The sequence below is a fragment of the Numenius arquata genome, chromosome 11 (genome assembly GCF_964106895.1).
Source record: "Numenius arquata chromosome 11, bNumArq3.hap1.1, whole genome shotgun sequence".
NCBI classification, from domain to species: Eukaryota; Metazoa; Chordata; class Aves; order Charadriiformes; family Scolopacidae; genus Numenius; species Numenius arquata.
The window spans coordinates 12,058,714-12,268,311 of NC_133586.1; the positions used below are offsets into that span (position 1 = coordinate 12,058,714).

General features: G+C 40.0%; 2 protein-coding genes across 4 annotated transcripts; one reads left to right on the top strand and one right to left on the bottom strand.

The window, feature by feature from the left end:
* The first annotated feature begins 14,472 nt into the window (after positions 1 to 14,472).
* Positions 14,473 to 169,297, top strand: FBN1 (fibrillin 1). Its single transcript, XM_074155888.1, has 65 exons — positions 14,473 to 14,636; positions 29,222 to 29,304; positions 30,237 to 30,335; positions 36,893 to 36,988; positions 38,575 to 38,670; positions 68,925 to 69,122; positions 72,428 to 72,553; positions 76,340 to 76,465; positions 80,325 to 80,483; positions 84,178 to 84,336; positions 85,645 to 85,785; positions 86,588 to 86,707; positions 90,172 to 90,297; positions 92,460 to 92,582; positions 97,410 to 97,532; positions 98,820 to 98,972; positions 100,460 to 100,513; positions 101,427 to 101,552; positions 104,893 to 105,018; positions 105,681 to 105,800; positions 106,774 to 106,911; positions 107,897 to 107,947; positions 110,554 to 110,679; positions 111,472 to 111,696; positions 112,574 to 112,699; positions 112,792 to 112,920; positions 113,435 to 113,560; positions 113,690 to 113,815; positions 114,715 to 114,837; positions 118,193 to 118,318; positions 119,142 to 119,267; positions 127,745 to 127,867; positions 128,464 to 128,586; positions 130,386 to 130,511; positions 132,012 to 132,134; positions 132,710 to 132,832; positions 133,745 to 133,909; positions 134,303 to 134,371; positions 134,485 to 134,610; positions 135,943 to 136,065; positions 136,659 to 136,817; positions 137,752 to 137,823; positions 140,081 to 140,206; positions 140,880 to 141,002; positions 144,042 to 144,167; positions 144,953 to 145,069; positions 145,475 to 145,603; positions 145,861 to 145,980; positions 146,418 to 146,543; positions 148,499 to 148,648; positions 150,965 to 151,030; positions 151,759 to 151,875; positions 152,246 to 152,365; positions 154,015 to 154,137; positions 154,563 to 154,694; positions 155,302 to 155,427; positions 155,971 to 156,177; positions 156,770 to 156,895; positions 157,113 to 157,235; positions 158,162 to 158,278; positions 159,071 to 159,199; positions 160,057 to 160,176; positions 163,517 to 163,748; positions 164,777 to 164,951; positions 167,421 to 169,297. The coding sequence occupies exons 1-65, from the start codon at positions 14,473 to 14,475 to the stop codon at positions 167,808 to 167,810; spliced, it is 8,592 nt and encodes a 2,863-aa protein (XP_074011989.1). The 3' UTR covers positions 167,811 to 169,297.
* Positions 169,298 to 194,376: 25,079 nt separating this feature from the next.
* On the bottom strand, positions 194,377 to 204,808 carry DUT (deoxyuridine triphosphatase). Of its 3 annotated transcripts, none has more exons than XM_074156152.1 (7): positions 204,706 to 204,808; positions 204,002 to 204,164; positions 202,384 to 202,475; positions 201,229 to 201,273; positions 196,192 to 196,266; positions 195,162 to 195,232; positions 194,377 to 194,713 (listed from the first exon to the last, which is right to left on the bottom strand). In XM_074156152.1, exons 1-7 carry the CDS (start codon positions 204,710 to 204,712, stop codon positions 194,657 to 194,659), a joined length of 510 nt encoding a protein of 169 aa, XP_074012253.1. In that variant the 5' UTR covers positions 204,713 to 204,808; the 3' UTR covers positions 194,377 to 194,656. The 3 variants fall into 3 exon arrangements, with proteins under 3 accessions (XP_074012253.1, XP_074012254.1, XP_074012255.1); XM_074156153.1 differs by having other exon boundaries at positions 204,530 to 204,783; XM_074156154.1 differs by lacking the exon at positions 204,706 to 204,808 and having other exon boundaries at positions 204,002 to 204,215.
* Between the last annotated feature and the right edge of the window lie 4,790 nt (positions 204,809 to 209,598).

The window sequence follows — 209,598 nt, forward strand, 5'->3', positions numbered from 1 at the left end:
TCAGCCTTTGCTGGTGGGAAATAGTTTCATCTTTATGAATTTCTTCTCCAGAGTAACAGATACTTTTTTTTTGTGTGTGTGTGTGTTATCTGATTCATGGTATTGCATGATATTAATGAATCACAATTTACATATTATCATGGATCTTCTCCACCTTTACCTTTCTAAAAAGGTTATACAGTCTTTTTTTCCTGCTGCAAGGCAGAATCAGCTATGCTGATGTTGGTCCTAGTCAATGTTTGTCCAATGTGTTCTGAAAGAACTCCAGTAATGGAGACTCTACAACTCCCAGACAAATCCTTTCCAGTATTATCCTTAGTGTTGGAAGGCTGCATCCCCATTCCCTTTGTGTCTTACCCGAACTCTTTTGCTGCAGTTTAAGCCCATTACTGCTTCTCCAACGTACAAAGGACATGGAATAGGGATTTATTTTATGTCATGCTTAAAAACTATTTTCCTTTCACTCTTTTTTGCATAAATCAGCTCTTAAGATGTATAGATCTGTTGCATGCAAATGTGGAAAGAGTCCAAAGGACAGCAAATGGTAAATGGAAGAAAATTAAATGAAACAGTCTTGGTCCTACCACACTTGACAGTTTTCAGACTGGTTTGCCTGGTTGTCTGTTCTTCTGCAGAATTTCTACAATCTCTGCGAAACACTCTATCTGTGATTGTGAAAGCCTTTCAAGACTTCTATGATTAAATCCAACCTGTGGATATGAAACTAAGGAGAGCCCTGGCTCACTTGCGTTCCCAGGATTTCCTTACATCTTTGGGATTTCACATCTTGTTACCCTTACCTCTTGTTTTGACTTTGTAGTTGGTACTTTCCACTGAAGTTTGGAGATCTACTTACTACTGTATAGTGGCCCTTTTCCCATAAAATCTCAAGCTGGGTATACTTCCAGAAGTATTGAGATACACAGTCACATATATATATTTTAGTCATTCATCCTTAAAATTTGCTGTCAAAGCCATTCTTCTGCTGTTGGAACTCTGTTCTCATGTTTCCCTTTGTTCTGTGGGAGTTGCTAAGATTTCCCATTGAAATTTATTTTAAACGTTTGCTCTTTTGTGCAGATTCACTGCACAGTTTTGTCTCCCACAGTGTAGATGGGTTACAATGGAGACGATGGTAACCTGGCAGTGATACAGGAGCACATTACTTGCAGCTGTAGCGAGATTTCACCCAGCATTCTGATGCAGAGTACTTCACACTTCCAAATTAATCATGCTTCTCTCTCTGTTCTTGTTGCTTGGGTAAATATTTCATTGTTGCATAGACTTGGGCGGTGATCTATGTGAGAACCAAGGCTTTGGTTTTTCTGCCTCTGATACGTGCTTACCTACAAAGCTGGCTTTTAAGCTCGGTGCCTCTTTCACACTTGATAAAATGAGTCTGTTTCCATCATGTAGTGTTGCTTCTTTGTAAATCTGAATACAAGTAAAGAAATTCATGTCTATTGCCAAATGTTCTGGCTGAATGCCATCCCTGGTGTTCTGGCTTCATCCAGATGACAAATGTTCCCTGTCAGCCTGCAGCCTAGTGAGAGGGGACAATGGTACAGAAATACTGTAATTATCTAATCAATTTTGCTTAGAATGTTAAGCAAATGCAATTCTTTAATACTCTGGTTTTACTATAGCTGTTAATTAACATGTGCAAACGCAATTTGTACAGCACACCCCAAATAGAGGAAACATTCACTTTTTAGTTACTTTACTCCCCTCTAGTGGTCTTATATCATACATACTTTTATATAACAACTTTTCAGCACAGTAGATTTAAGGATGGTGTTAATATTCTGTAAAAACCAAAAGTCTACTGCAAACTTCTCCTTTTTTCTGCTCATCTTCTCTTTCTGTAGAAAAACCAGTTCAGCGACTGGGATTCTTGCCAATGTAACTCCCTGAATGAAACTGTTCTGTGTATGTTGACTTTTCATTAAAGGCCAAACTGCACCCACAACTCTAAAATGGTACGTATAGAAAAAAAATCTTAAAGCTGAATACCAAACATCTGTTTCTGTGCCCTCAAACCTGTTCCCAAGGGGTGTTAGTGTCAGTATCATGGTGACTCAGACTGCAGCCAAGGCTGTAGAAACATCAGCAGAACCCTCATGTGTAGTGCTGCTATATGTTTGTTCTGTGGGTCATGCCAATTTTGGAGCATGTCTAACACTGTTTGGGCCTGTGCAAGTTGTGGGACATACAAAGAGTGTCGAATGACTGGGTTCTTCCTTCAAGCTTGCCAGTTGGCCATTTTGTGTAGGATGTGGCTTCCACTGGCTGGAAAACAGATGAGAACCTGCAGGATCAGAATGGAAATGTCTACTTTTCCAGTAATCCTCTGGTTCTTGCTTAAGTTACTGATGTTGTAATCAACTCTATACAGGTGTGCAGCTTAACTTAGCAATAGTTAATGGGTAAGTTCTTGGCTGAATTTTTCTTTGCTTCCTCGAGTCTGTATTTTAAAGGTCTTGAAATGACTTGCTAATATAGTGCTAATATAGTGTCCTTGGAGAAGATAGGGTACCTCCTAAGACACTTGTCTCCTTTCTTCTTTTTCTTCTTGGAGAGAGTATATTAAGAAAAATGTAGATACGAGGATTCACTCTTCAGAAGCTAGCTGCTCTTTTCAAACTACCCACTCGTAACTTTTCCGCTTTCTTCTAGAATGCCTTGGACTAATATTTGGAAGAAAAGAAAGGAGAATAAGAGGTGTATAGAGTCAATAAAGAAAACGCTGACAATTTCCCATTTGAAAATACAGTTCTCTGTATTTTAGCACTATTTGAGTGGAACCTTTTCTTTTTTTTAAAATGAGGCTTTGTTTGTAAGCTTTTGCGACTCTGAAAAGTCAAAATTTAAATGAAACTGTTTAGGATCCAAATTAGGATCCAAACCTGGCCTTTTTTCTGCATGATTTTTCTTTTGTGGAAAACTTAAGTATCTCATTTTCCTTCCAAGCTGGAAGGATACCAAATGTGAGAAGTAAAATCCTTAATAAAACGTAACTCCTGTCTTCCTGCAGTGCTCTTACAAGAGATTATTTGCCTCTGTCAGCGATGCATCTTATAATAACCAATAGCTGGGGAAACTATGTCTTATGTTTCTCAAGATTGTTCCCTTTAGGTCATTAGCAGATAGTTCTAATAAACATGAGCTGAGCCAGTAGAGGCTTTGACTCTATTTATCATTGCGGATGTCTGAGCAGTCCCTGTGGGAAGCTGTGACCAATTCATCAGCCAGGGAGTTTAACTTGTTCTTAACTCTTCTCTTGAACAGTGGTGTCAACAGTGAAACTAAATCAAAATCATTCACATGTACAGATGTTGGAAGCAGGTAAGATATGTAATGTTGAAACAAAGTTATCTGTACAGCTGTAAAAAGCACACAAGCAGGCAGCTAGTGCTTAAGTTTCTTTCTCAAATGAGCTGGAAGGCTGTGCCTTTGAGGATGCATGGATCTAGGTAGGGAAGGACCCACTGCTGGTATGGGCATCCTGCCTAACACCTGGCAATTCTGCAGGTGGGCCTGTCCCAGCTCGGCCACTCCAGCACTGCTGTGTGAGCACTGGGGCTTGGTACTTGAAACAACTTTCCCTGCCATCTTTGGTGGTATTGCTGTTGTTTTTCTCTGTAGGTTCAGTTTGTTAACTCGCTGCATCAAATCTGTGTAGTAGTCTCATAACCTTACAAGTTCAGGCATGCAAATGCTCCAGTACCTTCCTCCAAGAAACAGATGTGGTTATTTAAGTGCTCTGCAGCTTCATGTGTGAGTTAAAGTAGGACTTTTGGGCTCTTGTGCTTAGGAGAACAGGGAACTTGGCCAGTATGGATTCATACTCAATGATTCTAGGTCTCTGAAAGAGAGAAAACCTATTGAAACACTGTGGCCCAGTGGAAGTATCAGAGTAAATGATTGAGTAGATCCCAATATGAAGCTTATGATCCCTGTAACTCTTCAGAGCACAGAATCACAGAGTTGCTGAGGTTGGAACGGACATCTGGAGGTCATCTGGTCCAACTCCTGCCCAGTTCAAGCAGAGTCACCTAGAGCCAGTTGCCCAGGGTTTTGAATATTTCCAAGGATGGAGACTCTACTCCTCTGGCACAACTAGTTCCAGTGCTCACTCACCTTCAGTTAGGTTTCATCTGTGCTAAGAACCCACCTGTTGGGTACGTATGAGGTAAGGCAGGTTCCTTTTACTTTGTTGGGCCCACTTAGATTTAGTTAATCAGTTTGTACCAGAATCACAGAAAGGTTGAGGCTGGTTGGACTGTAAGCAGTTGCCTTACGGTAACTGCTTATGCCTTATTCCTACATTCCTTATTCCTAGGTCTGCATGCTTCCTACCTTTTGAAGTATATATTGAGCTGTTCTTAAATTTAGATGGGAAAAGCAGGGAGGATGGGGAGGAAACAATCATGGGGGGAAATCTACCACCATTACTTCAGCTCACAGTAGCAATAATGAAAGAGGAAGAAGAAATCTATGATAATGTCAAACGGTTCCTGTGGATTGCTGTATGTGAACATAGTACTTCAAAACCCTGCTAGATGTCAGCTCTTCATTTCTATTAGGAAATTCACTGTTGTTACTACCAGAAGCAATGGCATGACTTATAATAAATATTTGCTAAAATCCCTAATAACAGGGACAACTGCCCTGCCCCATTAATCTCAACCCTTTTTGTACTTTTGGGAAAATGAGACTGTTGACAAGGAAAACGGGACTTAAAAATGACTATGCAAGTGATCATATCCAAAAGCTGTAAGATCTAGTTATGGTAAATGAAGTTCTCGAGTCATCCTAGAGATGAAGTTGGGACTACTTACTGCACATCTTTCTGCCTTGCTGTAGGAGTGTCTTTCCACCACTGCTGCTGCAGTTTGCCTAGACCTGGCGTTGAAGGGTAACAGTTTGTTGCCTGGAGCTGTCTTTCTGTGCTCTTAGTATAGTGCAATAGGGCCACAGCCTCACTTGGGGCTTCTGAGAGCCTCTGGAATGTCAACAATCCTATAAATTAAATCACCACACTGTCTGCTGAAGGCTTTCTTGCAGAAGTGCCGGCAACTGTGGAACATATTTTGCTGATCATCTGAAGAACAGCAACTTTGACACCTGGCAGTTGTCAGACAGCCTTTTCTTGAAAAAAGGCTGTCTGCTGATAGCTCAGGAGTAGGGTTGAACACTGCAGACTCGGAGACATTTATAGCTGGGATTTGCGGATTAACACACTTTTGTACTTCCCAGCATCTTCCTGGGCTAAATCCCACCTGCATTCTGCATGACTGGAAGAAGTTTCTCAAATTTTCTTCCTACCCTGGTCCTTCAATCACAGTTAACAACACAGAATTTAGTTCCAAATGTGTTAAAAGAGCTTTCTTCTTCAGGATGGGATTTGATTAAGCACAGGGCTACCCTTTCCCATATTATGGGGTTTAGCCAGTGGCATAACTGATAGTATTTTCTTAAAAATATTTAATTTTTAATTTTCCTTTTCTTTTCTTGCAAATAGTGTTATACAGTTTTTGACCACAGGAAGAGGAAGGACAGACAGCTTAGGAAATAAATGTATCAAAGCAGGGTAAGCGGCTACCGCTGTTGCTTAAGTCAACTTTACCCTTAAGATGCAGTTTGATACCACTGGTGGAGAGGGGAAGAGGTGGAAACTAAACAAAAAAAAAGAACCATAGAAAAGGCTTTAAATGGTGAGATGCCCTAAAAAAAGCAACTTTTTTTCCAGGATTCCATAGCAAGTGACTATTGTCAGGACGTGCATATCAGTCATCCACTGAACTAATATGATGGTGCAGTTGTTTTTATAACACATTTAGCTCTAAATTTGTCACTGTTCAACATGTATGTTAGAGCATGATACATACATGAATTCTAAAAACTTTTTTTACAAGTTGGAGTAAATTCAAAAAGCATTAATTTCTTGTTTCAGACAACACTACCAAGATTCCTTGTTGTATTTTCAGCATGCAGGACTGAATATTTAGTCAGCAAGACTGCACAGACTTGTTGCTGTTTTGCTGTTTGTGACAAAAACCTCAGACAGGCAGGTAAAGAGCCTTGTGTATGGACCAAAGAACGGAGAGGGTTGCATGTTTTGAAAAGGAAGAAAGATTTTGTAGCCAAGTGTATGCAAGAAATTGTTTCCGGTTCTCCATAATGCATCAGAATCAATGTAATATGCAGTTTTCAGAAGCTTCACTGCTCTAGCTTAATTAAGCTTAACTTCCACACTGAAGTCAGGGCATGCTCTGAAGTCCACTGAAATAAGTGTGTGTGTGGGGGAAAGTAATCTCAGGCTTTGGACTAGGCTTGTAGTGCCAAAGGAAGTTTCTCCAGATCGTTGCAGTGCAGGGAAACTGTTTTCCCAATAGTTTATCATAAAATGCGTACAGACTGGAGCCTCTGAAAGATTTCCTTATCTTGAAAAGGCAGCGTGAATCTCCTTATTTACATCACCCACTGTTTCATCCATAAAATTAAACTTCCTTCCTTTTACTGATGAACAGAAGTGGGAAAAGTCAGCCTTTTATATATCCATATATCTATAGATAGATAGATATAGGTGTCCTTTTTCCCAAGCATCTCCTGCCCATGAGTATTTTTCCTTGGCTCTTCCTTACGGGTGTCAGATGACATTTCCTCTGCTGACTGTGTGCCTGTTTGACCTCTGTTCTTATTTGTCTGAAATCATGTGGTGGGTTTTTTTTTTTTATTGAAAGGAGTTCATGAAGCTAAAACAGTTTTCAACTTCTTTTATTTAAAATTTCTAAAGTGTTAGAACCTGTCCCTTTAAAAAAGAAATGTAGCAGATCAATCTCTTCTAACTCCACCCCATTCATCACAGTAACAGCAATTTTGGGTGGATCTGATGTTGATAATTTGCAAACCATTAGGGGTGTTTTAGAGGCAGTTGTTTTTGTTTTTTTAAAAAAAGGCTTTAAAGATTTCTTTTTTAATGTTAGAACTGATTCCCCCATTTAAATTGGAACCTCAATAATTTGTATTATAAATGCTGGTGTAAGTTACATTTAAAATTATTTAAGGTATAAATTTTGAATTATCCCTATATCTTAATTCTCCTTGTAGGGAAGGAAAAAAGGGTTAAAAAAAACCCCAACAACAAAAAACCTCCAAATTAAAAAAAAAAAAAAAAAAATACAGAGCTTTCTTCCTGTCTCTTCTTGTTCCCACTTTTGAGCCACAGTATTTGGAATCTATTGCAGCTTCCTACTCAAATAGCTTCCTTAACTTCACTTGGTTACTTGTAAAATGAATATATGTTTGAATTAACTGCAGTTATTATTTCCTGTTTCCTTATAAAGAAAGGCAACCTGATTATTTGCATTATTTATATGCTTTATATCTATTTGTTTTAGGACACAATCAGCTTGCTGCGAGTTGAGCCAATATATAAATGAAAAACGGCTAATAATGAAATGAAATAATATTAGAGTTAATGGGAAGTTTCCTATGTACTTCTGTGGGCTGAATATACACAAGTGACAATACTGAAAGTGCAGGATGTAATATATTAAAGATGTATGCATTATTAAATAGGTCATGTTCTATCCATTGTGCTATATAAAGGACCTTGCATCTGCTGGGCATTTTGAGGTAACAAAGACTGGCTGCTGAAACTTGTGCACATGATAAAACAACCTCCCAGTGAATCTCAGTAAGTAAATTTTAACACTTTAAACAGAAAGGGAGAAAGGAAAAAAACATCTTAAAAAAAATCCCCAAATGATTTTATACCCAGTAAGAAATCACAAACTTTAGATGAGATTGTCTCACTTAATTTATTGGTATTTAAAAAACCTGCGGAAATTAAGTCAGCCTTTGGAAAGTCACTGAATAAAGGAAAGTGCAGATCAGAGCTGTACTGAACCAGTCCCTGGCTGGAGACTCGTCACTACCGTGCAGCAGTCAGCCATGTGCCCTTGCAGCGATGGCAGCCAACTGCATGTGAGGCTGTATTGTTTAGAGTGTAACCAGGCAGTGGAGGGAAGGGATTCTGCCCCTCCTTTAGTACTGGAGAAACTGCATCTGCAGTGCTGTATCCAGCTCTGAGCACCCTGGTACAAAAACTCCAAAACTAAACCCAAAAAATATTGACACCTGGAGTGTGCCTGGCAGAGGGCCACCAGGATGGTTAGGGGCTAAAGCAAACCTCTACGAGGAGAAGAGTTCATTCAAACTTAAGAAGCAAAGGTTAAGGAGGATCTTACTGCTAGATTCACAGTGTAGAGGAGACAGAGGCTGACTGCTGGGTGGTGAGCAGTGGCAGGATGAGAGGCACAGATTCTAACAAGGGAAATTCCTACTAAGTATTAAGAAAAATTAATCACAGTGAGGGTTGTAAAACAATAGAGTAGGTTACTCCAGAAATGTGGAGTGTCCATCCTTGGAGATATTCAGGGCTTGGCTGGATAGGGCCTGAGCAGCCTGCTCTGAAGTTGGTCCTGCTCTGAGCAGGGGACTGCACTACATGACCTCCACAAGTCCCTTCCAACCTAAATTCATCATTGATTCTATGCGAGCTGTATGCAATGCTCTCATAGTGTTATTTCTCAAAGGAAGAGCCTTGCAAATGGAATGTGGTGGGTTCAGAGTCTAATCCCTGGTCTCTTATTACCTATTTTATTATTTCAACTGCATCATGGGGCAACTCCCTATCAACGGAGACATCTCATAGCTAGAGGAACACTGGGATGGAAAACAGAGGCAGAGACACCCAATCCCTTGCTGACACAATGTTTGAAGGAATGTAGGGCCTGATTCAGCTGTCTTTGTTTGAGTCAGTAGGGAGTTCTGCATAAATGAGAAGTACAAGAAGAGGCTCCTAGTTACTGATTTCCACCCACTTGGAATGTATTAATTCTAATAAAAAGCGATATCCGTTTTGCTCAATGTCTTAGCCTGAAAATTCACCCAGCAGTTGGTATTTCATGCTAAGCCATGAAATTTTTTTCACTTTGCTTCTGAGCTTACAGGTGGGATTTAAGAGGTCATCTGGGACAAATGTAAGATTGAGGAAACTCAGCTTGCAACTATTACTCTGGCAAAGCTCCCATTAAATTTGACAGGGTTATAGCTGAAAGAACTATAGCTGAAAGAATCAGTATATACGTTTCCTTTTCTTGCACTAAGGCTGGATTAAAAGGTTTATTTTTAAATCAAAGAAACAATTGCTGTTGTTAAAGTTTAGGTTTTCTAGATATACACATAGAATTAACTATGTCGATGTATGTACTGAATTAGACTGGGTTTAAAAAAAAAAATAAAAATCCATTCCACTGTATTTTAGTTGTATTTCCATTCAACACTAGTATTAGAAAAATAGGTTGTGCTTCCCCTTCCTGGAGGACAGAATAGAAGTCATAGGATTTCTTCTGGTTTAATTATCTTTTCTTTAGGACCCCCATGAATAACTCTGTTAATGTAATCTCGTATGTCTTTAGCAGACAAAGAGGTAGTATAGCGGTTTCACTCTTACTAGGTAAGGATTGATTTAAAATGAGTCCTAGTTTTAGAGATGAAAATAGCTATGAATGTCGTACAGAACTATCCTAAAAGTAGTACTGAGAAGGAGGTGTCTGAATCAGGGCATCTGATCCTTGCACAATCCTTGTGCTTTCTTCATCACTGGTACTGAAAAATGCAGGTACTTCAGAGGAGTAAGAACATCTGTTTCATTCAGACCTTAGGACAAATCCAACTATTGTTCGACTTCTGCAATTTTTGATGGGGTGATATCAAAATTCATCTTGCTCTTGTAAATTAAAGGTATTGTTTTGTTAAAAAATATAAATTTTGTGCTAAAACTATTTCATACAGCCATAAATAGGAGAGATGTGTTCTGAATCTGTAAAAAATGTAAGAGGTTTATGGTCATCTAGGATATAGCTGAGATAAAATACTGGAGTGTCCCCAGAAGCACATAGGCCCTTAATGTCTGACTCGAGAGACCTTCTTTCAATTCTTACAATATTACAGAAATATTACTCCAACACTTTGCACAGTATCACAAATTAGGGAATTATATGCTAATGTAGGTTGGATTTCTTCCTCCATCATTATAAACTCAGCTGACAGGTGAAAACTTTGAATAAAACCATTTGTAAAAATGAAGTAAAATTCTTAAGTGAAATTTGTCCCCCAAAAGCTATCATTAATAGATTTCATAGCTAGTTATCGCAGCTTGTGTAACCAAACAGCATTAAGAAAAATGGATGATAGTTTGTTTTATTTTGAGTTACCTTTTTTTATTTTATTTTATTTTTTTTTTTAGAATTAAACCAGTTAATTGGTTGTCTGGATGTAATTACTGTTTGTGCTTATAATGTACTTAAAAAAATACACACGCCAAAACTTTCCCACACTACTTGTTTTCATTGGCATAATCAAGGCTTTCTTAATAAAGAAATACATAAGATGGACATACTTATTTTTGCTCACTTGGGTTGGTGTAAACTTACAGATTAAATACAATTATTGCAGAAGTTCATATAAATTGAAATTAAAAAAAAAAAAAGAAATGAACTTCCAACTCTATCACAGTACTTCCAATGGGAAGATATTTTTTTTTTGTTGCTTGCAACAGTTCAAAATAATTTGTCTAAAATATGAAAATTGTGATAAGCTTCCTACAGGAGGAGAGGACTGAAATTTGCTTAAGATGAAGACGACCAGCTTGGTAAAGGCCAGGAAGGAGGAAGACCAGTACTTGGCATCACTGCTGTTGAACACAAAAATCCTCAGCACTGAAAACTTCAGTTCAATGTCTTTATGAAAATGGAATAGCAGGACAAACAGGTATTTCTCTGACAATCAGTTAAATTTAGTCATTTGGCTACTGTATAAAATGATTTATGTACATGAGGTTGATAAGCACAGGGAGATGCACTAAGGCATGGCCAGCGACGAGCATGGCTTTTTCTAGAGGAATGTACTGAATTTGATTGACAGTGCATGTGTGTAGTTATGTAAATACTTAGGATCACTGCTTCCAAGCTGATACCTAACTGTAAAAGGTAGTCTGTCTTCTCTATCATTCCCTGATATAATCGATTTACCTATAATTATCCTCCCCTGATTTTGGGCCCTGCCACCACAATCCATGCCATCCACATCTTCCAAGGTACAGCTAGAAGACCCTCAGAATCATCTGGAAGAATCAACATTGTGGAAAAATTGTCACTTATGTGTTATGGCAAATTCTGCTGTGCCTGTAGCAATGATGTTATATGCCTTGTTCTTGGTGTCTTTTATTTCTGGGTTTGATTCTAGGGTTTGATCAAGGAGCTAAAATATCACTGAGCTTCTGGATTTCAGTTAATCTAAGAGTTCAGCTTTTCATTTGTCATGGGAGATGGTGATCAACTGGATCCTCAGAATTGCTTCTTTGTTTTTTTTCCTTGAATGAAACTTCTGAGTGGATGACAAGTGTTTTGGAGGCCATATAGGGATCCGTTTGTCTAGATGTTCTTCAGAGTCCAAATGTTTGCAAAGGCTCAAGTGGCTGTGGGAAAGTGCGTGGATGACCCTTATGAGTAGCTCCGTTCAGCAGTGGAGAGCAGACGTTGTTTTAAGTCTTTTCTTCGTGACAGTATATTTTTCTAGTGGTTTGAGAACCAGGTGGGCAATATTCTAAGGTTGTCAACAATTTAAGTACTTCTAATATATAAGCATATTCTTTTAAATGACACACTAGAAGTTGATGATGTGCTACATATTTCACTAGATTAATTAACGGACAGCCCACATATCATGTAACATTACTTCATACAGTGTAATCCACATTTCTGCAACCATGCAAGATACCAAATAATACATCATAAAATGTCCTAGAAGATATGAGAAAATCATCTCATTAACGTGTGACACAGACTAGATATTCTTCTGGTAGCTCATCCAGAAAATTAAAGCGGTTGAAACAGAAAATATTGAAACCAGAAGAATGTTTGAGTAAATAGTAACCCAGAATTCCTTTCATAACTCACTTTTGTTTACTGGTAAATCCTATCTTCACGTTATAAACATAGTTAGTAAATATCTGACAATTTTTCTGCAGTGGTTTGGTTTAAACATATTTACCTTCTATATTCACTAAATAAATGTTTAGATTTTGCTGTACACATTGATACACAGTTCGCTTCCCTCACTCTCATCTATGTACTGCATGTCCTGGATTTCTTGATGGCAGGGACAGTTACTACCACCTTTATCCTGGTCTCTTTTTCTTTTTTTTTGAGCAAACATTCATTTGCCACTGCAAAAGAAGTACAAAATCTTTTACATAATGCTATATTGTCTCTTCAACAAGCATAAAAAAAAAATCTTATCTTTCTCTGCTTATGTGGCAAACAAGAATAACTTTGAAAAATCAAATTCCTATTTGCCCATCATTTAGAAGGATAATGCATACTTATAAACATAATATGAAAACTACTATAAACCAATTCAAACTATATATTTCAAGTAGCATCTGTCATATTTTGTCACCATTACATTTCAGCTGTAAACAGGGATTGGATAGGAAATCTTACACTAGGAAGTACTATGTATTAGTGGTACATGGTACACCATGCATTTATCTTTGGGCAGTGTGGTTTGGCAGCTGCTGTGGGTGGGTGGTCAGCTGCTTGCTTATAAAATTGTGCAGCTGAGCTTTTGCAACATCAATTCAACAATACAGAATTATTCACCATTGGTACCTTCCTGAAACTAACAAAAAATTAAAATATCTGAAATGAAAATAGGAAATCCAACATTTCTGCCAAATTATTTATAAAAGAGCAGCACAATGCATAAATATAATTTACTCTCAGTCCGATGGATTTGCTTTTTTTTGGTTTTGTATTTTCTGTGTATGTTGAAATGGGATAATCCCGGTATAGAGCTACTTGACAGGAGTATATAATCTGGGTTTGAACTCTGACTATTAACTGTACTCTCCCCACCCCAAATTATTTCAGTACAAAATTTTCTACCTACGTGGTAGAAAACCTAGTGGTTTGCTGCTCTTCAGAATTTCTAAATCAGCATTAGCAGAGGTGGTCATGGACAAAACCCCAAAAGCATAAGTAAAAACTGTGCGTCTGTATTTCCTTTCCTTGATAAGGATGGGATGTGCATTTGTTCTAGAGCTGGCTGTGGAGATTCAGGAGCATGTACAGAAAAGCTCGGTGCATCGGTGTCTGTGCCATGCTAGTTGCTAGAAAGGGCATTATTCATTCTGCAGCAGCCTCTAAGGTAAAGCCAACATCCTTGCTGTTTTGCCTTATAAGGGAAGCATACTATATGTTTGGTTGTTTTTTTTTTTCTTAAGCTACTACATAGATGAAAAATGCCACATGTCTAGGACATACATATTTTTTTTTAGACAGAGGTACAGGTGTCCACTTCCTTCAGTTTCCCCCCTAATCGTGTGTTACACCCTTACTCTTCTGCTTAGCCTTAAGACTAGCCTAGAGGCTAATGCTTCTGCCCCCGTACGAGCTGGGGACCGGCGGGGTAACCTGAGCAGGCAGCGCTGCCTGCCCGCGGCAGAGCCCCCTCCTCCCGGCCAGGACCGCAGGGCTCCCTGCGGGGCAGAGCATCCCCTGGGCCGCAGGTGACCCGCCGCGGGCCTCCCGCCACCGTAGCCGCCCCGGAGCCCCCGGGGTAGCGGTTCGGGGGTGGGGGGACATTTATATTCACCTCTCTCTCGCGAGAAACTGTTGCGCGGGCGATACTTGAAGAGAAGGGTGGGGGGGGAGAGAGGAGGGGAAAAAGGAGGAGGAGGGAGAGAGGGAGGGAGGGGGCAGCTGGAGCCGCAGCTGGAGCAGCGGTGGGTGCAGCGGCCGCAGCTGGAACAGCAGCGGGAACGGCAGCCGGCGGCGGCGGCGGCTCCAGCGGGTGCGCGCCCCTCGCAGCGGGATTCTCCCGGGGCGGGCGGGCGGGCTGGGCGCGGGGCTCCCTGCCCCGGCCGGGCACCGCGCTCCGGCCCGCCGCGGTGCCCCGCTCCGGCAGCCGGGGAGGGTTCATGCCCCGGAGACGCTTCCAGCCCCGGAGCGGCTCCGGGAGCGGTGGCGGCCGCGGGTTGTCCGCGGCGGGAGCGGGAGCCCCCGCGGATGCTGTTGGAGGGAAGGTAGAGTCCGCGCGGCTCCGGGCAGCCCCTCGCCATCCCCCGCGGCCGCCGCCTCCCGCGGGCGGGCTAGCGCCGGGCTGGCCGGGGGCCGACGGCGCCGGGGCGCGGGGGCAGGCGGCGGGGGGCGCGGAGTGGCCGCGCCCGCTTTTCGTCGGTCCCTTAACACCCCCCCCCCCCCCTTTTCTCCATTTCTCCCCTCGTAGCTCGCCTTGGAGAGGCTGGTGGGAGACAGGGCGGCAAAGACCGGCGGACTTCGGCGGCGGAGAGGAGGAGGAGGCGGCAGCCGCTCGCAGCCCGGGGGCTCGGGGGACGCGATGTGGCGGGGGCGGCTGCTGGGGTTCGCCCTGGGAGTTGCCGTGCTGTGGGCGTCCCAGGCGAGCGCCGCCGGGCACGCCGAGGGGGCGAGCGCCAAGGAGAGCCGGGCCAGCCGGGCCAAGAGGCGAGGGCAGGGCGGCGGCGGGCACGACGCACTCAAGGGGTAGGTATGGGGCCGGTCTCCCCCCGGGATGCCGCGGTGCGGGGAGCGGGCGCGGATCCGTCTGTGTACGTGTGTGCGCGTCCGTATCCATTGCCCTGTTGCGGTGGGAGCTGGCGGGGGTGGGAGAGCTCCCCGACACCCCACGCCTCCACCGAGGGCAGGTTGGTCTGGGGGGCGCTGGACACCGCCCGCAGCATCCCCGGGTAGCGGCGGGGCACGAAGTGTGGAACCCCGCCGCCCCCCCGGGACCCCCTCCGGCTGCTGGTGAGGCAGGGTGGTGGGTCCGCTGCGTGCTGCAGCCCTTGCCTCGCCTTTGGGTGGGTGATACTCCGTGAGGATGAGCCGCTGCGGCTCGGAGGTCGCTAATTTAGTTTCTAGGAAGGACATAGATGAAGGCTCACTGCGGGCTTGTGCATTCCTCCCGCGTCCCGTACTTCTGCTTTGCATAAAGCAGAATTGCGATGAGGCCCGGAGACCACAGCATGCCCTTTGCATTAGCCGTCCTCCTTCATCTCCACCTTAAACCTTTTGCAATGTGCATCTTTTGTGCTCAAGAGGACTGTCTTTGCTTATTTGGTGTTCCTTGTGACCGGGGGATGGCGGGGGGGGGGGGGAAGAATAGACACCACATTTTTATATCAGAGCTATCTAGAACTAGTCTGAGTGAGCCCAAGCGTACAAGAGTTTTAAATCATTATGAAACGTTGTGGTACATGCTTAGCAGAGTGTTTTTTTAAAGGGTAAATCTGTGTTGGGCAAACTGTTTTCCACATTCTAATGGAACACCTTTCCAATGCAAAAATAGTTGTTAAGTCAGCTGAAAGGCATTGCGTGTGTGCAGTTGAAAACTTAGTTCACTGTAAAGGTGAAAAGCTTGCAATATTGGAAGAAAAAAGAAGTTTCCTTTTTCAAGTGCTCCAATGCACCTTTTCAGCCCATAGCCAGATTTTTCACTCACCGGACAGAGGACAAACGTAGCAAAAATTATATGGAGATAGTTATGCTTTAGTAAGGGATGTGAGATACTTTCTTTGTTTTCCTGATTTCCTCAAAAAGGAGCTACTACAACTTTATTTTTAGAGGCCTTGATGTATATGTTTTAATTTCTTGCTAACTTCCTCATACTTTTGTAGTACTTTTTATTTATGTTCAGATTTGCAATCTTGGTGTTTTTTTATGCTTGTCTGACTGGAAAAGGTTTATGTTTTTAGGCCCCTATGCTGCAAAAATAGATGCAAGCTATCGGTATCATTTTTCAAGGATCTGATTTTGTAGGGTCAGACTCTTTTATTTCATTTCCTAATACTTTGTCACAAGAGAAATAGTTGGACAAAGTAGATCCTTTCTGTGACAAAAACTATTCTAGGAGGCAAGGAGGACATCTAGCAAAGTTTATAGGACTAATTGCAAGTAATAAAAGATGATAAGGCATCTTCAGGATGTTTTAATAAACTTTCTCATTATAGAACTCTGGGTTAATATCAGACTAACAAATACCATTTTCTGAGCAGCGAGACAGAGTGTGCCATCTATCACACGTGTGCTGCCTTGGTGGGAATGAGAGGCACATTAGTTGAAGATGAAATTTCTTTGGTGATTGTTGTTCAAAACTCTGCTGTTTAGACACAATCATACTGCATCAAGAGATGATATTTCAAGTGTTAATTATTTTTTCAATGGATTAGGATGAGTATTTAGCCTTACGAGTCGATTCTTAGGTTTAGCAGAAGCCTTCAATTTGTGATGTACTTTGCAATGATTCTTCCTTTTATTGTGTATTGCCTGTGAGTGATATCTACTTAATAACCTGCAAGTCTAGAGATAATGGCAATATCACTTTTAGATATTTTATGTCTTGCTCAATTTTTTGGAATGTTCCAAATCTGAATGAGTACCCTTGGGAAGTAGGTTCTTAGCAAGTATATCATAATTTGCCAGGTGATCTGAGATACAGTAAAGACAAACCAAAATATTAGTTTGGTGGCTTGTTAGACCTTTTCCTGTAACTCTCATTTGAGGCTGAGCATAGAGTTCCCAAATTGCTTGGAGGAGATTGTTAACACACAGTCATCTTTATCGTTGTTGGGTGAATCCTTCTGGATATTTCCGATTTAGAAATTGTGAGCACTTCCTTAGGTGTGGTACGGTACTGTATAATATGAATAAAAAGAGTTGTCATTTTAACAGACAAGGCTGGAACTGATTCTTTGGAAACGCAGATGGAAAACATATTTTGAATGTACAGGAACTGTATCTACATTAGACAAGGAGAATTCATTGTTATTGAAGGACTAAAACACTAAAAATATGATTTTACAAGAAGACATACTATTTTTTTAACTTGTTCATCAGTACAAATACATTTGGGAATCTGAGAGTTGTAACACAAGTCCTAACAGATGCTGGGAAACTTCATTTTCATGTTATTGTAGTTGACTAAGACTTTTTTTTTTCCTTTTTGCAATGAACTCTTGCTCTGATTGTAGGAGTGTGGAGATACATTTTTAGAGAAAACCCTTCACATTTAAACTTTTTGTGTGTTTGATTATAAAGACTATTAACAGTCTTTTAGCATTTAAAAGTATAGAGGTTAGTCTCCGTGTGAATACTGGTCTTGAATGTTAAAATGAAGAAGCCCAAGGTCTGTTTCAATTCTCATGATTTTTCCCACTTAACATTTTTTAGTGCAAGCTGTTGATTGCAGGAGATGTTTGCTTCGTCCTTGTGACCTTTGCCTCATTGTTTATGCCAGCGAGCTGTCCAAACGTATAACATGATTCTAGAAGTATATTTTAACTTTAATAATTATAAATTATTTGGAAATGCCTCTTATGTACTCATTTTAAGACTTTAAGCTTGCTGCTCATGTAGTTTGAATTGGTCCAGCTATGAAGGCATTAGTAATCAGTGATTAGTCCTTGTAATGCCATCTGTGTTTGGTCTAAGCCAATGTGTGTTTATGTGCTGGTGCCTCTAAGTTATCAGAATAAAGGCAGTAATTATTTCAAAATATAACTAGATTCTCCATTCATGGAAATGTTGCTGGAATCCATTGTGATTCAGGAAGTTAAAATAATAAGCCCTTACTGAGACACTTTTATCCTCTGGATCCCCCAAACTTTAATACAAATGTTAATGAATTGAATTATAAGGCATCGAGCCATTATCCTCATCCCCTTCTGAAGAAATAAAACATACAAAATTGGCCATGAAAGGGGAGCTGTTTCTAAACAATATATACTTGAAGTCAGCCATTAATATATGTTTCAATCATTTGAATATAAAGTAAAAAATAATTTACTGGTGATTTGATTGGTGCTTGACTGAATTTGAAAAGTATAGTTCTTAAAGATCTTGGAATTCATTAGGATTTCCCTTTTTCTGATGATGATAGACAAAGACCTCAAAGGTTAATGAGGATCAGTCAGTTCTTAATAATATTTTAAGCAATGTTTATCAGTATAATGGCCAAAAAAGCCATTATTTGCCTAACAAATAGCACAGCAGAAATTTTAAAAGAACTAAGATTTCTTCAAGATAGCTGAATTGTGACACGACTCTAATTAAGACACTGATTAAATGCATTTGTGCAAGAATGATTTTAATTTCTTTGTTTTTATTAAGTTGAAATGATAGTGAATATTGCAGAACAGAATAGTTGGCTCCAAAATCATTCATAAAACTCTTGGATTAAAGCTATTCAACAAGGGATTGAGGTTTTTTGGACCAATTTCTTTTCGTCATCCCAAATGAAGTCCACAGGTTTACTGATAAGATTACTTGAGTAAGCTCGGTTGGATTTGACCCTTTTTATGCATCACTGCTCCCTGAAATAAAATAAATCTTGTTATCTATAATGTAATTCCAGTATTCAACTATATAATTAAGGCTTCTGGTTTTTGTTTTAAACCACTATTTGCCACTAAAAGCCTACTGAAGGAAAGCAGACTTTCTGTACTGGTAAATATTGGTTTATACTGAAAAACCTCAAACATTTTTCTTACCACTTTTGGCCTGCACACCTCTGGCCAGCTGCTGGTCCCACACCTTGTCAGTGTCACCCTGTGAGGAGGAGGCAGCCTGAATCTTAGGAATAAAAATCTTAATTAAAAATATATGCAAGTTGCTGTAATACCTGATGTGCTGGAGCACTCACCTGGTTTCAGGCAGTGTTTCCAGTCCTCTGTACCTTATGGCGTAAAGCCTGCATGGAGGATGAAGACCTTTTATGCCAGTGCATCCTAATGTAAAACCTGATATCCTTGGCAACTACACATAGTGTTAAGATTCTGCATCTCTCTGAATTTATTTTCCAGTGGTCGTGATACTCTTTTTTTAATGTTTTGTTATTATGTTATCCTTGGAAATCTCATTCTGGAGTGAAATGAGTTCATAGATTTTTGCACTGTGTCTCATGTACATGTTTTCTTTCTTTCAGTAGGACTGTATGATGTGATTTGATGTAGGTGTGACTTTCTCTGGGGAGCAGGATATATGGGTGAGGAGGAGAGAAAGCAGACAGAACCAAGCAAGAAGCCAAGCCAGCTCAGAATCTGTTCTGTGGCTGGCATTAGCTGTTATTAACACTTGCTGAAGGGCTAATATTTAAAGAGGGAATTATTTTCAGCTCTGATCATATAGATGTCTTCCCCTTGCTGCAACAATGGGTTTTAATTACATTTTGCAATATTTAAATACTACACGTAAATTTTTAGATGCATTTAATGAAAGCTGTCTGACAACAGTCTGCACAGGCTTGCTTTATCCATAGCCAGTAGTAATGCAAAGCTCCCATGCTAGCATTCTTGTTATAGTTCCATGGTGTTCTTCAGTCTGAAGAAAAACAGTAAAAAGTAAATAATCTTCAGCCCTACGTAGTCCTCGTGCTCTCCAAATCCTGTCATTTGGACACCATCTCTTTAAAAGGTATGGTCTTAATCCCAGTTGTAGTTTATGATTTATGGATAGACTTTTGGACCTGCATAGTTTGTAGTGCAGAATTAGGACAATTCATTTTGGGCATGCCGGTGAAAAAACATCCTACGGTTAAAACTTGTGGTGGTTATCTCTAGAAGGTCCCTTCCAACTCTAAAAGTTCCGTGATTCTGTGATTGTTGTAGTCTCCCTTTCACTGGTCAATATCTTAAGCACACGTGCTTCTGTTACCAACCACTTAGCCAGTCTTCCTCTCTGTGATCTTTTCTCATATTATATTGTAGCTGGACACAGATGATTTTGAAGCGCCATGTGTCTGTTGTTTGAAATTTGAATTGAATCACCACCCCACAAAAAATACATTAAAGATACACTTTTTTCACATTTGGTGGTAGTAAGCCACAAATGGAGCAAACGGAGGAAGAAGGCTCCAGTAAACAGCGTAGCAGCGTTCTTGATGTACTGTATGAAACAGGATTGTGTTGGAAGTATTGTAAAATTGGCTCAGGGGACTCAGATGAAGCAGGTTCCTTGTCACCAAGCACCGCTTTGGCAATGTGACACACTGAAGCTCAGGAGGGCAGGACTGGATGTAGCTCTTTTCTGTTCTTCCCCTCTTTTCTTTATTTATTTAATTTTCTGATTTATTTATTTTGGTCTACGTAGCTCATGGCTATATCAGGCTGGCCTGATACGCTGACCCAGATGCTGCAGGATGGGTCACAGCTGGCCTGTGATGGGTTTGTACTTTGTGTACAGAGTGGGGAATTTCACCTTGGGTTTGCCACTTTGTGTCCCATCATAGGAAGGTACCTTGCTGCCCTTCATCCTGAGGGGTCCTGTGTAAGGCTGTCTGGGGTTATGACTTAATTGCTTGGCAGGTTAGAAACACATTTATACTACAGCTCTTACTCAGAAAACATGAGATGTCACGGACTGTGCTTTGTTTCTTTCCTTGTGTTGTAGGTGATAATTTTCTTCCTTGGATACATGATGGAATTGTTTCATCTTTTTTGCAGTGTTGTCCTTCTGGAAACTTTCTGAACTCAGTTTGTTGGTGTTTAGTTGAATTTTTATTGAGGGGGTGTTCAGTCTTTAGAAACTGGAGGCCTATGGGGTTGGGGAGAAGAAGAGTACCTGCAGAGAGTGTGTCTGGTTGCAGCAGGGTACAGGCAGGTTTCCAGAGAGAATTGTTTGGAGGGAGCAGAAGAAGCCTGCGGCACATGGCTGGGACACTAACCACAACTGCACTTTCCTCAGTTAAAAGCCCACTTATGGTTTATAAAAGTAGACTTCTCCCCTGTTGTTAGCCAGCACAGGATAGATTTTGTGTTCAGTGGCGGTTCCGCAAGTTGTGCACCAGATTCAGCCTGTTCTGGGTATGTTTGTTGTCTTAACTGGGTAAGCTACTTTATGTGCAACTTCACGCTGCTGTGCCAGAGTCTTTGGGGCTATACTGGGCTTGAGGATGCAGACTTGAAGTAAGGATAGGGCTGCTCTCACTTTATTTGAGAGCAATGGGAGGATCACTGGGTTAGGTTTTGGCAGGGACAGTCCATCTGTCTGCTTCATTTACAGTGATCCTTATTGAATAAAATTGCAGCTTCTGTTTTCCCGTATGCTTGTTTTCCTTTCCTGTCCTGTCGTATGGTGTTCAGCAGTGCTGCTCACTTAGGACAGGCTTTCTCATTGTCATTCATCTTCTATCCTGCAAACCTGGATGTTTTACATATGAACTTCAATACAAGTTTTGACAAGGGTAACTTTAAATGTGTTCATAGACTCCACAGCTTGTCATCATTAGAATAGTACTACTCAAAACGCAGGACACAAACTATTTAGCCACATGGATCACAGGAAGACTTTCTCTTGATAGAAGTGTAGTAGACATTGGCTAAAACGAGGCCATCTCTACTAAAGACTTTAGGAGCTGAGGATCTTTGAATATCTACATATGGAAATAGTAAGAAATTAATCATTAGCTTTTTTGCTTTGCAATAAGGTCACCTTCCATCATGTTCCTCTTCTTCATCTCCCTGCTGAACTCTAAAGATGAAAAGGATATAGATGCATGTGTGTCGCTTTGGTCTTACTCCCCAGACTCAGTAAATATTTTTGTAGAATGGAACAATTGTGGCCTGGAGTGTTTCTGATTAACCATCGCACTGTGTTGGAAAATATATTTGTAGCTCTTTGGTCTTGTATTGCGGATGACTCCTTTGGTTGTTTTCTCATCCATTCTGACTTTCCCACTTCAGATTTATTTATTCATTTTTTAAAAAACGGATTTCAGTCCTACTGAAGCCTTATTCATGTACAGGTTGATGTGCAGATAGAGGCATGAGAAGAATAATTTTCTTTTTTTGTGACGGTTCCGTGAAGTTGGGCTTTTTGGAAGGTACATTGAGGTTAAACTAAAACCTATGCCTTCTGGTTTTGCTTATAGATCTTCACTGAAGTATGAAGGAGTTCTAGCTTTTATCTGGAAGAATATTTTGAATGTTGACTTGCTGGAGAATCTGTTGTTTTCCCTTCTACTTCTCATTTTACGAAATGATTCATGACCGTTCAAGCCTCAGAAATACCAAATGAAGCCACAGTTCTTTTGTCTACAGCCTTAATCATTTTCATCCTCTTTTTCAAGCTTCCCTCTCTCTCATGTTTTGCTGGAGGACATCAGACTATCCAGTGATGTTCAGATGAGGTTTTAAACTAAAATTTGTTTCCTTTCAGGAACATTTTTTTCCTGTTTCTTTTCTCCTTCTTTGTTTTTTCCCTCTGATATTTCATCTTTTTCTCTTCCCTGTATACAAGGTAAATTAGTGGTGGCTGCTAGGGACAAGGTTAACTGAAACAGTGGGATCTGTATCAGCAGGGTTTTCCTGTTGCCTTATGGCAGACATGCAGTTAACTGGCCTTTTGAAAAGACAGTGCACAGTCCCAGCAAGGATAGGTAGGAGGGTAAGTAGGATACAGTGTGGTGTGAAGGGAGGAGCAGAACTGCTGCTATCTTATCTAAAATGAATCTTCCAGTAGCCTAAAGAACACTTTAAAACACAGGTTAATAGCATTGCTTAACCCGTTAAGGGCGTTAACTGACAAGTATTGATACAAATGTCAGGTTTATGAGACTGCCTAAATGCTTGCAGTTGCCCCAGGGTGGGGACAGTGGATAGCACCAGCTCATCCCGCAGCCTCTGGGGAAGCCTCACCAAGGGTCTGGCTAGCCTTGGGGCTTGGCTGGCCAGCGTGCTCGGTGCCAGTCCTTGTGCTGCTGCTCAGCTCTGCACAGTGCGGGCTGGTGGAGGTTCTGAGGTTGCCTGTGAGCTTTCTCTTGGGACATTGTTAGAGCTCTGCCCCCATTGACAGCAGGTACGTGGTGAATGTGGGCAGTAGTGCAGGAGGTGTAACCTGGTCTCTCCTGGTTCCCCTGTTGGAAGTGACATCTGGAGAGCTAAGCATTGTCCTAGCCCACAGTTACATCCCTTTCCCATGCTATTTAGGGCTACCAGGGAAAGTACCTGCTGGATCCCTCCCGTTACCAGCCGTGCTTGTCTGGCACATCAGATAGTTTTTGTGGTGGCATAATTGTACTTTATATGTCTTTTACAGCCATGTAGGTTGGGTGTCGAACTGGACCCACTGACGTTCTCAAGTGGAACAATGAGGCAATACATGCCAAAAACGCGTCTGTCCCTGCCTATGAATGAGAACAATGCCTGGCTGTCAGGTTAGATGATTGTATCCCTGTGAAAGACACAGGCAGATTCTCAGAGAAAGTGCGGAAGAATTCACTTAATGTCAAATGCTGTTGTTGGATTGCTGTGTTCAGCTGTCACAGTGTGATGGAAGTTAGGGTTAGAAAAGTGTTCAGTGTTGCTGCAGGAAACTTGCATGTGATTTTGAACTCTTGACTTGCACATAGGCCGGAGCCAAAGACACCCGTAGAGCTGCTCAGAATGTTATTTTTTTAAGTTGAACTGAGCCAGGATTCTGGGACAGCAGTATCCTTACTGTCAGAGTGAGAAATAGTTATCATATTAGGCTCTCTGCATGGCACAGGCATCCAGGCTCACTTACGGTGAGGTAAAAATGAGTACATCAGATACAAGCCTTTGTATGTAAAAACCCAGACTTTACTTTAAATGCATGCTTATCCTTTGTAGGATAGTAGAAGTTAAATTTTATGTTTGCTTTCAGAGTCTGGCATTGTTTCCTAGATTTTCCTTTTATACAATTGGAATAAATAGCTTCAAGAGTCCTCTTAATAATCTTCACTGAATTATAAGAAAGGGCACAGTGACTAAAAACATCCCATTTTCTAATATTTAGCTAAACAACATAGAAGCAATTCCTGTTTAAAATATTTGGGGTACCTGGAAATGAGGCCTATGCATGTTAAATGCAGACCTGTCTGTGTTTGTTTGCTATATCCCATCCACATGGTTAAGTTTCTCAGTTTGTGGGTGTGCTCACTGGAAGTGGTGAGGTCAAAGGACAACTGGGCTTCTTCACTGGGCTCTCATGTGCAGAACGGTATGTGCCAGGGTGGTGGGTGGCTTGGGAAGGCTGCCCATCATGTGTGGTAGCTGTTAGCTGCTGCATCCCACCGGGATCTGGACCTTCCCTTCACAGTTCTGCTTTGCATGCTGCTCCTTGGAGGAGGGGGTAGGCACCAGAGCAGCAAAAAGGAGGTGCTTTCCATATCAACCTCTAATTTGTGCACCAAGTACCTGGCTTTTGTCATCTAGGTGGGGAGGGAACCTTGGAAGGCCATGTGGTCCAACCTCTGCTCAGAGCAGGGTGAACTTAGATCAGGTTGCTCGTGGCCATGTCCACTCAGGTTTGGAGTATCTCTAGCAATGAAAATTCTTGATTCAGTGATGATTCAGCTGAGTGAAGCTCCCATGGAGTCAGCAGAACTGGGCCACTGCAGGCTTTTAGCATTTACTCTAGGATGCTGAGGAGGTTAGGAAGGTACATAAAGCTGTTTTACAGCAAATGGTATAGATCTGATTATATGTCTCTGGAAAACGACTACTAAAAGTTATTCCTCTTCGCATTCTGGAACCTTAGCTACTATTTCTTAGTGTTTTGGTTGTATTCAGACTTTGACAACCACACTTTTAAGACCAGGCTACCATTTTTTCAGGTGCAGTTTGTCATTCTTTTTAACTACCAGTGCAAGCATGGAATCACTACTCCAATTCTATGTGGAAACGTTCAGCAAATAATTCTGGGTAAAGTTTTAGGGGGACTTGGTGTTACCCACGTAAGAAGAAAATAGGCAAAGACTTCTCTAAAAATAACTGTTGGCTGATGAAGTTGCTTTAAATTGTATCTCTTCTGCCAGAAAATTGGGTCCCTACATTATGTTAAACATATGTGAGCTGCTGCAGCCAAATAGTTAATAGAAGTCCTTCATTAAACATCTTCTTGTAAGGAAGAATTCCCGTGAAAAGTGAGTTGAGGGAAGGATTAGAAACCCTCCCCGGTATCCCTGCATCTCAGCTCAGCCGTAACTGGTGATGAGCTGTCTCTCTTACCCTCTCAGCCACTCTCTGCCCGCTCTGTCTGGTCTCTCCATCCAATTTATTTGAGACCCACGCTTTGGGTTTGATTCAGCCTGGGTTACGCCAGTGTTGGCCGGTGCATGGCAGTGCTGCTGACAAAATTTCCGCCTGAAGCCTTGCTCACAGCAATGCCAGAAACTCTTCCTCCCGTGGGAGCTGTAGATGGGCAACGCTTTCTTCGGGAGAGGGCTGTAATTTCCTCGAGGGGTCACAGGCAGGGCAGAGCCGGGATATACAGAATTAGCACACCCCCTGGGCAGGCTGCAGCGTGGGGCTCTGACTGTGGCTCTGTTGGGCCCTGGAGAGGACAGCCACCATGCTGGAGATGCCCAGACTGTTCCTGGGCTGGGTGTTGTTCCCATTGCCAGCTTCGCACAGGGCTTTTGAACACCTTGTTCTCTTCTCTGGCTGTCACATACCCTCACTGCCTGGTTATATCTGATAAGAAGGCACTGCCAAGCTTAGCCTGATTTGGTTTCCATCATTTTATGTTTGTGTACCTGCTCCACAAATCCCCCCCTTAGTTGCTGGGTAATCGTGTGCAATTCGGGAGAGCCAGGCAGCTGCCTGTCCTTGCTGAGACGGGGCATTGGGAGCAGGGGTAGCAAGGGAGGGATGGGATGTGTTGGTCCTTTCCGTGAGACGATGTTGCCCTGTGGAGAAAGGAGAGCATTTATTTGAGAGTGGGCGACAGACAGAGGCCATGCTGCAGCCCCAGCCTGGGGGTAGCACAGTGCTGAGCTGGGGCAGGACCGCCTGTGTCCATCTGAAGGAGCTGATGCTGCAGTCCTGCCCGGGCTCCATCCCCACGTGGGTGAAAAGGACAGACAAAGCTTTACTTCATAATAAGGATGAAGGTTCCCCACGGTTCTTCCTGAAGAAGAATGTCTTCTAGTTTGCATGCAGATGCTGTCAGCCAGACCTATCACTCTCAAGCGTTAGTTATCAGAATTTGCAGATGAGCTTTTTTTTTCCTCTGCTGTTCTAAGACTTTTCTAGTTGATGACTAATGTCTTTTGATAATTACTCAACTCATTTTGCTACTGAATTTGTACTTGCATATCATGAATCAAAGACATAATTTCTTGTTTATTTTGGACATATTTGATGAAACTCTGGGCATCAGTCATGCTGTCTCTCAGCACCATACCATTATAGAAATCCTTTTATACCTCACAAATTCATAAGTGACTCTAAAATAAAGTGAAACTTGTCTTTTTTAAATCGCAATGGCAACAGCTTTGCTCCTGCGATGCTCTCTCCTTCCTATGGGTTTTGGAGTGAAAGGAGGTGGACCTGCTTTGGCACGGGCGTTGGACTAGGTGATCTCCAGAGGTCCCTTCCAACCCCGTATCATTCTGTGATTCTGCGAAGGTGCTGTGGGCCACATGGGTGGCTTGGGCTGTATAGATGCAGTTTTGCTTATTTTACCATTACAAATTTTATAGTTGAACTCTGTTTGTAGTGCTGTTCAGGAAAACAGTTTTATAAGAATGTAAAATGCTTCTTTAGTATTCATAGCGTATAATATCAGCAGGAAAATATGCTCTATTAAACACAACAGCAGGCAACTGTTTAAAGTAAGTACCATAATAGAGCCTTTTTGATTGATGAATTTGATTGATGCTTTCCATGATTTTACATGAGGTAAATTGTTATTCCCTTGAATGATTTATTTATTTATTTATGAGGATTTATTGCTATACTGTCTGATCACTTCATAAATATCAATGAATTTAACCTTAAAAATTAATTCTTTGTTAAGACGTTTTACAGTAGGCACAAGGAAAGAACACTCCCTCCCTCTCAAAGAAGTAGCATTCAGACTTTAATATAGGTTTCTTTTATAAGCTAGACAGCAGCTTTCTGACGAAAAAGTGTTCCACTGGAAAATGCACTTGTCAGGCTCAAACTGTTCCATGGAAGTACAGTTTGATGACTACTTTTTTTTTTTTTTTTTTTTTTTTTAAAGCTAAGCACGCTACCTCCAAGTTGGAGCTTCTTGGGTGTACAGCTTAGCCTACCTTGTGGACAGCCTCAAGGCTTCTGGGGTCTCTGACTTCATGGTTGCTGGCAAATCTAGGTTTTCCAGAGCCCCGTTTTGGAAACAGATTTTAAAAATCAGGTTTCCCCATGGCACAAAAATCTGCTCCTGACTCTTAACTTGGACCAGATGGTCCCCAAAGCCGTGTACTTGCTGAGACTGAAATTTGACAGAGCACCTAAACATCACTTTATGGTCAGCCGTTTACAGATTCTTATCAACCCAGATTGGAAATGGGTGGTTTATGCCTGTAGGTTGTAGCAGGTAGCAACAAACTCATTCTGTCTGTCTTAATAAGTTCCATTATTTCTTCTGACGGGAGAAGGTGAAAAGCAATCTCGCTTGTCTGCTTGCCAGTCTTACTTGGCAGATGATCGTGGAGCAACATTTGGCATTGATGAAGAGGGAACTCTAGGAAAGTTACATGGTTATAGCCCTGCAGGGAAGTAGCTGACATTACTAAAACTGAATACGTTGGAATTATATGAATAAGATTTTGAGCCTGTAACACCAGTTGCAGGAAGGGAAGAAGGCCCTGCAACAAGCCCAGTTGTGTTGCTCACATTCAGCTCAGCTACTCCTTTGTAATTAGCCAGAACCAGTGGAAGCTAAGGTAGTGGTTCCTTCGGCTTAAGGACTTTCTGGCCAAGCACTTAATGAAAAGACTGGGCGTCACCAAAGTTGGTGTAATCAGAATGCTTGAAATTGCTTTAACAATGCAGATTCCTAAATAAATACAGTATAAAAGTCTTGTTAGTTAGAAAATGTGCATAAATAAATGTTTGTATATATTGAAATTGTTTGTTTTAAATTGCCTCACCATATGAGGTAACTGTTGTTTACTTAGATATTGCAATACTGGGGATGAAGAACTTTCTGAAAGACCAAGGACAAAATAATAATAGAAAACCCTTCCTAAAACAATAAACACTTCAAATCTGTCTCTAATCTGTGTACAGTATTTTAATAAGGCAGTTTCTAGGAAGTACTAGTTTATAGCTAGCTTTAGTTGCATTAATCCATTGAGTAATTGCTCACAATATTAATAGAGATTGTAAGGTTTTCCTCTGATAAGATTAAGTGTATAACAAAAGGAGGCACATTTTACCATTTTTGAAGCTGTTCTTACTAGCTTTCTTGCATGGATAGATGCATTAAATAAACAGGACAAGTTAGATTGGAAAAAAAATAATTATTGTCTGTGAAGGGCATAGTTCCTTCAATAATTATTGTCTGTGAAGTTCCACCTTTTCTATTTTTACCAATAAAATGATGATAGGAATAGTGTCACGTCCTGTCAGTTTTCAATGTAAACTCTAGTGATACAGTTATTTGAAAGGCTAAATATGGATGAGAGGAATGTGTTGGAAAGAAAAATTCCTATGGATCCATCATTTAAGAAGTGCAGTAGCCCTTCCTGTTCACTTCACAGGACCCTGTCTCTCTACGTGCACCCACATCCTTGATTTTTTTGATAGGAATTCATTTTTACTAATGAAGCATTTTCATATTTTGGCTCATTTATTTGACTAATGTCATGGTTGGCATGTTTCACTCATACATAGTTTTGCCTATGGGCAAAACAGGGGACAGTGTTAGTGCTTTAGAGAAAGCTACATGAAGCTTAAAAATTCTCATTTAAAGAGCACTAAATTTCCTCGGTGTTCACTAATGATGACGAATGTGATCCTTCATTTTGTATTTAAGTGGAAGTTTTGCTCAAAACCCCTGTATGCTACTTTTTCCAGATACGGAGTGATAAGAGACAAGGTTTGCCCATTCTGTTGCTGTTGTTCAGATGTTACTGATTTGATTTTGTGTTTATAACATAATCTTCAATTTGTAGAGGTGTATGTTACCTAAAAAACCCCAACAACCAAAGGCATACAGTTCTGCTAAAAACATGCAACACTTGTAGATTTAATTACTGAAACGTATATTGCAATGATTTATTTCTTCCGTTTTTATGTCTTTACTTTTAAAACATATTTCTGAGTAAAAATAAGAATTTGTCCTTTTTTTTTTTTTCCCAGGCCAAATGTGTGTGGATCACGTTACAATGCTTACTGTTGCCCTGGATGGAAAACTTTACCTGGTGGAAACCAATGCATAGTCCGTAAGTTAATCTAGTTACGTGTTACGACTGAGGTTTATCTTTGTCCCTCATTGTCAGGGTATTTTTAGTTGTGTACCAGAACTGAAATATGTTTCTGTATGGTTTCAATAGCAGCTGTACATCATTTCTTTACCATTTTAAATATATGAAGCTAATATACAAAGCTTTGTGGGCTCCAATACAGTGATGTGATACCAGTATTTAACAAAGGATTAATCTCATCCACATGTTCTGTTTAAGTCTGTGGTAAAGGGATCCAAGGGGTGTGTGGACTCTCAGGAGCGAGTAGCTGTGGAGTATGTTAATCTATTTAAGTAAATGGAAGGAGGCAACAGCATCGGGCCAGCAAGTACATTTGCTCTCCTTGTTTGGACCACATCCCTGAAATATATATGGAGGAATATAAATATATACATACATACATGATAGTGCTGTATGCATATCCATGCGTAATGGTACAGTGTAACAGCAATAATTGTTAAAGGCACTGACTAAGGCTGATAAGACCCTCTCCAGAGATACTGAGGCAACGTGCTGTCAGATGGGAATTATTATGCTTGTGTGTGTCTGGGGCAGAAATAAAGGGAGCATTGTAATGCTGCCTCAGTGCCATCCTTCCTCTAAGAACAGCCTGATAAAATGGACCACAGCTTTGCTTTTCCAAGGAGATCTCCCTATATCTTGTATGGCCTGTGGCATGTTCCCAGACCTTCTTATAAGAGATGGTGAAGGTCTAGGTTTTAGCTGTCCCCTATAGAGATGCAGATGAACAGGAGGAACTGTTTTGGAATCTGTTGTATGCAGTTTAATGAGTTTGTACGTATTTATGTTGTGCTGCTGAATGCATTTTTTTTTTTTTTTTTGGTCAGGTGTTTTTTATGTGTTTGTGGTTTTTAAATCACATTTTAAAGACATTCATGTTTTCTTTATAGCAATCTGCAGACATTCCTGTGGGGATGGATTTTGCTCTAGACCAAACATGTGCACATGCCCAAATGGTCAGATAGCCCCCTCCTGTGGTTCAAAATCAAGTAAGTATTTCTTCTGTATCTTTGATATTGCTCTTTTGAGTCTGTGAACCTGCTAAGGTATGCAAGATAGTTCAGTGGTCAATATTTAAGACAAATAACCTCTGAGTCACCAGACGTACTTTCACCACAGGAAAGAAAGTGTAGCCTCCTATGATGAAACTGAAGAATGACTCAGAGACTAGCTATTGGGGACAATCTTTTTTGCCAAATTAAAACCAAGTTAGTTTTATTGGAAGGTATATTTACTTGCCAGTTTGTAACACTAATTCCAGTCTTCCTTGCTTTCTGAAAAATGCCTTATCTCTATTCAATGCTATTCACTTGCACGCAAGTACAACAGAAAAGTTGTAATGATAGAGAGGTGTCTGTTGACAATTGGCTTTGTAATTTACAAAAATAATTTGTAATACTCTCATTTTAGGAGTTACTAAGCCAGACGCTATGCTTTCTTTTACATACATAGGCTGATAAGCTTTATAGTATTTCCTTGCCAGGCTTCTTGCATATCTTCTGAATCCAATATTGCCGACCTTATTCAGGTGATACTTCTGTAGGTGCAGATGCTTTGGAAATGAAACTCTTCAGAGAGCTGGCTCTTCGTAGAAATATTTGGCTTTCAGGTTTTCAAGGAAGGTTCCCCAGATCCAGAAAAAAAAAAAAAAGTAAAATTAAATTCATTCAACAAACCAGATAGCTTAATGGCTAAACACGAGTAAAGTATCTGATATGAAGTAGGATTTTGCTTGAGATAGTATCTCAGTTGATATCTGAGATGCCAGCTGTAATCTTCATTCTACTCTCTTTTGAGTGTGGTGCTTGTCTCTTAGAATGTAGAAGATTTTGGTTTTTTATATAAAATGTGAGGTTTCTGGGAAGAATTCTAGGGGAAACTGGTTCCCATAAATGCCCATAACTGTCTGAACAATGTATTAACTGAAGTCAGTGGGGGATGCACTCAGCAGAGGTCCGTAATATTATGAAAAATGATCATCCTTTTAATTCTGAGTATCTTTTCAGATTCGGTGTGTGGTCTGCTTTGCCCCTGTGTTTTTTACCTTGCCATTTTTTTGCTTTCCTAATTGATAAGAGTTTTCCCACATAATTGACCGCTTCAGCTTGTGGCTTTAGCATCCTTTTTATGCAATAACAGTGGAAAAACAATAACAACTGTGGAATGTAGTGGAATGGCATGTACTAAAATGGTAAATATTGTTCTTTGTAGTTCAACCCCTTTCTCAGGCTCCTGTGATGTCTGTTAGGGAGAGGCCAGTGTGAGGAGGGTTTGGAGCTATGGAACTCCCAGAGAGTGCTGCAGCGAGGCTGGGTGCAAAGTGCTGCACAAATACGTGTGGTGGTTTGTTCCTGCCTTGCTTTGCAGCTACTGTTTTACCAGGTGCATATGCCTCAATCCTGTAAGCCAGTGAAGGAAAGTATGACCTTCTCCTGAGTCCCCTTCACGGTACAGAAGGAGAGATATATCCCTACATCTGTTACATGTTTTTGCACCTTTGTAAAAGACAGGAACGAGTGGGCCTTAGTTTTACCTCATTTTTTTCCCAGGCCACACTGAAGTATTTTATGAGTCAAGACTTAAAAGAAAAATAGAATATGAGTAAAGTTACAGTTCTTCTGGTGGTTCTTTTTCTGAACTATTCTACCATTGATCTCCATAGTTTTAGCTTTCATTGGAGTTGCACAGATAAATGGGTCCAAAACGACTTTACTACAATTTTTCATCAAGCAGCTTCTAAAACTTGTATGATATAGCTGTTTTGCTTGTTGACATTTACTTCTCCTAGATATGAATATTCTACTAATAATAAGCTTTAATCAGTGCTTACATTATATTCCTTATATTGCCACATAGATTTGCCCACTTTTAAATGTTGCTTTTCTGTATACAGTATAACACTTTACAAATAGAATTAGCAGTTGGCTTACAAAGATACTGTTTATATCTTATTTAATCAGTGCAATAATTTAAGATATATTTTCTGCATGTAGTCACATCACCTTTATTTATCAAAACAAACCAGTTCTAAAAGCAAAAGTGTCTTGAGTTGTTGTAGAAAGAAAAGACTTTACTGCCTCTGTGTGCTCTTGTGTAATAATGTTTATGAGCTGGCACCTCATTAGGACTTATAGAACATACACTTTCTGTAAGTCATTTGCTCTGTTGGCACTGTAGACAAAAATCCATGAATACGTATTTACACAATAGCCCACAATGACTTAGATCTGCTATTAGGAAACAAAGTAAACATAAACATAAAAAATACTGTTTGACATCAAAGGGTTGCTGTCAATTCCCATTAGTAACAGTTAATATTTTGTCAGAATATGCATTCATAAAACCTTATTTTAATTATATGTTTTAATAAATAAAAAACCCCTCATACTAAAATTATAAAAAAACCAAAGGTAAATAATACAAGTTTGTTACATCCAAAATACAAAAAACAAATATGAGTGAAAGTACCATGATTTCTCAGGATTAAATGTATGATTTCTGATATATGAGATGTGACTGAGTTGTCTTTTGGATGTTTTAAGCTATGTCTGTCTTTAGTACCTAAGGAAGTAGTGGGCATAGGTTTTATAACATGGAAAACCATAGGCAGAAACTGAATTCATGGTAGCTCTTACAGACTTGTCTGCTGGAGTCAAATAATTAATGCGGATTGGAAAGCAAAACAGAGCTTTCAACTGACTTTATGCAGGTCAGTTGTTGGGAGTTTTCTGGTTACGAGTCAACTTTAGGAATCTGATTCGTGGTTGTAAAGATCAACCGGTGGTTTTCTCACAGGGATTTTTGTGACATCAATGAACTTGTTGGTGGAATAGTGGTTATTTCTGTGTAATTAGTGAATTTTTGGGCATGCTTCACAGTAGGCTTGGAGATAAGATTGTCAAGTGTGGAGGCATCCCCCCGCCAGCTCTGATGTGTGGGTGGCTCCGAGGTTGCAGGGTTGATGTCCTACACCATGTGCTGCCCCAGTTCTGTGCTGGCTGCTCTGCTGCTGCCTCCCGCACCACCTGGGCCACGGCTGCTTTGTGCTGCAGACACCATCCTGCCATGTTGTTGGAGTTGCTGCTCTGCCCCTGTGGGAGCCGGGGGGCAAGTGAGGAGGAGGAGGGTCTCTCCTTCAGCATCAGGCACCCTCATCTGTCCCCAGGGTCAGATGTGTCTTTGAGCTCAGCCAGTGGTTTTGCTTCCAACCTCTTTTAGTCAGAGTGTCTTGGGCCAGCCTGGACAGGGAAGGCATTTGCTGACAGGGCTGTCTCTGAAGGGAGGGAGCCACGGGCAGAGGCAGCGAGAGCTGTGGGGTGGTCCTTGGGGTTGTATGGGAGATGTCTGTTCAATGGCAGTAAAACCTGGAGCTCAGCCCCTTCCCTTATACCCCGCTGTTCTCAGAGGTGTTAAAAGGTTTTGAATTTTAAACGTTTACAGAGTTTTCAAGGCTGCTGTGGGTTTTTTCAGCACGCCCCGCAGGGCTGCAGGCCCGTGTCCCATCCCAGCGCTAGCTGCCATCTCTCCCCTGAGTCAGTCACTCGACAGAGAAAGCACGCTGAGCATCTGGGATGCGATGAGGCCGTCATTCCTTGTTTACAGCTCCTGGCAGGCAAAGCCCTGCGTCATGCACGGCTGGGGTTGGGAACGTTTCCTCGGCAGTGGCACAGGGAGAGGAGAGGCAGCCTGTCTCCCCCGTGCCCGCTGGCTGGCCCTGCAGGCCACCCTTGGCCAGCGGTGCTGGGCGAGCAGCTCCCCCGGCTCTCCCACCTGAGGGTCACAGACCCTCACGTCTTTTTGGTTTGGGATGGCAGAACAGACGGCGTATGTGTTACCTTTTGGCTGCTTGGTGAGCTCCTAAATGTTCCATGAGCGGTTGTGGTGTGATCGTGCTCTTGGTGCGATGAAGTCTTTACTCAGTTTTGCTGAGAATTTCTTAAGAAAGACAGGACCTTGTTATACTTAGGCGTGCAGCTTGTTGTTTCGTGTATAAACAAGGCAAACATTGTCCACACACAAAGCGCCCGTGGATGTGTTTGGTGTCGCTGGGTCTTTTGCAGGTTTATAAAGCCGTGTTCCTGCAGTTATTCCTGTCTTGGCCTCAGAAGTTTCCAGCCCAGACTGTTTACAGATTGGACCCAAAAGAGTACAATAATTGATTAAAAGCAATAATTTATTGATGTTGTTAACACTTCCTGTGCGTGCCGAGGTAAAGCAAAGCTGTATGTGTTGCTTTACCAGCCTTCCGGTAATTCCTGTGCTTTTTGCTTGAGTCTGTCAGTATGATACCTTAGAACAGGTTATTTCATTTACTGGAATATCTCCGCTGACATTAATGGAATTGTTGATGTAGCTGAGAAAAGAGACTCTGGACCTGCATTAATATGGTACTTTTAAAAAATGCAACCTTAAAATCATCATCTGAGCTCCAGGCAGCCTCCGCATGTGTTTCTATAAACTTTTGGAAGGGTAATCATTTCAGAATAGTCTGTATGATTTTGGAAATACTATTTTCAATATTCCCTCAAAAAAGGCCAGAAAATAAATAATTAGTTTTCCAATTTTATGTCACTGATTTTCTTGCACGGTAATAAAGAAGAAAGCTCATAGATTTGAATGGCTCATTTCAATAAAGATGTCTGGGTGTCCCAGCAGTCTCCCGTAATGATTTTAGTTTAAAAAGGAGGAAGAAATATTTTACCTTGGAAAAGTTCCTTTAAGAAGCAGTAAGACAAATTATGGAAACTTTGTGTGTGTGTTATGTGTAAAACCACTCCTTATCCCAAAATGGGGAAATATACTTCACTTTTACTTGAACAAATAATATGAAAATCATCATATAAGCTACTGTTAACCTTTTTATCTCGAATGTAGTTCAAACTATTTAAATGGCTTTGGTCTTCATGTGGGAATGGAAATTAGCTCTTGGCATAGCTTGCTCTAATTGAAATCAGTTTGTGGTTTTTAAGTTCCTTCCCTGCTTGACAGATGATATCATTTCCTATGCTTTTTGTAATCCCCTCTGTTTTTCTAAGATTGTATAAAGCTAAGTTGAACTACACATTTTAAAGTAACTATACACCTTTTTCTGACCTACTTAGGACCTTGTCCAAAAATCTTCACCAGATATGCACTCCGTATTTGCAGACAATTTTACTTTTTGTTGAGGAATGTTATTACATTTTTGTTGCCTGAAGTATGTCCAAAGTAAAAGAAAGATGTATCGTAACTAATAGACACATAAGAAATGTAAGATACAGTTTTTACTTTTGTAATTGAAGAATTAAGAGTACTAGTGTTTTAAACGCTAGATTGTTTTAAATCCTTTCTCCAATTGCATGTTTAACTTTTGTGGATTCATATTGCTATAGAAGGCAATACAGTTAAACATTATTATTTCTACTTGAAAATTAAAAAAAAAAATTCCATTCACATACTTCTGAACTGTAAAAAGCCAAATGATGCTTAAGGGCTTTGTGCAACAGGAAAAATTCAGTGGTTGGCATGGCACCTGTTTGCAACAGGCTCTGGCGGGACACGCGATTCCTATTTTTCAGTCCTGAGTATTTCAGACAGCGTGGTGTAGGTATCCAGTGCTCCATCACAGTCCGCTGAAATGCTGATCTGACTGTAATCCTTTCTGGGGAGGAGCCTTTCATGTGGTCCCCCTTAAGAGGGAAACCATTCCCCAGCTGCTTACTGGGGTGTCTGCCCCGGACCACAGCTGTGTCAGACAGTGAGACCTGTAAGGAGGACGTCACTTCGTTGGGAGGCCTGCCCACTTCTCTATGCCCAGTGAAGATCCTGACATACTTTAAGTTGTTCCTAACCTCTAGTTAAAAAGTATATTTGTCCTTATTACTAGAAAAATGCAGCACAGACTTTTACGCTTTGCTGGCCTGGGACTTAAGTGGCGTGTTAATCATTATAAATGGTGGGGCTGTGACTGAGGAGAGCGTGCTGCTGCTCCCTTGCCTCTGCTCCTTGCAGGGGAAGGTGCTGGCTGTGGGGAAATGCTGTCTGTGAGCTCTGCAGCACCCAAGCACAGCAGCTGGCAGTAGCTTTACCTGGAGATGGGGTGAGCCCACAGACGGCATACACAAAGATTTTTCTATTATTTTTCTTTTTCATGCAAGAAGTCCTACCTGGGCAGATCAGCTTCTGGTGTTGCGTGTTGGCAGAAACAGGCTGTCTTCAGGAACTTCCTTATATGCTTCCCTTTAATTCTTCCCTCCCCTACTGCCTAGATCATAAGACTCCTTTCTTATTGATGGTCTTTTCTCATGATTGCAAACTAGGAGACAAATTCTGTAGATTTATAAATAAGGGTGGTATCAAATTCTTGCACCATGTCCTATATTCCTTCGGAACCATAAATCAGTATTGTTTTCTGTACTGCCATTTTAGGTATCTGCCCTAAGATATTGGTTTCTGACACTGGTTTCTAGTTCATGGAATCAGTCCTTAAAAAAATATCCCATAGCAGACAGGTAAGTGTTTCTGACTGGTTTGATTTAACTGAGGAAAATCTTTTTTTCCTTTCAAGTACAACACTGTAACATCCGGTGCATGAATGGAGGTAGCTGCAGTGATGACCATTGCCTCTGTCAGAAGGGATATACAGGAACACACTGTGGACAGCGTAAGTACACTTTTGTTCATGTAGGTACTTCATACAGTTAAATAATTCTGGGATGTGTGGACTGGGCACCCTTTAACACTAAATTTCAACTGATGTTGAGCTTGTTTTTGATCAGGTACGGTGGAATTTTACAGGAAAACACATGACTTAGTAATGAATGCTGGGCGAATTCTTTCTGATCACGACTATTAAAATAAACATCATGTGAATTTATAATAATTGGATATAACTTGATCCTGTAGTTCTCACACTACCATAATTCCCATTGACCTCCGGGGCTTTCCCCTAATTAGAGCAATAGGCCATTCATTTAGACTTTACATGGGATTCAGTTTTCAGGTTTTTTTAGACAAAATTAAGCTTTTTAATACAAAGCCTTGTTTTAATTTCAGGGGTTTGCTTCAGACTTAGCTAGTATGCTTTAGGAATTTTCCTCATTTTGATGTTTTCTTACTAGAGTTGATTGACGTATTTTTGATTTCCTCAATCAATCCTGAGCCAACAGCATTCCTGGATCCGCTGGTTGAAATCTCTCCCAAACTGACTCTGGTGGTCCCTTGTTCTTCTTGGCTGGAATGCTGTGAAGAAACTCAAATAAGGATGTAGACAATGCTTTTAACCAAGGCTGTCATGTTGCTATCTAGTGAACTATTGGTCTGACAGAGAAAATGTGTTTAGCTCATTTAATGAAAACCTTTTGTGCTCTGTCAAAATCAATGGCACACTTTACGTGAACTTCAGTGAGACCAGGAATTTACCCTAATAATCTGGAAGAGGATCACATGGTGAAAGGATTAAGAATTGTATTTCTGCCTTTTCTGTGAAATATCAAGTGGATAAAAGAGGATAAATGGAAACCTTCTTTTTACTGAAGTGAAAAGCAAAGAATAACATTACTAAATGAGCATCAAATTGTATTTAAAACCCCTTTTTTCATGTGAGTGTTATATTTTCTGATTATTTTTGAGAGGAACTGCTTTTGGAGTTTATTATGAGGAAAACTGTGTTCTGAATCTAGTGACAGCGTCATACAGGGGAAGAATATCTTGGATTAACTTAGTCAAAATAGATATTGATTACATTTTGCTATCCTAGTTGATAGCATGAATTATTTAACATCAGCAAACAGCCTTTTAATACTGGATTGTTTTTCTGTTATGGTAGAGGAACAAATGCATTTTAAAATTTGCTTCTGAATAGGAAAAATTTTGAGGATTTATAGACGAAATTTTCTTTGGCACCTTCTGTGTGCAATCTCTACTATTTCAGTATTTCTTTGTTGGAAGTTTGAAAGAGATGTTATTTTGAAGTTATGGAATTGTGTAGCCACCCCAAAGAGAAAGGCTCTGAGAGGTCAGAAAAGCTGTGATTGTTGCTGTGTTTATATTATGCTCCCTTGAAAAGACGAAATCATGGTGCTAATGAGGCCAGGAAATAGGAGATCATAAGTAGATTCTGGAAAATAAAGTATCCTGTCCTGTTATGTTTACCATTTTTATCAGTTTGTCTGAGTTGGTCAAGTACACACCTCCATATCTGTCTGGAAATAGCTCAATGAAGATTACTTTGCCTTCCTTCTGATACAGCTGTCTGTGAAAATGGATGTCTGAATGGAGGGAGATGCGTGGCTCCGAACCGATGTGCTTGCACATATGGCTTTACTGGACCCCAGTGTGAAAGAGGTATGTGCCCTAAAACAGTGGGAAAAAAAATTATGTTCTAACTTGCTTGATAGTAACTTAAAAATACTTAAATAGTAATATGAAATAAAATATTTAAATAGTAATCTTTTATGGCTGTCTATGAATAAGGTAAAATAGAATTAACCTTCTTGTAGAATGCAACATAAGGAAGCTTTACTGAAAGGAAAACTGTTATTGTTAGTCTCAAGACTGAAAATAAATTTTAAGTAGCATTTTCAGCAATATGTGAGCTTCATAAGGTTAGAGGCCAGGATGAAACACAAAATGTGTAACTGATTAAGGCCTTTCTTTTGTTTACTTTTTTGCTGTGAAAACACTCCAATGGAAGAGATGGCAAATAAAAAATATTGATAAGGGGTTTTACTCAAACTACAGGTTCTAAGTCATCAGAAAAGCTCTTTGTATGTCTCATACAGTTGCTTACCGATGATAAGCAGCATCTTGCCTCTGTCTTTGGCATGTTTTGTTTTGGCAGAGGTTATTCAATTCTTCTTTCCATTTTGTACAGTTTTATTGTTATCAATTTTAGCTTTTTATTTGTGTATCCACAGTGATAATCACAGCTGTTTCCACTTGAAAACACAGCTATACCAACTGTCTTATCTGGTGTATGGATTTTTTTTCAGGGTTATTAAACCAATTAAATGGTTCATTTGAGAGAGATATAGTGAACAATGTGTAGGTATAATCCTTCTGTTGAGTTTTCTAATATTAAAAATAAAACATTTTCATTTGTTAGAGCTATCAATTGATCTGTTTAGTTGGAAATTCATACATAATACTCATACAATGGGTTGCGTTACATATCTATGAAGCTGGGACAGAATAGACATTAATAACCTGATTTTGTGCTTGCATGTAGGGGATGTGCTTAGCACATTAAATTTCTGTCAGCGAGTTTGTTGGATGATCACTGCAGTCGGTGCTGCACCTGCAGGAATGGTTGGCTTTTTTCATATGGGCAGCAGAACAGCAAGTCTTAGCAGACCAAAACTTTTCGTTTTGTGCTAGAGCAGATGGTAGGATGAAACAGGGATTTCCTGCACTCTCTACAGCAGATAAAATTGCTTTGTTGTCACTGTGTGAAGTCTTGCCTGTTGTCCGCTCTGTTGTAAAAGTAGTTCAAACTGATGGTGAAGTTTTTCTGAAGATTGAGAAGCAGCTCTGTTCTGAGTATTGGGATCTCACTGCTGGAGAGGAGTAAGAGGAATGGAAAATAAAGTTACAAGTCCTAAGTTTGAAGAGAGTAAAGGCTTTATAGGTAAAGAATGTACTCAATATTACTGCGAAGGCTTTGATTTCAAGCAGTGACTCCACGGGTGAAGGGTATGAGCCTTCAGGCTGGTGAGGAGGTGTAAAGTGCAAGTTGAGAAGATTGTTCAGTGCTGCTTTAGTGTTGCCTACTCTGGGGCAGTTTGACTTCACCTCATTAGGCAAGTATCAAGGCTGAAGCCTGCTAACAGCTTCAGTCCTGTCCCTCAGGGCTCCTGCGGTGTGTTGGGCGGAGTGAGAAACTAGTGACACAGAGCCATTTGAGCCAAATCATGCTGTCATGCAATACCATGCATGTTACTGAGCACAACTGAGATGGAAATCTGTAACTTATATGCCTCATCCATAGGCAGTTTTTACTTAGAACATGTGTTTGCTTCTATAGTTATCAATAAAAAAGAAAACAGTCATTAACAAGCTGTAGTATTTCTGGCTAATGCTCCAGAACTGAGGCCAAATGATAGTCATATCTTCCTAGAAAACCTCTGAAATTTGGCTTCTTTCACAGAGATTTCCTGCAACCTCTCTACCTAGCTGAGCTAATAGGTTTCCCTCCTCTAAAAAGGGTGTGGTGGGTTTTGGTCCCATAATCACATTATACCATCAGAAAAACTTTTTCTGAAGATAACTTTTCAAGCATACACTAATGCTGGTCTTAGAATAACTTTCATTGTTCAGCACATGCACCTGTGTGGTCATTAGGGAGTTGTCTGGCTGTGTATGATTTTGCACATCTGTCAGCTAAGTAAGAGGTCCATATTTTGAGTCTAGCTTTGGAAAGTTATGTGAATTTGTGACACTCCCTGGTGGGCTTCTGATGTGTATATGGATGGATGTTATCCAGTAAATTGACAAGATTCGTGCCTTGTGGAGTAAAACAGTGTCTTTATTAGACAAAAAAAGGGGGAAAAAAAGAAAGAACAAGAAAAAATCAAAGCATCTCTATGCATGAAGGGCGGAAAAAAAAAAGGAAATTACTCAAAAGAGATAGTCTCTTAAACTGTCCCATTTCTTGGGGAAGCAGGAGAGGCAGATTGTTTTGAAAACACCATTTCTGGATATAAATGTAATGTGAAATGATACGGTTTTGTGGCATGCACGTTCTCCATCTGTTTGGCTGTGGTTTGACTTCTAGGTTATGCCATGCCACAAGCTAACAGTGATGTAAGTAATTTACTGCTGCGTATCACGCAGTGCATTTCTCTACAAGCATCAACTAATAGTAACAGTCACAGAGTGTTTGTGGCACGTATGTCACAGACCAAAGAATATTCCAGCCTTTGCTGCACATGTCATAGCTTAGAACTCCCTTGAATAAAACAATGTTGAGGCAACCAAATTCATGGGGGTTATTCCAATAATCTGATATGGAAAACAATTAAAATGTTGCAGGTGGTTGTAGCAAAGTTAGAGCCAGTTTCTTACATCCAGAGGCAAGTTGTGTAGTTCTGTCTACTGTTTTAAGTAGTTTTTCCATACATTTGGCCCATATTTGTAATACAAATTAGCCTGATTGGTATTACCTCAGCAAATGCTGGCCATATGGTTGTTAATTAAGGTCTACAAGACTTCTGTGTAGGTCAGTAGTTGCAAATACATGCATAACGAAAGGGCTTTATCTGCTAGAAGACCTGCTGCTTTCATAATGCAGCAAACTCCATCAAATTTGTGGCATGAGTATTTTTATGTTTTTATTCAGTCATTCTTTCAGAGGGTAGCAGCTGGCCTTGGACGGTTTTGGCAGTGTTGGCAAACGAATTGCTTTTTGTACGTCTTAAAAGTGTTAATGATGGTATAAAAAACTATAAACATGAGCAAAAGGAATTTTTAAATTCCTTATTATCAGTTGAGTTCCTTGTCTTGTTCAGGGAGTGTATACCATGTCATTGGTGAGATATGCTTCATGAGAGCTGGACTGTTAACTGTAGCATGGTCAAAAGTGGTACAGATGTATGATTAGCTCCCAAGCTGTTGTGTATGATATTTGGCACCTTTCCAGAGCAGGGGGAGCCTCCTGGGCCTACTGTCAAGAATATGCAGGTGTATCATAAGTACAGCAGACCCGGCTTTTCTGTGGGATAACGTTCATCAAAAAGGTGAACTTGACATAAGCTAAACAGTAAAAGTGTAGTGGAGTTGGAAATGCTTCCTACAGCAATTTAAGACATATTTAAAATACATAATCCAGAAAGGAAAATATTTCATGGATATTGGCTCAGTTGAAATTTGAACTTCAAGGATTCCTTCTGGAAGGTGCTGAGTTCTCTGGCTGCGATCCAGTGATGGGCTTTGACATGCATTTAAATTCAAACCTGAGATGTCAATATGCTTAAAATTAGGCAAGTGCTTAAGGGCCTTGCTGGATGTTGGCCCAAGCTTTCAGAGTCAGTTAAGATCTGAGAGGTGCACTCAGCTTTTAGCATATCACCTCGTTATTGTTATTGAAAAGAAATCACAGGTACCAGAAGATGAAGGTGCAAGCAAAGCAAACGTTGTTCTGCTGGTTAAAAACTGGATGCCATCTTTATGCCATTCAACTTTTAATGCTGAACAACTTGAATGAGTTACAGATTCTGCAGTTCCTTTTAGAGTGGCTGAAGAGATTGAGAGCAGAGACTTAGCTTTTGTTCCCCTGAGGATGATTCAGAACATCAACAGCTCTTTTTATTGTCTGTAAAAGAGCCTAGGGGATTTAGCTGGCTGTATGAGATGCCCACGTTTGGGTCATGTGAAAACATCCTTATGTCATGCACTTTATTAAAGTCCAGAGGAAAAAGTGATGTTAGAAGCTCAGAGAGATCAGACATCCCTATCAGATTTGGTAGAACTCTGTCCTACAAACTTGTGCATAAAAGCTGTCTTGACTCTTTGAATCTGTTTCTCTTTGGACATTGGGATGATTATACTTCAAGAGAATGACTTCTATATAATATAAAATTGTACATTTTTGTTATCCTTGTATTGCAAAAATGCAATGAAATGCTCTTTTCTTTTTTCTGTCTGGATCCATTTAGAGGAACACAGTGGAAGCTTAGAATGTGTTACAGCCCTGTTTGTTTATTTGAATGCTTGTGACAACATTAGGGGCTCAATCCTGCTACATTTTGGAGTTTTGCCACTCGCTTCACAGAGGAGCAGAATTGGGCCTGATGTAGTTCAAATATTAAAAAAGTACCACGTGTGTTTTGTTTTTTTGTGGAGTCAGAATATGAGCAAGTGATTGCTTTTTCTTCAAACAGAGTCGTTTCTGTACTGCTCTCTTCATGGCAGGAATTTTTGCATAATTTTTAATTATATTTGGCCATTATTAAAAGTTCCCAGAATTAATGCCATATGTAAAAATATCTTTCCCAGAGCCTCTCTATGAAAGTGCAGCCGCTGAAAGTGGTCGAGAGTAGTGTAGTGCTGTGTATATTTTTTTCTTTCTAAATATTACAACGGGTAGAATGTTTTCACAAAGAGGACACTGCACCCCTTAGTGTGCCCCGTCTCTGGTATTTAGTCTAAATGGAAAGTAAATAACAAAGTGTAGATAGCAGTAAAAGTATGTTCCCAAAGCCTTATGTTGCATTTAAAGTAGTATTGCAGCATATGGTAGCTGGCAAACATTTGAATAAACTTGATTTCTGTAGCTGTCTTCCAAGAAACACATCTGTTGACACAGACATGTAGTTTCTGCAGCCCTGTAACATGAATGCATGTACAGTATTATAGCAGCAAACTAAAGGATGGCTAAGCGTGAAGGCCTGCAATAAGGACTCTTGCACACCATTTTCCCCCTGAAAAATTAGGAAAAATGGCTTCAGGCTGAAGATAAATATATTAAGACAGAGTGATGTTTTACTGTCTTTAAAATAATTTTAATACATGTTGCCACCCTTTATGTCTTTCAGTTCTAAAACAAAAATTCAGTATTAGTGTTGGGTTATCTTTTCTATAAAAGAGGTTGAAATAAATGGATGAGGAGTTTTCAAGTTTTAAACTTGAGGTGCAGCCTCAGTGTGCATCTTAATGGTGGAGAAGTCAGCCTCTGCAGAGTAACTATGTGTGATTTAAGATGGTTTATAATACTTAGTAATATAATCAATAAATGTCTGGATCAAAACTCAGTACTAAGCTCAGTCTGACATTTAATGCCAGAAAGCATTTTTATGATCTTGTGTATATGAAGGCTTTTATCCATTGTTCTGCTCCTTGCAAATACACCCTATAACCAGTCCTGTGTTGCTTGCTCTATGCTTTGTGCATCTCAAAATATCATATAGCAAGTTTTAAAATGTTTTTTTCAGATATATGCTTAAAGCTTAATCAAGATCCATACGTGATTCAGTACATATGGGCTTAGGTCTCTTGTGAGTTGCGAGGGCTCCAACTTTTGTTCATGAAGCTGAACATTTACATTTTGTTCCAAATTGAGTTTTGATTTCAGTCAAATCCAAATCCAAAGTTTTCATTCAACTATTTGGCAACCCTTTCTATATTTCCATGCCTTCTTGATTGGCTGCTAAGGGCACTGACCTTTAGATGTGCAGTAAGGTATTATTTGGACCTTGTTTTGTTTTGATTTGACTTTAGTTATAGCATACAAAGTGATGCATACAAATTTAATCACTGATTGAACAGTCCGTATTTTGGTATAAATTATACTACAAACATTTGAATGAAATAACTGCGTTGTTGTAATCTGTAAGAGTTGATTCTTGCATGTAGGACATTGAAGGGTCTTATGCAAGAATCACTGAGATCATTCTCCAGGTACCTCACACAGCTTTGCTCTTGAACCTGATGCCTGCCTCCAGGTGTGCTGGCAGCCGGCAGCACGTGATAGCTGTGCAAGAAATTTGGTTCTGCTTTCATTGCAGATGGGGGCTGAACCTTGTGCTGCCTTTGCTCATGTGTGGTACTTGCAATCTGCCTTGTAGTGTCTTAAGAAGTGAAGAGCGGAGGCCTGTGCTTTCAAGAGGTTTTGTTGGAGTTATATACACAAAGAGAAGTCTACGTTTGTTTGGTTATGGGACGTTACGTTAATACAGATCGTAGAATCATAGAATGGTTAGAGTTGGAAGGGACCTTAAAGATCATTGAGTTCCAACCCCCCTGCCAGGGGCAGGGACACCTCCACTAGAGCAGGTTGCTCAAAGCCCCATCCAGCCTAGCCTTAAACACTTCCAGGGATGGGGTATCCACAACTTCCCGGGGCAACCTATTCCAGTGCTTCACTACCCTTACAGTAAAATATGACTTTTATATACACAGATAAGATATAAGATATAAGATATATGATATATAAGATACAACTTTTATATACACAGTGCAGGCAGTTGAAAGATATAACTTCCCTGAATGGCCTGCACTGCCAGATCTGTGCTCCGTGGAGCTCCGGGGAGAACTGGGAAGAATGTCTTGTGTTGTATCATGAAAGTCAGATTTTTTTTGTGTGTGCGCGGAAAGATTGAGTCAGCTTTTCTTGATTTTAGTTGTCATTGCAGCATGATGTTGCATTTGAGGCCTTTGGAATGAGCGTCTTCTTGCTCTGTTAGTACCATTTTGACATCCCCGTTTGTCTAATTTCAGCTATCTGCCAGTTTCTGGGTCACTACAAAACTTGTTGAACATAAGATAGCTGAGCAAAACTAATTTCTCATGGACCTTTCCATAGAAAAGGTGCTTTCAAAATGGTGACTTCTAGAGGTGAATAGAATGTAGGGAATGAGTAAATGCAGCTGAGAACTTATCTAACAGTGCCCACTTTGCCACTTACGGATAAAAATGTTCCTTCTTCTCTGGTCTGCAGTATAAGAAAGCACAGCTACCTGAAATCCTTTCATTTGTTACAGTGAAAACAAATATTTTCCCCTGTGAATCACCCTGAAATTTTATATGAATATTTTCCATTCATACCTTTTTTTTCTTATTGAGCTGGTAAGCTGAAAATTTTTGTTACAGTTGCAACAGAAAAAATCAAATATAAGTGGGTATGATACTTCAGTCAAGTTTGTGTTACGGACTTCATTTTTTCTTTGTGTGTTTGTTTTTCAAAGTGATTCAAACTTTCATGATGGCCAGTTCTAACAAAGAAAAGAGAACCTCTTTTAAAACATCGTAGATCATACCTAATGCAAGGATAAACTGACAGGGCATTTCCAAGTAAAACAATTCTTTTATGTAGGTCAGCTGCAAAATGCTAATGAAAATGCATCTTAAGCAGAGATGCTCAAAATGGTCAGTGCCACTGTTTTGTCAAATGTAAGTTTCCTTGCAACATACTTGTAACACAGTTGATGAAATTTCTGTAAAAATCAAAGCTTTTCCAAAGTAAGCTGTTACATGTAGAAAGGTATCTGGTATCCTACCCATAAAAGTTGCAAAAAGTTACATGAATAACTACCTAAGAGCAGCTGTAAGGACAGTCATATTCACACTTCCAATTGGCCTTGAGAAGTACACAAATAATGACTGAGTGGTTTTTATATATTTTTTCTTTCAGTGACAGCTTGTACGGTTTGGCACTCTAGAGAAATGCTGTAGGAAAAGAAAAGAGGCCTAAATAAGGTCTGAAAAGAAAGGAGCCCTAAGAGAAAGATCACTCTCCAAATTCTCCTCTGCTTTAAAGCAGAGCCTAGCTTTGCACTCCTTATCCAAAAAAAAACTCCTTTTGAAAAAAGGTAGAATTTCCTTATGTAAAGAAACCAAAATTCAATATTTCTTTTTGTAGAAAGATGTGTAAAGGCTAAGGACAAGTAATTTAAAAAAAAAAGCATAACAGTTAGTAAAAGTGCATGTGTGTGTGTATACATCTGTATACTTATATATACACATATGGTTTTATATTTTAAGAACAGAAATATGAAATCTTGTAAGCACCTGATTTTTGTATTGTGATCTTATACATTTACTATTTATCTGTTGCGGCTATTACCCGGGCTAAACTAGCACAGGTAGCTTAATGTAACTGCAGTCTGCCATGCTATAATCTAAATTTCTTTTTGTGGTGGTGTAATTTCGATTACAGGTCTCATTCTGAAGGGGTGGCCTCTGCACTGTTTTCCTTGATCCTGAATGTTTAACTTAGCATGAAATTCTGTTTTTTAAAAAACATTTAACTCAAGTAAGCCTGGCTTACCAAATGATCTTGGTCATGTTTTATAATGGCCCTGTCCTCATAATTTATGTTTTTTTGCCAAGTTTACCCAGTGATCACCAGGAGTTTCAGTACTGTCCCCATTTCCTCCTTACTTCTTGGGTCTGCCATGACCCTATAATGATTCTTCTTCCAACAGAGAGGTGCTGACAGGCACAGGGAAACAGGAGCTTAGCAGAAAATCTCTATGTTCACAGTTCTCGTCATCTTGGGGAAGTAGTGGCTGATTCTTTCAACCTGCACCACTACACACAGCATGGGACAAAGCCCCTGCTCTGCTGTGCCGATGCAGGAGAAGGGTCCTTGCTGGCATTGCAGCAGCAGTAATAAAGTCAGTGGTATTTTATTAAACTTAGTGTTTTCTTTCTTGTTTCTGTATACACAGCAATCTCTTAGTGCTCTTTGGTCTCAAGATTAAGCCATCAGTTTTTTACCCTAAATCCTTTTACATTGGTCCCAATGCTCTATTGAATCTATTGATACATGAGTTTTCAGCAAGGTTGGGGAAATCAGTTTATCTACAGCAAAACCAGCCAGCACGGTTAAATGCACATCTACTATTTAATGGAGTGACTCCTGCTTATCAAAGAATGCACTTAAATTTTTTTTTTAAATAGAGCCATAAGAATTACAAGGGAGAAAGGATAATTTCTAATAGTATTTTAGCTTACAGAATTGCTTAGGGTGGAAAGGACCTCTTGAGATCATCTAGTCCAACCCCCCCCGCTTAAGCAGTATCAGCTAGAGCAGGTTGCCCAGGACTATGTCCAGCTACCTTCTGGATTATGTGTTAAAATATATGTTAGGCCATGAATTTTAACACCTCCAACTGTATGATTCAAACCTGCTAGCCATTTAAGGAAGATCCAGTGCTCACATTGTCAAAGCATTCGTAATCCTCAGTGTTCTGCATTTTTTCTTATTTGTGTGCTCTACCATCTAGAGGCGTGGCAGTGATTGAGTGGGTGCTGTGAAATGAAAGCACATTATGCTGATAATTTCTAGTGTACTTGCCTAATAAAACCCTAAAAATGGAAGAATTAGTTTAAAAGTATAAAATAAGCTGACAAAATTACAGTGGTTCACGGGATGCGGCAGGGAATGGTTTTAACTCCTAGTAACACTAGTAACTACAGACACGCTGTTGGGGGAATTTTCCTGTTTGCACTTGACACTGACTGTATTCAGCTGCTTGTCACTTAAAACAAAAAGATGGGGAGAACCATTAGGTACTTCACTGATACTTTCACCTGATTTAGGAGGAAATTGGGTCTTTCAGTGATGGGAGATTTTAGGATCTCAAAAGCTCCTATGTCTGCTTAAGTTTCTGAGAACTACAGCAAGAAATGAAGCAGTAAACATTAAGTGGAAAGAGCACGCTGTGCACTTTCTTCAAACTGCAATTAAGATGGATCTTAGTGAGACACCTTGAACTGCTTCTTCAAGGGCCATTGGACTAGTCTCTGTGCTGGAATAATATGTCCAGACGTCTTAGTTCAGTTGAGCAGTACAGTGACAGAATACTACTTGAGCTTGAAATGTTTATAAGAGGTAATAGTAAAACCAGTGAGCAATGAATTATAATTGTCCTGCTGGGATATGATGAAAGCCTTTATGAGAATCTCCATGTCCCGGTGGGACAGTATGGGTGGTAACTTGGAGAGATTTGTAAAATGGTAGTATGACAGCTTTACAGTCAGATTAATACAGGCTTCAAAAGAAACCACAGGGTCAAAAATGACTTCCAGACTGCAGGCTTTAAAGGCAAAAAGATCTACCATTGACATGGGCAGTTAAAAAAGAGGTAAGTGATACATAGCTGTGAAAAGAGACTCAATGTTAGTTTACTTGGGCTCCAATGACCTTTAAGATAAGATACAATTTAATGATGCGGATACTATGTCTGGAATTGAATTGCAACTCACGGTGTGAATTATTTCAGTTACTTGATCCTTGAAGTGAAGAGTAAAGGAGTAATAAGAGGACAATTTGAGGGACTGAAATAAGGAGAGGGTAATATTTTACTACACTGGAGTTGGGTAGAAATTTAGGGGCTCATAAAGAAAAAGCAAGAGAAGCAAGTGAGGGAGAAAGATAGGCAAGAAGATGGCAGAGGAGATCCAGCCAAGTAGTTTTCACACATCTCGGGAAGAGAGCACTGAAGGCAGGTTGAGAAGTTTAGACTGCTGCTTGGGCAGGGGAAACCCAGCAGAGATGTGCATTCCATTCATCTGAACGGCTCTTCTAGTAAAAACATTGCTAGACACAAGCACGGTCCAGGAATGGCAAATGATGAATGACTTAGCAAGCTATCTTGCTGGGTATTTAATCTGTGTGGTTATCTAAATAATTTGAAATGCTTCTCTTGGCCTGAGCCAGGCTGGGCAAAATGAAGTGCCATGCATTAAACCATGTGCTATTTCAGCTCTTAGGTCCCAGCAGGAACCCAACAAGATATGGCTCCATGAAAGGTGATACTATATTAAACTAACAGTACAAGTTGTATCAAACTCAGTTCCAAATTCAATACAAAAAGTTGTGTTTTTAAAAGGCATTTTAAATCTAGCACTAGCACTTCAGTCACTTGCTGATGTCAGTACCAAAAAAATGCTTTGTACAGCTGCTGACTGCAAGGAAGATGAGAGGTTAAATTGGGTTAGCGGAAATGAAAGACGTGCAGTGGAAGCATTGGTATCAGACTGTTTATGGAATTTGTCATTAAATAACAGAAGTGTTTAAATTGGAGGGCCAATTTAAAGCATTCCTTTTTATAATTTTTTCCCCATTTATGTGAAATTGAAATTATTTACAAAGGTGTACAAGGAAATATTAATTTTTTGCCCTCTTTAAAAACAAAAAAGTAAAGATGATGGTAAATCCATCTTAGTCTCTTACTGCTCAAGCCTTCTTGAGGTAGGGCCTGAGCCACCAATGTGTATTAGAATAATTCTGCTATTCTTACTACAGTTGATTACAGTGCTCTGTTATAAAGGGTGGAGGCACTTGGTTGTTCTCCAAAGAAAGTGAGTAATAATTGACCTAATGTACAGAGCACATGAATAACATATTCTTTTGGTAAGAAATTTATGTTTTACAGGGTGTGCTAGAGTTCACATCCCTTTTTCACATCTTCCAAAAGACTTTAAAATACTCAGCTGCTCTATTAAATTTCTAATTCAACAAATACTCAAATAGAAAGTATGCATTAGATAAAGCTTTTGAGTTGAATCCAAACATTGAAAAATCTTTTAATCTGCCTTGAAAACAGCTGTTTAGAATTTTGAATAGAAATAACAACTTCCTTCAGCCTATGTTGTTGATGTCCGCTTCAGTCTCAAGCTGGGAGGAATTTCTCTTTGTTACTCTGATGCAAAGTCTTGCTGCTGTTGCAATGATTTGACTATCCTCAAAACATACCAGGAGTGGTATCCTGATCCTGTTTGAAATAAATGGTAACACTTCCTTTGAATTCAATATAATGGAGGAGAGATTTACTCAAAAGACTTAAGATAGTTTTGACACTTAAACTGTAGTTGTCTGGAGTGTAATATCTCCCACTACTAAGAGACTGCCACTGTTCTTCATTCTTGAGATGAGAATTGTGTTTTTTAGTGTCTGAAATCATTTAAACAAATTAGATGGGTTTTGTGTGTATGCACATCCAGCTTCTATTCCTTGTTCATAAATACTTGGATAATCTCATAAAATGTTATGTAGTGACTCTGCGTTAAATACCACAAATGAAATTTCTAGGCAACTGCCCATTGCATCCAAGGAAATACCAGAAGAATTCAAGATGGCTAACGTAACGACAAATATCAAAAGCAGTAATGATTTGCAACTTACTGTAAACTATTGACAAAACCCTGCAGGGAACAGTTTACATTTATTCTACAACTTTTTCATTTTGCTATGTCCAGAGGGTAGATTATACATGCATTCACACACACGAGTGCACGCGTATTGGTTGTGTATTCAAACATTTGGGCATATTTTAAACTCAGAGGAAGAAGTCTTATACCAGTCAGGGAAGCAAAGCCTGGGTGAAACTTCTCAGTAACTATGGAAGTGATCCAAAACCTGCTCATGTCAAAGAAAGGGACACCCAAAGACTTGGGTGGGCTTTGAATTGGGAGTCAAGAGTTGACATGATTAGATCTTGTCAGCCAGGTTTCAAGAAGGTGTGCAAGGTTTTGAGAAAGCAATTACCTCTGTGCTGTGTTACCACACAGTACTATCAATCAGTATTTTTGGATAAAAGTAAGAAGTGCTCAAAGGCATAAGCCGCAAATATGAATGTGTTTTAGCAAAGAAAACTGTTATCTGTGGCTGCAGGATATGGAAAATACCATTATATGGAATGGTATGTATTTAACAGCAATTTGGGATTTCAAGATGATGAATAAGAAATATTCTAGTAGACTAAATAACAAACAAAATACATACAACCTCTTTCAGTTTTATAATGTAGTGCACTTTTTCATTTGGGCTTGTGCGCTGCATGCATAATTTTTCATGTGATATTTCTAAAGTGTTTCTTGAATGCAGGTGTGTTAATGTACATTGGTTAACACATAGAGAAGCTTGTATATATGTCCTCCAAAAGCCTCTGATCAAGTGCAAGTCGCCATTTTAAATCCAAAGGAGATCTTTGCATTCATTTTAGTTGGATTTAAGTTATGCTTAAATTTGAGCAGATGTGGAAGAGTTTTGGACCTTCCTTTTCCCGTGAGATGTTGTCTTTGTCCTGGTTTTTTGGTTGGTAGTTTGGGGGTTTTTTTTGTTGTTTTGGTTTGATTTGGGTGGTTTTTTGAAGTAGTCAGTATTGTGTGTGGTTTGAAATCCTGTTCAGGTGGAGCACCCAGGATGCCAGTGACTCTCTACACCTCTTTCAAAGCCAAAGGAGATTGCAGACAGCGGGCTTGCTGCCCAGCAGAGCGGCAGCCTGATGCTCATGTGAAAAATACACAAGATCACATTTGGGAACCGGGCTTTTAATCAGCTGTTTAAAAGTTGCTGATCCAATTTCAAGTTCCTAATTTAAATGAAAGGGGGGGGAAAAAAAGAGATCAGCGTGCTGCCAGGCAAGAGTTCCAATCCAGTGGTTATCTCATTTCAAATGTGTGGGGCAATTACATTATCTTTATAATTTAGGCTTATTAATATATTCACACACTAATAAAAAGTTGTTATGCAAGGGTAATTTAACCACTGCAAGCTTATTTTATTTTATAAGACTCAACTATTTGATGCTTTAAAAACATTTTTCTAATATGAATGTTACTTATCACAAATGTAGTTGAAACCTGAAGCTTAATTATGAACGTAGATGTTCAAGCACTTTCCTGACAAGAATAATGTGGGTAAAAGATATTGTTTCTGGGACAAGTCTTACTTACCTTTTTGATATAGTGCAAAATACCTCTGATAATCAAGAGGAAGTTTTCTGTTCCACTGAAGTGTCTTAAACGATGAGCTTTCTACTGTTTTATGAGAATTTTTTTAAAGCCACCTAAAAGTTTTCCCACAGTGCTGGTTTACAAGCAGCTGAAACTTTAGACACTACTCAGAACAGTCTGTTGTTCCACTAACATTGCTGGAAGTGATGCACATGTGTATCAGTGACCACCTAGATTCCTAAGTGTACCCGTTTTACTAAAAATTAAAAGAAACTATTTCCTAGATTTTTAAGTACAAGTTTAAATTGGCACTGTAATTGCTAAACTTTGCAGCTTATACAGATGCCAGAGCTCCCACAGAGGAACTTTGAACTGCATTATGCCTTACTCTATACGCTTAGTCCTCTTAACTCTTTGCTGCTCCCCAGCATCTACATGGGAGCTCCCTCCTGCTTCCCTTCCTCTCTCTCGTCTTACCAGTTGCAGGAACCCCAAGGTGCTGCCTGTCATGTACCATGCTCTTGTGTTGACTCCCAAGCAGAAGTCAGCTTTTATTACCTAAAATATCCCCTGTCTCAGCTGTGAATCTGCTTTTGGCTTGAGGGGTCTAGGGGAGCTGAGTGGGACTACTAGCTTCCTGACAGCTTAATACTTAATACAAAGCCGAGTGAAGTTAAAAGGAAAAAGATACTCGAGGGTTTCAGTGGTGTGGATCAGTTCCTATATCCAGAAGGGTAAGCTAAGCATTGAGTCATTTCTTACACATGGATTACCTCACTTCTGTTCTTTCTGTGAGTCCTGGTTTCTTGACAGGACCACCTCTTGACCTCAGTACCTGCTTCGTGTGATGCTGAGTTACAAAAGGAAGACTTTTTGGGGAGATAAAAATGAACAGGATGGGCTTAACAGTGTGGTGACTGTGAAATGGAGTTTGTTCTTCTTAGAAATAATTTAAATCTGTATCTTTTACTGCTCAGTTATTTTCCTTTTTTGAAAGATGCATTTTGAGTCTAAAGATTGGAAAACAATTAGGCCTTTCCATGGTTTATTCTGCTCCAATCAGTTGTTCAAATTGCTCTTTCAGTGTAAAAAACATTTCAGAAGACAGCACAAGTATTTACTATCTGTTAGAAATCCATTAGATACAGTTTTACATTTTTCCTTATTCAATACACTTAATTTTATTTCTTTGAGATGGATAGATAGGAGCTGCCTATTTTAACAGACAAGCAGTGTGTCGTCAGTGCTGGATTAGGCCATTCTTCGTGTGGTTTGTAACCCTTTTTTTTTTTTTAATCTCACATCCTCATTTATCACTGGCCTGGTGGTGTTTTTTCCTGATTTAGGATTATGATATTGAACTAAACAAATAATATCAGGGTACATCATTTGTACCTTATCAGCTTGATAATATCAAAGTAGGCAAAAATATGGGAATCAACTCTAGAAATGGGAGCAAAACACCTTTTGGGAAAATCAGTGGTCAGTATGTGCAATTTGTGTAATCATTGTTTATCCATACTTGGTCACCCAGTGGTAGCTAGTGGATAATTTTTCGGGCTGCATAACCAGGTGGGATACTGCGGTCTGCTGTGTCAGTGAGATGCTCATCACATTGCTGTGACATTCTCTGGCATCTTTTTGCTTGACTGAGCATGAAGGTGGGCGCTGCTAAAGCCCTTTCCCCCTGCAAAGTGCGGTGCTTGTGGCAGGTCACCAGCTCCCGGGTGGAGCCGGCACTGCTCCCGCTCTACTCGATATGCGTCTTCCTCTCCTGGATGGCTTTGCCTGGCTGGCTGCTCTCTACTAGTTGGCTCTCTGGACCTCCTTTTTAACTAGTTAGTTGGCCGGCCTGTCCTGGCAAACCTCCCTCTCCTGGTTGGCTGGCGAAGCTCTCGGTCTGGCCGGCCTTTTCTTTCCCTTCCCCTTCCTTTTCTCCCCTTCTCACACATGGTGTCTGCTGGCTCCCACTGTTTATCTCTCCATGTCTCTGTGCCTCCCACTCATTTGTTAGATTTGCTTTGATCCATCCTGTCTTTGCTGCCTTCCTGTTTTTCTTCCCCCTGCTCTTTTGCTGTTTTGCTTCTTAGTATCCTTGTTTCCTTCACACTTGTTCCCTGAAGGCTTTCTGCTCTCTTTCCCCTGCCTACAGGCAGCATGCGTCTTTTCCAGAGCTTGCTGTCTCACTTTTGCCTGTTCATCTGGTCTAGTAACCACTTTATTTGAAAACAGTTACTAACAGAACACCAATTAGTTTTATAGGTTGGAGAAACGCTTCTGTTTATCGCTTTGTATTTCCTACAGGCCTTTTAGTAAGTTCCTTTATAAATCTAGTCTGTGCTTATGTAAAAATGCCTGTGATAAAATCCCAGTAGAAGCATTGTCACGCTTCTGTGTCATCTTTCCCATAATAGTGGATTATCAACTATCTGTGTATTCTCTATAACTCACTGTCATCTCCCTTAGGACTCTTAGAAATGTCACAGCTCAGCTGTTTTAATCCAGACATCACAATTATAACTATAGAAACACTTCATTATTTTAGCATGGAGTAAGTACTTTTGGGGGATCACAATGATGGGAAAGGAAGTGCAGGGAAAATTCATGGCAGTTGAAAATTTGCTACTGAAGACCCTATGAGAGAGGGCATAAAATTCTGTGGCCATTCTTTTGCCTGTTTCCATCTTTGATTCCAGAGTCCTTATTCAGACATAGTTCCTGCTAATGCTAATTGAAGTTTTGCCTGAGTTAGGATGAGGGAAACAGATCTCTGTTGTTAGATGCTATAGTGTACCTCATGTCATCTGTGGTTAAAACCCCTGTAAATATCTATACTTTTTGTCCCTGTTTGAGACAAAACCTATTTTTAAGTGCTTCTTTTGCTCTTTCTCTCCACATGGCCAATGTTTTCATTCTCCCTAATTATGGGGCACTTAGTATTATAAATCACTCTAAATAGTGATTAACAAGTCAGTCCCTACTGCGAACTACACAACCTTGTCAACTAGAAGATACTGTCATCCCCCTAAATGTGTTTTCTCCTTTCATGACAGAAATAAGAATCCCATGTGAGAGGACATTGTTCCCATGTAGCAGCCCGTTCCCTTCAAGAGAATATCATCTGTCCTTCTCTAAGATTTTAAAAGTTTTAAGTTTTTGGATTGCTTTTATGTGTGTGTATCCAGTATAGGTATGGTTTTGAAAAAAAAAAAAAAAAAAAAAAGAGAGTTCATAGTGTCTATTGAGTTGGAAAATTAATTAGACGACCTAATTGATTGTGCATGAGTTCCTCTGTGGAATGTATTCTGCTGCTGTTGCACTTGCCCAGCACCGAAATTCTCAGGAGCTAATTCCTCTGGTCTTTTACTCGAAACTGACAATTAATTGAATGTAAAAATGAAAAAGAAAACAAACACAAAAAAACCTTGAAGAGTCTTAACACAAAAAACATTAGATGAGAGATCTTTTCTCATTTTATTACAGTAATGCCAAGAGGCCTGAACTCAGCTTGAGGCTCCCTTTATCATTCACAAAACACACAAGCCTGTGTCCCAAAGCCTGTGTATTCTGAAGAGGAAAAAACCCCACCAGCATCCAGAAGTATTGGCAGCCCCACGTTACATGTGGGGAGCTAATATACAGGGAGATTAAGTCACTTGTGTAAGGACGTACAGGGAGTCTGTAGCGGAGTCTGAAACTGAACCCAGGTCATCTCAGTCCCAGCCAAGTGTCTCAACCACAAGACTATCCCTCCTCTTCAGTATGTCAGTGTAGAAAGTGGGCCAAAAAGCAGTTTCCATCCTTTCATACACAGCATTTTGTGAGGCTGTGAAGTATTATGTATTAGACAGGCATCTGGATCAACAGCAGTTTCTGCGGATACTTTTATCTGTAAACAGAAGCAAAGCCTGTAAGGGCTTTGTAAATTCTACATAAATTATTATTTTATCTATAAATAGCATAGTTAAATCTATAAATACTATACTTAATTTAAAAGCATTTTAATGATTTTTAAGAATGGAAAATGTATTTAAAGGACTTCTGCATTCTGTGGCTCTCTAATTTTCATATGTTTTAGATTCTGGTACTACTCATATATCATGATGCATTAGCAGTGATGCGTAGCTATGCCAGGCTATGTAGTGTGTTACGCTGTGCAGTGTAAGCTGAGAAAGGGAGGCTCGGCTTGCGTGACAGGCTAAGGCCACCCGTGTTACTCAAAGGTTAAGTACTCCTGTGTTGGGAGTTAGCGAGGCTTGTGGTTTGCTGACCTAAATCTGAGTGATTCCTATTATGTTGAGCATTTACTTAACTTTTGGAGAATCTCTGTGTAGCCAGTGTAACAAAACTTCTGCTTTATTTTTTTGTATCCCAAATGGAAGAGGGGGGAGGGGGGAGAAGTGCAAGTATATGCAGATACATATGCATGTATATCCATCATTCTCCTTCAACTGGGATCTCCCATTTTTGGACGAAATCAGCATTACTGTGTTGAAGTATACAAAGAACAAGCCAGAGTTGTTTGTTCCCCTCAGTACCCTACTTAGCTATTCACAGACACCTGCCTCATTTGTTAAACCCCTGATGCCATCATCCCACATCCCCCAAATAAAAATTACTTACCTAGTTCTCACTGATGTGTGTTCTGGAGCACCACTTTTATGAACTACATTAATTGAAACCATTAATTCCAGATGTCCTGTGCATTTACACAGATAAATTTCAGTGATTGTCATGACAAAAAAAATTAAAGAATCAGCTTTGAAGGACCACTGGGGTTTATGCAGCATGGAGGTGAGAGAAACATTGTTTTTTCAACCCAGAATCTCTAAAATAAGTAGTGAGAAATCATCCAAAACTGTACAGCAATCAGTTTAATGGACCGTTTGGTACAAATGATGGTTTCCAAGATTCTGATGCTATTCCCCGTGAGCACATAATTAGTAAAATTGGAGTGTGTCACTTCAGGTTGAGCCAGTATGGCCCTGCTTTTGGAAAGAGGCCTCTGAACCTGGGTGGATCTCTTGCTTCCCGTCACCCCCCTAATGCTGGCTGTTTTCTGCATGTGGGCGTGTGCATGCACAATCACAGACAGCGGGATTCCCCCACTGAATTGTCATTCTCTCATCAAAGTCAATGAGTCTAACCCTTTACTTGTAACTGGCACCTGGGCTTCATGCTGGATGTCCATGACTGGGTACCTACAAAATCAACAAGTCCTATCTAATAGGGAGGAAACAGAAATCTGTAAGGATTTCAGTCTCAGAGCTTGAATGTTCATGTTCAAGGCACTCAGGCTGGTGACTTTTTCCCAAGTTTTAACTATTTGTCCCATGCGTGGAGGCAAATGAAATCTTAGGCCAAAGGCGTCAGCACAGATGCTATTAAAAAGTTAAGAAATGTTAAACAATATGCTAAGAATGTGGAGTTGCTTGCATTTTGAGTAAAAGCAAAAAAAGTTTGCCATATTTGGCTACAGCATTCATGGTAATTCGAAGTCTTTTAGAAAGATTTACAGTTGTTCTTAACCAATATCTTAAGTTAAAAAAGAAAATAAAATGTGCTCTTCATTACATCGCCAACAGAAGAGTCAGTACAGACCTTTCAGTCTTCTTGCCTGCAGCGTGCAAGTAAGAAGAGAATTTAACCCTGTTTGATATTTGAGGATTCTCCTCCTCCCCTCCCCCCTTCAATTTTAAGATACTTAATTAGTTCTGCACACTCTCGCTGCTTGGGAAAATCAGGCTTTTGATGTGGCTTGAACAAAGAGTATTTAATTGATGATTGTCATAAATAGTTTGTATAAACCTTAGATGAAAGATGTCATGGATGCATAAAGTCCTCAGTCACTTGATACCAGCCATTCATTGACTTTGTGGGACATCCACCCATTACTGCTAAGCAAAGAGAAGACTCCTTCAACCAAGTGGTCAATGAGGACAGGAATGACAGTAGACCTTAAAGAAATAATATAAGTTTACTTTTTAAAATTAAATAATAATATATCTGATGTTCATTGGCTCTTTCCAATAAATGCAGAAGTCTAGAAGCTCTGTGAGTATCTTAGATTTTCTGAAGACAGTTAGCTACAGAGCAATTTAACGCTTTAGTAAATATTACAGTAAAGTGTTAAAGAGGAGAACCCTAGACTTACTGAAAACTTGTACAAACCAAAGACGACCAGAAGAATAATAACTGAGGGGTAGGGTCCATAACAATATCTCCAGAATTGTACAAAAAATGAAGAGTAATGAAACACACGAGTGTTAGCATCTTATGTACTTTATATTGGTGGGTATAGCATATATATATTTAATAAAATTATACTTGCTTAGTTGAAAGCATTTGCGAGTCAAGGTTAGATCATTTGCTGTCTTGGAAAGAGATCTTTCCTACTTCTAGAAATAGGTATTGAATATGTGAGATAATTCCAGAGTTATGGCATGTATTCTGTAACATTTCAACAGAGATACCATCAGACTTATTAAAAGTTAAGTAGTATATGCTATTACTGTGTTTATTTTTGGAACACAGTCTTAATGCAAATTCCATATATGTGGTTATGCAAAATGAGCCAGATTCTGGTCATGATACACACAGAGTGATGCCACAGTTTCATTGAGGAAGGAATCTGATCCTGTAACACAGAGGGTTGTATGGTACTTCAGTTAAGTGGTTGATGTGTTTCACCGCAGAGTTAGAGGTGACATATTAGTGTCTGAAGCAATTTTTGTACGTTATTGACTTAAATTTGTAACACTTTCTGAGATTTTTTTGGGGGGGTTATTGTGCAGTCATGAAATGAAATAATTGTTAAAAGACTTCTGCAAAAATCAAAATACTGTATGTTGTCATTGCTTTCCAGATACTTTTTGTGTCTTTTTAGCCGGCTATTTCCAACATAAAACTGTGTTGCAACCTTACTCAAAAAGAACAGTATTAGTTATTCCAGAGTCTTCAGGCTAATAAAAAAGTTACTCAGTATTTACATCATGTCAAATCTGACATCACTAAAATCATGCCACTAAAAATACATGTATATGAGAAGTATTGAGAATACAAAAATCCGGGTAAGTGCCTGACTGAAGAAATTTGGCCGGAGAGCTGTCTGCCGTGTGGAGAAGAATCTTTATGGGAATACAATCTGCGTGCTCCTTGCTTTCGTTCTGTGGAAGTTTTCCACCACCATAATTTCTCAGGAGTGCTGGTCCTTTTGGGTTATGGCAAAGAAGGAACTTGCTTAGGACAAGCCAGACAATTCCTGGCAGCTCTTATAAAGGAGTAAGAAGAAATTGTTGATTGCTCTAATTACCTTGTTAAAGAGCTGCCAGGGGTTTAGAAGTTCTGCATTCTGTTAGGACCACAAAAGTTATTTGTCCATGTGTCATTATGATAATATATACTTACCAACACCCAAAATGTCATTACTACATTTACTGCCTTCCCTTTAATCCACACTGAGTCAACTTCTCGCCTTTCCTGCTGTATGTTTACTTGTATTTCACTTAGCTTGAGCAGTGAAATTGGCTCCCTTTCTTCTCTCACCTTCCCTTTTTATTTATAACCCGTTTTCAGTTCTGGACTGACTTTCATTCCAGTGCTCTGCAATTGTATTGTGTTTCATGACACTGCAGAGGAACAGTTACATTTCAGAGAAAAAAAAAGGTTATTTCTAATGTATTGTATCACTCCCTCTCCTTTTTAAATGTGAGCACTCTCTAAATCCTGTATGTTGCATTGTCTGAAAGCATTTTTCCTTTCTTTGGATGTTGGTCTATTTAATGTACTGTAAGTCATTAGGATCTATTTTTCTTACACAGTTTGCGCTGCTTTTGGATAGTCTCAGTTATTTTATAGTCAGTGTCTTCTGCAGGCAAAGAGAAGGAATATACAGAGTTCGTCTACTTAACTTTGTCTTTACCTTGCTATTTAATAGTTAATACTTTGTGGTATGTTAAGAGTTTCTATAACGTGGCACTTCTTAAGAACTCTCTTTAAAAAGTAGTAATAAACTTCAGCCAACTTGTTCTTTTTAAGTGAAACTTCCAGAGTTCTTCAATTGAATCCATTCTCCTTAATAATCATCTGGTCTTGACAATAAATATGTCACCAAAGTTAGTTACTTTTTTTTCAAAAAAAAAGATATGGAAATCAACTCGGAATTTTATTTCATTGTTACTAGCCTGTGAAAGAAATTGGAAAAATTAAAATCTGCAAAGAAATGTTCCTTTGTAGCTTATACAGCAAAGTAGGGTGGGTAAGAGTCTGTCAGGTAACTGATTATTCAGAAATGAGAAGTTATTCTGCATTTAGCTGCATTGCTTACTGTTTTCTTCATCATGGAAAAGAATAAAATGTGGTAACAATTTTCTGTATTTGGACTGCTGCCGCACATAATTGGGAACAACAGAGCTAAAGCCTTGATTTTGGTGAAATGCTTAGTCTGCGTGTTGGATTAAAATGTGTGCAACAAATCACTCCAATTCTATAATAATTTTTGAACATAATTTTTTTATTTTATTACTGTAATGTTATTACTTTTCAGTTACAGACTTCGAGAACTGGGTCAGTTGCAAGAACAAAATTGGCATGAAAATAGTTGTATATTTGTTCTTGGAAGTGGGTTGCCAAAATACTTTTGAAAATGGTCAGCTTGAGTTGTTCTGTACATCAAACACAACTGATAATGTTAGTTTCAGGTGGTTAGTAAGCTGTTATTTCAAAGTCCTGTTCTTTAACCAGTATCCTAGGAAGACTAGATAATATTTGCTAGATAAACATGTTAAACCGATCATCTGTGCAGAAATGGATTTGCAAAGCAGCTTACGGAATGGAAAATTAATTTAGGCTGAAGTGTGCCAGCAAGTCAATATATGAGAACAATTTGCAACAAGCAAAGGTGAGGAAGACATGCAGAAATGGGGTCATCAGAATAATGAATTAGAGGATAATATTCCTAGGGCTGGAATATATGAGGCAGTAACTAACTTTTGTGGCTGACTAATACAGAATAAAGAGTTATGATACCAGTGGAAGTTATTTATTGCAAGTGTTAGATATGCTCCCATGGATGTTTTTTGCTCTTGTTAAAATAATGAGAGGCAACTTGGAGCTGTGATCTGTCCGCAGCACAGATGTGGTATTTTGAGACATTGCTGCTGCCAGATTTATACCTCTGCCAGAAACACTGCCTGAATGGTTGCACTCCGAGTCCCTAGTTCCAGTGACATCTCAGCACTAGCCAGTGTTACATCTCAGCAAGTTGAGCTCTGTGTGCTGAAGCAGCTGGGAAAGGGTCTTGTTAATATGTGAAGCCATCTCTGGCACTGGAAGGGAGCAGAGAAGTGGCATGGTGATAATTCTCTTTACATACCACAGCTAAACCTCATTGGTAAGAAGTGTTAGACATTGTAGGAAATAAGTTTTAAAATATTTACCAAGTTTTGTTTTCTTTCCTTCTGAACACCCTCTGCTATCTTTGCCATGTACTTTCCAATGATGACACATTGGGATCTGACTGGGGTGAGTAATGGTGTCTGGCTTAGGGGAGGAGAGGACAGGGAGTGCTTAACAGTGAGTAATCATTAAGGAAATGACCCGTGTGGAAAAAAGTGTTGTGATTGGATGCATTTATCAGCTGGCATTTCAGTGTCACCTGCGGACGGAGAATTATTGTGTCTGACTTTTTAAATGGTTGGAAGTCAGTGCATTAAGCTAACATGGGAATGGTGTGGTGTGTGTCTGGTCTTTATTCAGTCCATGAAGTGAGACGTGTGACATGTCCCCTGTTAAGAAAGATGGAGGTAAATAATAGTTATCCCATGGGGTCCTGAGCATGGTCATTTACTTTTCTGACCAGCGCTTAAAAGCCACAAAGTCCTATATGCAAAACATGATTTCGTGATAGCCTACAAGCAACTGAAAGGGACATTTTGTGAGTGAAAATGGAGATAGGAGCCCTTCCCTATTTCTCTGGTACAGTGACACACACAGGTTTGCATTACTCTTTTGGGATGGGTATGTGTGTAAAGCACATTTTGTAATGTGTAAATGAACACAAATTCTGTTTTTCCTCTCTGTCCTTATCAGGAGATTTTAGTGTGTCTGAAAACACCTAGAATCACTTTGAAGGACATTTTGAAATTGAGCCTGAAATGCTAAACCTTTGTGTTCCGTAAATCTCTGTGCTATGGTGGTGTTTACAGTCAGCTTGGTCATGCCATGCTCTTGTATCCATTCTGAGATACTCTGTAATTCTTGGAATTTTACTGCAAAAATTCTCATTTCAGGCACAGCAGATCCTGCCTCCTAAAATGATGCATGTGGTATTTTTCTCCATCATCTTTAAATGTATTGCTACCTTCTCTGAAGAGAATAAAATGCTTGAAGTACAGTGAAACATACAGTGATGCAAACTGTGTTTTTCCATTAACGGTATAGTTTGTATAGTTAGAGATACCTTATGGTTTCCAATGCTTTCAAGAAACATGGCTTGCTCAAAGAACTAAAATGCCAAGTGTTGGTGTTTCCCAGTGTATCCATGCTGCCATTGTCACCATTTATTTCAGATTTTAGATCAGAGTATCTGATATACATTTCTTCCATTCCTGGTTTTTAAACTTGGGAAAAGTGATAGAATTTTTGTTTGTGCAGGCACACATAAATCAGCTTAGGTAAATATGATTATATGTGCGTATTTTTAGGATTCATTTAAGATTATTAATTCATGGCTCAGTGAAAGCTAATTTTTTTAATCACTCTCTTTATCTCTGTTCCAAAACCATAATTGCTTGGTGTCATTCTCATATCATTCTTATTGGTGACATGTGAGCTGATACATTCAGAGTTTCCTTCTCCTCCATTAATTTTTCCCATATATAAGTGTCCAGCCACTGGACATTTTTGGAAACTCCTTTGGAAATCCCATCATCTGTTTTTCTAATCTTAATCCTACTTTTTGTAATCTGAAAGTTCTGTTTAAGGTGAATTTCCCCCCTCTATAACAGAGATGTGATATCTTTTCTTATATATGTATTTTTAGCACCTGCCGTTCCAGGTCAGGGAAAGATGGAAGCTCGATTTCTCATACTGTTACTGCACCCGACTGCAGAGTTCTGCATTTTAATTACCCAGTATTTTTTTCTGCTTGTAACTGCATAGTTAATACTTTTTTCATCATTTAAAATTCCAGTTTGTACTTTCAAGAGTGCCATTGAAAAACAGAATTGCTATAGAATTCCTTTTTTCTCCCCATTAGAAAACATTTCACTGAATTTCACTGAATTTTTTTTTTAGAGTTGGAAGGGACCATAGAGATCATCTAGTCCAACTCCCCTGCTGAAGCAGGATTGCCCAGAGCATGTCAGAGCATGTTACTCAGGACTGCATCCAGTCGGGTCTTGATGCTTGAGAAAAAATAGTTGCCTGAAGTTGCGTAATGTATTAAAAGGATTCTGCTACTTGAAACTCAGACCACCAATCTTTTAGCTAGCGTTATTCTTTGACTCTGTGAGATCCGTTTCCAAAAGAGCATTCACAGGTACAGCCAGTTGTGATTCTCTTTCTGATGGCTGGCCAAGCAGTGACACAGGCTGTCAGGTGCAATGGGTCACACGTGAGCGGTGCTGAGGAGGCTTTGCAGAGATGAGACTGTGCTTCTGCCTTGTGCAGTCTCACTTCCAATGTTCCTCTTCTATCCCCAGCTGGTAAAAAAGCTCCACAAAACCAACCTGCCAAACAGCAGAAATAAAAATGCTGCTAGGCAGGGAAGTAAGTTGCAATAAAGATCAGCTTGAAGGTACTTCATTTGCCTTAGAGCCCTTTCTGACCTTTCTTTCATAATTTGATTGATAATGGAGTATTCTTTTCTTTCCCTTTTCCCCTGTGCTAAAGAAAGGGAAAGTTGCCAGTTTGGGTTGCTGAGGGTGGTTTCAGTTCCACAGCAGTCTTGGCTGGATTTGGGGGTTCATGCAGAATATGCCCACGCGAAGTGCTAACAGCTAGCAGGAATGCTTCTTCCCTCCAAACAACGTTCTGGGTTTGCCTCTCAGGCAGTGTGCAGCACAAGGTACTGTGTGAGCTGTGCATGGTGTATACTGAGAACTGGAAAAACAGCACTCATTTTATCCTTATCAATTTCTTTATGATGGCAAGAGATGGCATTTTCCTGTTTTCAATAATGAGCTCTTGATCATGATGAGATAAATGCTGGCTTGCTAGGGTCCCATCCTTCAAATTTTGCACCCATTCAGTTTCTGTTTATTTTAAGAGGGGTGGAGCAGTCTGTCAACCTCTTTACAGGTGGTTATTGGTTTGCAAAATCAGGCTGTTAATTTGAAACATCAAGAACTCTTTGTAGGAGATTTATATGGAATGAGTCTTGGAGGAAAGAGTGACCAGAATTTCATCCAGCATCCTTGCACTAGCATAATTGGTTAATCTGGGTTCCATTAGTTCAAATTTTTTTTAAAACTTCATTTTTACATTAAAAACTATATTGTACCTGAAAGCAAACAGAGATTAAAGGAATTGGGAGCTTAAGTTGTGTATCTGGTGTCAAAAGTCTTGCATTATCCTGGTGCCTGGAGTCTCTTTGGTGCTGTCCAGCATTACTTGGAACAATCATCATTATTTATTGCTGGGCTTGGTTTTGATCAAAGCCTGCCAGTATTACATATTTCAGCAGCCTTTCTGGTGCTTTTAGGAACATAAAGGATCTTTTGAGAAGATAACTAAAATTATTTGATGATTGTGACTGAAACAGGAACGAGTTTTAGACCAAAATGCAGCTTGATTCTTTCCTGTGGACTTAAGCTGGATTCTTGCATGGTGTAAACCAGCCTTGTTCTATTGCCCCTCACTCTTTTTGACTGTGTATGAAATTAATGTGGTTTTACAGTTTCTGCTATCTTCTCAGTTGTCTGAGGCTCCCTGTGGAATTATTCTTTATCAAAATAGCTAAGAAGTATGTGAGGAAGCAGATAAAGTTGTTAGATAACTGTGACTAATGCCTTACTGAAGGCTGCTTGCACGTGCTGAAATTTGCATTATAAGTGACTTAAAACATTTGAATTAGCAATTACACATCTTTAAAAAATCATTTTACTAAAATAATTTCAAGTCTCAACATCTTTAGTTAAAATGAAATTACCGCTGGAAAAAAAACAAACCTCTAACAAACTGTGTAATAGCTTTTCTGGCTATATTTTTCCCCTTTCTCTCTTTCGACTCCTGACTGATGACTTGGAACATTGTGTTTGAGCTTTACTTCTTGAAGGAGTTTGAGTAATCACAAATGGCACAAATATATAATGAAACTGTTGTTACAAAATAAAGATTGATGTTTTAAGCTCATATCCCAAGTTAATGCCTTGTAGCATAGACCCTAGGGTTTACTGCATCTTCTGAAATCAGCCTAACTCATAAAACCAAACACTTTGAAGGAAAATGGTGTATCTCGAGGAAATCTCTTCACATGTGATACCATTCTCTTTTTGTTTAGCCATCGTGTTAATGGAATCCCATTTCCTTCTTGTATGCCTTCATCTTGTAATGTGTTGAAAAATCTTAAACTCAGTATTAAGAACGCTTTAATTTTAGAGCTCTTTTTATTAAGCCTCTGTATGAAAAAAAAGTTGGCTTGATGGATTTCTCTGTGGCCATAGGTCAGTGTGTACATCCCAATTTTTCATATGCATTTTCTGACTGCTAGAATTTTCCATTAAGATTGGAAAAGAAAATCTTACTTGTGAAAAGGTGAAAGATTGTGTTTGAGAAAACAGAAGGAAGCTGTACTCAGCAGAAAACTGAGTATTAAGAATAAAATTTGTCAAGGCAAAAATTAGGTGAAAATAAAGTCTATAATTCTCCATACTAAAGTGCTTTGAACTTAGATAATAACAAATCAGAGCTGATTTCCTTGGTTTTGAGTGCATATTTGACCTACTGAAACTTTGTGGAAAGATTTGCATGATTATAAAGTTAACGTCATTGAGCTCACCATATTTCTAAGTTGTATTAACCACTGATAAGTCATTTATAGCTTGAAAGCAAACAATTGTAAATGCTGATCTATTCATATTCTACCATAAAATACAAGATGGGTTATTCACTACTGTCTGAAGCGTGCTTCCCGCTGTGACAGAGAACAAAATGACTCTTTTTTAAACTGTCTATATATAAACGGCATAGGGACAATCTACAATGAGGGATTTCATTCTGAGGAGGTAGACTGGAGATTTCCTGTTGCCAACACAAAACTGTGGTGTTTCTAAAGAAATTGTTATCTATTGTTTTAATATTGGGAGTTTTGCATAGTCTCTTAGCTCTCTCAGACCTCATTTTGCTCAAGGATGAAGAATCGATCTTGTAACTAAAATGTTTTAGTTGATAGGTATAATGAATCATGACTTACTTGTATTAATTTTTGTGTTGAAGGAATAAGATTAAGCTGGTAATATTTGGGTTTGTACTACAAGCTTCCAAAGCTGAATTTCTACAATGAGAACTGAGAAAGAAGGTAGTGAAGTCTTGACAGGAGCAAAACAAGCCTATCTAACTAGGAAAATGAAAGCAATTACAAAAATGCTTTGAAATGAGAAAAGAACTTGATAGAAACTGTAGCGTAGAAAATCAATATGGGAAGTGAAGGGAAACAATGAGAAATACCAAGGCAAAAAAAAGTTAAGGCAATGAAAAGGTATTAAGTAAGTAAGGGTAAGAGAGATGTTACCAGAGATTCTGACCCATTTCATTATGAGGCTGACAGAATTGCTAGGAAAGAGGAGGGAGAACTGTTCAGTAAATGTATCTGGGGATAAGACAGAAATTTTATATTTGTGATCTGATAGCATTTAAGGATGTCATTAAATAGCAGTAATTGTATTTATGTATTCTTATACAGCTACTCCAGCTAACCAGCACCAGGGAGGCTGAAAAGAGCTAGCTAAAGGGTTCTCATAGCATGCAGGTTAATCCTCCATAAATCTGGAAGTACGTGACAAATTTCCAGAGGCTGGAAGAAAATTATTGTTGTTCCAATATTTTAAAAGGAAAAGAGATGGTCTGGGTGATTGTAGGTCTGTTGAACAGGCAAAAGATAGAATAGCAATTATAGGATGTAATACATAGTTAATGAAGAGTAAATGGTATTTAGTGCAAATTAATCAGAAATAGGTCTTTCGAACTAACTTGATATCCTTTCTGAGAAGATCATGTTTAATTGATGAAGATAATAGTAACAATATAGCAGTATTGTATAGCTTACAGGAGTTCTGTAAGTCATTTTATTTATTATATCAATGAGTGGCTTGATTAATCAGCAGAATTGTAGCATATGGACACAACATCCCTGGATTGGAATGAAGATCAGTTAAATGATAGTTGTCAAGATGCACCTGGTGTGGGGAGATGGGGCAGACAGGCAAGATGTCCATTCTTGCTTCTGTCCTGCTTAACACTTTTTATTAATGGTTTAGTGCAAACATATTATTATTAACAAAGTTTGGAAGTGGCATGAAAATTGGAGGAATTTATAATGTCATGACTATAAGACATTGTGGATTACTTAGTGACCTTGGCTGAGGCACCTGGTAACTATTTCAGAACAGACAAAAATCAGGTGCAGAATTTGCTGGCTCTGCTTACAGGATGCTGGACTCTGTCCTGGTGCACCATAACAGAAAAACATTTTAGGGTTGCTTGTGAAGAATTAACTGAATGTGCACCCCGGATGTACAGGAGACAGCAGGAGTCAGCAGTACCACTGTTTGGTTGTTGCTCTTGGAGAATGGAACAAAATAAAGTCTCCTACTAGTATTTTATTAACAGCTTAATTCTGTCTGTTGGCTAAGTGGCCTGTCCTACCATAAACAAATCAAAGCAGATGTGTTCCACATGCCCTCCATTCAGCTGTAGGCAAAGCTTGCCCCCATATCTGGTACAGCGTATGCCTGAATAATAACAGTGAAAACTGTCCTCAAAAAGCTTCCTGCAGTCTGTATTCTCTTCCCTTGAGACTCATTTGAGAGTGACACTTGTGAAAATAAACATATCCTAACTCTTTTATCAGTATTACTTTAATTAATGCACTGAATATTTAAAACAAACTGTTGAAGAGTCCTCCCAAAGGATATTACTAGAGATGACACCAAGTAGCAGAGGGGACCTGCAGAATCTGAAGTATCTAATACTCCTGGTAAAATAGTCACGATATATTTATAGAACTGCTTATTTTCAGTGGATTTGAATGGGAAGAAAACTTGAGAAAAATCCTCTGCAGAACACTGCTAAGTTAAACTGTTGGGCTAGTGAGCAATTTATGTGCAGAAGACTTGCCTAAATGTGCTGTTGTTTTGCTTTATTATGAGTTTTGTTGTGCATTTTTATTGCAATGCTGATTAGATTTCCTGTCTTTGGCGCAGATTACAGGACGGGCCCTTGCTTCACTTTGATAACCAACCAGATGTGCCAGGGACAGCTCAGTGGAATAGTCTGCACAAAAACCCTTTGCTGTGCAACAGTTGGGAGAGCCTGGGGCCACCCCTGTGAAATGTGTCCTGCCCAGCCACATCCCTGCCGCCGAGGCTTCATTCCAAACATTCGCACTGGGGCCTGTCAAGGTAAGTTAGCAGCAAAGCTTCCCCAAAAGCTGCTGAAATTGTTACTGGATTAATCTTAATTGAGTTACACTGCTGTGAATAACCTGTCCTAAGCCATTCTCAGCTATATGTGTGAAGAATGGAAAAACATTGTCAGATGCATTACTTCATGATTCAGTGAGTGCCTGATGTTCAAGTGAGTACATTAGTAACTTAGGTCATGTGAGAGCAGCCAGCATCTTAATGAATTTCTCACTGCCAGCAGCCCTTTCCCTTGGTTCTATAATGGTGTTTTTCTGAGTGTACCACTCGATCATTCCGTGGAGGAACTTACTCTGTTTCAAAAAGCACTCAAAACATGCAAAAATCAATCTGTGGCAATACTGTTCCGTTTATCCAGTGTGGGATTTTTTAGCTAAAATTTGTTGATTTTGGATTTCTCTTGAGTGTCTTATCTCTCGAGCAACCCTGCTTCGACCTGGAAAAAAGTCCATGTCGTGCCATTTGAAATGCCCTATTATATATTTTATACAATTTTGGAAATGCATTTGCATTTGTTTCAAATCGTAAAATCCACCCAGATGTTGCTTACTTCTTTCAGAGCATGCCTTACCATAGAAAGTCCTTACACTGCTTTTGGCTTTTATTCTAATACTTCCAGCTGTATAAATTCTTTTATTGTCTGGATGTCTGGCAGGAAACAGGAGAAAGTTAACAGGGGCAGCTATGTATTAAACTGATGTGGATTATACATTCCCAGGACCATATCTTTGGGGCTAGTTTATTTCAATCTGTCTAACATTTTCTAATAAGTTACAATATTTTTGAAAGTAGAGGAGATAAAGATTATAAATCTATGAGTAATTTTATTTAATCATGAAATTCTTACAAAGAACTTCAAGGCATTCCATTGCATTAAAAATGTAGATATCCTCTGTCATGGGCCAAGTCCTGGCTGGTGCCTGCAGACAGGCGTGATGAACTTCGAGATGGGCACCGCCGATGTGTATGCCACATAACGTGCATGTATTTTGAACTCAGCCATTCTATTCCCACTCTCACTGTAAAGGTCAGAACTAAATTATGCCTAAATCTGTGAATTGAGGTTTTGGACAATTCTTAAATATTATGTGCATAAATATGTGGCCCACACCCCTGAACTTATGCCACACCTAGTTATATCCCTCTTGTTTGTGTCACGGAAAAGCTGCAGTGACCTCTTTAGTGGGTTTGTGTGGTTCGGAATAAGGCTACTTCTGCTTGCTGCACATTTCTTAGCATGCAGCTCCATTTATGCTAATCCATATGCGGTGCCAACACAATTTTGGCCCTGTATGTTTGACTTGTACTTTCCAGTTTTCCCTTCTCTTGTAATGTGTTCATAATTTCAACAGACCTGCTATGGAACCACATATTAGCTTTATTTTTCATGCAATTGTACTAAATCCAGTCCTTTTGAAATCAGATAACATCCATTCAGACTGAAGACATTTCAGGGATTTCACATCCATATTCAATCTAAATAAAGGAAAGCAGGTTAAATAAAATCCAGGTTCTCTGAAGAGAAAAAGGAACCATTATTATTGTGTGGAGAAGTCAGAAAAAATAAAACAGAGGGGAGGGCACGTTTATTTTAAACAGTAAATAGACTATAGCTGCCCACAGTTTGACTTTGTCTGTCTGGCCGAAAGTTATATTAATATCACAGCTGAGATTTTTAAAGATACAAAGGAGGAAAATAAAAGCCAAAAGGTGGGATTTTCAAACGGACACTGTGACTCAGGAGCATGACTTCTATTTTTTTTAATTTGCTTTTTTTTAAAGTCAGTACAGTGCCATGAAGTCTGGCTGATTACTGCTATTCAAGCACAGCGTATTGCTGTAGCTGAAGTCCCAGCAGCGATGTGGCCATGGCGAGGATGCTGAGGCGGTGCTGGTGCTCTGTGCCTCCCAGCACAGCGGGTAGCTCTGGGACAGCACTGCTCCGGATCCACTGCTGCACCCCCGGCCCGGTTCAGTCAGCCCAGGCATCTTTACATAATGCTCTGCGATGTGGTACAGATATGCCCCTTGGCGTTCCTGAAGCTTCCTATTTGTGGCTCCCAGGGAAATTGCCTCTTGGCCTTTTGTACAGACATAATACTTTGCTTTTCAGACTACAAGACATATTACAGCTGGCTCTCTGGGATTTATAAAGGGAGATTTGAAGGCGTCATCTCCTTCAGCTTGTGTTGCTGCGTTGAAACCAATCCTAGTGTGAAGCCCAAGAACTCAAGAAATCGGATTTTACCAGCAGCAGCTGGTACTCCTTGGGGAAATGAGGGAAGAAGCACAGGCATTTGGGTTGGAGAGCGGCAAGTGCTCTGTTTGCTCCCAAAGGACAGGGAGCAGCAGACACAGGGCAGCCCCTGGGGACAGAGCCAGACCTCCGCTCTCTCCTGTTGCAATGCCACTCCTCCTCCTTCAGTTTCTTTTCTCTAGCTGTTACTGAGCCGTAGCAACACATTTGCAGCTAAGTGACGACACACATGTTGTTGTGCTAAAATAGCTGTGAGGCCAAAAACTGGGGCCTCTTGAAAATGTTTGTCTTGAGCTTCCTACCTAGCCTGCGATATCATCTTTGTTTCATTTTCTTGAGTGAAAAAATTATAAGCAAAGAGAGAGAAATAAATGGGGGAAAAAACTATCCAAATTTATGAATGTATAAGCAGGTTATTAATAATTCCTCCTCAGACATTAATTATTGCTCTGAAACTCCTTCAATTGAATCCTAACCACAGCTTAAGGTCATGGGTGCTGATCTTACTGGAGTGACGAGTTAATAATTTCCATCAGTAATGACTATGCAGTTCCCCATGCTTCTCCATGAGGCCCCCTCCATGCACATTGCACACTGCTGCTCTGCAGCTCCTGCATCTCTGTGCTGGGGAGATCTGCGCTGTATGGACTTGCCAAGGTACAAGTGACTTCGGGTGTCCAGCTTCAGATACTTTAAAGGAACCTGGGGTTAGGCAGGCTGTCTTCTCTGCGAACCATTCCCCAGATGTTTTGGAAAAACAAAGCAATAGCAGTTAGATGTTTAATGTCTGTAACAATAATAGCCATGTGATTTCTTGCAGAAAATATTTAGAGTACTGTACTTAATCATACTTTGCATAGGGTAATTACAAAATTAGTGTCTGTCTTCACAAGCAAGTACCAAAATATTATGATGGGTGAAGCATGGATTTAGGCATATTTACTTTAATTTCTGTGTAGATAAATTATTATGATTGTTCTTGAGAAATGAATTAAAAGTGGGTGTTTTTTCCTTTTTTATATGATAGATGTGGATGAATGCCAAGCCATCCCTGGGATCTGTCAAGGGGGAAATTGCATTAATACTGTTGGATCTTTTGAGTGCAAATGCCCAGCTGGACACAAGTTTAATGAAGTGACACAAAAATGTGACGGTAAGAACTTTTAAAACTTTCTTCTGAAAGTAAAGGGGGGGGAAGTTTACTTTTTGCGGCTTTGTTTAGAAGTTTGTAACAAACTTTCCATTCTCTTTTTCCTTGAATATGAAAATAGCATTCTTCACAACAAATACAAATAATGAATAATCCTCTCTCCTCCTAAACCAGAAAAGTTTAAATATCATAAAGGTGTGTGACCATGAAACTAAGGTGTGCATGCACCACCCTTTCTTGCACTGGAAGCAAGGAAAGGGTGCTTTAAGGAAGCACTCAAAATTTTTTAGTCATTTTGGAAGAATCGTGACTTTTTCAAAAGAAAAATCCCTGTTTCAAGCATAACTTTATAATTTAATTGCAGGTTAGGGAACGCAATTTCAGAAGAGTTTGTACACAGCATGGTTTTCATGTTGACTGCCAAGGGTTTTAGCAGAAAGTCACCCAACTTTAGGGTACAACAACATTGCAAGTGTTTCCTTCTGTGGATGAAGTACCAAGAACGTGGTGAACAGGATTGTTAAGTATTAGTACTTAAAAAACTGAGAACTGTAGGCTTGCTTAGGCTTCATTGTGTAAGCATTCCTATGGTATTTTGCAGTTGCTGATTCATATGGAAAAAAAAACCCAACAAACCAAAAAATACCCCAAACAGAGAACAAAAAGCCCCAAACAACCACCACCTTCAGAGCCTGCACTTGGTAGTAGTTGAGGGACTAGACCCAAGAACCTGGGAGAGCTTGGTTCATTCCCAAATCCTGCCACAAATTTCCACAATCTTGTGAAATCCCTTTGGAGTGATCACATGGCTGCAAAGATAGGATGCAATTTCCATTCTTAATTCCATACCAGTAAATTTTTGAACCTCAGCAGAGAGAGACTTACTTCCAGTACATCTTCATATTGCATGTACCGAGCAATTTAGTTCAAGCTGTGTAGGTATTGATACAATTCAAAGAATTAAAACTAGTACCCTTATACCAGCAGCATGAAATAGGATAGTGATTCAACAGTTAAGAGCATAGTCACGTAACCCCTTTGAGTTTTAAGTTGAAATCTCCAATATAAGACAAGGTATTTGCCTTATAGTAATTAACTGTAATTAATTCTAATACATAATATCTGATCATGTGCTTGGTTTAACTTCCTATCCAGCAAATAGGACTGCTGGCAGCAGTAATGCATCCTTGGTCGCTGATTTAGTAGAGCTGGGAGCTACCTGCTGTAGTACCACCATTTTTTTTTCAGTAGGTCTCCACTAAAGTAAGATCATGATAGACCAGTGAGACAACTCAACAAGATGGGAAATGAGGTGTGTTGGTCGAAGGTCTCTTTATTAGCATAGTTGGTGGAAAACTGTATTTTAATATTACATTATTTCACTGCTTCATATCACCATTCCTCTTCCAGTTGCATTAGTGCTGAGGTAAATACTTTTTTGTGGTGGTTGCAGGGAGTAATTTTTCCTGGAGTGACAGGAAAACTTAGTGATGTCTGCAAGTACATCAAATATACTTACCTTTATAAAACTTGCATACTTAACAATGACAATGTTGCTTATATGAATGTCAACACTAATCTAAATAGTGAAATACTGTTTGGGTTAGGCTCAATCTTAGAATAAAGAGTGATGATTTTGCTTTTAGAAAGGTCGGGCTTTATATAAACAGTGGCAACATGGACTTTAAGATAAACATTGGTGAATTTGAGTCAGAAAATGCTTGAATCAGATCCATTTACGACTGCATTTTTCTCTGTTAATTAAGAGCTCTATTCAGACCAAAATTCAATCTCCACATTTTTTGTCACTGAGACTTTTGGGCCTCCTGCAGAGTATAATCCTGGAGCAGAAGCCAGAAGTCTCTTAGCAGTGCTCCCATGGCACTCGGACTTGATGCTTTGGCAACACCCTCAAAGTAGCACCGAACAAAAAGTCACACCCCTCTCTCACACCCAAGCGAGGAATGTGACCCACATCACGACAGCCAGCAAGATGCTGGGGAGGAATGTGTGCACAGGGGGCCCAAGGCCCAGCACCACTTAGGATGGGTTGGTCTGCGAGGTCTGGTTATCTCTGTGCCACCCCACTCCCTCCAGTCCTTTCCTGCAAAGGCAAGGGATCGCAAAGGCGTTAGAGTATCCAGTGCTTTGCCTAGGGGAAGATGAATTGATAGTTTTTATATTACTGATTTTTTGTATTACGGTCTTCACAGGAGAAGTAGAACAGTGACCCTCTCAACTTGCTAAAATGCTCATTAACGGTCCTGTGGGACTTTGGGTGTTCCCCCATCTGTTGGGGCCAAATTCCAATTCAGGCGTTACATTTAAATTCCTCCAATCGTTTTTAATGACTAGGATATTATTCACTCCTTGCCTTGGCGTGTTGGGTGGTGTTGCAGTATTTAGTCTCAAAAGTTTTTGTGGTTGGTGAAATCATTATTACAGCCATGTGTCTATATGTTTGTAGATCTCTGGAGGAGAGGTTGGGTAGAGTCCTGTGATGGCATTATTTCTGGCTGGATTCTCCCTGTCAGGAGAGCAACTGGGTGATTATGGATGTCTGTGACAGGCAGTTGTCATTGATCACTCTAGAGAATAATCTCCCTTTCTGCTCTGCTTTGCTGATTCTTCTTGTAGGTACCATGGAAAAAAGCTAGCTGTTTTTAAGCTCAGCTGGACTCCACGTCCCTAGAAGATGAGAGCACTGCTAAGTAGATACAGCTGCATTGTTAAGATAGCCATTGGAAACCAAGGGGAAAGTAACTACACATCACAGGCAGGCTACTGATGGTAATTAAGGAGCAATTGGGGCTGGCATAGGTTTTTATTCACATGACTGTAGATAACACAAACTCCTAGTGGTGGAAGAAACCCTTCAAGTTCCCTCTGCTCATGCATGCAGCTATGATCACACATAAGAAGGTGTTATTTTTTTTTATTTCAGGTTTTTCTGCATCGGATCTATGATCATGATTTAGTATATAGATTGAGGTTCATTAGTGAAAAAAATCACAATACATACTTCTATTTTTAAATCGCTGACAAAATCTAAGGGGAATTACAGACATTGCCTGACTTCTGCAGTAGATATTACAGTTTCTGTCTAGAAATCTGTTGAAATTTCAGAACATTCACTTAGTGGAGAAAGCCAGGAAAGGTAATCTTTGTTGCCTGCACTCATCCTGCTTTGAGCTATAATCCTCTCAGATTGCATTAGTTGAACAGTGCCTAGCTGCTCAGTGCTTTTATATGGGGGATTTCCCAGAAAAAGCCAGCAAAGAAGGACGGGCAACTCAGTAGGTGCTACACTTCCCTTTGGGTCGGTATTGAACCATTGCCTCAGTATGGTGCCAGGAGATGCTGTGCTGCTGGAGGTATCATGAGACATAACAGTTAAGCTCCTCATTGCTATGGTCATTAGAGGGCCCATGTCAGTTTTCTTCATTCTAGTGTGCAGAATTCAAACTGGAGGAGTTATCATTTACTTACTGTTAGTAAATCCCCTCTGCAGTTTAAGATTTTTGTCCATCATTATTAAGCAGTAAAACAAACTCTCTGGGTTTTTGCAATTTACAGGTGCAATGTTTTCTTGGGTTCTGGTTCACTTGTGTTTATAAGATGCCTAGCGAAAGATCCTGATTCAAAACTGCTGATTATGCCCCTAGCACATAAGCTAGTAGGGGTCTCAGGCTGCACTGAATTTGATCATGAATACTGATTATAAAATAGCTATTCTCATGCAAGAACTAATTTAGCTAACCTGCCCCTGCTTCTCTTTTTGCCTTGAAGATATTGATGAATGCAGCACCATTCCTGGAATCTGTGATGGAGGAGAGTGTTCAAACACAGTTAGCAGTTACTTCTGCAAATGTCCTCCAGGGTTTTATACAGCTCCTGATGGCTTAAAGTGCATAGGTGAGTAGAATCCTGTAAATAATAAGACAGTAGGTGTCATGAACATTGATTGATATCTAAAATGGGTACCAGAAATGTATTTCAACTCATGATCTTGAAATCCTTCTTTTATATAGAAGTACATTATGTGCCTATATATGTATTCTGAAATGAGTTTTCCATTTGCAGGATGTATTTCCTCTTTCCCTCTTCATTGTGACCTTCCGTTTCATTTTTCTTATTAGAGTTTTTCTGTTATGCCATATTTGTTGCCTTAAATTAGACAGAACTTAATTAACAGAGCTCCTTGATATTCTTGTTCTCATGTTTGTCTTTGATTTAATCCATTTTATATTCAGCAGTCATTTAGAAAAGCAAATACACTTGAGAAAGATGGTAATCACCCCAAAGAGCTTTTTTTCCCTCATTCCAAGTGTTAGGACCTTAATGTAGATATTTTTCATTGAAGGAAGTAGTGTGATAAACTGGGTGTGGGACATTTGTATCTGCTTTCATGATGTTGATGATTTGGCAGTGCTGTTCTTTCAGGCTTTCACGGTGGCAGAGCAGAGCAGAACCTTCCAAAGGCCAGACCAGGAATGAAATGACACTGTGAATTAAATGACTGCCACTGCACTGCCAAAGCCATAATAGAGTAGTGTTAGCACTTACTGCTTCTGGGAAGCATACAGCCTGCTTTGAGGCAGGTCAAGTATTCAATTAATTATTTTTTTTTCCTCATTTTTATGCAGTGATGTTTTTTCACTGCCAGTGCTGAATTTTGAGGAATTATTGTCACTTGAGAATCAAATAAAAGGTTTATTTCCTTAGTTTTGACTCGTTTGTTTAAAGGCTCATACACAGTGCCAGCAGTGGGGTTCCAGAGAGCACCCTGTGTTTAGAACCTTTGGTAGAAAATCATCTGGGAAAAAATTGAAAAAAAATAACTTCACAGACAAAAGTACCAAATGATGTTAACTTCCCCAAGAAATCTGGAAGTAGCTTGGGTTATGATTGATTTTGAATGGTACCATTCTATTTCTGCAGGTTGTGAGAAATGAACTATATTTCTTCCATTATCAAGGACAGCATTTTGGTAGATTGGATCCATACTATACACTTAAAATGCAAGTGGGAGTTGCTTTTATTGCTTCAGATTAATAGCTCCTAAGTGACTGTGGATCATTAAATAATTGATTGCTGCTTGTACTTAATATTTATGAAGGAGATTCACCTTTCTGTAACAAAAAATTTCTAGGGATGCCCAACTTCCATTTGCTTTTTACTTTTTATAGTCATTGCTCACTCAGACTGCCCAACATTCCCACCCATGTTATATTCCTGCAGTTTTCCAACCTTTTTTACCCACTGTATTTGTAGGCTGAAATAGTTCAGCTGAAGAATTAGGTATCTAAATGATGACAGGCTGTGTTAAGTAAAATGCCAGACTATGAGCCGTCATTAAAATTTTGGCTTTGTGTCCAATGCAAAACGTGCTAAATAGGAAGCACTATTAATTATGTGCAGATATTTTGGATTCATGTCTAATATGCAGACTGCATACTTGCCATATTAACAAGGACAGAGCCCAAATATGTATTTGAGCTGGGCAAAACACGTAATCTTGATTTAATTACAGCATGCCTGTCGTAAGTGAAAAGTGTTAGCTGAACGTGTCTATTCTGTTAGAGATGAGGAAGTGCTTCTGAGAAATGTATCCTTTATGGGACTCAAACTGAGCAGCACTGGAGCCAAAAATCCAGAGGAAGAAACGGGAGTTCCATTATTACAAACCTTAAAAATTAGAATAGACAAAGTAAAGATAATATCTCCTAGAGCTGAAGAGCAGAAACAAGAGCAATCAAGTAAATGAAGAGCGCTATGAAGAAAGCTGAAGCTGCTTGTCCATACTTTCAGCTGGCATAAATTTGTTGGTCAATTGTACTGTCTTACTTTTTGATGGCTTTTTTTTTTTGAGGCACATTTTTCTTGAAAGCAATTTTCATGGTGATTTTTTGCCTTTTCAAAATGTAATGTTTTTTAGTGGAAAATATAAAAATATTAAAAGCTGAAACAGTAAAGAAGATGTTTCCTGCTGTTATTGTCCTTATTTTTGTGTTTTACCATTTAGAACAGAAAATGAAAGAGGGAAAAAGGAACCACTTCTGATTAGGAATATGGAAAGATTTGGTGTTGTTCTCACAAACTTACTGTCTTTTTCTGAAAATGGTGTGCCTTTTGGCACACACACCTTACACCTGTAAGAAGACAAAGATGTTTGCTGTGTGTTTACCTTTTTATGGCACATTGTGTGCATGCAGAGATCCTGTGTAGATCCTTTTTCCGCTTCTGCCCATTACTGCTTTTAAACCTTTTAAAACTGGGTACTGACCAAAACTGAGAGGGATGAATTACAGAGGATGATGATAAGGTCTGTTAGAGGACTTCCTTCTTTACCATCCACCCCACCATCACACCAAGCATGTGAATATCTCTCCACCCCATATGAAGACCAAAATTATAACAGGTGCAGCAGTGAACAGTTAGCTTCAGAACTTTATTTGATTTTTAAAATGATAGATTAAGGAACATATGTATTTGGCAGTTTAGTTGGGTAACAGAAGAAAATGGTAGACCAGTAATAGAACTGAGTAGATTTTTTTTTTTTCTCCATTTCACATTTCCGTTATATGATAATATGAGTGAACTAACTAAAGTTTGGAAGCAAAGGCCAACTGACTCTTTCAGCTGTACTGTCAGTAATATCCATGTTCAGGGTTCCAGCTAATAAAAGGCAGAACCGTCACAGACTCCCAACATATCACTATATATCAATTTCCTCAAAATAATAAGAAACTTCCCTGCTTATTTTTATATCCACTGGAATAGCTAGTGGATATAACTCTAGAAATCACTGTCACTAGACAAATGAAGCCACCATGCCCTGGATAACTGAGATACTGTTTCTCTAGGGAATGGCATCTGCTGTTGTAAGGTTGTATCTGCAACTTTTTCGTCTACATTTTGACAGCAAATGTTAATGTGTTTTAGAAAGAAACTTGGTTTGGTTTATCATGCAGCATCAAATCACACCACAGCTTATACTGAGTTTGACATGATGTGACATATTGTGAAGCAATTGCTCAGAGCTGCAGATTGTATCACAAGATTTTTTTTTTTTTTTTTTTTATTCCCATCCACATTTTCTTTCCCTTCTCTAAGCTGGGGGGATCTCTGTGCAATGTTGTTAGAGCTGAGTGTATGAAATCTGGGTACATGACATTCTTTGTACAGCGCGTGCTTATCCTTTTCAGACAGGAAGCCAGCACATCTCCATAAACAATGTGATGGCACCAGTTAAAGCTGTGTTGCTCTTTCTTGCCTACAAGCCTATATATTGTCAAATCACTACATACTTCAGCTGGGGAAGCCATTACTAATGAAAAATGAATTAATGCTTTGAGAGCTGCAATACTGTGAGGTTATTGCTGTACATCAGCAGCTTTCAAATCAAAGCTCAAACAGAATTGATCTGGTACTATTTTTAATAGACATGATGCTGCTTCTTTGGGGGTACAGAAGCATATTTTATTATATGCTGAATACACATTTCTGTTCCATTTTTGCCTCCATTAATCCATTGCTGTTCCATATTTCACTTCAGCTTTCTTACAGGAGGTGTTACACCTGAATCCAAAGCAGCCCAAATATTATCTAGATTTTTCTGGGTTTCTGCCTTTTGTTTTCTGATTTTTGTAACGTTGCAAGTGCTATGTCATTGATTATGTAATCAACCAAGAAAAACGGGACATTTCCTTTTTGTGAAAGTCACATTCCTCATCGGATGGTTGATTACATATCTATTTCTTTCTCTTGGTAGATGTACGTCCTGGATACTGCTTCTCTTCTCTGACCAACGGGCGCTGCGGCGGTCAGCTCCCCCAGCCTATGTCCAAAATGCAGTGTTGCTGTGACAGCGGCCGATGCTGGTCTTCTGGTGCAGCCACCGCTCCTGAAATGTGCCCGATCAGATCCACCGGTACGAATCCACCTATATTCTTACGAGCATGGTTGAACACTGAATTAGGCAGTGATTTTCTTTTATCAGTAATGTTTTCATTAAAGAACTACACAGAGTGGTTGAGCTAGAGGAGCCTTGGGAGATCGTTCAGTCTCCTGCTCAAAGCAGAGCCTCCTATGGCAGGTTGCTCAGAACCTAGGAGCTCAGCAGACTAGTGTGAGCAGACATAAACAAAGAATTTTATCTGTTGCTAATCAATAGCCTGGTTATTCCAACATTACCTGATTCAGATTTTGTTTTCAACATCCTCTTCAGGCTCGAGTTACTTCCTCCAGAGCCTTCTAGTAGATCCCTATTTCCTCTGCAGTTTCATTCTCATTGGCAAACTGGTGTTTCCTTCCTCTTATGTCTAGCTTTGAGGTGCCATTTATTTCCTTAAGTTTGACAGAGCATTGTTTCTGTCTGCTACCAAAATGTGATGTACTTTATCGCCTCCCTGTGCATTGAGATCCCCAGATAATGTGAGATTTGAATTTAGAGAAGATGGTGAACGGATTGTGAAACTAAATGTGAGGGAGTGGAGGAAGAATGTTTTTGAAATTGTTCAGGAGTGGAGACCTAATGAAATGCTTTAGAAAAGAAGAGTACAAGAAGCTTATGGATTGATGAGAGGAGATCAAGGGAGATGCAGAGTTTAGGGAGGAATGGGGATTGTAACACTATAGCAGTGTAACTCTGAATATGTTGTCAGAGGTCACGTATGGGAGTGTTGTTTATTCATGTTTTTAATCCTTTGAGTGAAACTCTGTAATACTAGTGCAGAGATCTATGATCGGAACTCTTAGACTCTTCCTGGTTCTGTCACTGTCTCATTAATAATATTTAAACATGTTAAATGTCCAAGACTGGCTAGAATAATGCTAACAAAATCACGGAATCACGGAATTGTCAAAGTTGGAAGGGACCTCTAGAGATCATCTAGTCCAACTCCCCTGCTAAAGCAGGATTGCCCAGAGCACATTGCTCGGGACTGCATCAAGGCGGGTGTTGAAAATCTCCAAAGAAGGGGACTCCACACCCTCCCTGGGCAGCCTGTTCCAGTGCTCTGTCACCCTCACCGTCAAGAAGTTTTTCCTCATATTTGAATGGAACTTCCTGTGTTCCGGCTTGTGCCCATTGCCCCTCATCCTATCACTGGGAACCCCTGAAAAGAGTCCAGCTCCATCATCCTTCAACCCACTCTTTAGGTACTTGTAAACATAGATAAGGTCTCCCCTCAGGCTTGATCTATTGATGCTCATCTGAAATAGAAAGACAAGGAGAAAGCTTTCAATTGTAACAAAGTCCCCATTTTCTTTACATACTTTCTAGTTATTCATATCTAACTGGTGAATAAACTGGGTGGAAAAGTGAAGTAATTTGGCCAAGGTCACAGACTGAGACATGGTGGAGGAGGAGCTAGAACCCAGGCCTTCCTGACTCATAAATCCATACAAGGTCTTCCAGATCATGGTTACATGCCACTTTTTGTTTTGACTTGGGATATAAATTAAGACTATAAATTACTCTTTTCAAAGTACTTGGAAATTCTTTGAAAGGCCTTACATATATGTAAGGTATTGCTGTCATTATTTAATCAAGTTCAGTTATTCCTTAATGTATCCTGGGAAAGCAAGATGAGAAATTTAGAGCTGTCAGCGGCCCAAAGTCTTTCTAACTCTGAAATGGAAATTTACTGCAATATAAAGTGGAGCACTAGATGCATAAGGTAACCAAGCAGTTGCATTTTCAATGTGGGCAGCAGATCCAGATGTTACTATAAAATAGGCTGTTTATTGCTAGAAATTATACATGGAGATTAAAGTTGCAGTAAAAAAGCGCTTGCACTGTATTTCTTTGCATAACATGGCAATAATTGTTTATGTGCAATGACAGGGTTTACCACTGACACCATAAATACTTTAAAAGTGGTATCTCAGGCATCCAGTTGTGTGTGTGTTCAATTCACACCTCAGCAGTCCCTTCATGCATTCTAATTCCATTCAACTGATGGGCAGCCCCAAGGCCATGACTTCTTTTTGCACTGAAGCCTAGTCTTCTGGTAGATTGGCTTTGGATAATTGAGTATTACCAAACTAAAGTGAAAAAGAAATGCAATATTGTTTCTTTCACAAAGACTGAGTAGTGGATTGTCGAGAATGTGTGATTAGAGAAGTGACTATTAAAAACACCATCATTAGCAAACATTTGCGTATTAGAATTTGTTCACGTACATACGTAGACACTGTTTCTTCTGAATGTCTGTTTTAACACAGGTAGACCACTGATTGAGAACAGATTCAGATTACATCTGAAGAGGAAAAATAGAAAGCTAGGAAAAAAACCCAAATAAAATACAATACATAATACAATAAAATCTTCTTGGGAATGACTTAAAGACTAAAATCACTCTAAGGAACAATAGAGGGAAATGCAGTGACACATGAAACAAACTGATCACGTAAGAGCATTAAAATAAATGTGAAGATCATGATCAGGAAAAGCAGAGCTTTAGGCTACCATGTTTATTTAACAAATCCTCTGTGATTCGGGAAGAGCTTCTAATGTGTTTTACAGGTGGAAATAGAAGTGAGATGAAAGTGTTGAAGGCTGAAATATCCAGCTTAGTTCTCCCAACACTGAATTTATTTTTCAGTTCTCATTTTTTATATTATTACAGGAATTCATGCATCTCTGTAGCATTTTGTTTCATTATATAATTCCTGTCCCCTGTTGTGCCATAAACTTTAAAAAATTGAAGTTCAAAGATACCGGCTGGGCAGATAGTTATTTGTGTACACACCAATTGTGGACATGAATTAGGTCAGCTGGAAAAGTGGTCTTTAATTGTGATACTCTGCGTACATTCTTTGGATCGAAAGTTCCAAACCCACACTTCCCAGAGACAAAAGAGTCGGGGGCAGGGGGAAAAGTGGGGCAGTAGGGCAGATGCCACTAATAGAGATAAACAGTAGGAGGATGCATAACACTCAGCATAGACTGTGCTTAGAGCAAAATAGATCATTTTCCCATCGTTTAGGGAAGAATGATCTCGGTGTGAATCTGACTTGGTTTCTCTTTGTCTACGCTCCTTAGACGGCACCTCGTTTGCTTTCTGCTTTTATTGGCAAACTTCATTTTCACAGGGAAATCATGTTAGTATATTCATTCTCTAATTGGTTTTGCCTCGTTGCTTATATTTATATTTCTTTGTTTTAGGAGGTTAACTTTTAAGAAATCCTGTTGAAACTGGGCTTTTTTCCCTGTTCAGTATTTTTCTAACTCTGTGACAAGCTTCGTATTAAATTAACTTGGGATCGAGTCCAAAAGTCCTTTAGGTAAACTTCCCACTGAGTTCATCAAAGATCTTGCCTGAAAGAAGACTAAGTAGATTAAGATCATGTCCCTGCCTTGCTGTTCAATTTCATATCCAGAATGTTGGTTATCATTTTACTAGCAGTCTTCTGACAAGTAGTATTGATACCTTCGTATGGATTAATGACTTGATTCACAGAACAAAGCTCGTTACTATGAAGAAAACATACAGGCTCAGATTTTGCAGATTATTTAAAGTTTGTTACTGCTATTCTGAAACACTGTGAAAAGGGGGAGAGCTGGATTAAATGGAAAGGCTGCAAGAGTCTAAACCAGCATTTATGTTTTCATGTTTCAGATGAGTATCGCAAATTGTGCACAGTAGCTGCTCTGCTGCCAGCAAGACCTGAGCTTCCTCCAAGCCGTCCTGAGGTCATCCCTCCACCACTCCTTCCTGGTGTTTACCCTCCTCAACAGCCAGAAATCGTCTATCCATCTCGGGCTCCACCACCTCATGGTAAGAAAGAAATAATAACCTTTCCCTGCACCATTTCCATTCAGCTTCTTTGAAAATATGCCTTTGTCAGGAGCAATGGTGCTCCCTTCAGCTGTTGGCATGTTTTGCTTACTTTATGTGGACACATAGTCTCTGGATATCCTTCTAACCATAACTTGCTTACTGTGTATCCTACAGCAAGTGTATCTCATTGGTAGTGTTTTCCCTTTTAAGACGGGATTCAAAAATTACATCCTCACTGTCTGTACTGAGCCCCATCTATTGTAGTAGTTACATCACTGTTATTTCAAGGCTATTGTGAGCTTTGCTGCCTGTCATTATTGAGGAACGTGAATAGCTCTTTGACTAGGTTGTGACAGTCACACTAAAGAGCTTGGCTGGCAAAAAGCAGCTTCTTTCAGGTTATTTTCCTCACTCTCACTTGGCAAAGTAGGAAACGTACTTATAAAAATACGAGTCTGCTGGACACGGAGGCTGACCCAATGTGAAGAAAGAACTTTTTCAGTGATATGCATGGATAGGCTAGGTTTCTCCAGAGCAAGAAGGAAGCCAGAGCAGAATACCAATATGTTCCATATTCTGTCCCTTGCTCAGGGGATTTACTACATGCCCATATAGTCTGCAGTAGGCATGTGCCACTTGAAATCATTTGGCATAGCCACACACTCTTTTGCAAATAAACACAAGCTCATTTTGTCCATGCTCTGTGCAGATGCGCTGGCACCAGCTGAAACTATTTAGTCTTGGTTCAGCACCAAGCTGAGCTAATTCACCGAAGAGGCAAAGTATGTTAACTTAGGCCTGACACTGCACTGACGTAGCTGCACAGCTTCTGGTCAGCTGGGAGCACGGACAGAGCCAACTCCCATCTGCCTGCCAAACACCGTATAGGCATACCTTCCGGGGTTATCCCTGTCCTCCTCTCCCTCTGCTATCTATGAAAACAAAGAACTGAACCAGTCTATCTGCTGTTTGCTACTACAGGATTTAAGGACCGTCCCTGCAGTGCCATGTACCCACTTTACCACTAGGTATGAGCAGACTCAGTCATCTTTTGTCCTGCAAAAGAGGAAAACAGGATCAGACTTGACATAATGAAAAAAAAATCAGTGGTTGCTAGCTGTTTTCAGACAAATCTCTAAGAGTCAAAGTGCCATTTTCTCTCTCCCAATCCTGATCTTACTATGTGATTCACATTATGATGGAAGGTAAAAGTTGACTTTTAATGGAAAATGTTGCACAAGTTGCGGATTACCAAAAATGATTATTATGAACTATTAAAATATTTTTCCAACTCTATTATTTCAGTGATCTTGCCGGTGAACTTCACTGACTATTGCCAACTGTTCCGACATCTCTGCCTTAATGGGCGCTGTATTCCCACTCCTGGGAGCTACCGCTGCGAGTGCAACAAAGGATTCCAACTGGATGTTAGAGGGGAATGCATTGGTATGTGATTTTCTGCTGTACATCAAATAGGGGAACTTTGCTTTAAAGAAAAAAAGATTCTTTTCTACATAATGTAGAGCATAACATAACTCTGAGCTCTTAAATAAAACAACCTCCCCTCCAAAAACAAAACCCAAACAGTAAATATACTTCTAAGAACTAATTGCTTTCAACTGCAAACTTATTCTTACAGCAGTTTTGCCTTTAAGACAGTATTTAACAAACTTGCCACAAAGTTATACAGAAGTAAGGATTTCTTATTTTACTAACCTGTGACTATAATGTGTTTATTAGTGATTGCAAATGACCTCTTTAAAATGCTACCAGCTCTTTGAGTATGCAAATGACCTGTTGTTAAAAAAGCCCAACCAAGCAGTCAGGATCTCGGGGTAAGATTTACAAGTCCTTTTTCAGCTCATCAGGAGTATCTTGTTGGGTTCTTGAGCCCTTTAATTTTGGAAATCACCCAGAGGTTGATGATAGGAGCAAGGATTAGCTGTCTCTTGCATGCAAGATTTTGCTTCTGTCAAAATCTGTGTCTCCAGTGGGGCTGGGAATGTGGAGGTATGGTATTAAGGCCTCTACCTCTCACACGTGCAATATCTTGTCTTGAGTACTCCTTTTCTCCGTCTCCTGCTTAGCTTAGAACGTGGGATCCCTTTACTGGGGATTCAGTGGTGTCCCCTTTCCTTTCAGACTGAAGCACACTATTTCTCCAACTACAAAACAATAAAATATCCCTACAGACCCAAATACCTTTCGACCAGTGTCTTAATAAAAATATATTGTCTGTGTTTTGCAGATGTTGATGAATGTGAAAAGAATCCATGCATCAGTGGAGACTGTGTGAACACCCAGGGATCCTACATATGCCAGTGTCGTATAGGATATCAGAGCACAGCAACTAGAACAGAGTGCCGAGGTAAATTGTAGTTTTACAGCCATTTCTGTACTATTGTATACATACCAGGAGAGAAATAGTTTTTAGGCAAAATTTAACAGGTATATTAAATATAAGGGGGTTTTAAAGAAAAATAAATCAGGTATGGCAGTAAAAATTATTAACCTGCCTGAGCTGGCTGCTCACAGACTGGGTTATGAAGACATTTTGTCTTGTACTGAAAGTATTTTGGCACCATTTGTGGCTTTGAAGTGGAAGAGACATATTTTTTTTAAAAAAGCTGTTGAGAAATCTTTTCTTTTGCTTCTTGAGGATCTCTCAAGGACCATGAAACATCCCTTCTTTGGAGAAACCCTTTACCTATAAAAGACTGTTAAAAAACTAAGAGAGGTGGAGGGAAAGAGAAGTCTTCTACTGGGTAGATATGAGTACAGTGCCCATGTGTTGTCCCTGCCTACTGTCAGAGAAAGAGCTAAATATAAATTACAGCAATGCAAACTTAAATAAGGTATGAAAAAGTAGTGAAGCACTGGGAAGGTCTAGGCAGGGAGGCTGTAGAATCCCTGTTACTGGTACTTTGAAGACCAGGCTCAAAAATAGTCCTGATGGTCTTCATCCTCTCTTCCTATGGGAGTGGGGAATGCCCAGCTCCTCACTGGTCAACCCTCTGTCAGGGTTCTATGGCTCCCAAAATGTTCTGGGGTGGAAATTTGACTGTAAAGGTGGATGCAATCCTTTATACTTAAGTCATAATGAGAGAATTCTGGCAGGAGAATGAATGACTACTTGGATATTCCATAAGAAATGAAGCATCTAAGTGAAACAGGATGTTTGAGTGCTCAGAGTCCCAGCTTGTCTTCATATTTTGCTTTCTGCACTAGGGAGAAGGGTTCCGTGAGCATGCACACATTCTGAACCTGAGAGTTTCTAAAAAGGCAGAGGAAAGCTATCTATATTTGTGTACGATTTTTTTTTTCTTTTCTTTGTGAATCAGAAAGGTATTTGTGTGCAAAGCTTACTGCAATCCAGGAGGACATGCAGAGCCAGCACCACTGCTGCATATTGCTGGGAGTATTTGACCTAATTGCTGTCAAACAGCCATGTTGCGGAAGCATCTTCATATTCAGCTGACTAGTGGTGAAGGAGTGCTGAAGTGGAGTCTCAGCGGTGATGAATTTACTCATGAGTCATTTTTGTCACACGCTTTTAATTTGACTGATTCATTACACAAACACATGGTTGTCAGACGCCCAGTAGCTTAATGGCATTAAAGTGTGGTCACTTAGCAGTTCCTTTGCAGTCTATGGGAACTGTGCTTGCTTGACAGGCAGTGCAGAAAATGCTATGATGTGCAGAATCTTTGTTTTCTAAAGGAATTTTTAGGACCAGTTTAGGGAAAAGAAAAAGGCTAGTGGGGTGTACTTGGCAAAATATGCATATAACACTGGTGCCTGCCAAAATCAGCATTTGTTGTAAAATTACTTTGCATGACTACTTTGTATGTTGAGGTTTTATTTTTTGCATACACAGATGTGTCTGTGCTGATACGCTTTTGCAAATGTATTCCTTACGTCCATTGTTGAAAAATGAAGTCTCCATAATGACCAGATGTTTATCTATTCCTTGCTCTGAGGTTCCAGGGGAGGGTTTTTTTCTGCATGATGAGTCTGATGACTGATTAAACATTGCAGTCTGTATTGCAAGCTACTGATGCAACTGTTATTAGGGTTCCTTATAATTCTAGTAGGAGTTTGGCTGAATAAATATGTTAATTGGAAACATAGGTGAATAAGTTGTCCCATTATGATTAGTGATCAAAATAAACAATGCTTTTCAATTGCAAAAGAAGGGATGTAAAATGGACTTCAAAAAAAGGTGAAATTTTATGATGGTTAGCTATGAACATATGGGAGTCAAAGTTTGAACAGCTAAGTGCTTACTATAATCTACCTGACATTTCTGGGAGAAGGAGGCCAGACCTTACATGGAGATGGCAGCAATTACGGACATTTCAGCATGAGGGGAGCTTTGTTTTTTCGAGTTTCTCTGAAAGGGGAGAAAAAATAATCCCCAATGTTCTTTCATGATTTGAAAATTAGAAATGTAACATAGACTAGTGGTGGGTCTCCGGTCAGCTGTGTGTACATAAAGAACAATGAGATTCTGTGTTAATTTTTTGCACCATGGTTTAGATGGCATCAGGTGCATAAAAGTACAAATCCTAACGAACTCTAAAAACTAAAAGGCCAGAAAAAAATCTTGAGATGCTGTAGCGTTTCTGCCAGTCCTAAGGAAGAAAGCTGGTGGAGTAGCTGAAGCCAGGCTCAGGTACAACCAAGTGCCACGAAAGTGGGGGGAAAGGGACAGAGCAGAGAGAAAACTCACTTGCATTGCTGATCGATGATGCTTGTTTATCAAATGAGGGGAGGTTTATCATCTGCACACTTTTGCTAGAAGTCAAGAGGGCTGCAGGCTGCCACTGCGGTGCACTGTCACTTGAGCAGCTCTCGCTTCTGCTGGCCTGGTTGTTTGCTTGCAAAATAGTTGTTTTCAGGGATTTCTTAGCAGCTTCCCAGAGCTACTGTGCTGCTGAGAATGCAAATACAGGTTCACAATTTTGAGAGGCATCAGTTCTCCCCCTCAGGTGCCTAGAGAGCAGGGGCCTTTGGGAGGACACCCCATGTTCTGCTTCTTTGTGAAGCGCAGCAATGTACTTCTGCAGAGAGGGCCTGGGGAAGGGCACCCCAGGATATCTGGGAAGACAGCGTCGTTGCACGATAGATAGGTCTGCATGGGCTGGTTGAGATCTCTGTGAGTGGAGTCCCCTGTGTGCAGGAATCTCTGGGAGATGGTCCAGGCCTTGATGGAGAACACTGAGCAATCTGAAAAATGTCTAGACAGTCTGTCTAAGCATCTCCTCTCCCCTCGTTCGGAGGAGAGGGAGAGCTGCCAGCCTTGTGTGATATCACTATTCAGGTCCTCCAAAGCACTTGCCAAGCACCTCCTGCAGAGAGAGGGAAATGAGGAGCTGATGTTTCAAATATAAAATGAGCAGGAGAAATATCTTCTGAGGTGGGAAAGTCTCAAACTTTCCTGTTATCTTACAAAGCAGCAGCAAAAGACAAGCTTCCCCTGTCTTTCCTTCAGTAGTTAGATATTGTTAAGTTAGACTTCAGTAAAAATATTTTCATGATGAACAAAAATGCAAAAAAAAAAAACAATTGAAAGAGTCTGATTCTTGTTAGAGCAAGCTGCAGGGCAATATTCACTGAAATTCTTTCACAGCAACTTGAAATTCTAAAGCTGATGAACATTTTCCACCCCTAAAACGTTCAGTTATGGAAATCAAAATAAATCATTTTTCAGGTGAATGCAGTTTCCATGTAGGGTTAAAAACCTAGAGCAAGGGGAAATGGGAAAAATTCCTCTTGAATATGAAAAATAAAAAGCCCAAAATGTTATTTTTCTTTTTGGTTGACTTTCAGACATTGATGAATGTTTACAGAATGGTCGTATCTGTAATAATGGACGATGCATAAACACAGATGGCAGTTTTCACTGTGTGTGTAATGCTGGCTTTCAAGTGGCAGCTGATGGGAAAAACTGTGAAGGTAAGACTTTTCTGAAGTTACTCCGTATCAGTAATTACAGTTGCAAAGGGTTATTCACATCAATGAAAAAAGACCTCTGCTTGAGGGAGGGGGGGAGGAAGGGAAGGAACAAGGAATCAAATTTCTAAATACCTTTTGTTGTATCTGGGAGGGCAAGTAAACTGTCTTTTGCAGCCAGTTCTGGAGCCTTGGCTTGGCAATCCTCAACGGGATGTCTGTCCAGCAGGAGAAATAGCACATACCACTATCGCAAAATACAGTTTCTTTGATGGGAGTGGTACGTTTCAAACCAGAGCACAAGTCACATGCTGCCTGATTTTACTGTGTGTTTAACAGTATGCTTTATGGGATCTTACTGGGTGACTAGCAATGTGTTTTATGTAGATGCAGTCTGGTCTGACCCATAAAAACTTTTTTAAGAAAAATTTGTAAACATAATTGATGTGTTCCTACCTCCCAGACCTTTAGTAAAGGGGGGAAAAAGAAGAATGTTCTTTATCATGCTTCCCAAGGTCCTTGGGAGGGTTCCCAATGATCTATTCATACGTTAAAGGAATTTCAAGCACTGTTCTTAGAAACATTTTTGGCAGAATATTATCTCAGTGATTCAGCTCAAAGACTTAATGCCAAAATTCCTGGTTGGGATAGATACACGATTTTTTTTTTTAAAATCATAAATTATTTTTGTCTGACTTAGCCTGCAAGTAAAAAGAAAACACACCATGTCTAGAAGTGTAATTTCTGTCCAAGACAGCTGCAATATTAAGGAAAATAGCACGATTCCGAATATATTGTAATGTCATTATGATCCAGTGATTTTATGTGCTAGTAGTGATTCTGTTAATCCTTGGTAGAGACAGACATTTTAAGACTTTGTTTTTCCTGACTCTTTTTTAGATACAGTTTAGCACTATAAGCTACTTTTAAAATATATTATTACGGAACTATATTGACTAAATATATTTTGAAATTAATATATTTTGGAAAAAAACCCCTTGATTCTGATTTCCTTTCCCACCAAATACCATGTGCTAATAGTAATAAGAACCAGGACATCGGCAGTCTGGTAAAACATTTTTAATTCCATTGCACATGTTGCCAGAATGTCTGTTGCATCCACTTATGAAACAGTTTCATCTCTGGCAGTGTAATGCATTGAGTTTTGTTCTTAGGAATACATGTGCACACACACTAATCAGTATAGACCATGGCATTGTGCCATACCTTAGTGTAATTGTGTATAGTCCTTTAGATGAAACTGGTAAATAGTGCTGATTTTTTTTGGTTGTAAATCCAAAACTAATTTCATTTGCACCAGGATGAAATAAAGACTAAGAGGACATAAAAGCTTACTCAAATCAAGCACAGAATTCTCTGAATTCTCTGTGCTTGCCTTTTTTTTTTTTCTTTTTTTTTTTTTGGTGTGAGTAAGCTGTGCAGGGTTCAGTATAATGGTGTCTGGGACCTCCACCTTTTCTTATTTGAATTCTTCATGCTATGCCATTAGGTCAGAGCGTGTATAATGCTAGTATGAAGCTATGATTAGTAAGTACCGTCCTATGTGAGCTGTCATGCTGAATCCAGGGAAGGGGTAGGTTTTATTTTAAATGGAAGTTGATGATGAAAGTGCCCACGGAATGCATGCTTGAACACAGTGCTGGGAAGTCTCCCACATCATAAATCCTAGATTCAGCCAGTGGAGGTTACAAAAGTTTTCACTCTAAACACAAATGCCCACTACTTGCCTTTCAGGTGTTCTTAGCAACATAAAATTGTGTTTAGCATTCCAGCTGGGAGGCTGCTTCTAACCTAGCATCTATTTACACAAAGATTGCAAACCCTCTTCAATTACACACCTTTCTCACTTTTTTAGGGTTTTTACCAACTGGCAGTTCTTAAGCTGTCCAGTTTCTCATCTGTTTTTCATTCTCTTTGCTCTTTTTGGATGCATACTTTTATATGCTAATGATTCATTATGAAAAAACAGAGTCATTGCTTTGACACATCCTCTAGGAGAGTGTAGTATGTCCCATCATATGTTTCTGATTATCATATACCTCTGACAACTCAGAAAGAAATTAAAGTTTATCTTTTGGATATAACTAGTAAGAGTTCTTTTACTGAAACATTATGAACATTATGTCTATTATGTACATTTTCAGATATGGATGAATGCAGCATAAGGAACATGTGCCTCAATGGAATGTGCATCAATGAAGATGGCAGTTTTAAATGCATTTGTAAACCAGGGTTCCAGTTAGCATCTGATGGACGCTATTGCAGAGGTGAGCACAGTAAATTATGGGTCCTCTAAGCTTGTGAGTCATATCCCTCTGTTAGTTTCAAGAATCGCCTTATTTCCTTACCGTGCTCCCTGGGGACATGAAACACCGGGCAGAGTTCTCGTCAGATATGCTTTTTTAATCAGCTAGAATGACTTGTCATTGTGCAAGACAGTACTAAGTCTTCTCCACAGTGTTGAGCAACCACCCTAACCAGCCAGTGGGAAATATTCTTTGAGCAAGGACTGTGTGATCTGACCTAGTTAAACTCTAGGGTTTTTTGCCTATGAGGTCTTCTGCAGTTTGGTTCCAGTATATCTCACTTTTTTTTTTAAAGTTTTCTGCCTTTGGCCACTTAAACATCCTGGCTTGTTGCCTCATTGGGTTTTTCCTCCCGTTGCTGCCTGGGTGTTCCTATTCAATATAGCATCTCTGAGGAGTGCCCAGCACCCCGTGTGACCAGGATGCAGACATGAGCACCACAGCAAGATTGTCTTTTCCGTTTGCTGCACTAGCTCAGCAATACCCCCTGTGGGAGACACTACAGCGTTCTGGTTGCTCATTATGTCATCAGAGTTTCCGTTCAGTCCTGTCAGGAGCTGGAAGTTTTGTGTGTATAAATCTTCATGTTTCAACAAGTTTTATAGGCACAAAGCAGAAGTCGAAATAAGGAATAAACAAGTGCTGGGCCAAGTTACTTACAGTTTTCTTATGAAAATTTTAAAATCTTTTAACTTTTGCAATCAAGGCAGAAAAAGTGCTTCCTTACACTTTGGCAAATTTTAAAAGAAGTCATGCTGGATTATACAGCAGCATCTTTTTGCGACCAATAACAAAAGTAAATATTTGAATAAATAATTTGGTTTTGAGAGTTACTGACATGAAAGGTAAATTAATTTGGATCCTGTTGCTTCTTGAACATTGTACTGGTCTTAGGTCTGAACTGTGTGGCGTCTAAACATAGACTTTAGATCCAAACCAGGCCAATAAATCCAGTAAAACATCTGGAACTTCTCTTGCATTTGATAACTTTTTCAATAGGTGTTCAGGATAGTCCTACACAGCTTTCAGGTGGGGGAATCACGTATTTCTAATGAGAGACAACCCCATCCTTGCTTTGTAACAGGGTTGTTTTGATTGTGAGAATGAATTTTTCTTTAGTTTCTCAAACGAACAAATGTACAGATCCATGCAAGTGTCTCCTTAGCATAACAGCTACTGGCTGTGTTGGCTGCAGCCTTCACATAGCGCAATCAGCTTTATTTCTGCTCTTACCTGTTTTCCAAGTGGTAGGTGGATGTCTGTGCTTTGCCAGTGCTTATTTTCCATCTGGTCTGTGTGTGGGACAGCAGCAAGACTTGGTCTCAGACTTGGCAGGCAATAACTTGATGCCCATCAGGTCTTGGCACATCAGCCAGTTGTGTTCCCAGAGACCACTGGCTGCTTTCTGTGTTGTTAGCAGGGATGTGACTCACTGGTGCAAGCTCAGCCCAAATGCTTTTCTTGATTTTTGCCTTGGGCATCTTTTGGGGTTTTCTCTGTTTTTTCTTTTTTTTTTATCTCTTTCTTTTTTTTTGACATTAGTCTGTGCACTGAAATGCCATCCAAGAAGATGGTATGTAAATTGCTTCAGACTACTTAAAAACCAATGATACTCAACTTCACAGCCTCTGTTACATGCCTCCTGGCGAAACAGGAGTACGGATACAGCCAAAAGGGGTTTCTGGCCCTAGAGAAATGTTACTTCTGTGCATCAAAGGAAGAATATTTGAAAATTATCCAAAATTGCAGGCAACTCAACTGATTCCTACTGAAAATTGGAACAGATCTTATAGTAAAATAAAGGATTTCTCCCACTGCTTTTCAACGATTACAGTAAGCCTTGTTCTCTATGAATGAGCATGCAAACATTCATTACGTATTAAAATTGCTATTGGGTCAAAATCAAACCAGATTTTGAGACCTTGACGCCCAAATCACGCTTTTTCTCAACTTCGTATTTGTCTCCTTTCTTCCACTTGCCCAAAGTATCATGAAATAATTCCCAGGAATGTAGTGGCCAGAGAAAACACAACTCTCTGGTAAATGTCTCCAGTATATTAGTAGAAGTTTAAAAGCTTGATCTTTAATAATGTCTTTTCCTGTACATTTTAATGTTTATCCTTATTGAGTCCTTGCTGTACACACCACACGTACAAAGTAAATAACTTCTGTCCTACAGAATGGTTAGCCTTTGAAACACTTATTGTTCATACTGCATATCCTGAATTTGTTTGTGAAGTGAATGCACTGAGATCTTATACGAGCTTAAACTCTAAGCTTATGCTTGCACATGCAGGTAGTGACCATGCATATTGGCAATGTGTGTATGCACAAACTGACATTTCTGCAGCGAACTGGATACCTGTCTGAGCAATTTTGATATGGAATTGAATATGTGTTTTTGCCAAACTCTTTAGAGAATCAACAAGGAATATAAGAATTGCAGCATGCAACACATTGCTCCTATAAACATCTTATTTGATGAAATCTAAGCTGAATTTTGAACTATGAAGAAGAATTTCTAACCCAAAGTTGGGGATACTGTAAACGACACTTAGTTCCATAAAACTGGAATATAAGTACAGGGCATATGCTTGGCTGTCTGGTAAAAAATTCCACTCAGGCTTTATGAAGTAACATGCCAAAAAGGAATGTTACACCATAGTCTTGTGTATTCCCTGTAATATAAGACATACTAAACTTATTCACCATTAGCTTCTTTTGCTGATGATTTGCTGATGATTTTGCAGAAATACTTACATCAGCCAGGCAGAGGTTTAAAGCATGATTTCTGTTCCACGCATTGTTTCATCTTGAGACAAACAGGAATTCCCCAAGTTGAAAGCTCTTGCAAGGCAACTGAAAGTGGCAGTTCAGTAGTCTGAGTAAATTTTTCCTGGTTAAAATTAGAGGACTTAGTGTACTGAGCTGGCACTACTGAGCAAGCTAAACAGAAAAGGCAAAAACTCATTGGACATGGAGAATGAATCCATCAGATGGTTTTCCAGAACCGGGTTGAGGTATTCTGGCAAAAAGTCAGAAAAACGGGTATTTTTGAAGTTGTCCAAATGGCGACTTTTGCCACAGAAGACAGCAGAGTCTTGTCAAGGTTAGAAATTTGGACTTTATGCTTGCGTTGATTTACTGGGTGGAATCTCATCCCTGGTAAAAGCAGAGGCTCTTTATTGGAGCCAGGCTTTCAGCTGATCTGTGCAATTCTAAGTGACCCACTTTACCTTACTATAAAACATCTAGAACAGTATTTTCAACACATTTATATATCGATGCAAAAGAAAATGGATTGCATAATTAAAAATTAACTACAGGAAAAGGAAAAAAAGTAACTTTGCCTTTCTGTTTCTATAAGTAACCTTAAAAAAGGAAAGTTAATTCATTTTTTAATTTTATTTTTTTCAGAGAACTTGTATGTGTCAAAGGAGTTCAGTGTTGTCTAGCAAAATAACTGTCTACATTGTTAAATAGTATGAGCATGTTTTGAAGTCCCAACTCTGTTTTTACTTACACAGAGTAAGGACTAAAGAGAGAAAAGCATTTAAGATTTGCCTGAAACAGAACAAAAGATTGCAGGATGAAGTAGAAATGAATTGAGCCCATGTACTTAAATATAACTTCTATTTTAAAATGCAGTTTGAAAAAGGAATCTTGGATCATACAAGCCATGTTTTATGCCAAACAACACAAACTAAGTAAAACACAGAGGTGTTTCACTCTCAATTTGCCCTTTTAAGGTCAGAAAAAAGGAAATTGTCACACACACTGTCTCTTGTATATATTATGGAGAGTTGTTATGAAGTGATTATTTTATAAAGGTTATACATACTTCCAAACAATATTTTAAACACTCCTTTTCTTAATCACTTAGAAAATAACGGTACGCTCTCTGTGTCTAGAGAATGATCTTACTATTAGCAGGATACACAGCCTATATAATTTTTTTATTAATTTGACATCGCTTTGTGATAGTCTAATATTATAAGGCTTCACTCTTGTATCTCATTGCTAAGGGCCTTATTGTTCAATCTACTATTGTTGGGCAAAGATGGTAGCTTGTGCTCAGCAATTGCTCAGGGCTCAAATCATTAACAAATTCCTTTCAAGGCCGGAGTGCAGTCTGTCCATTGAAAGTTTATAAAATGGGCTGTAATGAGCATTTGATAGGAAAACCCAATTGTCATGCAGATCACCAGAGGGACACTACGTGCAGGCCGGGTCTGACAGTGGACATTCAGATGTACTTCCAAAAACTTAACCCACAGCAGGAGGAAGGGAAATTCTTTCGTGGCCCTATGAAGGCACCTCATAGGGGGGTGAAAGATTCAATTTGCTACCTGGACTGATTTCTTACAGCATAAACTAACTGTTAACACAGAAAGGGAATGCCCTGTTACACGCTACAGAAGTCCTTTGTCTCAGCAGTCACAGTTTCCTCCTTCCTCTGATTATGTTTTTGCCTGAATGACCCTTAAATCAGAATATGTACCTCTTGGGAACAAGTTAGGAAAATGTAGTCCCTTTTTGCTCTCCAAAGAGAGTGTAATTATTTTGTTCTGTTTATTTCTCCTGAATTTTGCATTTTCTTCTTCTTCCATTTCACAGAATCAATTAATCATTATTCTTAATGAAACCTTTACTTGAACTAGTTTCCATTTACACTTGATATTTTTGTATAGGATACATTGAAAATAAACTGCACAAATGCAAAAATCTGCCAGGCATTGAACACTATGCAATTTAATTTCTAATAAAGCTCATTTTGTTCTCCAACAGACATCGATGAGTGTGAGACAGCTGGAATATGCATGAACGGGCGCTGTGTGAACACTGATGGCTCTTTCAGATGTGAATGCTTCCCTGGCCTTGCAGTAGGACTGGACGGACGCGTGTGTGTTGGTAAGACAAGCTTAATGTGTGGTGAGTCACAATTAACCAACATTAAGGCATTAATGCTAGTCTGATGGACTGATCAAGTTTGAATGTAGAATTTACCATTTTGTCATGGTTTGGTGAGTGGTAGTTAGAGTGGATACTAACAGCTTGGAGATATTTCCTGTAATAGACCATTTTGCTCTTTTTTCTTTTCCTTTGCATTTGAAGAGAAAAAATGCGTGGGCCAAATCACCAGGTCAGGGAGACTATACAACATAGTGCTGTTGGAGGCAAGTAGTGTGTATGGGTTTTGAGTAGTAGAGAATTTGCCCCATTTCTGTCAATGTAAAATTCTTCATTTGTCACTAAGCTTAAAGATTTAATTACTTTCACCTCTTTTTAAAGTGGGACATATCAATTTTTCCACTTCTGCTTGTTTCTTTACAAGTGAAAGATATTTGAGGTGTTTGATTTTAAGATTCTAGTGTGTCTGACAGTCATTATGGGCTAGTCTTTAAAAAGTGAGAAATGTCACCCCTGAATCTGAAAAGACAAACATAAGATTTAAAATCCTACCACTGGAATATCTTTGCTCACTTTTTCTTTGTTTTTTACAAGCAAAGAAAGATCTTTTTTAACAACAGTATTTTGGGATCTTCTCCTGATGAAAGTTTTCCTTTTTCTCTCATTCTACCTTTTTTCAGGTGTAAAACAAAAACAAAAGCTTTAGTATGGCCTTGGTGGGCTTAATCCAGGGTGTTGCACCAGTGGTGATTTTAGCCTTGATGAGTCAGAGACAGCTGGCAAGGCTGAGAGGGGGAGAGAAAATACTTCTCGTTAAAATCAAATCATTCCTCTAACTTTGAGACTAAAGGCAACAGTACTAAATTTTTTCAGGAGTTTTGAGATATACATGTTTCTAGCTCTGAGATCTTGCCACTGGGCCTGTCAAGTTACAAGTGAGTAATGTCCCTGTCACACGGCAGAGACTTTGTCCCTTTTCCCTGTGGCTTCTTGCTAGATCAAGATTAAGTGTTGATTGTTCCCCTAGTAGTTCACTAATGCATGTTAAGTCATTAAATGCAGTAACTAGTTTGTACGTCTGAACTCAGGAGCGTGAGGAAGAATAACTTCCTGTCCTGAGTAGAATGAGAGTATAGGTGGGTGAAAAGCATAGGGAAATGGTGAAAGATGTTTTGTTTTGACAGATATTTTACAGTGTTTATGACACCTGAGCTAGATTTAATACTTGTTGTAATTTATGGCAGTATAGTTGGCTGTGGCAGGATTAAGAGAGATTTCTTTCCTCAGATACACATATGCGAAGCACATGCTATGGTGGCTACAAGAGAGGACAATGCGTGAGACCATTAACTGGTGCAGTTACAAAATCAGAGTGCTGTTGTGCCAGCACTGACTACGCCTTTGGGGAGCCTTGTCAGCCCTGCCCAGCGCAAAATTCAGGTACAGTGTATTTACTGGTACATATTCTAATCTAAGCTTTATGTTGATCAACTATTTTTAGAAAGATAAAATACAGTTTTGTGTTAACATTGCACCCTAAATCGGAAGGGTTAAATTGTCGTATAACATGTTATGTATTTTGAGCAATTCGCTGTTTTGCATGTTGGAGGAGTACAGGAAAGAATTTTTTGAGGCAACAGTAAATGCTGATATCTGGGTCCAGAGTTGCTACATGCATTAAAACACATTTTCAAACAAGAAACTCTACTTTGATAGATGCGGATAACAACAAATATAATTTTGACTTCAAGTTATTCATGGAAACATCCTCAGTAATTCATATATTCAATTCCTTATGTACACCTGTCAGTCGGATGTTTGCTGCCTGAATTCTATATCCTTCAAGTAATCTGAAATAGTTTATACACTAGGCAGGCTTTGGATAGTCAATGCAAAACCAAACGTCCAGTTAAGTCAGTTGAGAAGTCAGGTGCAGCACTTCTTTGAGTTTTGAGTGGCGGAACAGAAGGAGTAGATTTCTTAAAGAGGAGCATTGTATCAGAGAAACTGAAAAAAATTCCTGAAAGGAAGACGTCTCTGTGCTCCTCAGAAGCTCTTTGCAGAAATTCTTACCATTCTAGACTAAAAGTATTGCTGATGCATGTCCAGATCAGGTCTGCTTTCACATACAGTGGCAGTGATTATTTGATTCAAGCAGGGTACATATTAATCTGCTGGTTATGATATTACTGGGAGATGTGTTGCATGTGATTTTCCTTAAAGAAAAGACAGCTAATTCCATAAATATGTTTAATATTTATTAATTTTAGCAGTTTAATTATTTGGGCTGTTACTAAAGTGCAAATACATTGGAAAATGCTCACCTACATGGCAACAATTAATGCTGATCTGGCTGTCAGTTTATTCTGTTAATTGTTCTGAGCTGAAAAGAAGAATTTGAACCTAGCGGTAATTGAGATATTTGAGATACTTTGATACATAGTTTAATTTTTTATTTTTTTGTAAGGATAAGAGATCCTTGATCTTCTATGAATTCTTGAAGACACTCTTGCTAAATGAAGTTAAATATGGGCTAGATTTATAGGAAAACTTTTTCTGATTCCTGTTCACTTTGAATGTGCACCTTGAGCAACGGTTTGGGCATATGAGTTCTGGAGAATCTTGCTGTGAATATGTTACGGTTCATTTGCATGGGAGGGCCAGCATGAAGTTTATGTCTATTCCTAAATGCCTCAGCTAACCATGTGAAGTTTTTGCTCATCCATCTTCATGAGCAGATGCAGACCCTGAATCTGCTAAACTGTTTCACAGGTTCAGAACACTGTGAGGCTATTAGTGTTTCTAGAATAATTGAAAGGCATGTTATTTCATTTGAATAATTAATTGGCATATTGTAAGTTATGATGCTGAAAGCAGTGAGCTAAGAAATAAAGACTATTCCAGTAAGTATTTTAATATTTTTTCAGCTGAATATCAGGCTTTGTGCAGCAGTGGAACTGGCATGACTGCAGGAGGAAACGGTAAGATCACCTAATGTAATTCAAACTATAACAGTTCTGACTAAAAGTGTTACCTTGATATCCTTAATTTGTTAGACGTGCTGATGGGGATGGTGGCACGAAAGAATAGGAGAAAGGCTTATTCAAATGGCTGTTTACAACACATTAGAATAATTTAGGATGAAATGAGTGCAGCATGCCATTTCACCAGTGCACCCTCTGTTTTATGCCATGGAATGTATGTGAGTGCTGTTATAAAATAATTGCAAATCTGTGAGAAGTGTTATTACTTATATGACTTAGAAGTCATATTATGTAAGTCATATTTGCACATTTCAACTGAAATAATCCTGAAGAATAAAGCCATGTTGAACATTGGGCTTCCTCCCATATTTTCATCTGTCAAAAAGGCTAGACCGACAGAGAAGTTAATTACAGAGAAGGAGGAAATGATTACAATAAAAGCTTTGTAGTCGTAGAACTGCGAAACTGCAAACTCAGCCAGTGCTCACTAGTAGATTTGCAGGCAGTAAAAAGGGAAAAGCATTCGGAAAGGAGGGATATTTGTGCTTTGGAGAGTAATGCCATCTGGAAATGCTGTGAATTGGGAGATACAGGCGTGTATTTATACATGTGCATCTCTAAATGTAAGACCCCAGTTTAATATCCCAGTTCCTATTTACAGTTAAAAGTGTCTTAAATGTCTGTGGGCTAGAGATGGTCTTAAGTCAGTATGAAAGGTATGCTTTCTTCTCTTGAGCATAAATATTTAAGTGTGAAGTCCCTAATTAGGACTCCATGATTATAAATACGAAGCAGCAAATGTTAGTGGTATTGAAAATATATCTTTTTCTAGTTTGGCCAATTAGCGCCCACAACCCCATAACAACTGAGTCTCATTTTTTGTTTTGGGTTTTTTTTTACCTTTATGTAGATATTAACGAGTGCTTACTGGATACCGATCTCTGTCCAAATGGAAGGTGTGAGAATCTGCATGGAACATACAAATGTATTTGTGACCCTGGATATGAAGTAGATTCAACTGGGAAAAACTGCATTGGTATGTAAAGTCCCATTTCTCATTTTGAAGTTTGATGCTTGTTTTTATCCTCCACCTTTTTTTTCCATGTTTCATCAGATCCACTAGCTGCTCTTCTGATATTTCTGGATGTTTCTGCTGAATTCTTGTTTTAATTTCAGTGCTTTGCAATGCTCATAAAATCCTCCACTGTGGGGCTGTAAGGGACCTTTGCCATCAGTGACTCAAATCACTGGCAACTAGGCAATAAACATCCAGTTCAGTTAAGTCCACTGAACATGTACTCTGCAGTACCAATGTTTCTCAAAATCAGAAGAAGCCAGATCCTGCAATTACAATGCACCACAGGAGGGATCTAGGATCATCAGTGTGCTAGGTGCCTCCAAAAGCAGGGGATTTAAGTAAAAATCCCAACTGATCATAAGAAGATAAGCATCCCATATGCTACAGAAGGCTTACATGGTTTCTCCCAACTCTGACTTCGGGGAAAATTCCCTTTCAGCTTTCAGACAGGGTTATTGGTTTAACTGTGTTAAGTGTACTGGCCAGACACAGGAATATTTATTGTCATTGGAAGCACCAGCAGAATCTGATGGCATAGTGTCTCTAGCTAGGGATGATTTCCTGTGCTGTTCAAGTGAAAAAAATCTAAAACCAAATTTTTCATCACAGAAAAAATGAAATCAGTTCTTCTTGCTTCTTAGAGGTGACCAGTGCAAGCACTGTGGCATGGATAAAAAGAATGCAAATAAGTAGCTGTCCAGGCTCTTCTCACACTATTTGGGATATAAAAAAAAATATAAATAAATCAGATGTCTGCAGGCTCCTGTTACAAATTTTAATTCTGGCAATTCTCTTGTTCTGTTACATGGTCCCATCGAAAGCCGATAACTTAAAACTCTTTAGATTCCTTTCTTCTTCTTTCTTCCATTGGTGCATTGTTCCAGACCTGCTGTACACAACTGATTAGATATTTCTTTTTGTTTCCTGTTAAAATTTATTTGTTACCATTTTATTACTAGTTGATGTTGTACTAATATTATCCTTTGACTTAGCATTGTGTCAGCACTTATCCCCAAAGTATTTATAAAGAGTCATAATATCCTTTCTCAAACTCTGTCGGCTAAACTATCCAAATCCACACTCAGTCTTTTCATAAAAGCAGAGGCTGCAGCCTTCTCTTGAAAATGACTGGTCTGACCAGTATGCAATGTTCTGATGAGGTCTAACCAGCGCCTTCTGTAGTGGTGGCAACAATTCTCCATTACCCCTAGGAATGTGCTCTAGGAAATCCTACTTTAGCAGCGGAGTTGGACTAGATGATCTCTAGAGATCCCTTCCAACTTTGAGAATTCTGTGATTCTGTGAATGTCCTGCCTAAATTGATTCTAGAGTGTGTTAGTCTTTTCTCAAATAGATGTTGTACTTTGGGATCAAAGTCAAACTCTAATTGGGAGTTACATCCAGAGTTTTCTCTTCTCAATAGTCTTTAACTGATGAGTTCTGGTTTATAGCATGTTATTGGTCCCTAATTGCAAGGTTTTGAACGTTGGTGTTTATATTTCATCTTATTTCTCTCATTCACATGTCAAGATAAATTTAGTCTTGCATGATTCTCTGTATTGGTAATAGCTTCCAGCTCAATGTTGTCCACAATTTTTGATCCCATTCATTTTTTATTTCTCCATTGCAATGAATATTTTATAGGACCAGTCCCAAGACTGATCCCTGAAAGGCATTGCTAATATCCTCTCTCCATGGTGATTACTCCCCTTTTTAATATACCCTACTGTAATCTCCCCTTCAGCCAGCCCTGGAACCACCTTAAAGTTCTTAAATTCCTTCCTGTTATCTTCAGCTTACATAATAATTTTATTTGGGTTCTGTATTCTCTACTTAAACCTAAATAGCTTAAGTCATCTGTGTTATCCCAGTCTAAACTATCCACTATCTTATTTAAAAAAAACCCAAAACAAAACAAAAAAACAAAACCAAAAAAAGAGTTGACCTGTCTTTGATAAAAGTCATGCTGTAATTCATCCCATTTTCCCATTTGTTTCTTTGGCTTTAATTATCTATGTCCCATTTCAGTGTCTGCCTGCAGTTTATGGCATCCCTTCTTTTCTCCCCATCCATCTGTGAGTTTTCCAGCTGCTCCCCAGCCCACCCTGTTGCAGCCCACATCCATGCTCCATCACAGCTGTTTCCCATTCTTCCATAATGTTCCACCTGGCCCTCTCTCAATTTTTCTGAACTCCTGTGAAGCTTCCCACACGGTCTGTTTTATTCTGCAAATCTCCCTACTTTTCCTCGCACTTTTGCTATTCCCAGCTGCTGCACTGATCCTCTGAGTCTTCCCAACTTCTCTCAACGCTTTCTGAGGCCTCTCGAACTTAGCCAATTGTTCCTGTCTGCTCTTGGGGTCTCTCCTGGTCTTCACCTGCCATTCATGGCCCATTGCCACCTTCTTGCAACTTCTCTCCAATGACCACAACTCTTCCAAAGATCTCCTAAGGGCTATTGAAATTTAGCACTAGCATTTCTATTTAAATTTTTCACCTCTGAAGCAAGTGTAGACTTACATTGGCCTTGCTAACCATAACATTTAAGATGGTTCAGAGCCCGCTTGGAGAAAATGGTGATTTAAAGAACAGGATAACCAGCAAACCTTTCCAAACCAATCCTCTCCTCATTTCTTTCATGACTATGGGGGCTGCTGTACAGAGAATCAGAGAGTACATAGACCTATTCCACAATATAGGATAGGTGAAAATGTGATCCTCAGCTTTATTTTGAACCATGGTTTGGCCATCGCATGTTATGTGTATGTGTAGAAAGGAAGTATGAGCTCTTATAAAAGCAAAGCAGCCTGCTAAAGAATAAAGCATAGGAAAAAGTCAACAAAAATATACAGAGTGGCTTTTTTCTTTTTATTTTGCCCTATTTAAAAAACAAAATTAAAATGTTATTTTTTCTCTAGGTAATATTTGTGTGGTTTGAATTCATATAACTGTTATTGTTTCCATTATTTTAATGATAGTTTTCATGAAGAAGGAAGGTGCAGTAAGTGGGATCTTTAGAGTTAGTTTATTTGGAGTGGTCATTTCTATTTGAAATAATTCCAAGCCTGTTGTCTGCGAAAAGAATCTAGAAATCTTTTTAATGTCTTTGAAAAGTAGCGTAAGTCATATGTATGAGTATTTTCTCTCTCTCTCTCTCCCTCCCCCTCTGCCCCTTTGTCGACGTCTTCTGTCCACGTACACAAAATCTAATGAAATGTGGCTGCTGGGAGGAAAATTCTGCCCTGGCTTCTATTCCAGAAATGTTTTCTTTCTTTAAAAGTTCTTGATTTTCATTGTAGACATTGATGAATGTGCACTGAACATGCTGCTTTGTGACAACGGGCAATGCAGAAATACCCCTGGAAGTTTCACCTGCACCTGTCCAAAAGGATTTGTATACACTCCTGACCTAAAGACATGTGAAGGTAATTGGTAACACTCCATTTCATCCTAGTTTTATTCATTTGGATTGTTTTCAGATTGCCAGAAATACTTTGGACGTTGATGAGGAGGTAGTATGTAGAACTAAAAACTGCATAAAGAGATTATATGGGGAAGTAGGGGAATGAGGCTAGACAAGGCCAAAAATTAAAGCATTATATAACCTCATGGAATAGCCTATATTAGATCTGTATTAGCACTTTCCTTATTGACTACTGCCAGTGGGCCCACACTGTGCCAAGGATGAGAAAAACTTGAGAATAACCAAGTTTTGCAAATCTGTTATCTTGTGTGGAGAACAGAGCCAGATAGTTCCCAGTTTGAACCCCTTTTGAGTCATAGATAGGATGTGTATCCGATCATTTAAACAACACAGTCCATCACCATAAAGCATGGCAGTAGCTGGGTATCACAGAAAAATGAGACGATGCTTCCAAGATCAATGTTTTAATGTTCTAACATGTTAGTGTGCCTTTAGGACACGTGCATCATTAGTCTATTGTTGAAGAGTTTCATACTAGAAAAACAAAATATCAGGAAAACTGGTCATGAGAAAAGCTTCTTCCGTTTTTCCCTAACCTAAAAAAGGCCAAATGTTTTTTTGTTAATGCTTCCCGGCATTAATGGCAGTGTGTTTCTTTTCTAGATATTGATGAGTGTGAATCTAACCCCTGCGTCAATGGTGTGTGCAAAAACACACCAGGCTCTTTTGCATGTGAATGTTCTCCTGAAAGTACTTTGGATCCAACCAGAACCATCTGCATAGGTATTTATTCTTCTGAAGATTATATGTTTGCTGTTTGAAAATGTCCAGTAACATAGAAACACTGTATACCAAGTTTAGAAAATATTTAAAAATAACTTGTGTAGATAAATTCATTGGAAAACGTTACAGAAACAAATGCTAAGAAAGTGTTTGTTTCCACCATTGCTGTGGGTGCATGAAGTGTGATTAGCACTTGGGAGCATGGTGTGCTTCCATGTCAAATTTGAATAAGAGATGAAATCTTTTTTGTAACAAATACAGAAATGCTAAGACTACTTCTTCAGGACTATGCTCATGCACTTAATTCCTCCTGCAAGACAGGTGGACATGTTCTCTTTAAGATCTGCTCTCTGGAAAGGCCAGTTTTCGATTTGAAATAGGGCATGAGTGAGTTGTGTACAGTCCAGACCAGCTCAAGAGAAGCTACAGACAATGCTGCGACTCAGATCCTCTGTGGACTCCCTAGTTTCTTCCCTTACCTGTTCTGGAGGGACAGTAATCTATAGCTGTTCCCTAGTCAGTGAGGAAAACCGTGGAACTATAGCTCTGTCTGATCTTTAGCTACATCCTGCCACTGCCCGTATGGGAAGATCAGATATCCAGACTAGGGGATCGAATAGATCAATGGAAGAATTAGAAAGGGTTCACATACTACCCCATTCTTCTGCATGTGCCTCTAATCTGAGTTGTAATAAGTACACACAGGTCTTGAATGGCATTGAGATATTCACTGTTAAGGTCAATAAGCATAACCTAGGATTGCCACGGGCTCTGTGCTGGGACGATTTCAGGCTGTAGTCCAGCATAGAGAAGGATAAATTAAGAGCTTTTAAAATAAATTCAGATCTGATATGGTAAGTTACAATGAAAGGGTGATTCTTCTTTGTAGTTAAATTGAAGTGTGTTTGCAAATACATTATTGTATAATGCTAAACAATCTGCATGACAATACACTGGGGTTTTTTCCAAACAGAAACTGTTAAGGGTACCTGTTGGCAGAACATAGTGGATGGAAGATGTGAAATAAATATCAACGGAGCAACTCTGAAGTCCCAGTGCTGTTCCTCACTAGGTGCTGCTTGGGGAAGCCCGTGTACACCATGTGAACGAGGTAACCCTGTTCATTTTGCTCAGGAACCTAGGATTTTTCCTGTTCTGAGGATGGTCCAGATTATTGTCATAGAAGTTCGGGCACAGGCTAGACAAATTACTTGTTCTATTATCAAGCACTCATTCCTTATTCAGTCTGAAAAAGAGAAGTCTTAATATTTGAGAGGTAGCATGTAGCTATAGAAGGTTCTAACTTCAGATTTTATAGTAAACATTCTGAAAGTTTAAATTCTGAAGGGAAAGGACCACACCTATAGTCAGCATTACTTTAGCATGGTTTGTCATGATTAGTGATCTAGAGTTCTAATGATGTAGCAATAGATGCATGTTCCCTAGAGCTCCCAAGAAAATGTTTGCAACAAACGGATCTTTGGTGTGGTAATGGAGGGAGGAGAGGGAGTAGCCCTTGTTATTATACTCTGTAGATTAACTGATGACCTAGAGAATCATACGGTTGATCAAGAAATGGGTTGAGGTCTCTGCATATTCACTTGATAATTAGGCTAAACTGTCAGATGAGCTGGGAACCCAAAGATGAGCTGATGAATGCAGAAATGTGTGTGGCTTGTTATTTCTATATGCTGAAAGCTGCTAGTTTGCTCAAATCTGTAGTTAAATTCATCCTGTATATCTTAGCAGAATTCATCCTCAGCCATCCATGGTAAATAGGGCTGTAATGTACTGTGATCAAGTTAAATGAATTAATTGATTTGAATGAAGCAGGAATCATAAAACTGCTTTTGGGTTAGCTAGATAAGACACACAGGAAGCAAAAGAGGACAATGACTGACACCCTAGATAGTTTTTGTAGTTGCCCCATCTTATCTCTTTATTATTTCAGAAAATACTGAAATACTGTCTAAGCACTAAGACTTCTCATAGCAACAAACTTGAGATAATAATTCACATGATCAGTTTTGCACAATAAGTTAATGGTGAGTTTTGGACTGTAGCATTCTAAAAGATCACTTTTGTTTGTTTTACAGACCCAATATGTCAAAAGGGATATTCAAGAATAAGAGGAACATTGTGTGAAGGTATTTATTGTTGCCTTAACATAAATCAGAGCTTGAATGAAAAAATGTCAGTGTTTTGATTTAAGTGGTTAATTTAGCATAGAGGAACACTGCCAAATTCTTACCTCGTGTAGTTCCATTGACTTCATTAGAGTTATGTCAGGGATGAATTTGGTTTCAGTTTGTTTAACATTCCTACATACTCACAGTTTATCTCAAAGTACACACTTGCAAATATAGTGTCTACCAGTATAAGGAGATGGTTCTCTCTCTTCAAATACCATTAACTGTGTAACCTATTTGGGCAAAGTATTCATCTTATATATGTAATAAAACATGGCATTATTGATACAGTGGTATGACAAGTCATTACTATGCTTTAGAAGAAGAATGTTTAAAGGCTGTATTTCATAAGAAAGTTTTGGGGTTTTATTTTCTTAATCTTGGCTTTCTTCCATGCAACATTATATGAAATCAGACACGTTCCAAAGCATAGTTTCATTGTCGTTTTAAAAAAAAAAAAAAAGTAAAAGGAAAAAAAAGGCATCAGGACACAGTTAAACTTTGGTTAGAGAAAAAGCTGTAGATTTTTTTAATGTGTAGCTTTTTGCTTGGTATGAGATGACTCTATACTATTCTGTGAGAATTGAAGGTCCCACCCTATTTCATCTTCATTTGAATTGATTTGAACCCCTGGCAAAGTACTGCATATTTCCATAATATGCAGAAGCTCAGAGAGTCTCAAACTGCTGTGGGTCATCCTGACTGACAACATCTGACATGACACTGCAGTTAAAATATTTTCAAAAAATTACTCCCATATGTAGCTTCCATAAAGAAACATTGTTTTTCCCCTTAACAAAAAATAAAATTTTAAAAAAATTTAAAAAAGAGGAACACCCTCACACATAGTCTTTGCTTTCCAAATGATGACTGAATACCTTGGCGCGTCTGTGCTGCAGACCCACTGTACATAACTTATCTGACCTCAGCAACACTTTCTGGAGTGTGTAAGTGAAAGAAAAGGGAAAAAAAAAAAGTGGCCCCACCTATCTCTCTTCACAAGGAAAGTTTTAGAACATTTTCAACACTGCTGGGATGGAAAGTTTATGCTTCCAAGATGTAGACATAACTGTTTTCAGCATTTCCTTTACCAGCACTTCGGATTACATCTATTACATGCTTTAATCTTTCTCATTTCAATGGGACCTGGATAGCCCTAGATTTTTCAGAGTAGTTTCCCCTGCTTTTAACATACTGAAGCCGTATTTGGGTTTCAACCAATGTAAGCATTTTCCAAGACAGGGGAAGATCTCTAGGAAATTTACTGGCAAGTGAGAGACAGGACAAGGGAGTAAGTTTAGTTCCCAAAAGGTGATACTCAGTTCTCCAATACACAGCCCATGTAAAATGAGTAATGGACCTTGTGCAAGGAAATAACCAAGCTAAATTGGCAGTGTTTCTCTAGTTTACGGGTGAGCCCTGGAGTTGTCTGCTGGAGTATGGCTCACAGGCTGTGAACTGCCTTTCAGTGGTTTCAATAGTCCACGGGTTTTTTTACTTCCTGCCTTCCAGTCAATATGGGCCCTTTATTTATAATATCCGTTCAAGGGCAGAGGCCACTGATGTCCACCCCACGCTTATCCTCCACCCTGCTCTGTGTGGTTTGAGAGCTGTGGAGTCTGTTCGCACTGGGAGTTTTGTCTGGAGGCTTAGTGAGTCCAACCTACCCACTTCTTGATTACTCTATACCTCAGTGTTCAGCTATAGATTATCAGAGTCATTCTTTTCTCGTTTCTTGTTCTTCTCCTCTCCTGTCACACTTCATCTTGGGCCATAATTAATGCTGGAGGCTTTTTCCTGAAGGCAGTGGTGAAGCACATGCTTTTCACAAAGGACAGTGGTGGAAGGACCCCACACTTAGATTACTAAACATTTTTTTATGCTCAGGCCAAGCTATCACAGTTAATCAAATTATCCTTACCCAAAAGTGCTAAATTTGCCACTTAAATATAGAAATATAATCTTTACTTAATGAACTTAAACTCTGTGTGCAGTCATAAGGAGTTTATTTTAATCTATATAAAGTTACTGATTGCTGACAAGGTCATGGGGCCAGATTTCAAACAGTGTTGTAGTTTCCAGACATGCAGAGGTGTGCCTGAGAAGACACAAACATTAAAAATACAGAAATGGAAAAAAAAAGTTAAAAAAGCCACAGCATAACTTAATCTCTTTGGAATAATGCATAATCTCATTATGCACTTACCTTTGTCTTTCTTTGCCCATTTGCTTCAAAAATCTGGCCCACAGTGAGTATGAAAATTGATACAATTTTTAAATGCCTCTCCCTTTTTTTTTTACTTTTGAGTTTGATTTCAGTATATGTGGGAATGGCAAATAGCAATATGTATTATTTCTAATCATCATCAGTTTTCTGTAATTAATTGGTTCTGGCTGACTAGTATAGGAAATCCTCAATATTTGGAATTTTGTCGGGCCATGTAAACTGCTGTGATTTTGTATTTTATCCTAAAAAACAAACATTAGAATGTTCATATTTTTTCTGATTTTTTTATATACAGCATTCTAGTGATTACTTTTATTCACATTTTGTTTGGAAATAGATGTAAATGAATGTGAGGTGTTTCCTGGAGTCTGTACAAACGGGCAGTGTGTCAATACCTTGGGTTCGTTTGTTTGCCAGTGCCCCAATGGAATGACTCTAGATGCTTCTGGACGGACATGTCTTGGTAGGTATTAATTCCATTTACAGGTCTACTAGGGGAGAGCAAATCTATGTGGTGAGCAATATTTGTGCTGCTTGTTTTCTTACAAGAACGGAAAATTATTTCTGTTCACATAAGTAATTTTCAAATGGAATCAATCAGGGACATGAGCTTAGTTCAACTGGAATATGAACAGACTGCAGTAGGAGTAGCTAAAGCCCATCACCATCTGCTAGCTGGTGAATCGCGTTTAGTTCCCTACAGATCATCTGTGCTCTTAGCACTCTTCATCGGCAGCCCCACTGAAATCACCACGGTCAAAAGGGTGTAGGGGGGACTGCTGTGGGCCAGGACTCAGGTGTCTGAGGTGGGACGTGGTGTTCCTAGCCACACCGTACACCTCAATGGAGGATGCAACAGAATATCAAAGTTTTGCATGCTGTCCATCCAAAGCACCTTTGTCCCTTTATGACAGTAAATGCCTAAGATTTGTCTCGGAAGAGGGCATAGCTTGTAGTAATTAAAAGGCCTTATATAGATATGATAAGCTGGAATGCTTAAAGTCTTCTGATCCAAAATTTACTTTGTGTGGAGCACCATTATCAGAATGGTGCTTTAAACTTACTTCAACTCTTAATTTCTGAGTTTACCGCTAATATTTTGATGTTAGAAATTATGCAGTGTGCTTGGTATGTTCCTGTGAGTCCACAAAAACACAGAGCAAACTGTCTTGTGAAGAGTTTCTGGAAAAGGATTCCTCTGCAGTGAACTAAATACTCTCTTTCTCTCTCAACATATTGTTCAATTGCCCAACAGACATTCGCTTGGAGAGTTGCTATCTGCAGCATGAAGATGAGCAATGCACCTCACAAATCCCAGGCCGACACCGAATGGATGCTTGCTGCTGTTCAGTGGGAGCAGCATGGGGCTTTGAGTGTGAGGAGTGTCCTCTGAAGGGATCACCTGAATTTGAAGCTCTTTGTCCAAGAGGACCTGGGTTCTCTACGAAAATAGAGATAACTGGGAAACCTTTCTCTAAAGGTATGTGATCCTTTTGTGGTTCATTGCCAGCAAATCCCACTGGGTTTTCCTCCTACTCTTCCCTTGGACAATTCCTGTGGGTTTGAAGATTTCAATGAGAGTCAGGCACTTCGCTCACCTTAAGGCACATTTGAAAATCCAGTTAGATTTCATGGAAATTAAGCCCAGAATAAGATAATTTAGTCTGTGTCACTAACCATTAAATGCTACATAATGCTGCGGCTTCAAAACACTAAATTTGTGTCTCTACTAGAGAGGTTAATTGTGCCTGAATTTGCCTCCTGTGTTGCATCTAATGGCACCTCTGGCTGATGGAATAACTTTGAAAACCGGGCACCTCTTAGAGCAAGAACTGGAACAAACTGAGCAGTCAGCTTTGGATGCATTGAAAGAGCAATCCTTCTTACCTGTGCAGGGTGTAATAACTTTAATTCTACTGTGGAGCAAGCAAGGGAAGGTGAATAATTTTGGGAATTTCTTGTAGAGCTACTTGGAGAAGTAGAAAAAAATGTTTCCAGGATGATAGCTCAAGTCAGCAGAATTTAATTTACTGTAAACCAAGTCTTGTTATGACTGTTGTTGGTAAGCTTCCAACATTAAACGGGAATCACACAGTGACACTCTAGCATCATTTGCTGAAAGCCATCTTTTCAGGGTTACCACTGGTGTTAAGCTGGACAGTGTCAGAAGAACAAATGGATGTGAATATGTTTATAAAGGAAGCCAGTTACCCCAAACCTAAACATTCTGAAGTCTGAAAGGAGAGGGAAATATATATGAATGACAATTGCTGTTGCTAGTTTTGTGTGTTTTGTATGGTTTCCATTGTTTTTGTATGAAGTGATAACATCATATGTGCTTACTGTTTCATTTTTAGATATCAATGAATGTAAAATGGTCCCCAGTCTTTGTACCCATGGAAAATGCAGAAATACTATTGGCAGTTTTAAGTGTAGATGTGACAGTGGATTTGCCCTTGATTCTGAAGAGAGGAATTGCACAGGTAAACTGCATGGATATATCTCTCATAACTTTGATTTGAGAAGGAAAAACTGAACTCCTTTGAAAATATTGTGAATGTGTTTTGTGTTACAGATATTGATGAATGCCGCATCTCTCCTGATCTTTGTGGCCAAGGCATCTGTGTCAATACTCCTGGAGACTTTGAATGTGAATGTTTTGAAGGCTATGAAAGTGGATTTATGATGATGAAAAACTGCATGGGTATGTTTTTTACAGACCATAGATGTGCAGTAGTATGCTATATGCTACTATGCTATGCAGGGGTTTTTTGTGGGTTTTATTTTTTTTGAAGGTTTGATAGTGCCTGGGTTTAGATCTCTCTCATTTTGTGTCTTATTAAAGCTCACTTCAACTTGATTTCCACCCCAAATGAGTGGGGACTTTGCTGCTTCTGCAGGATGCCACAGCAGAATTGAGCAAGGGACAGGATTCTAGGATGTTAAATTTATCCCCACAATCCTCATTTTGCTAAGTGAGACACCATCCTGAACTTTGAAGTTAGAGTAGATTAAAATTTAGAAGCAGCCTTTTTTGAATTTATTTTATTTTATTTTTTTAACTGCACTGCAGTGTAAGGGATGACTTGTTTGAGGAAAGGCTCCAGGTCCAACCTAGTCAGACGGTGCTGTGTAGGGTAGCAGACTATGGGGAGGGATGGGCTGCTGCTGTGGCAGTGCTGGCTCCTGCAGTGATGTGCCTTCCCTTCTCCCCACAGACATTGATGAGTGTCAGCGCAATCCCCTTCTCTGCCGAGGTGGCACATGCATCAACACAGAGGGAAGTTTCCGGTGCGATTGTCCTCCAGGCCATCAGATATCACCAAATATATCTGCATGTATAGGTGAGACGTGCAGACAAAATCAATGTTGTGCCCAGCTTTTCATACCACTCTTGTGCTGCATGTGCATTTACAATGTTTTCTTTAGTGTCATTTTCATTCAGACCTAAAACTCTTTTTCTTTTGCAACAGACATTAATGAATGTGACTTAAGCACCAACCTGTGCCGAAATGGACATTGTGTCAACCTGATTGGAAAGTATCAGTGTGCGTGCAACCCTGGATATCAGTCCACACCTGACAAGTTGTACTGTGTTGGTAAGGGCAAAATCTACACGGGGTCTCTAGCAAATAGGGAAGATAAAACATAACCAATTGTTTCATTTTTAGTAGTTGTATAAAGACATTTCTAACTGTGATTCAAAAATCTAGTACACTCTGTCAAAATAGTATACAAAAAGCCCCAAAATGTGCACATCCATTACTTGTGAGGAATGAAAGAAATTATGTCAGCACTACAGTTAATTAGGTAGTAGCTTATTTTCTCTAGTAAATCAATCATGATGCATAAAATAGCATATTATTCTAAATAGCCTAAGACTTCAAACTTTGATTATTAAGAGGGAATACCTTGTTAAATCCCAAGTTCTATATTTTATTAAAAATCAGCATTCCTGGCAGACCATGGACTAGAATCATGTGGTTTGATTGAATTTGTCCTAATTTGATCTGCAATTGTCTCAAATATGGGGCCTTTCCAGTAACTATTTCCTTAAAGCCACATTTTGTAAATGGCATTTATCCTAAATCATGTCTTGTGCACTCTTATATGCATACGTTTTGTTGTGCCATGGAAATACATGAAAAATCCACTGGCTTTAATTCTGCCTGGTAGATATTTTTTCCCTTGATCCTTACAAAAACTTCACTGCCTTCATGATACTATGGTAACCCAGCAGTGGTATTTTGATATATATAGAAATAGAACTGCAGAGGTATTTGTATATGTAGTCGGATCATCTCTTTTCCTCATCTTCCTGACATCCATCCCAATGCCTATATTTGCAAACACTTGAATGTTCAAGAAGAGTGCAAATATCAAGTGTGGGTTCTGGATTGATGCTGTTTTGGAAAGCTGACTCAAAGTGTGTCCTTGAAATGTGCTTTAAAGTAAAAAATAATGTGGGTTTTAACTGTAATTTTCTCCTTTTTTTTAGATATTGATGAGTGCAGTATAATGAATGGAGGCTGTGAGAACTTCTGTACAAATTCGGAGGGCAGCTATGAATGTAGCTGTAAACAAGGCTTTGCGCTCATGCCAGACCACAGGACATGCACTGGTAAGGGAGGTTGTTGGGAACTTTTCTGCTGGAAGTGTTTATTTCAATAGTTCAAAAATGGACTTTTTTTTTTTTCTAAGATTAAAGCTATTGTAACAAATATACTGTTAAAAAAAAAAAGTAATGAATGCATAGAAAGTTTTTTTTCTAAAGTAAACATCTCCAAAATGTCAGAATTGGACAACTGAAGAACTGAATTGCTTTGAAGGGAATTGATTCTTCATAATTTCAGAAAATGTACAAGTTTATTCTGAACTTGGTAACAAGAAGCTGTAATTTTTTCTGTAGGAGATAAATTTTCTCCCTTAAGGTGTTCTATTAGATCCAAATCCCAAATATGTTGAAGTCAATGGAAAGAAACATCATTAATACAAGCAAAAATGCTCTGCATGTGTACTGTATGGTTCTATTGGAGAGAGAATATGCAGAAATGCTAGAAAAGGAGCTGATTGCCCTGTTCTGAGGTTGTGTGGTATCTGCTCTTAAGCAAGCAAGAAAATTGCTATTTTTAATTCTTTGTTTAATGCAAGTATGCTGCATTACTTCAAAACTGAACAACTTTCAGTCCAACTGAAATCTGAATAGCATGAATCTATCTTCAGAAACAGCTCTCTTGCACTCTAAACAGGGTTTGTGAGAAAATTTTCAGAGCTCTGTAACAGCCAGGTGATCTCCCTTGGGAGTCTGGGAATCATAATCCCAGTAAGTGAGTTGTACGTGGTGATTTCCACATAGGTTGCTGGAAGGATAGTTCTACCCTACTCTTCCCTTACTTCTTGCTGCACAACCACTGGCCCGCTGAGGCATGTGAATATTTGCGAGCTGTTTGCCAATTCCATCCAAGAGATCCTTGAAGAGCATGAGAAATATAACAGGGTTAATCCCTTGGGATAGAATTGCCTTTATAGTTGAACAAATGGAGAGTTTTCTATACCGAATTAATCGAGAGAGCTCACATTTAGAATTTGTAAATATTTATAGACCTCTGACCAGGGTCTCAATTACCCTGAGGCTGCTTGCTACCATTCCAAAGGATAACAGAGCCCTAAAGCATAGTTAAATGTAGTTTGCCCCCACATTGTAGCTTGCATTGTCAGAAAGATGCAAAATAGCCAATCTTCAGCAAGCACTGGACCCTTGCTCAAAGGAAGAAATGAACTGGAAAAAGTGCAAATTTGACTGACCCTGAAATTAGGTGTTTCAAACCCTAAAATATTTAGATTAGAAATAGTTTGGTTTAGGTCAAGTTTCTAGACAAGGCAAGTTCATACAAAAACTTACCCAAACTTTGGAATAGAAAACTACCATCTTGCCCTTCTCAAAATGAAAAAGGGAGGAAGCAATTGCCTTTGCTGTGGGGAAGGGATGGATTCTCAGTGGTTTTGTTCACACATTAACTTGACCATAAACATGTCCATAGAAGTTTGTAGTCAGATCCTACCTGGGTGAGGAATAAAAAAACCATCTGATATTAGTTGCAAGTTTTTGCATATTTATATCCAGCCTTGACTCTGAAAAATAGAATTTCATTCATAGGCCAGCCAGTAATAGCTATTAGGTATTCATTTTCATACTCTCCTCTAAGAAAGACTTGAATGCAATAGCCAACACATACTAAAGTTTAAATAGGAGAAATACCAGACACCTTTGATGTCAAGTCAAACTTTATCAAAGAAAATACCCAGAGGTGTGAGGTGTCACCTTCACCACCCTTTTAGTTTACAAAAATGCTGCTGCTTTCTCTTGAAGAGATGTTAATTGTATATATAAACACTTGGTGACTATTCAAAACTCACATGCTGAACTTTTTCCTCTGCCTAAACTGAGTGAAAAATAAGAAAAAATGTATTTTGTGACATTTTCTACTGGATATCTGGTTTTACTGTTAGATGTTTGTGCATGGTACAAGATACCATAGCACTGTGACCTGAGTATGTGAAACACATATTTTACATTTTCAGTTTGCTCTCTGTGTGAACATGTCTTTTATCTTTAACATCACACAAAGCTAGAAGCCATTACAGAATATATTTCTTGATAATTGAGCTGGTAAGAATGCTGTTCAGTTCAGTAGCAGGTCAGGTTTGAATTGGTGAGGTTATGCATAAATAATCAGCTCAATTAGGAGAAACAACAGGTTCTTTGTCAGCTGATTTTCCCCCAACTGTGAAATCAGTACAGTGACAGGTTAGTAAATAAAGTTCTTTATTTCTGTCATTATTATCCCCATTTCTAGAGCTTAATTTTGCATGTTAATTCAAATTCCATTCCAAATTAACATTTCCAGGCTAATGTCCATGCCAACATTATTTGCTTGTTAAGATGAACAGGGACTGGTCAGCCTTCTTCCTTGCAGAAGTTGTGTATCCACACAAACACTAGCTGCTAGAAATACAGAAGAATAATGAACATAATATTTTAAGTTAAAGTGAGTTCATTTTCTGCAGCTGCATAATTACTGCAATCCACAATAGACTGGTCTGATAATGAGTTACACCCTTTCTCTTGGAGGGGGTTCCTGAATCTTGTCTTTTTGTGCTGATTTTTTTCCCATGGTATCACTAGGCAGAGTTTCTGATTTTTGCTCTTGCTGGTCTATGTTGGTGCTGACACAGGGAGATTCTAGGGATTTTTACAAGGAACACTAATATAACCCCAGGGACTCTGAAAGATTCCAGACCTTAGCATGGCTGCATTAATATAATAAAGTGTCCGCTTCTACAGCTTGGCCCCAATCAGTGATGGCCAATTCCATGAACTGAGAAAGCAACTTACATGCTAGAGGATGTAAATATATGGCTGGCCTGACCAGTCAGCTGAAATGTTAAAAAAAAACCCCATAAAATCTCTTACTGAAATAAATATGTACTGTAATTATTCCCATCATGAGTTGGACTCTGTTTCCAGTGTTTCACCACCCTTGAGATCTGCAGAGGTATTCTGCATGTATGATGGCTTTTTTAAAATCTGTAAAGTCCAGTACTTTTGTCACTGAATTTGACTTCAGAGCTTCCGTTGACTTCAACAATTATTGACTGTATCCAAGAATCTCCAACTGTATGTAGCCGTGTGGTGTGACGAAGATTCTGTTTGGTTTTTTTTCTGTCAATGACTTTTTTACCTACAAAGTTGGTTCCTCTTTCCATTGGAGTCAGCGGGGGATGTTTGCCACTGACTTTTGCTGGGGATGAAGAGCTTACTCATCAGGACAATTTTGCAACATACCACTCAGTTATTTGCAAGGATTCAATCTTCTTCATGTTTTTCAGAGCATTAAAATGTTTGCTTGCCATGATTATGGTTAGTTGCATTGCATAAAGATAGCATATTTTAGTCTGATTTTTTTCCCCTATAGATATTGATGAGTGTGAAGACAATCCTAACATCTGTGATGGAGGCCAGTGTACAAACATTCCAGGAGAATACAGGTGTCTTTGCTATGATGGATTCATGGCATCTGAAGACATGAAGACTTGCATAGGTAAGTGAAAGTACTTATTTTCCAATCTGCTTTAACGAGGGAAAAATTATTTATTAAGGCATTATTTCCAAGTAGACAGCCAACGATACGTAAAGAGTATTACTCTTCTGCCCTAACTCTGGCCACTTGACTGTAGGACCAGTCCCATTGCACAAGCTATGTTTATCAAATGCAGATGTAATCTCTGTATATCCCTGTGGATTAGAATGCAAACATGATGATCTATAGCATCGTGTTTTGGGTCTTCTTCCAGTGAGGTTTTCATGCAGCTCAGATGAAGAGTGCTTGCGCTCTTTGTCTAGTGCTAGCAGATGATGCCGTGGAAAATTTCTAGCAAGATGAATCACCAGTACTGATTTAAACTTCTCTCAAAAACAAAATTATGTGCAAGTGGTGTACCTTGGTAGAACAAAGTCACAAAACAGTGTATCTTCAAAACCAAATGTTCACATTTAAATTAAAGAACTGCAGCGTATTTGAGGAGAAATGTTTGTACAAAACTAGGTAATGTATGCATGCATATACAAATATACATAGAAAGCATCAATAAATAGTCATATTCGTTCTTTGGATAATATGCTGAATCTTAGTCTCTATTTTTAAGGAAAGTTGGAATTAAAGTTATGTTAATACAGATACAGTAATAGAGCAGTGTTAAACTAGATCTCGAAATGTACACTTGGTAAGAAATAACTAACGTAAGCAGTTTTCTCTTTACATACATAGACCCATTTTGTACCAAAACATCATATTTCAAGAGAATTTTTGCCTTACTTTCTAAGAACGTTATTTAATAAATCTTAATTAATGTGGGTTTTTTTAGATGTTAATGAGTGTGATCTGCATCCAAACATCTGTCTGAGTGGAACCTGTGAGAATACAAAAGGCTCATTTATCTGTCATTGTGATATGGGATATTCAGGCAAGAAAGGCACAACTGGTTGCACAGGTATGTTTTAAAGTTTAATTATTAACTTTTAGTTAAACTCGTGAGTCTGCATGCCCTTTTCTCTAGTGTTCAAAACCTCCTCTCACTGTGCTTTTCACTTATTTGTGCTAAATATTGTATCTCTTTTGCAAAAATTTGCTGAGCTTGTGTTCCGCTGAACTTCAGCGGCACTGCATTCAGCCTGATGCTGCTTCTGCTGAAACAGGTGACAAAATGTCCACTGGGAACAAAATTGGGCTTATTACTGCATTTTTGTTGGTCTAAGAGAACAGAAAATGCCATTGCCTGTAACTCAACAGACTCCTGAGGACCTCAGTGCATTTGGGTCAGTTATTTGTATACTGTGCATGCAAATAATAGGTATCTGTTCCAAGTGTTATTTTGGCAAACACAGATGGCTCGAAATATGTGCTAAAATATATTTTCAGTTTTTGCAAAGTGGAAACAATACAGCTACTCAACTACATTATATCAGCAAAATTAAAATTTGCATTATTTCATGTATTGCCAGCAAACAGAAATGAGGTTCAAATAGACAGGCTCCGAGGGCACGATACTAATAATACTAGTGCTGGTGTCTCAAGCCAAGGTGTTGAGAGTCTTAACCTTTGCCCAAATGTGAATGCAAACATATGTTTAATATAATTTTTAATGTAGACTTGGGGTAAACACATTTCTGGCAATGTCTTTGAGACAAACTTTCATTCTTAGTCTGCCCTTATTGCACAGTTAATAATATACTTCTGTAAGCATCCCAAATATATGAAGCTGATTTTTTACAGCTTTCATAGAACAATCTGAGAGCTGGAGTTATACTTCGCATATTGGACCGTGGACGAATAGTTGTGCATTAGTAACAGCTGCTTTTGACTTAGACATAAACTGATCTAAATCCAAGAAATCCCTAATTGTACCCTGTAGACCAACATTTCAATGTTCTTTGTTTCTGTGCTAAATTATATGAAGATCTTCAGTACTCTAGACCTGAAAACCCTCATGCTGATCAGTTACACATGGTGCAGCTATCACTCCCAGCATAGTGAGTGATGGTCAGGAGCAGTCAGGGACAATGAAGCAACTAGTAGAAGGCAAAAGGCTGAGAAAGGTCATGGAGGCAGGGAAGGAATCTGAGGTATTGCTTCTGGGGAAGAGCCTGGAAATAGCCACCATTTTGGCATCATGTGACATGGGATAGTGGCAAATGTCCCAGGCAATGCTTTTTTTGTTAAAGGAGAGGCAGGGAAATCCCTTCGTCCTGGTCCCAGCCAAGCCCAGCCCTCTGGATGGATGCTGTCTGCCATGTGGGCTCTTCCCACTGCCTCGCGCATCTTTATTTCCCTCAGCCCGTCCTCTGCTGCTTTTGTCTATATGCTGGTGTTCCAGGGAGGGTGGCACTCACCAGGAAAACCACAGGACAGCTTAACTACAACAGATGCTGTAGAGGGGCTCAGCGATTTGATAGAGGCCAGTGGTCTAAGACAAAAAGTTAAAGTATCAGTTATGCTGATACAGCTGAGATGGGACCATACTCAAAATAAATTAGCAACATTTTTTTGATTTAAATAAGAAAAGGGAGGAAGCAGAGCAGAACCTTTTTTTAAAATGTCTAATTTAATGGTGGGGACCTTTGAATTCCCCACCTCATGTCTGCACATTATTAGAGCAGAGCTGAAGTTCCCAGGCTCAGGTACTGCAGACTACGAGAGCATCCTTCAAGACTTCTTTTGGAAGGGACCTTGCCAACAGCACCTTAACACCAGGATTCAGTTCTTGTCTTACAGGCAGATCAAAAGCATACATAACTTCTAGGAACTCTGGTGGAAAAAAAATACAAAAATGCATACAATGCTTTAAATGGGAGGTTCTCTGTTTCATGAGAATAACTAAATAACGTCCTGTGGGTTCCATTACAGTTTTGTCTAAATATTTCAGCTCCCTTGTCATTACTGATTGTTTCCATTTTAACAAGTAAACATGTTTTTTTCCCCAATCATTTAACAGTATTCAGAATCCACCCACTGACTTACATTCCCATCCCACACAGATGTTAGTTCCCCACCTCCTTGGTTCTCAGTAAGAATGTGGACAGAGTTTAGTAACAAAAATGTATTTTAAAAAATTATCAAAAATATGCATTGTAGATGTCCTAGGCAAAGTGCTACAAATGGTTTAATTTCCATTCACAAGGCAAACTGTGGCAAGACTCACTTAGAGCGGTTAATTTTGGATTTTTCTAGGTAGGCAATGGTAAATAGCCACTGGAGAGAAGATTGCAAAGTTTTCCCATATCCCGCTTCCAGATTGCCCAGCTTTATGACAACTATCTTGTCTCTGCTTTTTCTGTCAATAAAATATGCATGTAGTTGTGCAGAGATGAAATCCAGTATTGGCACTTGCGTTTGTATTTTGTGATTCATCACCACTCTGGAGTATTGCCTGTAAATTTGCAGTATTTCACTGTTGATGTAGAGCCTTAGATTTACTTGCTCTAATACTTTCACAGAGGAGCAAATTCCTCTCTGACTCTCGCCCATCCATCCTTGCCAGTTACAGTTGGGTGCACAGACCTCTGGTTTGCTCCGAGTGAAGCTGTGCTTGCACAGGCTCAGAGCGCTCTTCACAAAGTCATAGAATCATGGAATCATCTAGGTTGGAAGGGACCTTTCAGATCATTGAGTCCAACCATTAACCTAACACTGCCCAAACCACCACTAAACCATGTCCCTAAGCACCATGTCTACCCATCTTTTAAATACTTCCAGGGATGCCAATTGCACTGCTTCCCTGGGCAGCCTGTTCTAATGTTTAACTCTTTCAGTGAAGAAATTTTTCCTAATATCCAATCTAAACCTCCCCTGGTGTAACTTGAGGCCTTTTCCTCTTGTCCTAGAGGACAAGTCAGACTGAACGAGGTGAACTTGGGAACAGAAGTTGCCTGAGATGGTCAAGAGATCAAAAATAACTGTGCTTTAAAAGTCAGCTGGATTTCTCCACAGCAGGCTTAGGGAGTTGGAAGGCTGAGACCAGGCTCTGACTCTGCAAGGGCCATGCTGGTGCCATTTGGAGAAAGGCTAGTGGAAGATGTTCAGCTGCCACCTTGGTGTGGGATGTGAAGTTAGAGAGTTTGGTCTTGAACATTGCTTGCTGTCATCCAGTAACGATGATGATAGTGGATAAAGGAGTGAGCGCATACTGCATACTTGCATGGCTGACAATAACATAGTTATAAAGAGAAGAACACCTGATATGGTGAAGGGAAGAGGTGACCCTTGTCAGTTGCCCTCAGAAATAGGTCCATAATGTTTTGTGACTTGTACAATGTGCTTGCCTCTCTCTCCTGCCTTTGGCTTCTGGCCATTAATAATACATTGTGTTTCAGGCTTGATGGCACAAGAGAGTTCTGGTATCAGTGAAACAAATACATTTCCCCTTATGAATCTGGGAGCTGGCTGTGTCAGGCCAAATACCAGAAGATAATAATACTAAGATGCTGCCCGCCAAATTGGGGGTATTACAGGAGGAGTGTATTGTGAGTAGGCATCTGTCCAGCAATAACATGCTGCGCCCCAGGCTGATGATGTAAGGATGGATAGCAGGCAAGAACTGAACTGCCCCATGTGAAACTCCAAGAGGTGCTTGTGATGCAGTGTGATGAATAAAATCCAAGAGTGATTCCAAAAGAGAAAACCATTTTACAGGTATAAACATCAGAATAGGGGAACGTTTCCATGTATTTTTCTACTTGTGTGAGCACTAAGTTGAAATTCACAGTCTTCTCCCTCTGAAAAGCCTTCCCTTTTACCTACCTGATTACATGGGCAGCGACCCAGGAGGAGGAAATGCCTTGTGACTTCCACCAGACGACTGGCCCTGTGGGAATTGGACCCAGGCTTGAAATATCAGTGCAACGTCAGTGCGATAAAATGCACAGATATGCAGAGAGTGCCAAAAAAATTAAAAAGTCAGAAAATGCTTAAGGGATTTGCATAATTCCTGACAAACAGTACTGATTTATAGGTGGAGACTGAATTAAATTCACACTTTGCTAAGAATCCACATAGACTATTGAAGGCCCAATGAAACTTAACAGAAAACGTAAATGGTATGCAGAGTCCTGGGATGAATGTGTGCATTTTTGTGGGTTAATGTTCACTCATTCAAATGCAGAAGAAGGACTTGGCTGTTCCCAGAGTACAGGTGAGAATACAGTGATTTAGCCCCATGCTCCTCTCGGCCGAGTTTAGTGATCCACTTCCAGACTGCGTAGAGATGCGCTGTGCAGATAGTGGGTAGCTGTTTCTTTCCTTTGGTTGCCACATTTACAAGCATAGTGCCAACATGACAGGTATATATGACATGTATTTTTGCTGCACATCCACACCCCTAAAAATTTGTGCCTCTGTGATTAATGAGAGAGATGCGTTATTAATTGCCAAAGGCTTGAGAGAAAAAATATTTGTCCAGAGAAGAGAACTGAAGGAGCCAACAAAATAGGGTGACTGACAGTTTTTTTCCCCAGAGTGCTTGGGATTGTTATGATGTCAGATCTGCATATTATTTATCATGCGTATTCTCATCTGTTGTAGGCAGACAACTCCCTTAGTACTAATGGGAGTTGTGCAATTGCAAAGCTGAGAACATGTGTGCGGCAGGACTGGGGCACAATAGGACTGGCTGAGGATGCAGTGTCAGTCTCGGATTGGAATGTCTTTATTTTCCTTGGCTTGTCACGGCCTCATACTGGAGGCAGAAGCAGAAGGTTGATATAAATCAGTGACTCAATCCTTTATTCTTTAGCGAAAATCCCCCTAAAGTCAAAGGGAATAGGCCATCAGTGTATGAAACCCTGACTTGGGTAGTGTCCTCCTGTGTGCTCTTTGGGTCATGATACCTTTACTCAGACTGAGTAATGCCTTCTCTCCAAACAATTACAAGAAAATAGCTGGAGTATTTGAGGAGTGCAGTACTGTTTGTACTGCCATGCAGACAGCACGATCTGGACTCTTGCTCTTATTAAAGATATTTATGGTGAGTTAATTTTTCCCCTACAGAGCTCAACTTCTCCTTTTTGTTTCGTTCTGTGAAGCCATAATTCAATACTTATGGCAACATAAATCCATATTAAGCTCCAGTATAAGCAGGCATAAATTCCATTGATTTCACTGCCCCGTTTACACAGGACCGTGTTTGGTCTGAGATATCTTTTGCCTTGGAAATAATTGGAATGCAATAAATTTAGGCTTATAACTCAGCTGTGCAATGAAAGGAGAGAATAGGGATTACAGCAAAACAACATCTGAGTTAAATGCAGATAGCTTTGAAAATAAGTAAAATCTGGGATGAAGCCAGTGATGGTATTTTATATGCCTCAATCAGCTTTCATTTAAGTACCTGAAAATCTTTCTATGCATCAATGAAATAAGCCCTGCAATGTCCCTGTAAAGGTAGATGGTATTAGAAAATATATTTTGCATTCCCTATTTGATCTTTACCCAGGCAAAAAACACTGAAATCTATTGAATTTTTTTCCTGGAAAAAAGCTGAAAAGGATTTCAGGGTTTTGTTCAAAGCAAGTGGAATGGCATTTCAGTGGATGATCTCTAAGAAAGTTGATACCATTATAAATACCCACATTTGGATATAGACTTTGATCACAACTCTCATCCTGCAGAAGATTCCAAGCTTTTTAGTTCATCTGTCAAACAGCTGATGGGGGAACCAACTGTCCAGTGCAAGGGCACTGGTGTCACGGTGCTGCTGTTCCACTGAGAGATTTTAATGGGGGCTCTCAGGTGCAAAGTGTTAGCAGGTCAGCAGGAGGTGGGGTGGGATGGGGTGGACCCCACAGTCACGTTATGTAGAGTTGAAAATTTGTTTTTGATTGCCTTAAGTTTGAGCCTGAGCATGACTTCATTGCGGTGTAGCTTTTGCATGCAAGTTTCTGTTTGTGTTTGCTGGTGGTTTAAAAAAAATTCTTGGCAGAATTCTCTCCACTGATGATATTTTTGAGTTGTTTTGTTGTGCTCTGCAGGGTATAAGGAAGCATGTGATTGTTTGTATGTTTCGAAGCATCAAATAATCAAATACAGTGCAATCTTGATGTTAGCGGTGGTTTAATGATTTGGGTTTTAAAATCATCTAAAGGTTAAAATATAGAGTGTTTGCCTCAGCTTTTTTATGTCAATGTATACTGTAGCTGACCTCTCAAAATTCCTTCTAGTCTTTCCCTTCAGTCCAAGCCAAAATGACTGTGTTTTTTTCTGACCACCCTTAAGAATTTTGACAGACACTAGTTTCCTGTTTAGGGTGATGTTATCTTCATATGAGATTCTGCACATGCTAAATGCAAATATGCTCTGAGATTATCTGCTCCTGAGCCTTTTTGTAAGTTTTAAAAAGTGTCCATTTGCATGTTTTCAGGCTTGTTGGTGCAGTCAACATTCATTAATAGTAGATTCCAGCTGCCAGATTTAGATCTGTATCTAGACTTAAGCATTCAGATTATGGGAATACTCATGTCTGGGGTTTTGATTTAGAGCAATGCCTCATTTAGAAAGAAACCCAGAAAAGTAAGATTGGATACAGTTCCACTATACAGGCTTAAAAAAAAACACATGCAAAACCAACCAACCAAACCAAAAAAAACCCAAAACCAACAGTGGGTTTGGGTGATTTCTGAACTTGGGTATTTAATTTTAGGATGACAGACATATGTTGTCTGCTTCTCAGAGTCATGTGTAGCTTTTGAAAAGGCAAAAATATATATACAGGGCATAGAGAAAGGATGCCCTTCTAAGGAAGGGTGGGTAGAAAAACCTAAGAAAGGGTTACGAAGGAAATTATTAAGATGATATCTGGCCACTTTCCCTGATGGCTCCACTCTCTTGCCCTGAAGAGCTAATTGTTTTTAGGTGCAATGGTAGGGAAACTGGGATCTGTGGTTTTGGGGCTGAAAACCCCAAAGGTTGTTGCATGGTTGATGGCTGATGTTTCTCTTAATCATCATCTCGAGAGGGGTCTGAGCTGGGTTTTTGTGTGTGGAATCATGCAGAGTTTATGAGCTTGTTTTTCCTTCCCATCAGCTGTTGTACAGAATGAGATTATTTGGCTTACTGCAGCAGCAAAGGCACCTGGGAGAGCAGAAAAAATAGATATAAATATTAAGTGGTTTGATGTGAATTCTAGATAATGTACATCCTGCATGGAAGTAAAGCGCAGTTAGAGAGGGCTCAGTTACAGAAAGCACTGTAAAATCCGTAGCTCAGATGTGTAAGAAAATTCCTGCCAGTTTTGTTTTAGTTACCAGCAGTAATTTCTCAAAACTGTGCCTTTGAGTTTATACATTCTCCAAGTACTTATATGGGGCATTAATATTGTTTTGTGACAAGGAAGAATTGGGTTTTTTCTGTCTATACATTTTGACATTGCCAGAGAATGCCCAAGAATGAAAATAAGGTGAAAATAGCAAGTACTGAAATAGAATGTACTGGCACGAATGCATATGTTGAAGATTAGATGACTTGCTGCCTGGTGTCTCCAAGGATGCTGACTTTTTTCCACAGTGTTAGGTTTCCTGAGTTCTTAATAAACTGCATGCCTGATGATGTTTGTGTCCATCGGCTGTCACGTTAAATACAGTGGTACAGCCCATCCTCCACCTTCTACACAGTCTCTGGCAAAGCAGAACCTGGCTTGGTTAATTGCCTAGGTTAATCCTAGGAGAAGTTTGCAGGTAGTACCCAGCTGGTGTTCATCAGCATCCTTGCAGATACAGTGGGGGCTGTGGGAGGGCTGCATTCCAGGAATCCCTGGGCAGCTGAGTTGCCTCTGAGACCTTTTAGCAAACCATGCAATGTAGAGCCACCTGAGTCCCACTCCGCAGAGTACAGGATGGGCAGATGGGAAAGCTGTCTTCTTTCCTTCAGTCATGTTAAGGTATGGGCAAGATGCAAGCCAGTAAATTGTAGTGCTATCTCCCTGTTGTCAGGGCAGCACAGGTCCTCATACCGGTTCTTCATCATCAAATTAGACCCACAACCTATTGCAAAGCTGCTTGACAAATGTACATCCCAGGACACTGAATGCCTGCAGTGATAATCTTTATGGATGCTAGTCCTCTTCTTCCCAAAGGCCTCACATTCTTTCTGAGTGCACCAGTTAGAAAAAGAAGGAAAACCTGAGTTACTGTATTCCTCCTTGAATATCTGTTATCAGCAGTTTGGAGTGAAGTGCAGTACTGCTTTATGTGCCTATCAGAAAAATAGATAGTAGGGCAGCACGTTTGAAATATGCTACATGCTTCTTTGCTTTCCTTTGTTGTGATTTTGTTTCTCTTCTGCTTCATTTTTAAATGCCATGTTATAAATACAGGCTTGCTTTCATGTTCACATTGTCTTTCCTGAGAAATTCCAATATCAGTTATCTGAATATGAAAAAGTTTGATCATGAGCTCTTCCAACATCTCTGTGTTTTTACAGATATCAATGAGTGTGAAATTGGAGCCCATAACTGCGATAGACACGCCATATGTACAAACACAGCAGGAAGTTTCAAATGTAGCTGCAGCCCTGGCTGGATTGGAAACGGTATCAAGTGCACAGGTGAGAGTCATATGCATTTGTATATATATGTGTATATTTATGTGTATATGTATGTATTTATTTGTAAGGTCAGACCAAAACTGGGTCCCAGCCATTCTGAAAGAAACAATACAGCACCTACAAATTGAGAAGAGAAATGGTTATCGAGCTTGTTGAGTTGATTTGACTTGACCTGTTGGAGGACAAATTCTCCACCATAGTAACTGTCAAATCAGCGTTATCTCATGTTTGGCTTGTGAGGTGGTGAAAATAGAATGGACCATGGAGAGAGACGCTATGTCCTTGAGGGCAGCTGATGGGAGGCAGTGAGAGCTCTCCTGGTGCTCCTGATGAAAACAAGTTACAGGTCTTAGTTTCGAGAGTGCCCTGCAGCTTCCTCCTTCACAGTTACCTTGTCAGACTACTTTGTTGGGCTGCAAATAAACTGTGCCTGCTTTTCCAGTCAGATGACCCCACGTATGTGTGGGTTTTATTATGGAAGATTATTTAAAGTAGAGCTTCTGTGTGCCATACGGTATTTAAAGTCTGTATTCATGGTGTGTTTTTTTAACTAATGTAGCTTTTTTATTTATTTTTTCTTTTTCATTATTTTGAAGATCTGGATGAGTGCTCCAATGGAACCCACATGTGCAGCCCACATGCTGACTGCAAGAATACAATGGGTTCTTACCGCTGCCTGTGTAAGGAAGGTTATACTGGGGATGGCTTCACTTGTACAGGTGAGCTTTCTTTGGAAATCACTAGATGACCTCCAGTGGTCCCCCGCCACCTAAGTCTACGACTCAATACACAAAAATAGCTTTTAAACATTGGAAATTATTCTCTAATATGTCATCTTCCATTGTCTTCTACTTCACCTAAGTTGCCATAACCTGAAAGAGATACTGTGTGTTATATCTAGTCTAAAGCAGACACTTTTTTCACTTGATAAAATGCAAGTTTTTGTTGAGCTTTTGTTATTAGTTGGAGTGGGTGGCAAACATTCAAACAATGCTTGATCATATGGTTTGGCTGTTTATTAAACCAGTCCATTGGCTACCCACCTTAGTATTTAAATAATAGGGCACATATATTAAAATTACTTCATAAAATTGCGTAAAAACATTTGTTCTTTCTACAAGTGAGCACGTGCTGTCTGCCCTCTTTACTGCATCATCTTGAGAGATGGTGTCAGGATGCAGTGCTGACATGTAGAATGATGGAAGTAGCTGCTTCTGAAACCTCTTTTTATAAACCATAAATGTGATTATAAAACATTGGTATAGAGATGTTTCCCACCCACACTTCAGTCTTCTGCTTTGAAGTACTGATTAGCTCATGTAAGCTTAGTCATCAGGAGGCCTGCTCTTACACTAAGGATATCAGTGTTGCTGGTGATGCTACATGGAGGGTGACCCTGTTCAGAATAAAGCCATATGACAGACAGCTGGTGGGCCAGGTCTTCAGCTGTTGCAAATCAGCAGCACTCTGTCAACTACAGCAGGTTTTTATGGCATCTGAGAATCTGGCTCAGCAGGTTTGAGGCTAAATTTATAATTCCAAATTATAAATGAACCCTGGGATTTTGTTTAATTCTCTCCGTATAATTTACTCTTGAATCTGATTCAGCTTCCATAGTGGCCTTCATAACCCAGTGCTTTTTGTTAATTTCCCATATGATCATTTCCAGGAGTCTATAAACTACATATTTCAAATGGAGTGCTTACAGAGCTTCTGCATTCAGTAGAATTATTATTTATTTTTTTTAATTTGAATACCGTAATGTTCAAGAGGTGGCTGGGACTCAAACTAGGGCATGCAAGCGTTTTGTAAGCCCTCTGCCAAAGCATGCAGCATTCACCCTGGTAGGTACTACCTTTCATTTGCCAGACATGGACTTTTACAAGCTCACAGTGCCAGCCAGACTCTGTTGCAACAAGTAGAGTGTTTTTGTGATGTATAAAATTTCAGCTAGAGAATAAGGGCCACAATCTATCTGAAGTGCAGCGTAATCCAGTAGCAAGGCTGTTTTTCTCATCAGTTGTTAACCTGCAGTTTAATTTTGATCAAGCTGTTTTCACCTCCATGCCACTTTTTGTCAGTGTCTTGTATGTTTGGCATGGAGAATGCCTATTACCATATGTTTGCTCATTGCACAGTAAACTTCTTTTTTTCAATTGCTGCCTCTAGGCTTTGCTGTAATAGAAACAATAACTATAATAATAAATTCACGTGCTCATTCTGAGTCTAAATTTGACCCTGTGTACTGCCTCCAATTGTTATTAACTGTAGTTACTTTAGGAGTCTGTACCTCTCTGATTTTCCTTTTGATTAGAAGCTGTGTTTTCAACATGTAGGAAATGTACCAAACTGTTACATGTAATAGGTTCTGCACATAACTAGATTGCAGTTTCTTCTGTAAGTGTTCATAGCCACTAGAAAAATTAAAATCCTTGGAACACTGCATGCTTCCGCTGAAACAAGTGTTGGTAAGAAAGCCATGTTTACTGTAAACCTGCAATTTCTCTTCCTTTTACAGACCTCGATGAATGCTCAGAAAACTTGAATCTCTGTGAAAATGGGCAGTGCCTCAATGCCCCTGGAGGATATCGCTGTGAATGCGATATGGGATTTTTGCCAAGTCCGGATGGGAAAGCATGTGAAGGTAATTCTCTGTAAGCTTTAAACAACACTCAACAAATTCTGCCTTAATAATATTTTATGTCTGAAAAATTCTGCAATTGGTTGCAGTTGGTTGTATTAAGAACTGTATGAAAATTGTCAATAGTAGTTGCTTTTTTTCAGTTTTTACATTTATTATGGGCCTCTAGGTGTTTATATGATAGGTCTACCTATCATATAAAGAGAGAACAGCTTTTTGAAGCCTATCTTACAACATATTAGTTGTGGGTCTGATTGGTGATCCAAGTGGTGCTGTCTGCTGCCATTTCATCTCGGTCAGTTTGTACCCAGTCCTTCATTTTATTCATAACGGTTAAACAGAAGAAGTTGTTACTTTGCTCTGGAAGCTGAAAATGCTGATTTGGTAGCTAATACAGTGAACATGCTTTGAGGGCTTCTGTGAGGTGCAGAAATCCCATGAGTATTTGTTCAGTTTTGAAAGTGAGTTGTCAGTTAACTGTGTACAATGCTTTCATAAGAGCTTTGCATATGTAAAGAATCACAAAAATCAAATAATAAGAATGTTACCAACATGATTGAGGTCATGTATTTGATTGTAACATTTGAAATCCTCGGTTGATATAACACTAATCAGTTAAGTCAGTCAAGAAGCAGCAGCCATATCTTCTGGCATAGTAATAATTCATAGGAACTGGTATTTGATGGAGTTCATAAGCACATCTCTATAAATGGAATTATTTCCCCTGAAAAGTGTTCTGTGTATTTTTTTTTAGTAATCTACCAAGAAAAATAATCTTGGAGTGAATTTTTGTGTAAACTAATACACTATTAGGTTTCATAATGTTCCATGAAACATTTTACTTTCAAACCTTTTAGCTAACTTTAAATAGCTTATATAGAACCTAGCTCCTGTTGCTAAAACAGACTTTCCTTGATGTCTCAGATGTGTACACTAAATGCAGTATTTTAAGGTCCTTTGTAAACACTTTTTTATTGTATCAAATTGGTTGTTCTTTGTGCAGTGCATAAGGCTTTCAGTAAATACTGAATCAGATGCAGTGATATGGACAAAAGACACAAGAGTGAGCTCCACTTGCCAAACTTGAGATCTGAGATCTGTCAAACGCAGAAACCTCAAGATGAGCATCAAGTTCACCTTTGGGCACAAGCTTTTCCTTTTGCAGATGACTGCTGATTTAGAATGAACTTCATTTTTTAAAGCATATCTCCTGCCATGTTTAATTTCACCACTTGTCAGATTAGCCCACTAATAAACTCAGAATGTTTCTGGCATGGTTTCCAGTGACACTGGAAAGAGTCTTTTGCCCCATAAAAAAGGTTATGGATTAGGTTCCTTAGGCTCCAAACATAAATCTTGCATGCTATTTTTTCTGGTATTACACAGTGTGCAGGAGTGGTTGGCTTCCAGATCCATGTTTTCTGAACAGTTTTGCAGTTCTCTGTCTATATCTTAAAAAGATAAGGAAACCTCATATTTTTTCCCCTCCTGTTCCTCTGTCAGATATTGACGAGTGCTCACTTCCTAACATCTGTGTCTACGGTACTTGTCATAACCTCCCTGGACTTTTCCGATGTGAGTGTGAAGTGGGCTACGAGTTGGACAGAAGTGGTGGTAACTGCACAGGTAAAGCCATTTTTGAACAATGTGCTTTTTAATTTTCTGTTAGTGTTGTAGTCAGCTCCTTAGGCAATTCTTTTAAAAAGCTATAAAAATCAGGCTTCCCGACTGTGTAACACAGGGTTCTCCTCACCTTTTCTACTCTCCTCTTTCCCCTTCTTTGTCATCCTCTGACCTCCCATTGTCTTAAGAGAAGAAGGGGGAAAACAGAGCAGGGAGAACCCTTTGGTCTGTCTACATCTACCAGGCAAAGATGTGTTGTGCTTTGTAGTTTCAATTTACAGTACTGGATGGTAAGCTATGACCTTGTGGTGTATTTTTCCCTTAAGTATTTTTTTAGTACTTTATGTGAATTTTAGTTCATAGATTAGTTTCCCAGGAAAAACATTTTTTTCCCCATTAAATGATGAATTATTCTCAAACTACTGTTCTTCAGAAATGTTTATATAATTTTTAGAGCTTTCTGGAGATCAGTATTTCATATCTAGTAGATTTTTGGTGGTCAGCCTATGATACCTGATGTATCGATGGTTTGCACTGTCCTTGAGTATTCACTTACCATGTGCTGTCTTCTCTTGCAGATGTTAATGAATGTGCAGATCCCACAACCTGCATTAGTGGCACGTGTATCAATACTGCTGGTAGTTACACCTGTGAGTGCCCTCCAGATTTTGAGCTGAATCCCACCAGAGTTGGATGCGTTGGTAAGGGACCACTCCTTATGTGATTTACAAGCAAGGCTAACTGCTTAGGAATAAAGTCCAAGGTCACGGGAAAGGGCCGGAACAGGCTCTGTAACTCCCACCTCCCTCCCCCGGCTTAGAAGTTGTAGTAGTGCAGAGGGAGTATGTCCAGTGATGTAGCATGCCAGCAGTGCCCAGCTGCCAGAACCAACTCTTTGGGGCTTGTTACAGCTGTCCACAATTTACAGCAGGCATGAGACAATTTTAAATTTCAACAAGCTTAAACCAACGTCCAGCTGGCCCCAGGATGGCAGGCAAATGAAGCTGCGGCATAAAACCACCCATGCTCTTGGAGCATTGAGTGCAGCTTGGCTAGGTGCAGCTTCATGACCGATGGAAATGCTTTTGCATTAGACTCCAATTGCTTAGTAATCCTCTGCTGGTTTTTGGCTTTTGTTTGTTTGAGAGGGCATACGGATGCTACTCAAATTCAAATGTATTTGAAATTCCTAACATTTAGTAGATGCTTTCGTGCTTGTTAACCTCAAGGATAGGAAAAAGCAGTGGGTTTCTGGAACTGAAACAAGCTTTTGTGCTTGTTAATCTCAAGGAGAGGAGAAAGCAGTTTCTGGAACTGGAAGGATGTACAAATGTGGGTGAAAATGTGAATCAAAATCAGAAAAGGCCTGGCTGAACTGCCCTAGGTCATACTGAGTAAATTCCCTGCTTTGTGAGATGTCCAACAAAGCCAAGGGATGGGGCATCACTATCTTATCTGAGTAGGAAAAGCTGTGCCTTCCTGGACAACACAAGTTACTTTCCTTGGCTGTCCTACAAGAAATGAAAGCCATCTGAAGGTATCCATCATCCTGAAATAATGTGTTGTGTTTTCGTCTTTCATTAAATGTTTGTTATTATGTGCATTATGAATAGATACACGATCTGGCAACTGTTACCTGGACATTAAAACTCGTGGGGATAACGGTGGCACCTTCTGCAGCAATGAGATCGGAGTAGGTGTTTCCAAGGCCTCCTGCTGCTGCTCCCTGGGCAAAGCTTGGGGAGTTCCCTGTGAACATTGCCCACTTGTGAACACAAGTAAGTCAGCTTTCCTGGGTTAAACACAGCAATACAATGTGTTTATTGAATTTTTTTCTATTTTAGCCAGGTAACTCAAATACTGGTATAACGGTTTATTGTTTACATGCAGGGGACGGGTTTCCACCGGTCTTAACCAAAAACTTCACTAGTCTTTCAAAAAGTTTTAGTCAGAATATTATTATCACTTCTGAGCAAGTTTGCTGTTACACAAAAAACTATGTTATGAAATGGAATAGCAGTTGATGTTACAGAGTAAAATCTAATATTTATATCTGCTTACTTTGTTACTTTACATTTAAATTACCTGTAATAATATGGTTAATTTTCCAAAATAATTGCACTGAAAATGTTTCTGCTATTTTAAGTTTGTAAATCTATTTTTGTTTTCAGCTGAATATAAGGTTCTTTGCCCTGGAGGAGAAGGATTCCGACCAAACCCCATTACAGTTATATTAGAGGGTAATGTTTACACTTTCCAATATTTACACATCTAGAACTATGAAACTCTTCAGTGAGCATTGTTTTTCATGGAAAAAAAAATGAATGAAATGTTTGTGGTTTTGTTTCAACAGATATTGATGAATGTCAAGAACTGCCTGGACTTTGCCAAGGAGGAAAATGTATTAATACATTTGGTAGCTTCCAGTGTCAGTGTCCATCAGGGTACTATTTGAATGAAGAGACTCGGGTGTGTGATGGTACGTAGCCTTCACTTAACTAGTCTTCTGTTTTTATTCTTATAAAATGATGACAGATCAATATGCAGAAGAATTAATCTATCCTTGAAAAGGAATATAACCAGACCAAGCAGTGTAAAGGTGGGAAAACTGGAACAAGTCTTGCATTGAAAGAGAGAAAATTCCTTCTTGACTATGTTGAAATATATGCAAACTTTTGTTTCACATGACCATATTCTGATCACCACAAGAAAATCCAACACTTTTTCTTTAAGTAAAACATAATTTACTAGCCAACTATAAAAAAATTGCTCTCTAGTAATGGATAATGAATAAGCAGTCAGATAAAGAGCAGACTTGCCCCATGAGTCTGCTAGGTTGGTTACAGTGTATCCATACCTTTTTTCCACTGCTTATTTTCTCTCCTGCTCATCTCAATGCCCAATTGAAAATATTGGTTGTACTGCAAAACGTTTTCCTTTCCCTAGCAGTCAGTAATACATGTTCATCACATTACATGCAACTGTCAGGGTGTACTGGATATAAAACTTGAAGCAATCCATCAAGTCCTTACATTTCCTATTGCCCAGGCTGTGTTCAGCCTTCCAGACTCCTAATAATGTTAATATAGTGCCTATGACAAACACTGCAGAAATGCAGAAGATTGAGGTCCTAAATTAACGCTGAACCAAAACATTTCCTCCATATTGTGCTTATGTAGCTCAACAAATGTTAAAGAGGAAATCTACCTCTATATTTTTCCTTAGAAAAATATATCCTGTCATAGATACTTTAAAATGGTAAGGCTAGTGAAATACTTTTGAACTTCTGGGAACTGAGGTCTTTTGAGGGCAGTGTTGCTTGAGGTTTTTTTAAACAAAGGTTTAAAATCATCAAAATCTGTTGCTGAAGTAAACATGACATCTTGTGCTCACTTTCCCCAGTCAAACAGACCTGAACCATCCAGTTGGTCTGTTTTAGCGTCATTACTTATTGGGATGGGCACTCCACAGGGAACAGCTTTGGTTCATGTCCAGATCTGGGAAGCTAGATTGGATGAGATCCTCAAATACTACTTATGTGCAACAGGTGCAAAAAACCAAATTGCTTTCTCTGAGCTGCCTAGACATAACAGAATTCCCATCTTTGCACCACAGCCAGGCTTTCCGTGGCCAACTGTGCCACCACTTCCTTCTCTGCGTGGGCTTCGCTCCACCATGACCTTGCTCAGAGCCTCTTCAGCCCTCCTCCACCAGCACCTTCCTTCCTCAGGTGTTACTGAGACATTTTCGTTCTTGGAAGCACAATGAGAAAGCTTCTATGGCCACTCACTGCCTTTTTGTTCTTTTCTAGATGTGAATGAATGTGATACACCTGGCATTTGCGGACCTGGCACATGTTACAATACTGTTGGGAACTACACCTGCATCTGTCCTCCTGATTACATGCAAGTCAATGGAGGAAACAACTGCATGGGTATGGGTTGGTTGTTGTTTGAATTTTTTAAAAGCTTCATTTTAGTGCTTTGGGCCAGGGCTTTACCTGACACAAATCAGAACTATTTCTCTGAATTTAGTTATACAATAATTAACTAAATGAAAGATCTAGCTTCTTTTATTAATTTTATAAAATAAAGCAAGGCAGATCACTTTTAATACAGATCTTTCAGTACCACAGCAGAATTTCTCCTTTAATTTGATATTTTCTATGTTCATCCCTTCCAAGTTTAGTGAAGTCACAAGCTGTGTGCAGTTTTTAGGGGGAGCCATAAACAAGCTCATGTTTTTCAATGTTGGGCAAAAGGCCAATATTGAATCCTTAGCTGAGTCTCATCAGTGTTACAGCCGTGTTGGTTGTTCTTGAATATTTGTATTGCAAACACTTTTTCATACCTTTAGAGTAGGCTTCTAGGGACAAGCTGATCTGTAGTATTCTACAGTGCTGCAGCATCTCCTTGACAGGTGTCTAAAACGTACAAATTTGAAGGCCGTATCTCCTAAACTGTTCGGGTAGATCATCTCTGTAAGAGTTGCTAATGCATTAGCCTGGGTTTTTCTTCATTTTCACAGATATGAGAAGAAGTCTGTGTTACAGAAATTACTATGCTGACAATCAAACCTGTGATGGTGAGCTGCTCTTTAATATGACCAAGAAAATGTGCTGCTGTTCCTACAACATTGGACGTGCATGGAATAGGCCTTGTGAACAGTGTCCTATCCCGAGCACTGGTATGTTTTTTGCGTTGCAAAGCTATTTGAAAGCCTTGGTAGCATCATAATTACTATTGGTGTGTTTAACATTGTTAGAGATGTGCTATGTATTTGTCTGCTCTTGTGTGTCTAAAATCAAGAGATTAATTACATTTTTGGCCTGGAGGTGATCAATGCTGGTCACAATGAAGGCGTATGTGGAGTAGTTTGTGTTGGTGCTGCTGGGCAGTGACAGTTTCCCTGTCTGGGAGACTTCATGCTCTATATTGGTTAATCTGTCTCTTTGCAAATGCTTGTTGATCCAGTCCTGAGGCACTGATCAAGGTTTTATTGGCATTGCTCCAACAAATGCGGTGTCTTCTGTGCTGTGCCTTGACTGCTAATTGCCACAAAGGGCCTTTCTGGTAGCCATGGGTTTAGAGAAGTACCTTGGTGTCCCCTGAGAATGATCTCTGTCAAGCAGCTAAATGTAAGATGTAGGAGTATCTGAACAAATTGTACGGGCATACAGGACTCCTCCACTGAGACTCTGCAGAGTTGAGCCCAGGACATGCCGCTCTGGTTGGAGGTGGTTTGCTTCAAGAACAAACTTTCTAGACACTTATTTGAATAACTTCCAACTTACCATTCAGGTTCTTAAAAGTCATATCTGGACTTGTATGCAAAAACTGTAATGCACAGAGATAAGCATATGCAAAGCAAAATCAGCATGTGATTCCAAGCCCTCTACCTCTTTTTATTTAATAATTTCAATGGCCTTTGCATGAGAACGCAAGTGCATACTAAGCACACCACATGGTGAGCCTCGTGGAAGGGTCTGCATACCTCTGTGTGCCCTGCAGGTGCTGAAAGAGTAGAAGAAGAATTTTCTTGGGCAAAGGATGTAATGACTGTTTTTTGACTGTTGATTAATTCCAAATACTGTAATTGCTGCTTTGTTTTCTGGTTGCAGATGAATTCTCCACACTCTGTGGAAGTCAAAGGCCTGGCTTCTTCATTGACATTTATACAGGATTACCAGTTGGTAAGTTGTAATTTCTATTTTGAACTAAATTCCGTGCTACCTCTGCACAGGGAAAGAGAGGAGGTTTGTTTTCCCAATTATTTTTTCACGGGAGAAATAACAGCTAAACAGTGTAATGGATTTCAACCCTCCGTTTTAGTCTGAGCCTGCAAACTTTCAGCCTAGCTCCTCCTAGCTGGAAGCAATGATAATTGCTGCTCGTGATCAAGGCAACATAGAGCTCCAAAGAAACTGTAATCGGGCCTACATGAGCAGGGCACAAATACCGAGAACAAGAGGTCTGGGAGTAAGGCCAACCAGCATTTGGTCTGAGAGGAATTAGGAGTCTTCCCTTCAAACTAAAGCAGAGATTTAATCTGACATTTCACATCAGTCCCCCTGTGTATTGGTTTGACACAAAAATCCTTTTTTCTGCTCAGCTGGAACATTTCTCACATATGTTATTGTGTGTAACATTTGAATCGTGAGTAACAAATTGCAAAACAAAAAGAGGGAGAGAATGAGGAATTCTAAGACAAGGAGTTGAGTAAATCCCTAATGGGACTCCTTGGTTTTTTTATTAACACAAAAATGCAAGTAAGAAGCAGATAATGTGCCCTGTAAGAAACAGAGGCAGCATATAGGCAGTAATCAGGTGCTTTAGAATTAAGCTGCTGCTGTGATGCAGCGTTCAGCTGGTTAGATGGAAATATTTCTAGTAAAGTGGGGAATGTAATTTTTAATGAAGTTAAATACAGAAATGTACAGTATTTATTATTTACCAGGTCATTTCTTAGAAGCAAAGTTCCCCCTTCTAGCTATTAGCATTAGCCCAAATTGTTGCCAAGTCTACTGGAGGTAATTGGGCCATTCATCAGCATCAGCAGGGAGGTCTTAGATTGCTCCAAAGTGCATAGGTAAAGCTGCATCTGTATTAGTTGACGTGTGTGCCAGGAATGTTGCAGTCTGTGCTGTCTGCCCTTCCACGTCACAGAACAAAGTACATTCAGCAGCCAACTGAAACAGAAGGGCCACCCCACAGCAGTCACCAGTACATCCCGGTGCGTCCAGCACTGTGGTGAGACTGATGCACACGCAGCTTTACGCTGTGCGAGTCACATGCTGTCCCTGCTGCTTTGGGATCTTGGTGGGTCTCACCAAGCTGTAGCACCCAACCTGCTGCTTTTGCGCAGGAGTTCTCCTGTCCCTTACATCTGTAGGCACAGGGCATGGGAACAAGGCAGCACCTACTCTGCAGGAACAGTCCTCTGTGTACCCTGTAGTACTTGGTTACGGTCCTTACATGACGTTACTCTTCTGTTTGGATTAAAGTTCTATATATTTACTCCAGGTGGTTGTTTCAGAGACAGAAGTAGTTCTACTTTTACTCATCCTTTATATAATCAGAGGACTTAGAATAACAGAATGTAATGTAGGAAATGAAGGGTGTGATCCAGCAGCAAAATTTAAAAATTTACATTATCTGATGGAAACTCATGTTAGTTGACAGTTTCCCACCATATTCTCTGTCTTGTGTACATCAGTGCATGTGGCAATTTTTACTAAAGGGAGAGGCTTTTGAGGAGTCTCTGAAGTCTTTCACGTTGTCAGAATATTAAAGATGTGTAACTTAAGGACACAATAGGCTAGACATATAATTGTAATAGCAGCTGGGATTTTTTGCTGCCAAAATCCGTTACTTAACCTTGGTGTATACGGAGCATTGGCATGCTCTGGTTGCTTGGCTTAATCAATCTAATTACTAGCATGTTGGCAGCACTTCATATGTTACCTGGCATTGGCACTTTCAACCTGTTACATAAAAACATGAAAGTCTTTTCAGATTAACAAGGGTAAAATAGTGCAAAACTAGTTCTGACAAGTGTTTGCATTGTCGGGTACTCCTGTATTAAACCAAAGACAGTTCTCTCTGTTTGGCTCTTCCCAGTAAATCCACTGTAACTAACACTCAGGAAGACGAAGGAGGTTCATCGGGGCTGTGGGCGGGAGACGAGGAAGGACGTGTGCTACCCTCTGCACTCCTATGTGGCAGGTTATATCTTAACTACAGTGAAGAGTCAGAACCTGAGGAAATAGGAAATACCTACATTTCCACAGTTTGGAATGACTCACTGTATATTGCATTTCGGACAATTCTGATGCTCACATTATACATTTAATAATTCTCTTAAGGATAAATGCATAATAGGGTGTATTCGGTAGCAGGAGATCTCATGAAGTGCTGTTTACAAGTATTTAAAAAAAATTCTTCTTGCAGATATTGATGAATGCAGAGAGATTCCTGGAGTGTGTGAAAATGGGATCTGTATAAACATGGTTGGCAGCTTCCGATGCGAGTGTCCTGTGGGTTTCTTCTACAATGACAAGCTACTGATCTGTGAAGGTAGAGTACTGATCTCATTCAGAGAAATGAGATTTAACCAGCTGGTAATTCAGACACTGGCAGATCTGTTGTACTTGCAAGTCATCCTTAATGAGGGGAAAATACTGGTATCAGTGTAGTAAGTCTATGTTAATTAAGACAGTTTGAATTCTTTTGCATAGAAAATACCATATTTTCTGTCAGACATCTAGTGCCTTGAAGGAGCATGAGTCAGCAGTCATGGGAAGAAACATTGTTTTTCACATTTGACAGTAAAGCCAAGAACAGGGTAGTTGTCTTAAGTCAGATCATGAGCACAATTTTTTTTAATTCTAAGATATTTTTTTTTCTAATGGAACAAAGATTTCTGTAAAGAATATAAACACGTGATAATTTTTTTCCAATTTAATCATTTCCTAGCATTGTATTAGTCAGTTTAATGGAGAAATTGAAGACAGCAGTATGAGTTAAATAGGAATGAATTTTACAAATGGAGCATGTCGGTTTGGGATCGTGTCAGGGAGATGCCTAAATGTGACCAAATTTTTACTTTCATCAATATATTTATTTTTTCAGAATTAGAAAGAAATTCCTATATTTGGGTAAGGTAATAATCTTCACACTAAAAAAAACAGGTGGTTTTGATGTCTTTTTAGCTTACCATAACAATCAAATTCCCTTTCTGTATTGACAGATATTGATGAATGCCAAAATGGACCAGTGTGTCAGCAAAATGCAGAATGTGTCAACACAGCTGGTAGCTACCGTTGTGACTGTAAACCTGGCTACAGGTTCACATCAACTGGCCGATGCACTGGTGAGGACTTTGGCTTGTTTGTATGGGGGTCTACAAAAAGTAGTAGATTTCAAAAGAATTCTAAAAAAGCACATCTCCTCTTCAGAAAGATGGTGTACCAGGAGATAATCTGGACTCCAAGAACTCTCCTCTTAAAGCTTTTTAGGGCATCGCATAAGCATTCTGGTAATTCCCAGAAGACTAGTGGGCCCATCCCACCGAGGCATAAATGAGAGTCAATCACCTGAGTAGGTGTTTTTGTCTTCCACTTTATCCCGCTAGCCGCAAACATGTTTCTTTAGCCCATGTTGTGGCTAGGGAGGGAAGACCAATTGATTCACTACCTTTTGACTAACTATTTTCTGACACTAAAAATTCAGTTGCGGTCCTGACAGGGATCTTCTTCTGCATAAATTCTTTGATTCTTACTGTAATTTCTAGATGTGTTTTAGCAATTTATTTGCCACTTGTATTTCTACAAAAAAATCACTGGTTGCTGGGGTCTCTACTGATAAGGTGGACTTATCTGCTAGGCCATATGCAATAACTAACTTAAAAAGCTTATTGTTAAACTTCCTAACTTTTCTGTGGATTTAAACAAGCCCTTGAACGTTATTTTTACATACTAACTGAGTGGGACTACAGTTCTCTAATCTATTTGCTCTTTCTTCTAATATCACCATCCAGAGAGGCATTCATGTTATCTTGATCACTTGAATTGCAGAGATTTTAAAGACTGTTGTGAGCCAAGCAGCTATAAATGTTATATACATTTCTGAATAAAATAATAATTACAAAGGAAACTGGTAACATTTTCCTTGGGTTTTTGCTTCTGAGTACTTGAGTTTTAGGAAGTGTACTTTTCCCTGCAGTGTAGTTTTTTATTGTTTCATGTGACCCTTGAGAGAAAAGGGTGTAGGGGCAACCAGAACACTACTATGAGAACTAAAACTTTGTTTTGTTAAGCTATGCAGTGGCACATGTAAATATTCAATATGTTTCTAATGTAATTGTTGTTGTTACGGGTTCATTACAGTAGTACAGGAAGAGCCAGGGAAGGTTCTGATACGGGTTACAATACCCAACACAAATTGGCTCAAACACTAATACTTCCCTGTATTTTGCTCTTATTTTATATTTAGTGGAAATAAAGTTACACAATTAGAGCTAAAATAGAAGTGGTTGATAAAGTACTTGATCGAGCAAAGGAAGGAAATTCCCAACTGCTCTGCTGAGAGCGAAGAGTGCTAAGCACCTTGCAGTATTGGATCAGTCATGCTACTGCATGGAAAATGATCACACCCCAGTAGTTTATATGCTATTGAATAAAAATTGATGTATCCTAGCCACTAGTACTATGAGCACTACATTGATTACTATCAAAATAGCATTCCTCAGGTGCTGTCTGTTGTGATATAATAAATATTTGTCATGTAAACTTATTTTTTGGCACTTAAGACAATTCTGCCTCGCAATTTTTTAAAAAAGTTACAATGTTCTCTGTTTACCCAAAATAAGTGACTTTTCCCTGGGACTTCAATTCGCTATGCGTTTGCCCACAGAGCACCAAAGAGAGTAACAGTTTTTCTTTTGTCTCTGCTCTCTTGAGCTGAGAAGATTAGGAGTTCTTAAGACAGCGTGTTACACAGCATTGGTTTCCTTGCTGCCTCCTTTAGACTCTAATTAGCAGCAGTATCATTATAGCACTCATCCTCGGTGAACACCCATCCAAAGTTGCTAATGGCCCCAGTTCATGTACAGTAATCCTGGGAATGGGGGCTGCTGGGATTGTCCATGTGCTAAGCAGAGAGTAGAGAAGAGGCAGCAGAGGCAGGAAAACAAGATTTAGTACATGAAGTTCTTTGCAATTAGGAACAACTTGACTCTTAGTTTTGCAATGAACTGGGGATGGCTTCGCAAGAAACTGCATCTGCTTTGCTTAGATTGTATGTAAAAGAAAATTACTGAACACTAAAATCTAATACAATTGGTTCTAATACAAGCTTATGACAGCACCTTAGTTCTCCTATTTTGGAGCTGCAGCAGACAAAACACCAGGAAGCATATTGAGTCAAACCAGCTCTTGCTGGTGGTGCAGTCAACAGAAAGACCTCATTTGATTCATGTTTCTGATTTGTTACGGGAAAAAAATGTGCTGGACAGCAAACATGTTTTTTTTTGACATTTTCTTTCACTTACTATTGATAAAATCCTAGATTCTGACTGAAAGCATCCATAACAAGAGTAGCAGGAAGTAGTCAGCTGTCGTGTAGTGTAATAGATGCCCTCCTATTTTAAGGCAGCATATCTCATGCTGGCAGGATAGCTTTCCTCATCTCTCTGCAGAATTATGCAGTTGGGTGTTTGCTGCTGTTGGCAAAATGTTTTCTGACTCCATATAGCAGTAACTCTTCCTGCTGTTTGAGCTTTATCCAGTTTACAGGATCACAATTGCACGAGGCGTGGATGCTGCAACACATACATATACATGTACCCATTTTATCTCTGCACAATGAGCAGATCAATCTACAATGCATTTTATCTCTCTGTGAGCTCAGTGAGACCAGTGTAGGATTCATCTCCCTTTCTGTTCTGTATGATCTGTGAGTTAATCAAGCAGTTTGTGCAATAATCAAACGAGCTAAAAGCAAGTAGTTGCTTTCATGAGAAGGATACGAACTATGATTTATATGTGGCTTTTGTAACTGCCGCATAGTCAGTGTAGAGGACTCGGAGACCTCTCCATACAATTTCATGTCATTAATTCTACTTTTCAAAGCCATGGCGATATGCTTTCCCCCCAGCAAGAACTTGTATTTGGTAATATAATTTTTACGCTAGTTTTTTTTCAGCTCCAGAAATGTTGCAAAAGGTAATTTACAAGCAAATAGCCCCCTTTCTGAGATTTACTTAGTAACGCTTTTTGTCATTAATAAATTAAAAAGGCTATTTTAAATTAGGGCCATGCACTGGATTCCAGCTATCATGGTTGCTGCCAATGCATCTTTCCAGCTCTGTGGTTTAGAGGTCTTAACTTTCACTGTGCTGCTTTGTTTTCAGATCGGAATGAATGTCAAGAAATTCCCAATATTTGCAGCCACGGGCAGTGTATTGACACTGTTGGAAGTTTCTACTGCATTTGTCACAATGGATTCAAGACCAACGACGATAGAACAATGTGTATAGGCAAGTATATCAAATTAAGACATACTTAGGCTTCCATTAAGATAGTTAAGTCTATCCTCTCTTCATAAGGAGTTGCATTACATGAACTGAGATTATGAGCCATTTACCACCAGGCAAAGGTGCAAAAACACCATAGCTGGCAATTAGGAAGCTGATAATGAATGAAGAGCATCTCATTACAGTAGAGTGAACCTTTAAAAATATATATCCTGTCTAATAAACTGCTAATGCTTTCATTTTTCAGGAAAATGTTCCATTCTTCTTAGAATTTTCTGAAGCATTTTGTCTCGTTTATTCCTTTAGGCAAGAAATTTAATAGATGAATATTGCAATGCAGCAATTGTATACAGCCTGCTTGTTAACAGAGTAAGTGAAGGGTAGACTTCTTGCCAGAAAAGTGCCCTTTTCAGAAACAGAGTAATCTTCATAAAGAAGGAAATTATGTGTTTAACCTGTTCACAGCTGTTAGTGCAGTGTCTGTTGTCTGAGAAAGATGAGGAGATTTCAGAACATGTATGATTAAAGATAGCTTAGAATTCCTTTGGGAAAGGTGAGATAGGAATCACAGTAAGAAAAATTATTGTTGGACCATTGATTATTTTTGTAGATGTTAATATCAATTGTATAAACCTGTGTAAAATCTTCTTTTTGGGAGGTATACAATCTTTTTCCCTTCTGTTTACTCTATTGGCAGTGGATTATTTCTTTTGCCTGTGGAAAAGCTACAGGCTTTCCTTTCCCCACCAGTGATTAAGATTTTTGCTGCTTGATTTTCTCTTTTGTAGATATTAATGAGTGTGAGAGAGATGCCTGCGGCAATGGAACCTGCAGAAACACCATTGGCTCTTTCAACTGCCGCTGCAATTTGGGGTTCATCCTCTCACACAACAATGACTGCATAGGTAAGGAGTGCTGAGACCAGTTACGTGTTTGTAAGATTTTCTACTTCTAATGAAACTACCATTAGTACCATCTTTTCTATTTTAGGATCGCACCTTACATGTTCTGTGTGATTAAAGACAAAAACTGATTTATTCAGTCTGAAGAGGCCTCTTTGATTACGCGCTCACTTTTCTGTAGCGACTTAAATGTTTGCACGGGATATTTGCCTTTCCTTTTTTTACTTTTGCTTTGGCAATTTCATAACATAGACCGATATTGGTATTTTCCCCTCACTTGCTTCTGAAACAGGGGATTATTTATATATTATCAGTTACTATGGCGATATAGAGGAGACAGAAATTCACCTACCCAATTTCGCTTGTTGCAGATGTTTGTTATATATCTTTCAATGTTCTTTTTCGTAGATGTGGATGAGTGTGCAAGTGGAAATGGAATGCTCTGCAGGAACGGTCAGTGCGTGAACACGATTGGGTCCTTCCAGTGTCTTTGCAATGATGGCTATGAGGTGGCTCTGGATGGAAGGACTTGTGTTGGTGAGTGTTTTCTTTTAGGGTAGAAAAAAACTGTGGCAAACCTTGAGGAGATATTCTTAGTAAAACAGAAGAGGTCAGAGACCACTGTCACACTGTCACCATTGTGCCTAGCAGAAGAAAACAATGAGAAGAGGACTGTTCTTCTCCTGCAAAGTTCCATCATCAGTTTGATGGAATCAAAATTGAAGCAGCCTCAGCCACAGATTTATTGAGATAATTGCTGTTATCTCAAATGAATTGTCTTTCTTTCCTTTCAGATGTCAATGAGTGTGCACTGGAGCCTGGAAAATGCTCACCAGGCACATGTCAGAACTTGGATGGGTCGTTCAGATGTATCTGTCCTCCTGGATATGTCCTGCAGAATGACAAATGTGAAGGTATGTATAGAACAATCCTTCTTCTGTTCCGTTTCCTAGCTACTCACAGTTGTTACCACTTTTCTCTGCATCTGAACATGAGTAATGTTTAGCCTTTGTGGCAGTGTACAGTTCTGAACTGTAGCCACTAATAAGTCACTTCCCAGAAGAAGTTTCACCAACTTTTTTTTTTAATGAGAGCTACCTCATCTGATCCCAAGAAAACAAATCCCAGGCTGTTTGGTTGACGGTACTTTGCTGAGATTTGCCCACAGCCAGAGGATTTGAAAACTGGCCCTAAATTTTGCACCTGGATTTCTTGTCCCTCTTTCTGTCTGTTCCTTTTTGTTCGACCTTTTTGTTTTTCAAATCTATTAGATATCAGTGATAATGTAAGATTACACTTTATGTAGTGTAGACATTTTTATTTCTCATCTCTTTAATTACTTTTCTTACAGACATTGATGAGTGTGTGGAACAGCCAGAAATTTGTGCCCTGGGCACATGCAGCAACACTCCAGGTAGTTTCAAATGTCTGTGTCCAGAAGGCTTTGTGTTGTCTTCCACAGGAAGGCGATGCCAAGGTAAGTTCATTCCTATTTTCTGGCATTTCAAAATTTGCTTGCTGCTTTATAACAAGCCTTATTAGCTGCCTGTTTCTAATATAATGAGGAGACTCTGGACTCAAACAGTGTTTTTCACAAGGAAAACATGATAATCCTGTAGTTGGGGCCAGGTTCTGTCTGGCCCTAACATCTGTTTGTCATTAAAAAGAACATTGCAATAAAAGGGACGAAGATAATGTTAAATGCACTAGGTTAAGTGAGGAAATTATGTTGCCCTGCAGCCCTTTCTTGCACCCCTGGAAGAAATGTTGAGGCTACCTGGACTCTAAATAGACTGTGACATGTCTGACATGGAGATGGAGCAGAAACATAGGCAGGAGACTACTGTAATGCACTGCTAAAGGCAGCATTTCCAGGAATGAAGCTGTTCTTAACACTTATCAAATTCGCTTGTTATATGCTATTCCCCTCCACAGATGTGTGGATGGAAAAATGATAGATGGAAAAAATTTTCAAACAGTATTGTGTGGACAATAGGTACCTATCCACTTAGAAAAGTCTGAAGCATCTTTTAGCTTCTAGATTACCTCATAAACTGTTCAGAGCCTAAACGTGGGCGCTACAACAGAGATCAGATGCTAAAAGCTAAACATCTAGTAGTGAAAAGCCACAGGTTAGTTTATTTTGTGGATAAAGAACAAGCACAAATTAGGGAGTAAGTTATTTTAAACACTTAGGAAATTATTAAATAGATACATCATTAAATGTCCTATACACAGTGTGCACAGTGGGAACCACTGATGAGTAAGACCTTAAGACTCACTGATGAGTAAGACCTCTTACTACCTCTGTAGTTATGCTTGGCACAGAACAGTGATGCTTGTTGACACCATAGTGAGTTCTTCACTTCACAGTGGGCTAAATGAAACTGTGGTTTTGGTAAAAATGAATCCAACCTGCAGTACATGTTCATCCAAGTCTCCAAACCACCATGCAGTTTGGCACACTTACTTCATTCAACTTCAAGAAAGCAGCATGGCTGTTTTAGCTGGGCTTTTGTAGCTTACATAAATGAGGTTTCTTCAGTCTGAGGATATAGTTCTCTTCAGGTAAGGAAAAAAAATGATGAAAAACTCCAAGAAACAAAATTATAAAAAAGAATGCAGCCTAATCTTCTCCTTTAGGAAAACAGACCACTGTTTCATGGATGGAAAATGCACGCCTATGTGTATGAAGTTTCAAGTGTGCTTCTCCCCATCCCCTGAAGAAACTTGAAAAAAAATCAGTCATCTCAGGCCAAGCAAAGTTTTGTTTAAAACTTCCCATTGCCTAGGACTTTTGTAAAATCTGGACATTGCCCAGCATTGATGCTGTAGCCGGAAAACTGGATGAGCAGCTGCTTCCGCGCCCTGTTGCAGTCCCCCTGCCAATGGAGGGAGCTGCCAGCTCTCTGCCTGCTGGATGCTTGTGGTCTCTGATCTCAGCTCTGCTCCAGCATCCTGGGATTCAAATGTAGTGCCACTGGGCCAGTTTTCTTTGTTTGTGTGTGCCTCAGGGAAGAATGAGGAAGGAAAGCGCTATTGAAAATTGCCTCTCATTTTAACACTACACAGTATTATCATTGCAAGTTGATTAAAATCTCTTGACTTGAGTGATTCTTACTAATAAGAGGAGTGAGGATAAGAGGGGAGTACAGCCCTTCCTTCTCTGTCGGACAAAAGAGAAAAAACCCTTCCTTTTCCATGACTGAAGTAGGACACAGTGTCCCATAGCTTTCCTTTACTGCGGTAGACAGTTCCCCTCCCTCTTCAGAGCTTCCCCAGTCAGAGATAATAATGGTCCTTCTTGACAGACTCGGATGGAAGGTGGTTGTTTTGTTGGGGGGGCCTCCTGTAATTTTGCAGTTAACACCTCTAAGTGAAAACCGTGCCAAAGTAAGCCTAGCTGCTCATCACAAGTTTTTCTCTACGCAGATCTGAGAGTAAGTTACTGCTTTACCAAATTTGAAGATGGAAAATGTTCTGTGCCGAAGTCCCGAAATCACTCCAAACAAGAGTGTTGCTGTGCCTTGAAGGGACAGGGATGGGGAGATCCCTGTGAACTCTGCCCGGAGGAAGCAGATGGTGCGTTATTGACTAGGTTACCTTACTGTCATGATAACCTCTCAGAACTGAAAGAATTTGTGATTCTTGTAAGAAGGAATTAGGAAAAATAATTTTCCAGAGGTGTTTAACGCTAATAATTGTCATTGCTCTGTGTAAAGTAGATGCCATTGTAGTCTCAAGAACCTTATTCCTTGCATAGTCCAGTATCAAGCAGATTCCTAGTTTGCTTGTAAGTTTGTTAGTGTGATTAGGTGCTGAGTATTTTGCTCTGGAGGTGTCACATACTGAAAGTGGAAAGTAGTAGATCCTTGATAGGCTCTGAGTGGAAATACCCTCAAGACACAAATGGAATTCATCTAATTGCAAATAAGTATAAGAAGGGGCACCATAGACATGAAATCTAATTAAAAAAAAACAAAAAACCCCACAGCAAAACAGTCCAACTAGATTCACATCTGAATCACCTTGTTATCTAAATTTGCAATCTTATCAATATGAATTAATTTCAAAAATAGCAGGGAATGACAAAACACAGGTCTTGATGAAGGGAAGCCTCACTGGACTGTTGCTAATGAAACACTTTCCTTTGTTAGTATCCTTTGTAAGACTGAGTAACTAGGCATCAAGCAAGTCAACAGGCCTTTGTACCATCATGGTGCAATTTGCTGAACAGACTTTAATCTATGCTGACAAATGTGGTTAACAGCATTACTGGTTTCAGCAATACATTAATACAGTTTGTTTCTTTAATAAGTCGTCTAGATGTTTTGCAGACAATCCTCACAAAAGCCAAGGGAAGAAAAGAGAATCAGATGTGCCAGTTGCAATATTCCTCCTAGGCTTATTGCCTGTGCGTGTTTCATTCCGTTGCCTCGGAACATTTGGAAAAGTATGGTATATGTTGTAGCATTTCTTTGAAGTGTCAGCATATATAGTTTTCACAGTCCAAACTGTTCTCAAAGGACGATATCAAGGCCATTTTTTTCAGGTTTTAAAAAAGAAATAGCTTTGAGATATCTTGAGTCTGGGAAATTTATGTCTTGACATGTCTTGGACGGTGGAATTGTTTCTTTTTTAGAAAAAAAACCACTCAGTTGTCATCTCAAGCATTTTCTCCATAGTCTGCAATCTGATTGCAGGCTGGTAAGCTCAAGCCCGTGTGCCACCTGAGTCTCCTTCTGAAGGCCTGAGGAACAGACAGGCTTTGTGCTGCCCAGGGCTGAGTTGCCCACTCAGAGCCTATCAGTGTGCCACGCACTTGGTTGCTTTCAGTGCAAGTGTGCATCTACGTTTCACTCTATTTTGTTCAACCTCAGCAAAGATCGGCTAAATGTATTTTAACTAAGCGAACATTTGTTATGTCTGTTACTGTATCGTACTGCTGTGCTGTAAAATCTCTTTGCAGCCTACTGAATTTGCAAAAGAAAAAATGAAATCTTGTCAAGGGTTCTGTGACATTCTGAGCATGGTTAGTAGAGAATATGCTCAGCAGCATCCTGAGATGGTTTGTATTACAGTCCTGTGTCCATCCATCTGCTCAAGATACAGTTTAGAGGAGAGAAGTGGAAGATTAGTTTCAGTTGCAAGACGTGTTTTTTGTGTGTGTGTCACACCCAAAACTAGAATAGTTTCTGAAACTGAAGGGCCTTTATGGTTCCATAATCCTCATTGTATTTTGGCCCACCAGAGTGGAAATTTATGATTTCTTATTTATTCTAATGCCAAGAATATACCAGCTGATTTGCGCAGCTAAGGAAGTACATGCTTTCTGCAACAAAAAATAGAGAATGACTTGTTCTTAAAAGACTTACATCACCTTTAAATCTTCAAAAACCACAAAGAAAACTCTGTGGGTTTCTAAACTGGATGGTGACTTCACTCCACGCTGAATGCAGAAATTTTACTCTCAGCCTACCTATAATATAATTATTACTGACTCTAGTACTAGAGATTGGCATGCGTTAAGGAGCTACTAACGTGACTAAATTGTGTCTTCTTCAGAAAATGTAGGAAATTTTTCATTTACAACAGAAAAGAATGCAGTCATTAGTACTGATACTTTTAAAATGGAAATATGACATTATTTTGCTCCTTAAAGGAAGTTAAATAATCCTCATTATTCACGGAATTTTACATAAACTGGAGAACAGATGAAATGTAAGGCAAGCATGCAGTTTTTACATGAATGTAAGATTAAATTATAAGTTTAATATATATACTGTATTTCTGGATCTGGACATGAGGAGAATAACTCAGAGGTAATGCTGATCACTAGCACCGAATTGAACATGTGGTTTGATTTTTGTTCGGGGTTTTGTGTTGTTTTTTTTACAGAGGCATTCAGACAGATTTGTCCGTTTGGAATTGGCATCCTTGTTGGACCTGGTGACGCAAGATTGGGTAAGTGCCTGAACTGCATGATGCCATTGTTGCATGAGTATGTCATTTTCTATGCATAAGCCATTCTCCCTTTCAATTGAGAATAACATCTCTGCAACTATTTCTAAAATCCATAAACTATACATAATTTTTTTCCAATTATTTATACCAATTTTAAATTTAAGCTTGAATATCTCATGTATCAGAAATTAAACTTCTTTTAGGGTAGCATATTTGGCTTTTTAATTTATGCTGAGCAGACTTGCTAGGAAACTTACGTAGATCTAGAGAATGGTTCACATAGCATACCTGTCTTTTCTTACACAATATATATAGCCTGTTTACAGTAAATGATTTTAATCCTCCACAAGTGCAAACCACAGTTTCCCAGATCCCTTCAGTACATTCTGTTCTCTCCCAAGACAAACAGCAGTTCAGCCTTATTGGCAAAAGTTTTCATTTAAGGAGCACTGGATGACTACAGCATTTCCTATCTACTCCTTTCCTTGTAGCCCCAGTTGGAGATATTTTTTTTATCCAACATTCAGAATCACTTTCTTTTCTGCATTCTGAAAGCTGGCCTGCAAGAGAAATTCTGTGCTATCATGCTAATATATCAAAATTCAAATATTAGTATTTTTTGTGCTCTCAGGAATATTTCTCGCCAGAACAACACTTGTTCTTTGAGAGAAGTCTAAAAGCACATGAAATCAATTGCACTTACCATGTTGTTTGTGTTTCTGGTTAAGATGTGGATGAGTGCCTTGATCCAGATAACTGTAAATTTGGGCAGTGTATCAACACAGATGGGTCTTTCCGCTGTGAATGTCCATATGGTTACATCCTACAAGGAGCTCAATGTGTGGGTAAGTATAGCTGTTTCATCTTCCACTTTAAAGAATCTCCTGAATTGCTAAGTATGGCATTAAAGACTAATGGAGTAATATTATTCCAATGTTGTGGAGTCTCCACCCCCGCTGGTGCTTAAAACCTGCCAGGGCAGGGCCTGAGCAATCTGCTCCAAGGTGGTCTCCTGCTCTGGCTGAGCGTTTGGCCCAGATAACCTCTAGTGATTCCAAATTATGGTAGAACTCTGTGACTCTAATTCAATAACTTAAGTGAGTTCTTGGATTTTGTATTTTGGGGTTTTTTTCTGTTGTACATCAACAACATAGATTTTCTAGCTTTTTGGTTGAGTAAAACCATATATTCTTGCCTTGATTTAACTGCTTGCAGATACTGATGAATGTGCTGTTGGAAACCCGTGTGGAAATGGAACTTGCAGGAATGTGGTGGGAGGTTTTGAATGCACCTGCGTTGAGGGATTTGAGCCTGGACCAATGATGACCTGTGAAGGTGAGACTCCCATGTGTTAAGGACTGTCATTGTAGTTGTGTGCTGAAACAGTTTCCTGATTTCTGAAACAATTGAGGAGAGTAAAGCAGCTTAAAAAGAGAAGTATGGACATTTGGAACAACGAATCTTGATCTGAAACAGAAAAATAAGTTCTTCCTTTATCCACCTTGAACTGTGGTACCTTTTTCTAACTGGAGGTTGGGTGAACAGGCTTTCAGGTAGTATCTGCTAAGGGACTGCTTGAAGAGGAACATGTTGGGGTCTCTCCAGAACAGTCTTCAGAAATGCTGTTTATTGTGCATATGGTTTTTGCTTACCTCCTAGACGACCCTTGAGTGAGGAGAATCACTGTGGATGATGAAAATAGAAAATGGGCTGCTTGGGCTTACTTGGAAGAAACAGGGAACAAAACAGAAAATGAAAATACAGTACTAGACAATTACCATGGTACCCCATGTTGAATATTTTTCACGCTTTGGTCTCTCATTTCAAAAATAAATATATGAAAATGCACAAAGAAGGGAGGGGTAAAGAAGATCAGAGTTACAGAAGGGATACACAGAAAATTAATTAGACTAGAATTTTTCCTTGTGGAAAATGTGTTTGAAGAGATACATGACTTAAATTTATAAAGCCACAAGTGATAAAGGTACCAAAAATAGAGCAAACATGTTAGACAAACCAAAGCAAACATTTTTATATGCATAGTACTTACTTAAGTTGTGGAACTCTTTGCTGCAGAATATTAGTGAGGCCACAAGCATAAATTGACTCAGAAAGACTGTACAAATTTATGTGGGAATCCATCAGTGGAAGTTAAGCCTGATAGTTTGGTTGTGGCTTTTGGCTGTGGAAGTCCTGAAACTGAGAGGCTGTATCAGGGGAAAGATCTCTGCATACATGGTAAGGGTTCTTTTTTAATGCTCTTTTCCTCCTGTTACAACCAGAGAGGAGAGAATGTCCTAGGACATTCTGACACTCTCTTCTGACCTGACACAGCTGTTCTTAAATTATCTGCCACAATCTATTTGTTTGCAAGCCCATACAAAAGAATGCTTCTATTTTTGCATCAGTTTGCTTTAGTTTTATATCCAGTTAGAGCTTCATTCACTTCCCTGTGGAATTTGGGTGAAAGCTCAAATTGCAGAGGAGGAGTGAGCAGAGTGCATAAACATCATTATATAGCAGTAATTACTCAAGCAGCCCAGAGCATATGTAAATGCACTTCAAAATTATGTTTCTAGTAAGAATATTGTTTAGTGGAATTCAGTGTATGAAGATGCTGAATTAGTGCATCTAGAATTTAAAAATAACCAGTCATAAAAACTGAGCCTGGATGTGGAAAAGATACAGTTTTTACTCAGACAGTATTTTGGCAGCATGGATCTGGAAATTATTTCCATTGGCTGCTTGCCGATGCAGATACGGAAACTTCAGGTAGCCGTGCAAACATCCTGGCATGTCTGGTGCCTGCTCCTATACAGAACTCCACGATGAGTAGAACCATGGGTCCCCAACTATTAAAATTTAGCCCTCAGTAAACTGGCATCTGTGGTATTGCCTGTACCTAAAACCTGTGCGCTCAAGTCTGCTGAGTTTTACAAAAGCATGTTTCATTTCCCCCATGGTCTTTGTCGCTTCAAATCCAGATGTCAACGAGTGCATTCAGAACCCTCTGCTCTGCGCTTTCCGCTGCGTGAACACTTTTGGATCCTATGAATGCAAGTGCCCCGCGGGGTACGTTCTGCGAGAGGACCGGAGAATGTGCAGAGGTAAAGCTCCTACCAGGCTGTCACAGTTACGAGATAATGATTTCAAGTTCCTCTGGGGTAGGGCTCTGACTCACTGCTCTATTGGGCCAGTGTTTTAATCCCAGGAAGTAACTGAGTCAAAAAGAATTTGGGATGAAATTCTATGGTTTGCATTATGCAGTTGATTGTATTAGCCCTGTCCTGCCTGTAAACTTACACATCTGCATAAAGTGAGGTCATATCAGATGATACAGCTTTGTCTTGCCCTGAAAATGAGCATTGGGGAGAAATCAATTTGCTCTAGGCTAGTACATCCTATGCTTAGTTTAGCACAATAAAAGTTTTTGTAGAGTTTGATTACAATTGAAATTCCAAAGTCAGAATTTACTGTTGTGAATTTCCAGGATCGTCTCTTTCTATAATGAAGTCTAAACCTTGTGTTTTAGATCAGAATGAGTGTGAAGAAGGAATTCATGACTGTGACTCAAAACAGATGGAGTGCAAAAACCTAATTGGCACCTATATGTGTATCTGTGGACCAGGTTATCAGCGCAGACCAGATGGGGAAGGCTGTATAGGTAAGTGACACTGAAGTGTTGAAACTCTTGAAACACACAGTCCCTCAGCAGAGCTGAAAATGTTGGATTTAACAGTGTGAAGGAACTCGGAGGAAGAATTACACAAGTACCTGTGTAATGGATCTGCTGGTGCTATACGCACTTTGCTTCGCTGTTCAGGTGTGCACACATGGGCAGCAAGTAGAAAATGTGGATGTGGCTGTCTTTACAGTCAGCTTGTACTGCTGCTGCTGAATTGCTCTGAGTGAAGAATGCAGAGAACTGGACCCATTGCTCTAAGCTTGTTTATCTCTGTTAGCGTGAATGAGAGTGGACCTGAATTATTTTAAAACTGGATGGCATTCAGAAGTGCAGCTATAACTGTGAAAAATTTTGAAAACCAGTGAGGAATATATTGCAGGGGAAATGTAGTAACAAAATATATAATATTGTGAGCTAGATGGTCATCTTTCCTCTGAAAATTGAATAAGTTAGACTTTTTATTAAAAAAAATAAATTATGCAAGTTTAATCAGGCAGAATGCACAGCTTAAGACCTCCATACTTCTCTAACCTGCATTAATCCACTTAAGGAACTTGATTTTTGTCATATCATTTCAAAAACACAGATGAGAATGAATGTCAGACCAAACCTGGGCTCTGCGAGAATGGCCGTTGTGTAAACACAGTGGGAAGTTACAGATGTGAATGCAACGAGGGGTTCACTGTCAGTGATGCCCAGAATGAATGCCTTGGTAAGTCGCACGTTGTCACCCTAATGAACTATCATTTTGATAGCAAAAACCATGGTTGAACTTAAACTTAGAAATGTGTAGTGAGTAAACATGCTTTTGAATTTACATGTCTTCTGGAAGGCATGTGAGTAGGTGCCCTCCTGCAAGTTTGTTCTTCTCATGCTAACTGTATGCCTGGCTCAGCCCGTCCGGCTGGGTTGGCTTGCTATGAAAGCTAGTTGTTCGGTGGTTTCAGTCAGCCAGGAATGACTCTGCCTTTTCTTTGGTGCTGATTTTCAGCCAGTCTTTTTTCTCTGGATTCAAACAGAAACATATAAGCATAATGTAACTTGTCTTCCACCTTTTGCTAAATTTCCTGTCTTCTTTGTTTCCTTTAGACATCGTGCTCTCTTTCTTACTGCTGGTAGTCTTTCACTCTCAGTTCACAGTCCCAGGGTGAAGTATGCCCTTTCTTTTCTATTTCTGACTAAATTCCTAATATCTCATGACCCTCTGGAGGTCGTCACCATTAGGATTCTCTGTGACGCATAATTTGTCTTCCAGACAACAGGGAGGGCTACTGCTTCACTGAAGTCTTACAAAGTATGTGTCAAATCGGATCAAGCAACAGGAACTCTGTCACCAAGTCTGAATGCTGCTGTGATGGTGGTCGAGGCTGGGGGCAAAACTGCGAGGTCTGCCCCTTCCCAGGCACCGTGGCCTTCAAGAAGCTTTGCCCTCATGGCCGAGGATACATGTCTAATGGAGCAGGTACTGACTTTTCTATTAAAGGCCCTCTTACACAATGTCAAATTCCATGATTAAATTATAAACTCTTTCTTTTGTATCTTTGAACCACTGTGAGGTTCTAAATATTTTGGGTATCAGTGAAAATTCTCTGAGAGTTCTCGTGTTGAGAGAGTACAGTCCTTTGGGAGGAGGGTACATAGCCAAGGGCATCCATCCCAACTTAGCAGATACTTATTTTGCATGCTGGTTGACTGACATGCACTCGAATGAGAATTTGCACTCTCACATTTTAGTGTGCTGTAGTGACAGATTAAGAGCTATTTGTGTACATGAAAGCAAAGTGATGTTTGATTTATGGAGGCCAGTATATGATCAACTCCGGTTGTTCACTTCTACTTAAGGCTTGTTCGTTGCATCTAAAAGGTAGATTAATGATCCATTCTGTATTTTTACACTTAATATTTCTGCTTAATCTGTGAAAGATTTCATTATTTTATGTAATTTTATTTATTTTATGTAGGGGGGGAATTGTGTCAATAGGTCACAAGAATCTATTGCAGCTGTATAAAATCAGTTCTTCTTCCGTTGTGAACTAACCCTCATTTAATTGCAGATATTGATGAGTGCAAGGTTATTCATGATGTCTGCCGTAATGGGGAGTGCATCAATGAGAGGGGATCTTACCGTTGTCATTGCAAGCTTGGCTATACTACAGATATAACTGGCACTATTTGCATAGGTAGGTTTTTCATTATGGTATACGTATATAAATTTTATTACTAAGAGATGACTTGAAGAAGGAAATACAAAGATCTTTAAAAACGAGAAAAGAAAATGTCATTCGTTAGAATGTTTTGGGTATTTTGATTTTCTTCTGATATCTCCTAAGCATTTTGAAAAACATTATCACACATCTTGGCTATTAGCACTGAAGTATCTGGTTTTGCTTCTTCTAGATCTGAATGAATGTAATGAGTCCCCCAAACCTTGCAATTTCATCTGCAAAAACACAGAGGGGAGCTTCCAGTGTTCATGTCCAAAAGGGTACATCCTGCAAGAAGATGGGAGAAGCTGCAAAGGTAAAAATCAAGCAAAGAATTTACTGCAAAAACGTCGTGTTTCTCAGGCAAATAACAATCCAAGGACATTTTAAGTGATGTAAATCTGTCTCCTTGATTCATGTGAGTATTTACACTAAAGACAGTGGAAGTGGCCTGCATAGGATGGAGCTGTTGTTTCAGTTAGTTCTTGATAATCTGGTTGAACAGTAGATCACAAGAATTTTTGCAGGCTAATGGCAGTGGGTCTTAAAAGACTTCATAACTGATAGCATATATGATTGGTCTTATTTTGGTAAGCGTGTTGGTTTATGCCATATTTTTCAGTGATAAATGTATCTTAACGGATGGAAAGATGAGCATAGTTTGCAGGGCATTGTCCAGCATCAACAGAGTTTAACCTAACACCTCTGCAGCCTGCTGAATAAGGAACAGCAGTGCAGGAGAGATTTTGAAATGTTCATTATAATTTCATTTATTTATATATCTTGGTAGCAAAGATCTGACTGAAACCGCACAAGTTAGAGCAGCAATTGTAAACTTGGCATGGGAAATGACAGTGTACTTTGTCATCAGCATTTAAATATTTCTTTTGGAGTAATAGCATGCTTCAGTGCAATACCATTTTGCAATCTGCCACTGCTTCTCATGAAGATGGTGGCTTCCCATTTATTGACTGCAGGGAGAGCAGACATTTATTATATAACAGCGTCTTTCTGACAGATTGGAGTGGTGTCTGTAATCCAGCGTTAGCTCCAAAGCCCATTCATTACATGTGGGGCTTCATGTGAGAGGAGCTGGAAGCCAGTGTGGAAAGTTAGACCTAGATTCAAGGGGCTTTATTTGATGTGTTATTTATCTGCAGTCACTTCTCTCTAAGTCAACTGAACTGTCTCAGTTCCTCCACAGGGAACATAAGTGAAAGATATTTTCTTGGGTTTTTTTAGATCTTGATGAATGTGCAACAAAGCAGCACAACTGCCAGTTCCTTTGTGTCAACACTATTGGGGGTTTCACTTGTAAATGTCCTCCTGGATTCACGCAGCACCACACAGCCTGCATTGGTAAGTGATGTGGGAATGTAGACACAGGTTTGGGACTTTCATGACACTTATTCCAGAAGCAAAGTAGCAAGGAGGTGAAATGGACTTCCTGAGAAACCAAATGGCAACATAGGCCAGGTTCTGATCCCAGTCCCGCCAGAGCAGAAGATGCAAGAGGCCCTTCCTCCTACCTTCCCTTGTTTTCAGAAGCCATGTCTTTGAATTTTGCACTTGCAAGAATCAGACAGTAAAAACACTAATTTGTAATTCTTGCCTTACTGTTTCTTACCCATTGAGCAAAAATTAGTTCTAGTTCTGTTCCTGTAATTCATTGCCAGGCCCACATGAGAGATCATGGCAAGGCTTCTTGAAACAAAAAGGAGAAAATGTACATTTGTGCAGTTGCCCTTTAAACATATACCCATTATGTCTGTGGAAATGTTAAACAAATGCTTCCTGCAAAACACTTTCTGCTGTGCAAGTTGGATCCTGCTTGTGGCAGTCTGATGATCCTGTAGTATCGGTGTGAATTTGGGGGTGTTTGTGTGTAAACTAGAACATCAGTCTCCATATTCTTGGTGAAGAAAAGGAACGTTTCCCTTCCTGTAGCTGCTGTTAGCGTTTTCAAATGAAAAAGAAGGTAATGTAAGCTCTCCTTCTGCAGTGCACAGTGAAAAATGGAGAGGCCAGTAAGACAGCTACGTTACTGGTGTTTCTTTACCTCTTGTCATAAACTATTCATGGTAGCATTTCTAAACGATCGTCTTCACAACAAGGAATAAAAAGTAACCCTTAGGCTTTGATTTCCTTCAGATAATAATGAGTGTGCTACTGAAATCAACTTATGTGGGCCAAAGGGCATTTGCCAGAACACACCAGGAAGTTTTGTTTGTGAGTGTCAACGTGGCTTCTCACTTGATCAAACTGGACTTAGCTGTGAGGGTAAGTACAGCACACAGTGCATTTAACTTGGGCTTCTGCTGCTTTCCTTCATTGTCTCTTAGCCATACTGTCATCCAAGGAGGGACCTGTAGAGTAAGCACCAAAACCTATGGAGTAAGCATGTGTAGGTTGAAGGGAAGTGGGGGGGTGTGGAAATCTAGCAACAAGACAGTATTTATCTCCATGGACCTGAATAAATAGATATATTGCAGGATGCTGAAGAGCTGGACAGATATTTTTCTGAGGAGACTTCAATTTAGCCTGGAATGTTTTAATTTAAGCATCGTAAGTTCAGGGAACTTCTGCTGAATCCTGCATGGATTTCTGAGGAACTCACCAATGACAGGAAGTCTTGCATCTCCAAAGCGACCTGCTAAAGAGAGTTCAAGGGCTGCAGACTTTCTTCCTCTAGGTCCCGAGAGCCTGTAGAGCCTTCTCCTGGGATAGAGTTTAATTTACTTTGAAAAGAGATACCCCGGGATTCCTAGGTTGGATGTTTAGGTAAAAGCAAGGCACTGTCTGCTGTGGAGCTGGAAGCCTTAGGAAAGTCTTGGGGGTCCCATATACAGATGGCTTTCAGCTGTCTGCTCCATAGCAGAATGCAAAAAACTCTGAAAATTGTGGCTCAGTTTGAGCATTCAGTGGTTTTCAGCCCTAAGTTACCTGCTGTGGAGCCAGAAATCCAAACCTAAAAGGCCCAAAGTGGTCTCCCAGCACTGATCAGGTTTTTGAAGATCCTGAAATATACCTCTACATATATGATATATGAATATATGTGATTATTTGTAACATACTTTTCAAATATAGTGTAATTTGAGCTTCTCTTCCAAAACTTAGAGTGTATGTCACCTTTTCAGATGTTGATGAATGTGATGGAAACCACCGGTGTCAGCATGGCTGCCAAAATATAATTGGAGGATACAGGTGTAGCTGCCCACAAGGATATCTCCAGCATTACCAATGGAACCAATGTGTTGGCAAGTCACTTTTTTTAAATTCATACATTAAAGCACGTGTTAACTTTTTGAGCATCAAGAAGTGAAGGGCAATGGTGCAGTTTGCCGTATTTTCCTTTTCTGATTATAGTTTAAGTTTGGCATTATAAATGTGTGCTTCTGTGAAAGGCAGAGTAGATATGAAGCACCCAGTAGCCAATGTCCTGGTTTGACAAGTGTTTAGGCACAAAATTATCTTTGAGGGTGCTGGAAGTTGACTTTGAGAGAGCTTGTGTTACTCATGTGTTTTGTGCTCTGAACAAAGGAAGTCTTATTCAGCCGTTCAACAGTCTCTGCTCAGACTCAGGTCCTGTCTGAGAGCTGGTGGTGGGTTGAACTTGACAGACTCAGAAACACAAGTTTGGATTGTTAAATTGCAAAATTAAATTTCTGGACCAAAGCATCTAAAATTTTCTTGAAGTCCTACTTGATCTGTGCTTTTATCCTTCTAACAACACCTACAGGAAGGCTGCTGTGTTTAAGCTTCTTCTCTGAACAGAATTTAAAGATGCTTCTTTGCAGCTTTGGGATAGTTTATAATGAGTGCTTAGAGAACAATTATGGTTGTCAATAACAAATGCTAGTGCTCTTTATTTATGTTAAGAAGTAAATACATTGGTGAATTAAAATGCTTGTTTCTTCCCTATCTAAACTTTGGTTCTGTCACAAGTCTCTGAGGCCTCGTAGATGGGGCTGCGTGTGCAGAGCATTGATGCTGGAAGTGACTTGAGCAGACAGAACTGGGTCCTCTGCAGAAGTCATGGGAAGAGTCTTTGCACGTTTTAGCAGTGTAGCGTGTGACATATTCAAAAAGAGAAAAAAGAATAATTTTTCCTCTAGTGACATAGTGACAGTTACGTGCATTTTTAGTCATATTTAACGGGCTTCTTACAAGCTAGTCTTGTGTGCATACCCAGAGATGTGTTTGATGACCTCTTTGTTCTCAAAGGGCTTCATAACTCTTTGTTTGGCTTTCTTTGCTGTCAGAAACATAAAAATGCCTTTGCTTGTTATCACTGTGGTGCTCTAGGGAGGTCTCTGCTTTTAATTATGCTTACCTGACATTTAAGCCTCCTGACATTTTATGCAGTCCTTTCTGTGACGTTTGCTTGCTTGTGCTCCAGTCCCCCATGCCTCTAACATACAAGAGAAGAAGGAGGGAGCATAAACATATGGTGGTTTTGAATATTAATTAAACTAAAAGAACTTAGGGTTAAATCAGAATTTAATGTGTGGGAGGGTGAAAAAAAAAACAGCAACCAAACCAGCAATACCAGGTCTGGCTGCTGGAGGAGATTCTGGAATCTGAAAAAGCGCAGCTCTTGGTTTTGTAAAACATCTTGGCTGTTTCCAAGTCTTCCTGGGTGGTAGCATTTAACTAAGTGTATTTCCAGACCAGGTATACACTGTTATTCCAGCTTTTGAACCCATTGACTACTGTTTAAATTTTATACAGGGAATATCAGTTTCAAAATGCACAAGCACTGGCATTTCCCCCTCTAAAAGAAAGGCTTCAACCTTGGCGCAGCAAATACTGATCACCAGAAACTTCACCAGGGAAAATTAAACCGAGAGCCACAACTGGGGCAGGGCTCAACTGTCACTTCCACCTTCTTGGACATGGGGCAGTCCAGGCAGAAACCCAAAACTACAGGGAAGGAGGCTTGGTTTCCTCCTCAAGTCCTGATGGCATCTGTCCTTCCTGCTGAAGCTGAGCACAGCAGAGCTATGTGTTGCAGAGCACAGAGCGTAGAAGAGCAAGGCTGGTGCCTGACAGCTCAGCTCGTGCAGAGTCCGAGGCTCCTGTAACTGTTTTTTTCACTTTTTAAAAAATATTTTTTCTTCCAACAATCACCCAAAATACGGGAACTGACCTCACTGGCGTCCACATTCTTGCTGCTGTGGAGGAAGGCAAAGTGAGCGTATCTTCTCTTGGTGCAGTAACTTTCTGTGGCCCAAAGGTGCATTTATGATGTTGACATAATTGCTGTGTTGAGTATGACAATTACTGAAACATTGCTCTCAGTTCATGGCAAAACAGGCTTCAGTGACACAGAACTCAGCCCCAGGTTTTAATACCTTGTGGTCTCCACATGTTCACATTGTAATGTCTGTAACTTTATATGCTTAAGATACTTATCTAGATCTCCTGGGTGTACCACGGGGAAGAATCCATCTAATAGGTTTTTCCGTGACAATTCCTTCATATTCCTTGGCAATCCCAGCTCTGCAAACAGTTTGTGTCTTTTTTTGCTTATTTAATGAAGTGTTCAGGGACTTTTGATGTTGCTGCAACACATATTTAGATAATCACTGAAGAATGCTTTGGTTCCTCCCATGTCTTGTGCTGTGTGTGACTGTATCTCCTGCCCAGGCAATTCTGTAGTGCACTATGCTGTAAATCAGGCTGCAAGAAGCAAAGGCATTGTTTTTAAACAAAGAACAAACAGCCACATTGTTTGGAAAAAGACAGTAATGCTCTGAATTAGTACTTACTGTCCTGTAACCTGGATGCTTAAGTCAGAGATGCTGCTCTCTGCTTTACATTTTATCCATACAGTGTTCAGATGACAGTTCTTACACATGTGCGCGCACACGCAATGAATGTATGCAGTTGCTTTATCACAGAAGACAGGGAACGATAGCATTGAGAACATTTCAAAGCAATTAGCCACATCAGACAAAAAAATTCAGACCAGCTACATTAAAAAACCTAGCCATTTACAGTAAACAAGCCTGAACTGACCTCGAACTCCTACAGTGCCGCACTTGGGAAGTTTGGAAAAGGGCTGGCTCAGAATGTGACAGTCTTTTGTATCTACAGCTGCTTTTATTTTTACTTCACTACTTATTCCTGTACCTTACCTGTACCTCATATTTAAATGTGTGCAGGGAGGGATTTTCAGTGCCTGGAAAAGGTGTCAGAGCTTGATTTCTTACTCTTTTTCCTTTAATGTTGAATAGCATTACGAACATGGGATTGCTGGACCAGATTGTTGGCTGTACGAAGTTTTATTCTTCTCAGATGTTTCTGGACAAAAAAAACAGTTGCCTCCTCTGCTTCTCTGCTCTCCAGAGCGTGAGCTGACGTGGCATGAAACATCTTCTGTAGAGTAGCCCAAACGTTGCTGTGTTGTATGGTTGTAGTCATCTCCTAGCAACCGCTGCCCTAGCCAAGGGTGAGGCCAAGCCCTGTTCTCTGTTTCTGTTCCTCAGATGTGGCAATATGTCTAGCAACAGTCAAGCATGACCTTTCTGAAGGGGTAGGTTGGACTATACCCGAAAGTAAAAGTTAACGTGAAATGTTCTGCTTCTTTTCCAGATGAAAATGAATGTCTCAGTGCACACATTTGTGGAGGAGCATCTTGCCACAATACTTTGGGAAGCTATAAATGTATGTGCCCTACTGGATTTCAGTATGAGCAGTTTAGTGGAGGTTGCCAAGATATCAATGAATGCGGTTCTGCACAAGCTCCATGCAGTTATGGTTGTTCAAATACTGAAGGTGGCTATGTCTGTGGATGTCCACCTGGTTACTTCAGAATAGGACAAGGGTAAGGGATTCTTATTTTAACCTAACAGACATAAAGGGGACACAATCCACTCATTTCTCTGTGGTGTGGAGCAGCAGAACCGGGGGGATTGTCACCAATGAAAGAGAGATAGGGTTGTGGAGGTGCTCAAGAGATGAATGCACCTGCTGATTTTGGAGATGAGGGAGGGGAAAGGTAACGAAGGGAAGGGAACATGGTGTTGATGCTTAATGAAATTTGGTCAGGGCTAGCAGGTTCAGTCATCTCTTTTTAAGCTTTCACCTCTCTCCTGCACACCCCAGCAGCCAGCCAAGTTCTCTGAGCTTGCCGCCTGGGAACTCACACCCCTCACCGTGATTTGTGGTGTATCACTTGTCTCCTTAAAAATAAAATAAAAATAATAACACCACCACCCCCGGCCAGCTCCAAAACCAAATATTATACAAGTGTCTTCACCTACTGGTTGGAAAAACAATTCTGTGTGCTCTTATGTTCTTGTATGTTCCATATTCTTCTGTGTTCCAAATGAATCATTTTTTGAACAAATGTCTGCTTTATCAAGAAAACCAATTTTCAGTTGCCCCAGTGGGAGTGTGAGGGCTGTGCATCGTGTAAGACCAAGTAACTCAAATGGAACGCAAAAAGATTGTGGCTTAAATTTTAGAAGTGACTAAAAGCTTCGGTATACGTTATGAAAGACCTCACTTTTTAGATTTTTCAGCAGTTTCTGAAAATTGGCCTCTTTTAATGTTTCCAGGTTGGATAAGAGAAATTACTAATAAATTCTCAGAGCTTAAGCCTTGTGTTTTAAAACTATTAAATATTGGCAGATCTCTCTTAGGCAAAGCCTTATGGAGCCAGGTTCTCGAAATCAGAGGTAGCTGCATTGTGATTCAGTGAGAATTTTGCCTGTTCACTTCAGCAGAATTTTTTCCTCGGAAATGAGTGCAACATAATTGCTTTATTATTTGTATTCACAGCCCCCAAATTCAGCTTTTGATAAGATCTGTGTCTCACTGGAATTAATTTTTGATTTCTTCCTTCCTCAGACACTGTGTTTCTGGAGTGGGGCTAGGGAAAGGTCAAGGACAAGAGCTCTCGCTCAGTGGAGAAGTAGACGACAACTCCCTCTCTCCAGAAGCTTGTTATGAATGTAAAATCAATGGCTATCCCAAGAGAGGAAGGAAACGCAGAAGCGCTAATGAAACTGCAAATGAAGCAGAGGTAATTGACCCTTTTGGGGGGAAAGGGTTTGTGGCTGTCTTGTGAAAGCCAGTGTCAAAAGAAGGTGTGCCAAGATAAAATCCCACAGGAGAAATGTACACCCCAAAGAAAGTATAGCAAAGAGCTGGTTTGAGATGTCAGGTAGTCTGTGGGGGGGCTTTCTGAAGTTGTTCACTGTCATTAGGCAAAGGTCATCCTCTGAAGCCCCTGCATACCTAATATCTATGTCGCATCAAACACTAAAATAAATGCCCATCCAGCTGTCTAGAGGGCAGTCTTCTCACCAGCAAAGCAGGCTCATGGTGTCAGAGGATGGCGAGTATGTAAAAGGTTTGTGTGGTCTTGTGGCCAGAAAGGCAGGATGTGTTGGTCAGGATGGATGTGGACCCTGCCAAGCAGCACCATGTTGTGTGTCTGCGGCTGGAGCCCTCTCCAAAGCAAAGAGAGAGCTCTGGACACAAACACCTCACCTGGAGGGAGTCCAGGACTGCAGCCCTTCCTGGGGCTTGTCCAGATCCTTGTGGTCAGTCACCCAGGTTGCCATCCTGGGGCCAAGGCAGCCAGTGAGGCCACGCACAGTGCTCGCCACTGGCCCAGGCAGCAGAACAGGAGGCAAAACTTTGTTTGTCATTGCTAGGAAGTCGCTGGGGACAGAGGCAGGTTTCCATTTGCCTGTGACTAGGATGGTAGTGTCAGTGTCACACTTACCATCTATTGCGATGTTCACACAACTCCACTTCTTCCTAGCTGTTGCCATTGACTTATTTTTATTAACCAAATATTCATAAGTGGTTTCAGCACTTACATTTACACGAAAACTAGTCTGCTGTGTGACAAGTTTTGTCTTTATGCAAAGGATAGGCATCCCTTTTCACTAGTCCTTGGGGGACGTATGTTCCTGTAGTTTTTAGCAAACATTTCTCCAAAAGGCATTCAAGTAAATCCTTCCCCACGCTCCTCCTGCTGAGGTTTGTTCTGAATTGATTCTGAATTACAACAGTGAGACATGATGGGATTGAGGTGGTTGCAATTCTCTGTGGTCTTCAGCTGGACTTCCAGCACCACGTCTCCCAGTATGAGTGCAGAAGTCGTAGTAGAAGCATGATCTTGTAATTAATGTTACTGTAAGTCCCTCTTGCACAAAAATCAAACTTTTTCCATTACCTGGGGAGTCCCACATTGGCTTATTTTAACCACTTCTAATCTAAAGTCAAAATGGCCCAGTCTGGTCATCCAATCCTATGTCCAGCACCAGTCACTGGGTTAAAACTTACTGTTCACATTAATTATATGCAGACTTCAGCAAACTGTAAACAGGTTGTAGAAGTGTCACCAAGTCCATAGTCATTTGACTTCTCACTTTTTCATCCAGTCAAAGATGACAGTGATGTTACAGGTGAAGGGATCTGCCTGACCTGGCCAGAGAAGCAGCAGGTCATGGCAAGTCTCTAGACTGTGCAGGTATTTGTCATTCAGCTGAAAGTATGTGTCTGGGTTTGCAAATGTGTGTGTTGCATTCTACATATAACCAAGAGACGCTGAACACTCTTGTAAAATGTTGCCACACCATCACTGTCCTGAGCTAAACGTCACCTGTACTCTGCTCATGTGGATGTGCCGAAGAGCTTGCTTTTCCACGCGTTACAGGAGATTTGGGAGCCTGTTAGCTGTTCCCATTAGGTGCTCAGTGCATGGTGCTCTGCTGATACAGGAAGACAGGAGAGTGCTTTTGTCCAGAAGAGTGTGGATGTTTGATTTTGGGCAGAGTGGGTTTGTAAACTGTGTTTCTTCAGTGTGTTTCAGTACTCTCTGTGATTAGTGCTGGATTTGTCTCAAAGGTGACGCAGAGCTTCCCTTGCTTTCCAAATGAAAATGTTACAGCCAATGTGCTGTCTGAAAGGTTATCGTTGCAGCGTGACTCATGCACAGGGGACTCAGGGGGAGCCCAGTTACCATCACTCGGAGGTGAGGGGCGATGCTGCTTTTCCAGCACCCCCTGCACCCACGGGCCACCCCGGCTCCACGCCTAAACAAAGCGAACCGTGAAAAGCAGCACCCCTAAATGACACGCCTCCCCCACAGGCCCTGCTGTCTTCTGCATGTCGTTGTTCACATGAGCTTGTGGTTCCCCCGATAGAGAGGAGGCGTATGCCTTTGTAGCAGCATGGTCACAGACTGGTCGCAGACTCCAAGCGTGGAGAGGCTTTGTTTTCAGGCAGCGGGACCCACACACAGCAACCTTCAGTGTGTGTCTCAGGCTCCCGTTACCCACACAGGGACAGTCACAAAGACTGTACTTTATCCTGACACGTCCTAAGCCCATGAAAGTGGATTTGACAGATGAGATTGGAGAACATCCGTTTAGAAATTATTTAATTAATAATGAATGAGCTGGGTAAGAAATACATGCACATTGGCGCATGTGAAATGCTCTGACAAAGCCATCTAACGTCGTTTGTTCTTGTGCAGGATCAGCAAGAGCTGGAGCCGCCGATCAGTCTCGCCAGCTGGGATATTGAGAAAGCAGCAGTCTTCTCCATCAACATCTCGGATCTCAGTAACAAAGATCGCATCCTGGAACTGCTTCCTGCCCTCACAACACTGACAAACCATAACCGATATTTAATTGACTCTGGAAACGAAGACGGTTTCTTTAGAATCAATAAGAAGGACGGGATAAGTTACCTTCATTTCACAAAGAAGAAGCCAGTGCCTGGAAACTATTCATTACAAATCAGTAGTATTCCACTCTATAAAAAGAAGGAACTTAACCAGCTTGAAGAGAAACATGACAAAGACTACCTCAGTGGTGAGCTGGGAGATAACCTGAAAATGAAAATTCAGATATTGCTTCATTAATTCATCAACCAAAGACCAAATAATTAAACCAAAGATAGATAGGTAGGACTGAATATTCCTCCCAATCAGATTCTCCATATCATAGGTACAATCTCACATGAGTACATTTGTATGAACGAGCACTATTATATTATTACATAAACAAGGTACAGGATGAATACCCTAGCTCAAAACAACCACTTTCTCAGGCTTTTAACTGTAGCTGAGCTACCTTGATATGTTGAATCTTGAAAACTGGGACTTTTATCATTGGAAGTTGGCCACTGATGCTGAGACACGTCATCATTTCAGCAGAGGTACAAGAATGTGCTTTCAACTGATGGACAGCTCTATTTTTGTAATTCTTAAACTTCGCTTCTCCAACTACAACTTACTAGGTCAGCCATTTATGATATCCATTTGGTGCTAGTAAATTTTCAACCTAGATTTATAAATGCACTGTAATATTTACACAACTTAGAAGCCAAAATTGCCATTATTCAGTCTAAATACTTCAATCAACCAAAGTTAGCTCAGTAGTTTATCTCAGTTATGCCTATAATACATTACATGTAAATTAAGTGTGTGTATACTGTAATCATGCTATTTTTATCAATGAAGCATTTGTAAACTAGATTAATAATACCCTTAATGTGAGGGTTTGTAATGGTGCTTATAAGACCAACTACTTGTTAACTGTATACACAAACCTGATGATAAAGTTTCTGTGACTTGCCAAAATGCACTGAGGTCAGTAGGGACCATTAAACATTCTCAAAAGTCAGATGACAATCAGTGCCATCCTACACCATGACATTATGTAACGTGTCAAGAGTACCCATAGTCATTCATATCAAGAAGGGTTCAATGTCATAAATGTCACAATAAAACAGTTCTTTTTTTAGTTTATTCTGTGGCCTTGTGTTATTGCTACAAGTGTGATAAACTGCATTCTTACGTTTCAGGCATTATGGGTAGGGTTGGTTGTGTATCTGCGCACAGGTGACTTCTCCTTGAAGGTGTGCTGCTGCCATTTGGTCAGTCTTCATGCAAAGGAGGAACGGAAGAAATACAGAAACCTTCACAAATCTGAACAGCAGCGGACCTCTGTCAGATTATTCTGTGACTCCGGAAAGCAAGTTAGAACATTTCCAATGACTTGAGCTGAATAATCCCATCAATAAGTAGCTTTGATAGCCAAAACATGCAGAAGCAGATGTTAAATCATTATACAGAAAACATATTTAATTAATTTGAAAACCCTTGTTTGCTAAAACTGCCTTGACTTAAGATATTCCATTCTTTTAGCCCCACTTCAACAGCTATTGTCAAATAATCTAAGGCTGATAAAAAAAGGGATAATCTAATACCAAAAGCCATCACAAGTTGTAGCTGGGTTTAATATCAAATGAATTATTAAATAGTGCGGGTGTTCTTGTATACGCAAGTGCTGTGGTGTATCTTTTAGCAGCAGAATATTGTACTGAGGTGTGATGCTATAAAATCTCGAAGAAAAAATAATGCCAGCTGTGTCGCTGAAACTGCTGATTGAACAACACTGTAGTTGATAGAAGGAACGTATATTGAACTATAATGGCTTTGGAAGGGAAATGTACTGTAATAATTCACCCCAAATTGTATTATGTTCTGTAATTAGATTTCAGCTCTCTTTGATTTCTTCTGCATAACAAATATAACTATATAAAAAGGAGCTTGTGCGCAGGGTTACTTTGATATTTTTAATAGAACATGTCTGGATTTTATTTATCAGTGTGCCAAAATGTTGAACAGTGTATTTTTTCCACATGTTGCATAACTATGGCAAAATATAATCAGAGCTTTGCAGCTGTAAATGGCACTCTAATTTCAGCAGGTTGGGAGTGATTTTTAATGCCAGCGTCAGTGTGCAAGATCATACGGTTTATAGTTAAGTGTATGGTTTGAATATTTTCTCTCCAGCCCTTAAACACCGAGAGGAACTGAGGAGAATGGTTCCAGAAAGACCTGTCAGGACTCTGTCCGGTGGAGTTGATTTAGCGTGTAAGCTGCTGTGTGACACCTTCTCGTGCCAAAGGTTCCTTGATTGTTTTCTAGCAGCCCCAGTGTTGCCTGCACGGTTCTACAAATCACCTTCGGTATGCTGCAGAAACAAGAAATCTTGACAGCATCTCTTCTAGTGATTTAAAAATGGAAAGCCCAGTCTTGCTGTACGGATCTGCACATAAAAATCCATTTTCTTGTGCAATTATTCAGTTGTCTCTTTGCAGCAGTGCCCTTTAACTGGTATGTCGTTTTTGGCTGTCAGTTTTAGTTGCTATATGTGTACAGTTATTTACATTAGCTTGAATTTCTGCAGTTTCCTTAGGGTCTCTGTGAAGCAAAAGGGTTGCATCATAATACTGCCCGAAAACTGCAATTAAGAAGTGGTTTGTAACCTACGGTGCAATTTAAAATAATTTCCTGTATTCAATTTGACGATGGGATCCCAGAGTGACTCTAAGCACTAGACAGACTGAAACAGAGGTCTTTCTGAATGTGTATCCTTTTGCAATTAAAGGATATTTTTCAAATTCAAGGAAATGGTGAAATCTTTAATTATTTGAAATAACAGCGTGGCTTCCCTCCGTTGCGATTGTGCATATGAGTCGGCATAGATGCATGCATGGATAATAAATACAATTTTTGGCTCACAGAGTTTAACAAAGATGGCTTGTTACTGTACATTCGAATCATTCTCTTGTTGTGTGTTGTAACAGTATCTTGTAAACCTGACAGCTGACGTGTATTTTGGCAGACCGTGACTGTTTCCACAGTCTCCCCTTTAAGCTGACTTTCAAAGGTCCCGAAGCGTTTGCTTTCTTACAGCAGGTCCCAAGGGGTCACACTCAGGTTTTCTCTAAGATAAATATTCTACGCTGGGATTCAAGTTCAGCTTTGTGCTTTGGAAGAGCTAATCTGGTCAAGACTTCTCTGCGTGGCCAGGCCTGAGGTCTTTGGAGGAAGAGACGCCATGACTGGTGCCGAGCAGCTGCCTGCGCCTTCCTGGGACCGAGCTCGGGCTTTGCCGGCAGCGCCAGGACAGGTAAGTGTGGGACGAGGTAGCGGCACCAAACCTCCTGCTCCAGGCCACGCTGCGGGGGTGGCGCTGGCAGGGCAAAAGCTGCCTCACCGCTTTTAAAAACCAAAGGAATTTTTGGGATTTCCCCTTTAAACCGATGCCGTACTTGTACCATTAAAGCCTCACCGTACTCCCACCGATCTGATGGCTTCGGCCAAAATGAGCAAAGTTAACAGCTCCTGTTGAGCTGCAGAGCTGCTAGTTGCTGAGAAGGCACCAGAGGAGAAGGAGGCAACTTCTCTTCTTTCAATTTCACCGTGTGACAAGAAAATCCTTATTTTCAGTTTTAGAGGGGGAGCCAGAGTTCCGCAGCTGATGCGGCCAGGGCTGCCCGTGGAGCTGCAGGAGCTGCGTACCCCTCCCAGTGCGCCCGGCTGCCCCATGCCAGGTAGGACGGCAGCTAACGGGATCCACCAGCTTCCCAAAGCGGAGATGTCTGGGCCCAGGGTCTTGCCTACTTCACCCTCTCCCTGAAGCAAATCTTTCGGCTTTCTGCTTTGGTTGGCTCCATGCTTGCAGGGGTGGCCAGCAGCTAAGGCCAAGATGTGATGTACAGCAGGTTAATCCAGTAAATCCAGGTTGGCAGTGCACTACCAGAGTATTCGCCCAGAGTAAGCCCTCATAGTATCACAATTTTGGCAGAATAACGCTCAGCAAAAACTCTTGTGTTCAGAAAACCCCAGAGCTTTTAGTTGTTGTCCGTGGGTAGAGCATGTTGGATGCCTGCAGAAACCCCTGTGGCCCCTCTGCGAGCTCCTGCGCTTACACGTCTGTGCAGAGGGGCTGTGCCTGCCAACTGCGGGTCCGGGGATCACGCTGGTTCTGGATGCTGTGAAAACTTAAGACGGGGTGAGCAGACACCTGTAATTTGGGGCAAAATATGCCATCGTTTACGCCAATGAAAATGCAAATGATTGCAGAGGTTGCAGTAGTAGCAAGAGGGAAAGAGAAGGGGAGTGGGGAGAATGCTGCAGTTGTTCAGTTGCCCAAAGTGCCGCGACACACATGGCTTCTGCTTCACCCACTGGTCCTGCACCAGCCCCGGTGCCTTGTGCTCCTCCTGGGCTGTCGCTTACAGGTCCCCATGCAGGCACTGCAGTGGCCAGCAGCCGTCCCCACACGCCACAGCTGCTTTCAGAGCCGGCGGAGGCCCCGCTGGCAGCGGGAAGGTGGAGGTGATCAGCGGCAGGATTCTGTGGTGCTGCCGCGTTCAGTGTGTGCTTCGTCAGGGTCCTTGGTGCCCCTGGAGAGACTTTGAGGGCAACGCCTGGTCCCTCTGGAGTGAGCTGCTTTGGTTTGCCTGAAAATGAGACCATCTTCTTGTGCAGCAAAAACCTTGAAGATGCTGATGACTTCAGTGCTGACAAATTCCATCTACTTCTGCTGTCCTTAAAACTTGCCAAATATTTCACACCCTCATAACAAACGCTTTTGAGGAATATCACACCCAAGCCAACTCCTCAGTTATGAGCTTCCCATTGCGTTCGGTGGAGGAACCTTGAGGCCACAGAGGTCACCAAAGTGTTTGCTTTTGTATTTCAGGCTCTCCTTTCTATTTCTAACGTGGCCCTGTGCGGCGCAGCGATGGCGGGAAGCGGCCGTGTGTCTGGCCGGCAGCACTGTGCTGGCAAAGCTGGGCTGCAGCCCCGTGTTGGTGCCGGCCAGTCCAGCGTGTGCTGTTACCGCTTGTTAGCGTAGAGCTGAGTCCTCAGCCTGCTTAGACACACACTCATACGTGTGTGTAGAAATGTATGTATGTTTTTCTGAGGAGGCTAGACAGATAACTGTATCTCAGTGCTTCCAGGCTGAAGTCATGCTGTGCTAAACCTTTGCTAAGTACCCAGGAAGGGCTTTTTCTCCTTCCCCGTCTTGGGCCCAGCCCTCGCCCCAGCCTGGCTTTCACATCTGCAGATTTGTTTATGAGCTTCTCTATGGCTCCCAGGGCTGTAGGATGGAAGTGCCTCGCAGGCACGTGTTGAGCCTCGCTACACCCTTGTGAGGTCGAGATGTGTTTGTCATCCTCGTTTTACAGGGCAGGAACCAAGAACCAGATGTCTTGGTTTGAGAGAGCCCATAGGCAATGGCCGTTCTGCCAGGAGCAGCCCCGAAGTACTGAGGCGTCCCTGGAGAGAAGGACAAGGAGCCACATGGTCTCATCAGCTGTGACGGCCCCGGCAGGTGCAAAGCCATGGGAGCTGCCCCTCTGCACTAAAGCACGTCTCTAGCAGAGCCCCAGCTGCTCCCTACACTCTTTGGAAAGCTGGGGGCATGGCCCCGTGGCTCCAGCGTACATCCCCTGTGGTGGTCATCACCAAAGGTACCCCACACTGGATGCAGATGCAGCGGTACCAGTTAAAAAAAAAAATAAAATAGTGTGACAGTGCCCAGTAGTTTTCTGCTGGAAAAAAGATTTTGGGTAAGTATCCAGGTCAGTGGGCTACACGGGGATAATTAAAAGTGACACTGCTGGTGAGCAGGACCTGGGCTCTGCCAGCTTCCTTCTCGTCTCTCAGGCTGCTGGACGAACCAGCCAGGAAAACAGGACTACTGCTTGGTTTTCTTTGGAGGTTGATTCTTTATTCCTATCATTCCTATGTGAGGTGCTTCAGGGTGATTTTATTTTTTCCTTTGTGACAACTCAGGAGAAATTATATTTTTTTAAGCAGCCTGTGTGGGACCGGGTTTGACTGTAGCTGTAGTGCAGCACAGTACTCAGCCGGTGAGCTCGGACAGGTAGGAAAGCTGTCTGGACTCTCTCACTTTGCAATGTTGTGTGTATGCTTGCAGCTCTGTATAAATGCGGTGTTATTGTAATCTTAATAATAAATACTAGAGCCGTGAGAAACGTCTATAACCAAACCCAAACCAGGTGAAACTCCCCTGGTTTTGGGTTTCATTACAAACTCCAGGCTCAGGCCAGGTTTGTCGAGGTTCATGAACCTCTCTCTCAAGCTGGGCTCAGTTTCAAGCAATCCTGGGCCAAGTTTCAGGCAAATCTGGGCCAAGTTTTGAATAAATTTGGAACACATTTTAGGTGAATAAGAGATGATTTATGATTTTAGGTTGAAACCATACAAACCATGGACTCTTTGCCTGGTTTCAACCTGTAACCACGAAATCTTGGCACTTTGGCTGAGTTTCACTTTGATTTTGAATTTTCACTCTGGTAGTTTTGTTTTTACAATCAAGACATGAGTCCAAAGAACAAACTACACAGAAACTGGTTCACCAGGTGGGAGTCCAAAGCCCTGCACTGCGCTGAGCACACACCTATGATGCTGCACCAGCAACAAGGTGTGTCCCCCCCACCGCAGGTAACACCGTGCGTGTCCAGCCAGCAGTCTGACATGGCTTGTGCTGCCCCAGTAAATCCTCCAAATAATTAAGCCTTCTCCAAACTCTTAATCTGAAGTTGCATGTGCAATTTCCAAGCCTGGATTGCATTGACTTCAGGTGTGGCTTTATGCAACAAAGATCCGGTCCATACCGCGTGTTTGCATTTTGAGGAGTAAATTCAGCTAAGGAACAAGACCCATGGTCCTCATCCCCATATTGCATTTAAACAGGGCTCACGTCCAAGCACATGATGGAGAAATGGAGTTTCTACCTGAATTGCTGAGATTCAGAGTGATGTGGTGCCAGTTCTCCAGCCTAGAGGTGCCCAACAGGGTTATGGCTCTCAGCTTGCCAGTGATGCCAGCTCAGCACAGATACCTTAAAGATGGAGAAGAGCTGAAAACACTTCTCATGCAGATTTCTTTAGATTCATTCAGGCACTTTAAGGGGATCTCCAGACATAAACTTGTCTTTTTAAATAAAAAAATATATATCATCATTAAACCCCTTGATCATGAGATTCTTTTTGCGCCAAACATAAACTGTAGATGGAAAATATTTGAGCAGGAGCTGGCTTCAACTATCAGGCAAAATATGAACAGCTGAACTGGGAATATAAGTGCTGAGTCCAGAGAAGAAGGTGATAGCACAAGTTGCTGCTGCTTTGAGAAACACGTGATAGGAGGGATGGGCAGGAAGAGAGAAGGAAGGTGCCAGCACCGACCAGACAAGGAATATGAAGGGAACCGCACTGTCAGTCTGTATTCACATCACTGCAAAGCTGAAACAACAGGAAACTGGGAGAGAGGAGAAAGGGAATGAGCGACTCGGCAGCCCTGGCTCTGCCAGGCGGCTGCTCAGAAGACTTTTTGACATGAATCAACAACCATCTGCCCTCACGATAGCCAGTTCCACAATGCAACTGGCCTTAATGCAAAGCCTTCCCCATCAGCTGACATTCCTGAGCCAACCAGCACTTTAAGAAGGACTGTAAAGATGTCCACAACACTTTGGCTGGTAACAAGTTACCAAATGAACCAGACAGAAAAAACCCCAAGGCCTGTCAGCACCAGATTATTATGAGACCTTAGCAAGTACCGAGTGTAGACTAATAAGGCCTTAAAGACAATTACTCATTTACTGAATTAAAAAAAAAGGTAATCAACCAAGAAAGAAAATCTGTTTTTTGCCTCCAATTTTCAAATCTGCTCCTGTAAAAGATGTCCCAGCACTTTTTCAAGATCTCGGTGTCCTCCCACCACTGGGGAGAAGTAGCCACAACAAAGGATGTAAAGCTCCAAGATCCCCTATCTGTTAGTAGAGCTCTTACATCAAAGCACCACAGGTGAGATGCTGCCACGTGTGAGACCAGCCATGGTTTCTGCTCTCGGGGTACAACTGTGGCATGACACACCACGAGGCCGAAGCTGGAGAATCCCAAGTGGAGACTCGGGCCATGAGAGCTGCTGTATGGCATGGCAAAGTTTGGGTGAGGGATGGGCGGGAGTCCTGAGGAGACCTGGTCTATAATTTTAAATCATGTATCATGTCTGTGCTGAATGGATTGCAACTGGAAGTGGCACTCAGCAATGAAAAGAAAGGGAGAAGAATAAGGCTGAAATATATCTCCTACACATATTCCCAGAGCAAAGACAAGATGCTGCACACCAGCAAGCAGAACTGTATTTCAAAAGCTCACTCTTCAGTAAAGCCAGCTCTGTGTGAACTTGCTTGATTATGTCATTTAGGAGATTGAATTTATTAAAGACTGTGTTGTCACCCATATGTATGCCTACTACGCACTCCAATATCCTAAAATATGCGGGGAACAAGCGTGTTTTCTGCTCCACAGTGTGAGTGCAGATAAAACCATGGGAGGAAATCATGGGTCCCAGTGTGACCACCAGGCCCAGGTTGAAGGCCAAGTCTGGCAGGAGTTGCACAATCCTCTGGTGAAAAAGCCCGATTATTTGTGTTGGGCTCATTTGTGCTAACAAACAGCACAGTCTTGAGATCCCTGCAGACCAGCCTGGAATTCTTTAAAAAAATAGAGATTTGGTAAAGGATTTAGGCAGGGTGACCTCTCCACCAGCCCCCTAAGCATCAAGTACCTCATGTCCTGCATGATCTCTAACCAGGAGCAGTCCTAGGAGAGAAGCAGCTGAATATTGTGCTTTGAGCACCAGCTGGGAAGGCAGGGCAAAAGGGAAAGAAATGCTGATTTTGCTGTCAGCTGAGCCCCTATCCCTGCAAAATCTGCAAGTAACCAAACTCCATTTGCTGCGAGTCTCAGTGGTGCCACCAGCCTGTCCCAGCTGCTCATACAGCATGCTCTTCAAATCTTCTGCAACAAAGCCCCGGAGTAATAACTAGTAATTCTGCCACGTCTGAGCTGCTGTGATCTACGCTAAAGCTGCCGCTTTATAGCACACGCCGGTTCAGCACAGTCACGTGTTGATGGTACTTCTCTGCTACTTGTGCAGAAGGAGCAAAGTACCACCAGGCTTTCGTACAGCTGCTCTGGAGCCAGAGCTCACACGCAGAGCGATCAGCTACGGGCCTGCAGCCAGTCCTTTCATTAACGCAGAAATGGCATTTGCAAGGCAACAGCAGTGTAAAGGCAAGTGAAGTGCCTCCAACGGCCAGATAGAAAATACATATTAATGCACCGAATTATGTTCTATGTGGGCATGGATCCTGGTACTAGTTGCTGCCCCTTTTTCTTTCCCTGGAAATCAAAAAAAAAAAAAAAAAAAAAAGTGAAACCCAAGAGTTATTTTTGTCCTATTAGTCTGGATTTGTCCAGATCTCCCCTTCTTGGGTAGATACCTTCAGCAGCAAGTAGGTTTGGTGGAGGGTTATGCTGTATATGCTTCACTGCTCCAAAAATATATCAGCAAACTGATCTCTCATGACCCAGGGTCCTGCTCAGAATAGTTGGATTGTGTTTATAAAGTGAAATAAGAAAGATGATGGTTGATCATAGTAATATAAACTATAGCACGGAAAATGAATTTTGAATGAAATGCACAGATAAATCATTTATCCTCACCAATACCCTCTCTATGTTTCTTATCCCAGTAATTGAGACCATGTGTTGTGCTGCAAACAATAACTATGGGAAATTACTCATGATTCTTCCTTCATAAACTTGGGAAATGAAAGTGATGGGAAGTATGATCATCTTGATTTTTTTTTTTTATGTTAGCAGCTCTAAATTATTAGGGTGGGAAGAAAATGTCAATAGAACATAAAAGTGCTTTGTATAGTGTTCACATTTGCTCATACTTTCAAATCCACTGTGGCTTATTAGTTCATGGGAAAAATGACAAAAAGGAATAAAACCCAGAAAATGAATCCAGTATCAACATCTTGCCTCTATAGTAACAGAGAAATTGTAACTTGTGGGTAAAAAGTGACAATATTAGGAAATGTTTGTTGGGGAATTGTGGTGATTAACCCTCTCCTTCCCCCAGTACCTCCAGCTTCCCGGCAGCCTGACACATTCCTGCGGATTATAGAGTGCCCATGGCTCTGTGCTGCTCCTTGTATTAGAAGCCTGGAACTAGCAAGGCCCTTAACCTCTGTTTCAAGAGTTTATTGCTCAGCTGTAAAAATTCTCCCAGGGCTGAAACTTGACAGAAAAATGTCTCTGCCTGGGAGGAGTTTCTGTTCTGAGTTTGGTTTGAATTACTTCAGCCCTTTTCCACTTGCAGTAGGACAATGGAGCAGGATTCCCCCTCTCCCCTTCTTTTTTCTTTTCAAATAAAATGAACTTCGTACTAGGGCAGTACAGATAGCAGGCGGCACTCAGACCACAGCCCTCTCTGCAGCTGTAGCACGGGGTCAGTGCTGGCCGCAGCGGCAGTTTCCCTGCCCTGTAACGAGCCAGACTTCATCCCTTTCGTTGCACAGACGCTGGCTCAGCCAGTGGCTTGTGCCGTCTCTGTGCCAAGGCAGCCGAGGGCCAGCTTGGCCATGGTGCAAGCTGGGGAAGTCCACCCTTGCTGCTATTGCTCAAGGGACCAGCTCGCTGTGATGCAGAACCACCCAGGCCACACCTCCGTGGGGCTTTTGGCTTTTCCTAGAGCTGGACGGCATGCGTGCCTGTCCTCCCGTGGTGGAGGCACAAGTCAGCCCAGCTCGGCCCCGGGTAAACAGTAGAATACCGGGTGGTAAATTTCCCGGATAAAGGGCTTGGCCCAGGAAAACTGCTCTCTGCAGACCTCGGCCTGAGCCAGGGGATTCATTTCTAGAAGCAGGAGTGTAGATCTATTACACTTCTGCATGAGCTGCCTGCGGGGCTGGGAAGTCTATTATAATAGTCAACGCTTTATGAATGAAGTTCGGCCCCCACCAAAGTCAATGGCAAAACTCCCATTGATTTCACTGGAACAAGATTTTGCCCTGAGTCTACAAAATGCCCCTGGGACCTCACCCGTGCCCAGCACAGCCATCCACAGCTCCGCTGGGGGAAAGGAAAGCAGAGACCAGAGAAGGGCCCTGGTGTTCCCTCAGCCGAGCCTGGGTCTTGCGCAGACAGATGTGCTGAGAATATCACTTTGGCAACACCAACAGTCCTGGGTGTGAGATAGGTATCGTGCAGCTGAAGTGGCTGACGGAGACACTTTGGCACAGAAGCAGAACTTTATAGGTCAGTGGAGTTTTGCCCTGAGCTCTCAGAGGGCCAAAGTACAAGTAACAAACAAATAAAAATTTCTATGGATGGAGAGATGTCCCACCCGCCCAGGAGTGCCTTGACCCTGTGCCAGTAATCCGGCCTCCATAGTCACTTCTCTGTGTGCGTTTAATTGACTGAACAGCTACTTGATATCATCCAGAACCGCTTATAAAATTAAATGTTATTAAACATAAGGGCAGACTCATAATACTTGCCAACACTTATTTCAGTAATGATGCTATGCTTGCCACTCCACAGATCTGACCTGTCACTTGAGAACTCAAATGACCCATAACTTAACATCTTTTATCCATCTATAAATTCAGGCAGGTTCATTAGCTGGACCTGGCGCATGATGTCATATTCTGTCCAACTCTTTTACAACCATATAATTGCTTCCTGCTTTCCCATCACCCCAGCACATATGATCCCCGGTGACAATATTTTCCCATGTACCTGAGTAAATGAACAAGATCAGAATCTTATTCCTGAAAACAGCTAAGGAAGTTAATTGCTGTTATTTAACAGCTATTTCAGTGGTTTCTTCTTGTTTTGCCAACTTTCCCATACCTTACCATTTGCTAAGTGGACCAAAAGGTTTTCTTCATTTTTTGATTGAAGCAACTTTTTTTCTTTGACAGCTACTTTAGAGATGTCCTCCTACTGCTCACAGGTCACGTCATCTCTAAGATATGCTGTGGGATTTCTGATATATGGAGCTCCTTCAACACTGATATTGGGGTGGGAGTTCAAATCTGAAATAAGAGCAGTCTGGCACCCTAAATGCATGGTTTGTATGTGGATTTTTTTTGATGTCTAGGAAGAACTGAGGCTCAGTCAGGTTTAGTCCCCATGTGGGCAGAGCATTGATAGCAGCTCCTTACCGTTTGCTGCAGTCTAATACAAGTGAAGCTCATGCTCCATCCTTTCATTTGGGTGGCAACGGATCCAGCCTCTCCTTCACTGCCTGCTTTCCTGAAAGACACACATGAGCTCAGCAGCTGTTAGACATTTACCACTTGGTTTGGTGTGGCTGAAGCTGACCAGTGGCTTTGCACTTTCACTAGAAGAGATTTAGGCACATGTACAAAGAAAGCAACTGTGAGTATTGGAGTTATCTCACGGCTTATAGTCGCTGTGAAAAAGTTCAGCTGTGCAGCACTTGACACAACTTCGGTCAATGCCGTATGAGGGGTTCCTTTCCATTCCTCCCTCTTATTATAGGTGCTAATTACAAAAATGTTCCTTACTTTTTTTTTTTTCTTTAACCTAAAGTGCTGTAAATGTCTCTTTAAAAAGAAGAAAAAAAAATCCTTCAACCACCTTGTGGTGTGATACCAGACAGGTTTTTACTTAGGGCCAAATACATCTCACGTTGGACTGAAAATCAATCATTATTTTTATTTCTCCTTTCTCTCCTTTGAACGCACAGAGTATCTTCCTGCTTTTTACAGTCATTGCACAGATTGCTTCCTGACGTTACATGGCATCAGAATTGTTGCTCTAGGGAATGAAATGGTGCCCACAAGTATGTCACGTGAACTCCTTCATTGTCTTCCATAGCACCCAGTCCCTTCAGGTCAGAAGAAGCAGGTGGCATAAGCCAAATTTCTTTTCAGGAAGGACAGAAATATTGAGGGGCAATGGTTTTAAGTTGGAGAAGGGGAGATTTAGATTGGATATCAGGAAAAAGTTCTTTACCATGAGGGTGGTGGAACACTGGAACAGGTTGCACAGGGAGGTGGTTGAGGCCCCTTCCCTTGAGATATTCAAGGTGAAGCTCGACGAGGCCCTGGGCAACCTGGTCTAGTTGGGGGTGTCCCTGCTGACTGTGGGGAGGTCGGACTAGATGACCTTTGGAGGTTCATTCCAGCCTGGACCAATCTATGAATCTATGAATCTATGAAATATAAACTGATCTATTAACTCTCAGTACTGCATGGTCTACTATAAGCACCAAACAAACGCCACTTGCTGCTTCTCCTTTGCAGAGCTGGCAGGAAGAGACCCTGTGTCTGCAATCTGCTCTGGGACCTGATTTGACTTTTTAATCTCACCTGATCTTCAGGATATTAAGACAGAAAACAGCTAACATCTATGGATGCCACATACATGGGTATAAAAGGGTGAGCTGTGCTTATGGCACTTGGAGCTTGACGAGCTCAAATAATTAAATGCAGCTGCATGAAATAGACCTTGCTGGTAGCTCTGAAGTCTAGAGGTAATTGCAAGTTGGGAGACAGTGAGGGGTTAAATAGAAAGAAGCATATTATAGGAAGACCACAGAAAGTACATGTAACCCTTGTGGTCCTGTCATCCCAATTTGGGAAGCTGAATGTGTTTGTTTATTGATCTTGAGCAATAAAATTATCTTTGTCCAGTGGTGTTAAAAAATTGCCTCTTCCAAGATTAATTAATTTTTTTACAGATGCCACTAAGATCAATTGTAGTTGTAGACTGAATAAAGTCATTCTAGATGGAATTATGATAAACACTTTCAGATGAATAAGATAAAATAATGTAGTGAATACAACAGCTAGCTGGAGATCTAACACTGCTAGGGCTAAATTCTTCACTGATTACTATGCAAATCAAATACTAAGAAAGATTGCTGGTATTGCAGTATCCAGAGGACAATCTACTGTAAAATAACTTCCTAGCTTAGATTTTATGGTTTAACATTTAGAAGCCTCTTTCAGAAAGCAGAGTGTTACCGAGAGGATTAACAGCCGTAGCAGAGGGTGGGTGGACTTTCAATGAACTCTCCCTGCGAGTTTCCAATCAATGAACTCAGACTGTCTTTTATTTTGCAGTCATTTGTCTGTTATATTCAGTGTGATACCTAAGGGTTGTTTTTAAAATTTTGTAGTGCAAATCTTCCCTGCTTGGTACAAAAAAATCTTTATATAACCGTGGGAAATTGCATAAGCAAGAAATGGCTGTTAACAGCTGCAAATGTTTATGTGGCTCTCCTGTGCCGGAGCACACCGGCAATTAAAGGTAGTTAGCAGGAGACTGGCTGGTGTAAACATCTGCAGCCAATAATTACAGCCTGTTCCTATTCCCTTGCTTTCTGAGGATTTGTAGTATCGTTAAGCTGGTCGGGTGAAGAAAACATGATCAGTGCGTTCAGGATTTTGAGCTACTGAAGAAGATGTAAGTAGGTCCTGCTTTTGTCTAGTCTAAGCTGTTGTTATAGCTGTAGCAAAGTCTCTCTTTGCATGTTACGAACCACTTTGGTTGCTAAAAGACTATGAGAAATAAACAATGAGTAAAGCAAAGCCGAAGTTCAAGGAACAATTCAAAAGACCCTCCTACCTTAGAAAAGACTAATCTGATTTTCTAAGACTGATATTATTTCTCAGAAAAAGCTTCATTTTATCAGTGAGGCATGAGGGGGGAGAGGAATTCCTCTTGATCACTACTGCTGTTTGGTTTATGGGCTGAAAACACCGAGTGAGAGGGTATCCAACCTGAGAGTGATACTCCTCAGTCACACTAAGGCAAGCAATGCTCTGCAGTGCCGAGTCCCAGCTCTCCTGTCCTTGGCCTGTTCCCTACAGCTAGGGAAGCACCAGTGCTACGGGCTTCACTGCCAGATTTCAGAGGGCCCTAGTGTCTAGGTGCATCCCTGCAAGTTAAAAGGTTGCAGGTTCTCTTTTCTTTTTGTATCATGTGTGTTTGCCAGATGGGGATTTAGTACTTATTTGTGTGTTGATAATTAAAGTGTTTGTGATACTAAAGGACAAATCACCCTCCCCTGGAAATTAAACACTCATGCTACAACCTCCTGATCCTCAGTGAGTATTACATTAGTCAATTTGTGGCTAGCCCAGTAACTCGATAGCAGCGAATTATGTAGTTATGTGGGAACTCTGGTTTTTGGAACAGGCTGATGTTCCCAAGCTCAGGTCCAGCGCTGCTAGGGTGTGTCATCTGTGTGAGGCACTTAGCAGAAAGAAAAAGCTGCAGTGCCACAGTCTCTAGTGCCTTTCTGGAGGACAAAATATAGCAGCAATATTACATTAAGCTAAGAATAGGAACAAACAGAACTATTTCTCCACCAAGAACTTTCCTCTATGGTGAGAGACTGATTGGTTAAACAGGCTTTCAGTCGACACTGTGTTCAATTACCTCTTTTACTAATAACTGTTTTAAGTTTGAACATGATAAATCTGAGAGCAGAATTTGTGCTGACCAAATGTCCTTGTCTGTACCTTCAACTCCACGCTTGAAAGTTTTACAGGACCCAGTATAGGTAACTGGAAAAGATTATTTCATCGGTGTGGGATAATGAGGGAAATAAACTAATCCTGACTTGTGGCAGAAGCAAGTCTTAGTCCTGGTGTCCACTTACAGTTGTGCTGGATTTAGTCTACTGCTGGATTAAGGGTAACTACCAGATACTTAGCCAAACATCCCCCTGTCAGCCCAGGCTGAAGGAAGGGGAGGGATGACATCTGAGGACCTAAGACTCAAAATATTTCTCTCCATTCACTCTAAAAATAGTTTTGTTGTTAAATTCCAGTCTGAATGCCACTGATTCCAGCAGAAAGTCTCCCACTGTATTTTTTTTAAATTGCAGCTACCTTCCATACTTGCATAGCAGCCTAGTGCTTCTTCATGCTTTTTAATCCATTCAGACTTCAAATATACTTTGGAAATTAGAGAGAAAACTGGATTGTGATTGATAGAGCCAAGTAATAATCTGCTGAAGTCATAAGAAACATTCAAAAAGATACCAACGCTGCTTTTAAAAATAGCAAGTTAGTTGTTACTAAGTGCCAGATTCTACTCTGCCTTGCGTACTTGTGTGGTTTGGTTCACTAAAGGTCAGGGATGCTGGCCTCTGTGGACCCTTTACAGTCAACTTTCAGCTCTGGAGAAGCTATGGGGCCTTTCTGCAGCAGATGGAAAGGTCTGGAATCTAAGAAACCTTCCTCAGCCACATAGAGGGGTGCGTTTGTGTGTGTGGCTGCCCCTGAATTCCAAGCAATATAATGGTGTTGGAGTTTGTTTTTTTTTATTTTATACAATAGCAAAAGAGATGGTTTCAATTTTATGGTTATTGATGTAAGTAAACACATACACTTTGTAAGAAGTGTTTGAGTTATTGTATGTCTGTGTCCAAGGCTATTGTATCAAACTTATTTCAGAGCCAAGATTCTTGTCCAAGAACCCACCCAAAACTTTACTGTATGAGGTATGAAGCAATAATGGGACCCACTGATTCATCATTTGATGAAACCAGGAGTGCCCAGTATTGCCCAACAGAAGGTTACGTAGGGCCCTAATGAAGTGTTTCTCTTGCATAAAAGGGAACAGATGTAGCCAACCTCATGAGAAACAGAGCTGTGACCTGCTGTGAGTTCCCATTGGGCAAAGTTTCTTTCAGATCTGAGAAGTTGCTCCAGCTGAGTCAGAATATTCCTCTGGTACCACTATGCCTCCACAGGCTAGATTTCTAGATTCAGATCTGGGTTGCCGTAGGCTACATTCTACCATGTTTCATTTAGTTACTGTATTAGCAAAATATCTTCAGACTTTGCAGACTGTTAGAAACCTGACTGCTAGCTGAGGAGCCCTGCTCTATGGACCAACAGAAACTGTTCACAAACGGGTTCTGCCCTAGAGGCTAGTGCTGTATCTCACATGGAGAATCAAGCCTTGTCACCTTGCCCAAGTTTTAGATGACAAGAGAGATTATGAATCTTTCTGCTGTACTTTGAGGTATAACTGTAATTGTGTTTGCCCCAGAAGTAACTCCAGTGGCAACAGAGTAAAGTAGAAAGTCTGTTCTTCAACTGAAGAATAAATGTGACTAAGTGGCTCTTGTGAGCTTGTACCAATCTTAATGTAAGGATGTGCTGTAGCGAAGATGAAGTAGGCTTCTGATATTAGCAGACTAGGTGAAGAATAGAAAAGAAATACTGACACGTTTGTTGCTGACTGAGGAGTGTAGATTAATGCCTGCATCTCCTAATGAACTAACGTCTTCAGGCTAGGCCAGACATGGGAGCTTATAAATCCAAACAATATCTTAGGTAAACAGTACAGTAAGTGGTTATGCACTGTATTTCTTCTGCATTGAAGTCAGCAGCATGCTGCCATCCATTGCAGTTACTGTATACTGATGCAAGTGTTTCAGGGAATCCTGGTGTTAAGGGCCAGAATAAACCCAACTAGCACAATGGGGCATGCTCCCATTGGCATTCTTGTTGCCTGTCGCCCCATACTAGAGTTATTTGCTCAGTGGTGTTAGTTATTCTGAGTTTCAAACCAGATCTTTATTAAAGCTTCCAGGAAAGCAACAGCACTGTGGATGTCAACAGGGCCTTCAGCATCAAAGCCACAGAATAAAATTATAGATGGAAAAGACCCGTTAGGTCATCTGCTCAACCCATCAGCCAATGCAGGATTGTTCTCTGTGGTGTGCTTTTTCCCTTCTTTGTCTGCATCAGGCCAAAGGGGTTTCCACAGCTTCCCTGGGGAGGCTATGACATAGCTGGCTAGTTCTTGCCCTTAGGAATAACTTTGAGTCTGTGAAATAACAGAAGCATTCTAAGTTTCATTTTTAATGGAGAAAAGAAACTCTGAGAGAAGGACCCTGAGTCTTATGACTATACTGTATCTCAGATGCAATTCTATATTAATCACTTTTGTATACAGATCATATGAGGCTAACAGTGTGTCCCACCCCACAGCTGTCTCTTTCAGTAATTATTCCTTAGACAGATTTTGTCATCTTTCAGTAGTAAGTACTGCACAAACCCTGAACAATTGCATTTCACTCGGCAAACATTCAGGATTTGCCCTAACTAGTGTTTCAAGTGTTCTGTCTGACTCTTACTCCTTTCAACTGTGCCAAAGTTCTTTGGCAATTAGTGATCTGATGTCCCAGAAACCCATAAAAATTTATTCCAACATATTTTCTTTAGGTGAATTAAAAACACTCAACAGATGTTTACCAAAAACAACTGCATTTATACATAGAGGACTTTTGACAGTTATTGATTTAAGACTTCCAAATGTTTTCATTCAAATCCCTTGGGCACCTACTGTTGATCAATCATAACTTTCTGGCATCTTGATCTCTTGCAAGGAGATGCTTCTGGCCAAATATATGAACGTGACCTTGGGTATTGGGCACTAACAAACGTGAATCCAATTATTTTTTTCAGAGAGAGTAAAATACTTCCATAGCTATTAAAACATGTGATCCTCTGACTTTTGTTGAAGATCTATGTGCATATAAACTGTTGAAGTTGACTATGGAGATGATAGTTTTAAAGTAATGCCAGTACCCTTGGCATTCTGATGAGGGCTGTATCAGTTTCACAATTCTCAGCCACTGAAAATTATATTTAGCATGCAGTTATGCAGGATAACTTTAAAAATATTAGTTGTAGAGCTATGGAAGGCCATAATTAGTACTGTTTTGTGATTGAATGAGTTGTGCTTTACATAATGAGCAAGGATTCAGAAGAAGCCTTCGTCTGACTGTCACTTTGGCTGTGGGGAAGGGGAGAAATCTGAATACCCAACACATCTTTGTTAGCTGTTGGATGTCATTTGCTTTTGTTTAGCATTTGCACAGAGCTCTGTGTAATGTAGGAATATAATTAAGCTTTGCCGGCAACAGCACCAGACTTTAGGAACATGCACAGGCCAGCAAGACTATGCAATGTACGTTATCATAAGGCAGCAGAAGAGGCAACTTAATATAGACTTATGAGGGAGTTGTAACAAAAGTGTTTTCCCTGGGCTATTGGCATATGCTTTAGAGTATTAAACCAGGAGTTTTGCTCTTAGGTCTAATTTTTGGTACTAATGCCTCATTTGTAAGCACTTTTCCTTTGCACCAGTTAAACAGAGCTTAAATTATTTCTGTACTGTTCATTAGAAGTGAGCAAGTTTCACACAAATCTTTCAACTATTTAAACACTCCTACCATTGCCTGCTCATGGCACACCTGGAAAATGAAAGTTTGACAAACCAGAAGGTAGAGCTCAATGAGGAAAAGCACGGGGGGAAAAGTTGCTATCCAGGGAGAGCCTAAGGGCTCATAAGAAATGAGTAAAGCCTTAGCTTTCTCCATATCTACTCTATTTGCTCAGTCATGATATTTATAGTAAACCCCAGTTTCATTCCTACCCTGGGTTAGTACCAACAAGGTAGTGTCATGATTAACAAGCCCACCACAGCCCTGGTTTCAATGTTGCGTTGGTTTTGCTGATCTGTGGCTCTAGAGGCACTCACTGTCCTCCAACAGCTCAAATACAATGGAAGCTGGAGGAGCAACCCATTTGCTGGGCAGATGTTGCTAGCATGCCGCTTCATCAGTGCGTGGTGTTGCACACCAGCCCAACACTGGGATAAAGCTGACTCTTCCAGACAACCATGGCTTTGCATGAATTTCTTTAGCCTGAGTGCCAGCTTAAACAGACCCTGTCCCCCTCCTCATCCAGCTGTTCTATTATTTTGGCAGCTACTCAAAATTTCTTGGAATAATTGCAAATGAGTAATAATTTTTCATTTATCTTGCATGCAATCCTGGCATCAGTGATCATTTGCATGCTTTCATATATACATAGCCATGTCTTCAACACATGGTCTGAACATTTGAATAGCAAACTTCAGGAGTAGGGGGACAGAGGTGGAGTCAAGTTTGTTCTTTTGTTATTAATGTAGGCTCTCATAGTTTTAAAGATTTAAAAATAAAAACGTAGGTCCTGTTGGCAAGCAGGAACATGCAGGACTGAAAAAATCCAGAATCCTGTTGTAGGAACCAAACTACTCAGAAGTCCCTGAGCTGTGGTTTTCTGCTCAGTCTAGGCTGTCCCATAAATGCTAAGCATCTAGAAGGTCATCCAAATAAAAAGTGCAAACAGAGGCTACTTTTCCTACACAGCAGACTTCCAGCCTGCTCAAGATACAATGGTGAAAGCTTGCCTGTTTTGACTATTAGTCTTACTCAGCTGGCATTTGGGAAAGCTATGAACAGCAGTCTGGAGGCTCTGTGCAGATGACCTGGGATAGGACACAACATATGTCATGCTTCAGGAAATGCGAAGCCCTCTTTAAAGCTGCTCTTAAAGCCTCTCTTAGCTAGAAACTGATAACAAGATGTACAGTGCTGCACATGGGTGAAGAATGATGTTCTGACAAAAATACCAGTACCTTGCTGCCTCCCTAGAGCAGCAGTTTGGCTTTTCATTTCGTAGCAGTCTCCCAGGCAGTGAACTTTATCCAGTTTTTCCTGGACAACTTTTATTAGTTTAATTGATATGATTAATATAAACAAACAAAACCAACCAAAACAACAATAGAACCCACCCCAAACCCAAAAAAAACTCACCAAGAGGATGAAGTGGGAGCTCTCAGTCCATTCTGACTCAGCTGTCTCCTTTTCTTCACGTCTAGGGAGGGCAAAGAGTTCTCTGTCACTGGATCCATGATTTCCTGGCATTTTCACAACTCCTTTTTCAGTTTTCTCACATTGCTAATGCCTTAATGCAAGTTGAGAAGAAAGGTAAGAACAGAACTGAAATATTAATACTTTCTCTTCTAACAAAAGACTTCTTCCTCTTCTTTGACTACTGCCAGCCTATGTATTGCTACGATACAGTGTCATAGGATTGGATGGACAAAAAATAAATTATTATTGAAGAATTTAAGTGGCTTGATTTACCTGTAATGCTGACAGTTTGCCTCGCTGCCATAAGTAGCTTCTACATGGAAGCATAGGAAAGCAGGACTGTTGTTTTGTGTTTGCTGCTGTGAAAACTTGACAAGTGGGACTGATTCCTTGATGCTGCCCCGCACCCTGAGGAAGGTACCTGTAATTTGGCAGTGGTGGGAGAGCAAAGCTCGTGCAGGCAGGAAGGCTGTGGTCAGGACTGGGGTGCGTTAGCAAGGCAGTGCTGGAGACTACCCACTGCCGTGCTCGCTAGACATGGCACAATCCGCTTAGCTGCAAAGGAAAGGGGAAGTTTTCTTCCAACTAGGACACATAGTTATTTTGTCTTGGACACTCGAAGACAACCTTTCGGGCTAGGAATCCATAAACCACAAAATACTCATGTTAAAAGAATCTGGCCAAAGAAACTACATTCATGACTGTTTGTTTTTTCTTTTTCCTTTTACAAAACAAACCCAAACAAATTCCTTTGCTGGAATCAATAGTAGTCAAAAGATCACTTTCTTCAGTTCAAGGATGTCAGCTTTATATGTTAAGGCTACAGGCAATATCAGTTGATACAAAACTCTTATTTCTGTTACAAAATCTACTATATGAATGTTTCCTAAAAAGCCAATGATTAATATTACATTTTTGTGACATAATGAAAAAACCATCAAAGTCTAAGGGGAAACAAGTAAGTGTGCATATACAGCTCACATATGTTTATTTAAGCATATCTTACATATTAAAATACAGTAGTTACTTTTTGGATGAGGGCTCTCAAATTATAAAACTAATCTGTCAGGTTTTCAGACTTGGCAGGGTAAAAGGTTTTCTTGCCGTGTTCTAACAGAGTAGGGGAAAGCATCGCTTCAGTGGTAAAGAGCTAAATAACCACACCGTTAATGGAGGGAAAGTTTCGGAAAATAATTACATTAATTCACTTCAGACCTGATCCTGCAACCTTTAACCATGCAATGTGACATTCTTTTCCCAGCAGCAGACCCAAATTTACACTTTGCAGAATCACATCCTCGCTGCGGCAGAGATTGCCAAATAGCTGTTAGCAAGGGAAGTGCCATTTGTGCCAATTCTAGAAACCCGTAAGGAGTACAGTCTGCCCTATATTTTCAGACTTTTGGTGCCTTACATAACTAGGTGCAAAATACTTATTTTTATTTATGATTCTTTTCTTTGGAAGTGCAGTCATGTGCAATCAGGTGGAATAAGTGTGCTGATAATTTTCCTTCAGAAATTGTAATGGTTAGCGATGTGGACACTTTTCTTTTTAGGCAGAAACCATGAGGCACTGAAGCAAGCATTCACTTTTCTTGCACTTGAGGTCACAAATTTATGCAAGTCAAAAATGTTGGGCCTGCCAAAAACATCATGCTACACTCCACCAAATAAAAGGACACTGTTATTCTTACAAGGAAAGGTTTGACAGGACAGGAAATAGGCAGGGTCATAGAAGTTTACTTAATACCGAAACTTATTTAACCATCTTTAAGCCAAAGTACAATGATAGTTATTTAAAAAAAAAAAAAAAAAAAAAAAGAGGGGGGGTAGGGAGGGAAAACAAATACAAGAGCACAGGACTGCGCTATTACAGGAGTAGCAACCAATACAGAAACTGGGGAACCTTCGTAAAAATTCACCTAATTCAGGTTACTATAAGTCACCTGCTGCTACTGGGTTAACACGTATTAAGTAAGTTTTAATTTATGTCCTGAACTTGCAGCAAGAGGCAACTGATTTGAAGAATCCAATGCAGAGTTTACCAAGCTATACTTTCATTACAATGCAATCCTTAAGTAGACTGCATTCCACTTAAAGGAATGGAGGAAGGGGGAGTGAGAAGAGAGTGAATATGAAAGATAGGAAAAATGTTGCTGTTCATTACAATTTTCCATTTTTGTTGAAACACAGCAGGAGAGCAAAGCCACAGGCTTCTCTAGTGCTCTTGCATGCCAGGAGGGATTATGCAAACACTGCAACCACCCAAATCTTATTTAAATTATAGTCATTGTTCCCTCTTTAATGGTTATACTTTTGCCTGCTTTCACTCAAATATTGCTGCATCTTGCTTTCCGCCAGCATAGTCCCAATGGGAGTCATCAACTCTTAATTATAGATGAACAGTTCTTTGAAAAATACCTCTGGAAAAAAAAAGTGGAAAAGAAAGCAAACTTTAAGTGCCATCTAGTGGCTGATGTACTAAAAAATATCAAAATATCCAAAAAATTCTTAACATACCACAGACTATGTAGTAGCTGAACTGAGGAAGCAGTGCTAAATTCACAGCCATTAAAGACTAGGTTAATACTTTGGGGAACCAAGAAAAGGACTAAAGATCAATGGTATCATTACCATAATCTTTCTTTTAGGATTTTTGTCCGTAAGCGGAGAGTTCAAATAGTAGGAATGATCTAGTGATCACCTGTTCCTTCAAGACCCTCATCAGCTTCTGCCTTGGTAAGGAAATACAAGCTGTCATATGTATTTCAGTACAAATTAGAAAATAGAACCCTTTCAGTTCTCAAAATAGAACCCAAACTATGGGAGGGAATCTGGAACCAAGCATCTGAATTCAAAAGTTAGCATTCTCCTCCAAATTCACCTGGGGTTGAAGGCCAGGTTTGCTCTTCTATTTATAACAAGTCTAATCCATTTCTAAAAGAAAGGAGGCAGATTATTAGTTAGTAATGTTCTTTTCCTTTCCCTGCAGGAAAAAGCCATTTTCTGCTGTAGATGAGAACTCCCAGCAAATTATTTTCCATTATAAAAGCTCCATGTTCCATTTACACAGAGGCCGTTCAACAAGATCATTCCCCAAGCTTTAGGTAACTCCTCTTGGAGACATGTCCCTTCTACAATACTTGTTGACAGTCTAAACTTAAAAGATCTTTGTCTGAACCTGTTCAGTGGTAATGGAGAGCAGCCCAACATCACTTTTATGTAATGTAATTTTCATTTCATTTTTTTGCAAATAGCATACTTTGGACTTGTTTTGGTTCTTTACCTCTCCCCAGTTTCATGCCTATAGTGAGCCCTGGGGACCACACCTCAGTGACAGGTCCTGGAGACATGAATCTGTCTAGATGGACATAAGACCTATCCATGTTAGTGTCTAGCTTCTCATGGGGTTACTCCCTCAAGGATGTTGTTCAGTCAATGACACACTTAGCCAGTTTTTCATTGAATTACAAAAATTATTTACAACTAGTTAATTTAGGCAGATAGAGTAACAAACAAGATCAACGTGTTTCACAGTCCTCTCCTTCTTTTGCTAATATAAAAATTCTTAAACATTTTGATTTTTGTTTAAAATGGGATCAAATGTGCTAAGTAAAGCTTAAAATGTTACCATTATAGAGAGGGAAATTTAAACCTTGCTGAAGAATTGCCGGTCCATCTTCTTCCCCTTGCTTACAGGGAGAGGGTGAATTTTATGAGTAAGAGCCGGGGGAAGGTGAAAACCAGCTTCTGCAACAGATACTGTTCTGTGCCTCCTGTGTTTCTTTTGCCAGATACCAAGATAAAATACTTTTGTAGCGTAGGTGGTAATAATGGGAAAAGGGAACGTTAAAATTTTAATTTGGAGGGTATTGCTTTTCATATTAATGAAATTGTGGTAGTTTCTTAAAAAATAAGAGGAGGTGCAGGCAGCACGGTTTGAACAAGAGAGTAACAAATATTGTTGTAAGAATTCTCTACTCACTACCAATACAAAAAGTTTTATACAGGCCCTGGTCTGTAGTAGTATCAACTTACGAACTTTATGTAACTCTTGTTGCCTGATTAGAAGTATTTGTCTTCTACAGACTTGCTACTCATATTGAAGCAAAACCCCGATGCTATAAATGGAATTATCAGGATGTGTTACCCTAGTGCAATGGTTTGATGCACAGGGAGGGCTCAGTGTAGAGGTGAGCTTGGAAACATTGCTATTGTTTCAGACAGACAGACTTTTCCAGGGTCCTACTGGGAAAAGCCTTGCAGCAATCTTCAACTCATTATATGGTTTTTTAGATAAGTACTGAGAAACTATGAAAAGGAACTCAACTATACCAATTTTCAAAATAAGTAAGCCTTTTTTGGTGATGACACTTAGATAAAGGTCTGTATGTGGAGAACTTAACAGCAGGCATGGATTTGTAAATTTACATTTCTACCTCATATGTTTGAGAGTGCTTTTTCTAGCAAATTCTATTCCTTCTTATCTCAGAATCTGGAGTATTAGTGTTGCTTTCAAAAATGGAAATTAGATCAGTTTTCAACAGGTACAACAAATGGTAAGTATCAACAGAACTTAAAACTTTTTCCTTGTAGGTTGCTCTTCCAAGTGAGACCATCTTGTAGTATCTTTTAAAAAGGACTTGCATCAGCGTATCCCCTGCTGGCATTTTGCTTTTGATGGGGAGAGAAGACAAGAGGAGCAACAAAACTTGCTCTAAACTTACAGTCTAGCAAGTGGAAACAGCTTTACACAAAAGGATCATAGTTATTTTAAGACCTTTGAATAACCTTTGGTGATTGAAGTTCCTTTTTGGCAGGATATAGAACAGAAGAAACTCAGTGTCAAGATCAGCTTTTCCAAGTCATTTAAAACTTCACTGGTATGATGTGCTTCTTGCTTACAATCGGCTTTTGGGTGGTAAGCCTGTGTGTGGAGGTGTGGGTATACAGATATAAGTACGGTGTTGTGATAAGGGTGTAGGGAGGAAAAAAAACAACAAACCAAACCCAAAAAACTGGTAAGCATATAATGCATATGGAGAGAAAGACTTCTACCCTAGCCAAAGATGAATGTACTTACTGCTTCAGCACTACCAATTCAATGCAATGACTATCGTATGGTTGAAGGAATCTGAATGCTGTCATTATTACACCTTATTTTCCAGCTCCTTGGGGAAGAGGGGGTAAAATGTATAAAATGTGCAATATTTTAGGCCTGTTTCACTGGAAATGGTTAGTCCTAGACAAGGACATGCAACTAATACCAACAAGACTATTATGATCGGAGACTACCAAGGAGAAGAATGCTGTGAAACATCTTAGTCTACAAAAACACCTACCTTTCCACTCCTGAAACACTCCTTAAAGCACAGCATTTCATACTTGTGACCCTTCCGCTAAGAAAATTTAAAAAGAGAATACAGACAGCTGCAGGGAAAAAAATATTTGAGAGCCTCACAGCCTTTTCTAATTCTTTTCTGTAAAGTGGCAAAATACTCAAGATTCTTTCCTTTTTGTCCCTCTTCTTGTGTGCATGTTCTTTCACCTGAAAGCTTTTGAGTCATTTAAGAGATTCCCACACTTAAAGAAACAATTGGGTTCAGGACAAATTCCAAAAGGGTTCTATGTTAACTGGTCAAAATAGAACTGAAAAAAACAATTCATGCGCTGCTTCGATAAATCAGAATCTTTCTTCCATACAGTAACTTATTAATTCATTTGTCAACAAATATTTCAACAGCATATTTCATACTATTTATTTACTATATATGTTATTTCCAGATAAGTGTTATTTCGCTCAGTGTATTGTCTGCTCTTCTAATAGAGCTGAAAAATTGGCTGTTTGAGGATCAGTTAAGGATGACTTAGGGGTCAGAGTGGGAAGTCCTATCAATAGCTGTATTATCACCGATTCTGTATGAAATAGGCTATCAGCATGAAATACTGAGCTATGTGGAAGAGCTTCCAGAAGAGTAACACAAACTGGCAAGGAAACAATCATCCATTTTAGTTTAGGTGAGTAAAATAAAATCAAATCATTAAGTTACTTTTTAATTTATTAAAGTATAACAGCACATAAACAATTAGTTATTACTGAGGACCGAACATCTAAAAAGAAAAAATAATTCATCAACTAACGTAGAACCATAATGCAGATGAATTCACTGCCTGTAAAAATAGACAGGAGGACAGAAAAGTCTGAATAGAACTTAGATATTTTTTTTTTATTTACTCCAAAATCCCACTTCTAATTCAAATGTAAAATTAAAAATAGTATAACAAAAAATATAGAAAGCGTATTCAAATAATTTTCAGTTCTTTCCAGTAGAACCAAAGCCACCTTCGCCACGTTCTGTATCATCTAGAGTCTGAAAGACATCAATTATGGTAAGTTGGTTTAGTGTCTTAACTTGCCTTTTGTTTCTATATAACAGATATTGTCTATCATAGAAGAAGGTACGTTTACTCATAACAATAGCTATGACTGAGAAACTAAACAAAAATTTTGGAGACATTTTAGAATAGCTTTTGTACAAGTTTAAACAAATCACACATTGTGAGACAACTGTTTTCTGTTACATACTGAAGTGTTTCGTAAGTACCCATTAACTCTGAAAGCTACTAAAAAAAGTAAAAATCCACATAAATGCATGCAGTGTCAAGATTTCTATTCAGGTAGCAATGCTACTATGCAGTTTTAACACTGAAAGTAGTTGTAAAGCAAAGTATTTATACCATAAATTTCAGCTTATATACAACTATCTTAAACTATTGATTATCCAAAATAGCAGAAATATTTTTCTTCTGGCAACTTACTTGAACTTCTTCTAGCTCGGGATAGCAAACGCGTTCACAGATGAGCTGGGCAATCCTATCCCCTTTTTTAACTGCAATGAAGTTAAGACATTATTAGTTCTTTCCACAAACGTGAACAGTCAATACAAAGTTTAGACAATTCCCTTTCAAGAGTATCAGAACGTACTAACGTGTAAACAGTTATTTAAAACTTAGTTGAGCAGATGTTAATAGACCCAGAAAAATACAGGCTAAGATAAACTTGTGCTTAGTCCTTTTAAGGTGCAGTTTCAGCAGCAGCACCAGCTCAAGCCATCTCCCCTCATTTCTGCTGCTGTGTTGTGGCATCCTAAGTGTCATTACGCATAAATAGTGCAGAGATGGAGACAGCTGTCTGTATGTAACATGGCTCCTTTTGTGAACTAGAGCCAGGATCTGATTTCTCTGGGGGAATAACCTGAACTGATAAAAGGAAAACAAAATTTCTGATTAGTACCCAATCTGGTTCACAGAACTTTCCTAAGCAGCTTGTGCTGTGAAGTTGCAGAAAAAGCTGCAAAAACACTGGCAATATTGTAACTGGGTCCTGACGCTTAAAATTCCCTGTTTGCAGAAAGACAGCATGATTAAAGGAAAACTGTATCTTTATTACTCCTGTTTCCCAGGATCCTGGAGAAGTTTTTATCTCAAATACTGCTCAGCTAGATAATTATATTTTTCCAGAGCAAGAAAGTAGCTTAATACAAAGTTGCACTTCAGTACAGCTCATGAATCTAAAGCTTAGCTAAGCAGGGGGGTTTTTTTGTTTGTTTTGGTTGGTTGTTTTTTTGGGTGGGTTTGGGTTGGTTTTTTTTGCATGCTGCCTAATTTGCTAGGAACGGAATCTTTTCCTGTTTCCTTGAGAGGACATTGTTAACTTTCCATGTTTTCATTAATTGTAACAAAAAAAGTTCTCAGCTAATTCTAAGTCTTCATGGACTTTTAAAGAAAAACTAGTTTTGCATTTCCAGTCAGATGGCTGAAAACAGGCTCTGCCAAGCTTAACACTTACCTTCAAAAGTCTCCTTGCCAAAGTTGAAGAGTACCACACCAACATTTCCCCTGTAATCCTCATCAATAACACCAGCTGTCATAAGAAAGAATTAAGAGGGGTATCCAGTTAATAAATGCTGTCAGTATAACAGATAATGCTGGTTTAGATTAGCAGATGATTGCAGTTATCTCATATTGACATCCTTTACTCATGCACAATTAAACAATATATATGAAAATACTGAAATATCTAAAAATGCTAATCCATCTTGCAAAAAGAACTGAAAAACATTGTCACATGTCAAGAAGTGTTTTACCACTGTACTACTAATTTTAGTTGTAATACTCTATCTGAAATCAAGACAGCTGTACCAAATTCAGGCTCCATTTGTTCTGTTAACTTTCAGCTCTTTGAGTGTCAAGAAGAAATCTGTTTTTAACTCTAACGTCTTATTTGAGAGCTATGGATTTGCACAGATCCAAATCCCATCTCCCAGGCAGGGTAACAGAACTAAAGCAAGGTGGGGGTCAGTCTCTTCTCCCAAGTAACAGGTGATAGGACAAGAAGAAATGGCCTCAAGTTGTGCCGGGGTGGTCTAGGATGGATATTAAGAAAAATTTCTACACCAAAAGGCTTATCAGACATTGGAACAGGCTGCCCAGGGAAGTGGTGGAATCGCCATCCCTGGAGGTATTTAAAAGATGGGTAGACATGGTGCTTAGCAACATGGTTTAGTGATGGTTTTGGCAGTGTTAGGTTGATGGTTGGACTCTATGATCTGAAAGGTCCCTTCCAACCTAAACAATTCCATGACTCTCCAAAATAATTTGCTTTGTTTTATATAATAGTGGAAACCGAGCCTGTACTACATAGATGCATTACAAAGAGAGATTCAACAAACTTGTAAAGGCAGCACAAATAATTTTAAGCATCATGCAAGTTCTGCAGTCAGCTGCCCATTAGTTTGGTGAATTTGTTCACGTGTCAATCAGCTGGAGAGCTGAAAGCCAGAATTCATATTTGGCACATGAAATTATGTATATATGCTCATAAATGCATATAAAAAGATCATTAGCTCTTTGGATAAATTCTTAATTTGACAAACCATTCTCAAGTGGTTCTGTACAGCTAAAACAACACTTTTTCAGACCATATGCTGGGACAGATATTGCTATGCATTAGAGATTGATAATGGAATTTGCTAATTTAACATAACGAGGGCTAGTTTTATTTCTGTTCTAATACAGTATTCTGCTCTGATATAACACAATACTCAAAACTGATTACTACAGATTACTAGTTCTATTTAAATTGAGATTATGCTTTTATATATATAAAACGTACCAATTAAAGTAGTATGGTTAGGTTTATACATTCAAGAAACTCTTGCATGTCTTGCTCTTGCTGGAATTATCAAAAAAAAAAAATTATAGACCCGAACAACTGGGGCTGCTTAAAAATCATTCTAAATTAATTTTTCTGCCTTCATGTCTCTGACAGAAAGCAAGTTTATTTCTACATAATGACAAAAACTGTACTTGATGTATTGGTTAGTGCTTAACTGCTAATGAAGTTTTTTGATCTACAAGACATTGCTGCTATTTTCTGGGAGAGAGGAAAAAAATAAAAAACAAAAGAGTATCTAAAACTTAGCTTGTATTGGAGTAACTGGAGCTTAATGGCACGTTAGTACTTCTACCCCTTTTCAAACCCTAAACTTTTTTTTTTTTTTTTTCCCCTGGAAAGGAGTGTTATAATGGATCTATACTGATTTACAATTAATCTAGTCAGATGGCTTCCCTGACCTTTAAACAACAGCATTAGCACAACCTCAGCTTTATATAGAGACACTAAAATTTGTTTTATAAGTATTCATTGAAAAGGCTGTCAACCTAAATAAGATACTTCTGTGAAAAGATACCAAATTCTTTTGACCACCTATTTGACTGCTGCTAGGGACTGTCTCTCTAGGGTTCTAGGGTTTGAAAACCGTCTGGTAACTGAAAATGGAAAAGACTGATGAACATTTCTGTGACTGAACTGAAGTCACTCTTATTATTATTCCCTAGAGGAGAAAAAAATCCTCTCACTGAAACTCTAATTTTCTAAGCTTAGCTATAAAGTAAACACCTTGTAATGGTTCTACAGATTGTATCAGATGTATTTTCTAGCAGGCAAGAATTGCACTTCCTGCACACTTCTGAGGAAGCTTTCCAGAGGATGCAGAGAGGAAGAACAGGCTTCTTCCTTAAAAGCATTCCCTATACAAACAGAACTTGCAATTAGAGTTGAAGTTTTGTATTAAAGAAAATAACATATAAAAATATGGTTTGTAGTCTAATGCTGTGCCAAGTGATTGAAACAGTGTCGAAGCCATAACAATTTCAAATTCCATTAAAGGCACAGCTGAGTAAAGATTTTGTGAAATTAATTCCGTACCAATCATTTTTGCTTTAAATGTATTATACCTCCACTGACATAGCCTTACAGAGTTTAATCACCATATGGATTTTGAGTTCAAGCTACACTACCTGTATCCAAAAATACATGATCCGTGTAAGATACAGGAAAATGTGATCCAGGAAGACCTGATCAGTTTCCCTTTTATGTAGGGTCACAAACTCACTCGATGTAACTGGGCGTACTGGCAAAACATGTTAACATCCTTGGCATTCTGTTACTCCAGAACACCAAGTTGCAATAATTATACTCATTGCTGAGCACTAAGGCACTTTTCTAAGTTATGTGTATTGGGTGGAAATCACCTAAGTCATTTTTGGAAAAATCATGCATTGGAATTGGCAGTCTGCCCTTCCATCATACTCTGTCAGAAGTTTGGTGTGTCACTTATTAGGAAAGCATCCACACCTAGCAGATGCAAGTTCTGAACATACTCTTGTGTGATCTCAATTTTTCTCCCTGACCCTCAGGACTTCTGGCAATGTATTTTTACTTAAATGGATAATGCCCTCATTGTGACAAAAGTACTTCTGCAGGACAAGTTATAATTATGTAACAACTGTTTTGGTTTTGTTTTCCTTTATTCCGCTTTAGTCCGCTACTAATTGTCAGTAACTTTTACTCATGGTTTGTCAACTGTCAGCTTTTATAAATCTGAACATAGGTCATCCTGTTAAGCACTTCTGGTTGCCTTCTGATATCTCCTAGCTTAACTTTCAGACTGAAGAGACTGTTACAAAGCATATGTATTTTTTCATATAAACAAAAAATTGATTTAGAAGTGTTGCTTTAAAGAATCACACTACAGTAGACCATGTATAATAAAGAGAATCACAGGGGTGTGAAAAATCTTTGATTTCCATCTTAGTGCTCTTTTGTATGTTACCCAGCAACAATTAAAAAACCTTAGTGTAACAGACATGCAAGGATCAATGCTTATTTAAGACAAAGTCCAAATGACACAAAACTGGCACAGATGCTCCTTTTTAACCTCTGATATCAGAACAGTATCACAGGCACAGCCAGACTTTGATATGCCATAAAGCAGGCAGAAAAAAAAGTAGTTCTGCAGCAGCTCTAAATTATAGTGGGAATTGCTTTGCTCTTCAGCTGGCTTGGCATCAGAAAGAGAAGGATGCCTAGAATTACCCTTCCTCACCTCTAGAGCCAATCCTATAAGCAAGTAAAGGCTGAGTACCACTGCTCCAAGTAATCTCTCGTTTAACAGAGAGGGGAGAAAAACCCAATCAAACAAAAACCTTCCCCCCGTGCAGAAAAACCCCAAACCAGAACAAAAACCTAGAGAAGACGAAAAGGTCTCAACTTTTCAGCACACTTCTCTTGTCAACTTCCATTATGGCTCAAACTATAATGAGTTTGCAAAAAATGCACTCCCTCTTGTCCACCTGGCGCTTTTGGAGATACTCATTAGATGCATGGGTATCTTTATGTCATTACATCAGAAACGTAATTTTTGGTTCTTTTACTACAATCTATTGCCAGAAAAAACAATTGCTTAGAGTTTTAGCAGGCAGAAAGCGTTTTAACTTAGAACTGTACTCTTGTACGATTAGAACAATGTAATACACATTTAGTGCGAGTTAAATTGCTGTAGTTACAGCTGTGCTCAGAGTAACTCCACAATAATCTTAGCAGCAAGAACTTCTGTGCAATGAAGATGCCATTTTATAATACAATACTTAGAGAATGTGCCTGTGCTCTGATCAGCCCCATGGCAAAACTGGAATTGAACTTTCAACTTCATTTACTTCATGTTGCAGTTACAGGGATATGGTAAAGGCATAGTGAGGTTTTCATGAAGGCTTCTGATTATAGATATGCCTATAATAATTGTTTTTGGAGAGCTATCTGTGAATTTCAAATAAAGATTGAAGAAAAGCTCAAAATACTTATAAAAAAACAAAACCTGTTGTTCAAAACAAATCTGTTGCTAGTACTGAACAAAAACCAAACCCGTAAAGACTTGTACAAAGTGGGATTTTAGTTTTATTTGTTTCAAAAGACTTCCAATTTTTAAGTCAATTAATGTACAAAGTTACAAGTATAAATTTTGTTTGCTTTACATCACTTGTTACAGTTTCATCAGTAAAACTAAACTCTTTTCATCCTAATAATCAAGGAAATCTGTATTCCAGTGCTTTTTATCATTCCTTTATATATCTCATTACTATATTCTCTCTGTGTAAAAGAATATATGTATGTTATTTATTTAATCCATTCAGATCCTACACCAGACTGAAAAGAATCACACATAAATGTTTAGTCAAAATGGAGAAAGCAGAATGTAAAAAGGCATCTTTGAAGCCTGCATCAAAAAACAACTCTTATGCCAGGTATTGCCTACAAAAGTACAATACAGTTGATATTTTTTTAAAAAACAGTATTTTTTTTATAATTCGGCAGGTTTTACAATAATTACGAGGCACTGGCTCTCTGAGGTATTTCCCAGTTATCTCCTTTTGCCAGACTACCAACAAAGCTAGCATTTTTTATTCACACCTATTACAATGTGAAATTAAGGCAGTTCTGCAATCAAGATTTTAAAAGTCTTAGTAAAAAGAACAAAAATCTTACCACCAACATCTATGAAGTGCTTTGCAGCTAAACCAGAACGCGGTGCTAGAAAACAAGATTTTTTTGGTAAGTATTATAATTTATTTCTTTTAAACCTCTTACACAATATTTATAGGTTAGATAGTGTGTTTGCACAGAGTCATGGCAGCAAGATCTGTTTCCACAGTCTTTCTAAAATAAGCATGATTTTACAGGAACTACTGTAAGTGTTAACATATATATTAAAGAAAATAACAGCCGCTACACGCTACAATAAAATTGCAATCTTTAAATGATATAAACATATCTTTGTTTAGACCAGCAGCTGCAGAGTAGGTTTATCCAAGGAATGCGGCTGGAGCAGACAACAACTAATCTAATCTCAGTTTATTTTTGGCAGTTACCACTGGTTTGGAATCATCTCAAATGGTCAATCTATTCAAGTTACAATGGAAATCAGTATTTGGCAAGCAATTTGCTATGAAATATTATACACAGATAAATTAAATGTGGAGGGTGTTGTTTGTTTTGGGTTTTTAACAGCCTACTTTGATGAGCTGCTAAAATGTTACTCTCTTCAAAATTTCGTCTGGGATAAGAGAAATGCACACACTTTCTCTTTTTAGATAAAAGGACGTGGTGAACTCTCATCACACTCTTCCAGTGGACTAGTGGACTGGCTATTGCTTTTTTTACTTTAAAAATTTATACATAATTCAAAAAAGAACGCGCAAAACTCAAATTGTTTTATCTGGGTTTTCTCAAGTATTCTGTCACAAAAAGTAGTCAAATTCTACTACTCTAGTACTCTTACTTCAGGCTTAATTTTTGAACATCTAGGGGGGGTATTTCCTTTATGTCCATTACCTATTGGTCTTTCTGATTCTAATTCTGAAACTGCAGAGAAATAACAAACTATTGAATAGCCTACTGAAGTTGTATGTAAATTATGAGCACTTTTGCTAGTCACCTTTTTGTCATTTGACATGCACCAAACCTCAAATGTATATTTAGACAAGAAACGTCTATTACAAGGCTTAATAAATCACACAGCCACGTGACACCTCTCCCCTGTGTGGACTAATTCTGAAAACTTGAGGCAGAATCTAAATGTGAAGATGGCATCAAACCTGGTCTGCAATGACTCTGCAGCTTTTGTACAGCCTGTTTACTTACCTACTCGGCCATAGCATCCAGCAGGAAGTGCAATTTGAATGTCTGTTTTCACTACAGCCTTTTCCATAGGTGGTATCACACAGTCATAGGCACTACATTAAAGAAAAAAACACTAATTTATTTAGAATATTTTGAAAATTTTCTTCTCTGCAACTTAAGGTACAAAATTACCCAGAATTCCTCTTGCTGGGAATTTATACCATGGAACTTATATAAGAAATATTTACAGATTTGCAAAATCTAATGCTTATGCTAAAACACAATATATCCCCATTTCGATGATGCTTGCTTAAGATTTCAGTAGTGTCATTTGAACAGTATAGTCTTAAGATTGCTAGTTTTAAATGTTTTTTAACTGGTAAGATAAGACAGAAAACCCAAGTTTAACTTCAAATTAATCACTAGGTGAATGGGATTGTGTAACTTTCATGCAAAAGCAGAAATCTTAAGGATAATACACTCTTCTGATTAAGCTTTTTAACAGCAGATGAACTAGTTGTAATAAAAATAATAATCTGTTACGTTAAATTTTAGGCAACCATGTTTGTCTTCCGAGCAAGTCAGAAGTCCAGGACTTACAGGATTCTGTTGGGAACAGTAAACTAGAGAGATTTTACGAACTTTTTGAAGCTACCGAACTGGAGGCTTAATGAGAAGCAGTGCTGACAATACCACAGCGAGACTGTTCTACTTGTTTAAGGTAAGCTTATCTTGGCCTTGACAAACAATTGATTTTTAAACACTGGGAAGCACTGAATGGTTTTTTATGAAACGCACTTTTTCCAGGTGTACAGTGCACCACTGGAACATGAACAAATATGAACCTGGCGTAAGACAAATGGAATACAAAGGAAAAGTGTCAAGTGTGATGAAGCAAAGCTTCAGAAAGGAAGTCAGATAGGTGAAGGAAGAAAGAGACAGGCTGATTACCCTAAGTAATACTAAAAAAGGGAAGCTGGAGAAGGTAGGAGTGGAGTTTCAGATATAGTGATTGTATTTGATCACAGAAATGCTATGCAAACAACCACAAGCCTAGCTGCAAATATTCCTGAACATCGGGAAAACCTTTGAACAATGGTTATTATCAGTTCAAGCAAACCAAAACCTAACTTTGTACAGCAACCCACATGGTTTCCAGCCAGAAGCGTTACCAAACTGCCAACGTTTCCTTTGGCAGCAGCACCAAGAGGAAGGGCTGGCAGGGAGGGCCCACGTGCACTACCATTTTTTTTGCTTGTTTCTGGGGCTTCTGTCTTCATTCAAGGTGGCAACAAGATCCTAGATTGTATAATGCTGCTATATTTAGGTTTAGTTGAAGAGAAATACAAACTTGAAAAAATAACAGCTACTCAGTGGTTAAAACGGATACTTTTGGCATTCTAGCCCACCCTCCCTGCCTTAACTTGTCATTGCCCCCTCACTGCCTCCCAGGATTATGAAACAGTGACATGCTTACAACTCAAAGTTTCCCATCCTACAACTGTAAAACTTAGATTTGCCAAAAGTACGATTCCGACCCCTAGAAATCATCCCATAAGCCGCCCGAGCTCCGGGCTTTCCCCTGAGAGGAAATGGCCGGGGCGTGGCGCGGACCCCTCCCCGGGTGGGGTACCCTCACCTGTACAGGTCGTAGCCCGCGGCCCGAGCAGAGCCCTTGGAGGGGGTGGAGGCGTTCTCAGACAGCTTCGTGAAGCGGAGCCGCGCGGTGGGCTCCTCAGGCAGCGAGCCCTTCAGCCTCTTGCTGGGGGACGGCTGCAGGACGGCCTCGGAGGAGGGCATTGCTGCGCGGGGAAGGGATGGCGAGAGAGAACCACTGTGAGGGGAAGAGGGAAAAGCCCGCCAAAACTGGCACGGCCCACTGCAGGCAAACACGGGGGGGCGGAAATCGGTGGCTCCCTCCCCGGCCGCTCTCTAGCGGAACACCCTCGGCACCCCTCGCCAATGAGAATGGCCTCGCCCGGCCCCTCAGGCCCTCGCTGAGGGGCCCCTGCCGGTGCTTGTTCCCGCCCCGTGGCGGCGGGCGGGATTCGCCGGTTGTCCCGCAGCCTCTCCCCGGTCGCGGCTGGGCGCCCGAGGCGCCGGGAGCGCGGCCGCAGTGCGGCTGGGCAGTGTATGCTCCCCCCAAACCCCCCCGCCGCCTCCTTACTGCGCCCGCGGGGCTGCAGGAGCCGCCTGATGCCGATGGTCAGCATCGCGCCGCCGCTGTGTGCGGAGCGTGCTGCCTTCAGGCCGCCCGGCGCTCCCTGCCGCTCTCCGGCGGTAACAGGCTCATCGGGCGGAGGGTGGCGGCGGCGGCACCTTCCCCCCCGATCCGGGGTCTACCTGCCATGCAGCGCGGCCCAGCCCCTTCGCCAGCGGCCCGGCGCCGCGGGCCTCCGCGGGAGAGGGCGGCGGCGGCGCAACGGAGAGGCGGGCGGACCCCGCGGGGCGCGCAGCGTTGCCGGGGAACGGCATTGCGGCTGCACGGCGGGCGGAGCCAGGGCCCAGCGCGGGCAGCGGCGGCCCTGTCAGCGGGGCGGGCCTGGCGGGGGACCGAGGGTGTCACAGCTCACGCAGAAGGGCCGCGGGGCCGGCCCTGGCCCCCCCGGCTGGCGTCCCGCTGCAAGTAACCTGTGTCCTCCTTCAGAAAGTGTCAGAAGGGTTTGCCTTATGAAAGGGAAACAACTGCTTCCCCTCCCTGTTGAGGCTGTACGTAGGAAAACCTGTCAAAGTTCTGCCTGTCCTGTCTCAGTTAAAGCAAAATGCCTTTTTTTTAAGATTCTTTTAAAGGCTATGCTGGATGGGGCTTTGAGCAACCTGGTCTAGCTGGAGGTGCCCCCGCCCGTGGCAGGGGGCTGGAACTCGATGATCTTTAAGGTCTTTTCCAACTCTGTGCTGTGGGCTGACAAGAGTGTCCATTGGACTCGTGGTGGCAAAACCTGTGCTTAACCACTGATGGATGTATTTTTCTCCATGCAAAATAGTTGCAGACTGTTGGAGTTCTGTTTGCTAGTCTAAATTTCGTCAAACAACCATACTTTGTGACTTTCTTTAAAGATCAAAGCGTATGTGATTGTCTCCTTGCTGCGTTACATTTTTTAAATGCAGCCAGATGGCAGTGAAACCATTACTGAATGTTGCGATACAATTGTGAAAAATATTTTGAAGAACATCCTGATTTGGGGTTTCTTTTATTGCTGTTGAACACTTTCAGTCTTAATAGTATGCACTGTTTGAGTAAGAATGCATATGCATCATAGACCTATGAAAATGCTACTTAGAGTATTTCATTACTTCTGATATAAGCCATCCACAAATTGAAGTTTATAAGAATTTAAGTTGAATCAAATGAATAATTATTAATAGTAATTTATTTAAGCAGGACTTTCTAGAGTTTACAACTGTATCTTGCGTTATAGCGTAGAAAAGGACTGATTTTATGAATGGCCTGACTCGGTGAGGCAGGCTGGGTTCTACGCTATGCCCAAGGTAGCCTGAAAGTCCACAAATAGATAGGAGGACTCATCCAAAGATATTATCAAGGAGAAAGGCCTCAATCAAGTGACTCTTTTTTTCCCTAGATCTTTAAAGGAAAAAAAAAAAACAAACTATGGTTGAAGTCTGGGCAAGTTTGCCATGGTCCTGGGAATGTGCTGTTTGCTCTGTAGAGAGTCACTTAGTCGACATTCCTGCATTCTTGGTTGCTGATTAGTGCTGCTCTCCATTGGACATTTCCTCCTGACTTTGAAAAACAATAGCGAAATAAACTGAAATTATCTGCCTTTTACCTAGATTGAGAGTAGGAGTGGAGGCTGCTTTGTTGTACACAAAACCAAACAGAGCTTCTTTGAAGGATAATAATCCGTAAAATTCTTCCCACTGAAGTTTTGGTGTTAGAATGAGCATTTTTATTAGACGAAAACTCTCTAAGTGAGAAAACTCGCACTTAGAACAGCTGTCTCTCTCACAGTGATTAAGATTTGTAATTTAAAAGGCTGCCGTCAGGGCGTTTATTTATAATTAAGCTCTATTTTTGATGATGTGTTTTGCTGTACAGTGTGGGGGCTGTGGAATTTTGCCATTGTTTTTTACATGTTTCAGAACAACCTTAGTGCTTTATTTTGTTTGAAACAATTCTGATTAAATTCCAGCAATGGCGTGACTCTGGGTTATTGCTCTTGTTGCGTGTGGAGAATGTGAGCTAAAATTTGCTATAATGTTTTGTTGTTGGAGAGGCATGACTACGTTTTCCTTTTTTTGTTTTTACTAGCAGAGTCAAGGCCAGTGTGAGGTGTTCCCTCAGCAGCCATGCAGCCTCGACGGGCTACCTGCTAAGGGGCCGTGCCAACCAGGTACCCGAATGGATAGATGTTTAAGCAGTGGTCTGATGCGTGCTGAACCGCGCTGTTACAAACCCTGGATTTTCCTCGCCTGTAACTTCAAGACTGAGTCATTAGTTTGGCAAACAGCTGCAGCACTTTAAGGGTTTATTGCCCTTCTGACAAAAGTTACAATCGGGTGGCAGGGGAGAGAGAGCAGGACCTAGCAGTGATCCTCAGTTGCTTCAGTGAAGTCCAATGATGGTCAAAAGACCCAAGGCAGAAATTTGAGGGAGACCACCAAACTTCAAGTTGAAAAGGCTGAAGGTTGCTCAGATTCTGTTCTCCCAGCTGATAAGTCAGGGACATTTGCCAGAGGGGAGGTGACACAGGTTTGGGGAGTTACATGAGTCAGTAATAGTTAAAACTCTAGCTGTTTGCCCCGTATCTACAACTTCAGTGCTAATTCATGTTACCTGTTGCCATGTCTGTCACTTATAAACTACTAATCAATTGCTGAAACTGCTTTTGCCTTAAAGATGATCTTGAAATACCACGTGTAATCATAGAGGGAAAAAAAAGAAGGGAGGGGGCAGGTGGGAAGATGAGGAATGTCTAGGTTTTCTGAGAATGAAGGGCAGCCTGTCTTACTTTGCCTAGCCAGGAAGGCTTTTTTGGTAGGACTTTTCAAAGATGTAATGCAAATTGCAGAGGTGAAGACTGGCGAAATTTATTATGCAAGTGGCTGGAGCTTTGTGCTTTGTGATTATGATGATTAAGTAGAGAACTCCTTTGGCTGTGAAATATGATAGCAACATGCTTTTTAAAGCACAATGTGGCTTGAGCATTTGCAGCTGTTTGTCTTCAGAATGTGATGCCTTTTTGGTTAGGTAGCTTTTCTACTTGCACTATTGGGTTGCTGATTTAAAATTAAAATTAAACAAACAAACAGAACCTCCCAAGACTTATCTCTGTGGACTGTAACTCTAGTGAAAGGCACATTGGAAGTATGTTGTTCTGGAGCACTAGTGAGGACACCTATTACTGCTCCTAAGCACTGTTCCCTGGGGGTATGTGATCAAGATGGGCAATTTGCCAGTGGTTGTAAAAAGATTTAAGGAAAATGTATTCTCAGAACTATGATGAGATGCCTTCTGTGATACTGTAGATGCCTTCTGTGATACCTGTTGGAGCTCCACTAACATTAGGAGTGAAAGGTAAGATTCACTGATGAGAGGAGCAGATCATTTTAACAGGCCCTTAGGCACAAGCTTAGCTCTGCAGGATGCCTAGACTTTTGAAGAAGACTCTATTCTTTGTTCTTGCTTCATAGCAACGGTATTTTCACACTTTAATGTCCCTGGTCACCTTATCTATGCTTGCTTTAGTCATGGCTGCTCAAATCAACCCTAGATTATATAAACCTGCAGAGTTGGTAGTGTGATATACGCTCAAAATGTGCTAGACAGATTTAGAGCCATGTTTTTTCTAGGGATGTCAAACTTGTAATTAGAATTCAGTTACTAACATGGTGATTAAAATTCAGCAGTTGTTTTATGCATAATGTATGTAAAAGAGGAAGTGGCTGTTACAGAGTGGGAAAAGAGGTAGGTGGACTAACAAAATTTTGCAATCGAAGTTGCAATTTAAGAGAGTCCATAATTACTATGGTCTCCAAATTGGTCATACGCACCCTTCAGAAACATGGTGAGGAACAAGAAATAGAAGCTCCTGGGAAACTGCTATGTTGAAATTACTTGTGAATTTGTGGAAATAACACTTTCAGGTAGTTAAGTACTGTTGCATCTAGAGTTTGTGCTTGCTCATTACAAATCCCATATCATTGTTGTGTGGGTACATCTTTAATCACTGTAGCCTAATCAAGGAGTTTTACAGTGATGTGCATGTTAGTACATAGTTTTTGATGGCTGTTCATTTAGAAACATAGCTCTTGGGATTAATTGTTGCAATGCCCATAACGATGTGTTGGTGAGAGAGAAGTGTGAATATTATTGAAAGTGCCATTGCTGGTTCATATTGTTCTCCTTTTTGGATCTGCTGAGGTCCCCCAAATCAGTTTGGGTCTATGTTCCCTGTAGATTGAGAATTACAGTACTTGGGAATATTTAGGAAACAATCCCCGTTCACATACATAATTGAAAGGCTTAATGCAGGTATGTATCTCCCCCAGGTCCTTCCAGAGAATGTGATAACAAACACACTTAGAGAAGGCCTAAGTGGAGCCTCCCTAAAAGCTCTTTATCTGTCCATTGACTGTCTGGGTACCACACACAGATTATACCTGTTTGGTGTCTGAAGTGAAGCGGAAAATGTGGTGGGCATTCCAATTCTACAGAGGTGGAAGGACCTGGCAGCATCTGTCACCGCTAACATCACTGCAAAGGATGAGAATAATCTCCCTGTTTTGCAGGTGCAGAATGTGAGGTTTGGTTTGCTTAGAGTTGTGCAGGAAGCCTAGTATATCTAGGAAACCTGTGTATCTGTGTCATGCAGTTAAACTGCAAAATGATCCTTCAACCTGGTTTTACGTGTGTCAGAAGGAATGAAGGAAGAACATTATGAGAAAATACCAGAATTTCATATCCTGTTAATAGAGGGAGAAAATAAAACATGGATTATTGGGCTACATTACCATGTTCTGCAAATTGCTGCTGTTGAACCTGGAAAAATATGAATATCAAATATTTGTCATTTTCGGAGATGGAGTGCTAGATCCTCCACATGTTATATTCTAATAATTCAAGCAAAGATGGAATCCGAGGCCTGCTTTAAAATAAACATTTAGTGAGATTCAGGGTCCCCTGGCTTTCCTGGGGCTTAGATTTCAGTTGATCTCTGCAAAGGAGTTGCAGAGCTACAGTAATTAAATTAGCTGCGCTCCTTAGTGGTCTTTAAT

Coding starts and splice junctions, on each gene's coding strand:
- DUT (XM_074156153.1), bottom strand. CDS start 204,575: ATGCTGACCATCGGCATCAGGCGGCTCCTGCAGCCCCGCGGGCGCA. Junction 204,165..204,529: donor CCTGCAGCCCCGCGGGCGCA/GTAAGGAGGCGG, acceptor TTCCCCGCGCAG/CAATGCCCTCCTCCGAGGCC. Junction 201,274..202,383: donor TGGATGCTATGGCCGAGTAG/GTAAGTAAACAG, acceptor CTTGTTTTCTAG/CACCGCGTTCTGGTTTAGCT.
- FBN1 (XM_074155888.1), top strand. CDS start 14,473: ATGTGGCGGGGGCGGCTGCTGGGGTTCGCCCTGGGAGTTGCCGTGCTG. Junction 80,484..84,177: donor GTGCCCGATCAGATCCACCG/GTACGAATCCAC, acceptor TTCATGTTTCAG/ATGAGTATCGCAAATTGTGC. Junction 119,268..127,744: donor AGGCACAACTGGTTGCACAG/GTATGTTTTAAA, acceptor GTGTTTTTACAG/ATATCAATGAGTGTGAAATT.